Source organism: Vanellus vanellus, assembly GCF_965231255.1.
Source record: "Vanellus vanellus genome assembly, chromosome: Z".
Classification (NCBI taxonomy): Eukaryota; Metazoa; Chordata; class Aves; order Charadriiformes; family Charadriidae; genus Vanellus; species Vanellus vanellus.
The window spans coordinates 13,729,117-14,017,474 of NC_138908.1; the positions used below are offsets into that span (position 1 = coordinate 13,729,117).

General features: G+C 39.0%; 1 protein-coding gene across 1 annotated transcript; it reads right to left on the reverse strand.

Annotated features, from left to right (window-relative positions):
* Positions 1-29,242: 29,242 nt before the first annotated feature.
* LINGO2 (leucine rich repeat and Ig domain containing 2) lies at positions 29,243-192,467 on the reverse strand (the record flags this gene model as incomplete). Its single annotated transcript, XM_082497576.1, has 2 exons — positions 192,378-192,467; positions 29,243-31,099 (listed from the first exon to the last, which is right to left on the reverse strand). The coding sequence occupies exons 1-2, from the start codon at positions 192,417-192,419 to the stop codon at positions 29,243-29,245; spliced, it is 1,899 nt and encodes a 632-aa protein (XP_082353702.1). The 5' UTR covers positions 192,420-192,467.
* Between the last annotated feature and the right edge of the window lie 95,891 nt (positions 192,468-288,358).

Below are 288,358 nucleotides of genomic sequence, written 5' to 3' on the forward strand. Positions count from 1 at the left end.
ATGTTCTATCAGACCTCACTGCTGCTCATAAACATGGTTATCAAGATCTCTTGTGAGACCAGGCTGAGCTTCCCCAAGACAGGTAGTCATCATTGGAATTGGTCACCCATCCTAGTGACTGCAGGTCAACACCTACTGGGATGCTCCAGCTCTTCCTCCTGCAGCCATAGCCCATTTTCAACATGACAGATGCTCTTACGTGGACCCTCCCATTTACATCCAACCCTGTCAACCCATCTGTCCTTTAATCGCAGCTGGTCAAGTCTGCTGGGACTTTTAGTCAGCTATACCTAAACTGTCTCCTGTACAGAGCAGTGCTATGGAGACCAAAAGGTTTTTAAATGAGAAGACTACTATGTGGAAGCAGTATTATTAGGATGTAAGCTAGGATTCTCAACTTGTTAAGTGTATAAAAGTCTAGTTGATGTGGTTTCACAGACTAGAACTAGCAGGGGTTCACATGCACCTCTTTTTGAACATGATGTGTCCCTTCAGAAGAAATGACTTGCTTTTAAGCTTGGTTCCAGCCAGCTCAGAGGTTTTCTGGCCTGCAGCAAACTGCCCAGCCCCTTCTGCAGCCTAGAAAGTGCCTTTTCCTTCCTCTCTGAGACCTGCTTACTTCCTCCTGCTCTCTGTGTGCACCACAACCCCTCAACAACATGCAACAGCTCTTCGCCTTGATTTATCCTGCTTCATGGCCCTTTCCCACAAGCAGGTTTTTTACCTCTCCAGGGTACTCCCACGCTGTCTGAAAGCAATGTAGGAGAAGTGACAACTTAACAAAAACATAATCAAACCCCACATTCTTCATGTTGTACTCTTATTCACTGTTGAAATGTAGATGTAACTATTTATTTAGCCATTTTCCTTTTAAAACCAGATTTTGTTCCTCTGTTTCTCCAGCACTCTCTCTTTGGATGGGAAAAAGGAAACCAACTCTTCTCATTCCATTTAATCCCTTGTCCAAGAGTGTTTCTGTAGGTGGCACATAAGTTTTAGCAATGTACTTTCCTGCTTGGCAGACGAAGAAGTATTTGATCTACCTTCATTTGCAGTGTTAGATAAATACTTTTATGCAGGCATTCAAAAACACTCTGTTCTTTTAACAGGTCCCTCTGTCAAACAGAATTCACAGGAGGTAAATAAAAGTCTCTGCATTGTCATGCAGCTGACATTTCAGCTGACTTTTACATCTGCCACATTATGTTCTCCTCTGTCTAACCATAACGTTGACATCACTGTTAAACTGAGTGATTAGCTACTGCAACGGATGCTACTTGTTTTAGAGATCCGTTATTTCTCCAGAGAAGCAGGAGGTAGTCTCAGCTCTGAGACTCTACACCACAACTACTGTGTGAGACACCCACAAAGCACCAGTTGTTTGGATCTAGAATATCTTTTCCTTGATGTAGGATTATGGTTCTTTGCTCAACTACATTACTTACAAATTTGGAATAAGTTGTTTTTACTTGCCTTTAATCAGAATTGCCTATAGACCCCACTGATGTGTTTCACACAGTACTTTTAGCCATTCAAAGAAATAAATTCAGACTGAAATTTTGGAGCCATGCATTTTGACAAGGAATGATGCCATTTATGTTTAAAACAAATGAGGATAATTGAGTTAAATTCAGTGAGAAGATTGTGAAGAGCCAGGAGTTCTCTTATCACTGAGAAATGGAGACATCTGCCAAGTGCCACCGAGCAAAGTGAGGTGACAGCAGCTTCCACTGACTATACCAGATGACTGATAAAAACTGCTTCAAGTGAGCACTGCAAGTCTTATGCTAGAAGCAATGTCTCTGCTGATAGAAAAACAAGGATATTAAAACTAGAATTAGTAGTTTATGCACAGAAGAACCCAACACTTGTAAAACAAACAAAGCCCAAGAACATCTGGCTTACCTCCTAGTGCCCGTGTTGCTGTCAGTTTCTCTGTAAACTCTCTGTATTTCTGAGCATCCTTTAAAAACAGGGAGGGAGTAGGTAAGGGCTGAGCAAAAGCACTCAGCTGACAGACTTGCATATGGAAGGCTTTCTTGATCCTGTCACAGGCAAGGAGAGCATTGATAGCTGCTGGGATTGTAGCTGCCAACAAATCCCACGTAATACGAAGTACAATCTAACACCGAGAGTGTCCAACCAGTCCAGGACTGTCATTGCTTCACTGCGTCAGTCAACAGGGTACCCAACTACCGCACCTGTGTTTCAAAGCTTGCCTTTTCCTGTAGTGCAAAAAGCAATAGAATTGTAGAGAGATTGTGTGACTACTCTTGCTCCGGGAAGGCAGCTTTGATGCATGACATCGTAGGTATGTTATTTTAAGTAACTCTATTAGGTATTGAATCCCAGCTGCTATGGGTTGCAGTTTAAAAACAAATACCTTAAAAAAGTAATTAATTTTCAGTACTAGAAGTGGGTCAGGCAAGCATCAATTAAAATTTCTGAAAAGCAGCGTTTTCCTTGCTCCTCACAGCAGGTCAATGATATTGCTGGTATCTGTGAGGAAGAGAAAGCTCAGATTACACAGCTGTCATCATCACTTCCTTTCATTTTAGTGTGTTTAAATATTACCTTGAAATGCCACCTTCTTTGCTTAATTATGAAATGAATAGTAGCACCAAACCCAACAGAACCACCAGTTGTTTTGTGTTGTTGCCCCTACACAATCTGTAAACACAGTCTTTGCATGTTATAACAAGATATCTCGTAATATCTGTTTACTTGGGCTGGATTTGTCAAGGTCCAGGGTTTATCTGCAGCAGCTGCTGCACAAACATGTAAGAAAGCACGAACTCAAAGGTAATACTCTAGCTAAATGGGAGAGAGCGCAGAAATGCCTTTTTTACCTCTCAAGGGTGAGGTGCATCCCAGCAGATACGCCCCTTTTTTTTTCTGATCGTGTTTCAAACTGAAGCCTAAGCAACACACTCTTGAAAACACTGGCGATGTAAGTATGGATTTTATTTGTGTTTCGAATAAGGCATGCTCTTAAGCACTATACTATACACTAGAACCACATACTATAGTTCCCCAACTATCTCTGTGCTACAAGTCTTTACAACTATGGTTATGCCTGCTGGTGCTGGACGTAACATGGACTTGACTGCCTGACTGCAGACTAAGCAGAGCTGCCTGCACATCTCCAACCCTATAACGGCTGTCCAGTCTATTATGGGTCATCTCAGAACCTGCTGCCTTGTGCATTAGATACTGCAGTTTCCAGGGACATGTTTGCTGCCCAGTACTGTCCTTTGAAAGTAGAGAAGTGACATTTCTGCTTGTGAAAATCTCTGAAGTTGTTTCAAGTTCTGTGGCTCCTTCATGTTCAGCAAGAGATGTTTTTCTCCCCTGGAAGGCATTCACCGCAAAGGCTTCAACTTTGCATCTCTCTTTCTTCACCTCACATTATCTTCTGCAACACCTGAGTGTTAAGGAATGCCTCTGATCAAATACTGAGAGCTTTTTCTGTTTTGCTTGGTCTCTCCCATCTGTGCTTACCTTAAACATAGTGGAATGTCAAAGCTATCTCATAACCTGATAAATTTTGAGATTTTATGCATAAAGATGATGATTTCTTCCAGTTCTCTGCAGAAAGCATGCCTTTCCCCAAATTGCATGGCATTTTAGAATTTTTAGATGTTTATTCACCAAAGTCTTATGCTTCAGCTGGGGGCCTCCAGTCTAGCAGTGTTCTCCTTTTTTTAATGAAAATTTTCCATGAAATTTCTCCCAAGAATATTTCATAAAGTCCTGTTTTCATATTCTACTCCACTTCTAGTGTGATTTTTGAACACCAGCACTTCCACTCAGATCTGTTTCTGCACAGGTAACCTTGATGTTAGCTGATATGTGCTGCAGGTAGAAAGGCGTTGGGGGAGATTTTTAAAATAAACTTTTCCGAATAAACATTTGAAAGAATTGCGTCTACTCCTCATCATCCATATTCAGTGCCCTTCTGAACTATTGGGTTGTACAGGAAAAAGTTCTAAGCAGGGCTGAAATGAGCACCCTGAAATGTTGTCTCCTGGTAGTCTTGGACATGGTGTGTTTCCACTGGCAGGCCTGTAAAGTCTGCAGAAAGGGGCTGGTGCCTGTGCTCCTCCAGGGCTGAGCTGACTTTGATCCTTGGAAAGGTGGAGCTGGGGGACTCTACAGACTGAATTAGACTCATTTGTGGACTTGGTTGTCCGCTTGGGTTTACAATCCATGTGTGAGAACATGGAATGATGAAGACCTGATAAAGCCTACTATATAGCAGGCTATGAGCCACTGCTTCATCTGACTACGCCCAACTGGCTGTTAGATGATTGTGTTTGCAACTTGCTTCTTCTAAGAGCCCAGAAGTATGGAGGTGCTATGTACATAGACAAGGGACAGGGTATAACTATGTAGGAGGATACACTCCGCAGACAAATTAATGACAGCAAATCTGCAGCACTCATTTATTTTCCCAGATTACATCTTTTTTTTTTTTTTTTCCTAGCTGATGCCATTATTCCTATCTCTAGGAAAAATCACTTTTGCTGAATTGCTGCCAATTACAGTTAACTACCAGTTAATATTTTAATCACTGCAACACTATTCATTCTAACCAGAATATCTCACTCAACATTTGCTCAGACTATTATGATGTCTTAGCACCCAGCAGACACTTTTAATTTATGGAAAGCTTTCCTCTGCCCTCAAGCAAATTGCAGTTTTTCTTTCCTCTTATCTATGTTAGTTACTATAATGCATTTTGCATTGAAAGGATTTTTTTTGGTATGTGTGTGGGTTTTTTTTTTCTTAATTCAACTGAACACATAATCATGCTATCACTTATAAGTATCTTGAATCAAAACTTTTACCAAACTGCCGTGCAGCAATTATGCAAATAAGTGGACCGAACGATTTTAGCATTACAAAATTAGCATACTGTATTTAAGAATAAATAAAAAGTTATAATGGATTTTAAATATTTATGATAAGTTGTTTATCACAGAGAATCAGCACAGCACCAATTTTGTGTATTTCCTCTACTAATTTTCTCTTGGCTTACAGCAAGCTGTTATGACTAAGAGATTTGAGACACGATCCTCAGATGGCTTAAATTAAGAAACCCTATTGATTTTGATGAAGTTCTGTGGATTTACATCAGCCACGAGTCTGAACCTCTTCTATAATATGCTGTGAGAAAGCCTGAGAGTGGTCTGGAGTAGGTTGTGCTTATTCTTTTACCGAAATGCCTTTTTTTGACTTACATTTTTTCAGACTGCATTTGGCGATAAATTAGCTTTCCGCATTTTTTTGCACTCTGGAGCCATATAGAGAAATCTCTGCTCAGAGGCTCCATTAAGTCCTAGACCTTCTCTGAGCAGGCTTGCTTTAATATGCCCCATGAACACTTTCTCAGGCCTCCTCTCTCTTACACTGGGAAAAGACCCACCAAGCAATCCTTCCTACTTGCAACCGCACCAAGGCCTTCAGTTGCTGCTTAAAGAAATCATGTCTGAGGTTTGAAAAAAAATGTTAATTTGCAATCATTAGCCTCCAACCTCTGGCTCTTGGATCGGGCCATCCGAACACCACTCAGTTACTCGGCTTCATGAGAAGCATAAATTCTGCACATCCCTGAAAGGCGTTTTCAGGTGACCTCATCCTGGAGGTGACCATATGGTCTTTGCTTGCCACCCCTGTCACTGCCTAGAAAAAAGCAGATGAGGTTATCAGGTGCTGTGAGGCACTTCTGTGATGTGAGCTAAACGGGCGAACACAATCTGCCTCATTCAGGATGAATGCAACTAATGTGCACCCGAATCAACTTTAAAAGTAAATTACTGGCTAGACGGGAATAATTGTGTCACTGTGAATACACTGCATATTCCTGGATAATTTTGAATTCTTCACTTTAAGTGAAAGGGTCAGAGGGAAAATCAGTGTTAGATTATATCAAAGCCATATTTTGCTACTCATAAGAGAGACAAGACCATTTGTTCCAGAGAGAAACAGCTATGACGTTTTCCCTCCCCACATTTGGCAATCTTTTTTGCATCTCAGCAGAAGCCCGAAGGAGCTCTTGGGGGTGTTTTCCCCTGAAGTATTGGATTGGCTATTCTGCCTCTCCATGACTGAGTTATCTGTTTTTCCCTGTACTCCATTGCTGCTTAAACAGACTATGAAATCAGAGCTCACTTGGAAAGCAACAGTTTTTAGTTAAACTTAAAAAGTAGCCTCAAGATGCAGCACAGAAAGCAACAGGCTGGGACACAGGAGCCTTGCTTGATGGGAGCATGGAGGCCCGTCTTTATGCCTTTTGCTCCCCTTATGCAGTAGGAGACACAATACTTGCGGTAGTAAGTGATGGGTCGGCCTCAGCTGAAACCATGGGAAGCTTCAAACAGGGCCTTACATCGGGCCCTGGCAGTTTTCTGGAAAACACTTGGTGATAAACACTGCCCTTCTCCCTCTTTCTGGCTCTTGCTTTGGATATTTCAGGTCCTTGGCTCTGAATCTTGTTTCTAGTCAATTAGCTGATTTTATAGTTTTCAGTTTAGGCTAATATTTATGAACAACCCTGCTCTCTTCTTCTTTAGACACCAGATAATTTAATTTTGAGCAGGAGTCGGGGGACAGCTCAGCTTGGATCCCAAGGGAGGGTGGTGCTGTTCATGATGGAGCCTCAGGAGAGGAATTGTCATAGAAGGAACCATTCAATTATACAGAGATTGGCAAGGTCATTCCCAATGTAATTCCCCACCTCTGTGTATCCTGATAATCATGGAGCTAACTAACGACAAACAGCTCAGCACTGAACACTGTTCTAACATATCCGTACCTCTGTTATAGCCAGTTTATTCGTTAAAGGCCTGTGGTCTGAACAGTAACGGAGTCTGACAACACATTGTAAAACAAGGCTTTAATGAAGCAGCAGGAAGCATGAGCAACAGCGCGTCCTCAGAGTGAGTCACCCAACCACCGTTAGCAAACACAGGATCGTGCGTGATGCCATGGCTCCGGCAGACTGGCAGCAGTAGCCAATCATGCAAATGCCCTTGGAATGCGGGTGGGAGTCGTGCCACCCCTCGGCTCCACCGATGGTAGTGTGATTTGAGAGAATTGTACCTTACACGGAAGGTGGGCAGCGTCCTGCCTACCCTGCCGATGTTGGTCGTGGGGCAGGGTTTCATTTTAAGAGAGACTCTTCAGGGTGAGGTCTTAAATAGGTAATATTTTCATTTTATTTTTTGTCTCCACAGTGCTTAAAAATTACAGATGTTAATGTTTCAGAGAGGTGCAAGGCTGTATTTAATTTTTCACTCTTTCATGATGGTATTCACTCAGGAATGGGGCAGAAGTGTTGTTCACACAGAAATCGACAGAGATGGACTTTGATCCCAGACAGAGAGATTTCTCTTTGAAATTGCTGGCTATTTGTTGAGTAAAAATGGAAGTCTCCTATTACCTCCTGGGCGCTTTACATGAGCTACTTGACCAAGAATGCCTTCTTTTTTTGTTTATATTTCTGAAAAATACAATAAAAAGAGACATAAGATATCATCAAACTGCTGGAGAGGAACAAGTGCTACATACTGTTTAAAACAAGGGAAATATCTTGGTAACGTTCAAATGATTCCGTGCATATATATATATATGGACTGTGCCTTTGTCTATATACTTAGTAGTGTGGGCTTGCAGATGCCACAATAGAGCTAAAGTTGCAGGTACAAATGCAACCATTTTTTAACGCTACTCATGATGATCTCAGACAGAAAAGTCTTTCAGCTTCATCATTCATCTCAGCTGTAAGAGATTATCTTTTCTTCTTCTTACTTTCTTTTCTTTTTTTTTTTTTTTTTAAGCTTTAGGAAAAGTGGTTCAGCCCTTTTTTGAGCTGTGGAAGTAGGAGAAAAACATGCACCTTGCCCACAGGTCACATTTAAAAACATTACTCTTGTATAACTGATAAGTGACAGACTCAAGAAACTTGGCTTATGGGAAAGTAAGTCAGAGTTGAAGTTTAAGAAGACTGATGTAATTTTCCAGAGTTGGGTTATCCAGAATGTGAGTAATCATACATGCACTCTAGGATGTGTTTTATTTCAGTGGAAAAGTTTTTGAGCATACTGCAAGCCATATTTCTGGCTGTTCAACAGCAGCTTTCGACCCTGAAATAACTGCTATGGCTTACAAACAGCTATCTTTTCATAAACACATCTGTCCTATTTTTCACTACCTGAAGGAAACATATTCTAGGAATTATACATAACACTAAGATTTCTCCTTTCATAGTTACTAAATTTAAGAAGGGCTAATAAAAATCCCAATACTTTTACTCAATGATATAAATAAGTTTTTTTTTTTCTAAGATTTTTTACCCCCCATTATAGCTGCAGCCTTCAGTATATCACTATGATGCTATTATGAATGGCTGCATTTAGAAAATTTCTGTGCAATTTTCTATCTGCACTGCTGCCTCTGAAAGTATTGAATGTTGGGTGAAGGGGGAAAATCAGTTGCTCAGCCAGTGAAGTCTTCACCCACAATATGTCCACAGCAGACTGGCAAAACCAAATCTTATGCTTTGGAAAGGACATCAGACTAAACATCATGCCAAATGATGTGATTGTGCATTAGTAAATGCTATGATAGTGATTTGGACACTATTTGGAAGAATAACAAGCCTGACAATACTGTTATACAGCCTAACCAAAACATGGAGTGAATTTCTCTGCTCATCGTGGACTAGAAAATAGGACTGAGAGTTATGAAGTACAAGGTTATTTAGTTCTGATTTATGTCACTAAAATTAAAAAAAAAATGACTGGAAATGAGGGGTATCTCTGGATCCTCTCAGATCTACAGATGGGCAATTCTTTCTAATGTGTTCTCCGATATATAGGCTATGTATTAATATAAAGTCCTGTGGGAAAGAAAAAAAAAAGCATGCATGCACCTATTAAGTGCCATACTTATTCGTTTGAGAGGACAGGAACAAGACTAAGCAGCAAAATGTTTTTTGACAGAAGCAATACTGTTTTTCAGCCTGATCACTCAGACAGGACTTGGATTTCCTGCTGCTGCTATTTCAAGGTGAAAATGGCATCGTCTGTAGAAACTATAACAAGTGGAAAGTGCTCCTTGTGGTTTACACTTTGTGTAAAATCTGTCTCAACCCTCCTAAGCCCTTCCTGCAGCCTGAGCCTGCTGAGAGCAAACTGTGGGTATCAGAGAGACTGTAGGTAGGAGATAGTATGTCACAACCTGTTTTGTAGACAGAGGCATCCTACCACTCTTCCCCTCTACCGTTGCTCTGTATTCGAATAATATCTAACATCTTCACATGATGACCTATGGCATCAATAACTTACTTCAGTGAAGTTTCTATAGCAAACCTCTGTCTTTCTCTTCTCTTGGGTCTAGGCAGCTGTGATGAGATAGAATAACAACACATAGTAAGAATTTTGATAAACTTGCTGTAATGCCCTAGTGTCAGCCCAGCACTCTGGTATCTTACTGCATGCTAGTGGGCCTTCAGCATCAACAGTAGTCACGGCAGTCACCACTGCCTCTCCTGGGTGCAGCTCTTTACCTGCCGTGCAGCTCACCTCTCCTGTGCCCTGGTGAGTGCTGATAGGTGTGCTGGGAGACCACAGGGTCATAGTTTACAGGTTCACAATATCACGTGTCAAGCAGATGGACAGATATCCAGAAACCTTGGGTCACTTCTAGCACAAGATGGATTAAGGCAAAAATAAAAATGCGAGCGTTGATTCATGACATCCAAAACAGACAGTGCAGCTGCAGATATTTGTAAAATTTACAGATTAAGAAATGAAAGTAAGATGATTCAATCTACTTACAGTAAAGTTACACCAAAGTAGCACTGCTTCGGCCCTTAGGAACGCCCTTTCACATCAGAGTACTTTAAGTCTTTTAGCAAGAGCCTTCTGAGGGCTCACATGTGATCTAGACCTACACCGCTCAGTTGGGAGTGACTCAACGCCAGCCTTGAAACTTCAGACTTGCAATAATGGGGCAAGAGCAGCCGGGCACCAGGGAACAGCAGGGCCATGGCTCATGTCTCCATCTACCACCTACCAGAGGTCAAACCTGTGAATGAACAGGATGGTCACCCTGTCAGAGGCTGAGCAGGTGCTTCCAGTGTTAACCAGTGAATTTTGAAAATGAGATGTATCACCTTAGCTGGGAAAGGACACAGTAAATTGCCAGATTGTCATAATAATGTAGCTATTATGGAAATAAACCCACCTATAATAAAATAAATTGCTTGGATACGTGTTTAGACTTTTGGGACTCTTTCCTATGGATATTGCAATTAAAAACCTGCTTGAGCAGCTGATTTTTTGTTAGGCATTGTACAGCTAAAGAGAGATAGATGATTAGATTTAAGCCTCTGAGATAATCTCAAGAGTCTTCTCAAGTCCTTTTTTGCTCTCCTGGAGCTCACTCACTTGCTCTGCTAATCTGGGTGCTGTAATAAACATAACATGCTGCCCTACAGTGTGATCTGCTAGAGGTGTGGGAGTGCAGGAGAATGTTTTGTTGCTATTGCTTTATTTCCTTTCTGCAACCCATTTTATTTCTAAGACTGCTCTGGAAAAATCTCATTGTGTATTTCATAAATTACTATGCCTATGCAGGATCTGTCTCTAATATTTTCTGCATGTCTGTCTTCTGTTTACTTGTTTATAGGAAAACAGAGGGCACAAAGGAAAGAAAAAGAGCGAGAGGTCTCAAAGTCCTTACACAGAGAAGGTAGAAACAACAGCTCATTTAATTACTTCCATACTCAAAATGTTGTGCCAAGACAGTGTGATGTAGCCTCTCAAACGTGTTAATAGAGCCCCACACTCACTACATATGACACTGAAAGAAAGAGGGGATGACAGTCGACCTGTCATTTTCTTATTTTCAGTGGTATGGCTTGATGTGTAAATTCTTTGGTGGGCTGCATTGCCCCACCTTCCTCTAACCTCCTCTACAAATTTATTCTGAAGGAGATGCTGTCAAAAGCAGCATCTTCTTAATTTCTTTTGCCATGCAGGCAACCTCCAGAAGTCAAACCAAACAAACCAAACAAACCTCCATCAACACTCTAAGAAGTCAGAGGTATATTTCCAACTGTCTGATCCATTTGACATTTAGATATATTTATGGTCTTTGTGCCTACAAGGCCATGGCAGACTTTTGGCAAAGCCGTGATGCCATGAAGTGCTTGGAAGAATGCTGTGCCTTGCCTACTTGTGCGTGCAGAGCCCTGGGGGCTGGTGGGTGGTACAGATGTGCTGTCCTTGAGGCCTGTGACCTTGCTTTGGAGGTGCTGGTTGTTTCACAGCCTGGGGAAACCAGAAGTGCCTTCCAACTTCCTCTTAAGAAGACACATTGGACAAGAAAATGGACGTGCCAACCTGCCTGCAGTGCAGTGACCATCATCTCATTGTTTTCAGGGCAAACAGTCAAACAGCAGTAAATATTTCAGTAGCTGAAGCAGTGTAAATACAATTTATTTGTTTGTTTAAAACTATCCTAATTTAAAAGCAGGTTAAACGGTATGTATCCAACCCGGCAGTGCTGGTTTTATGCCTGAGAGAAAGGTGACTGCCTGGTGGAGAAAGCTGAGCCAGTGGTGTGCTCTTCAGCCACAAAACTATAAACACTGAACCTTAAGGTATGCACATTCACAACACTAAAGCCCAAGGTACTGTCCTAAACTGATAAAGATGTGAAGTGCTGCTTGTGGCTGCAGTCCGGTGTACTGAAGTAGGATGGTGCTGGGCAATGAGAGGCGGAACCTGTAATGAGTGAATCTTGTAAGGGCTGTTCAGGTAAATAAAGGTGATCTTATACTGATTCAATCATAACACTGTGAAAAACAGTCCCTTTCTTGGATTTTTTTTTCCTTTTTTTTTTCTTCTTTTTCTTTTTTTTTCTGTTGCTACCTGGCTCAAGCATGGAAAAAATGTCAAGATGATTTGAGAGCTTTTCTCTCCATATCCAATCCTTTCTAAAATCTACCTGGAATCTACTCCATGACTACAGTGTACAGGAACCTAACCATTCTCGTACTAAGAATGGTGTCAAGATTTCTAGGTCGGGTGTTACACACAGTCAAAGCTCTAGCAAGATTTTGAGCTGAAATTTCTGTCCAGCCCTTTTTATGTGAGACGGATATATGCAAATGTTGTTCCCAGATTCAATTTATAGCACTCACAGTTTTCATATGTACTTGAATTTAATTTCAAAATTTGGTATTGTCTGTTAACATTTAAATTGCTGTGTACAAACATTAGTTCCAGGCAGCAACTAAATCTCACAGTTATAATTACACTCAAGCCTTGTACGCTGTATGTACCTACATTTGACATTCATTCAATTGAATTTCTTGCTGACTTGAGACGAGTGAACTTTTTTTTATAGTCAATAGTGTCATAAAGTCCCAAAGAGAGGCTTGTGGAGTTCTGGTCTGTGTTCCCTACGTTAATTATGCATTCATGGCACAACATGTACAGGCTTCAAAGGCATACGTGGTGAATATGAAATAACAATTTTATTAAATTTACTAATGCTTGCCACAACCAGCTCTTACTAATGCAAGAGAGCGAGTGGGAGTTCTGCATGCCATGTGCTGATTATTTAATAATCAGGTTGTACAGTACACAGTCTCTGAATATTAATGAATTTCTAAATATAAAGATCACATTCTTTTGAAATACAATGTACAGACACAATAATGCTGAGGATAAAACTGTAAAAAGTCTCAGAAAGGGATCAGCATGACAGGAAGTGAGACTGGTGTTGGTGAAGAGTGATTTAACTGGATGATGGGAGTGTCCCAAAGTACCAGCAGGAAACAGAAAGCAAGAGTTTGGCTGGGACAAACGAGTACTATAGGAAGGAGTGTTTCTGATGGAGGAAGGATAGTGGTGGGAGCCATGGCAATGACATAGGTTAACACTGTGGACACAATCTCCTAAATCATATAGAGAGAGTAAGTGAGGTAGAGTCATTGCGAATTGCCTTGCCACACGCTACAACATCCTGAGAGGGGCTAAAGTATTCTTTTCTGTATGCACCAGCTAAGATGGCACATTTAGGGTGCAATGTGATGCCCTTCTCATCAAAAGAGAGTACCTTGTCATAAAAACAAACAAACAAACAAACCCCCCAAAACCAAATCACCGAGAAAAAGACTAGTGATCTTTCAAAAGTGAGACTGACTTCCTCATTCTGAGCTGGTGAATTTCAAGCATTGCCCTGAAACCAAAGTGTAAAAAGTAAATTAGACCAAGTTAGTCCTCTATAAAAGCAATATGGATGGGCTTGGGTGGTTTTGGTAGGCTCTTTCTGGAAAAGGAGTTTCACATGGCCTGTGATGAGGAAAGCCAGCCACACATCTAGGAGAGAAGACAATTCTGTTATGAACTCAAAGGTACTGTAGAGATAAAGACTTAGTACCTTCATTTGATGCAGAGTATGTTTATACCTAAAAATGTACAAACAAGATGAGTATTGCCTCATAATTTTTCTGTAAATTTTATTCAGGGAGGACACAGCAACAATGAAACTTATCAGACACAGGAACAGATGGGAATTATAAAACAAACACCGACAAAGATGAACATCTTGCATAAACTCAGTTTCAGTTCGGGATAAGAAAGGCCTGGCTGAGTTTTGAGATGTCCCCACAAGGATGCAAGCTGCCACTAAAAGCAACAGTTAAGAAGTCCAATATACTACTTCCTTAACATAGACTTAAGCAGTAACAGAGAACTCTTGTAGTACTGCTGTAGCACACAGTATTGTTTCTGGTATTAAAAATGTATTCGTAAGCCCTTGGTCTTTTAAACAACACCTTTTCTGGCAGAAAAGTGTGCATGATCTCAAGCACAGGAGCAGGGTGAATATTTGCAGGTGATAATGGCTTTAATTTTGTTAGCTGCATGCTGGATGCAGAGGCCTTTTTTGTTTCTGTTTGTTTTCGTTGACTCAGGAGTCAAGTAATACTTTTCAGTTAGCTGGAATAAAAACCCCATCAGCTTCGAAGAGGTTTGTGATGCACGTAGACCAAAGATGTATGCAGTTACTTGGAAACCTCCAGCACGCTCACACCAGCAACAGGATATATCCCTTAAGATTCCTGAAATGTCAAGCCCTTGTTCTGGGACACAGAACACTTTGTTTTGGTTCTCACTCCAGTTGGCCTTTGTGCTCGAACCTGCACTGGGCCTCTGTGCTGTAAAATTATTTCTGTCACAGGCCTGTGTCGCCCATTTTTGAGAAGCACATCTTTGTCCTTTACCTTCATAAAAATGTAGAACCATAACTCCTTTCTCTTGGCCCAAAGGTATCAGTTCTCAGAAGTCCATCCTTACAGGGATTATTGAGCTAGTAATTCTCTCTTTAGTGTACACAGAAATTTTACAACAGCTTTTTAAAGAGTGTTAGCCTTAACTGGCTAGTGTAAGAAATACACAGATCCTGGAAACAAAAGGTGAGCTTTTATTTGGCTTCATAGACCTCCTGGAGCTCTCATTGCATCACAGGCTTGAGGATATCAGGGTGGACCTGGAAAAGGGCTGCAAAGATGATGCTCTGGAGGTCACCCACTGGAGCTCTGTGCACTGTCCCTGTAGTCCCCTGCTCCACCAGGAATGTCACATGTTGTGGAGATGATGGCGGGGATGCCATGGGGTGATGATGCTGCAGGTGTCTAGGTGTCCAGGAGCTCTTCCTGACTGAATGCCAGCAGCCGGTGGCTCTGCAGCGGGCATGTTGACATATTCTAAAGTCCTCTTCTGCTCACACTGAGAACCTGGAGGACTGGACAGGACCCATGCCCAGGGGGCAGTCTGGTTTCCTACTAGTTCACCTTATCACACTGCTGTAAGTGTGCCCCACGGTGCCCGGCTGTCTGAACCAGGTAGGGACAGGGAAACACAGGTGACAGCTCTCAGGGCGGGCACCAAAAACTGCCACCAACAGCCCCCCAAGCAGGACCCAGCCCCAGCCAAAGCTTACCTTGACTCTCCAGGCCTTATGCACATGCTTGGCAGGAATCCAGCCACAAACCAGCCTGGTGGTGCCTGAGGATGAACATCAAGTGTGGCGCAGCCATGCCAATGGTCCTCACCCTGGCAGCACTCTGGCCACACCAGATCTCGTGCCTCTGCATGCTCCTCCGGGGCTTCCCCACAATGCCCCTTTCCACTCCCTCCCTTAATTTTTTGTCTTATGTTCAGTATTGGTGTTTTACACTAGTCACCAAGGACTTAGCTGTGTTGTTCCAGAGCCCCATTAGGTCACTATGTTGTCTTCTTCCTCTTGGTAAGGGATTTTGCTGTTAGAATCACTCTGTAGCTGACAAGTATAGCTGTCCCAAGGCTTGTTTCTGCCTTTGGTGCTCCTCCCTGTTGTCCGTGCCCCCCAGCAGTCCTACTCGTAGATTTGTTGCCATGGTCAAAACCAGACATTGGAGAGAAACAAAAGCAGAGCAGAAGAGGAAAAAAATAGTGAAAAAAGGAAGATCCAGGGAACTACGGGCCAGTCAGTCTCACCTCTGTGCCTGGCAAGATCATGGAGCACATCCTCCTGGAAACTCTACTAAGGCACATGGAAAATAAGGTGACTGGTGACAGACAACATGACTTCACTAAGGGCAAATTGTGCCTGACAGATTTGGTGGCCTTCTACAGTAGGGTTACAGAGTTGGTGGATGAAGGAAAAGCAACTGACATAATTTTCCTTGACTTGCGGAAGGCATTTGACACTGTCCCGCATGACATCCTTGTCTCTAAATTGGAGAGACATGGATTTGATGGGTGGACCATTCAGTGGATAAGGAATTGGCTGGATGGCCGCACTCAAAGAGCTGTGGTCAATGGCTTGATAGCCAAGTGAAAAACAGTGATAAGTGGTGTTCCTCAGGGGTCGGTACTGAGATCAGTGCTGTTTAACATCTTTGTCAGCAACATGGACGGTAGGATTGAGTGCACCCTCAGCAAGTTTGCCGATGACACCAAGCTGTGTGGTGAGGTCAACACACTGGAGGGAAGAGATGCCATCCAGAGAGACCTAGACAGGCTTGAGACGTGAGCCCATGAATACCTCATGAAGTGCAGCAAGGCTAAGTGCAAGGTCCTGCACAGGGGTCGGGGCAATCCCAAGCACAACTGCAGGCTGGGCGGAGAATGGATTGAGAGGAGCCCTGAGGAGAAGGACTTGGGGGTGTTGGTTGATGAGAAGCTCAACATGACCCAGCAATGTGTGCTCGCAGCTCAGAAAGCCAACCATATCCTGGGCTGAATCAAAAGAACAGGGCCAGCAAGTTGAGGGAGGTGATTCCGCCCCAATACCCTGCTCTCATGAAACCCCACCTGGAGTACTGCACTCAGTTCTGTGACGCCAAACATAAGAAGGACATGGACCTGTTGGAGCAGGTCCAGGGGAGGGCCACAAAGTTGATCAGAGGACTGGAGCACCTGTGCTATGAAGACAGGCTGAGACAGTTAGGGTTGTTCAGCCTTGATAAGAGAAGGCTTTGGGGAGACCTTATAGCAGCCTTCCTGTACATAAAGGGGGCCTACAGGAAAGATGAGGAGGGACTCTTGATCAGGGATTGCAGTGATAGGATGAAGGCTAATGATATTAAAATGAAAAAGGGTAGATTTAGATTAGATATCAGGAAGAAATTATTTACTATAAAGGTGGTGAGACACTGGAACAGGTTGCCCAGGGAAGTTGTGAATGCCCCATCCCTGGAAGTGTTCAAGGCCAGGTTGGATGGGGCTTTGAGCAATCTGTTCTAGTGGGACATGTCTTTGCCTACGGCAGGGGGGTTGGAACTAAATGATCTTTAAGGTCCCTTCCAATCCAAACCATTTTATGATTCTATGATTCTAACTGTCAGTACCTAGACAGAAAGGGACTGACCCCTGCAGAGGGCATGTTTGCCCTCAAAGCAGAGAAAAGTTGCTTTCCTTTGTAGGGGTTGATGTTCCTCCTCTTTGGCAATGATGAGCAGCAAAGGAAGGGGTAGACTAGACAGTGGGGAAAGAGCTGGCAGTGTGGTGGGGACCAGTTAAAGTCCCCTGGATCAGCAGCTCCTCAGCACCCAGATCCTATCTCCCCACACTTGCTTGGGGACAAGGCACTGGGACAAATCCTTACACTTGATGGTCCTGTGACTGGATGGGGACAGTATACGTTGAACTTACCTATCAAACACTGGTTAGAAAGTGTGCGGAAACGGCAGGATGGCAGAAGACACTGTCACAGCAAGTGCTACCCTAGTTGGGGGACACTAGATTTATACATGCAGGAAATGAAACCTCACTGGAATATTAAAGAAAAAATGTATTTCTTTATAATCAATGTATTCACTGGAACGCTATGCATATTGCCAAAACTATAGCAGAAGACCAGAATTACAGCCTCAAACTTTTGCCTTAAAAAACACAAATGAAACGGTAATGGATTTTTATCTTTATTTTTTCTTTTTTTTTTTTTTTAAAGTATTTTATTTTTGTGCCTCAACAGATGAAATTCATAACCTTGTTTCTGATAAGACAATTGAAACATAGAAATCAATTACAACAATGTTCTTTTGAGCTTTTATTTTTTCATTTAAGTAACTGACAATTCGGAAAGACACAGACAATAGGGCTGTAGCAGAACAGTGTTACAATTAAAATCGATTTCTATGAAAAACAACTACAATAGCTGTTGAAAATCCAGGAAGGGTTGATCTTTTGATCAGAACAGACTGCATTTTAAGAAAGTATTAGAAACAAAATGAGGTGGTTTGTAGCTTTCCTTTTTGAACAAGGAGAAGAGAATCCTTGTGTTAAGACAGGATCTGGAGGGAGCATTTTATCACACTGAGAAAATAATTTTCCCATCAACAAGTACGCCACTTATCCATCTTTCTGACTTTTCATTCTTACTCTGTAAAGGCCACCAGAGCAAAATTCTTGTGGATTTTTAATGCATACCCTCCTCCTGTTTGCAGTGGCTTGGGTTTCTGCTTCAGCATGTTAAGCCTTAAAGGACAAATTGACCTCTCATATGCCTTTTTGCGTGCCGTTCTCTGAGATGGCATACACATTCAGCAAGTACTCCCTTCAGTTCTTATTGACTTGAACACACACCTTCCAGTGTCTTGAGCTGATGGTGGTCTTCAATGGAAAAATGGACATATGCTGGTTAATCTTGTTCCCAAGGACCAGTTGTTATTTTTAATTGTGCCAGATAGGCCTCTATCTCAGAAGTAGTTCCCAGTGACTGCTGGATGTGAGGCAGTAACTCGCCATTAACTATCAAATGTGCTTCACTGACACTCACAGCAAATTCTTCTGGCCTCGGTGCTAAAGCAAAAGCTGGGAATGGTGTGGTTCCAAGTGTTTGGCTCATGTATAAGGAAAACAATCTTGATTAAAAGATGAAGATGAGGTTGGCGACAATTCAGTGTTGTGGCAAATAGAGTAAACAGAGTGTCAGGACAAATTCCCTATGATAAACATTGGCAGCAGAAATTTGAAAAGTGGATACTTGTTACTTTATCTACTAAAGGGTTGGAGAACCTGTGGGAATGCTAGCTTTCTTTCAATAAACTTTGATTAGAGAGTAGAAAACTATGGGACTTATATTTGGTAGTCTTGTAGAAGGACCAAATAGGAATGTTTTTATAGTAACGGTAGTCTGAGTGCTTGGTGTGACACTTGACAGCCTGACAATTGATGTGTGGTTTGCATTCATTTCGGCATCTCTCATCTATAATCAAAGGCAAAGTGACAAACCTTCAGATTCCCTAGGAAATGAATCATGGTTCTCAAGCATTGCAAAACCACTAATTAAATGAGGCATTAAGAGGTCCTTTCATGCAGTATACCACTGAATTGCAAAAAAGACAGAGTCTAGTTGGTGTGCATCTTTCATGATAATTTTCTTTCATATACTGCCACTGGCTGTAAGAGCATCTGTTCTACAGCTGTTGGGAATGCTGACTACAGGGCAGACCGCTCCTGTCACCACATTGCCATCATCTTCTGGAGCACTTAGGGCAGCAGGGGTTGCATTTCTTAAAAAAAGATTTTCTTTGTCTGATAACAATGACTATTACTGCGTACCAACCTACACAGAAAATTATCATTCCTCATGCTGGGATGGCTGAACCATAACTCCTTGGCTTTATAATCCTTAGGGAAATCGTAGATTCTTTCTTTTCAAAGGAAAATATTGTTATTGTATTCTCCAGCGGGTTAGAGGCCCAGGGGTTTTGATTACAGCTCAGAAATCCTGGGTTCCAGCCTTCTGCTTGTGTTACCAGCCGACAGCTATGCCTTCCCCAAGTCAGGCAATGCTGATCTGATATCCTTTAGCAAAATGTGACAACCTGCCGACCTCACGAAAGCCAACACAAGATTCCGTAAGGCCCATTAAAATGCAAGCTTTTGTCAGAGGGCTGTATTGTCTCTAACTCCTTTGCATGGGATGCCTGTTCTTTATGTAAAACAAAGTATTATCTGTGGTGCATTAGAACCGATGCACTGCACAGATGCACCAAAGGTTGGTAGTTTTTTAAGACGAGATGTTGTTTGGTTTCAGTGATAGTAATACTTTACATAATGGATGTAATCTATTAGTCTCTGTACATACAATAAAGATCTCTCATAGCAAAAGTAATAGATTAAATTTATTATCATTGTCTTCCTATAATAAAATAAGTGTGCTCTCCATCACTTGTGCTTTTGAGTTATACAAATAGCAAAGTTACTGGAAAATAGCTCAGAAAAATATAACTTCCACTTAGGGACTGATGAGGTAAACAAGATCTTCAAGCTGGTGATTACGGTTTTAGCTAGCTGAATGCTTCCCCTAGCTATTAATTAATAAACCAGCTCCTACAAACCCAAATAATTTCAATGTTACTTAGACAAGGTGCTAAGTAGAATTGTCATATAATTTTTTATTCAAGTTTCAATTTATTTTCTTCTCTACTATCCAATCAATATTACTAACTTCTTACTGTGTTATGTTTCCCCTCAGTTACTAAGGTTGAAACACATCCTTCCAAGAACGGAGGCAAAATAAGACTTTCCATGGGGAATCCCCTATATCTAGGAAAGCAGGAATCTAGACCAAATCTCCCAGCCTGCTGCCGAGCCTATAGACAGCAAGGTCAGGTCCTTTGCAATACTCTGTGTTTCTTAATCCAGTAGTTTCAGATTTTTTCTTGCTTTCCCAGCATGAATTACCAGCCTCTCCCCCTGTCAAATAAATGAAGACAAAATTCGAAGATGAATTAAGCCCTTTTTTTATAGCATGTCATCTACAGCTGTATGTGGGGAGGTTTTATGAGGCAGAAAATTCACTGTGAGCATGCCCCCATGTGAGAATAACTCAGTCTCTGAGCATTGAGTTTATTAGTTGGTAAATAATATGATATCCCATTTCCCTCTACCTTTTTCAAATACAAAAAAGTTAAAACCAGGCATTTCTTAAAACAACCTTTGGATGCCAAGACTTTTTTATTTAAAGGTTACTGTAGTATCCAATATAGGGTTACTAACTCTGAGACAAATCTTCTGTAGTGGATCTGTAAAAGTATAAATATTCTCAAAAATTTATGAAAGTGACCATGCTCTAGAAAATTTTGGATGCTTTTTAAAAGCTGAATTTGTGTTTGTCTGTTAAGAGTTATCTATAGATATTATAATGGTTTTATGAGGAGAGTAGCTCTGGAGAACACAAATTGTTTCTGTTTAGACCCTAGCCTTAGTGTGGGTTATTTTAATGAATTTGTCAGTGATTACCTGATGTGATGGTGTTTTTCTCTATGTGGTCATCATGGACAAAACTAGTAGTTCCTTCTACTGTAAGAACTGGAGATTACACATTGGATCCTGCAATACAGGAACAAGTTCCACATCTTGAGATAGTGCTAGGTAGTTAAAAAAGGTACCTTGAATTGCATAAAAGAAATTTAAAGCTTAGGGTAGAGGAGCCTTTTGAGGAAACAAACTCCATGTTCCTTGCAAACTCAATGTTCTCAATGCAGTGGTAGGAGCAATGGCTCTTTTTTCATGTCATACTGAAGGCAGCACTGGAGTACACTGCAGACTGTCCATGAGGTTAACAAATTAAGGGAAAATAAAAGAACATGAAAATAAAGCAGAGTCTTAACATAATCTATTGTTAAGTTTAGCCCACGCATTCTTTGCATTTGACATTCTGCTGCAGAGGAGGGTACAGCGGTGCAAGTCAGCCAAGACCTTTTGGAGGTGTCAAATGCAAATACAGAAGGATAAGACAGATTTCAGGAGGCACAGGAGAGATCAGATTCAGTGCCTGTCTGTCTCTGCTCCCAACAATCCAGCAGGATTTCAACCTGCTCTTCCTTTCCTGAGGTAGCAATAGCAACTATGTTTTCCCCTTCTAGTGAATAGGGCCCTGGTTTAGAGGATAATGGGTTCATGGCTGATAAATCTTACTTCAGATGATCCCAGAAAGCATAAGTGAAATTCTTTGTTGGCAAAAGCACCTATCTGCGGGAGAATGGGCATAGCAGTAGTTTAGGTTATGGCCTGTGTCCTTCTTCAGGGCTGATGTCTGCCATAGATTTGGTGGCTCATGGCAAGCCTCAGGGCTTTGGAATATTTCTCAAGCTCAACAGAATCTACTTTCCACCACTTAATTTTTATGGTGCAGTTACAGTGGAGTTTGAATACTGGTGATTTCCTTTAGAAACCGTGTTTCAGATGCAGATTCTCAGTACTGGTTGCCTTCCAAGTGACACACAGCTGGTGAAATCTACCTTTGTGTTGTGCTCTCCATGGCGCTTGTTAAGTGGAAGGCTTTTTTCTTCCAGCATTAACCTTACTGGTATTGCCATCAATTACCTGTACACACTGTGCAACTGAAAGTGAGGAACAGGCTGACTGATACTTTGCATGGAGAATAAATCCCAAAATACACCTGAATGTGACCTAGGTTTTTCTCTGTGTCTGAGGACTCCATGCAATAAAGCAGGAGTGAAAGTGAGTAGATGAAAAATACCTGCTAGAGTCTTCTCTTTCTGATTGTAATGGTTTATATTCTCAGTCCAAGAACGGTGGGTCTGAGCATATGATCTGTTGTGAATACTTGACGCTAAGAACCTCGGGTCTGGTGCTGAGAAAACTGTATTTTTCTTGTCTTAGTTTACTCCCCTACCCCTTGAAAAAAAAGTGATCAGCTACAATAGGGAAAGCAGTGTAAATTTTCTTCACTTTTCCCAGTAAATTTTGCCACTCCATGGAATTATTTATTTGGGTTTCATTTTGGATAAGTATGATACACATCATGACATAAGCCCTAAAGTAACTTTTAAAATGACATTCAGGACAACTGTCTTGACAAACAAAGCTTTTTTTTTTTCCTTTTTTTTTTTTTTTCCATTATATTAGCATATTTTGCTCAAACATGAAGCAAACTTATGGACAAACCCGACTTGTCATGTGCTTCATGGATCATTAACAGTGAGGCCATTTCATTTCCCATCCATACTTATGATCATATATAGTAAAATAAATTACAACACATTTTTTTCTGGTTAACCTTGTCACCTTTTTAAAACAATATACATTTAATACTTGAAGTAAGAAAAGAACAAAACAAATATAACTCGTTTTTTTTTTTTGCACACACAAACATATACATATGAACTACATGTGCTTGCAAATAGATTTCAGTAAGTGTGATGATAATTTAATATATATGCACTATGGCATTCCCTTCCCAAACAATAAGAGACTTGCTATCACATGTACTTGCCCAGAAGCCAACTTCCTAATATATGGCTGTAAGCTCACCAGATCAGGGTTGTCATTTACTTCCTACTTACACAGTGCCCAGTGGGATGAAGCCAAAGTGTCCTTTTCTTTTAGATATCAAAATGGCATAAATTAATTCTTTAAGAAGCAATAATATTTTGTTTTCTGAAAGATTAAAATTAGTAACATGTACAAATTGACAACCACCTTCACAGCTGCCTTGAAATTTCAAGCCATTGTTCTTGGCTTATGTGTGAGGAGATAATGCTGTTGACTTGCAAATACCACACATAGAAACAGGCAGACTTCTTTAAGGTTACAGATTTTCTTTTTTTTGCCTTTTGTTCTTTTCTTCCCAGAATCTACATTTTCATATTCTCTGGCTCAGTTAGCAGTGGTAAATATTAAAGCAATCCCGAATAGAAGGTATGCCACAAAGTGAGAATTGATTAAAACGTAAGTTCTGCTTATTTTCCACTATAGCCCATTTAGTAGAAAACAAAAAACCTAGATTCCTTTATCAAATTTCTAGTGTAACCAAGTAATAACAGAATAGTGTCAAGAGGGTTTCTCCTGATTTATATTGCCTGATTCGAGTAGAAAATCTGTTTTCATTCTCTTGCTTCAACACTTCTGCTTCATGACAATTTTGGTACCAGTTTGAATAAATACAAATAATCAAATTATGAGGTCAAAGTCTGTTCTTTTGTACTCTTCTGTAAGCTATTTGAGCATGAAGAATAAAGGATCCTTAAATTTAAGTTGAAATAACATGAAACATTCTCTTGACTATGCCAGCTTTTTCCTTATTCTGCTGAGGCTATAAAGACAGATTTTTATTTCCAGCTGGCCTTATATTCAACCACCTGCTTCTAGTAAAAAAAAAAATGTAAAAAAAAGACTCAGACTCATTCAACCTGCATATTGCTTTTGGCATGTAGCTATCTCAGTAGCAAGAACCTCACAGAAGCTGGTTTATTTCATTTTCAGGAGGAGGTTTACTCAAGCTTCTTATTCCTTTTTATTTTTCTTTTTGGCTTGAAGAGGATTTAAGATCCTGCTTTGAGATCTAGATTCCAAAAGCCATGTGAACATGCAGTGAAACTGAAACAAATCCAGAGATCTTCATTTGGCATCACAGTCATTTGAAACTTAGAAGGGAAGAGGGCAGAGCTAGGAGACAGACAAAGGGAGCATGTGTCACTGAACCAACTGGCTGTGATTCCTCTAAGCTGCCAAGGGACACTGAGTTTGTAATTCTTATTACAGGTGATAGGAACAGGGCTTCCAAATTGCCTAGCTAACCTGAAAAATCTCATTCATCGTTTCAGTGATTCTCCAGCAATCAGGCCCTTTGCCTTTTCCAAAGACAGTCTTTTAACTCCTGAAGCCATAATTAACTTATAAATTACTGGATGAAACTTTTTTTTTTTTTTTTAGTTTTTCTTTCCTAGTTCTTTTTAGCACAAAGACCAATCACCTAGGATACTGAAACAAGGTCAGAAAGCCTGTATCTAGTGTTTTCCCACATGTTGTCTTATGACAAAACTACAGATCAGCTGCAGCAGACTGCAGTTTCTAAGACACTGATGCTGCGCTTTATTTGAAAAGACCAGAGTTACAGCTCAGGGAGGAGGGACAGCTTGACCACGTGCTCCTTTCCCTGCTACTCCACGTCAAGCCACATTGTGAGCTGGGAGGATGGGAATGGACAGAGCAGTCCTCATATTAGCCCCAGGTAGAGTAGGATCATTCAGGGGGAAAAGATAATTAGAAAGATGTACAGAATAAGCCTCCCCTTCTTCACTTCTTTCTGGATGTTTCACTGCTGGGCGTGGAGGTGGAACAGACTGTAGCTCATTTACACAAATGTTGCCCTCTCTGAAGAAAAATGAGTAAGGATTGTCTGTTTTAGTACTGGCTAATGGACCCTTTTTCACAGGAAGCAGTAGCGGATGAGGCAAAATAACTATATGACTGCAGTTTCTTGGCTGCCTTTGCTAGAAGCTGCTGTTGCCCTTGCACAGCCAGAAGCTGCTTGCTCTATTGGATTTTCAGCCAATGCTTTGTCTTTTTATGGGTTAAATGTGGAATTCTGACATTCACACATCCTGGAAGTTTTTAACGAAAAGTCCAATATCTAAACCAGGTATCTAGGCATGGTGTAGGAAAAGTTTATTTCTATGTATCTTTGATGTGATTCAGTTACATTCCAAAGTTCCTCCACACCAGTTTTTTATTCTAACACAAGGTTTAATTAAGACTTTCCATTAAATATTAATGCTGACTTCTTACTGTGTCTCATGCCTCAACTAGAATTTGTGGTGTTGAAGGTGTAAGGTAGCTTTCTTTCTTGACTTTCTTTATGGTGGGGTAATTGTTACTGTCACAGGTGATGCAATACCATGATGCAAGAAATAAGGAAAAAAAAGATAGCTACCATTCATGTAAATAAAGGAAACCTTGAATGGCAGTGTGACAATGATGTCAACTTAATTAAAAAAAAAAGAGTTTAGTTAAAAAAGGTACCTGGTGACATCAGCTTGTATCAACAGCTCTCTAGGAGCTCAGTCTCCTGGACAATTTCAATTATATCTGGAGCTGTTGACTGTGTTGGCACTGGGAGAATGTGTAAATGGTGAGGCAGGGGGGAACAGAGGGTAGAAGCAGTCTCCCAGTCTGAATTTAACTGAGCTGATGTTGCGGACGAAGCCTTTCTGAAAAGAGTGTTGCCAAGTTAGTAAGAAAGGAAGGGGTGGGTGAGGGTTGCAGGGAAAGAGAACCGGCTCAAAACCTAAAAATAAGGCTGAGATGGGGCACTGCTTAGTTTTAAACTGTCCTTACATCATTGCAAATGCTTTCCTTATACATTGCTGCAGTGCCCTCTATAACTCACTAGTGGGAAGTCTCAGCACTTGTACATCCATCCTTATGAAAGAGGAGTACCGGTCTGTGGAAGTGCACTTCAAAACGCCCTTGTGGGAGGCTCAGCACTGCTTTTAAGGGAATTATTGACAAAGTTACAGTGGTACCTGCTTTCTCAAGTCACTCTGCTGTTTTTGACATTTTCAGTTTTCTACTTTTCTGCAGAACTATTGCTGCTCCTCAGAGTTTTGTTGCACTAACTGCCCAGTAAGTTCAGGCTAGCCTTGTGCCAGCATGGGTGACAGGCAGTATACAAGTCAGAGGTAGGGAAAAAACCTTCATTCCCTCTTTTAGTGGCAGGTATGCACTGTGCACCTGTTTCTGAATATATGATAGGGGAGCCATGTGGATCAGATGCCTCCTCACAGCCCAGTCCGTTTCCTCCCCCCGCAGGGAGATAAACTGCGGTGTCTCCTTGATCTCTAGCAGAGAAGTGATCCTTCAAGAGGCAGGGTAGGTATTCAGCCACTCTGTTCTTAAAAGAATTGCCAAAAAGGTGCTTATCTAGGTCTGACCTTGACACCGTATTCCTTATTTGCCCAAAACGGCCACAGTGAGCGTGTGTCCCACAAATACATATAAAGAAGACTATGTGGAGCAAGATAAAAGCTTGTCTCTGAGTCTTGCTGTCCTCACTTCTGTTAAGAGACGCCATATGCCTTGCCAAGTCTACGGTGAAATAAGTAGGCTGCAGAAAATAGAACAGTGCTAGAAGCAGGGAGCGAACACTGATTCTCAAAAACTGAATACTGACTGAACTCAAGGCCATACACACAACGCTGACAGCTCTGCAAGGTGGTGCTCAGCAAGAGCAAGCGGTGATTTTCATCACCAGCACACATTTCACATAGGTAACTAAGCAAATTACTGCTCAGAAATCCTTGCAGTGCACTAACAACGCAATCACTTTTTAGACTCATTCTAAGGGAATAGGGGAATTCAGCAATTCATAATTAATCCTAAAAGCACATTTTTCCTAGGTTTTTTTTTTTATTTATTTATTTTTTGTATTGTGTCATTTAATATGAAGCAATCAGCTGCAACTGTCTAGAATTTAGGGGAGTTTTTGCTTCTAACATTGATTTTAACATTTAACATGAAATGACTGCAGGGGCAATAGATTACTAGTTGAAAAAATGACAATTACAAGGGAAAGGCACATGCAAATGTCTTCAATGGGCAGTTCAGAAACACTTCGTTTTATCCCCATTTGTTTCTTTAACTGCCCACATTAAGGTACAGTAGAGTTTTGGACTTCAGTGCGGTGGTTATTTTATCAGCAAAAATAACTTCCCTGGTGATAGAATTTAGTCAGGGGTTATTCCATTTCATTAATGTTTTACAAACTGTCAGAGAACAAAGAGGATTAGTCTCAAGCATCTTCATAAATCTCCAACTATCTAGTTCAGAGCATAAAAAAAAGGCAGCAAGAAAACCCAACTCTAAACTTAAAACCACTAAAGTAAAAAAAAAATTCTAACAACCCTTGCATCCTCCTCAGTTTGGTGACCTAAAATGGAGTAACGATGCAACCAAAGAATAACCACTAAGAAAAGAGATTTTCAAAACTGCCTAGCCTTGGGTCCTATAGCTATGTTAGGGGTACATCTGGGGAGCACAGCTGGATTTTACAACTTTTTGGCACATTTCCCTTGATAGGAGTGGGAGATTTTTATCCTGCTTAGAAAATCTCTGCCAAAGAACGTGGATACTAATTTTAGAAGCACCTGCATCCCATTATAGGTCAGCCTGACTTTGGTTTCAAAGTGCTGAAATCTAATTTTAAGATTGGACACAGAATTTTCTGTCTTATAATATTTTCATACTCATTTTTGTTAAGCATATACATAGTCATTATTATCCTTACTTCAGATTATGCCAATCATTTATAAATTGTATTTGTTATCAAAAATTTAGCAACAAACCTATGGCTCATAATTGCTGGAAAATTGAGAGGTGCCTGAACAACTCTGTATCTTCCCATTGCTGAGAATTTCAAAACAAGAAAAGTGGTATCATCAATAAAGAGTAAAGAATAAAGTTTCAGTTCTGAGCCTTTTGAGGATTTGTTTAGAGATATAAACCAAAAAAAAGTTATTTTTACTGAACTAACATTCCACTTCTGTCTTCACTCCATTAAAAAAGCTTCCTAAAACCTGGAAAACTTGCCCCTCTTGCTCTAAGATACTGCCCCTGAAAGAAACATAACCACATAGTTATTAAAATGGCATCAAGAATAGCTAAGTAATCTGTTCTTGGAAATTAGCTTCGCGTTTATGTGTTATCTACAAATATACAAGATGAGAATGACAGTGGCTAGAGGTTCATTATATCTGGCAGTATGTTAGCCTTTTTGAGGCTATCATGTTTTAAACGTTATTTTAGTACTATAATCCCCATACTATGCATGGGCAACCATAGTTTACTTGGCATTGGAGAAGAGTTCGTTCCTAGTAGCAGAGTTTTGTATGTTTTAATTCACTGATATAGATAGTAAGATGACCATATTTCCCAAGGAGTATGCAGAATGTACTACGTTCTTTCTTTTTGCCCAGCACACGTTAACATTTTAACAGCAGATTTGAAATTAAAATCAGGGCTAACAAAAACAGCTCGCTCTCTTCAAGGTAGAACTCAACTCCTCTATGCCAGCAATGTCTAGTGGGTTGCCTTCCCTGGGTGAGATCCAGGGCTGTGTTACAGTAAACTGGTCCAGTGTGATATCACAGATATAAAAAATATTCCATTCTGTATCAAAACTAGGCACATGCCTTATATTTATATGAAGAGAAGATCAACAGAGCTGAGCACTTTTGCTCTCAACTATTCATCTCTGGCCTTCTACATGAGGAGAAAAATATCTGATGTAATCTCTAATTGGTAACTACAAGAGTCTAATTTGGGTTAGATGGTGGTTAAAAGGAGGGTGACATCACACTTGGGTCAGTATTGGTGGATATCTGAAAGCACAACCTCTCATTTGTATTGCTTTAAAATGTACACAGTATAGATGTAGATTAAAAAAAAATAAACTACCAATTTTTTGTGGTGTTGAACCAACTAGAAGGGATGATGCAAGGTTTTACCAAATGAGATCTATAGATACAAATTTCACTGTAGAGTATGTTTTAGACAAATGTGTCTTTTTCTTTAAGTATGTAAATCCTACACTGTAGGCTTTTTTTTTCTTTTTCTTTTTGAAGTGGTAGAAAATGTTGAACAATTGTCCATGAGCATGAGCCAGCGGTTCATTGCTGATATCCCCAGAATGCCAATATTTGCAATGCAAACAGTTAGTACAATTTACCAGTTCTATGAAAGGCCCTGACATATCTGCCTCAAGTTCTGGAGGCTCTGCTGTATAACCACAAATAGTTTTTCCATTTTCATGTAACCTTTTGATACAGTGACAGCTGTATTAAGCTGCTTCTGCCTAGCAATTCCACATGCCAGGCTGGTTTAATTGGTTTTAATGCCACAGAAAAAGCACTGCTAGCAGAATACCATCAAATCATTTTCATATTGAACCTTCGTGGTCCAGCAACCTCCCCTTCAACCACAGCACCATTGTTTTTGCGAGGGACATACTCAAGGTCAATGCTGGTTTTGTGTTTGCCTTTCCCTCGGCTCCACACAAAAAGAAGGAGGAAACAAAATAAAACCACTCCAAGGAATGTGAAGCAGCCCATAGCTGTGGACACCAATATTGTCTTAAGGTCCAGAGAGAAGGTGTTCGCATTAGTTCCATTGGAACTTGTGTCGTTGGAGTCTGTCATATACATAGGGGTCCTGTTGGCGTAAAGGAAACGGTCTGAAGTAAACCCCTTTACCGTAAGGGAGGCCGAATAAGTATCGTTCCCAGCTGCGTTACTTGCAATACAAACATAGATCCCAGTGTCCTGGTCTTGAGCAAATCGGATCTCTAGGGTGCCATCTCCCAGCACCGTGGCTCTTCCATTCGATTTAGTGGTGATCAGCCTCCGACGTGGGGTGACCCAGGATATGGTAGGCTGCGGATCCCCGTCCGCGTTGCACATCAACTGCACTGTCTGCCCTTCCTCCACTACCAGGTATTGCAACTTCTTGTCTTGTATCTTGGGCTTCTTACAGGTGAAGTAAAAGGAAAGAGCTGTGCTGTGAAAGTCTTTGAATGACCTCTCTTTGACACTGTCTGGGCCAGCACACATGGGTGGCTGGCCTCCAAACTGCAAAGTGGGTTGCCTCTGTAAAATCCAAAGGAGACGGCAGTCACAGGCCAGAGGATTGTTGTTAATGCAGAGGACCTCGAGGCTTTTGGGGGAATGGAATACATTCTCTTCTAGGGTTTCTAGCAGGTTTTGGGACACATTAAGCACACGTAAGAATCGGAGCCCTTGGAAAGCGTGTGGTTCAATGGTACGTAGCTGGGCCCCCACCATGTGGAGTTCCTGCAGGCGCACTAAATCTGAAAGCATGCCTGCTTCAATGGTGCTGATAGGGTTGTAAGAGAGGTTTAGATGTGTCAGGTAAACCAGATGTTTAAAAGCAGAGTAAGGTACTGCAGACAGGTTGGTGTTGGTGATGGAGAGAGAAGTAAGGTTGAGACCATACAGACTGTTGGCAGGCAGCATGTCCAGGAGGGGCCAAGCATCTATTTCTAGGTCTTTCAGGCGAAACAGTCTTTTAAAGGCGTACGCAGGCAAAGCGTTAATGTTGAGCTGTTTCAGATGGAGACTGATGAGGTTGTGGAGGTGAGAAAGAGCTTCTGTTGGTACAGCTGTGAGGTTGCATCTCTCCAGGGTAAGCTGCTCCAGGCTAAGCAGTCCGCTGAAGGCCCTGTGTGATATATAAACCAAATCATTGTCCCCAACCTCCAGGGACTTTAGGTTATGCAGATCTTGGAACATGTAGTCCAGCAAAATGACAATCTTGTTTTCACTTATATCAAGCTTTGTTAAGTTTGACAACCCAGTGAACACCCCAAGGGGGACCAGCTTCAGACGGTTTCCTTTCAGCCTCAGGGAGCGCAAGTTGAAGAGATTGTTAAAGGCTCCAGGCTCCACATTGGCGACTATATTGTCACTGAGATCGATCTCCTCCAGCAAAGGGTATGACGTGAATTCCTCAGGGTTGACGCTCTTCAGTCGGTTCTTGCTCAGGTCCAAGATTTTGGTCTCAATGGGGATGCCCTCTGGGATAGACATCAGACGCCTTCGGTGACAGCTAACAGACTTGTTCTGTGCCGAGCATTCACAGCGGGCCGGGCAGCCTATGGTGGGGCCCATGAAGACCAGCAGCACAGCCAGACCCAGGAATGGCTGCCAGCATGATACAGCTGTGTGACGCATGACTCCACTGGTCTGGTCTAACCCTCCGTCACGGGCCTGTGGGGATGAGGATAGGAAAGGGAGAAGTTAAGTCTGCAGCAAAAGGAGATCTCTGCCAATTTTACAGTACCATTTCAAAGCAGGCACATGTGTTTTCATTTGAAACAAAACAATAAAACCTATTGTGAATGGCAAGAGCAACAAAAAACCAGATTTTCCTTCATTATCATTGGGCTTGTCAAAGGATTTGTTTATCCAGCATTTCCCCCCAGACTTCAGAGGAGACAAACCAACTTTTCCTCCTGCAAAGAGTAAAGGAGGTTAGGTTTTATTCTTTTCTCAATCTCAGCGGGTCTCCTCAAGACAGTGCTATAACTAACGCAGAAATAAACACCATACACCCTCCAAATAGGGCTAATCATGTTTGTGACAAATTTACAACATTGGGCCTCTGTGAGGTAACATCAAAATAGGCTTTTGCCTTTCCTAGTCACGTCAGTGTTTTAAGGCAAACCTTAATGATGTATTATCCTCAAGAAAAAGAGCTCCTTGACATTGAAAAGATTCCTTTTAACATTTATTACATACATTACAGCTATAAATAGACGCAGCTTGTTCGCCCATACACATACATAATGGCTCAGATGAGGAAGGAAGAACTGGTGTATCTACGATTAGAATTTGTATTAAGGACAAATTCATTCTTTGCTTTTATTGCACAGAGAGATTCTATGTGATTTTTAGAACCAAAGACCTGAGAAGGGTTTACAGAACACATCTTTGTACTTCCAAGACATGTAAACTAGCTCTGAGGGAGACAAAAACAAGATAAGATGAGCTGGCTGTGCTTAAGAAGCACAATATCCAAAGAAGCACAACAGATTCCGTGGAAATCACAGTTAGTAAGAGATTTATTCATTCCTGCCTTCAGGTTAAAACTGGGGATACTAGAAGACAAGATAACCTCCATTAAATTAACTACCCTTCTCCAAAGGCTGTACTTCACAGGTTTAGTCACCAAAGGCAAGAGACTTTTTCAAAGGTAGCTACTAAATGAAGACACTCAATAACCCATTTCAAAAGAAGAAAAAAGAAAAAGAATAATGTAGGTGCTCATCAAAGGAAGGTGTGTATGAGACACTTGCAGAGTAAGGCACACTGCAAACAAGGACTATGTAAGTACCCTTAACCCTTGTGGTACAGCCAACTTCATGACACCAAGTGGTAGTACTGGGGGTCGGGCTTCATAACATTAATAAACCTGGCAAGGTGCCTCAAGCCTTCTGATCCCTTTTCTGGTTTGGTTAATTTGGGCTTCAGTTTAGTTGTACTTGTAAAATTATTTACATAACTCCTGCCTGTAACTTCCTCTCAGGTCTGGATAGATGACTATTGCCCAGCTGGTCCTACCCTTAATGGCAAAATTACCCAATGGGTAGGCATTCAGTGCATGACCTGCATCTTTGGGCTTTGAGAATCATCTGTCTAGTGCTTAAGAAGTTTTCAACTTAAATTTGAGTTGTTTTGTTCGTCTGTGTGCAGTCATGTATATTTTATCATAAAAGCAATCCTCCCATACACAGAAAGGATCCATAGATTTAAAAAAATATGGTATAACTAAATTTAAGATCCCATCAGACAATTATTTTAGCAAAAAAAAGCTGTTTGAAGCACATAAAAATGTTGTTGAGTAACCCCCAGACTGATGAAGAAGAAACTCCCACGAGTAACTCTGCTGCAACAACACTGTACTCCCCTGGCAAGCAACTTGGAATGTGATAACTCACCAAAACATCCTGCCTGAGAGAGGAGGGTTGCCCTCTCAGACTGTGGATGATCAGAAGAGTGGAGATTCAACACGCAAGAAAAAGACCAGATACTGGGATCCGCTGATCTTATTCTATCATTAACAATCTTCAACAGCAACTGGGTGGTTTGGATTGTAAGCATTAGCATTATTGTAACTGGACTAAGTAATAAACAGCCATTATGCTTTGACCGTTTAAAACTTAATTGGGTGAACAATAGGTGCGTCTAAACTGTGTTCTTTGACCATAAATGAATGGTCTACATATTACTCCTGTCATAAGTCTGTGGAAGAATCTCACTCTTGACTGATGTGGTTTCTTCTTTCCACTCTGACACTTCTACACAGAGACTAATAATATGAGGCAAATTACATGCTGGTTTTGCAATGTAGTCTGGGGACCTGGATGAAGACTATCCTTTATTATGCTACCTATAAAAGCACATTTCAACTTTGTCCTATAAGGACAACCTGCTAAGATTCATTTAGTTTCCCTCTTAAGTTGTAGTCTTGCAAGTAAGTATTGCTAGTTATGTCCAGCTGTGACAAAGGTTTTCAGAGATAAACTTCACTTCATTAGGCACTAAGTTAAAACTGGAAATGTATAGAGGTCTGTGAGTTAGGTTTTTGCAATGAATTCAGATCAAAGGGGCTTTTGGGTGCTCTGATCGTTACTTTCAGAGCTCAGTCTGTGAGGCTAGCGCTTTCATACTGATCCTTCTAGCACACAGGGAATTAATTTCCTACCGTATTCACCTAATGTATGAAGCACAAAGTAAACAGGTTCAGTGGAAGAGAAGCACCCCTGGAGTGTTCATTTTAGATAGCAAAAATATGAAATGCTTTTTGCAGCTATCCCAGCCACCTGGTAACTAAAACTTCTGAGGAGTATAAAGTAGAAGATGGACAGTATAAAAGATGATAAAAGGATTTTTTGACTGTGCCCGGAATAAAGAAAAGTAGTGTTAATAAAGCACTTCAAACAGTAACAGTTGCCTTCTGCAAGAGCATGTTCACACAGATGAAGGTGGATATACATTTATCTGTAAAAGTGCGTGCATGTGTGTGTTTCCGGTTATGGGCAAGCAAGATTCAGAACTGAGATTTAAGCTGGAGTAAATTACACATCAATAAAGAAAAATAATAAATTATGTTAAATCACAAGTCAGAAAAACAAAGATTACTTGTGTCAATAAGTATAGGTTAGAAAAAATAAATTAAATTAATTATTTCAATTTACATTGACCCAGATGATACTACCATGGTTCCTGCTAATCACATCAGTGACTACTCCCTCAGCTTTGAACTGCTCTGTGCAAAATACTTTATCTTCATTATGCAAAAAATGTAACCTTACCTCATTGTACAATTAATGATCAAAAGGTAAAAACGTCTAACAAAGGAAATATGGGAAATTTAAAGATTTCTGACTCTTTTCAGGACAAGGTGAATGTTGGGAGAAACCTACAGTGAACTTTGAGCAGCTATTGTTTATGGTCCAGTTTGAATTTAATGCATGTGAAGCATTATTTTCGGGACATGTCTGGTAACATCACTATCGGGACCTCCCTTTGGCCTTTAGTGTGAGAACATTTTGAAAAGATACATTTTCATCCCTAATGCATGTTTTCTGTTAGGTTAATCACTATTGCTTATTATTATATAATGTTATTGTTTAAAAATCTGACTGAAATTATACTGCTAAAAGATAACTTCCTGCAGTGAAAAATGATTTCCCACATTTCTTTATACTTGTGGGATGTTAATTAATTGGCAACCTTACTGGCACTGTGCTGAACTGTCAGTGTCACTCTCAACATGACATCTTTCATTCCTGCTTACACAACAAGCACATACATATTTTATACTTTGCCAGTATAGGAATTGCCACTAAACATCTGCAGGATGTCCTCATTATCATTCTTTGCATCCCTCTGTACAACTTTTTGTCATTGTGATACACAGAGGAAAGTAAAGTGCATGTATACAAGTATATATATATACATACATGTAAACTAAAGGTATCATCTTTTTGCTCTGTGATTGTACTATGGCTTGCACTGCAGAGTACTTCTCTAAAATTATAGTTTGTTAGCACAAAAATTCTAATAAAATAAATAATTAAGAACCAGCAGTTTTTATAAGCTTGAATGTGAATGAGAACATGTAAAATTGTTTTCCCAACATTTCTGGGGTATTTATCACAGTTTGATACACTCTGGGAAATGAAATGTATCAAGAAATTCCTTCTTCAAAAATAAAAATTAACAGACTACCTCCTTTTTGTCTTTCTCTGACTCTGTTTCTTAAGTCCAAAATCAAGAGTCAAGTTATTGTTGGCTGATACTCTTTTTCAACACAGGACCTCCATCAAAGTTCAGCTTTGCAATTAAGGAAGCTCATTAAAGTTATTAGTTAATAGTTCTGTGTGATCTCGCCCCAAACAGCTATCTCTACTGCTTTGAAATGCAAATCATTTTGCACAAAGTTGTGCAGCTTTGAATCTACCCATAAATGCTTTAGAAGAATGTGCATGTATCTGTACCCCATAGCCTTTAAATTGAAGGAATATAATGAAAAATAAATAAAAAGCAACCAGATGTTCCCTCAGAATGCTCTGCAATTCTGAATATCGTAGATAGAACTGAAAAGGAGGAAAAGAAGAAGAAGAAGGTTATTGGGAGTGGTCAACATGGATTCACCAGGGGGAAATCATGCTTGACCAATCTGATAGCCTTCTGTGACAGCATGACTGGCTGGGAGGATGAGGGGAGGGCAGTGGATATTGTCTACCTTGATTTCAGCAAGGATTTTGACACTGTCTCCCATAACATCCTCATAGGTAAGCTTAGGAAGTGTGGGTTAAATGAGTGGACAGTGAAGTGGATTAAGAACTGGCTGAATGGCAGAGCTCAGAGGGTTGTGACTGGGGGATTGGACTAGATGATCTTTTGAGGTCCCTTCCAATCCCTAGCATACTGTGATACTGTGATCAGTGGTGCAGAGTTCAGTTGGCAGTCTGTAACAAGTGGTGTTCCCCAGGGGTCAGTATTGGGTCCAGTCTTGTTCAACATATTCATCAACAACCTGGATGAGGGGATACAGTGTACCCTCAGCAAGTTTGCTGATGATACAAAACTGGGAGGAGTGGCTCACATGCTGGAAGGCTGTGCTGCCATTCAGAGAGACCTGAACAGGCTGGAATGTTGGGTGGAGAGGAACCTAATGAAGTTCAACAAGGGCAAGTGTAGCGTCCTGCACCTGGGGAGGAATAAGCCCATGCATCAGTACAGGTTAGTGGTTGACCTGCTGGAAAGGAGTTCTACAGAGAGGGACCTGGGAGTCCTGGTGGACAACAAGTTGACCATGAGCCAGCAATGTGTCTTGTGGCCAAGAAAGCCAATGGTGTCCTGGGGTGCATTAAAAAGAGTGTGGCCAGCAGATCACCTCTACTCTGTCCTGGTGAAGCCGCATCTGGAGTACTGTGTCCAGTTCTGGACTCCCCAGCTCAAGAAAGACAAAGTGCTGTCCAGTGGAGAGCTACAAAGATGATCAAGGGAATGGAGCACTGCTGTTTGAGGAAAGGCTGAGAAACCTGGGTCTGTTTAGCCTGGAGAAGACTGAGAGGGAATCTTATAAATGCTTATAAATATCTGAAAGGCTGGTGGCAAGAGGATGGGGCAAACTCGTTTCAGTGGTGCCCAACGACAGGACAAGGGGCAATGGGCACAAGGAAATTCCATCTCAACATGAGGAATTACTTTGAGGGTGACAGAGCACTCAACAGGCTGCACAAAGTCTCCTTCTCCAGAGATGTTCAAAACCCACCTGGGTGTGTTCCTGTCCAACCTGTTCTAGGTGAACCTGCTTTGGCAGGGGATTGGACTAGATGATCTCCAGAGGTCCCTTCCCACCCCTACTATTTTGTGATTCTGTGATTGTAGCAAGCCATGCAAATGTGCTATATATTGTATCACTTCTCTTTGTCCCTCTAATTTTGAAGCCTTTAGAACTAAAAGCTACAGTGCATTTGACCAAGCTCCTTTCCTTGTCCAATCTGACGCTCCAGTACTGGGTGGAAGCAGGCTTTAGCCAGAAAAGTTGAGAGTCAAAAGATTTGTTTCTCTCATGAGCTGCATGTTTGATGCTCAGACTCGGCAGACTCAATCTCACCTTTCCCTCCCTTCTCTCAACCTTTCAAACAATTAAAAAAATCCTGTGGATCATATCAGAGATTATAATTTTGCATGATGTTGAGGTCACTTAATACTTTCTCTTCTAAGATTCCCCTTACAAAGCCATAACTGTATTAAATAAACATTCTAGGATGAACTGTGGTATGAAAGGTACCTGACTAGTACTGCTTATTCACCTAACCATTACCAACTAATCTTCAGAATCAGGTGAAGTCCCTGTTTTAAAGGGGTTTTAAACTGTATCTGTCCTTCATGTTGTTCAAGGCATAAGGCAGCAAGAGATTTTCTTTAGGAGCCTGTGCTCATGGAAAGTAATTTTTCTTCCCGTGTAAGATTTTTTCTTTCTCCTCTTACTTGCTGTATTTTAGCATTCCTATATTTTGGAGCAGGGAACAGATACTGAGGAGTATGAAGGGTCCTGTCTGCCATTCCTGTCAGGATCTGTCACAGTTCAGCAAGCAATAAGCCATAATAATAATAATAAAGCCATAATAATAAACCTTTGCTCAAACTTTTGCAACAAAACACCTTTACTCATGTGCTCAGTAGACAGTTACTGAATATAAGCAGCTAAAGCTACTGCAGATTTTACCTGTGTGGTGAAAACTTTTGCCCAGTTCAGTGAGTTTTGTGAAGGTTTTTACTTGTAGCCTTATCTCTCAACCATCTATTGCGATTATTTTGGAAGACCATCTGATCTGGCTTTCCTACACTCTCCTGTGATGCTGTACCAAACCAGGTAAGGGCGGGGGGGTGGCAAGCCCTTGCTGCTGGACTGCACCAAGTTGAAAATGATGGGAAGTTTTGCCCAGGGGATGAGTGGGAACAGGCTGGGAAGACGAGAGGGACAAACTGAGATGGTTTTAGGGACAGCCAAAAAGAGACATGAAAATATTAGACATTTGGGAATTTTCCTACAGTGAGATGCAATGCCACAAGGAGGATGAATGAAATCCTGACTGTGGCATTTTCTAACTAGATTGTGCGATCTTGACATTCCTGCCATATGATCTTTTGATGTAGCAAAAGCTTTGCCTCACCAGGTCTTGTGCCAGCAAATTATCTAAGCTTAGTGTATTGATCCCAAGCTCTATCACAGGCCAAGTTAACCCTGCCTATACACTCTCCAAAGGAGGATTTTTCTTTAAATCAGGGCATCTCAGAAATGATTCAAGTGAACTATGGTGTACTAACTTCCCTGTCTCTTTAATCAAGCCTTTTTTGCTTATGCTGAGATTTTTTTTTCCCCTCCCTTCACTGATCTTGTAAACATCTCAGTTTTTAAATAAACTTCAAAACATTAAGTAACTTTCTATCTGCATTCCAACAATTAATAGATTGGAAGAAACCTCAACAGCAGCAGCAACCCCAACCACAACCAGTCTGCCAATTCATTGAATCAGAAACAAAGTTCTGATTCAACTATTCTGCAGTCCTGGAATCATTCTCTATTACTAAGCCATCAGGAAAAGCTTCATGGGCTAACACCAACTCAGAAAACACAGTCAAGTTGTATTTGTTTTCAGAAGAAACAGTACTTGTTTTCAACAGTACCCTGGTTATACCTCTAGGACTGAGACCCCGACCGGCATCCCATTATAACAGACATGATACAGAAATGGAAAAGAAGCAAAAATAGCAACCAGAGGAAATTTTGAATGGCTTATCAACTAGTATCATTGTAAGACTGGTTAAAATCTTTGTACTAGGTGCTATAAAGCTAGACAATAGTATAGTTTTTACTACTCATGTTTAAATTACTGTTTGAATCAAAGTCAAAGAAGCAAGTGTGCAAAACAACAGAAGGTAAGAAAATCACAATGATAAATTCACATGATTATACAAAATACCTGTACAAGGCTTAGAAATCAAGATTGCCTGAAATTAAGCAAAGAAGTGAAGCCACCAGTACACTTTCTGTTTCTAACCCAGCATTTTTAAGATTGATTTACCAATTTCTTGCAGTTGTCACAGAGAAAACAAATCTCAGGAAGAAATTTAAAGGAAAAAATAATAAACCGTAAGGATTATCTCTCAGGAGACATTTCATGCATAATTAACAGGAAAGAAAGTGGAGATATTTGCAAGAATAGTAGACAAAATGACATTCCCACTGACATTGTTGGCAAGTGGAAGGGGAAGAGGTTTACGAAAAGCTTATATGAACAATTATGTGAAGGGCTGTAAAAGAGGCTTGGAGGTAAAGTAAAATTCAGAATTTTTTGCATGGGCTAATGATATAAGCCAACCATTCAGGGAAGGCAACATTACCACCGTACCCACATAATTCACTACCTCATAAAAATTGCAAATATTTGCACAGAAACACTTCTTGATGAAGAATTCTTACTTGAATAAATTAGTGAACTACTGTGAATAAAACATCTTTTCTGCTTTTTCTTCTGAATGCAGTAGCAAATTTTTGAAAGGTGAAATTCTTCAAAATATTTTCTGCCAAGTTGTTCAAACATCTCTAGTAACATCTCTTTTGCTTGCCAAACCGCTTTCCATCATTTACAGGAAATCATGGCTAACTGGGGAGGTCCCAATGGACTGGAGGGTGGCAAATGTAACACGCATCTATAAGAAAGGCAAAAAGGAGGATCCAGGTAGCTACAGACCTGTCAGTCAAACCTCAATACCAGGGAAGGTCTTGGAGCAGGTCATCTTGAGTGCCATCAAAACCCACATAATAGACAACCAGGGGATCAGGCCTAGTCAGCATGGGTTTATGGAAGGCAGGTCCTGCCAGACGAACCTGATCTCCTTCTATGACAAGATAACCAGAATATTGGACGAGGGAAAGGCTGTTGATATTGTATACCTGGACTTTCAAAAAGCATTCGATACTGTCCCCCATACAATTCTCATGGAAAAACTGGCTTTCCATGGCCTGGATGAGCATACGATCCGCTGGATCAAGCACTGGCTGACTGGAAAGTCCCAAAGAGTGGTGCTCAATGGATTTAAATCCAGCTGGCGGCCGGTCACAAGTGGTGTGCCTCAGGGCTCAGTGTTGGGACCATTTCTGTTTAACGTCTTTATTGATGATCTCGATAAGGACATAGGGTGTATCATCAGCAAGTTCGCAGATGACACCAAGTTAAGCAGGAGTGTTGATTCCCAGGAGGATAGGGAAGCTCTACAGAGAGACTTAGATTGGATCATTGGGCCAACATCAATGGTATGAGTTTCAACAAGGGCAAGTGCCAGGTCCTGCACTTGGGCCACAATAACCCCATGCAGCACTACAGGCTTGGGGAAGCGTGGCTGGAAAGCTGCCTGGCAGAAAGAGACCTGTGGGTTCTAATTGACAAGCGGCTGAATATGAGCCGGCAGTGTGCCCAGGTGGCCAAAAAAGCCAACGGCATCCTGGCTTGTATTAGAAATAGCGTGGCCAGCAGAAGTAGGGAGGTGATTGTGGCCCTGCACTCAGCACTGGTGAGGCCGCACCTCGAGTATTGTGTCCAGTTTTGGGCACCTCAATACAAGAGAGATATCGAAGTGCTGGAGCGAGTGCAGAGGAGGGCAACGAAGCTGGTGAAACAAATCATATGAAGAGCGGTTGAAGGAGCTGGGACTGTTTAGTTTGAGGAGGAGGAGGAGGCTGAGAGGAGACCTCATCACTCTCTACAACTATTTGTAAGGACACTGTAGAGAGGTTGGTGCTGGTCTCTTCTCACAGGTAATTAATGACAGAACAAGAGGGAACGGCTTCAAGCTCCAACAGGGTAGATTTAGACTGACCATTAGGAAAGAATTTTTCACAGAAAGAGTGGTCGGGCATTGGAATATACTGCCCAGGGAGGTGGTTGAGTCACTATCCCTCGATGCGTTTAAGAGACGTTTAGATGTGGTGTTGGGGGATATGGTGTAGGGGAGAACTTTGTAGAGTAGGGTAGATGGTTGGACTCGATGATCCCAAGGGTCTCTTCCAACCTAGACAATTCTATGATTCTAAATATTATCCCTATTTTACTGGTGAAAAGTGATGTCACTAAGAGGTAAATATTCAGTGGCAAAGACAAGAATAGCATAATTACCATGACTATAGATGGGTTGATACATCTAAATGGGATAGAGTGATAGTGAAGAAAGATACAGACCAATGTCTCTGAAAACAGTACAGCTTCTTGGAAGTTTGTTCTACATTTTGTTGAGGCTGCTTATTATTGGGAGAGGACCCAACCGTTGTAGGTAAACTCCCTACCTGGACATGGTGATAAGGATCTCTGCATGGTAGTCTGCTGAGTGATGTGTAACTTCAAAAATGATGCATATTATATTAGAAGAGTTCACATTTTCATTAACTCACTTTAACCCCAACTGATACTAAGCAAAAATCCATCAAGCTCTGTTTCACTGATGATTCTTGCGAGATTTTAATGTTCCAGATACTGAGAATGACTTATCACAGGGGAATAAAGGCAAAGTTGTTGTAGTACACAAAAGTAAACCATATGACAACAAGAAAAGACCTGAAGTTGTTGCTTTTGGGGAATGCAGCAATTGTAAGAGTAAAAATTTCTTGCTAGTTAGGATTCATTATTTCAAAGAGGACCTTGTTGTGTTTCACAGTGTTTCTGTGATTCTGTGTTTCACAGTGTACCTAGGCAGGTGAATCTTAGAAAGCTCTGCTGCCATGCACAGGACACTGAACAAGAGTATGTGAAAGTGCTAAATACTATACTTCCTTTTCATATCTGCACTAATTAATGCAGTGTGAATAAATTAACTCAAAACTAAACCAGTAGGAAGGCTAACTGCATTGATTGCAAAAGGGAAGCTTTTGTCAACAGCAGTTCTACATTAAAGGATTATCTTTCTTCATCTTGAAAGAAACAGTCTTCTAAAACTGCCTGGGCACGGCAGTGAAGATGACACCTGTGTTGCCTGAACAGTATCTCCTGTATTATGAAACAGTGATGGAATTCCCTTTGAAGTTTTAATTCTTACATCCAACTGCTGCTCAGCTTCAGTGAGTGAAAATCTCGGTGACAGAATGTTACTGGAAAAAAGAAGAGAAAACTGCTTTAAATGTGGGCCAGTAGCAGACTTTTGAGGGCTGGTACATTCAAGCATAACTGAATTGCACTTCAATAATCCATTTAGAAAGCCACAAGCAATCTACATTGGATATAGGACATCATAAGAAAGGTTCTTGATATAACCTGTTGTAAAGTGATGTTTCCTTCGAATACCTGCGTGTTATAGAGATCTCCATGGCTGTCAGAAAAGTCAACTGTTCTGGTAATGTGCTGAGTTCGTACTTTTGTTAACAGAGACGCTCAATGGTAACTTTAACAATATATTTTGCAAGCTTCTGTCCCTTAACATAATTTCATTTTTGTTCAGTTTAACACCAAAACATCTTCCGTTTAGTCTTATCCACACACACAATAGGAAAGCTAGGATGCAGTGACCTTGTCGGCTGTTAGGAGAGACAGACAGATTAATGTGCCATCTGTATAATGAAGGCAGGTGAGAACTTTTTCCCTAGCAGCTCTATGTAAATACTAAACAGGACAAAAGGGAGACCAAAACTGCGTGGTACTCCACAGGATATGGGTCTGGTAGAGTTAATTTTTAATGTCGACCACAATCCTGTGATTTCAGTCCCCAAGGAGGGTTTCAAACAATTTCAGTCTACTGACTTTGGCCTTTGTAATTTTTTTATGTTTCAGCACAGACCCTGGTGACAAATCATGGTATTTAGAGGTTAAAGCTTGTGCATACAGAATATGCACAGGAAAGATAAGAGATCGATCAATTAGTACTACAAATGCTGTCATTGCTTCATAACATAATTCAAAGCCTGTTTAGCCAAACAGCCCTGAATACTTAAGACCCTGTATTTTTAAGAAACTTTTTCAGCTAAGTATGTCTGAAAAATCAAATGCATTGTACAAGGATAATGTTAATCCATGATTGCTGGAGGTAGATACAGGTTAAAGTTTATAGCTCCAACTATTTGAAAATAGCTAAAAAGTGAATTAAATGGGAAATCTAAAGAAAATGAAACCAACATATTTTCTTTTGTGCTAAGACAAGAATCTCAAAAGTATCTGGGTACAGCACATGCGGTGGTGGGGAGACAAGATACCCCTAGTGAAGCTGTAACACATGCCTCGTTACAGTAGAATTTATTTGGCTAATAGAAAGGAAAAATGAAACCCAACAACTGGGTGTTTTTTTCCACCTCGATAAGCATGTTTACAGCTGTTCTACTTGTATCTTGCACTGAAACCCTACCAGTCAAAACAAGGAGCATATTCGCTGTGGACTGTCTTCATACCATCATATGCAAGGCCTTCAGAGCATGACATGGAAGCAAGCTGCTGAGCTATCTGATGCTGCTCTTTGTAGACTGCAGGAGTAGTCAGAGTCTGGAGACACAGTACAGGAGCTACAGCATTAAATTCAGTACATTAAAAATAAGGACAAGAGAATGAACACATTTCTTAGTCCTTGTCAGAAGGTCCTCTGTTGATACAACACTGTCAAATTCAGAGTGGCTATCCTAGCAGAAAATTGTGGCCAGCACTTGGGGGTGGCACAAAGGAAAGAATGGATATATTCCAGCTCATTGGTCAACACTAATAGGTTATGTAGGAAGAAACTGCGTGATAGACCCAACTGTAGCCACTTAATGGCTCAGAAAAGGAAGATGCCCTAGGGACAGCTGTACAAAGCTATTGCACTTTGAGCTGAGTTGATCATAATGTATACACTTGAGAGAAAAAGAAAATAGTCAACTGCCTTGGGGATTTCCTGTTTGCTAAAGGCATTCGTAAAATATATTTAGATTCGAAATTAGCCTGCAGAAGGGTCAAGGTAGGACATTCAGAAATAAGACCTGACTTGTTGGCAGGTGATCAAGACACAACCATTAATCTCTGCTTTACTCATACCCATGCTTCGTGAATGTTACTCCAGACGTCTACTGGTGTCAGCATGAGCTGAACTAAGACACCATACTGAGGGAAAGAGACAGAATGTGGAAGACACAAAATAGTTGAAATTTTGTAGTCAGACGTTTTCAGCTGGGTCAGAGTCATAATCAAACCTTTGATTTGAGCCTAGCTCATAGCAGAGCTCCTGGTGTCTAAGCAGTGCTATAGGTACATCCCAGGTGAAGCAATCAGAAAGATGGTAACTCTTGTATGTTTTGCAGCTAAATATTCTTTCTAAACTTGAAACCCATTCTTCTGAGCCTTTAGTGTTACCCATTTGCTTGAAATCTGTACCCACATTTGCTAGGGTATCATTAGCAACTTTCCAAGAGCTTTCCAAACCCTGACATTGGAGACTGTTACCTCGTAAGTTTTGCGACTTGGTATAAATACATTTCTTTGGAAGTAAGAGCAATTTCCTGAAAATCTTCACTTTATTTTATTAATGCCAGACCTAATGAAGGCACTTTTTGTGCAAGGTAGAGCCTCTGCTGCTTGAATTAGTATATATTTGGTAACTATTTCCTTTAATTATTAGCAAAACCCAAATAATACTTTCACAATATCCCAAGCACACTTATTTTCCTGGTTAACCACAAAAAAAGGGCATTAGAAAGCATAGCATTCCATATTGGGTTTACTCATCTGCCCTACCATGTTAGCTGTAGTTACAAGGGTAGTTGTGTATAGTTTTAAAGGTAGGCCAGAAACACTTTTCTTTTCTTTCTTTCTTTTCCATGGGAAGACTGAGTCCATGTACTCCTGCTGCTTCCTAGAGAAATTGACGTATCACACTTGCAGTGGGTGGTGCTCTGTCCTGGAGTTGTTCCTGATCTACATGTGATTTCCAGAGACTGGTGCCTGGCAGGAGACACTTGGGTGCTGACAGCAATGAGCTGGTGCAAAGCTACAAGCACTGTAAGTGCTGCATTGCCCAATCTCTTTTGCACCCATTACGAGCTGATTGTTGTGGTTTGACCCCAGCCAGCAGCTAGAACCACGCAGCCACTCTCTCACCCATTCTACCTCTTCTCCCATCTGTAGAAGAGAGGGGAGAAGAGGGAAAAAAAAAGAAGGAAAAGAGAGAAAAAACCCCTCGTGGGTGGTGATAAAGACAGTTTAATAGAAACAATAACAGAAAAGGAAAAATAACAATAATAATAACAATAATAATAATGACACAGGTCACTCTCACTGCCCAGTGAATGGGCACCATCTGGAGCAGTGATCATGGATTCCTGTGCCCCCCTTTTCTCCCCCTGGCTAACCCCCATTTATATACTGAACATGATGCCTACAGTACGGACTATTTCATTGGCCATTTCATCATTGTGTCTATGTTTCTATGGGAAGCTGAAAAAAGTCCTTGAACAGGTAAACATCACTTAACAACAACTAAAACCAATAGGTATTACTGACATTCCTTTCACAGCAATCAACTGAAAGAAAATTAACTCTTTCCCAGCTGACACCAGGGCACTCATCCACTGACTTACTGCCTCCCAGGATACCCACAATAATTCTTCATAGCACTACTAGACTGTCCCTCTACAAATTCAGTAGTAAACCTAGGCTGCACTCACATCACATTTGCAGTAGGTTTCTTCCTGATTTAGATCTACAGACTTCAGCTCAGAGATGGACATTTAGATTACAGTGTAGTTTCTGTTTCACTCTATAGTTGTACAGTACAACTCTACAAAAATCAGAAGTGTTTTTCTCTGGAAAAATATTTTAACTTTTGTTGAAAAAACCCTTTTTCCAATTAATGATTTTTTTTCCCAATTAATGATTTTTTTTCCCCTAAAGACATTTTCTACAACAGTTGTGTTTCATCAAAACATAATATTCTATCAAGAAACAGTTTCAATGGCTAATTTTCAACGCATACTAGCATGCACAAAAATGCACATACACTTAGAAGTCTTTAAAGGAGAGCACTGTTTATACTATTTGTAATAATACTCTCCGAGAATAATGTACTTGTCCTTGTCCTTAATAAAATCAACGCTAAAATATCTTTCTGTTGCCAGAGTACTTTCAGATGTCCTAATTAAAAAAATAAAATAAAAAATGAATGCTTGAGTCTGCATGGATACATCTATCCATAATGATGTCTCAGTTTTATTCCTAATTAAAAGCTCATTAATATCAAAGACAATTGTAAGAAACCCAGATGAGACCATATCATTTGGGATCTTAAGACCGAAGGCACCCATGCTATCAACTGAAATTCACTTATTCAAAAGCTATTGCAAGCGCTGTTTGAAAGAACAGTTGTTTTATCCTACAGCAAGTATTAATCACACCTCTTGATGAAGGCTTTATGTAAAACCTCAGTCTTTCAGTTAGTTTCTAGTTCTGAAATGTCACTTAGGCCAAACAGGACCTGGAAAAATTGTACAAAAGAGGAGAACTGAAGGAGGGTAATTAGTTCACTCTCAAAAGCATTACATATTTTTATTGCTGGACATGGTAGCAGGGAGGGGGATGCAAACAAGGAAGATGCATGAACAGGAAGGATACCATTGGATCTGTGTACAGGAAATCTTCCTGCATCTCTGCCAGAGGAAGATATCTTGCACATCTTTGTCATTTCTGAGCATATACTACAGTAAATGCAAAATCTCTGTAATGAGTGTGGAAAAATAAAAGAAGCATTCATTTTACTTGTATCCTGAGGGGAAGATTATGCCCTCCGAATCTGGAGGTGAAAGGATATCCTCAAAGCAAAGGATGCCGGCAGTTTCCCTCTGTTCTGAAATATGTGACCTGACTTTCTACAAATTCCTTGCCAGTAAGTTATAATTCATTTGATTTGGAAAATTCACAGCAGTCTTAAGCTTTATTACTCTTCCCAATGACAAGCATTGCTAGAATGATCTAGAATTCAAGAATGATCATAAGAACAGTGTTTATTTGTATGTGTATTTATAAGTATGACATCAGTTATTTGGCAATTGAAATTTTCTTTTCAGGCAGTTACCCAACTAGGGCTAATTACTATGATCATGCTTTCAGTCACAGAATCATAGAATATCTCAAGTTGGAAGGGACTAGTAAGGATCATTGAGTCCAAATCCCTGGTCCTCACAGGGCTACCTAAAACTAAACCATACGACTAAGAGCATTATCCAGATGGTCCTTGAACTGTGACAGGCTTGGTGCCATGACCCCTTCGCAGGGGAGCTTGTTCCAGTGACCGACCACCCTCCCAGTGAAGTACTTTATCCTAATGTCCAATCTGACCTTCCCCTGATGCAGCTTCATTACATTGCCTCATGTCCTATAACTGGCCAACAGAGAGAGGAGATCAGCACCTCCCCATCCACTGCTCTCTGAGAGGAAGTTGTAGACTGTGATGGGGTCATCCCTCAGCCTTCTCTTCTTCAAGCTGAACAAACCGAGTGATCTCAGCCTCTCCTCCTAAGTCTTGCCCTTGAGGCCTTTCGCCATCTTTCGCCATCTCCTCTGGACACACTGCAATAGTTTATGTCCTTCTTATACTGAGGGGCCCAAAACTGCACACAGGACTCGAGCTGAGGCCTCATCAGTGCAGTGCTGAGTGGGACAATCACCTCCATCGCCCAGCTAGCTCTGCTGTGCCTGGCGCTCCCCGGAACACAGTTGGCCCTTTTGGCTGCTGGGGAACGCTGCTGACTCATATTAAACTTGTCATCAACCCAGCCTCCCAGATCTCTTTCCACAGGGCTGCTCTCCAGCCTCTTATTCCCCAGTTTGTATGTATAACCAGGACTACCCATCCCATGTGGAGAATCCAACACTTGCTTTTGTTAAATTTCATACAGTTGGTACGAGTTGCCCACCTCTCTAGTCTATCCAGATCTCTCCATAAGGCCTCCTTACCCTCGAGGGAGTCCACAGCTCCTCCTAGTTTAGTATCATCAGCAAACTTAACGTACATTCGATTCCTTCATCCAGATCATTTATAAAGCATTAAAGAGCACTAGCCGTAAAATTAAGCCCTGTGGACACCCACTGGTTACTGGCCACCAGACTGATGTAACCCCATTGACCCCATTTACTATAACCCTTTGAGCCCAACCCATCAGCCAATTGCTCACCCAGGGTATAATGGACTTGTCTAGCTGCGTGCTGGACATTTTCTCCAGAAGGACACCGTGTGAGTCAGTGTCAAAAGCTTTGCTAAAATCCAAACCTCCCACATCTACTGGCTTCTTTATTAAAGCACGCTAAGACCTAGCTCAGTAAATATAACAGGGAGACTAAAAATAAAAATAAAAAAACTTCTTTTTCCCCCTAGAATTCTATTTAATTTTGTTCATTCTGAGAAATAATTAACTGGGAAATGAGCTACAGGCCAGAGTCGCCCATGTAGTAAACAACTGTCTGTTTCAACTGGGAGGTCTAGATAGCAAAAATACATTTAGGTATCTAAAGGTGTCATCAGGTAGCTTTAGATATTTTGAGAGCCTCGTCTTAGCTGATCAAAATTAATCTCAATAAGGTTGCAAAAGGTAGTCAAATAAGATTTTATCCTCAAAACATACACACTACTCAGACAGACTGAATTCCATTGATCGGTAGCGTAGAGAAACTTTGCTGCACATTGCCATAAATCTCACTGGAATTACCACTAGTTAACTTTCCATATGGCATGAAATTGCCAGATGTGCAATGGCTCAGGAGCTGGTAAGTGGTATGACTAACAGAGAAAGACAATAAAGCCTCTAAAAACAACAGTTTCACTCATAGAGATCTACTGAAAAATGGTTATGTGTGCCAGTATATTTTTGCATATGCCATATTAGTATTCATGACCTCTAACTGTTCACACGTACAATGTAAGGAAAAGCCATAAGCCCCAGAAGAATATTTTGACTGTGCCCAGACTGAGAGTCCTCAAAAAATTCTCTAGGTCCATGACTTGTTATTGGTGTTCAGAGCCCCACACAACAAGATCGTTCAAGATAATGTACTCAGTCTGTTTCTCACAGTTTCATCACAGCAAAATTCAGCTTTCATGTTTAAGAATGCAGAAGAATGACACTCAGAAAGGAACGACTGGTTGGTGCACGTTCCTCCAGTACATCCATTTTTTTTTTGTTGGGAGGCCAGATTTTAATTCAACATCTTTTACACAACTCACAGACCAACAAATCCTCTGTAAAGCAATAATCCTTGTTCTTGTATATGACAGAAATACAAAACTAGCTCCCTTTCTTCCACATGATAATTTTTTCAAAGCTTTCTATGCTTTTCCTTTTGACTTTCCGATTCCGCATCCAACTGTATCAAAAACATTGCAATAATGTGGCTCGTCATTTTCACTTCCTTCTTAAATTAAAGCAGGGGAGGAAAAAAAATTAGCAATGACCAGTCCTCTGCTTGTTACTGAAGAAGTTGGTGTGGGAATAAGGAGAGTTGGAAATAAACACCTGTTGGACTCTCAAGACAGGGTCTCACTCTCTCTCTGACTACTCTGCTTTTGGAAAGGAAAAGACCAAATGCTATGCAAAATTCAGATGATTTACACATTTTCAGTTTTGGGTTTTTTTTTCGGAAAGGGGAAGGAGCAATGTCTATTTGTTGCCTTACTGCGTATAATTATAGATGCACAGAACTGAGTTATAAATTTCAAGGAAATCAATACCACGCCCCAGCAGATGGTATGAAACTGTGAAAGGGGTTCAGTGTTTCCACAATATTGTCTTTGCTGGCTAAGTAAAAATAAAAATGATTTGATGTTTTTCTCCTTTCCTAAGGTTGTCATAACCTCTTGCTTATAAGCAGTTATATACCATAGTTGAATGAGTACAAGAATAATATAACAATCACCCAAAACTCCATTTTCAGTCTCTTTGAAAACAGCACACAAACTGTCACGTGGCTGCAGTTAGCAAAGTAACACTTCATCGGTGAGTATTATAAGGATAAGCAATTCAGACTCATCACAATAAGGTCTAGGTATTCTTCCTGTGAACAACTGCCTGAGCTCAGCTCAACAGTTTTCAGAATGCAGCTGATGTAAAAAATACAGGAATGCTTGTAGATTATTCTTTTTCCTGTATATTTAATCTACCTGGGATATAAATAAGCACTGTATCAACCTATCCAGGTCTCTCACCAAGCAGTGACATTAAACTTTACATTCAGACCATTATTTTTTGTGACTTTATGCGTTACATCCCATGACAGAAGAACTGGATACTTCACATTAAGACTGGAGACAGGGAGGATTTGCTGAAAGGACATCCCCCGCCTCTTATGCACAGCCGTGATCAGACCTATATTTTATGGACAGGACCTCTTTTTCCTCTTAGGATTTTAGTATCTGACCCAACATTATGGTTTTACTATGATTGATTTGAATGCTGAACTGAGATTTACAGCACTGTCAAACCAAGCTTCTGTGGGTAACATCAGTAGATGCCTACTTACTAAACCACCCTCTCTCAGGATGTGAGGACATATCTCTGGTACCGTGTGTTACTTGAAAAAGTGCCTGCCCAAAGAGCTGGTGAAAGCCAGATGCCTCAAAAGATGTTTCAACAGAGCGGTGGGAACCATCCTTTTCCCTCGTGCAAACATGCACTCTTCTGCACCTCCTCTTTCTTGGAGAGGGCTCGGAGTGCAGGAGTTTGGGCTGAAACGCATGAAGGTGTGGAAGGGAACTTGTGGATTGCACTGACAACCCTTGAGACCCCTATGCCTCTTGGCAGGCAGGCAGACACTCGAAACCTCGGTGTGGTTCTCATGCAATCATGGATGTAAGACCCCCTTCTGGCACTCTCAAGTCTGTGTGGGCATGTTGTGGGATGGCAACCCTCCTGCTGTACACAGACACAGCTTGCTAAAATGATGTCACAGTTTTTGAAGGCAGTTGAGTGTTTGATCTCACAGGCCAGCTTCACTTCCAGCTAAATCTTCTACTAGTTGAGAGGATGAAAAGGATCTTGTTCCCACTGCAGTCAAAGCAGCTTGCCAGTGGTACCACTGGAAGCAGAAATGCTGTGAAACAAATTCCAATTAAGTTCCTCAAGCAAGTAATTTTGCCAATGGCTGTGCACTTGTGTACAGAATGTGCACTCAGACACGTGCTAAATAATAGTAAGATTTTACTCACTGTCAGGCTTTCCCTAAGCTTGTAAGCTTTTTTTTTTTTTTTTTTTTTTTTTTTGTAGCTTTGATGCGTCCGGTACAGTCTTCTGCAGCTGGATGGGACTTCCTCAGGTAATTAAGGAAGATAAAGAAATACTCTTTTTAATATTACCAGCAGTGGGTATCTCAGATCAGAACACTGGATTTTCCTTCCTTCTTTATTATATAAACTGATTTCAAATAAAAAGCCCTTTCACTTCCACACAGGTTCCTGTACCCTCAAAGGCAGTAATATCACATAATACTTAAAAGCAGATGAACTACTGAATCTGACAGGATGACTCATATTCATGAAGTCAGTCAGGTTAAGGATAACTGTTTGCTCAATAGATGATGTTTCTTTTTCAATTTCTGTCTCTCTAACCTTCCCATAACTGTCTGGGGTTTTTATTTTTCCCTCTATGATAGGAAATCTTTATTTTTTAATAGGGTCACTTAAACCTAATCCTTTTAAAAATCAGAAAATATTGTGCCATCCCATCTTCAATCAGTCAGTATAATGCAAAGGATACACTTCGGAGGTAGAAACCGAAAAAACCAGTCCACTTCTCAAAGGGCACAGATGCACTTAGTAAAGTGATAATGCCAGTCCTGATAAACCTTGGCCCCCTGGGTTTTAAGCTAAGCTTCTGGATCCCAGTTACAGAAACCAAGCCCATTTCTTACAGATACGAATTCAAAATGTTGAGTTTGAGGAACTGTGAGCTCTAAAATATAGAAGCAAAGGCACCCCAAAAAGTTTAAAAAAGATAAAAAAGAAAAAAGGGAAAAAATACAATATTATTTTTTTAAAATGTTTGGATTAGTTCATGCTAAATTTGTGATTTGCCCGAAGGGTCTGATTACTGAGGTCTGAATGTCTGCCATTGCTTACAAAGTGGCAGTGTGGGACAGACTGGTAACCCAGAAATGGTGTATGTAGTGGAGAGTAAACAGCAGAGAATTACTGTGCTATCTGTCCTTGTATAAAATAAAAGCTTCTTCTGTAGAAAAACTAATAGCAGAGAATGGTGCAGGCTAAATTTCAGTGCTGTGGTTCAGAACTCTCCTGCCAAAGCTTCATTTTCAGTGTTTGGGAGCTCTGACAATCACTTGGGTAAGGAAAATTTCACACTTCAATTATTTTCCAATGTCTGACAGAGAACACAGAGTTAATAATGCACATTATATCTATTTTTTGAATCAGTGATTCAGAATGCCTTATTCTGCATTCTGCTTGCACGTCTTGATGAACTGAGTGTTCCCAAAAAGTCTTAAGAAAACTTTTTTTGTATTGTATAAAACTAAGAATTGGTAGGCAGTTAGCCACTCTGTGGAATGTTTAATTAAAAACAAAATGAAATAAAAATAAAGGTAATGCTCTTAGTGGGAGAAGGTAAATTAACTCCAAAGTTCAGTTTACACAGACTATATAGCATTAAAAATTACCAAAAAATCTGTATGTCAGCTATGAAGCCTTTGGCTAATGCAGCCGAGCAATTAGCTGGCTGTTGTGCTCCAGCCACGCTTGCTTCTGGATTTCTGGGAAATTCCTATGTGAATTAGGACATGTTCTGTAATAACTTCTGGATCAAAGCCATGAACTGGGATTTTGTCCAGTGGTACCGAAGACCTTTTTTCAGTTTTTCCGTTGCTTGAATTTGGGGAGCTAAAGCTCCACATTTGTTTCATTAATGACAGCTGCATATTTAAGGAAAAAGGGTTCTCAGCTACTACTGTGGGAACAGATTTTTCAGCCAGTATTTTTCAGCGGGGTCCCAGGCTAAGATCCTTCACCGTGAAGATAAGTGTCCAGTTTTAGGCACAGCTTAGCTGCTAGAAGTGAGAGAAAATTCGTAAGAGCTAGGTATTTATTTTGGCATTTGAAAGGACCACAACCTTCTTGACAATTCCTTGCCATATGAGGGTGTTCAGTGTGGCAGCTGCTCTATCCGTGTTTCTAGTTCCTAGATTTAGATCCCTAACATCCCATTGATATTATCCAGGCAGATCCCTGCATAGTCACATGGAACTTGCAATAGGATAAACCACAGGACCATGTCACTGGTCTCTAAGCTGTCCCTTAATTTTGGCCTGCTCTATGAGGAAGGGAAAGGAGCATGATGTTAAATAGCTGATAGCACTAAATACCAGCTGCCAAGGCATTTCTTGCCTTTTGGGGTCCGTCAGGTGAATAGTTCTTACTGAGCTTTAATTAAAGCCCACGCCATCTGAAAGGAAGGTGACTCATTTTCATATGGATTATTTTAATGCATGTATGTTTGTAACTTTTAAGTAACCGACAAATTATTTGGAAACTAAAATATATCATTTCTTAAAGGAAGGGCAGATGGGCAGATCAAGTATTTACAGTTAGAGACTATCATGCTTAAGTGACTTTGAAGTCTAGTCTTCCACCCAAAAGCAACACAGACATGCAAGAATCTACACATATAGGTGCATTATCAAATGAAGCTGAGTTTTGTAGAGGAAGAGCTGATGGGTTGACAGCTGAGCCTTTGCAACCGACCACTTGTAGGCTTTCACTATGCAGCACTTCTGAAATGCAACACATCATAAACTTAAGAAGCCTATGGGATGCTGGGACCCTTTTTGTTTCAAAGATCTCCTATGTAAAATTAGACGGAATGGGAAGGTCACTTTTATCCTTAATGAAATGAAGATTTTTAGATGACTACTGTGCTATCTGAGAATCATGAGAACACCATGTACAAATGAGTACTGGCAACAGTATGGCTGTTTCTTTTGTGAAGTTTTGACTCACTTTCTTGTGGATTAAAATTTGTTGTTGATGAAGAAAATGCATTATATTTATCTACAAAGCTGTGAGCATATTTTGTTCTTCTATATTAGTATCTCCATTTTCTTTTTAACACAAACACACTTTAAGCAAGAGTCACTTGGCTGCCAGTTCTGTTCACAGTTAGGAAATTTAATGCCTGAAAAGCTGAACTGCAAGTCAATTAAGACAGTTGGTCAATATCTGCCTTGCTGTTTTAGTGAAAGGAAATTATGCTGGTAAATTTTGATTGGTTCTGTTGATTGGTATGTATTTACTGTCAATGAAGAGGGTGGTTCTTTCTTTTTAAACTGCTCCGTCTAACCTGGCTTAAGCTGATTTTTATTGATACTTGACACACATTGATACGTTTTGCTTTAAGAAATGCTCAGTCTAGCTAATTTATCTTATTTTCTGCATGGGAACTACATCCAAATACCGATGTGTAACCACTGACTGTAAAGATCTTACGAGCAAGAATTTGTAAGATGAAGTTAGTATCAGGCAGATGTTTAGAGAGTGCAACTTGGAGTTTGATCAACATTTTACGGAATTCTGCACTACCAGCTGCACAGAAGAGGATTTTTGGTAGTTGCAAAGAGTGCTGTTACCTGCTTATCACTCAAATAAGTGTACCATCGGGATGCAGTGACCAGACCTTGTCACTGGAAGGGAAAAGAAACAGCCCAAACCTTCTGGCTTATGCACAAATATAAAGAGGAGAAAATAAGCTGCAAATGCTGTTTATTCCCCTCTGCCTCCTCTGGGAGTGAAAGAATATGTTCTGGTTGAGCATTTCTCCCTCTTTTCTAATACATCCTGCCATATGGAGGAAAGAAAAGAGAATGAATCACTGACTTCACATGGGGTAGGATGAAGGGGAAAAAGGCACAGAGGAGATAGGAATGGCAATCTGAATGCAGACCTGAAATCCTCCCAAACAGTTCCAAACAGCAATTTGGCTAATGGCTGTAATTTGGAATGGCTGCGCATCCTTAAAAAAGCACAGGGGAGGTGGGTGGAGAGTAGATTAAATGTATCAGTCTCTGATCCACTTCCCACTGCCTGGCTAGCACGCATGTCCTCTGCATCCCTTCGCACAATCTGGCGGTGCTGGTGGGAGGACCTTCTGGTCGAGAGCTTCTGCCTTATGGAGCAGCTTTCCCAAATCTGTCTGCTTCACTGAGTCACCATTTTAAGCAAGAGCTCAGTGCTCTTCCTCCCTTTTAATGACTCTCCCTGCATTACTAACTTTTTAACAATGCAAATGTTTTATTTAGCTATGGAAAGCAACCACAACGCCAACTGAACAAATGAGCCTAGACAGTAAAGTTGTGCTCAGTTACATTCCAGGCAAGCTCAAACTCTAATTAAGTGAGTGGCTTTTAGCACTCAGAACTCCATAAAAAGGCCTGACAATGACATTTAAGGAACAAGCCCAGCATGCCATGACAGCGTGTACACAATGGCATCAGGTTGGTAAACATTGCCTCTATCATCTCTCAAAAGGATCACCGAAAAGGAGCCTTGAAACTTTCCTAAGGTCTCGAGAAAGAAAAGTTATCTTTATTCTTGCCTTTCTTTCCTAGAAAAGCCCTCTAGAAATTAAATATATCAGGACTAATATAAACATGAAGCACGTCGTTTCTGAATAAATAACAAGCCTTATACAAATAAGGCTTGTTATAATTGTATAACACGGATAACTGAAGCTTATATAATTGCTCTAGAAATTGAAAAAAAATACTCCTCCTCTTGTCACATTTACATTTCAAATTCACAGATTCTCAAAACTAGGTAAGTGGGTTAAGGCCAGGGTTGTTATTTCAACAATGCAGAGGGCTAAGCAGCAAGGGGAAAAGAATAAGCAAGCTATAGTTCAAACAAGACTTCTGTTGCTAGGGAGCACCTTTTAAATTAGGTGTTTATCTGAATTTACTTGAGTAGTTTTAGGTATGTCCTCCTTTGCAGAAAAGCAAATCTTTGCAGTTTTACCTCATAAAAGTTTTAGACAGTGCCCTGCCATGCCATCTGGTGCTGGCTGGTTGTTCAGGCAGAGCGGTTGCCATGTTTTAAGGAACTGTTTTTAGAGGGGTATAAGTATGTACTGCACTGGCTAGTCTGAGGTATGATCAATAAAATTGACTAAGCACCTGTAACAGAGACGCAAAAAGGCAATCTCGCATGCTACCACCTTAATTTGCCAAGGTGATATAACGCTTTTTGTACTCCTGTGTGTTCATAGCTTTTCCAGTGGAAGTGATAACTTTGCTCCCTTCCCTCCAATTTTAAATTCACTAGCGCAATATGAAGTGTGAAGTCTCTATGACAGTCAGCTCCTGGAAGTACAAGGACTTCAACAGAGAAAATTTTAATTAAGATAGCATTAGAGGTCAGCACTTCACACTTCCATTTCATTGGCCTTTTCAGCACTCCACTCCCCTGCTGGGTAATATTGGTATATAATTTATAAACTTTTCCTTCTATCATATTCTGCTTGAAACGTACCATTAATATACCAACAGGAAGACCTGTTCCCTGCTATAAATTCCATAAGTGATGCAAAAAAATCTCAAATATATTTGGGTAACTCTGTTACATGTCAATTTATCTGGAAATATACACCTATAGCTGCAAGAAATTATATGTGCCATTTGTGGAAATGCTGAATACATCATTCACAGCTCTGATTTAGACCCTATTTCTCAAACCAGCTGCTACTTGAAATATCTTTATCATTAACTTAGCAAGACACTGATGAATAAGTATTTCCATACATATATTCAGCATGGTTCTCATGTGACTTCAAAGTCTCTTTATACCACTGGTGAGACTGAAAAGTTTTAAGGCAAATGGAAAAAAAGGAGTGTAAAGCAAGCAAGTAAATGAGTTCTTCAGGCAGAAGAGAATAAACAAATCTCAAAAGAACTATGATATTGGACTTTGTTTTTTCCAGTTCAAGTCTAGCAAAATTAATTTTTAATGCAACAAAGCCATTCATTATTTGGCAATGATATCTAGAACAACTTTTGATTCTCATACAACACAGTAAAACTAGGATCAAGCAACATTAGCAGTGACAACTCCAGCAAAGGGTAGGTAATGCTTGCATAAGAACTAGGAATACTGCCAAGAAGTATTGAATATATTCCTTTTTCTGAAACTTTTTATTATCTTAATAAATATATAAAGCCCCCCCAAAAAATTCAGACATGAAAATCCAGAATTTTATAGACTATGTATTACTGTATAGTAGTGGTGCAGTAGCATACTGAACCTTTTTCCTATTTAAAATAAAAATTAAGATAGGAGCAAAATGCTGCTAATGGAATATGTAATGGAAGAAGCATATTCATTGCAATTTGAAAAATGCAGAATTTTAAACTGGCTCTGGATGTAGGCTGAGCAAGAAACAGTACAAAAGTTTTAACAATCTCTTTCCCAAGTGCTTAATCTCAGGCCTTCTTTCAGACCATCTTGTGTGAGAGACAAGAAACAAAGAGCCATCATTCAGGAAACAAGACAGTGTTTTTGTACAATATTACAATACTAGCCCTTTGGTGTAGTGTTTCTTAAACTCTAGACACTGGGTAACTGATGGTCTGTGGAGCCCTTCATTGAGTTGAGAATACAACCATGAAAGGTAGCAAAGGCTGAGGTTTAGTCAGAAGATCATTAATGTCAATGGCAAATTTCCATCTGGCTTGGGGAAGTTTTGGACCAAAGCTGGGAGAAAAAACTCTCTCCCTCACATAGAACAGTACACAGTTCTTTAAGAAGCCATATAAAAGATAGTGTGACACTGAAAAAATGTAAAAGGAAATAAAGAGCTTATGAGGACCAGCAAAAGTCAGCAATCTTGGAACCTCTCCAGGGCAGGTCTGTTCAGTGTTCAGCTGTTTGAAAGCAGAGGATGCTTATAATTCATTCAATCTAGCATTAGTATATGTATGCTGAAAGAAGAAGATTCAGACGGTCTGTATTATGTCATCTGATGAAACCATAGGAAGGAAAATCACAGATAATCAGTTTGTTGTCCTCTGTGGAAACAGATTTTGTAATAAGCCTTGCCATCAACTATGGTTTATGCCATCTCTAGCTTTTATAATCAGTGAAATCATGGGAGGATAACTTCTGTAGACTATTTCTCTTTCAAGAAAGGTAATTTGTGTGTGAGGGATGGCCTCAGACTTCTCTAATAACATGTGAATGACTGTGTATCATAGAATCATAGAATCATAGAATCAGTGAGGTTGGAAGGGACCTTTAAGATCATCAAGTCCAACCATTAACCTACCCTGATAAAAACACCACCACTCCTAAACCATGTCCCTAAGCACCTCATCTACCCTTTTCTTAAACACCTCCAGGGATGGTGAATCCACCACCTCTCTGGACAGCTTATTCCAATGTTTAATAACACTTTCAGTGAAGAAATGCTTCCTAATATCCAATCTAAACCTGCCCTGACTTAACTTGAACCCGTTTCCTCTTGTCCTATCACTTGTCACCAGGGAGAAGAGGTCAGCTCCCATCTCTCTAAAACCTCCTTTCAGGTAGTTGTAGAGGGTGATAAGGTCTCCCCTCAGCCTCCTCTTCTCCAGGCTAAACAACCCCAGATCCCTCAGTCGTATCATTAATGACTGTGACACAGCAGCAAACCCCTAAAACATCAGTACAGAGAATGCTATCTGCTGAGAAAGATTATTTAAAATTCATCTACATAGGATCTCAACAGGTCTTAACTAAGTCCAGTTCCAACCGTATGGGACCAGTCCCTGTTTCTGTGTTTTGATTTAAAAGCCTATGAGCTGCTTTTTTCTCTACTATGTAATGCCATTCACTTTAAAACGCTTGACTGAAGGGACCAGCTCCCCTGCAACTGGATCCTAAGCTCTCCACCACCAGGTTTGGGCCACCTGTCCTGTTTTTTCTTTACTGTCTTGACGCCCTCCTAGTAGTTCTTGAGGGGCATTTGCCAAAATGGCTGTGTAACGCTGCTCTGTGCTGGTGGCTGCAGTGTCTGCAAAGGCAGTAAGAGCAGGGTGCAGCTCCAGCGCAGATCAGCACCTTGACACAGCGAGCCATGTTTTGTGCTTGGTGAACTGTGCTAACCTTCTGACACCTTTGTTTTTCCCCAGTTCCTTCAGGAGGCAGTCAGGACCCTGGCAAACTCCAGCTTGCTCACATCTGTCACTGGGACTCTTCTGGTGTTGCTGCCACCAACAGATGAGACATAATATTGAGCTAGATGAATCGCTGCCTAACCTGGTATGGCTGCTTTTATCTGCCGCAGTACAAGGTGACCTTGTACTCTGGATATATACCGGTTTAAATTTCGCCTAGAAGTTGACCTGTGGCTTTACAGGAAAAGCATTTTACTTGTAAAGATTCCTCAAGTGTCATTTAAGTGTCTGACTTTCATAACCATTATTGATTTAGTGGGAGTTATTTAGTCCCAGAAGACAGAGAAATGTGGTCATGCATAATACTTAGATGACAAAAGAAAAAAAACTATTTACATTACCTTTAAAACGGTTTACTTTAAACAGCCAGAACCATAGGCAAAAACAGCATTTCCCTGCTCTAATACTGATAAAATAATAAAGCTGATATAGGGAATTCATGATTTTAAGTGACCTTCTGCGTGTTTGTTTCTGCAAACCCTGATTATAGCAGTCATGCAACAATCAGCAACCCTCTTTCTCCTTCTGAAAGCCTGTGAAATACTTAAAGCACACATGCATTTCCCCCGCCCCCCGCTTTATAGACTCGGAAAAAAGAGTACAGAGGAGGGTTGTGGTGCGAAATGCTTTGAGGCACAACACTGAAGCAGAGAGGCACTGAGGGCCTTTCCGCAAAACCCTTGCGAGTTTATCAGCAAGTGGCAGCCGCAACCCCAGTTTATTTCGCCGAAACCGCTAGGTGTCCCTGCTAACCTACGGCAGCAGCAGCGCTCCCACGTCGTGCTGGAAGATACAAACGCACTTCATAAACCTGTCCAAAGAAAATACAGCACCACCAAATCAGGCAACTGTTCTTTGCGGCATCATCTGCCCAGCTGTGCATCACTTCATCGTACTGTCCATTGCATTTCCCTCCCAGTCTTTCAGGAATGCGGTACCTGCAGGCAAGGTCAGTACTAGTCAAATGCACTGTTCATTAAATAAACCAGGCATGTCCTTGGCAAATTTTTTTTTTTTTTTTTTTTTTTTTGAGACCGCAGGCGTTCTGAGACCACACAGTTCTCAATCAAAAGCCAGGAAGTTTTCTGTGGTGTTCATTGCACCGGGTGCATCAAACTGAATAATGCAGCAATTATTGAAAAGGGCACAGATGCTATTCTTTTAGTACTGGCTGAGTAAGACAAATATATTAAGGGACCATTTTTTTGCTTCTCCATTTCTTTCTATTCTCTTCCTTTAAAACAATGGAGTCAAATATGATTTGATTTGAAAGCTTATTTTTGGGAAGGGACAGAATTTGCAGTATTTCAGACACAGATTTAGGGACCCTTTAAGCAGCTGTAAAAGATTGTAGCATGTTACTTTTAAAGCGCTTATTTCCACATTCAAATAAATAAGATTTTTATTATTTGCATTACTGGGACCAGTGCTCACATGACGTTGCACTTTTTCCCCATTCCAGGGGTATCTCTATGCAACCACAGCCATTGAGAGGTCTATCTTTCTTCTTGTTTACTTTTTGAACATAGTGTTGCCAGTTTCACACAATAGCAGATACCTCCCTCTAACTTGCTTTTCATAAACTAGAGCTTCACAAATACAAATATTTTATTCACAGGTCATATTTGGTCTTTTTTTGCCCCAGGAAAGAACTATTGTTTTCTCTAGTGAAAAAGAAAAAAGGCACCAAAAGCCAAATAAACACCCCAAACAGCAAAAAGCAGCCCCCTCCTCCCACTAAACCTATGGCATTTTGACTGATGCCCAAAATGCCTAGGCACGATGTTGCCTCACTGGAATTACAATTGGCTATATCCTACTTCTGTGAGCTGGGATTTCTACAAGCTGGAGTGCTTCCCTCTGTAATGCATTGCTATCCTTTCCTGAAAAGAGAGGTTTTATTTTATAAGAATAATAAATTATGTTACACTGTGATAGAAATAGTTCTGCCAGAAAGATAAAGCATCGCAATATAACACAACAGAACTGTAGATCCCACAAAAAAAAAAAAAAAAAAAAAAAAAAAAGAAGAAGATAGAAACATTTGGAAGTTTTGCTGAAAGTTTTCTTCTTACAGGGCATTTGAAAATATATGTATGTTATTTACAAAGCAAATAAAAATAATTCAATGGAAGGGGTTTTGTCCCATCCCGTCTCTCCCCCGCCTTTTATGTGGTCATTTGGTTTTAGAGTTTTGGGTCTTTGATACAAGTCCTGAGAAGATATTCAGATATTCTGTTCATTCTTCTTCATGAGTGATGATTGTTACTTATATATGGCACTTCATCCACTGGAGAAATCTCCCCATTTTCACTAGCAAAGTCCCATTTTTCACACTTAGTTTGCTGTGGAAGTTCTGAAGAAATGCAGCATGAATTTTTCAAGATTCAACTACTGAGTCCTTCTGAAACATTAGAGTCCTTTAAATATGCAAAGCAGTACAGTTTAATGCCATGGCTATAAAAGCAAAAAACACAATAGGTTTTTACTCACTACTCTTGGTTGCCCTCTAGGTGCTCTTTAATGCATGCATAATAGTGAAATGCAATGGAGATAAGTGCTTAATGAATACTGTCAGGATTTCAATACTAACTTTACACAACAGGTGGTTCTCAGGCAAAATAGGAACCCTGAAATATTTAAGAAATCACTATGTTTTAAGAAATTTTTCAGCCATTGTCAGAGAAAAGAAAGGAACAATGGAGAACATATCCTTTCAGGCTCATCTTGACTTTGATTTAAGTTGCCAGAGCAAGTAAGTAGAGAGGATCCATACCCATGCAAAGTTATTACCTTCTTTTTACAATGTAGTGAGATGCTACTGATCAACCCTGACCAAAGCAAACTTATGGTTGTCACCACAACTTAAAAAATCTTAACAGCTACTCAAAGACTACTTCCATTCCTCCATCAATAGACTTAAAAAGCCCACATGCTACAAATCTCCCTTCATTCTTGCAAAGATTTTCTTGCTATTAATTCCTTTTTCTCTTTGGGATGCACCAGAAATGAACATTATGCAAAACTCTATTACCTACTTTGGCTGATGGTGGTTAACTTAGAGCCACAGCCAGTTGGATTGTTCTACTCCTGATGTGACACCATCTTTTGTTTTAATCACTGCTTCCAGTGTATCATGATACAAACAAACAACCTGGCACAACCTCCCCTACGCTGGCTGAAGTTGTCTTGTCAGTTCATTATCGACATTCACGCATCAGGAATCCTGAGACACTTAGGAAGAGTTTAAATAAATAAGAGTTTAAATAATGTTTAAAAAGAGCAATATAAGACATTAAAGAATGGGATGAAATCTCAGCAGCTGGGTGAGCGCAAGGGTTAGCACAAGGCCTCGCATGCTGTCAGTGTGCTATGCAGCCTGAAATAAACACACTAAAGAGGAGTCTCTTAGGGAATCAGCTTTAACCCTGCAAAGAAAACTGTTAGCCTCAATGCAGAGGAATTGGTTTACAAAAGTCAGGCTCAGAAGCACAGTTCCTAGAGCCTTTTTTTTTTTTTTTTCCTTTCCTTTTCCTTTCCATTGCTTTGCTGCTCCAGTCAACATGCACACAGTAAGACACGATTCACAACCTCTCAGTGGTGCTGTGTTTCAAAGATCAGGCAGATTTCCGTGGTTTTCACTGGAGCAGAGCTGCGGGGAGGGACCATGCTACAGGGAAGGACAGGTCAGTGCCTGCAAGAGACAATCCTCCTGCGAGAATGAATCTGTCTGCTAAGAAGCAACAGGATGCAACAGGAGAATAAAATAGCAAAGGGAAGAAAATAAAGAGCGGGGGGAGGGGGGGGGAGGATAAAATAAAAGAAAAACCATAGTAACACCGGAGAGGCTATGACCAAAAAATAGAGGAGCTGGGGGAAAAGAAAGCTAAAGAAAAAAGAACGTCTGTTATTTAAAATCTAAAAAGGTCAGAATAGAAGGAAAGAAATGAAAGATGAAAGATACAGCATTTTTCTGGGTTCAACACTTAATTTATTACTCTGTTGGACAAACTATTCCTATTCTGTAGCACTCAATCCATGAATAAAATAGGACTTGCCACCTTAGCTAAATTTAAAAAAAAAAAAGAAGAAAACTGAAAACTATCGCTTACCATCAGACTGTTTATAGCAAAATCTATAATTCAAACATAAGGAAAAATATGTTAATCCTTTTAATTAAACAGCAAACCTTTGCAGGCCAGGGGAAAAAAACGGTGTCTCACAGCAAGGCCACTGGCATGTGCAGAAAGGTTTTAAGGCTGAGACTGGGATTCAGGAAATACAGGCACGTACCTGGCCTCTGCACTAACGCTCCACTTGGGCCAGAGTCATTCTCAGTTCTTGGTCTTGGGTCATTCTCAGTTCTTCAACACTGTCTTCCCCTCACCGCTTTCCTCATTTGTGTAATTGATCTGTAAGCCCTTTGGGGGCTGACAGCCTCTTGCCACGAGAGCATGAACTGCTGAGAGCCTTTTAGCTCTCAGCTAAGTGTTAGCTGCTGCCTCTTCACAATCCCATAACTCACATGGAAATTACTCTTGATTTTCTCTCGGCGCAGCACGTTGTGCCGTGCACCTGGCGATGGCCTGTAGGCTGGTTCCGCAGTTCGGTGTGTGTGCAGTACCATCTGCACTGGTATCACCAACCGCACATACGCGAATGGTACGGTGTTGCCAGCCTATGCCCTGTGTGCTGACCACCTCCATCCAGGGTCTTCTCCTCAAATGGTGCTGGAGGTCCTGGCTGTCCCCCTCCCTCACGTGGTGGGGGCAGACCAGAGCTGCTGCAGCCAGCTGAGACTTAGGGAAGGAATGGCCAACTGCAGAGGGGAGCGGGACAAGGAGGAGACGCAGTTCCCTCTTGCGCTGCAAGCTTCCCCATGGCTGAGCTGCCGTGCGAGGTGCTGTGGCTACTGGTTAGGGCTGGGACTTTAGGTAGGGGTTAACTAAGGAATGGGAAAAGAATTATCCCCTTCCCATCCGCAGCCACTTTAATTTCTAAGACACCTTCCCTGTCGTATACTTGCACAACAACAATTTCTGTGGTATTATTATGGTGAAATGCAAGTGCTGTTGCTATGTGCAAAACACAAGCTAAATCTCATGATTATGTCTGAACTGGAAGCTTGTTGTTTTGTTCCACCAAAGCTGGTGCTGCTCTTGCTTTTGCTGCACACAATGCTATAAGGGCATTTTTATTAACATGAACCACATGTACTCAGACGTTTCTTATCTTTGTGCCTTTGATCCTGTGAGGAGGTGAAAGCCGCACTGCAGTTAGAAGCACTCTTACAGGAAAAATGAAGGATGCCATATTTATTTTTTGTTTCCATTGAAAATATTTGTTTCTCTCCATGTTGTCATCAGGATACCAGAGTCAAAGTGGGAAGGGGTTCAAAGGAGTGAGAAACAAGCCCATGCAAGGGGCTTATCAACCTCAGACACCAGTCAACCATATGCAATATTTCCTCGTTGCCCACTTTGTATTAAAATCATTATGATTGATACACTGGACCCAGCTCCTAATATGTCTTTGCTGGGGACTGCAAACTTCATCGCTTCAGTCACACCAAGAAGCCTGCTTCTATTGATAAGCAATTATCACTGGGATGAAAGGAGAGAAGATAAAGTCTTGGTCTATAAGACAGAGAGACAGCACCATTTACCTCCGGTATTATCAGTATTTCAGGGTAGTTACTTCTGAGGAGCAAACACACGGGAAGTTGCTTGAACATATTTATCTAACATAATAAGGAGTGTGAATGCAAATTAAATATGTCTACAAAGAAATGAACCCATTATCACATTTTCATGAGCTTTAATAACAAAATTCCACTGGACTTTTTGAAAACAGTGAAGCTCCAGATTTTAAAATGGAGCTGAAGCAGCAACGCTCTGAGCAGAAGGCTAATAAAAAGGATGGATAGAGAAAAAATGGTATGAAAAATAATCCATGTGCATGAAGTAAAGTACTCACACAGAATGAAATATTTTATACAGCTAATATTTAGAAAAGAACAGCAAGCTAGAATGTTTATAGAACTGCATTCAGAGATTTGTATTATATTGAAGCCATGTCAAAGAGTACAAATCCTCAACTTGGAAAACTCAGCAAGATTTTCAAAATGAAATTTAAATGTATAGTTAATGTAGGAGAAGTTGTTGTACAGATGGTGACGCATATTCACTTTCCTCCTGTTTAAAATACTTCATTTTCCTGTGTGTATCTCAGCAATTCCTCCACTGAGAAGTCACAGCAGCTCTGCCTATGATATATGACCACATTGTATCTCAAATCTCTGGTCTCTTCAGAATGAAAATACCTAAACCTAATTATAAACACCAGTCTCTACCACCAAATAAATGGGACAAAACGCCAACTGAAACAAAACCCCAAACAGAAACTGTTTTCCTATAGGTAATTTCAGAGATGTGGAAGTACAAGAAAGCTGTTCTGCTGTAATATCATACGTCTTCTCCTGAGTGAAAACGTTAAATATAATCACAGTTTAGGTACCAACAGCACCTCTAGCTATCCGGTGTGATAGGTGGGTCCAATGCCCTGCTAAAATGAGTGGTCAAGACATGCAAAATCCACATCTGCCAGTCTGCATTTACAGCTGTGGTACAGATGTGCAGTTCTTTGCTCTAGCCATCTTCCTTGAGAGAGCCCTTTCAGTAAGAATATTACACTTAGTTCAGAAAACTGATTATACCTTTGATTGCAGTTAATGATTTGGTATAATCTAGCTAAACACTTCTCTCGAGATGTACTGCCAGAAAATCTGTAGCTCGGGCAGCAGTTTCTTATAAGCAAGGTCAGCAGAACTGAACAACCACAGGCATGTGTAAGGCCCTATGAGCAAAGTAAGCCGTTATCCTGGCATCCAATCTCACCGTGGCTGTCACATATCACAGAATCACAGAATTTTCAGAGTTGGAAGGGACGTCTAGAGATCATCTAGTCCAACTCCCCTGCCAAAGCAGGATTGCCCAGAGCACATTACTCAGGACTGCATCCAGGCGGGTCTTGAAAATCTCCAGAGAAGGGGACTCCACAACCTCCCTGGGCAGCCTGTGCCGGTGCTCTGTCACCCTCACCGTAAAGAACTGTTTCCGTGTATTTGAACGGAACTTCCTGTGTTCTAACTTGTGCCCATTGCCCCTCGTCCTGTCACTGGGAACCATTGAAAAGAGCCTGGCTCCATCCTCCTTCAGCCCACCCTTTAGATACTTGTACGCCATAATAAGGTCTCCCTTCAGCCTTCTCTTCTCCAGGCTGAAGAGTCCCAGCTCTCTCAGCCTTTCCTCATAAGGGAGATGCTCCAAGCCCTTAATCATCTTAGTTGCCCATATGATAGGCTTAGCTTTACTAGTGTGCCATTTAATACAGATCTGTTTTCTGTGTCACTTTCATTATTTCAGTTTATTTAGTTCTGAACTGTGAAGAGTCACAGAAAAAAGTCCAGAGAAGGTGTTATATGCAATATAAAGGAACACCCTATTTATCAGAGGAGGCTCTCATCTGTTTAATAATTCTCCAAATCTTTGACTTGAGCTTCTCAAAATTCAGCATTTTCAGTTTGGTTAAGTGTCTTGAGTCTAATTTTAGATGACTGCAAGACCAATCTTTTGTGCTGGCAGAATCTTTCCCACGCCATCTTTAGATTAGAAATTAATGCATCTGTAATTACCTAGCAGGTAACTGAGATACTATGAAGACATCTTTTTCTGAGCATCTCTACTTCTGCAATGGACTCAAGCCCCACAAATGAAAAACGAGGAATGTGCTTTGCTCCAATGTTTGAAATCCCAGATGTAGAGACCCAGTCACTCTGGGAACCAAGGTCACCTTGCTAGCCCTGCTAGCATCAACACACAGGGCTGAGACAAGAGTGACAAAGCCAAACAGAAGATCTTCCCAAAACATGGGAGAAGGAGGTATCAGCCATGGTTCCCTGCTATGCAGATGTCTCTTAGCAGATTCAATGCACAGTGTTTCTTACTCAAACTTTCTGTTATAATCTCACTTACCCTCTATCAATTTTTACTAGGTCTGACAAGAGCTTACTGTATTAATACTTTAATGCTTTCTTCCCACCCCTTCTTTTACACTCTCAAATGCCCTTTGTACTACTCTGAAAATAAGAGATGCTTCTGGTGTTCTGCTCAGAGCCCAGGCTGCAGATGCCAGGCTGCAAATATATGCTTACACTGATTTATGGATACAAAGGAATGTATGCCCAGCTCATGTAAAACGATGGAAACACATTGCACTCTACAGATCTGTGATATTTAAGCTAGCTGGGAAATCTGGTCCTCTCTCATTTACTATCACAACAAAACACATTAAACCGGTATGTTCTATTTTCTAAAAGAAATAATTCTACCTTGCAGGGGTTCAAAAGTCCAAAGAAAACACCATCCTATTACCATGTTTTAACTTCACATGATAAAGTCTTGTTCAATTTACAGCTGGTATCTTGGTGTCTTTGTAACCAATATATTCATGTCAGCAATCAGATCCATGAATATTTTTGTGTTTAATAGGTATAATTTCCATGAATCACTAATGGAATCAGTAGGAGGACATAATATGTATGCAAAAAAAATGAGGTGGTGCCCTTCAGAATCCTGGAGGGATTTCATCAGCACAAAACAGTCTGTTTCTTTACTCTACAAAGCCAGGGGTTTTCTCCCAATTAGGAATTTCACAGCAATCTGTAATGTAGCTCTGGGAGGCTGCACTGTATTTTTGTTTCATGTTTTGTGAGCACTATTAAAAAAAAAAATTAAATCAACTGTTTTAGCTAAACTGTAACTTAGATGTCTGGAAATAAAGCTGTTTCTTACCCTGAGAAACATTAAGCAGTTTGGCTAATAGAGCCATTTTTCCCAATTTGATGCAAGGTGTTTGGGTGAAAATGCTTAGGTCCTACATTGGCTCTAGAGAACTGAATAATTTGGAACAGAAATAGTTCATTAATGCTTTCAGAGCTACCAGTACTTCATCACAATGAGAAAGGGGTAGGAACAATTCAGTCATTGTAGAGCTTCGATTCAGACATGAACTGTAAGTAAGATTCAGTACAAGGTCCACATGGCTTTGGCTTTGGATCATGGACTACACTAAGCCTCTTCATGTCCAGGTTTGTAGACCGCATTCTGTCTTTGAGTCATAATCATATACACTCCAAAGGGGAGTGACTTGTTGTGGCTGAACACCATATCTAGCGATAACTGCAGGTAATGGGCAATGTTTTCTCTTCCCCTAATACTCACAAGGCAAGAACCAGCAGTAAACTCTTGCCTTTAATTATCCATGCATTTCTATTCTGTTTCCTGCCACCCATAAAAACTCCTCCCTAATATCTGGCACTTTCAAAGAACTGCTATGTTATTTGCAAATCTTCATCAATCCTTTTGAGGAAGAATAGTCTCTATGGATACTTATTTTTCCTGGCTGGCAGCACCTCTGTTATGGGAAGGACATTTATTAGTCTGTAGGAGTTTCCTGTGATGCTTGGCACATACAGAAAAAGACAAGATTTTACTATTGTCATTCTTATTAAAAGGGCAACACTGCAAATTCATTGACCATCTGCAATGTGGTGCATACAGTGGATCAGCACATCCAACACAAACAGCTTTCATGTCAGCTGTGGCTATATCTTGCTGGCTTGTATCCAGCAAGTGTCTGGCCTAGACTAGAGCTGGCTTGCAAGAAAATCTCAATGCTGGTTTCTCAGACTGCATATTTTGCAGCAACTTCAAGAAAACAATATGTGGAAGCAAGCAAGAAAGTGTTTTTCCCATAATATTGACTCAAGCTTTGTATGTTGTTTTGAGGCATCTTTCTTGCCACATTACAAAATGCTCCACATGATGTCCATCTCTACTATGGCACAGGCAATGGTTGGCTTTCCTTCCCTGGTGCTTGATACAATGACTACGCTCACATGCCAGCTGGGAGACATACACGCTCTTTGCAAAAGCCATTCCTTTCATTTTGAGTTTCCTTTTGCTAAGCATACAGCTGTTAGTCAAAATGCTTTTCAATTTCACTCCCTTTTGAGTGCAGCAGTGTTACTATTTTTCAGTTAAAGACAGCTTCTGGGACTCCGTCCAGTCTGTTTGCTAGAGTATACCAAGTGCCAGTGAACCATTGGCATTTTCTTTATGACGCAGTAAGTAAGGCAAATCTGAAACCATCTTTTGGTGCAACAGGAAAGAAAAGACACTACCTATGTGAAACACGGCATAGACTGGTGAGCATCCACCGACTTCACTGCCCACACAAAGAATAAGAGGTCAACTGGAGGAAAGGAGAAACTGAAAAATGGGATTAACTGAGGGAATTAATTTATTTAAAAAAAAAAAAAAAAGAGTGCTCAGCACTGGTAAAATAAGTGCTCAGAATGCCCCTAATGTGTTCTTGGAAAAGAAAGAAGCCCTTTGCCTCCAACATATATACTTCAAATTATATCATAACCTCCTCAAACATAGGTATTGCACTTTGAATAAGGCCAACACAAAGCATGCTAGTTGTCATATCTCAGGCAGCTGTGCTGTGTAAGCAGAAATCTGGCGTATCCCATAATTGATTTAGAAGGCAGAAGATCAGATAAATTAGCAGGTGGAATACCACAGCAGGATCAACTCAGGAGCCATTTACAGGCATGTCTGCACTGCAGCAAAGCAACACTGATTAGAAGGACCTTTTCCACTGATATCCCTGTTACTCTTGCATAGTTGTTCTTTTTGTGATAGCAACACAGAAGACTAGATGTCTGAACTAATTGCAATTACACTATCATGTTAAAGCTTATTTCATAAAATGATAGAATTGTTTAGGTTGGAAAAGACCTTTAAGATCATCACGTCCAACCATTAACCCAGCACTGCCAAGTCCACTGCTAAACCATGTCCCTAAGCACCACATCTAAGCATCTTTTAAATACCTCCAGGGAAGATAACTCATCCACTTCCCTAGGCAGCCTGTTTTGCTGCCCTTCTCTGGACATGCTTCAGAATCATAGAATCATAGAATCATAGAATCAGTGAGGTTGGAAGGGACCTTTAAGATCATCAAGTCCAACCATTAACCTACCCTGATAAAAACACCACCACTCCTAAACCATGTCCCTAAGCACCTCATCTACCCTTTTCTTAAACACCTCCAGGGATGGTGAATCCACCACCTCTCTGGGCAGCTTATTCCAATGTTTAATAACCCTTTCAGTGAAAAAATGCTTCCTAACATCTAATCTAAACCTGCCCTGACATAACTTGAACCCATTTCCTCTTGTCCTATCACTTGTCGCCAGGGAGAAGAGGTCAGCTCCCATCTCTCTAAAACCTCCTTTCAGGTAGTTGTAGAGGGTGATAAGGTCTCCCCTCAGCCTCCTCTTCTCCAGGCTAAACAACCCCAGATCCCTCAGTCGTTCCTCATAAGGTTTGTCCTCCAGACCCTTCACCAGCTTTGTAGCCCTTCTCTGGACACGCTCCAACACCTCAATGTCCTTCTTGTAGTGAGGGGCCCAAAACTGAACACAGTACTCGAGGTGAGGCCTCACCAGTGCCGAGTACAGGGGGATGATTACTTCCCTAGAATCTCAATGTCTTTCTTGTAGTGAGGGCCCCTCACCAGTGCCCACCCAGTACAGGGGGACAATCTCTTCTCTAGTCCTGCTGGCCACACTATTCCTGATACAAGCCAGGATGCTGTTGCCCTTCTTGACCACCTGGGCACACTTCTGGCTCATAGTCAGCTGGCAGTAGACCAACACTCCCAAGTCCTTTTCCACTGTGCAGCTTTTCAGCCACTCTTTGCCAAGCCTGTTGTGTCGCATGGGATTGTTGTGACCCAAGTGTAGGACCCAGTACTTGGCCTTGTTGAAGCTTATACCGTTGGCCTTGGCCCATTGATCCAGCCTGTCCACTCCCACCTAACTTGGTGTTATCTGTGATCAGGGTGCACCTGATCCCCTTGTTTGGATCATTGATAGAGATATTTCACCACAGCTTTCTGAACGTGATCTATTTTCTAAGACATACTAAAGCAATAAAGCTGAACAGGATTCTTCCAAGCTCTCTAGGAGAATCCATCACTAAAACCTGTGGAGATAGGCCAACAAATCTGGTGCCTGAATTTAGTCATAAATGAAAGATTTATTCAAGTTATTAAATAATCTATTGTAAACACACCACTTTCAAAAGCAAATCACTGACAAGAAATCTGCTATTAAGAGATTCACATTGCAAGGTTACCTGACAACTTCATACAAATATGTGTTCCTGATTTGCCAGAATTTTAAAGAAGACTCATTAAATTAGGAATTCAGTTCAAGCACAAGTCTCAGACTGCATTTAATGAATGAGATGGGAATAAAAGAGGAGAAATTGGGGCACCCATAAGACAGCAATTCTGCAGAAAAATAATTTTAAGCATGAGTGCATAGAGGAGGAGGAGACAGGACACACACTATGCAATTCACATTAGAGGACTTGTTTGTCCTTGTTATAAAGAAAATAAATCTACATTACATGAATGCAAATTATTATTTTATGGAAACAACAAAGAAGAACAAGTATGAACTTATCTAAACTGCTGTACACATCTAAAAAGCTTATGAGGGTCTGGGCCCAGTGCCTGGAAAGCCATTGTGGTGGGTTGACCCTGGCTGGATGCCACGTGCCCACCAAGCTGCTCTATCACTCCCCTCCTCAACTGAACAGGGGGAGAGAAATAAGACAAAAGGCTTATTGGAGGAGATAAGGACACTCAGCAATTGCAGTCATGGGCAAAACAGACTTGACTTCCAATCAAATCAGAGTAGGATAATGAGAAATAAAACCAAATCTTGGAACACCTTCCCCTCCTCCCCCTTCTCTTATTCCCAGGCTCTGTTTCACTCCAAATTTCTCTACCTCCTGCCCCTGAGTGAAACAGGGGGACAGGGAATGGGGGTTGAGGTCAGTTCATCACACATTGTCTCTGCCGTTCTTTGCTCCTCAGCGGGAGGACTCCTCACATTCTTCCCCTGCTCCAGCGTGGGTCCCTCTCATGGGAGACAGTTCTGCATGAACTTCTCCAATGTGGGTCCTTCCCATGGTCTGCAGTCCTTCATGAACTGCTCCAGTGTAGGTCCTTCTATGGGGTGCAGTCCTTCAGGAACAGACTGCTCCAGCATGAGCCCCCCACAGGGCCAAAAGTTCTGACAGGTCCTGAAACACCGTATGAAGTATGTGTGAAAAGGAATAAGGCTAAAAGTGCTTTCTTCCCTTCTAACAAGTAGATCTTGACACTTAAGTCAGGAAACGCTTGCGAAAGCTTACGGAAGAAAGGAGAAAATACTAGTAGGTAAAGCTGAAACTACCCTTGTGAAGGCCTTGTAATATTTTTTTTCCTGTTTCCTATTCTTAGCCTTTGGATAACTGCTTTATTAAACGAGGTGCCAGTGGGTGCATACGCATTTGGAAGAAGAACTTAATTACGAGGAATGCAAAGCATAAAATCTACTCTTTTTTTTTTTTTTCTTCCCTGAATGTATCCAGCAAAATGTGGCTTTTCATATAGCTTTTCTGGAGAGGACATGTTGTTAGAGGAGTATGTGGATGATCATCCTGACTTAAATTCTTTAATCTTTCCTTTTTCTTTCTCCTATTGTGACCTTTTGTGATACTTGCAGCAGGAGGAGGTGAGAAGTAATAAAAATCAAGTGAGGGGATGATTTTTTGAATCCTCAGTGCTCCTTTTAAGGTACTGTTCCATCAAGACTTATTGTCCCAGCTGTAGTTAAAATAATTACAGAGCAATTACAGTCTAATGAGGAAGAATGGTGTGATCTACTCAAAATGAGTAAGAGAGAGAAAGTAGTATTCCTTGGGACTGATAAAGCAACCTTATATGCATGTTACCGTCCCACAAAGTGAACAAGAAATCTAATATGTTTGGCAGCTAAAAGCACCGACCAGAGCTAAACATTTTCCACACCTAGGGAAACAGAGAGTTCCTACCTCAAAGGTCTGTCCTTAAAAACTGAAAGGCTGGTGCAGAGAATCTGTGATACAGCTAAGAAATGTAATTTTATTTTCCATCTTCCCATTTTATACAATTTAAATACGCAAAGTAGGCAGAGTAATAAGATTTTTCAAAGATATTTAAAAAACCTTGTGATTTCAGGACTCACATTTCCAAGGATGGGTTCAGCACTTAGGAGGTGATGTAACATTAACCAGAAGGGAAAAAGTGGAACAAGGAGGGTTGTCTGACTTTCAGGAAGTCTTCAGTTCCAAAGTGCTTATTGTCCTTTTGAAAACAGGATTATGGTTCATAAGATATTTGGTAAATGTGCACACTGCCAGCTACAATGCAGTACTGAGATACTTGATCTGGCTCTTGTACAGGAGAAGCACAGTTAAAACTAAGGGCAAACGTCTTAATGATGTGTTACAGCTCCTAGTGCAAATTTACCTTAGTCAGGTAATGATTTTCATTGATTTTCAGCTCTCATTTTTCAATGGAGCTGATGATCTGGATGATCACAGATGCAAACTGTTGTCTTGTTATTCAACTTGCAAATCATGGTTGCCCACCCACTTTGCATCACGGAAAATTTTCATGGAATATATGGGAAATCTCATTTCTGCATGGACTCAATGACATCTTACAGCAGTTTTGCTCTCTGATTAGCATTTAGTTGAATTTCTAAATACAGAAATCACACCACTGAACCTATGAATTTCTGAATGGAGCCCAGTCTGTAGGAATGGTAAAGAAATAAACCTTGTGAAATCAAGGTGATGCTACTATTGCGCATTGTACGCATAAAACGTAGCCTTTCCTCCTATCTCCTCCCCCCTGCTCTCCTGAAGGTTTTTTAATCAGTTGTGCTTTCGATCGTGATTTCTAACCTCTTGAATATAAGTTGGCATTGCGTTCTTTGTGGTTGTATTTTAACAGACCTGGATGTGTTGCAAAACACAAGGAGAAACAGCTAGGGCTGTAGATGTCTAAGTCACTTGGTGTCAAAGGCAACTGTGGTGCATTCTTAGCATTCTTTGTTCTTTTTAGAAATAGGTTATGCAGACACCCCAATAATTAAATCATTTACTTACTGGGGGTTACAGCAATTGGTAATGATCAAGACATTGCACAATCAGCAGGCTGCATTCATTTGTTCTGCTGCTTAACATCACCACTGTGAGAACATCATTGTTTATTATGGCTCACAGGCAGTAATCATTTTACATAACATGAGGATTTTTTTCACTCAATTGCTTTCATGCTTTAGGCTGATGAGAATAATCATCATGCAAGAATTACTTGCACCTCTACAGATGATGCTCAAAAATTCAGGTCACTGAATATACTGTATATACATTTTTGTGCGGGTACATGTTTTCCTTTTTCACCTTTTAAGGGATAAGAATGAAAGTCTGGATCATTGCCTTCTTTTCTCCTGTGCTGAGAACCCCTATTAAAATCAAAAGCCTAACAGTGCCCAGGAGCAGGACACTTTTCAGTTATCATCTGAAAGAATTCAGAAAGTAAAGATGCAAATGAAGGATTAGGTAAACAACTAAAAAATAAAATAAAAAAAAAATAAGAGGGATGGTACACCTCTGCTACGAAGACAGGCTGAGAGAGCTGGGGCTGTTCAGCCTGGAGAAGAGAAGGCTCCGGGGAGACCTTACAGCAGCCTTCCAGTACCTAAAGGGGGCCTACAGGAGAGCTGGGGAGGGACTCTTGATCAGGGAATGCAGCGATAGGACGAGGGGTAACGGTTTTAAACATGGACACAGATGAAAAATCTAAATCCAGTGGGCTTTGACTTGGTTTGAGGATTTACTAATGAATAATTCAAATGGTACCCATTTGAACTATTGGCAGCTGGAAATACTTTAATAATCTTTTCAGCAAATAGTTATAATAATAACTATATTCTTCAGTGCACTCACCTTTTTATTTGCTAGTAGTAGCTGACCATAAATACAGATCTTATCCCCAAAGGTTTGCACCTGATGTCCAATTCAGCATTAAAAATAACGCTAGATGAACTTGTAATTCATACTGCGAGCAATTTTTTAGTTAACCAAAGGAGGCATGCATGCATGAGTTTGAAAAGTATTTAACTAAAACAAAGATGATTTGAGACTAAGATGATCAAATGCAGAACTTCGGTGTAAATTATCTTCATAAAGAGGCACTTTTACACCGAAAGATTTCCGTCACAGAGAACAGGATTTTGGGCTGGGTTCTCTGCAAAAGTCCATTGAGTTAATTCACTCCAAGAATTCACGATTATAAGATAGGTGAGAAACATGAAGGTACATGTCTTGCAGAAGTCAGCAAAGGATTTCATGGAGTACTCAAAATTATTCATTGCTTTAAGCATGTTTTATTTATTTTGCTTATTTCTCAGTGCAAAGAAAGAAGAGGGGTTATCATCTGCATAAATTTTAGCAAAGCACATATGGTTGCAAAGCAAAGAGATTCAGGAATCAAGATTTCTAGGCAATGGGACATCATGGAAGGAGATACAGAAATGACATTAAAAATTATTAAGTTAAAACTGACATTCTTGCTAAGCAGGAGCAGATGAAAGAATGTGAAATCTGTAAGCCTAGGTGCAAATTAGACAATACATGGACTTGAAAGTATGATCAAGAGCTTTGCAAAATGAAAAAGTGTTTGAGTCTAATGTGGGAATATTTTGGACATACTGGAAAATAATATCTGAGAAACTCAGCAGAATTGTGTGCTAGTCACTTTGTGGTGAGAGAAAATCCTTTTAGACAGGGGTGAAGAATAAGGAAATGATGGTATTTAAGGGGGAGAAAAGGAAGCAGGGCCCGGACCATCTTCAATGTACAGGAGGAGCCGAGAACAGAAATGACAGAGACACAGGTATGACACCAGATCTTTTCTGTAGTGATGGTATTAAGACATTGATGACCAAGACAACTTGCTTATCACAAAGGAATACATGGTGACAGGAAATTACAACACAGTGGAAACAGTGCAATATAAATTATGTGCTTAAACAGTGGCAAGGCACCGGTGTATTGAAAACTTGTTTTTGTAAGGCTGGGTATATGTGTGATCTCTTTGTGCAACTGTGAACAAATGAGTATTTTGTATATAAAATCCTTTTGCATACACGTAGATAGTTACCTGCTAGCCCATTCCTGTTCAAGCTTATCTCCAATTCTGATACTCCCTGGCTTTCTGCTGCTACAGTTATCATGGCTAGGGCCTGTGCCAGTTTCTGTGCCAGCTAATTATAAATCAAAGATACTATGAAAGGTTGAAAACCTGTTTTTTGGAACTCCTGTTTTGTGTCCGGGTCCACTTTTTCCAAAGTCTCAAAGCTGAATAGGTCAAGTCAAATCTTTCTAGTTTTATTACCCGTTCAGAGAAGAGAAATTCTGTATTGCTCAGAGAACAACATTTTGAACTTCAAACACTGTGCTGAGTAGACAGTATTTGTTAGGGGCAAGGCATGATTGAGGGAAAGAGAGAGAAATCTGTAACCACAGGAAAGGTACAAAGAGGAAATCCAGCAATCCTATTCAGACTGAAGAGCAGTGGACTTATGATCTACACAAGCATGAAATTACACTTGTCTCAGTGAGTCTGACCCTAAGATTGACTGCATTAATCACACCTGTTGACTGATGACATCATATTTATTCATATTTCAGGTAGCTTAGTCATTCTGTAGAGCCAGTCAGTTTTTTTATCCCCTTTTCTGCCACACTTGATTAGGCTTGTTGAGTGAAAGAAATAAATCTAAGTCTTCTGCAATGCTAGGCTATTACCCTTGCATAGGAAAGATAATCATCCATCACAGAAAATCCATAAAAAGATGATATTAGATGTTCTATTCTTAAACCATTTGGCAAAGCCATATCATATTGTAATCCACCTGCCTCCAGCAGCCTCCTGTTCCTACAAAGGCAGTCAATAACAGAGAGGGAAGAGAGAAACTACTAAAGCTCTGCTGGTGGCCAAGGGCCAGAGAGCAGCAGGATACTGATTCTGGGAAGAGCAAATGCTGAATCTAACAAGTAACTTTAGAAAGAAGAAAGCACAGAGGTGTTACAAAGATGGAAGAATATTTAAACTGGGCTTTCACTAAACGACATAAGTGGCATAAGTGTCCAGTTATTCAACATCTTACTCAGATGTGGTGAAAAATCCCTAAAGCAAACCCGTCTGAAAACACTACACTGTGGGGTGAGTCTGGGAGAAGGTTTCTTCAGCAGTACAGTGATCCCAACCTGTGCTCCATTAATTGAGGCACAGTGGTTTCTCCCTCTTCTCTACAGCTTCTCAGCTGAGGATAGTGAAAACTCAAGTGCCTGAACTGAAGTAATGCTGAGAAGTAATGAAATACTATAACAACACTGGACTATACTCATCATTTAATTAGTAATGATGGATAGTGATATGTATGACCAGATGATGTCCGAAGGTCCCTTCGAACCCCTGCCATTCTGTGTGATTCTGTGATATAGCTCAGAGCTGGGCAGGGAATTAGCAGCAGAGCATTTACTGAATTAGCTGAACCTCTTCTCAGGTTCACTTTCTCTCAGACAACTGTCAAATCTCAGTTATCCTCAAACTTTAGTACAGGTAATTTTAAAATTCTGTCAAGTTTTAGTTTCATTACCTATTCCAGTAATTAAGTAGTTTTACTTACAGTTTGATAATGAGCAGGTAATGTATAGATATTGGGAGATTGTGCCCAATGTTTTGAGCATGGACCGTTCCATTAAAATTCTTGCTGCTCTGTCATTATTTATGTTTTATACTCCTTGGCCTACACACTCTCCTTTCCAAAACCTAAAACAAATGGTGGACAAAACATATTTTTTTAATCTTCAATTTATGAGTGTGAGAACTGACACCAAGGTAAGATAAATGCTTCTTTCAAGGTCCTGAAAGAAACTTGCCTTCGAGCCAAGAAATCCATGTTTTTGAAGTTTCAGCACAGTGTGTTAATCACCAAGAACTCTCTTTTATCATTAGTCAAGTGCAGTTCTGCTCTTATGACTATTTCTTCTTTGGTTTTCTAGCGAAAATGCACATGAAATAGCCCAAGTCTTCAAAAAATGTTGGCATCTATAAGCCTAGAACTCTACTTTCTTTACCCCAATTAAAGGAAAACCAAAGCATGTGTTCAGTGAACTGTGACCAGCGAATTTGTCCTGAGTGACTTTGTATTTCTCTTCTTATTTGCTCTTTAGATTTGTGTAGCTGGACTGAAGGAGCCTTATGTGAGCTGACAGGACTTCTTTATAACATGGGCTTTGAACTGGTGAATTTTACTGGAAAAAAATCAAAGAGTTCCTTAAAATTTGATCCAAGAAATACTCTAAAAGGATATAGAGTCAATTAGTTGTAAGGCAAGTGTTTTCTTAGCTTATAGCTGAGCCAGCTGGGAAAATACATAGTGCTTTTTCATTTATTTATTTATTTATTTATTTATTTATTTATTTATCTGGTCAGTGCTTGCAAAACTTTTAAGCCACTTCAGACTCAGTTTACTGACATACAACATTCATTCCTGAAAAGACTGCAATGCAGATGGAAATGGGACTTCTGACCACTGTCTGCCAGAAACTATGTATAGTTTTTCATTGATTGTAGAATATAGTTGTTTCCTGTTGGTCAATGTAGACTATAGCAATGTTTTATAGTCAGTTTTTCAAAGCATACGCAATAGTGTGCTTATAGATTACAACAACATATAGCTCAAAAAATCTCAACACTTTTTACAGACTATTGGTTAAATCTATTCACCAACGCTTTTTATAATTATGGAGAACTTTTCACATTGTCAACGTGTTGAAAACATATTCATATTTCGACTTTAACAGACTTTTGTACGTTCTGAACTTGAAAACTGTTATTTGGTTCAAACACCTTAGAATTATATATCTGTGAACTGCAATTGCAAAAGACATGGCTATTTTAAACATACAATAACTTTTGCTGTTTGTGATATTTCCTGAAAATTCTCTTCAGTCCCTCAGCAGACAATCACGCAGCACCAAATACGTATCTTAGGCAGAGCAAGGGAGTCTACATTATGTTTCCATCAAACAGTGCAGCAGGACTGTGGACAGAGTAGATTCAGATTTGATCAGATTTTGAGCTTTATTTGGCTGGTTAAAATAATTCACTCACCTTTTTCTAAGTGTGGCTGAGCCACCCAAAAAAGCACCTAGCAGTAAACAAGGGCAAACTACCCACAGGGGAACTGAGAACTGATCTGACATCTGCTACTCTGCTACAGTTTATCAGGTCAAGTTTTTGCAGGGCTTCATCAGCTACCTCCTGTCAAATGTCAGAAACAAACCATTAATTCTAGCAACAATTTCATACTGTATTGATACTTTAAATACCTCCCGAACCTGCTGCTTTTCCCTCTGAAACCTTGATATGTTAAATATAACAATCTAATGTTGAAAAAAAACCCACCACATTACCATGTGACAGACATTTTTAATTTTTATAGCATGGTTTTAGGCAACTGCTTCAGTAAGATTCACATCCTACTCAGAGCAAAATTATTTGAGAAAAGTGAGTGTCTTACAGTCCTGTGGAAAAGTGCTTCATTATGTTCTCCTTTTCCCATCAATTCCTGAGAACAATAAAGCCCAACATTCTTCTATAGCAAAATAAGGATCTACATATATATCCAAATTATGCTTATTTTCAGAGGATAGTGCTTCATTAGGTTGTAGACCTTCATTTTCACAGAGGCCAATACCAAAAAAAACCCCTAACCTATTTAGGGGTTATTTTTCCACTTTTACAAATTCCTTCTTTTTGTGTTAGTCGGAAAAGTACCAGAAAACTTCAAATGCACTCTGACATCTGGCCTGATTTATATATTTGGAAAAACCACTTTCCTTCTGAAGTTTGAAAGCAAGGATACATCCAATAATATATATGCATACGTACACATATATGTACCACCTGCAGAGCCTAAGGAGAGTCATAACCGCCGTTATCTGCAGCAACCTAAGCATGCCACTACCATTCCATGCACCTCTGCTAAAAGCTAGCTGCTTCCAGGTTTTGGGCTGGAGCCAGAGGTCCCACAAGCAAGCTGCTAAAGTGCTCAAAAAGGCAGAAGGTAGAAAAAGCTAGCAGATAACTACTGATAGTTTAAAAAAAAATTCTCAAGAAATTTCCAAGTAATTGCCCAATTTTTGCTTTTTGATACTATCTGAAAGATTGAAGTGGTTATCTGGAAATTGCCTAGCAGCTACGAAAAGGCAAAGGACACATCCAGGGAAGACATGCGTGTGCTTTTATGAAAGGGCACAGGCAAGATTTTATAATGTCATACGGGATAATAACTGGCTGTAATTTTTTAATCATATAAAGATTTTTAAAGTATCTTTCTGCATAGTACATGCACTTCTTTCCCTTTCTATTACAGTGTGTTCCAACTAACCTCCTGCTTTAACAAACACTAGTTTCATTGGGTTTTTACACATGTTGAACTTGCACGTGTATGTTAGCTGTTTCCTATTCACTCTTACCCTAAAAGAAAAGCATGGTGTATGTGACAGCTTGCTATGAGGGGAAAGTTCAGCATTTTCTTAAAATCTGCAAACATCATACTTGAGGTATTAAAATTGTCAGCTCTATATTCTTTATTTTTTGCAGTTATATGTTTTAAAATTCAACCATAAATTTCATATATAACAAAAAAGTTTCTACTTGATAACTGCGGAACCAAGAAGAAAAAAGTTAGTGAGAGTGTGTGAGGATATATTTCACAATAAAGATGAATGGATAACGGATAAGATGCACAATGGCAGATTAGATGTGGAAAAACTGCTGGGTGTTCCAATTTCTGTGAATCTTTTTCCTTCAGTTCTCAATTTCACTGGCCATTTTACAGCACTTCACTGAATTGTATAATGAAAAGTATTTCTTGTTAGAAAGAATTGTTGAAAGTCAGAGTCTAAGGCTGTACATATGTCTTCTCTGACCAAGCAGAGCTATGACTTCTTATTGCTGTGAAATGCATCAAAGTTTGGATAATGTCTGATATGAGTGTTTGACATTTCCATAAAAATACTGGTTTGCATACGTGTGCTCAGAAGGTACGAGACTGAACAAAATATCAGCATTTACTTGCAGATAGTTAAATAAGATTTACCAGAAAGCTACATTTTATGTTCTTTTACTGTGCCTCCTTCTCTCGCATGACATGCACACTCTGCATTTTCATCTCCAGGAAAAAACAGTGAGTTACACCCACAGGGTTTGGCAAACTGAAACAATGAACTACTCATACTATACAAAGGTTCACTCTCAGACGTACACCCATACGGTTGCTCGGGAATGAATGGATGGCTCTGTCTATTGACCTGCCTCTCTGCTAAGACAGGCACACACGAAAGTTGAGGCCTGGAGAAGAAATGCATGTGTTGCTGCTTTCTACCGTCTTGGTCTTGCTTCTACTATCGCACTTACTAGAATGCAGTATAATAACTATTATTGTATTTGTTCTATTCTCCTCCTGTGCTCTACCTACAGTTCCTCTCATAGTCTCCACTGCCACAGTGATGGTGGCCTGTGACACCACAACATACTCTCTGCGTTTGCCACATCTGTAGGAAAGAACATCTCTTGTGCTTTCCCTCTCTCCTAACAAGCATCGATAATTACATGGTGAACTATGAATAAAATTGTGAAGATGGCTGTAATTAAAGAAATAGCATTGCCCATCATTCCAGTAAGTACAGGTTAGCTAATTACATGGCTCAGTAGCACAGAGATAAAAAGAAAAAAAAAAAAAAAGTGCATTTGTGTGTGTCTTCAGGAGCATGTGTGGTTTTGGCCAGAAAAATGCTACAAAAACATGTACTTTTTGTCTCTCCCTGATGAGGTTTCAGAGGTTGCATGGGCAGCTCTGAGACTACCACCCAACTATGTAAGCTGCTTATTCACAGACCCCCATGTCATTCGTAGAGTGTGCAGGTTGTCCCATGCTGTTCTGTCTTCTCCACTGAACAAATATTTGATGTGTAGGACATACGCAGGCCATGGAAAACTTTTTGGATTTGAGTTTTGGCATATGGAGAATGAATTGCTGACTTCCAGCCATAGCTAGTAATGCCCATGACTGAAATCAGTTACCAACTGGTAAAGATATATACTGTGGTAGTATGCACATGCGTAAAGACTTTATGTTTAATAGAAATATTTAGTGAACTCAACAGAATAACACTATAGGAAAAGTAAGGGCTTTCCGATGCCTAGTAAGAATCAGTATTAAAAGTATACTCTAAGGGGAGCTTGCGAAACATACCAGAGAACATAAAAGGAAGGGGGATATAAGCTTAGCTTTTTACTCAATAGTGTTGGCTGGAAAACAAAAGATGTGCTAGAAAAAATGCACTGGGGAATCAGTGCTGGTTGTTATGTCATTTCCTTTTGAAGTCATCTTATTCTGCTGAGCTTCAGAGACCTGCATGACTGGTAATAAATGCCTTCAAAAATCTCATTTTTGTATAAGAATAGAGACAAGTTTTAATTTCTAATGACACACAAGTTTGGGGGTTGCAGTTTTGCAGTTGTTAGAACTAATTTTTCATGGACCTTTCTGATAAGAATCTCATCAAAAAAACAATCCACCCTCCCACTTTGCAGTCTGCAAAATCCCTTTGAGGAGCCATATGCTGCTGCTGCACTTTCAGGAGGTTGTTTCCAGTGGCTGAAAGCAGCTCTGGGTCAGAGGCTTAACCTCTGTGTACCAGGCTCCATCCACATCGCTGCTCCTGCTACAGAATGGAGTTCATAACCTGGCCTCTCTTTATGACTAGGTAACTATTACTCCACCCTCTGTTAAAGGCAAAATTGCATGCCAACCAGGATGATGACGATGATGATGATGATTATTATTACTGTATGTTTATTGACCCTCTTAGGCCACTTCCTTTATTATTCACCATCAAAGTTTTCTTATTCTGCGAATCAGTGCCCAGACAAGATTACTGCAACAACTGAGTGAAATTCAGTACAAATCAACTATGACGGATAACTGTGGCCCGGTATGTCTGGAGTGACTACAAGCAGCACTCAGTTTTGACTAATGCAACTCTAGAATGAAGTGAAATGTGAAGAAATATTCCCACCGATGAGGCTGGTGGTGCAAAGCCTAGCAATACGAACAGATGCTACTGGTTATGTAGTAACCTGAGGACAATTCAGATCATATCCACCTCTTCTCAGCCATGCTCTGCAGCTGTTCACAAAACACCCTTACAGATCATATGCATGGAAACTAGTAAGTGCTGGCAACCAAATAAAAGGTGACTTCACTCTCAGCTCCTTACCACACCAGGACTAAATTCTGCGTGATTGAACTGAATATGGTTGAAAGGAGCAGAGGCCACTGAGAGTAACACTTGGAGGAGAGCCCTGGGGAAGGGGCCACATATTGCCATAATTATACCACAGCTGCAGCTCTACTTACTGGATGCAGATGGTTAACAAATAGCCAAAACTTCTTTCCTGCTTCATGCTTGTATCTGTCTCTGTCTTTCAATGTTTTCCTTCCTTTTTAGTCCTTACATAGGTAATCTGTAAGGCTCCCCCAGGGGAGACTTTATCACAGCTGCCATGGAAGTCTATATTAATATATTTTCATATAGGCCCCTTCTGAGTCATAGGATGAGGTGGGCACTGCTGTTTTGCTTTAAGAAGTTTAAAATTTTTAAGTCTTTAAAAGCAGACAGAAGCTCAAAACATCTCAGCTGCAGCCCTAATCTGATCTTTGAATGTTTGTCCTGGGCAGCCTTATGTCTTTTGTAAGAAGGGAACAATAGCAACATTATCAATTCTCTGATGTTGGGATATCTCAATATTGGATACACAGACATCCTTTTGTCTCAAGCAAAAAGTCTTCCACTTATATCAATATCAAATACAGGAAACTGTTGTTCTGAATTCAGATGACACAGACTTTTCAGGATAACATAGAATACAGCCAGCAACAAAGCTTCACATACAGTTTTCAATAGTTCTTCATATCTGGACACAAATAGACTAAGCCAACACCTAAACTCTTCAAACCCACTCTGACTGAGCTGAGATTGTAGGAGGTCATCTCCAACTTAATACTGAAAGTATTCTTCTGAATAACAGAAGAATCAAACTGTCACCAGAAACCCGTGTAGCTGTTCAAACTTGTAGGTAATTTAGACTCACTGCTGTTCCCCTATGTCTCTCATGAAAGATCAACCGTGTTTTTAAGCTGCAATTCCTCATCTGATCTTTCTCTCCAAGGCATTGTGGTTTACACACTAGAAATAGTAAAATGTATTTTACCCCCTTTAAAATTTCAATAATATGTTCATTAAAATCAAGCATCTCTGAGTACTAATGTTTTAGTTAATTGAAACTCTCTGACATGTACTCCCTTAGGTTTCATGTGCTAAAAGTTCAGAAAAATTCACCATGCCATGAATACATTATTCCTTAAAAACACTGGGACAAAACCAGAAGCTCCTGTTCTAAGCTTGCTTATTATGTTTCACCTAATAATACTTTTCCCATTCATGCTTTTGTGATGCCAGGTTGCTTCAGAAATAATTTGCTTCAAACTTTAAGATGCTGTTACTATATGTAAGGGACATTTGTTGGTAGGGCAAGTGATTTACTCTATAATTCTTTAAAGTTCATTTGATTCCTAAGCTACTATGTAACACTCCCAACACACATATAGAAAGTCTACTTCACATTCAATTTTGCATAAAAATCAAACCCAATGCAGAACATTTTGAAGGAGAAATAGTTAAACTTACTTTAACACCCATACCCTCATTTCATTTAAAGAAGAAATCAAAATTGCAAAGAAAAACACTAAAAAGTTGGGAAATACCAGATTTAAGGTTGCCAGAGTACCTCCTCCTTTATAGGAGCCTACAACAGCCTTTAAATACGTCATACTTTTTTCCCTACAAGGAGCATTGACCATTCAGTAAACAAGCAGAAAACGCTTTCTTTAAGAGCATCCAGCCTATATGTTGTCTTGACTTTAACTCTTTAGAGAATGTGAATCTTTATAGACCTCAGTTTACCGACATATCTGAGGTTTGCTCACAGCACAAGCATTTATTTCCACTAAATCTTTTTAATGGGTCTCATTAACACAGGGCCAATATTTTTAATGAATATTTAATTTATGAAGTGTTGTTCCTGTTCAGACAGTCTGTGTCCATCTATCACAAATCCCTGACTTAGGACTTGGCTGCACTTCTGCGTCAGTTTTTGTTCCTGGTTTTTACTCCTTCCTTTGTGCTGGTGCACAGCCACCGCCAGACTCTGACTAAGGATCATGCTGCCTATATCATCTTGTCAAATCTTGATTCAGCAGTCCTTTTCCTTGTCTCAAAGGGGTCTTCTCAAGGAAAGAGAGCAACTGCTGAAGTGGAGGGAGAGAACTGGGATGGTGATGGGAGGCACTGTATGACAGATGGAGCTGAACTTGGCAAAGATTTGTCCATAGAGTTGTTGCCTGATGAGAATGGTCCCTGGCACAAGCACATGTCAAAGCACAGCTGGGTGTTTTCTCAGTGTTAGCTGACGTAGGGTGAAAGCAATAATTAACAGTATTGGTGATCCAGTGCTCCATTTTGCTGGCTGAGTCTATTTTATTTAACAATATAGACAGAGTATGCCACACAAGCTTAAAACTATGTAGTGTTATTGGCTCTGCCCGTAACAGAGCATTAGTTCCGTTATAATCACTGCAAAAGTTGGAACTTAATTCTGATATGAATTTTGCCTTGTATTTTTTTCACAATTCCCTCACAGCTTGTCTAAAAACACAAGACATTTTTATTTTGCCTTTAGCATACTCTTGTAGGCTTTTTTATGCTACAGAGAAGCTATGGGAGGACATAGCATAAATAATTAGAAGTCACTTGCTCTGGTCTGGTGCATAAATTAACTCAAAATTTTTGTTTTAAAACCATATCAGATGTTACAAATGACTATTTCTAACAGACCTGAGAGGGGGGGGAAGATGTGGAAGAAATGAGAGGCTTCAACCTAGAGTAAATGCAAAAATATTTGTTACCAACCTTTAAAATTTAAAGAAGATGTTCTGCTTCCCAATTCTGTGCCATGCATGAGATTGAATCTTGGAGCTCTGAATGCCAAATCAGTGCTAAAGCATCCTTACAAAACTTATCTGAGTTTCTTAATTCATATTTCTCAAGATGAATTACCATTACCAAATCCAACCACTTAACATGATTAATTTATCATCTTCAAGAATTTTAAGATGCCAGATCTTTTCATCATGATAATTTATTTAAACCAGCAAACAACTGCTGAGAAGTTCAGCCTCTGCACCTTCTTACATCAGGACCGTACCATTAATTTTTTCTGGCCATTTCAGTGACTAATTTGAAGTGACCTGCTGCTAGGTCTTCTCTGAGGGAGCTCAGAAAGAAAGAAGAAGTGTGTGCTTCCTTTTCTTAGGGAAACCTTGTTACTGGATTCTGGCTCTGGATTGTAATCTTTCTACAGTGCTTTGTTTTCTTGAATTGCAGTAATTGATTCTGAAGAGACTAAATAGTCATTCACGTTGCAGTTGTGTTTTTTTTTTAATCTCCAAACCTGCTATAACAGTAAGCTCTAACATAAAGGTTTGGAATTAAAATGTCATTTACACTTTGGCAATCATTCAAGAGAGAAAGGGGGTTCCATCAGCACAACCAGGGACAGTACTTGGTCCAGACTCCCTGTTCTCAAAACCCAGCCTTTTTGCAGTTATGTTTTTTGAGAAACATGGACACCTGCCATGGCTTTCAATGGGATGCATATTTCCCAAGAATAGAAACTCATATCTTTTCAGAGAATCATGGCTGATATCTTTATTGACGTAGGGAGGTACCAAAGAGAGTAAATGGTGGAAGACTTCGTAGCGAGGCAGGTGGGCCTGACTAGATGACTGAGCAACAATAGTACAAAATAGGAGGATTATGACTAGTTCTTCCACCGTATTACAATCTTCCCAGAGGAGGTTAACTAAAATCAGAAGAGGAGATCAAAAGACAAAAGTGGTCATGAAAATGGAGAAATGGGAGAGTCCCGTGTCTCCGAGCCTGCTTCTCCATCTACCTGGCAGGTGGGTGAGGAGTGCCGTGACACCAACGGTGGGACCCCACCAACATACTTCAGACTTCTCAAGCTCAGCTGGCGGACTGCTCCTCCAGTTTTCTACAGCAAGGACAAGGTATTTCCTAAACTGCAGGAAAATCCCAATAACTGAAGAGAGACTCTGGGACATACTCTGAAATTTTTGCAGGTCCATGCATATTTTAGTTGTGTCCATGGATATTTCAATGGTAACAGGCAAATAAACTGGGGTATGGGGGAAGAGAATGAATTTAATCATTCATTTTTCAAAGCTGAAAAAGAACAGAACATTTTGAATGACAACAATTGCACTTTGCAAGTGCAGGGAAGAATTACATGAGCAGAATTTTGCCTTTTGAGACTATGAGCAGGGCTAATAAAGGGCAGGCTCATTTGTCAGGAAACAGCAGCAAATCGATTGTATGAGATCACTCAAACCGCTGCTCCCCTGCTCTGTGTAGGACCAGGCAGCTGGCAGTTCACGAGCTAAGCCCTGCCTGCTGGCATGATTTGTAGGGCTCATTTCCCCAAGCGTGGGATACCCCTTCCCCAAATGCACACCCAGGACGCAGCTTCGGCTTTCCTCCTCATGACAGTCCTCTCACACAACAAACACAATTTGTATCATCCTGTGGGAGAGAGGACACAGTTCATGCAAACATTCGTTTTTCATAAAATGGCTTCAGGGGCGACCTTGGCTGTCATTCCTCCCATTCCCTCTCTCCAAGGGTGTAAATTATCATTGCCATGCAGATGAAACTCTTGCAAGAAGGAAGCCAGTTCAGCCTGGCTATGAAATGGCAGGGCTACATCAAGGTGACTGTAAATGTGAGCACTCAGATGAATCTGCATCTTGAACTAGCAAATTGGGGCATTGCTGACGATGAGAAATGGCACTAATGTAGCCTTGAAATAAGACAAGTGCGTACTGGCAGGTCTAGGTCTGTCCTACTGAGCCTGACAATACTGCCTAGACAATAATGCCATGTTTGACTCGAGGACAAAAGTTGCATGCATTCACAAACTTGAAAAAAAGACTACAAAACCGCACCAAAAAACTGCAGCACTCAAGCTATTCACGTAGGAGGACAGTTTCAAACAAAATCGCTGGTGCACTTGCCTGCCTCCACCTCCCCTTCCCATTCCCACTGATATAGCTGGCCAGCTTTGCGATCAGCAACTGAGCAAAGCAAAATCTGCTGGTTCTGCCGTACAGAAATGGTATAACTGGAAATGGCTTTTATGGTATTGCAAACATTGAGGTCAGACAGGCTTGTGGTTCAAGATATGGACAGAGATTAAAGTAAGGGTACATGTTTTCATCCAGCACTTTCTGCTAGACTAGAAGGACATCACTGTCGTATCTGTATTGTTCAACACTCCAACAGTTTTTGCTTTAACACTCTATGTGTACGCTACATGTTTCATCTGCAAGTTCTTTGAAGGGGTTGCCTGTTATTATGTGTATGGCACTGTGCGGTACTGGAGACAATTAATTTGGATTGGGAACTATACCTGGCGACAGATTGCAAATACTAATATATTAATGAATAAGTTATTTTCAGTCATTGAAAGATTAACATTGTATCCCATGTGCTGAAATATACTGTGGAATATCCAGTCTTTCTCACTGAATAGCTTGTTATTGTAGAAGGAAAAGTTTCATGTTTTTTGAGGTTTCACAAATATTAGTGGTTTCCGAGCACATGTTTTTTCCCGTAATTCATCTGTGGGGCACTATTCAAAAAGTATGGTCTTTTTTGAATTTGCTATTTTTTTTTTCCATATAAAAGAGAACAACTCATTAGACACAAAATCAATGACTGAAAAAGTCAGCCTGACACAAGGTAATTGTGCTGTTTATAAAATATTCATAAAATATTTTGTCTTTGTTTATTTAAATGTTTTCCTTATCTTTCTTCTTCTTACTGCATTTAACATTTTCAAGAATAACCAGGCTTTCATACCTATTTCTCAGTCTTCTCTAGGCAGAAAGAAAGAATATCTACACTAATTTTAATTTCAGAAGTTGAAAAGCTTGAATAAACCAAATCAAACTGCAGATTCTGCATTCAGATTACACTTTTTTGTTTTCTTGCTCTAACTCTTTGCTGCAGATCATTACAACTATGTTAGGGAGAGTATCACTGAAATTGCAAGCTTCTTTAGCTTCCTAAGGAAATTTAGGTTGTAACAGAAGACTCATCCTCCAAAAATTTAACATTGTAAAGGAGACTTAATCCATGCATATTACTCCTAAGCATTCTGTTACAAATAATTATTTGTATGAGTGCTATAATTAAATGTGAACAAAAACAGTGTTTTGGAAGAATAAAACAAGAGGTTGTAAAATATATTGTTTTGTGTATCATCACTGGCAGCTTTCCCCTATGGCCTCTTTTTTAAACTTTCCTCCATGGGCTGTTCTTCATCTAGATGTATTGTACAACATGGAGCATTTTCAGATAGGCTCTTCAGATACACCATTGAAATTCTCTGCAAATTTTACCTCTGGTATCAGAGTTCTGTACAAAAGGTAGCCACTTCTGTGAAAACCTTTTTCAATAAAAAAACCTTCTGGTAAAGTTTTCAGAGCAATTTAAAGTACTTCCACCATTGTTTGGATGATAGAAAAAGCCCTAATCATTCATAGGGCTTTTTCCGACCTATAGTTTCTGTGACTGCATTGTGCAATGCAAACAAGATAGCAAACATTTCCCACGGTGTTGTTTTTGATCTTTTTTAGTTTCACAGGTGCCCCCTGAAACATTAGTAGATCAACACCATGATATCCTATATCAGAGTGAAGCTGGGTGGTAATGTGCCTGGAAGTAATTTCAGTGCTGTAAGCAGTGCAGTCACATAAGCACAGACTTCTGTATGGACTAATTAAGTTTGGGTTTGCCTATAATGCACTGCAGGACACAGTGTGTGTGTAAACTTGTATTCTACATAGCGTTTTGGCATTTGGTACAAAAACCACACAGAAAGACAAAATGGGGTGGGGGCAAGAGCAGCAGTTCCAGAAGAATTTCACACCACATGCATTGACTCAGCAAATCGAGCTGCACTTAACATGCATCAGTTGTCAAAACAGACCTTTTGTCGTCATCAACTTCATTGTGAGTGAAGACCTTATTTAATGCTTTCCTGATCAGAGGTGGCTGTTTTTACAAACAGTAAGGTGCTCAAGTACATCGAACCTCACATAAAGTTCTTAATGCATCTACAATGAAAATAGAACCAACACCCCTCAAAAGTAGATACATTTGTAGCTCAGGCTACTTCAAGGACGGACAGAGGTCTCTTAGAAAGACAGTTCTATACACACTAAAGATGGAAATGCATCAGTTCAGCTCAAACATTGTAAGAATTTCAATTAAAGACTTGCAGGTACACGAGTGTCTCACTCAGAACCCACATAGTGCAAATATTCCCCCTCTCTTCTCAAAAATGTATTAAAAGCCACAGAGCAGCCTATAAATTGTTACTTTTTTTTTTTTTTTCTCCTTTATTTTCCTGAGCCATCTGTGAGCCTCCATGCAAAGTTTCGAGGAGCTCTCTTTCCCCATCCCTCCCTCCTTCCCTTACATTTGCTGCACTTACACAACCAAATTTGCTGGGCTGATCTTGTTGCAGAAACACTCAGCATTAAAAGAAGGGAAAAAAAGATCAAATAATAAAGGGTCAGATCACTGAGAGGGCAGCAGCAGTAGCAGCAATGAAAAGAAATTGTAAAAGATGCAATCACCTTACCATTCATTTTGGCTTCCTGCTGCCCTTCGTGCTTTCTGAAGTGGACAGCAGTTAAGTGACAGCTTTCCCGTCTTTTAAGTGCCTTTGGCTGCAGGCACAGGCATTTTCACAAGTGCTGCACATTTAACCTTGTTCAGAAAGCTACCTTTGTAGGAAATAAGCCTAACTGAAAAGCAGTTGAGGTTTCCAGAGCCTTATGAGATCCCCTGTGGGCAACTGCAGGGCCGAGTCCTGATGGGGAACGAAGACGCACACCAGTCTGGATTGTCTTGGTATTGTAAACCCAGCAAGTGAAGGGTAGAAGACCCCACTGATTTTGAACAGTATACATGCAGCACTCCTGACAGAGATGGTGAAAATTCAAGTGGTCTTGCTTGCTAGCAAGATTTGGGCACTATCTCATCACTTTAATTAGTCATGGGGGAAAACTGTACAACGCTGCTCTGATTATAAAGTAACGGGTCCATCAGGCACAATTAGAGCCCAGTTGAAACACTGTAGTTTGCTTGAAAACTATTCAAGTAAACAATTGTGAGTCCTGGATGGGGCCCCTTTTCTAATTAATCCATAGAGAACTAAGTATTAGCTTTTCCTCAACAAGGCATTTCCCTAATATGCAGTCGTGTTTTGCTCATGCTTCAAGTCTTACTGGTAATTAAAGGCAGATTTTCAAATAGGTATCCATTCCATCACCACTCTTAGACATGCTTCTCTCTGTGGCATGCCGAACCGCTGTGCTATTACATCATTCCCAGAGGTACCACATATGACATGATGTAATAGCATCAGGGAGAAAGAAGTGCTCACAGTGACATAATGTTCCAGAAAGCACGTCTTTGGTGACAACAGAATTTACAGGAAAGGTTACCCAGCTACTCCATTGAAGAGGGGACGCTTGGTGACAGCAAATTTTGTTCAACTTCTGTAAATTTTAGGTACTAGCAAGTATCTAAGAAGAGAAGGATGTCTGTCTGTTTGGAAATTCAGCATTGCTTTTAATCTAGTATCAATATTTAGATGTCTGATCTCAAATTTTGAATGTAAAAGGGGGCTAATTAGTTCCGTTAATAGTGTTTAACTCAGTGGCGGGGTGAAAATCGCGCTTGAATATTAGCCCTATAGACTATGCGGTGGAACAACCATACATAACACATGACCAGATCTGCCTCACTGGAAGGAGAAGGTTTTGGTGCTTTTACTAGAGTACAAAAATGGTACACTTTCTTCTCATTATCTCTCTTCAGTTTTCACACGTCACTCTGAACATTTACCCAGGGCCGTGAAAATTTTTAACTCCCATTTTCCACGTGCGCAAGCTGATGAACCAGAGGCATGTCAGTTCAAACTGCCAGAGCAGGTCCGTTCTGGAAAATGCAAAATAACTCATCTTAAGCAAGTCATGACTCCTTTCAGGAAGAACTAGATATAAATGGTGCTGCTGTCCTCATTCACAAATCAACAATAATTCATGTTTCTCTAATTGTGCGTTAGTGTACTGAATTTAAAATTCTGGCGTAATTCAGAAGAGCTTGAGATGCACCACCAGCTGTTGGGGAGAAGTTCATCCATGTCACATTACTTAACTTCTTCTTGTCCAGCTAGCATTAAATCTGCTCACCGTATAGATGTATTGCCTTCTAAAAGCACCATTATACATCTGAGTATACTGAGTCTACCACTGAGTTACTGAGAGTTACAAGGAATATGCATAGGTTGACACTGTGGGGGAAAAGTAAGGGAAGGTTTTACCTCAGGTCAAAGTCCATTTCAAATAATTACTCTCTCTATGTGAAAAGCCACTTGACTCAGCTGTCATAGCTAAGAGAATACCTCAAAAACTTATTGAGCTCTCCATTCAAATAATGCACTGTATGTAGGAAGCATCTCATCTGAGACCCAGACCATAGCTATACTAGCTGTGTGACTTATCCTTGTTGTTATCCCGACTTCATAGTCTGCTAGGTGAGTATGACAAGGGAGCGTGTTATTGCACATTCAAGACAGCATTTGTTAAAGCAGAAAAAAACCCCAAACCCTCACCCTAATGTATTAAGATCCTGACATGCAGTAATGCTCGCATGGAAATATAATCTGCTGAGCAAGATGACCATTTTCTGGCTGGTGGCAATGGAAGTCTCCATGGCAAGTATCCTCACAGGGCTGTCTTCAGCTGGACGAGGAGGTGAACCTCAAAATTCTGTTCTGCACAGCTCTTACAACCCAGCTGTCTGTGGTCCTACAAAAGCACCCCAGCAGAAGCATTTTCCATTTCTAATGATCTCTACTGTCATAGATTATCTCAGCTACATGTGAAAGGCTATTCTACATGACCGCTTCTGAAGGAAGAGCTTCCATTGACTGTTTACAAATGTATGATTTGACCATTTCTGCAGCAGAAAAGGCCTAGGGAAGTCTCAGGTTCACTCCACCCAGGAAGTAAACCAAACAAGTTTAAGTATACAAGTAAGAGCAAACACAGCAGCAGCTTCCTTGGGGAAAATGTTGAGACCTGCCTGAAATTCCCCCTCAAGCCACTGCAGAGCCCTCTTTCATACTTAAGAAAGCATTATTTTGGGTTGGTAAAGGTGAAAATACTGAGACACATCTCTCTCTCCTTTGGCCATCACAATCTTTGCCAAAAGCATCCAAACACTGAAATGAGGTCATTAAACTTATGTAGCACTTACTAATTGTTACCTCAATGGCAAAACCAATAAAACCTACACTTCTGGCTTGTCAAGGCTGGACTGTATTCACAGGATGTCCCAACATCTCACATACTCCTGCTTACATAGACAGAGTGCTTCTAGTTTCTGAAGCTACAAAAGTACTGTTCCTCTTTATGCCTCAGAAATAATAATTTAGGATATAGAAGCAATTATTTTCTAACTAAATAGAGATGCAAATTGTAGCAGCACTTTTTTTCCCTATGATAGTGCACTAACATTCAGTTGAATAGGCTTTTTATAATCCCGGAAATTCTCAGACTGCATCCAAGTTAATAGCAGCATCAGAGCTATGAATTTATTGACTGGATTCCTTAAATCATTTGGCTGTGTCAGTGAAGTACAGTATAATTTCCTGCTGCTCTCCTTCAGTAGCACCTTAGATTGCTGTGTACAGTGTAGCTTTCAACAGTGATCAAGTGTGAAAACTGATTTTTTTCTGATTGATTATAATCAATGGCAAATTATAGTATACAGCATCTTAAATTCTCATTGACATACATATTCAGTTCTTCGATTTTGCAAGTTCCTCCTTAATCAGAGAGAGCAATGGATGTTGGGCCGAAAGTGACAAAACTGGCATTACTGTAGTTATTTTGTAAGCTACATCCTTTAAGCTGGTGTGCTCACTCCAGCTACTGCTGAATCCTGCTGGGCAATTTCAGAAGAAAGGACTGTAACTTGACAGATAGAGCTAAGCTCTGATGGCTCAAGGGCCTATCACTCAAGAAAAAGGAGCAGGCTGCTTGTTCTCTGGTAAGAGGACTTTTGGTGTAAGGGCTGTTAATCCAGCAGACTGCACCAAATGCAGAAAAAAGGAATCTCTTGAAAGGAGAAAAATCCTCTTCGCGCAGTCTTACATTTCTCAATAAAGAATGCATTTATTCTTTTTTTTGTGCCTGGAATTCCATGCAGCAGCATTGGCTATATTGTGCTGTGATATCTTGTAATAAGGCCAACTGGGGAATGTTTTTCAACAGCATTTCGCCCTCCCTCCCCTGAAGCTCTCTCATGCATCATACTCTCCTGAGTTTTAAGCCGGAAATTAGGTTGGAAGAGCAGTAAGCCTGAGATATAATCATCTGAGTATCATAAACATCCCCATACTGTGTTCTCTGTGTGCAAAAATAAAAATCACTTCTCCTGCTTAGCCACCCCCCAGTTTTTACGTAGAGCCTAATGATATCTGAGACACAACACCCCTTCATTTTTTAGTGGCAAGATTTCTTACCCCCTGCAGCTGAATTTGTCTTCCCTAGAGCCATCAGAAGTGGTCTTGAAAATCTCCCGTCTCCAGACCTGCTTTTGGCGACCCATCCTTGCAATCCCTCGCATCCTGAAGATGCTTGTCCCCAATGTCAGGCAGCGTGCTATTGATACATCCTGGGTGTTAATGTGTTATTCATATTTCTCTGAGTTCATCAGTGTCTCAGCTTGTTATTCTCGCTATTCCCTAGAATAATAGAGCTTAGTGAGGCAATTTGTGCTCAGCTTCTGCAGCGTGTGCAAGTAACATATTCTATTCAAAAATATTACAGAAAAAATAGCAACTATGTCTAATCACCTTCCCTCCAGAGATTTAAAGCACAATAACATTCTCTCTAACTGTACTCCCTTAACTGTTTCTTAAATAATACCTCTACTGTAGAATTGCTCAGAAACTCCCTTCAAAGGAACACTTTTCCCTCCTCACTTTGGCTTTCGCTCCTGATGGAGACTCACTTGTGATTGTGTCTCACCAGTGTAAATAAGGAATAATACCTCTAATGTCAGCACAGCCGCAGTGGAGTCAGAAAGGAGAGTCAAGCCCTTAGCACCGCGTAATACGCAAAGTTGCTTTTATCTACACCTTGCTGATATCACAGTGATGCCTGCTCATGCACTGATACAGCTTTGCACTAGATTGACTTTTCACAGGCAAGAGGGGAAATTTCTGTGCCAATATAATCCACACTATAAATTTAACCTTATGTTGATGGTTGATTTAAAGTATTACAGGATTGTAACGAAGTATTTTCTAGGGCAGGCTGCCCCAGCACAATCCAAATCAAACGCTCCGATTTTGTCAGATTTCAGTGCACAGGAGGAATGGAATTTTCTCCTGCTATATTGTCTGTTCAGCGCAGTGTGCAGACCTGCATTCATCCTCTCATGTATGCATGAGATCAAGTATCATGAGACATGAACAGAATAACAAATTAGGTATTGTAAGTTCTTCAGCCTCCATCTTTTGCTACGTAGCATCTCAGGTACCAAAAAATGTGCAGCAAAATATATTATTTAGAGATATTTTCATCTTAGACTTTATGTAACAGGGAAAGTGCACATATTTAAAACAATATAATTGACAGACATCTGCCTGCATTATCCATGATACAGAGTTCTTCCAGATTCTGAAGAAAATATAATATAATATAAATTATTCTTATTTTAATTTGAGAACTTAGAGAGCAAAATGCATTGAATTCAGGGAAAAAAATCTGTTTAAATTACCATTTTTGTTCAAAAACTTTAAGAACGTATGCGGTTAACTAAATGACTAAAACCACACTATTCTTGTTTTATCTCATAGTTAACACAATCTATTCTGTGTTTGTACTGCTTTAGTGTACATGAGTTTGCTTGATCAAAATTTTCATAAAATAAGCCTGACTTAAATGCCATACTCAGGATCCCTCATGCTCTTATGGCACTTCATGAGGCCAGACAAGATTTTCCAGGTTTGCACGTGCAAGCCAGCAGCACTATGTCAAAAGCAATAGTGCATGTGTTAACCCTAACCTGCATTTAAAATATGTACATGAGAAATGGATTTTATGTTACAGAAGTGAAGTGTTAACATTTGAAAGTAAACCAGAGGAGTAAAATCAGGATTGAGTTCTTCTAGTCTAGCCATCAGAAATGATTACCTTGGGATTTTTGAGGACATGATAATCCTTGCCCTGCTGGCTAGTTTCACACTGGTGTGGCAGAAAGAATATGCTCAGGGTGAACACTGTGCAAGTCATCTCTAACCTCGTATTTGAGGACAAAATCCTACAGAAAAGAGCAATACACAGCCAAGACATGTTACATTTAAAGCTGCTTCTCTGTTCCCACTGTTCCCTCTTGTTTTCAGGGGCTGAAAACCCTCCATGTGTAATTCCATTATGAACCTCTGTACACCAGAAGTAACACCAGGATTACACCAAAAGCAGCAGGGAAATTCTGAAGGACATTCTCCAGATCCATCAGAATATTTCTAGAGCATGAGCTTAGTATTGTTTTTCATTCTGAAATCTGTCGTCTAGAAAGTTGTCTATGATTCTTCATGGGATGATAATATAAATAACATAGTGCAGTTGTTGTTGTGGTGGCCCTATGGACTATACCTCCAAAAGTTACTTTGAGAAAGAAAAACCACAATATTTCAATACCAAACACAAAAAGAAGGCAAACTTGTAGGATTTATTAAATAGGCAGTGATGTAAATATAAATTTTCACAAAAAACATAGTCTGTGGATGTAAAAAAGCACCCACATATAAAATGCAGCAGTTCACTGCTTCTATAGTTTACTCAACATTTTGAAGAATTTGGATCACGACCCACCACAGGATACATTTTCCTATCTCCTTGTACTGTTTATTGTGTCAACAGATGTAGGATTTCAAAACGATGAAACAAATTTGCTCCTGTGGACAGAGTAAAGTCCAGCAGCGATACCTTCTTGCAGAAGGATATCTCTAGATTTTGAAAAGAAGAGGTCCCTGAGGACTGGAGGAAAGCTGACATCACTCTGATCTTCCCAAAAGGCAAGAAGGAGGACCCAGGGAACTACAGACCAGTTAGTCTCACCTCTGTCCCTGGGAAGGTAATGGAGCAACTCATTCTGGATGTCATCTCCAAACACTTTGAGGAACAGGAAGTTATTGGAAGCGGTCAACATGGATTTACCAAGGGTAAATCGTGCTTGACCAATCTGATAGCTTTCTATGATGTTATAACTGGTTGGCTGGATGAGGGGAGAGTCGTAGATGTCATCTACCTTGACTTTAGCAAGGCTTTTGACACTGTCTCCCATAACATCCTCATTAGGAAGCTGAGGAAGTATGGGCTAGATGAGGTGACAGCGAGGTGGATTGAGAGTTGGCTGTGTGACAGAACTCAGAGGGTTGTGATGAGCGTCACAGAGTCTCGTTGGAGGCCTGTAACCAGTGGTGTCCCCCAGGGGTCAATACTCGGTCCAATTTTGTTTAATATATTCATTAATGACCTGGATGAGGGGACAGAGTGTATCCTCAGCAAGTTTGCTGATGATACCAAACTGGGTGGGGTGGCTGACACCCCAGAGGGCCGTGCTGCCATCCAGCGTGACCTGGACAGGCTGGAGAGCTGGGCAGAGAAGAACCTAATGAGGTTCAACAAAAGCAAGTGCAAGGTCCTGCACCTGGGGAGGAAGAATGCTAGGCACCAGTACAGGTTAGGGGCGGACCTGCTGGGAAGTAGCTCTGAGGAGAAGGATCTGGGGGTCCTAGTAGACAGTAAATTATCCATGACCCAGCAATGTGCCCTTGTTGCCAAAAAGGCCAATGGAATCCTGGGCTGCACAGGGAAGAGTGTGGCCAGAAGGTCGAGGGAGGTCATTCTCCCCCTCTGACTCTGCACTGGTGAGGCCACAACTGAAATACTGTGTCCAATTTGGGGCTCCCCAGTTCAAGAGGGACAGGGAACTGCTGGAGCGAGTCCAGCGAAGGGCAACTAAGATGATTAAGGGCTTGGAGCGTCTGCCTTATGAGGAAAGGCTGAGAGAGCTGGGACTCTTTAGCCTGGAGAAGAGAAGGCTGAGGGGAGACCTTATTATGGCATACAAGTATCTAAAGGGTGGGTTGAAGGAAGATGGAGCCAGGCTCTTTTCAATGGTTCCCAGTGACAGGACGAGGGGCAATGGGCACAAGTTGGAACACAGGAAGTTCCGTTCAAATACACGGAAACAGTTCTTTACGGTGAGGGTGACAGAGCACTGGCACAGGCTGCCCAGGGAGGTTGTGGAGTCCCCTTCTCTGGAGATTTTCAAGACCCGCCTGGATGCAGTCCTGAGTAATGTGCTCTGGGCACTCCTGCTTTAGCAGGGGAGTTGGACTAGATGATCTCTAGAGGTCCCTTCTAACTCTGAAAACTCCGTGATTCTGTGATTAAAAAAGAGAAAGTAAAATTTCTTCCTGAAATGATTTTCCCCTTTTGTGATGAAGGGCAGACAGAACCACATGGTGAGGAAAGAAAGAAATATGAGTTTCCATTAGGAGGGCAACAAAGCTGGTGAAAGTGCTGCAAAGCATGTCACCTGAGGAGTGGCTAAAGGCTCTGGGTTTGTCTGGTTTGGAGAGAAGGAGGCTGAGGGACAACCTGAGGAGGGGAAGTGGAGAGGGAGGTGCTGAGCTCTTCTCCCTGGGATCCTGTGGCAGGACGCGTGGGAATGGCTCAAAGCTGCATCAGGGGAGGTTCCGACTTGACATTTGGAAACATTATTTTGCAGAGAGCATGGTCAAACACTGGAACAGGCTTCCTAGAGAGGTGGTTGATGCCCCACACCTGTCCGTGTTTAAGAGGCATTTAGGCAATGCCTTTAATAACAAGTTTTAACTTTTGACCAGCCCTGAAGTGGTCAGGCAGTTGGACTAGATGTTTGTTGTAGGTGCTTTCCAACTGAACTGTTCTTTTCTGTTCTATTCTATTCTATTCTATTCTATTCTATTCTATTCTATTCTATTCTATTCTATTCTATTCTATTCTATCTAAACTAGTCTAGTCCAGTGTAGTCTAGTCTTGTCTATGTATACTTTTTATTGCCCTCAGTTTTATATTATAATTTCTCCTTTTACATATTTTTACTTCAATTAATTTCTACTCTCATTTTTAATCCTTGCAATGATAAAGTCACAAATATGAGCTGTCATGCTAACTGGTCACTGCAAAAGGAAACAGAGATTTAAAAACAAAGCCAAAGATAAACAGTGATGGGTAGTATCGTGTTTCACTTATAATATGCACTGAAATAAAACTGGATGTTCCAGACGGTGTAGAATTAAGCGCAGCTCCTGTACTGAGACTGGCAGCGTGGCTTTGTTAGAGTTGGAGTTTCTAGGTAGCTTGAACTCTTTTGTTGTGGACAACCTGGTCAACCAGGTGACCATGAAATGCAGGTGTGTGAGATGAGGATGCAGCAGGTTGTATTCTGCCCCTAAGTGTTGCAACTGCCTCGGGGTCACTGTCGTCTCTTCCCTTGCAGGCACTGCCAGAGACCCCACTGCTTGCCTCTCTGCTGCATGAGTGCAATGAGTTTCCATCTCAAAGATTTTGGTAACTTGCTCTGCCGGGAAGAAGAGTTACCCAAAACTAAATCACAGTGATTTTTTATCTGGAAAGGGACACCATTAACTAGTTATACTGCAAAACATGAAACGTGACCTATAAGACTTTTGACACTGGCATGGAAGAGAGGGAAAAAAAAAAATACAAGGTACAGAGATATTTACATTATGAAATCAGTTTTCCCAAATGGGCTGCAGTTTTCAAAGCACAATGCTGGATTTCAAGATTATGTAGTATACTTTGCTGTTTTCTGATTAACAAAAATATTTTCTCTTTGTTTTTATTCTGGCAAGAATCCTGCATTTTTTGTTTATTGTTGTTTTATGCCAGCCATTGTGTTTGTCTTTACGAAATTTATGATTTAAAAGAAAATAAAAGCTGCATTGCTATAATCATAGACGTCTAAAAAATTCAATCAGAAGATAATTATAATAATAAAAGCTCTTTCAGATTCAGTGAGTTACAACTGGTAGGGTAATCATTGTTTCTGGAAAAAATAAGGGTGTTCTTTCTCCCTTTCAGATGAGTAATATGGTTTGGAAAGGTTGTACTATCTATCTTTATTCAAGTCACACAATAAGAATGAATTCAGTTTAATATAATTGACAGGCTTCCTAAGGAAAGAAAGAAGAGAAATGACATTTGTTCTTGGTCAGCCTGAATTGCTTAGGTTTAATGGGATTGTGAACACATTTGAACTGTGCTCTTTTTCTGGTAGACTTACCCTAACCTACAGCTTATTCCTGTGGTGGTAAAGAACAGAATTTTATTTTGACTGAAGTGTGATGAACAATTAGAATTTTCATTTTGGCAAAATATGAGTGAAACCAGGGTACCATGAAATTTTGACAATATCCAGACTTGGTGGGGATACTCCACAAGGTCTTTCAACGGGATGGATTCCTGTGCCTAAGGGGCTCATAGGTGCTAAAGATGTGAAAGCGAACACATCTGGCACAGATGCTTATAGGACAGGGCCATAAATAAGCACAGCTGTTCCACAGCGTAATGATCTTAGAAGTTTCCATACTAACATATAAAGAAAATGTCCTCTGTTATTTGACTCAATTTTGTCTGCTGCAGGATATTAGATTGGATCAATGTGCCTCTCTACGCTTTGGCATGCTATTGTGGTTTACCTGTATATTGTGTTGGGAAATGTTCATAAAATCAAAAGAGTTTTTCTCATGCTATCTTCATCTTCACCTCATGCTATCTTCATCTTCAGTGAGTTATACTTTCCTTAAATGTCTTATACCAGATATTGAAATATTATCCTACATATATTTTGGTAGCATAATACTACTTACATATTACAGAGATAAACCAGGACCATAGTGTGTCATGAACTACTGAAACACAGACAAGCAATTCCTTGACCTTCAGAATTAATGAAGTCTTGTGTCTAGCAAAGCGTTTTCTTTCATGTTTGAGTTCCCATGTGCATTCTTTGATGACTAGAAAAAAATTGTACTTAGTCTGCAGACTCTATTTTACTGGAGGTTTTATTAGGAACCTTCTTGTAGGCTTGTTTGTACAAAATTAGAAGGAAATTACTTTTGAGAGACAACCCTCTGTTAAATTTGGCTGAAACTGAGGGGCTTGTTCTAACTTCATCGGTAGGAGATCAATCCATAGCCAGAGAACATAGCCACTGTAGCCTCTTTCATTTAGGAAACGAGGCTATCATATCTACCTTTTCCAAGGGGAGTACAACTTGAAAACCTGACAGAAGACAGCAAATGTCTTTGGCAGGTGAGGCTGCTCAAAAAGACAACCCTGAAAAGCTGGTCAGAGAATAAGAAGACTGTTACGATCATGCAAGCATTGCCTCCTCTAGAAAGCTGTCATGAGAATTGTGGAGGAATTCGAAGAAGGATAATGAGGTTCTGCAGGTATTCTGGTTTGAATAGAGGGGCAAACAAAATCAAGCCTATAATGGTGATGACTTAAAATGACTTCTTGTAAAAAATAAGCCAGCTTTAGATATCAGCAGGTAGACCCTAAATTTGGGCTATTTTTGGTGAGTTTTTTGATTCACATTGCACATAATCTGAGAAACAAGTACTGCTACTACAAATTTATTTGCTGCTGTCTTTAAGTTAGTGATGGCTACTGTTCTTGGGTGAATCAATTAATCTTTCAAAAACCCTAATTGAAAAGGAAACATTTGGATGGTTCTAATTTGAAATATAAAAATGCATAATTTTTTCTGAACAAATCCTTTGCTTTCAGCCATCACGTACTTGCAGCAGATACTTGCAGCTCTTTTTACATGTTATTTTGCAAAATACTGCAAAACAAGCACACGTAACTTAAAGCACTGACAGAATTTTCTGCATTGTTCAACCTCTAACCTTAATATACAAGATGCCGTCATGACATGATTCTGAAAAAGACTTCAGCCTTTACGGCTTCTAGCAGTCCCCAAATACTGCAGTGGATGTCCAAAGCCTTAGAGACAGGGGGAAACAGAACTCAGTAAGAATAAGTATAAGAGTAAGAATAAGAATGAGAAAAAATATTAAGAATAAGCATAAGAAAAATTAAGAGTAAGAATAAGCATATGAACAAGAAAGGAGGTAACATTTTTTTCACCATTTTTCACCTTTTGTAGCTGAGAACTAATCAGAAGACAGTATTTCTGTTTGAGGTACTGGAAAGTCTTTGATCAGTGCAATGAAATTAAGGGACTGAAGAACTGCTGATAAATTATAAGCATTATTTTATCTACCTACTATGTAAGTAGTAGAAGACTGTTTCCAGGGAAAGGCTAAACTGGGCTCTTTTATGTAATGGGCGTCTAAATATTTTTCTCTGTAGGGAAGGCATATGGCAATAGAGGATTTTGTTCTAATCACAATACTTTCTCTTCATTCCTGCTTACAATTTTTCCTTGCTGCTTTAATGTTTTCAAATCTTCCAGTTCCCAGTAGTAGAATGGATGGATTCCAGTCACGTTACACAGCTGAAGATAAAGACTGCTATGCTGCCCTTTTATAGTCCACAGTAGTTTTATCATTCACTGTACTAGGAAAAGGATCTCTACCTGAGCACCACTTTATTTTAAAGTAGAGCCTTAAAAAATAAATTAAGCAAAAACTTCAGAACCTCAAAACACATGAATCCTTACTGCTAGCTGGAGGGAGGAGGGAGAACTCATTTCAGAAGTTGTTTGCTAAAAGGCATGAACTCAGAAACAGTCAGCCCTGATAACTCACTTATGTTTTCCACGGAATAAAATATTTTGACATTTTTGTGGTTTAAATGAGAGCTGCCGAGAGCTGTTCACAGGCAATTCAAACTCTAGTGAGCAAGTCACTGTAGGCTGGCATGAATTCATACCAGCATTTTCCCCTGTCAATTACCCTGTCAGACCATCCTCCAGTTCGTTCTGTGGGTGAGGAGATAGAAAGAGCAGCAGAGCCAGAAAGCATGTGCATCTTTCCACCCCCAAAGGGCTCTCCAGAGGGTCCTGATCCTGGTAAACAGTGGCTAGGATCAATCACACCCTGTCTTCCTTCCCTCCCGCTCCTCACAGCCAGTGAGCGACGCTGGAGTCCTGAGTTGGGACACAGCCATGCCTTCAACTCACCATCTCGTGCTGAATTATAATTATCTGGCCATCTCTGTCTGTTGGAGAGGGTTGCATACAAAAGTGCAAGGGAAAATTGCAACTTGGGTTGGTGCAAGGCAGCAAAATCCCTACCAAGATCTGCCAAGGTGCCCACATTCCTCCTCTTGTTTTGGGAACCCCATCAATAATCTTTTCCCCTGCTCTCATATTTATGGTATGCAGGAATAGAAGAGCTGGGGAAAACAGGTGGGACAAAGCACAGAGATAATATATAAGTAAGAAAGATCTGGAGGGGTTTTGCAAGAAGTAGGAGGGAAGAGACATGGGGTAGCTTGTAGAAAAGGGGAAATAAAGGTAAAAATACTGAGAAGGAAGACTGTAATCAGAAAAGCAGAAAGGAAAAGAGACATACTATAGGTTTTTAAACCTATAGGCGGGGTGGAAGAGAAGTTCTAAGAGAGCAAAAGGAAAATCGGCTGATGCTGAGATATGAGAGATTGGAAAGAAAAGGGAATTATGTAGGAAAGAATATGGGGATGAGACACGAGAAGAGAAGAGAAGAGAAGAGAAGAGAAGAGAAGAGAAGAGAAGAGAAGAGAAGAGAAGAGAAGAGAAGAGAAGAGAAGAGAAGAGAAGAGAAGAGAAGAGAAGAGAAGAGAAGAGAAGAGAAGAGAAATAGGCAAATGAAAAAATGCGGCACATAGATGTGGCAGAATAAGAAATGATGAAACTGAACTAAAGGAAAATGCCAGAGAACCAGAAAAGGAGAAAAGGAATAGAATGAAGCAGAGTGGGGCAAAAATATCAAGATGGAAAGAAGAGAATGAAATGGGACATAGGTAAGGGGTGAAAGGAAATGGGGCAGCTAAAGCAAATAACCTAAACTAAATTTAATTTCTTTTACTTGAACTCCAGATTTTTATTATTCTTTGGTACTCTTTATAAACATTTACTGGGTAAGTGGCACCTTACAGGTTACATCTGTCTTGTTAAGGGACAGAAGATACATAGCAAAGGAACATGGTTGTTGAAGGAAACAAAATCAATTTTGAGACATCAGAGATGTTTCCAAGATGATAAAATATTATTATTACCTAGTGGGAAGTAGATTAAAGGATTGCAGTGTAAATTAACAGACACAGTAGGTAGTTGCTGTTAAAAAAAGACTTTTCAGAAGGATTTTAGAGAGTAGAAACAGAATGGCTTTTCAACAGAATGGCTAAGGAGGCTGTGGTAGATGAAGAAAAGTATTTGCTTCCTCCACGTGAAGATGAAGGAGTACAGTACACCAGAGCTGTGGATGCATGCTTTGTAGCAAAATAAAATAAAAAAAAAAAAGAGAGAGAGAGAATTTGTGCAGTAGCTTGAAAGGTGAGGCAACCACATTGAAGTGTGGAATGGGTAATTTGCTGAATGGACTGGAATGAGGGGAGGTGGGATGGCTAATGCGCAAGTGCTTCTGGACACAAGTATAAATTGGCAGAGGAGCGTCTGGAGATCATCCCTGCAGACAGGGACCTGGGGGTGCTGGTCGACAGCAGGCTCAGCATGGGTCAGCAGTGTGCCCCAGCAGCCAAGAGGGCAAACCGCATCCTGGGGTGCAGCAAACGCAGTATAACCAGACCGTCAAAAGAGGGGATCACCTCTTTGTGCAGCCTCACCTTGAGTGTTGTGTGCAGTTCTGGGCCACACAATTTAAGGACATAAAGGTGCTTGAATGAGTTCAAAGGAGGGCAACACAGCTGGTGAAAGGGCTGGAAGGCACATCCTGTGAGGAGCAGCTGAGGACTCTGGGTTTGTCTAGTTTGGAGAGAAGGAGGCTGAGGGGCCACCTCATTGCTCTCTACAGCTCCCTGAGGAGGGTAAGGGGAGAGGGAGGTGCTGAGCTCTTCTCCCTGGGATCCTGTGGCAGGACGCGTGGGAATGGCTCAAAGCTGCATCAGATCAGGGGAGGTTCCGACTTGACATTTGGAAATATTATTTTGCAGAGAGCATGGTCAAACACTGGAACAGGCTTCCTAGAGAGGTGGTTGATGCCCCACACCTGTCCGTGTTTAAGAGGCATTTAGGCAATGCCTTTAATAACAAGTTTTAACTTTTGACCAGCCCTGAAGTGGTCAGGCAGTTGGACTAGATGTTTGTTGTAGGTGCTTTCCAACTGAACTGTTCTATTCTATTCTATTCTATTCTATTCTATTCTATTCTATTCTATTCTATTCTATTCTATTCTATTCTATTCTATTCTATTCTATTCTGTTCCAATCTAATCTAGTCTATTCTCTTTCCCATGGGAGGTCATCTGGCATCTCCTCCTTCCTCCCACACATTCACCTTATTTGTTAATAAGTATCTTATCCTTAAAATGAACTCGAGCTCATTCATTCCCGTTGAAACTACACCTGAATTTGGAAAAAAACTCTTTTATCCAGTGCAGGCAAAATAAGTCCCTAGGAGGACTCTGCACTAACCAGTATTCAAATTATATAAAAAAATGTATTTGTGTTCCTAAGTATTGCTTCCATTATTTCTGGAAAAATTGTTGACTAGGACTCTACAGTCAGAAAGAAGGTAGAAATTAGGATATATATATGTATTTTGCCATCAAAACAGGATAAGAGACAATAAAATCATTCTTAGCTAGGAAGAAGACAAAAAATAGGCCATGTTAAGAAAAGAGCACTTCTCTTGCTTTAAAACAGAGAACGACAGGTAAGATAAAAGAAAAAGCCGTATTATTTTAATTAAAATATATGAATGTATTTGAGTGCAAATAGAAAGCTGAAATTAAATACTGTGGCTTAAAAGTCAAATATATAGGAGTATTTCTTTTGATTGTGCTTTTTGAAAACAAGCTATCTTCGATCCAGTGTCAGAGTAGAAATCTCTCAAAAGAACATCAAAGGAGATACAAATATTTCTTAAAACAACTAGAGACTTCATCCTGAAAAAGCTAATGAGGTCTAACACACACATAAAGTTAACAAAAAACTGTGACTTCTTAATAACTATGGTGTGCTTAAGAGACAAAAGGAAGCATTTTTAGTGCTCCTACCATTCCTGAGGACATAGCTGAGTAAAGATTTTTACAGACATTAAAGAACAAAGGAAAAACTTTCTATTGCCCACTTTCTTGGTATTGTTGAAAAAATGAAGGGACAACAAAACAGTTTCAAGAGAGGTAACTTAAACCTTCACAGGTGTTGCAGAAGTGAACATAAGTGTCCCCTAAGGCTAATCTGGTTTAGGAACTGAAGTCTCAATGTCCAGTATGATAAAGATGTACCTACCTCAGACCACTAGATTTTCTACCAGATTTCTTGGATGCTTGTTGGAAAGCCTATGTTGCAGACTGCAATGCGCAAGAGAAATACTAGCCCTGCATAAGAAGCAGGGTAAATTGTTAATGGCAGTAAGATTCTTTGACTTTCGCAGCCATCCTTACTGTAGCTACATTAGCCTGCTGTGTAGGCAAGTGAACTTCTTGAAAGAGGTCATTTCAGTGCTTTTGAAAAAAATCTGTTCTCTATTGCCAGTGATGTACTTTAAAAAGTCAAAGAAGAGAAAGGAAGAATAAAAGTGAAAAACTCGAGTTAAAACTCTCTTGCCACCATGTTGATACATGCTGAAGATGGATTGGTCATGATTAAAGGTGAAACAGTCCTTATCCATACCAATTAATTATGTATTTAATATAAATTAATCCTTATTTAATGAGGTCTGAGTCATTAGAATCAAGTTTGCATAGATACAGATAGATAGACAGATAGGTGTAATTGGTGCTACAAAAGTGTGACTTTTATGTATGAAATGAAGGTCAGAGCTAGAGACAGACACAGTTTTATTATTAAAGAGATGCCAGACTCATTATTGATATACTGCCCAGGGTATTGCTGTGATAATTCCATAGTTAAGGCTCCTGGGGGGTTTGATTAAAAATGTAAATGATTGCTTTTCTTGCTTAGAGAGAACGACACACTGTACTCACTGTAAAGATAATCTTTAAGCAGAACAGAAAGTATTGCCTACTGAGTCACTCGGTACTCTGCCTCCCGGAGACAGTGACTCCTCCTTGGCACAGGCACAGCAGTCTGTCCCATGGTCAAACACAGTCAAAAGGAAAAAGTAAATAAATAAAAAGGTAGAGAGGAAGAGATCTCTTCCTTTTAGTCTTCAGAATAGTTTCATTACAAAAAACAATTTACCTGCAGTGAGAGAGAGGAACACGTATACCCCAGATTCAGAAAACTACTCAAGTCTTTGTGTAATTTTGTGTATGCAACCCCAATGAATTTAGTTAAAACTAAACATTTGTTTTCAGGTACTGCCAAGAGCAGGAGTTTTAGTATAAACTGCCATGAGCAAAGGAGGTAGTTAGTCATACACTGCTGTGGCTAATTTACTGAGCTTAGCCATGAAGGTCCTTTGGTTGTGTTCACCTAGTGGTGTTTCAAGAACTCGGCATTTCTGCTGATGTGATGGAGAGGAAGCTAACAATGCTTCCTTCTCATGTTTCCCCTAAAACAGATGACTAGGACCTTGTTTTTGTGCCACAAGCTGCACAAGCATTTTAAGAAGACCAGGGATTGTGGGAAGGTCTAGTCTTGGTTTGACTGTTCACTAAATGCCAAAGAAAAAGAGAAAGAGAGATGACTAGCTCCTACCTTCAGAAAGAAACTACTCCGTAGATGAGGTTCCTTGTCTCTACAGACAGGGCATTTGAAGGAGCTAGGAAAGAACATTTGTTTTGAGAGGTCAGCAGAAATAAGACTGAGGTCTTTCAGAGAAGACCTGACCATTTTTTTTTTTTCCAGGGAAAATACACATCTCATGACTTATGGAAATCAGCCAGAAAAAGTTTCAAAACTATGTTCCAGACTTTAACTGTTTATGGATCTTGAAAAAATGTGTTTTTTTCTTCATGTAAAGCCCTTTCTGAATCTTCCTGCGATAACCAAAAATAAAGCTGAAAAGCTGAAGCAACCTACTTAGTCACAGGTGGAAACCTGAACCAGTGGAAATGCTCATGGATGTATTTCCTTTGTTACTTTTATGGCTAGGAAAAAAGCCCTTCCTGCTATCATTCTTACACTTCCAAAAGCAGTTAGGAAAAAAAAAAAAAACCAAAAACAAAACAAAACCAAAAAGACAACAACACAACACCAAATTAGCTTTAACTCAGCTCCAGAAAAATAATTAGTTTCCTTCAGCTAGTCTGCTTTTGAGGCAGGCGTAATTGGTGACTTAGAGAAACCAGAACAGTAGATACACGTTTGATCAACCTGTCCATGGCTAACTGAGCAACCAAGTAAATACCATGAGAAAGGAGTGGCGTGAGGAATTTCCAAGTGAGAGTTTGACATTATTTTTTTTTGTCCTAATTGCTTTTTTTTTGGTACTTGGACCTCCAAGCGCACAACTCAAAACAGAAAGGATCAGGAATGTACCATTTCACTAAAAGCTATTTGCGCAGCACTTCAGTTGTTAGATTGGTTTGAGACCAAGAAAATGTGTGAACTAGTGAGGAAAAAGGCACTAATTAATTTCCTTCAATCATAATAAATAGAGTTAAAAGTAGAAGGTGTTGTTTTTTTTTTTTTAATTTCTTTTTTTTTATTCCTTCCATTGTGGTAGAGTGGGAAGGAAAACAAGGGAGCACATAATTGCATATACATTCTGCATCTCATTTAAATTCAACTGTCAAAATATCACACAGGTTTAAAAAGATAAGTTGAAACTTTCATTCAAATGTCTTGCAATTCCCACATAGACCCCACCATTCTAAATGATGCTTAGAGACCAAAAGGCATTTTTATGAACAGCACTTCCATTTCAGCTGTTATCACTTTTAAAGAAAGAGGAAATAATCTTGACTGAAGAAAGCAAAATGTTATAAAGACCCAAAAAGCAGTTTGTTGACAGTAATGGCAAAAATTCATCAGAGACTGGTACTGAAATCACCCACCCTCCAGTATAATTAGCAAAAATTTAACTTTTCAATGAAAAAATGATCTATTTTTTGTTTGTTTGAAATATATGCTTGCAAAAACCTTGGTGTAACCACGTACAACATTTATAATCTACATTAGGCATTAAAAATACCTTTATCATCTAGCTAAAGCTCAATATTTTTACATTTTATTTTTCTGAAAAAAATTAATCCATAAACAACAACAGTCTCTGCCTTGGCTTTCTTCTGTCTGGTAGAGCTTCACGAGTTGCTAAAGCATGTCATGGCCACCCTGCAAATCCTCAGGCCTAAACAGAGCTGAAAGTATTCAATATGCTGCAGAAGACTTTCTGCACTTGCAGAGTGGAGTGGTGTGTCACTGCTGAAACAATCTGTGAGAGCTTGTCTGTACTGCCTACTCAGGCACGGCATCAAGAACAGAAAAAGCAGTATAATCCTTCCAAAACAAAGGAGTACAACATGATTACTTTGTAGCAGAATAAATCAACTCTCCACTCATCTGTCTTGTTAAATTTTTGACCTCATCTCATCTCATCTCGTCTCATCTCCCCGCTTCAATTTCCTTCATGACATTTTAGCCTTTTGTTCCTCTGGCTTTCCCCTTTGTTCATGTGTTTCATTTTGAGACAGAGCGTATCTTATTGACCCCTTTACAAAAAACTAAGCCAAAGGTACTCCAGACAATACATTTGATGAGAAGGGTGCCAGAATTAAAATGTTTGCCATCACTGAAATTGAGGGTGATTTACAAATTCAACTTGGCAACTCAGAGGAATTATGCATTTCTGGAATAGCGTTAATCAGTTTTCATAACAGATTCCTTTCCCAAGGAAGCATAATGATGAAAGGCCAAAGTAATTTCAACATATATTTCTATGGTAAACATATATGGGATGCATATACTTGTATATACGTATGTGTTATAGATCCCACTCATACCTTCAGGATACAAATATAAATTGTTTTATAGGAACAATTACTTTTTTTTCCGGTCCCCATATCTTTACAATTTTCCTCAGCAAATGACGTTTGTTTTGCATTCTTCTTATGTAAGAGGAAACAAACAATTATGGATACCCAATTACTATTTCAAGCACCAAAGCCTTAACTAGGAATCGGGTCCTGACGGACTCTCCCTTAAGACTAACTGCAGGGCATGCTGATATGAGATTAATGGAGACAGGATTTCACTGTCATTGGTAACAGAGAGACAACAGAAGAGCCAGGGGCACATTCAGAGTTTATTTGAGATGGACCTAGATAATTCAGATCTGAGTCTTGTTGTAATTTGCTCTATATGCAGTGAATCATAAGAACGATGCGACTACTTACATAATACAGACAAACACAAACCTGTCCAAGAGGGCAAAACCAACTTCAGTAACGTTACAAGAATGAGAGTTAGGTAATGATCTGGTAGGTTCGGAGGCAGAAAATGTAAGGTAGTCAAAACGAGCCTCAGGTTAGTTAAGGACATCTAGTAACTTGGAGAGAGCTTAGAAAGCTTGCAAAATACATTTGCGGTAGCAGTGTGTAGTTCACACAGTGGACCAAGCTGATCTTCCAGTACAGTATTCCCCTTTAAGGAAGGACAGTGGAAAAAAGTTTGTTTTCAAAGCAACAGCTGATTTGGCAGGTTTGGTTCCAATGCTCCCCTCTCTCCAGAAGAAAGGAGTACATCCGGTGTGGGGTTGGGAGTGCCTGACAGAGCATCTCTAGCCCTGCTGTCGTGCCGCCTTGTTCGAAATCATTGTCAGTACTGCCTTTTGATAACCCGCACCTTTCCATGCTGTGAAAAATGTAAAGAACTTTCTGCACTCCTGATTCAGTCTTCCCAAAGCTTTACTTTAATGAGTGCAAAACCAGAACGATCCTTACTGTGCTATAGACTCTTTTTACTGTCCTTGAGGTAATGAAATATAATACAATTCCTTGGCTGCAGATTGCTTGCAGAGCCCCCCACAAAGCCTCTGAATGTTTGATTACCAGGGGAGTCGAGTCCTCTCCCTCCCTCATTTATTTTTGGTATTACAGGAACTATCCAACTGCATGAAATAGATTCTTATAATACTGCATTCAGGAAAATATTGACTTATTTTATTTGCTTAGGAGATTCCTTATGGTAATAGTGCAGAAACAGTTGATTTCTAAGAGGTATGAAGAGAAGGAAGGAACAAACAAGCATCCAAAACCGAACAAAGAATGGACATTCTCCCACAGCTGTAGGGAGAAACCCTGATGTTTGCAGTTCATCCCTCCCTGTTTTTATCTTTCCATTTTTAGCTAGAAATAGAGTAGGTTTATCAGAGAGAGGCATATTTCAAGAGAGTGTTGGAGGCAACACAACACACTGTAAAGCAATAGAATTGAAGGGAGGGGATAACTAGTCTCTACCTATGCTGATTTCCTTCTTCACTCTATGAGACATGACATAAATAAATTTATCAATAACCAGTTAATTTATCACTAGCCAAGCAGCAGCTCTATTAACTCTTCCAGCCAAGGAATTCCTGACACTCAGAAATGCTCTTATCAGCTAAAATTGGAGAACATTGCCAAAAGTCATCTGTCTTGATCCAAGGGAGATGAAATTCTACTTATAAAAGTGGTATTTGACTTTAGCATTGATCATGTTTTCTCTTGGTGCCAAGACAGCCTTCAGGTATCAGTGCTCAGACTACCATGACTTCTTTCCTGAGCTTGCTAGTTTCATCTCAGTATTTTTTTGCCTCCGTACTAAGCACAAAAGTCTGACAAATCTTGAGATGCTGTCTGTAGACAAATAACACTATCTGGCAATTGGTTAAAGGCACACACCTCCACCTACCTTTTTTTAAAAATTTCTTTACAGATTTGGAAGCAGAAAATCTGAAGCACTGAGGACATTTACAGAAAAACAAGCAAACCCGTGTGGAGCTAAATATCCCACAGCTTCTTGGAGCTCAGGCAGGGTGCATTTTAGTCTCAGTTAAAATTTGTTGAATTCGTTTAAAAATATTTATGTCTGGAAACCTAAATGCCACCTGGTCTCTCCTGAGAATTTCCTAAGTTTGCAAAGGCTGTAAGCACGCTTGGACTTCTCTCTCGAACGGGTATATTGTAGGCTGCTGAGCCATTTGTATTAGGAGGGAATGGCTGGCATTACAGCGATAGCAACGGGAGCTGAAATACTGGCTGTCAGGGGCCCTTAAAGTCTATGGACACTTCATTCCTTCAGAAAAGTTCCGCAGAATATAAGAGTGGTGTAACATTTAGTCCTTTAGAATTGACTCTCAAATGCAAAATCACAGCTTTTGATCGCCTCTAAAATGTATTACAATGATAATGACTATACAGCAATGATAAAACTGCTGAATTACGAAGTACAGTAGCCAAAGCATATAGGATAAGGGGGGAGCTATTACCAGAACTATTATAATTAAGTATAATTATAATTGTATAATATACATTATATATGATAGATACCTACCATACATAATATTTTGTGTTATGTAATTATACAGTACACAATTAATTATGCATCATATAATTAGTTTTAAATATTTATTACTTATTATTAATTATTATAGCCACTTATCCATCCTCTTCAACTTGCAGCGCTAATTACTCCTCTGCAAGAATTCAAAAAAGTAGGCAGTTTCTACCCAAGTGTAAACAACTACCTTGTCCCTCGTTTTGCACATCCACCAGCGTACAGGTGGTGCTGTTCAAATGTATGCTGTCCAACTGTAAACAAATGTACACTTAGGATGCTAGACCTTTCATCAACATTGTTGGAGAGGTTTAGCCAATGTGCAGAAAGGCAGCATGGCCAAGCCTGACGATCACGCACACTGCCTTTCATTATCAGCTCTCCTGATTAATCATGCCCAAGTCACTACTCTTGGCCTCTGTCTCTTCTCCGGATGACAAGAATAATGACACTGAACACTCTCAAAAAGCAATTCTAGGTCTGTGGTAAAAGAAATCCCAATTGTTGTTTTCCTTTTAAACAGCGAGGTTGGAAACACGGGCTGAAAAGGAAGAGCCCCGCACAAGCTAAACGAGCCCGTGCTTTGAGACAAGAGTGTCTTGGCTGAAGCAGTAACCACACAGACGTTTCTGGCATTTTCTCTTCCTCTGCATTCTGCATAATAAGCACTAACGGTTCCCAGGTTTCACGGTTTAAAAACAGCTCAGCACACCTTGTGGAAACAATACTTCTGTTTTATATGTGTGGTATATTTTTAAATGCAGAATGTGTTAATTATCTCTGACAGAATTATAAATCACTTCTCAAAAGACTTATAGAGACATGTCACTGCTCTGTTGAGATGAAAAACAAATTACTTTGGAGAAATTGGGCACACACTCTTTTTCAGAACAGACTTTTTCAACAGATTTCACATGATCAGTTCTGAAAGTTGGTATCGGGTACTGAAAATACAGACATGGATGTCTGATGTGACATATTCCATGCCACTCCAATTTGCACAACCGTTGATGCCCTGCAGCATTTGACAAAAGATTTCATGTACAATTAAGTAGTTTCATTTGCTCTGGGTGTTGTTAGGCACTAATCCCTCTGTCCTAAATTCCTTTGCATTCACAATAGCTAAAATTCATTCTATGTAAGTGAATTATTTTATACAGTAACCTCAACTTTGTGGCCATTTTATCTTGGTTAGATAGCACTTGTCACCTTTGACAGTGCCATGATTTACTTATAAAAGGCGGAAGCCACATATCTTTGAATCATTTCCTTTTCATTTCTAACTTTTTTAATCCACAAAAATGGCAGATTAAATGCATATTCTGAAATTGTTTTCTTCCTCAATACTTATTACTTGAATGGAGCATCCCGCAATACTTTGGTTATGAATCAGATTTCATAGAATGTAATTTGTGCTAGATTGCAACTAATCTTTAGACAGCCACCTGGGGCAGAAGTGAAAACAAAAACAATCCTCTCCTTCCACCTCCTGATGACCTTAATACAGGGTTTTTATACAAAACCTTGGACAAAAGATGGCAGGGGAACGGCTCTCGTTAACGCAATATTTAAAGCCATGCATATAAATACTCATTCCCTAAACACATTTATGTATATATACACACATACATTCATGCCCATAGCTACTAATATATCTTTTTTAATGGAAGAAAGTGACACACCTAGAATAATCGTTCATTGCTCTCAACCCTACCTATGACTTTTCATATACATCCAACTTGCATTTCCTCTGAACTGAGAAAGGCCGGAGAGATGGTGATTTTAAGAAATCGAGCAGAAATCTGATGTACCACCTTCCTTGGGTTGTATGGATGTATCTAGCATAACTAAAATATCTCTAGCACTGGAAATGGTGTTGCATGGCAGAGCAGAGCAATACACTGGAAATGCACCTAGCTGGGAATGAATGAATCTGTGCTGAGCATCATTCCTGTATTGTTAGAATGCATTTAGACTCTGATTACCATAGTTTTTGAGCCAACTCAGTAGCCTGGCACTCTTTAGACTATTTAGAACCCCTGATACTACACTGATAGGCAGCAATGACACATCCTTACACGGAGAAAACATTTCTCTTCTTTTTCATTAAAAAAAATAAGTCTGAAACGACCACAGTGAAACTAATGTGAGTTAGGATAATGGTATAATGTGTAGTATGGGAAACCCAATTTCCAGTTTAATTTTTTCTGAGACAAACTCCATATGACTAAATAAATAATGCAAATCCTGACTGGAGAACAATATGAAAGTTCCACTCTGCAAAATATATTATGTTTCTGAACATTTCTTTATTTGATCATAAGCTATTCTCAATTCATTTTTACAGGAAAAAAAAAGTATTTCGTTCTGCATTTTTCCCAACAAATTGAGGAAGACATTGTTTTGTTTCAGTAGTTTTGCCTCTTCACTCTCTAGAAAGAAGGTAAATTATGCCATATCCAAACTGAGATGTTAAGTAATTTTCAATATCTGAAAAAAGAGGCAAACACTGAAGTCCAAAAAAAAAAAAAAAAAAGAAAAAGAAAAAGTAGCAGAAGCAACTGCAGCAGCAGTGGGTGTGATATATTCTACTGATCAACAAAAGGAAAGAACAGGTAAAACTCCTTGGGGATTTAAAGCACTGTAACAAAATGGGCTAATGGTATGAACAAAAGCTAATCATATTTCCTCTGTTTGCATTTTTGTAGGCAACATGCACTGCTAAAAAAGAAGGAAATGAACTGCTTATTGCTTTATTGCTGAAAATACAGTTAATTTCTCTTTTGGCATAGCATAACATCACTACGTGGTGCAACTTGCAGCACTGGCATGCATACAGGCACTGTGCATCGTGATGACCCAAGGAGTGCTTTTTTACCTGCACTGCTCTGCCGGTGGCTGCCTGACGGACTCCTGCTGGCAGGAGGCTCTTCCCAACTGCTCCGCACTGACCCTCATGGTTCAGTGGAAGTCAAGCCTTGGATGCTATATCCCTTAAATTAACACTGGGTTGTAGATCCCTTCGGGGAGAGCACTCAGCTTTCATCATCTGAAGGGATGCTGTTTCTGCCTTTGGTCCTTGAAGGTGAATCATCTGAGCTACTGTCCTTTACTGCTGAACTCAGAATAGCCAACTCATTCTCCATTTCTCATCTTCTGTCATTTTTAATTTATCAGTTATATAGCAGATATTGTGAGTGCTCAAGTGAAAGTTTGTGAGTTAAGCCTGAGGATTTCCGAGGCCAAGAGAAAATATGATGCTGTTCTGCCAAATCACCCAGGGAAGCCAACTGCAACTGTAGACCTCATTACATGACCTAGGTTAAAGTTTTATGTTGCTTCCTTGAGCTAATTCACTAAGGTTCTTCAGAGATCATCTAACTAAGATGTCAACCACAGAAGTAAGAGCAAAAAGAAACTACTTCATGCACAGGCAGTTGTGGGTGTTCTCCCTTTTAATACATGTTTAACACATCCTTCTACAAATTACAACTTTTATACAAGTACATACTGAATCATCTGCTCATTTATTATACTAAGGAGCAAAAAAAAAAAGGTTTGTCAAGCTTGTGTGCCTGTGTGTGTATGTGTATAAATAAAGTAAACCATTCAGCTGGTAATCTGAATTGGGGATTGATTTTTCAAAATTTTTGGTGGGCAGAGCCCAAGCACCCCATGAAGGTGAAAATGTATGCCTCTGTGTTCACATCTGCTGCTTCCATCGGCGGTGTCCAACCAGCTAACCAAAGAATAAGGCGGCTAGCAGGACAGCTGCCAGCTTTCATTAGCAGCCAGAGAAATAGCACAAAGCAAGAGGCAGCTGCTGGAGATAGGTGGTCCAGGGAAAAACAGGAGAAAGAATAAGTAGATGTATCACTTCTTTACCTGCCCTTTCTGGCTCTCATACCATGCCATTTCCTTTTGTTCAGTTTCACCCAACCAAGCATCATGTGGTGCCTAAATAAGCTCTACTTTTCTTAACAGCAATACTGTAAGAAAAAAATCCTTAGAAGATGATTTCATGTTGTGTCAGAAAAAATAGCGGTGTATTATTTACACATCCACAGGTAAGATAAGTACTTGCCTATGTATACCCATACTAATAGTAAGCAAAAAAAGCATGGGGTAGTTTAAAAGAAAAAGCCTTTTTTTTTTTTTTCAGTTCCATTTTCCTCCAGTTTTAGCCAGCTGACTCCCTGAAACTTTATGAAGAAAATAAGCCAAGTGCTGCTTTTCCGTTGATGTTTTTGTCACTGTTCTTTTTTTGTTTGTTTGTTTTCTTTTCTTTTTAAGATACTGTCATGATTAAAGTTTTCATAAGACCCAAGGGAAACTCTGGCAATAAATTCTGAAAGGCCTTCAATGGTCCAGTAAGCATGATAATCCTTCAGCTTATGAGGAAATAAATGACTCATAGTACTTTCCATAACCGAAGATCACCCTTGACCTAAGATAGCTCTTTCAGTCTATGTAAAGAGCATTTATATGTATTTGAAAGAGACACGTACCAAGGAAATCATGAAGAGATATAGGATAAACATATGATAGGGATGCACAGGCATGAGAAATAGTATCTTACAGGATGTCAGGACTAATGTGAGTGATGGATTTTTCTTCTTTTTTAAGACAAATAACAATGGCAAATAGCAATACAAATGACCCGTATAAGCAGGGCTTCTTCAGAGTCCACTCATTGACGCAGAAAAAGTTTCAGTTCCAGCTGGCTGATGTGCACTTTGATTGCTGAGCCTTGAACTCCAGGGAAATAAGGAAAGGAGAATGGAAGAAGAATTTGAGTGGCCTTCCCTCTGCTGAAGTAGCAGAGCCCATGAATCTAGCCAGTGACATTAATGAAAAGCCGAGCCATTGCACAAACCTGATCAATCACAGAAAATAGAACAGTCACATCTAAATCCAATTCCAGGGGCTGAGCTTTTACATTCCCCCAAAGTCTCTAATTGCCAACACACTTATTCCTTCATTTGCAGTAAATGCTCCCTTGTGAAAATCCCTCTACCCATCAGCTGGATCCTGGATGTGATATCTCAGTGCTGAATTGAGGTCTTCATACATCTTAGCTGCTCAGGCTAACATCACAGCTTTTGCTTAAAACGTTTTGCCCACCCAATCTTAAAATCTTATTTAACTTTGTTTGCAAACGTTATTTAAGTTTTGGATGCGACAGAGAACAGAAGGAATGTCTGCATAATGTCCTTTGGCGGATGAAGATGGCTTGAGACAGCACAAACTGGGAAGTGGGAAAAGGTGGAGCCTCTTTTCTTATGAGTAGCTGCCTTTGAGCACAAGAAGGAAATAAGCTATGCCATAGTAAGTTAAAGGAGGACAAGGGAGATAACCTACTCCATCGCCTTTGACACCAGACTAAACTGGAGGTGAAGGGCAGGAAAAAAATTGTCACCATTCCACACTGTGCCTTTATCTGATCCTGGGCCAGAATAACTATTTGCTGTCGAAGAAGTTACTGTATTCACATCAATACAAAGGAGATTCTTAAGAAACCTTGACAGTGGCAGAACTTCAGGTAGAGATGTGAGAGTTACAACTGGCAGGACATCCGCAAGCTCTGAATTGAGATGCCCATCAGGAAAGTTGGGTTGACTCCGCTGGAATGTGAAGTCCAGATTTGGCATTGCAGAAGAATGTGGTATAACTGCCATAGGATGCAGAGCAAAGTGAATGGTAGTGAAACACTTTTCATTAATACTTGTTCAAATGCAAAACTAATTTTCACTTTGGCATGTTTATAGTGGCTTGTGTTTGCTTTCTGCAGACCTCTGAGCTCTCAAACCATTTTAGCATGAACAAACACAAGTGAACTGTAAGCTTCACTGCTCACATATTTGAAATATGGTTTTGATTTTAAGACTTACCGCTCATTCCTTGTTGGGGGTTGCTAAAATAATCTAATCAGAGGAAAAAAAAAATCAGTGACATTTGACTTTGGTAGCTAAAAACTAACTATGCCAAAATAACACTAAAACTGTCTACATAAAGAAGAACATGCACTGGAAATATATATAAAGATTTGAAGGCTAGGTATGAGAATACTGTAACTTTTTTGTGGGCAATTAAGAAAGAAATTGAAAGAAAAACAGTTAAATAAGTAACTCATTTCATTGCTTTCATGTTATATGGGAAAATGAGTGCTATTTCAATTCAGTAAAGGAGAAGGGAGATAATATATTAGTAAGCTCTACGTTTTCTGACACGTCACTTTGTTGACTCTTCTGAGATTGTTAGCAGCAATACTTAGATTTTAAAGATACACAGGGACATAATTTCACATACTGACTTCTCAGCTGTTGTTGCATCATTTTTTCTTATTGACCTGCTTCGTCTGCCTTCAAAGACACCCTTCTCTACAAGTAAAATGGCCAGGTGTAAGCAACCCCAAAATACTGGAGTTGGAAATAAGTAAACCCAAACTGTTTCTGGGCTGTAAAAAAAACATTACAAATCTTGGACCTCATTTGACAAACTTGTTTATTCGCTCAAATACAGAAGAGTCTGCAATGCTGCTCTGGAGCTTGTACACACTGAGATATAAACAGAGCTTGCAGTAAAGCATTTCGTTCTCAAAGTTTAGAAGCATGAGAAAAATAAGAAATAGTTTTACCATCCTGAACTATGCATTCTGCGTGCATTTGCAGTTTCACTGGGAGCTCTGCTCAACCCTTTAGATAAATGCTGTTGGAAGTGTATAAACCAGCTCAGCTTTATTATCAGGAGCATATATGTGCTCAGAAGAAGATTAGCTGTTGCTGCTGTTATGTAAAAAAATCCTGGCCCCCTCCCCTCTGCAAACCCAAAACACACACACACACACACACAGAAGCATATCAGAGCCTATGAGAAGAATATTTCTGAGAAGAATGAGGATATAATACATGAAAACTGAAAGAACCATTACAAACTGAGATTTCTGGAATCAGAAGCCACTAACAGGAGAAATATTAGAAAGAGACAACCCCCAAAAATGGTGCTTTTCAGGGCTAAAACAGTCCCAGGGCTCTATATCATGTTATCACAACTGTGCAAAGCGTACAGTGCAATTTTTGTATAATTTTTTATAACCATAAAGCAATTGTTCTTAGCTTTTACCTCTGTCATGCCACGGGATGATGAATGTGTAACAGGAAAATGTTATGTAAGGAGATCTGATCACTAAGACCCTTTTTACACTGTCGAATGATAGATGGAAGATCTACAGTAGCACGCACCTCTGCTTCGCTGTGGCTTTGAGAAAGAAACAGAAACAGAAACCTTTCCTGCCCTCCCTAGTCTTTGTCAAAGAGCCAAACCAAGTGACAACCCCAGAAAGCCTATCTAATTCGAAAAGGCTAGACTTTGACATCCCTGATTAACAATGCATCCATTTGGAGGAGACTTGACAGCTAGACGACTGCAGCGATCTGTTCAGAGAAACAAACAGTTCATTTATAAATTACTCTTCATTAGTTTGGAGAAGATTAATCCAATTGAAGATGGCAAAATGTACCTAAAGCTGCATAATTTTGGTGGACGTACCAGTAAAAATTTTCCCTAAAATTACAAGTTTAGAGATGAATGCCTCCCTTCACCCCTCAAACTGCAAGAAAGCAGCACATCATTATAGTCTAGAGTCTGAAGGCAAGTTTAACGGGACTGGGAGGCAAAGCAAAGAACTTCCAGTAACATACGTGTTTAGCTGTATTATTCATATTTTTAAATGCACTCATCATGTTCCTAGGCCTATGTATGTGAGTGAATATTACTCCTAATGTTGATAACCCCTGACACCAGAGTAAATCTACCAAGGTTCATCACAGAGAACTTAGGGATGCAGAGATTCTGCTGCAGAGAGATGACCAGTCTTTTTTTTAACCCAACAGTTTCTGGTCAAAATCACATGCACTCCTGAAATAAGAAACCATTGAATGGAATGTGGAATTTCAAATAAAAGGTTTTTAGAAATGATTTATCAAGCACAGGACTCATTTAGCAGGCAAGAAGTCCAACACATATGGAGAAAGTTATTAATATGTTTCGGGAGCCCTACATTATAAATTCCTGTCTAGTAGTTGTTTAATTATTAATACAAAGGTGGACGGTTTCAACAGGGGATGAAAGACCTTCCTACAAAACCATGATACTTACTTGGTTTGTGAAAGTATCACAAGGAGGGCCTTGAAATGGGGCCTTCCCATAAAAGAATAATTCATAAAGATGGGCTATTCTAGATTAGTTCCTTTACATTTTTTATGAGAAGCTTGAAAGACTAATTTTACCCCAATTTCAAGAAGGATTTTTTTCCTCCTGCAGCTTGCTCTGCTGTTCTCCCAAATGGAAAGGAAACCCTCACCAAAAATTTTCTCTGTATCTGTGTAACTCTTTTAGATTCAGAACTACAAATGCTTAATCTTCTCTTAAAGATTTCCAGTATATAAAAAATCATTCTGTATTTCCTGCACAAGAAAATTGACATCTAAGTCTTCATATTGACCCTGCTGAGTTAGTTCACTTTAGGATAAGCAAAAGCATGCAGAAACTGGGGTCTGAGAACACTGATGACATGATACCCTAATAACTGATGGCATGATAAATTATTAATAATTCTTTTCCATCTCTGAAGACATAATAATGTAAGGTAGTAGAGACATATCAACAACATAAGAATTATTTTCTTCTCTTTTTCTATCTTCTCTGGCCAAATCTTTTGTCCATTTTTGGATAGATTTTTTAAATCAAATTATTTGAAACTTCTCTTCTGATGAGTTCTTACAAATCTTGCACGTCAAGCAGGCAAAAACCAAAGCAATAGGCAATGAGCAGAAAGTGCAGAGCAGCTAACTGTAATCACTGCGTGACATTATGTTGATTCATGCTGACATTTCCGTTGGTCAAGTGGTAGCTTCAGAGTTCCTGAAGTGAATGAACAGTGCCATGCATGCTTGATGCACATATCCCACTCGTTTTTAACAACATTGCCACAGAAAAAGAGGAAATCAGAAGAGCGGACAGATACTTAGCATTTAGAAAAAAAAAAAAAAACAAACCGCCCAAAAAACCTCAACAAAACAAACCACCCCAAAACACAGCAAAGCTCACCAGGGAGGGATGATTCATTATGTCAGCTCCTCAGAGGTTTCTACAACAGATTTGGCAGGGCAGTGACTTTCTGACATGGCTCAGGTTGTTGAGTCAGTAAGCAGAATTGCATTGTGTCAGTTTTCTACAGGTCAGTTCTAGGAAACTAAATTATTTCTGTTCAGCAAGAAAAGACAAGACAATGGCAGGGTCAGAGAACGGAGCAGACATGAAGACCATAAGGGGAACCAGTGATCTAGCAACAGCTTTTGTAACCATGTTTCCAACCAGACAGTTCTAATTTATGGTCCAAATATGCTTCCCTTACATAGGTTGTACAACGCCTTTTCAAGGAGAAGCCTTAAGCTACTCTTACTCTTAGTTACTACTCACACTGAAAAAATGTGGCGGAATTTGTTTCTCAGTGAAGAATAAATAAGATTTTGATCTGATGTCTTTGATTTGCCTAGATACCAGCACGGTGGTTTTTAGGAGCCCAAAGTACATTTTTCAATTGGAATTAGCCTGGCTACCAACAAACTGAAAAAACCCAGATACACTGAAAATTAATGTATTGAAATACTTTTAGACAAGGAAAAATCCCACCTATATGAAGTAACTGAGAGCAATGTGATTCAGAGGGCAGTCTTTAGTGCACGTACAGTCTACTCAGCACCTATAAAACTATATGCACAAAAGTCATTAACAATATAAAGAGTGATAGTTAAGTTCTAAGTCAGCTGTACAAATTCTTTGCTAGACAGAAATTATTTCTTACTGCATACACTCACCAGAGTGTGCTAAAGGTGGGAATGAATATGCAACTCTCATTATGAGCTCTTATGAATTAAATGGCCTAAAGATTATTCTAAACAGGCACGAAGGGCTGGGCCAGTGAATAATAATAAAAAAAAAAAAACAAAACAAAACCAAAATCAAACCAAAATCAAAACCAGAAAAACAACAACAAGAAGAAAAATTAAAAAAAAAAAAAAACCAAACCAGCAACCAACCTGGGATAGCAGAATCTGGACTGGTCTGTGTATCTTGCTCAAAATCTGAACGGAAGCATGTGAAAAAATGAAACACAACCTCCTCAGCTATCTGGTGTGTGAAAAATGAGAACAATTTGTATGCCAAGAGAAGGAAGGAAAGACAGGAGCTTCAGCAGGAAAGTTACATGTGGAAACTAATGGGATGATGTAAACAAAGTAACAGGTCTCATATACCTATAGCTATTCAGACTGTTATAATCTCTTTCTGTTCCTTCCCCAAAATCATCTTAGTGCTTTTCTCAAATCTTCCTGTTGCATCCTACGTTCTGAGTAATTTGCACTCCTCATAAAAAACATTCAGCTATTTATGCTATTATTAAATTTCTCTCATAGCAAGAAAACTATTATCCAAAGCTCATTTAAGCATCACAAAGTATTTGGGTTCAAATATCTGCAGTTTGGATTCATTTGCTCTTGGCAGCTGAGAAATGAAGAGATATTTGGATTCAAGAATGAGAGAATTTTAAGGAGATAAATGTTAATGAAATCCTTAGGCATTTTCGGTATGTGCTACTGAGATTACAGATATAGTTAAAAACTGAACCAAAACTAAATTTAAAACAAAAGAAAATTCTGCAAAATTCTCATGACAGGTAAAGAAAATATCAGTGCAGATGTAGTGTGACCTACAATAATGGTAACAGACAGAAAGTTTAGTTTGGAGTTCCCAATGCTTTCCACTTAAGGGCTTTTAGTACCATAGCCTAAATGCACAACATACCATGCAAAGATTTTACTCATTCCAGGTCAACTAGAAGAGCATAGCTCGACTGGCTTGTCCAAAACTGCATCATACAGCCAAAGAAGAACCTCTGCATGAAATTCTGGAAACACTGAAGAAAAACAGCCTCAAGAGGGCTCAACTTTATATACCTACTGACTCAGGTCAGGATCTTCAGTACAACATCTACAGCACTGTTCTGCTACTTAAATGGTTATTGAATATTACAGATAATATATCAAATTCCATATTCCTCCTCTCTCTCACACACACTACCTTGTATAATAACTGTGTGTTAAGCCTGTGAACTTGACTGGGAATAGCATACCTGCAATGTGGCATATTTCTACACTGTATATTTCACATTTGATTTACTTACTCAAACAATATTTCTATTCTTTTCAAATGTGCATGACTAGATGGTGCAAATCTTAAAAACAGAGTCACTACTAAGGTTACAACCCTTGGAAAATTCTGCTTACCCGTGCAGAAGTCTACCCATGCAGAACCATTAAAACTGGCAAAACATCAAAGTGATGGACGCATTAGCTCTGGTTCACCCACTTAATCTATTGTGGCAAAAGATTATCTGTCAGTAGCGGATGTGGACACATATCCTTCACTCAGGAAGGTAACCTTTTTCTACTCTATGTGGGAGGGAATGTTCATTTCCTAATAGCAGTAAGTGATCACCGTCATTTTATTCCAAGAACTATTGCCATGCCCAAGGTGATAAATCACTCAGATTCTTATATTACTATAGATTCAAGGATTGCATTTGCTTGCAAGTATCATATTTCATAGTTGAAATACACTAGAACTGATGTTTTCCCTGCAGAGTAGTCCTTAATACTTTGTAAAGAGCTTGACTTTCAGAGTTTTTGTTGATGTTACTGAAAATACTGTGATGAAAGAGGCATCCCATGGTACTGGAAGAATAGTTCACAAAAGCTGAAAAATCAAGCTGAATGGAGGTTAAAGAGTGTAAGGCACAAAGCTTGCATCCCTTGTACTTACTGAGTTTTGTTTTGCTCTCTTACTCCATTCCGTAGCTGTGTAATACACCAGTGGCAGTGGACTGGAGTTAGCTAAGAAAGAGACGGGCTGCAGCAATAAAATCTGCTTCACATTCATGTCTGATCTTGCCATCCCTAGCTCTGGTCCCACAAGGTGACCCGAGTTCAGCAGCACTTTTCTGTGCACATTTGACATAGGATAAAGTGCAACGGTTCTTAGTATTTTGCAGTCAAAAACAGACAATACATTATCTATAACAAAGAATTAGACAATCCTCCAGTTTAATTCAGCTGGAAAAGGCTGTCGTTTTCTTTTTCTGTTGTTTTCTTTTTTTTTTTTTCCTCCTTTTTTTCTCTTTTTACCACCATAGCATGAAAATTACTGACCTACAGGAAATGGTATAAAGGATGGGTGGCTGTTTTCTACTCCTGCTAAAAGTCGCTGGCAATAGAAAGTAAAGGACTCTCATTTCAGCACTCCAAAGTTTTTACTCGTTATATACTCCGTGGCTAACAACTGAAGAAAAATGGTCCCATGTCCAGGTCATAAGATCAGGAGCAAATAGAAATGGATCCATTTCCTAGCTATGATACAGATTGTATGATCTTGGATAAATTTTTTGAGCTATTTGTGCTTCCATTTTTCCTCTTGTGTTGAATGTTCATGTATGTCATGTGAACCGCAGGTAGGTTTTTTTCTTCGCAATTGACAAGTCTAGAGAAGGTTCTTAAACTGAAAGTGTAACAAAGTGCATCATTATGAATTTGTTCTCAACAGTGCAGTATAACCCCAGCAGAAAATACACTGGCTACAATACAGAGCAATATTTTGGTGGCACAGCTCACTGTCCTACATGGAAAATGGATTAATTAAAGGAATTTATGCTACTTCTCCACAGGAAAAAACCACAGTCAACATATGGTCTTCTCTGGAACGGCAATCTACCCACACAGGGGCTTTCAGAGCACTGGCAGCAGCTAACGTGTATTTCTCCACACCCCAAGCTAGCAGAGCAATGTTGGCTCAATTTTGCCATGTAGGCACCCTCCACTTCTACCCGGAGCGATGAAATGTCATGGAGTGGAAAAAAGCACTACACAATGCCTCAGCCCAGCAGGGACGTCGGGAGGTCCCTAGTCCAAACGCCTGTCCAGAGCAGGCTCAGACCCAGTTGGTCAGGGATTTATCCCATGGGGTCCAGAAATCCTACAAGGAAGGAGACCGCACCATCTCTCTGTGCCCCAGCCCTGCTCCCTGGTTGTCCTTGTGGGGAAAATACTTTTTCTGAAACCCAGCCTGACCCTCTTCTGTTTTGGCCAGCATCTTTCGCTCTCCCACCAGGAACCACTGCGAAGAACCCATCCTTGTCCCTGTGATCTACTTCTGTATGTACCAGGCTGCAGTTAGCTGCTGTGAAAACATCTCTGCTTGCACTGGACCTGTCCTGGCCCTGCAGTCTATCCTTGCAGGGCAAGTGCTCCAGCCCTGCTGTCCCAGTGGCCTCCTCTGAGCCCCTCCAGTTTGTTGAAGTTTCTCCTGCCCTCTGGCCCAAGCAGGATGGTTCACCCTTGGCCAAGCCACGCTGACAGTTGCCTATCACATCCTTCTCCCTCACGTGCCTAGAGGTGTACTCAAAGAGGACTTGCTCTATTATTTTTCTAGGGACCGCAGTGAAGTTGTGTTGTTCCCTTATTCTTTGGCACCCCTGCCAGCTCTCAGGAGGCTAAAATGTTTAAATGACACAACTAATATATTTGGAAAAAATAGGTAAGTCTCTTCATTAGAATTGACAAAGCAGCAGCAAGCTTCAAGCTAAGAACAGGTGAAAAACAATGGGCCCAAGTTGAACCTAATTAAGTTCATTAGTTGAACAAATAGAGAAAAAAGGCAATTAGCACCACTCCACTAGTAACGTGCTTGACACAGGATAATTAGCCTTTTTGAGAAGTAGCATGGAGCACTGCAGTGTTACAACTATGTAGGTTTTCAGACTAACTTGAAAAGCTCTGCAGAGTGGAGTCGGCAGTGCAGACGTGTAATGATTTCCCCGAGAACACAAGAAGAATGAGGTGAGTGACTTTATTGCAAGTGGAAAGATGCATTTGTTCCTAAAAGATGCTTCTAACACATATACAGTACAACAGGAACAAAGGTCACAAAGGTCCAAAACACTGCTTTGATATGTATTTGTAATCTGACTGTATAATCTGTTTTATAACAGTGCAGAAGGACCTCCCCCCCGTCTTTATTTTTTTTAACAGAACAGTGCTTTGATCACATTATTAATGCCTCACTATAAAATTGGTATAGCAGTAATACTGTCAAATCCTTCTCAGACAAACTTTCAGTAGAAAAACAGCCTTAAATAAAAATTTAAGTACAGGCCAGGCAACAGAGAGGAGAAATGCCAGTCTGTAAATACTGTGTTTCTATTTCTCAGTTGTTTGGAGCGTTGTCTGGCATGGGGGGCTATTTATTAGAGTAAAGCTTGAAACAGAATATATATTAGTTCACTGTTGTGAAGGAATGATGCATTTCTTACAGTTTATTATGCCCTTGAGTGTCATAATGACTTTTTACCTGTATTAAATCCTTGTGTTTTTGTAATGAAATGCATGCTCTTGTGCCTTAATGAGCACTCAAACATAATTTATAATCAAACATTATGAATCTGCAATTGCTACATTCCCTATTCACACATAACAGCTTTCAGTATATAACCCAACTTTATTTCTGGTGGATCGCTCACTCTGGCCTATTGGGTAAATCTTCCTCTAAAAAGGTTTAGTAGAGCCCTTTTCACTTGGAAGCAAAAGCAGGTCACAATCATGTCTCTTAGCTGTGGAAGCCCTAGGGACTCGCTCTTGTTCTGATCTTCCCTTACAAAGCTGTTACAAATCGTGGATACTTATTGCATTTGAATGGTAACAGGGCATGTGTTTTGCCACCTTTTTTGGGTGACGTGCCATCACTAACGCACAAATTACTGTGGTTACTCTTTGAGCAATCCCACAGAAATAAGTGTTTCTGCTAGGTCAGGGTAAAGACATCAGAAGTTAAGTCTTTATTGGAGTCTAATATAGCCTTGATATTATGAAAAAAAAAAAAATCAGATGAGATTTTCTAGGGCTGAAGTACATGTAGTTGGCTGTCCCATCTTCCCTAGAGCCCAACTTAAGTGCGGATGTTTGTTTCTAAACAAGATTCTTATATCAGGATGAAGAGGACCAAAATCCAGCTAACCAAATAAGGTTGCATGTTGCCATCACATTAAAGGAGAAAAGGAAAGAAATAGTGATTGCACAATGATTCCAAATGTCCTCTGCAATAATTACCAGCACTAATACATTTTGTTTATGAAATAAGCCATGTAGGTTTCCATTGCTTGGCACTGACATCAAGGGAAAGCTTCTCACTGATTTCAACAGTACCATGATTCCTATTAGGGGTGTAACTACCGTTTCCTCTTCTGTAACAGTGTAAATTAGTACACTGCAAAAACCAGTGTAAAAAGTGGAACTAAAAATGGCATAGCTGATTAAATAGACAGACTCGTGTCATGAAGCTTGGATAGCTGAGGGTAACCAAATAACTCTTTACTAAAGATCACTGTATCTAGTGATTCGAACTCACACTACATATTTTACCTATTTTACACAAAACTTAGTTTAAGATCTCTAAGTTTATTTCTTTTTTTAATATAAAAGCTTTAAACACTTTAAAGCTTTTCTGGTGTTGGTGGATGTTACTATATGCTTTCTGAATATCAGACATTCCCTTGAACATGTTTTATCCCAAGCTATGCTACTTTATGCCATGTATTAAAAATATCCTCTACCCACACTGACAGAAATCAAAATCTCCTATAACTTACAATATACATATTTGTGAATTACTATATCTAGAAATATTTCCTGTCACTTTGTTATAAATAAGGAAAATCCAGTTACCTAAGTTATACCACAGTGAATAAATCAGGACTATTAGAGACAATTGATCAACTTCTCATCTTACTATTTTATGTATGCGAAAAGGATACAGGGCTGTAGAATATAAGAGGATTTATTTTATACCTTTGTGAATAACTATCTTCTTGATTCTTTTTCTTCCTGTGTACATAGCAATATATAGTTAATATATATCAAATGGGTATTTTCAAATAGAATCAGTGAATCTAAATGCTTCAAACAGCCACAGGGACATATTTATTCCGAAGAGTGAATCCAAAATGACACAGCTAATGAGTATGTCCTTGAAGGACTTAGACTGCATTTATGCATATGTAATTTGGTTATGACAGATTCATTAAAGAAAGGCTGAAATGTCCATATTACCTGAAGCCTATTTAAAGAGAACATCTGTTTTGCTAAATGGAGAGCATATCTGAACTGAGAATGAGCAAGAGAGCTTATCTTTGTACACGGAAAGAATAGGAGGAGGAAGAACTTAAAACAAAATGGTTAAGTACCAACATCTGCTAACATGATCTCATGCAAGAAAACAACCTTATAGAAAACTGCATGTTTTCTGAGTTGCCGAGACCAACCCATATATTCATAAATACCTATATTCACTAGGCCATTAAAATCTACAGAAATAAAAAATAATAGATTTTTCCTTGTGCTGAGTTCACCTCTAATACCTTCTAATATCTCTCAGATAATACATGCCTGCTGATTTGTTAAATTGTACAATTATTTTAGCATTCTTTCAGTGTGTAGTATACACCAGAGAGAGGCAAAAGAAAAGACAGAGCTTTCAGCCAGACATTCTGCATCTTTATATAGTGTGGCTGTGACGGATACCCCAAAGATTCAATCTGGCACTTAATTTGGAGTGAGAAGCATTTGCATACAATATAGCTGCAACAACTTCACCTCTACTTAATTCTTCTTCTACGGCCAATAGCTCAAGTCCATATAGTTACAGCAAAACCATGCAAATCAAGAAAATCCCCCCATATCTAGTGGCTTGATATTAACCACTAACTACTAACAATATATATTGTAAAAACACATTCAACAGAAAGAATGGATAAAAAGAAGGCATAAATAAAGGAATATAAATAAATAAATACCGGTATAAATCAAGGAAGAATGCCCAACAAACTTGTGTCTCAACTGACACAAAATCACACTTACCTAATGGTTGGTGGCGTGTCAAGACTGCGCTAAGATTTTTTTTTTTTTTTTTACCATCTGGCTTAGGAAGATCTGCAGATACCAGATTGTGGGTGCAGTGAGATCTGATCATCAGAAAAGTCCAAGCTGTGGAGACCTTCTTGATTCTTCAGATAAAGTTCATTACGCTTGCACTCTTACTATGCTTGTTATTCTTATATTAATCCTGCTTACAACAGAATGTAAAAAAGTCCAGTAACTTCTTAACTACTCTCCACCACTGTAATGAGATTCCAGTATTAAGTAGAGCATAATTTATGGAGGAATTCATTATACTCTTATTTTGCCTTTTCTGTTATTTTACCACTTTTTCAAAAAGTAAACAATTCTGTATTTTTTAGTTCTGAATGGTTCTCAAATGAAAAGCCGTGTCTGAATTAAGTTATCCACTGGTAAAGTTCACCACTTCTGTCTTATCATCTCCTCCATGTACAACCAGCAAATTAGTAAGGAAGGGCTAACCTTGTGAGTAGCTCATGTTATACTGTATCCATTACAAGTCATTCATGAAGTTAAGGAAGGTGTAAGATATCCCACTGCTTTTCCCTTCTGCTCTGCTGAGACTGTTGATGAGTCTTTCATGTTTTCATGGCTATTACTGTTGACATAATGATATTTGCATATGTACCGGAGTTCAGGTTTTTAATTAAAAATAGGCCCTGAGCAGCAGGACAAGCACTTTCTGAATGTGACAAATTATTTCTTGATCGTAAGGTTTTAATCATGTGTCTACCTGAAACATGACAGGAAATGCATAAATACTTTGTATCTCTTCCTCATTAAAATTAGAAACACTACACAAATTAAGTATGTGCACTATGTATAAGAACGCAAGGCATAAAAATACTTCCAGACTCACTGCAGGCTGGCCACGAGCAGCTGAGTACCGGCTGTGCCAGCCTCCAGCTTTCCCACAACAGTAGCTCCCATTCATTTAGGCATTTGGATCAACAGGTCTAAGTAGAAAGTAGACAGAGGGCCAAAGGCAGAGCTGCTCATTTTACAGGTAGAATAAAATAAATAAATGAACTGTTTAGTCAGTATACTTGAAATAAAGAAAAACAAACAAACAAACAAACAAACAAACCAACCAATAACTTGAGGAACTTTAATTTAGTTTATAAATTCCACACAAAATGAAGGCCATTCAATATCATGATTTGCCTGTTCTTTTTAATGGTTTATCATTCCCTTAACATAAGTATATATATATAAAAAAAATAAATTATATGCAGGTAAGATGAAGTGAAAAAGTGTTTCTGGCAAATAAGATGAAACAGTAAGTAAAGAACCCAAGTAAACATGGACTTCCTCTTATCAGATTAACTTATCCCTTTCCAACAACCCTGAATGTATATCGCGAACATGCAACTGTATTTTGATGATGGCAAGTCCACCTCATTACTCACTGCTAAGCTCAACTAGAGAACACAAACTTAATTCAGCCTGAACATGACCTAGCAATGAATTTAAAATGCAAAACACATTATGTACAGAAATGCAATGCTAGTGAATGGAAGCGGTAGCTATGATTTAACCCAGTATCTTAAATGTTTTGCTTCCTGTCTTTGCTCCAACCCCCATATCTTTAATTCTTAAAATTTTGCTATGGAAAACAATAATGTTTAGTTTGTCCTCCTCTTAACTGTAGGTTGGGAACAAAATTGAGATTTTTAATTTCAGCTTTCAGCAATCATACTGTTTTTCACTTTTCTAGAGGCTGTCTTCCTAATTGAAAATATTTAATCCTTCTTTTTTTTCCTCTGAAGAACTGAGAGACAACTTCCGCATTTTGTTACAGTAGAGCAAAAGCCCCTTTCAACTATCTGACTGTATTCACTGAAATGAGTTTCCTTCTATAACTTGCTACTTCTTTAACAGTGCAGCTTCCTATTATATGACGAGAACACTGATCAGTGAATTGATCAGTGATTGACTGAATAGTGAATTTCAGACAAACTTTTTTTTTTTTTTTGTTACAGTCAAGATATATACGTCCTCCTGTTACATAAACTACTGCCAGGATAAAAAGCAAAGGAAAATCATCCATAAATGAAAAACTTTTGTTTCATAGATTGAAAAGCACAGCAGACTTCTGTTAAAGACACTGTGAAACACGTAAATGTACATAGAGAAAATGTTTCCATTAGGCACCTGGGGTTGGCTGCCTCAGGCCTCTTGCTAAGCAGTCGAAAAAGCTTCCCTCATTCGGCAAACTCTCCTTGTATTCTCAGCTGAGATTCTGATCATTCTGCAGCCGCCCTCTTGAAAGGCCATTTTTGCCTGTTATCTGTTTCATATTCTTCTGAAGTTCACTCACTTTGTGATTGGCATCTCACGCCTCCAACATCACTCCTACATCAAAAGGCTCTTAGCGCTAGCCTAGCCAATTGCCATGGTCTCACCCTTCTGCAAAAAGCAAAGTCTTTTCCCCCCTACTCAGTAATTCCTTTTCTCTCTTTAGCCTGCACTACTGATTCTCAAAGGAGTTTTAAATCTAACGACTTCAAAATGCCAGGAGAGGAGAAAGGAAAACCTCTATAGAAGCAAAGTCTTCTGAAGTACTGGTGGATAAAGTACTTGATCTTTGTTTCAAACCAAGCGTTTATAACCATACAGAAGTTGTTTTTCTAACGCTGCAATACTATAAAAAAATTGCAGAAAATGAAACCCCAGCACTGGTTAATGTTATGTTAGCAGCATTACTGAAAATGAGTGAACCCACAGGAAGCCTAACAAACAAGCTGAAGGGCAAAGCAAACTAGCAGGCATTTACCTATGAGTTAAAAAACCCCAGACTCTTACTTAGAATCACAGGAAAATTACAAGAGCTTTTTAGAAGCACTCTAATAGCACTATGCATTTAAGGATCCCCAGGACCAGATTTTTACTTTTTTTTGAATTCTAAATGATACATGAATTGTTGGTTTACCAAACTGATTTCAGTGAAGATGCTCCAAAACGAACAATGGCAAATTGACACCCAGGGTTAGAAAGAGAGCTGATAAATACTCAGCTGGACAAGTATTTCGGGGGCGAAGAAGACTGAAAATGCAGGATTGGTGGAAAGCAGAACGCAAGTTTCTGACAATCCAGCAAATAATTTTGTTTAGGAATAGTGATTTGGGTAAAAATGCTTGCTAAATGGATTTAATTCTTAATGTCAGGAGTGGTGAAGTCTCAGCTCTGCCCCTTTATCATGCAAAAGACAACACAGAAGCGGCACTTGAGGGGAAGTTAGGCTACACAGTCTCACAATCAGAGGTTAAGGCGACAATACTTGCCTTCTCAAGCCTGCTGTGCCTGTGCGATATGTTCCTCGGCCGTCAGAGACAGCAATGTAGATGACAGACCATGCATCACAGCTGTGCCCTTTAGCTTTGGAGGATTCAGCCTTACTCAGACCTATTTAAGCATGGATTCTAGTGTGCTTGACTATGTTTTTGGCATTAATTGTAATCTTTGTCTACGGTATTTTGTTAGAAAAGATAAAGGCAGTCAAGATGCCTTTATGTCAAACCTCTTATTTTTTTTGGCTAAGGGTGAATGTAAGAAAGATGTAAGTGGACCAAAAGAATTGCACATACATATCTGGCAAGAGAGGAAAAGACCTAAATCCTTTTTTTTTTCAGTGGACACTAGGACAAACATTAAAATATTAATTCTGCAATGTCTAAAGTGTTTTCCATTTTCAGAAACAGAAGTGTGGAAGAAGGTGAAACATGAATTATGTGGGATAGAGTTTTTCCTTTAGAGGCTTTACTACTATATGAGAATAGCAGAAGAGCAAACGTGGCTGCAAAGAGAAGAGTCATTTTGCCATTTTGGAAAACTGCTGCAAAATCTCAATTTTGTAAGAAAATCCACTCTGAATTTGTAAAATAAAGCAGAGAAAGGGAAGGTTTGTCTCCAGATCTTTTATAAATCAACAGGCAGAATGTAAGTCTTTATTACACATTATTTGGTGATTGAGAAAGCTGCAAGAATGACTTTTTTTTTGTAAAAATTCATACAATATTTCTAAAATGACAGGAAGTCTTCCAAAAGTCTTCATGATGTGAACCATATATTCATATCTTCAGTATGTGAACCAAAATTTATTTGCTTTGGAAAGTTAAAAGGAGTTTTAGATATGTGTGCATGCATTTTGCCCCATCTATTTTTGCAGCTAAACTATTTTTAGCATCATTTCTATTACATACATTTCTCACAAACACTGTCAGCACTGGTTAAGCTTTTCATTGTAGACAAAGCTCAGCAGTGCTAACTAAACTAAGACTTTTCTTCTCTGATAAACGAGCTCACTGCTGGCTATCCTATATATAGCCCATTATTCTCTGCCAGGAACCAGTAAATCAACAAAAGTAGTTATTTTCTCTGGGAGCTTGCTTACAGTGGTGAAAAAGAAATCTTCGGTAAATCTTAATTACTTTTGGATTTTTATTTTTTATACTGATACAATAAGAGAAATTAATTCTGACATTTGGAGAACTTCACAGGAAGTTATCATTAAAAGCACTATACTGAATAGCCCTTACTTAGCAGAAAATGATACAGACTTGTGAGACTGGAATTTTGACAAGCAAGCAAAAGCAGTTCACTGAAAAATAGCTGTAGACAGTGCATTTCATGAGGAGCTTTTAATTAACTGTAAGGTTTATAGAACAAGGATTATATTGCTGAAGTTCATTTTGATTCAGTGGAGACTTGAATATATTTCCAAGCAAATCTTATCATGGCATTTCATATACTCATGATTTCAACATAGATTTCATCTCTTTTTTTTTTTTTCTTTGAATGACCACTCAAAGGCCAAAGAACCCAGGTTGTTCCTGGAACGAATTGGCATTTTGTCAGTGGCTCTTTCTACAATAAGGTGTCTGACTGAGTCTCTACTGTATATTAAAAAAATCTGAACATGATTGTATTTTTGACTTTGACATACAACCGTGTGGTATGTCCCAACAGATTTTAAATATTTTCTTACTTTCTAATGACCTCGTGCTAGAACATGTAAATCACTTTATTATTTATTACCACATGTATATTTTCTATTAACATACTAGATCTGCTAAATAAATAATTTGATTCATCTTGCCGCTTACTCAGCTTGGGAAATTTTTTTAACTTTTCTGAATGATCAGTTAGGAAATAGCTTGGCCATACCCCTTTTGCAGCCAGAGTTCATCCACAGAAGATGCAGGATTAAGCGAAAGCTGAGGCAAGCAAGTGAAGAGGATAAATCAACAAGAATCATCAACAAGTCTAGAAAACATGATCTATCAAGAAGGACTGGAAGAACAGTAAAAAGAAGAATAGCAATTAAAGTTTCTTGCTGGACAATGGCAACACGTTGCTTCTTACCAATAGTTTAGCTCTACATATATTTCATCTCTCTACAACTATCCTATATGGCTTTACAGGAAGATAACACGTCTCATTTAAGGGTTGCATGTTCTGGAACAATGTCTTAGGATTTAAAGTATCTTTTTAATCTGCAGTAGTTAACAAATAAACCAATTAAATTGAATTAATTTAGTGTCAAAAATAACTGTCAGGGTATGTAGTTGTTTGGGATGGGAATTATTTGGATCATGAGGACTTTTCAATATGCCCTGGTAGTATTTGTAAGTATTCAGTAGAGAAAAAGAGAATTATGTCTCTTCCAAGTACTGACCTAAGCTTTTGTCTACAGTAACATGATGCAAACAAACAAGTTTGCCTCAAGTCCTTCACTTGACTTCTTAAGGAAAGAAAGTAAGAAAGAGAAAGAAAGAAAGGATGGAAAGTATGGGATAAGAGGGATTTAGAAGGCAGTATTGATACTGGCAAAGATTTCCACATTGTACATTATATTCAATATCTGAATTGTTTTAATGCATAACATAAGGTAATCATAAAAATGGCTAATTTTCTGAAAGCTCTGTATATTTATGTAGCAAAAATGCTGGTGTAACTTCATAATTAGAAGGCAACATACAAAGCTGGTATTTAACAGATACAGAACAAACAAAGGAAGTGTTCAGAATATGTCATTAAGCTACGAAAGCCTTCCCACCAGGTGTTATGGGTGATAATAGGTTTCCGCTGTTTTAAACCAAGATTGAAGAAAAGTATTGAAAATAAATTCACCAAGGGTTGCTAAACACATAAGAAATATCTCCAACTCATGATATGCCTGAATTGCAGCTGGTTGGAGGCTGGGCAAATACTCAGGGGAATTATTGTGTATACTTGCTCTGGGTCTATATTGAGAAATTATTTTTTGGCCACCACTAGGGATGGGATACTTGGATAAGGGGCTCTTCAATCTGACCTTGTTCATCTGTTCTTGTGTCCTCATGTCTGTTTCTTTTTTTCTTACTTTTTTTCTACGTTGCAATTCTGTCCTTCCTTTATTCGATTCTTCACGAGATTAACTTGGTGATCAGAGTCTCATCATATGTCTCTGTCATCGTCCTTTATCCAATATGAAATCTGCAACCCTCATAAAAGTTTATTCACATGATTTAGAGACATTTCTTGTGCTGGGTGACATGCTGTGCTGAAGAATCTGACTCTTACCGTATTACAAGTAAGTGAACTCATTGTTGTCATAAAGTTGACAGGATATTCATACCTTGACGCTAGAATACAATAGCTGCTATTACAACGCATGTGCTTCATGAGAAATTAGGCTCATCTCAGGCAATTTTTTTGTAAATTGTACAAATGTATTGTGCACACCGTTTTCTTTCTTGAGATATCAGATTATACAGAGTGAATTTTCTTTCTATCCAATAGCTTATTAAAAATCCTTCCACAAGTTTGAAATAATGCAGTCAGTCTGCACATGCAGGTCCATAAGCAGAATTCTCTGCTCTCATCGGGTATATACGTTTAAATTAGCAATTTTATCTGCCAGTCCAAATATCTACAGGTACAATGGTCTATATATGCATTTTAATTTGCAGAATAATTCTTCATATCTAGATATGTTCTGTTGAATTATAAGTAATAATAACTTCAGTTGCATTATGAAGTAAGCATAAAACTAGAAAATGACAGGACACTTTCTCATTACAGTCAAAAATAGTAGCCTACAGGAGAAGGAATAGGATGCTTCACTTGCTGCACACTGCATTTTCAAAATATATGGCCACAGACAGGACAAGTAAATACTGTATTTATACATCATAATTGCAGTTACAAACATTTTAGAGATTTTTTTCTTCTCTTTCCCTCTGCTAAACAGATAGAGTCTAAATTTTAGGTCAAAGTGTGGTTTTGTTCTGGTGTTATTTTTTTTCCCTCCATGTTTATTACAAGAAAACAAATTCAAACTCATCTTGACTAGACAGGGAAATCAGAAGTTGCCCTGCATGCAAGCTAGTCATAAGAGAGACAATAAGAAATAACTGTCCACTGCAATTTTTCAAATGGTGAAACTGTACATGGAGAAATAAAAGAAATAAATACTTGAAGAACAGCTACTCGGAAAGCATCTTTAATGATGTATGGATGTGTCATTAATCCTAGCTGCTGTCAAAATAAATGTTCTCTTGGAAAATAGCTATATTTAAAGGGAATTAATGTTTTTTAGTTTTTCCTGCAGTAAGCATCAAATGAGAGGAAAACGAAGGGCAGAAATTGAAGATTGAGGAGCTTGAGAGAAAGACAAAAAATTATTTCAAGTTCTAGGTGGCTTAATTGTAACCTTATTGTAGGTTTCACGAAGACAAATCATTGACTAATATGCCATTCCTCGTCTACCCTGCAGTCAAGAAAGGCATTTCTCAGTATTGACCTCATTTGCTGCACAGTGGAAAGCGGCACAAAGATTCCCCTTCTGTAAGGATTTTCCATATGGAATTCTTCATACCTGCCTATGTGTAAGTAGAAGATTACAGTACACTGAACCTATATTGTTTTGGTTCTGCTCAAATGTACTTTGCACAGAACATTTAGCCATCTCAGAAAGAGGCAACTCTGGTTTGATTTTTATTAATTATGCAAATGAGGCACAGCTATGAATAGCACAACTGAAAGCAGACGGGTGATCAGCAGAGATATTTCAGCAGTGAAGGATCTGCCCCGGCTTAGGAGAAGTCTGTGGATCCTATTGTTGGCACAGGGTTCACCATGATGGCATGCTACTGTTCTCAGAGACAGGGAAAATGTGCAGGTAGCCTAAGAGATAAGGTATTTTTAGGTTGTTTTTTTTATGCCAGGGGAACCAAACACTAAGAGTTACTTTACAGAGGAGAGGACCTTACTCACTAATGTATGGAGCAAACCTGTGCCTGTCAATTTATGCAGCAAGAGGCACAAATCCTCCATTATTAGCCTACAAAATCATTAAAGTCCTATCTGAGAAAATGCCACCTGCACAATTGTGTAAAATGCACAAGACTGCATGCTTTTAGGAGCTTGTGGGAGAGTATTTCTGGGTGTGCAAGTCAAACTCAAACGATGAGCAATTTCAGAAGAACAGCTGATGTAAATCTGTCTTATATTTCTGAGAATGTTCAAAGCCATGGGGTAAACATACAGGTTATAAAAAATATCTACATGAAAGATTGCTTCTGCTTCCCCTACAGTGCATTCTGTGTAGGTCCAGAGATAGCCTGCAATCGTGTGGGTTTTTCTCATGAGGTAATTCAAAAAACAGTTAGCGCTGTCTTGCCATCAGTGAGGTCTGGCTGTGGCAGAAAGGAAACGAAATGGTTTTCTCTTCCCATAAGAGCCAGAATTTCCCCCCCAATAGAAGCAATATGCTCAGCATGATACCATGCCAATCCCAGAAGCGAACTATTTATTTGCTACACTATATCTTCTAACTGGTTCCAGATTTTCAGATAAAATGTTGTTTTTCAAGAGCCTGGCAATCATTTTAAAGCTATCCAGTTAGTAGTCACAAGACAGACTGGAAGTGAAGATGCAGGGCTAAAGCCAAAATATCAAAAAGTATTTTCTGCACTTTGAGGGTTGGATGAATGAAGGGAAACTTGAATACATACAAGTGAAACTAAACCATTATAAAGCAGCTAAAGCAATTCTTCTGTCTTCTGTGCAAATAATTTTTCCAAATCCTTTTAAAAAACTTCAGGGTTGTCAATTTTTATTTTTACTGCTTTCTCACACTTAAAAATTTAAAGTACACAATAAAAGAAAAAAATCATGGGACAGAGATAAAACAGAGGAAAAGCTATTTAGCTAGTGAAACATGGTTTCCAGTTGGTGCCTTATGCCCTTACCTTACTGCAGAGACCCCATCTCTCACCTGCAACCTGCTGCCACTACATTCCAATATCTGTCCTCCTTTTCCTGTCCCTTCCCTGCCCCATGTGTCCAGTATTTCCTTCCATAGGTCTGAAGATTACAACTGAAAAAGGCTCACGCCGTGTAGCTCACGATACCTGCATGTGCACTCTAACAAGCAAAGCAGATGTCCACTAGGCTCACACTTCAGCCTTTTTCTCCATGGGACATCGATCTGGAACTCTTCCCTCTGCCCACCATTGACTTCAACAAAACCTGTAGAAATTTGAATCTTCGAGGTATCTATCCTATTGCATTTGATTCAGGCTGATCAGCTGCAGGTTACTGGAAGAATAAGGGGGAGGAAAAGCAACAAATTCTGTAAAATTGCTTTCCTTAGACATGTACAACATTAGGGATGCTGATGCACTGCACATACAGGACAGTGGGTCCCTAAGCAGCACCTCATGAACAACCCCTATGTGTTCAGACACTTCTTAAATTTTTTTATTGTATAATACAGAGACCCAGCAATGTAGAGACTGAACATGCTGACTTTATTTTTCTTTAAAAATCCCTATAAAGTGATATTATGTGACATTTTTATGACAAACAGTAGATCATTGTATAAAAAACTCTGCACACCTGCTGCTCTATTCCTCCAATGCTGGTCATCAGAACCAGCTCCTGTTTCTTCTTTTGGGGAACCCATATATTTAAGAATGCATTAAAATTTGACTTTTCAATTCCACGGACGGAGTTTTATATCCATACGTGTTGATTTGAGGTTAAATGTAAGCATAGGAAGGTCCTTTTTTTGTAGATCCAGCATGGACCTGTTCTCTTCTGACAACAGCAGATTTTGTGATATACGATGATTCAAGTCATCTATTACACATATTCCAGGGAGACAGTTACTGCTGATGCAGTGCCTATTTGGCAAGAGGTTCCTCAATAATGGGAATAGATTGGTCTATTACAATCAAACCTCATTTCCCCTCTCTCGTATCAGCATAGGACAAGAATAATCGTGACAAATGCTATTTTTTTTCTTCTAAATTTGGTGGTGGGGTACACTGCCATGTTTAGTTTTGATGCCACATCTTATAAAATTTTGTTGTTTTGGGGGCTATGCATAGGCTATGTGCTTTAGTAAGTATAAAAATGAATATTTTCACCTTGTAAGGTCAGTAAAATATTGTAATTAAAAACCTGTGAAGATCACAGAAGACAGCATTACATAAAAACTACTTAAAGAGTGGTAGAAAAACTACTTTGTATTCCTTTGCAGTAGAATCAGTGCCTATTTGCCCCTTTTCTAACAATACCAGAACCTACCAAAAGGTTAGGATATCTGTGCTTGTGCTGTGACTGTTTCATAAGTATCTGTCTTCGACATATTTTGATGAAATATTTTTTATGTATGATATTCATCCGCTTGGCTATATGCCAAACTTCCCGATACCTAAAATATCTACAACATCTATCTACATCTACATAACATGTTCAGTCTCCCTTGGGGGCAGTAAACCCCTAAATTGGACCAATGTTTTACTTTTAAGATAGCTATCAACCCAGCATGACACTAGGAGTTTTCTAGAGCTTAAACAAAGAACCCAGATTTCCCTGGTAAATTGTGTCAGAGATGCGCAATGGTTCCTGGTGCTCAGAGTGCACAGCACTCTCCTCTCGACTCAGCAGTGAGGAGTTTCAGCAGTGCTGGGAGGACAACAGTGACCTTCTAAGAGCAGCTAAGCCAGCTCCATTTGACTGCAAGCAGACGTTTTCATGAAGACCAATAACTTACACTGGTATGAGATGGACCTGGAAAATTTCAGCCCCACTAAACAAAATCCAGAACCTGGCCCAGTTTGTTGTCAGAGTGCCACAACACAGAGGCAACTATGTAATAGCAAGGCAACTTGAGATTTATGCACTTTTTAAAGCATCTTGTTGCTTTACAATATCATGCTTACAATATCAGCACGCTGCTGTCATGCTCACAGTTCATCCCAATCTAATCATACTCAGACAATCTGCTACATAATACTCCTGGGGCTACCTCTGTTTCAGTCTTCCTCATTGTTTAAAATACCCTGTAGAGTTGATTCCTCCAGGGAAAGTACAATGTGGGCAAGAGAAAGGAGAAAATAATTTAGAACCTATACATATTGTTCTAGCTGAAATTAATAAGATGTGAGACATAATGTTCAGCTGCATATCCACAGGAGCTGTTTCTACTATGAAATGTAATTGAATTGACAAACCATAACAGTCAAACAATTGCTAGGAAATGAACAGACATGTTAATAATTGACCTAAGCATCTTTCAGATTTCCTGATTTCTTAAATATACCTTAAGGTACCAAACAAGATTTGTTCTTCACTTGAGAGCTGAAAAACCCTTACAAGGACATAAATTTCTCTCCTCATTTTTCAAGTTTCCTTTTGAAGGAATTGTGGTTTTCTTTTTGTCTCCTAAACTAGAACTCAGTGAATTCAAATTATTTTCCAAATAGTGCAAAAAAGAAGTGCCTACTCCAAAAGATTTCATATTATCTTCGGCATTACTTACACAGCTTCTCAAGCTTTCAAGATAAAGGAGATATTATCTACTTCATTTCAAATATTAGTTTGATTGTCTACTTTTAAATGACAGATGTACCATTGCACATTACAGTGTGTTTTATTTGTGTGCTCTCTGTTATGTTCCTTTAAGAAGAGTAATACAAACTAAACCTTTGGAAGGAGGGGATATTTGCTGAAACTAATTTGAGGGAAAGTTATTGAAACTTCAGAGTGCAGCAACCAGAAAAAACCCAGCCCAAAACTGGGAAATTGCAACTTGTTGAAAGAAAGAAAAAATGAGGATGAAGAGTAAAAAAATAAGTCTCCAACAGATTGGAAATAATTGTTTCTAGGGACAAAATACACAGCTATTTGGAAAGCTGTGAGTTAACTAAAAGCAAAAATCAACCTTTGCAAATACCCAGAGGGTGGGGGAAGCACTAATGTATGAGTTTCTTATATCTAGTCTGGCTGACCTAGAACTTTAAAGCTTTCTACATATCAAAACTTATCTAATGCTTACCTTGTTGATATAGTAATGAAAGACAGTTTTCTTTAACTTAAAGCCCTTTCCTTCTCTAGGGAGTTTGGCATCAGGAAGTTTCAGCACATCCTCCTCAAGTTACATTGCCCGTCACAATAATTTTCTTTATTTTTCTGATTAAATTAATTTCATAGAATCATAGAATGGTTAGAGTTGGAAGAGACCTTGAAGATCATCTAGTTCCGACCCCTCTGCCATGGGCAGGGACACCTCCCACTAGACCAGGTTGCCCAAAGCCCCATCCAGCCGGACCTTGAACAGCTCCAGGGATGGGGCATCCACAACTTCTCTGAGCAGCCCATTCCAGTGTCTCGCCACAGAATGGTCAGGGTTAGAAAGGACCTCTGGAGATCATCTATTCCAACACCCCTGCCAGGGCAGGGTCACCTACTGCAAGTTGCACATTCTCCAGAGTGGGAGACTCCACAACCTCTCTGTTCCAGTGATCTGACACCCTCGAAGTAAAGAAGTCCCTCCTCATGTTTAGATGGAACTTCCTATGTTCAAGTTTGTGGCCATTACCTCTTGTCCTAACACTGGGCATCACTGAAAAAAGACTATTCCCATCCCCCTGGCACCCTCCCTTTAAGTATTTATAAGCATCAATAAGATCCCCCCTCAGTCTTCTTTTCTCTAGACTAAAAAGATTCAAGTGCCTCAGCCTTTCATCATAAGAGAGATGTTCCAATCCCCTAATCATCTTCGTAGCCCTTTGCTGGACCCTCTCCAGCAGTTCCCTGTCCTTCTTGAACTGGGGAACCCAGAACTGGGCACAGTACTCCAGATGCGGCCTCACCAGGGTAGAGTAGAGAGGAAGGATAACATAACCTTCCTTGACCTGCTGGCCACACTCTTATTGATGCACCCCAGGATGCCATTGGCCTTCTTGGCTGCCAGGGCACATTGCTGGCTCATGGTCATCCTGTTGTCCACCAGGACTTCCAGGTCCCTTTGCACAGAGCTGCTCTCCAGGAGGTCAGCCCCCAACCTGTAAAGGTGCATGGGGTTATTCTTCCCCAGGTGCAGTACCCTACACTTGCCCTTGTTGAATTTCATAAGGTTTCTCTCTGCCCAACTCTCCAGCCTGTCCAGGTCACGCTGTATGGCGGCACAGCCTTCCGGCATGTCAGCCACTCCTCCCAGTTTTGTGTCATCAGCAAACTTGCTGATGGTACACTCTATCCCTTCATCCAGATCATTGATGAATATATTGAACAGGACTGGACACAGTACTGACCTCTGGGGAACACCACTTGTTACAGACCTGCAACTAGACTCTGTGCCACTAATCACAACTCTCTGATAATACAACTGTCACAACTCTCTGCCAGCCACTGTTCAATCAACCCCACTGCCCATTCATCTAACCCACACTTCCTAAGCTTGCCTGTGAGGATGATGTGGGAGACAGTGTTGAAAGCCTTGCTGAAGTCAAGGTAGACAACATCCACTGCCCTCTCCTCATCCACCCCTCCAGTCATGCCATTGTAGAAGGCTACCAGATTAGTCAGACATGACTTCCTCTTGGTAAATCCATTTTGACTACTTCTGATAGCCTTCTTTTCCTCCATATGCTTGGAGATGACACCCAGAACAAGCTGTTCCATCATCTTTCCAGGGATGGAGGTGAGGCTGACTGGCCTGTGGTTTTCCGGGTCATCCTTCTTGCCCTTTTTGAAGACTGGAGTGACATTAGCTATCCTCCAGTCCTCAGGCACCTCACCTGTCCTCCAGGATCTTTCAAAGATGATGGAGAGTGGCCCAGCAATTATTTCCCCCAGCTCCCTCAGCATTCGTGGGTGCATCCCATCAGGCCCCATGGACTTGTGAGTATCCAGTTCACTTAGTTGTTCTCTAAGTTGTTCCTCCTCAACCAAGGGAAAGTCTTCCTTCCTCCAGACTTTCTCTGTTACCTGCAAAGTCTGGGACTCCCAAGGGCTGTCCTGAGCAGTGAGGACAGAAGCAAAGAACGCATTCAGCAACTCCGCCTTCCCTGCATCATCTGTCACCACAGCACCTGTCCCATACAACACCCTCACAGTAAAGAATTTCTTCCTGATATCTTATGTAAATCTACCCTCTTTCAGTTTAAAACCGTCACCTCTCATCCTATCACTACACTTCCTGGCAAAGAGTCCCTCCTCAGCTCTCCTGTAGGCACCCATTAAAAACTGAAAGGCTGCTGTAAGGTGTCCCCAGAGCCTTCTCTCCTCCAGGCTGTACAACCCCAACTCTCTCAGCCTGTCCTCATAGGAGAGGTGCTCCAGCCCTCCCATCATCTTCAGGGCCCTCCTCTGGACTCGCTCCAACAGGTCCATGTCCTTCTTTTGTTGGGGGACCCAGAGCTGGGTCCAGTACTCCAGGTGGGGTCTCACAAGAATGCAGTAGAGGGGCAGAATCATTTCCCTTGACCTGCTGGCCACACTTCTTTTCATGCAGTCCAGGATGCAGTTGGCTTTCTGGGCTGCGAGCATATACTGCTGGGTCATGTTGAGCTTCTCATCAACCAGTACCATAAGTCCTTCTCTCAATCCATTCTCCGCCCAGCCTGTATTTGTGCTTGGGATTGCCCTGACCTACGTGCAGGACCTTGCACTTGCCCTCTTGAACTTCATGAGGTTTGCACAGGCCCACCTCTCAAGCTTGTCCAGGTCCCTCTAGACGGCATCCCTCCCCTCCAGTGTGTTGACTGCACCACACAGCTTGGTGTTGTCAGCAGACTTGTTGAGGGTGCACTCAATCCCACTGTCCATGTCACGAACAAAGATGTTAAACAGCACTAGTCTGACTACTGACCCCTGAGGACACTGCTGGTCACTGGTGGCCACTTGCACATCAGACTCTAGACAGCAACTCTTTGAGTACAGCCATCCAGCCAATTCCTTATCCACAAAGTATTCCATCCATCAAATCCACGTCTCTCCAATTTAGAGGATGTTGCACAGGATAGTGTCAAATGCTTTGCACAAGTACAGGCAGATGACATCAGTTGCTCTTCCTTTATCCACCAATGCTGTCACCACTTCATAGAAGGTCACCAAATTTGTCAGGCACAATTTGTCCTTAGTGAAGCCACGTTGGCTGTCACCAATCACATCCTCATTTTCCCTGTGCCTTAGCAGAGTTCCCAGGGGGATCTACTCCACGATCTTGCCAGGCACAGAGGTGAGACTGAATGGCCTGTAGTCTTCCTTTCCTTCCTTCTTAAAAATGGGGATTATGTTTCCCCTTCTCCAGTCAGTGGGAACTTCACTGGACTGCCATGACTTCTGAAATATGATGGCTAGTGGCTTGGCAACTCCATGTGCCAACTCCCTTTCCAATTCCAGGACCTACGAATGAATCTCATCAGGACCCATGGACTTGTTCACCTTCATGTTCCTTAGATGCCCTTGAACCTTATCTTCTACAGTGGGTGGTTTCACATTCTCCCAGTCCCTGACTTTGCTTTATGCGACTTGGGCAGTGCGGCTAGATCACTTGCCAGTGAAGACTGCGGTAAAAAAGTTGGTAAGTACCTCAGCCTTCTCCATATCCCGGGTGATCAGGTCTCCTGTATCCAAACTACATGGATTTTTGTATAGAAAAATATTCTCAGCAAACCTGAACCCCAGCTCTCCCCCTCCTTAAGGGGGTCAGTTGCGTGGTTAGATAAAAATAGGGGGGCTTAAAGAAGTGTAAATATGCAGATATATGCCACTTTTATTTCATAAAAAAATTTGAAATTGTCTTAACTCTGAAAAAGATTGGCATAACATTGCTGTATTTCATACTCCAAACTTGAGTTTTTATATAATATGTCATCTTGTCTTACGTTTCTTCAATTTCTTATAGCTGGATTCAAATAATTGAAAAATATCCCTTCTTTTTTCCCACTTCCTCTTGCCCCAAAGGTAAGACTATTCAAATTGATGAGATATTCTTGCACAGTTTTAAGACATTTCCATTATACCTCACAATTTCTGATCTATGAACGGAGCAAGAAAATTAAAATGTGATTATCTTAGACTCCAAGAATTAATCCTTTGAGTTATGAGAGAAACTGTCTTCTCTCTTGGCTAGACCGGGCTATTACATACTATTTGCAGAAATACAGAATATGAAGCACACACGGCCTTGCAGTAGGGATTGTATGAAAAATATTTGCTGCTTACTTTTAGGTTTTCCTGCAAATCTGAAGCACCATAAGACCTTGGCACATTTTAAAAAGAAGCAGTATTATATCTCTATTAGGGGGGAACCTGTCGTCGCTTATTTTTAAGGGACATTATCCTCTACTATGTCCCTAAGAAGCTAGCTCCCTCACAATTTATATATATTCAATATATATATTCTATACATATGAAGGAAAGAAATATGGCCTCACTGTCTCTACTAGACTGTAAGAAGTTGGAATTGAAATAAATGGGATTTCCAGGAGTCTAAAAAGCTAAGCCAGGAGTTCAGACTTTGCTGGAATTGCAGTAGGAGACTATCAGTATCTTTTGCAGAAGAGCTGATATACTATTCTATTCCTTTTGATGGAAATTAGCACTAAACATGCAGTAGAAACATGTAGTATCGTTTTATCTTCAGAAAACATGGGATTAATTCTTTTCTCCCCCCCAGCACAGATCCTTCGGGAAAGCATACTATTGATTGCTTGTCAAAGGGTGGAGTAAAACATTCAATGAAACCATATCAGAATATTGTAGCAGAAGGCTGAATACCCCAAAATGGACATTCTCAGTTTACTTATTGACCAGAATAATGCAGTTGTATTTCTGTTGCCTTATTTGTTTTTTTTTTGGTTGAACTCTGATCTTGACAAATATCCTTCACTCAACCTCTCTAATAATTCTCCTATGCTAAAAGTACAATTCTGCAGTCCTTGCTTTTGTAGGAAACAAATGAGTAGATCGTCCCTGTGAATCTAGACTGGGTATGGCTTCTGTTTCTGGTGCGACTTACTTTTCTCTTTTCTCAGATGTTTGAATTGCAAGTGTGTCTCTGATCTGTCTCTAGTTTTACACAGTTAATATGTCACTAGAAATAGTGTTTTCTGTTCATGAAATTGGTGAAGAAGGGTAGTCAAGCCCCCAGCATTACTTTCAGGTACCAAATTGAGTTTACCCACACAACAGCTAGAAAGCTTTTGGTTTTGGTTGTGCGCTGAGCAGATTCAGTATAGAAATCATTGAAGGAAAATAAATATGGAATACCAAGTAATAGTTTCTTTTTTACCATAATCATACCTCAAGGACAGATTATTCTTAAGTTTTAAAGTGCAAATCCAATCCGAATGCTAGGACAGAGCTGTGCAGACAGGAAAGGTGCAAAGCAGATGTACCAACATTTTTCTACAGCAGATAAAGTGCACAACTGATGCAGAGTCTTTATATACATCTAGGTGACTAAGCAATGGAATGTGAATTGGAGAAGTAAGGAAAAGCTGATGGACTGCGACATTTCTTCTGTTTATGTGTCTACTTCACTGACACTTGACAGTTATTAAAGTTGTCCTTGTGTTTGAGGCAGTCTTTTCCAATTGCCTGTACATGTAAAAGCTTTCAAGAGAAATAGAGTGTATCACTCCAAGAGTTCCACAATTTAAAGTTTTTCCTATTTAAACCTCTACTTTATACAAATTTGCCAGACAGAGTGAAAGAACAAGCATTGAGTTGTTCTGACACTTTCTATTACAGCATCTCTCCTGACTTTTTCTTATGGCCCAGATGTTACATCTTTACATAATGACAGTGAAAAACAGGCATAACATGGCTTTCACATTTCAAATTAGGTGATGTAGTTACTTTCCCTTTGAAAGCACGTGCCTCATTTCAGGACATTTGCTGTCAATGCAAAGACAAAGATGCCCGTTCCAAAGTCAGTTGGGAAACACAATAGAAATAAAGGATGAGGACTGACCTAAATGAGCAAATTGTAGACATAATTCTGGAAAATCTGGAAAAGCAACACACACAAAGTAGGTGACACTTCATGAAATTGCCTCACATTGAAGAAAACTCATTCAAGAAAGATGCCTGTCTTCTTCCCACCAATCTGTCTTCTCACAAGTAAATAAGGTGTTAAGGTTTGTCTCCAAGTGAAAGTGATGACATTTAGATGCCATAATGTTCTTTCTGGAATAGGGGCAAAATTCAGCTGGTCCTTCTCCCAGGCTGGTTTTGTCCCACAGGTTCCCAGATAGATCCTGTTGGCTTAGAAGATTTAAGAAATGCAGCTGTAGTTTCCATAATTCAGAATTGCATCAACTTAGTCTAAAAACTAAAGTGGTTGTGGCTGCTTGTGCCTCCTGCTAGCCTGGAAAATGAATGTCACAGGATTCCCCCCCCCCATTTTGTTTTCTGTCAAATAATGAAACAGTGTGACTTTGGCAACAAGAACAACAAATAGAAATGAAATGTCCTGAAAACCAAAATCCTCTAACATCTCTCTTCTCTGGCAGCAGCGAGTTGGCCTTCTCCCTTTCGGGAACCATGCTGTACTCATCAATTTTGAAACAACCCTATCTGAGAGTCAAGAATCAAGTAATCTTCTGGGCTGCTAGACTGTTAAAATCTGCTGCCTCGTCTTCACTCCTGTCAGTACGATCAAGTGTTCTTGTGGGTCTGTTAATTTGTTTGCCATCTTTAAATTCTGCAAGCTCTCGGTGTAGGAACAGAATGTAGAAATGTACTTTGAAGCCCATATCGACAGATCTGTTAATTAAATGTCAATCATATGAGCTGTTCAGCTAGACTTTACCACCAAGCCTAGCAGAGATTCCATAGCTGGAAACTGGAATAAAAGCACATCAAGAAACAATAAAAAACCCAGACAATATCACTTTCATAATGTTTTTCATGAAGAATATAATTTTCATAAGAAATTTAACTTTCCTCCTTCCAGGAACTGAAATCAGTGGGAGATTTGCTTGAACAAGCCTGAGGAAGAACAGCACTATTCTTGGTGAACTCATTCATCTTCCCCTCTATCAGTATTTAGGTAAGCAATACCTGGCAGCAAAAAGTCAAGAAGTCCATGTCCAAGATAAAGGATTTCATATGAACCAGGGAGAGGTAGTTCGGGATGATTAACTGACAAAATACAAGGACAATAAGTGGCAGAGTTGCCCATGTTGCATATCTGTGGGACAGATACCTATCACAGTGCATTTTTAAAGGTTACCAAGAGCTGTAGGACAACAAAACTACAATGTAATGCTTTCAACTGCATTTGGACTGCTAAGGAGGTGGGATTAGGAAATACATCAGAAGAACGACCTCTTACTCTGATGATGTCAACCTATGAGATATCTTGGAGTCTTAGAAGAAAGGAAATAGATTAAATCTAAACTAAGTTTTCAGGCCATGGAACTGAAGTTCACACAAGAAAATTTGTGAGTAAGCTTAGCAGTAAGAAGAAAAAGACAAAGTAGGTGCTTGTACGTAAAGGCAAAGTACCAGAGAAAAAACCCCACATATCAGTGTAAGTAAGAGCTCTTTTTATTCCAAAGATAATTGGTTTGAGACATAAACTTCAGAATTAATATCATATGGGAATTTGAAAGACATTCACATCTCCAAATTTTAACCTGAATGTAAATTTTGTCTCAGGCTTACCCAACACCTTGAGAGTAACAAAGGTCCCCTTTCTTTTCACAATCAGCACCAATACACAGGCTGTTAAACCAGTCATGGAAGGAACAAGTCCCAGGGGAACGCATTAGTTTATCAGTGGATTCAATTTCATATATGGCAAATGTGAGATGGCATTGGGTCACAGCTCACTGTGAAGAGCAGCAGAGTGTTTTCCAGGGAGTTGAAAAGGAAGAGATATGTACATTTTTTTGAAAATAATATTCTAACTTTGCATACCTCTGTCATGTATGATCGTCTTGCTTAGCATATTTCTACTTTGATGGCAAACGCTGTACTTACAGGGAAGCATTAGGAAAAAGGTAAAATGTAGTTTAGACAGGCATAGAACAAGTACAGATAAGGTACGTTGTAATTAAGGATTAACATCTAGCTTTAAAACAAAGGCACTACAAGACATTACAAATCATCCAGTCAAGCTTGCTTCATGATAAATCACAAGCTTTCATTGTAACTATTTACATTGGAGTATAATGTACAATAGCGCTATTAGGTATTCAGGGAATCCAGTTACTTAAAGGAAGCTATCCTTAAATATAAACAATTCAAGTGAAAGAGTGAAAAAATGGCCTAAATTCTGCATGGATCTCCACAACTATGTCCACGCAAATAGTTTGTTTCCAGGAAAATGTAACTACCAAAAGTTTCATACCACCTTTTAGTTCTTGTCACAACCACTACTTTTAAAAACTATGCTTTATAACTTAATATCCTGTATACCTCTGCAGTGTAGATCCAAAAAGAGCTCAAACAAAACTAGGGTGAGATGCATGTACACCAACACATCTGCAAATTTAGCAAAGGGGAAGGAAAATCTGGATTTCATATTGTGATTATCACCATGAGGTCTATACCTGACAGCAGATACCAGGAATTCATGCTTCTGCTTGGAAAGTAGACACAGACTGTACCCATTTGACTTGAATCTGTTCACTTCTGGAATAGAAAGTTGAACCAATCTTGAGTCACTTTTTAAATGGCAAAAGCTTCTGGGTACCTCTCCACTGACCAAACTTCACTTTGCTAGACTTTCCACCCAAATGCTGCAACTTTCTGACAAACTTCCACCTAAAAGTTATACAGTTTTGCGTAGTGATCTATATTTCTCACTGAGGAATGTGGCGAAGCTTATCCTGTGGCTTTCTGAAAGAGAAAAATCTCGTAGGTACATGGACTTCCTTTCAAGTTTTAGGAGAGAAATATACATGCAACTGCTATCCTATATATCTGTATGATCTCACTTTGACCCTAGCTGAAAGTAGCCGTACCTACCGTATTATGACATATTTGCACGCAACAAAACTTTAATCAAGGACATCGCTTTCTGAATACAGAGGCAGTTGCTTGTGTGTTAAATTACTCTCTGATAGAGTGTTTTATAAGATGCCTCACTTACTCTGGTTCCCTTGTGCTGCGTTTTCTAAATGCCAGCTAAAATATCATTTCGGAAGAATGTAATTCTTTTCCTTGTGGACAAATAAGCGCAATAAATGACCAATGTTACACCATAACTCATATCTTAATGACGCTTGCAAGTTTTGTAAACTTAAAATAATCAAATTCAAGCATATACAACTATTACATGGTAATAATTGTGGTAATAAGTACTTAGAAGGACAGCGAGTGCAGAGGTGTAAGTGTATGTTTTTCACTTTTGCTATGTAGTTAGGATTTTCAAAGACACTGAAAAATCTAGGAATTATGAAGTATGTCTGACAAGAACTATATTAAACCACACTGGGAAAAACTTATTAAGATGCTGTCCATGTCTTAAAAGAATGTTCATCTGCATCTGAGGACAATGGATTTATATTATACTAACAAACAAATACACCTGAATGACATTAGTTATCTTGACAGGTGAACCATGGATAAATCATAGAATGACAGAATCCTAGAATCGCTGAGGTTGGAAGGGACCTTTAAGATCATCAAGTCCAACCTTTAACCTACCCTGACAAAACCACTTCTAAACCACGTCCCCAAGTACCACATCTACCCTTTTTTTAAACACCTCCACGGATGGCGAATCCACCACCTCCCTGGGCAGCCTATTCCAATGTTTAATAACATTTTCCGTGAAAAAATTTTTCCTAATATCCAATCTAAACCTCATCTGACCTAACTTGATGGTAAAGAACAGAGAAAATTAGTGGGAAAACTAATGATTATGCTAATAGGTTGGCATTTTCTCCAGATGGTGTATGTAAGTCAATAGCAAAAACTGAGCTCTGATATTATACACTCCACTGCCACAAATGCTATTTTATATCATAAAAGGGAATTTTTTTTCTTTTATTTGGTTTAACATTTCACTTTTTGTGTTTGGTTGGTCTGGTTACCCACCCTTCAGAAATCCTTGTAATGCCTGAGTGGAAGAGAAAGGCAAGAAATACTGCATAGCAAAGTTTCTGGCTTTCCCCCTGTACAAACTACCATAGGAAGTTCTGTACATAAAACAACAAATCCCCAGTTCAGAAGACATTGTATACAGCAGGATGTTAAGTTGCTATATAGATTGAATACATAAATGTCCACATTATTTCAGAATTATTTATTATCTTCCTGGTAGTTAAAATGACTAACAATTTATGGGTTACATTTTTAATTCATAGCCTTTGTTTATGAGCAGATTTTAATCCTGAACCCTGCTATACATTTTTATGTTTTTTAGTCCAGGCATTTCAAAAGTGATTAAGGAGCGTAGAAATAAAGTCATATTCTTCAATTTAAGTAAGTCTACATTTGAAAGGGAAAAAGCACACTATTCCTTGCTAAATATCTTAGGCTAAATAACAAATATTTATCGGTTCACATAAGCCAACCCCAGAATTAAGTGAATATTTTTCTTTTTTTTTTTGTAGTTTGTGCATTGATTTAGAACTAGGCAAGTTGCCATTGTCTAAGAGGGCAGCAGAAGTGGACACTGGAAAAGTAAGTCCAGTGTCCTTATGAAAAGACACATTTTGTAATTTACATTTCCAAGGTTAGATGTTTTCTTGTGTGCAGGTATTGGGTCTGGCTGAGATGGAGTTAATTTCCCCTTAGCAGCCCTGATAGTGCTGTGATTATTGGTAGCTAGAAAGGTGTCGATAACACACTGGTGCTTTGGCTACTGCTGAGCAGTGCTGGCACAGCATCAAGGCTGTCTCTCCAACACCCCCCCACTAGGCTGGGGGTGGACACAGCCAGGACAGCTGACCCAAACTGACCAAAGGAATATTCCATACCATATGACATCTGCTCAGCAATAAAAGCTAAGAGAAAGGAGGAGGAAAGGGGAGCATTCGCTATTATGACTTTTGTCTTCCGGAGCAACCACTACATATACTGAAGCCCTGTGTCCCAAGAAGTGGCTGGACATCGCCTGCTGGTGGGAAGTAGAGAATAAATCTTTTGTTTTCTATTGCTTCTGTGTGTGGGCTTTGCTTTTGCATTATTAAACTGCCTTTATCTTGACACATGAAGTTTTTTTCAATCTTATTTTCTCCCCCCCATATCCTGCTGAGGAGGGGAGTGATGGAGCGGCTTGGCGGGCACCTGGTGTTCAGCCAAGGTCAATCCACCAGAGTGTTGTTTATACTTCCTTCTCTATGTATCAGCTTGGTATTATTCACTGTCTAAGGTCAAAACCTAGATTGTACAGCTCACATCTTAGAATGGCCAAAAAACAGGACTAAGCAAAAGAAGCTGCTCCCTGGAGGGATTGGAAGGTATGTATTCAATTATAGTATACACTTTGCTACAGGAACACAGGTTTCCTATAGCAGCAAAGTGAAAGTTAGAATAGAGTGCCATTGACTTGCAATTCACTTACTAGGACAGATCCTTATCTCTCTCAAATAAGTGCAAAGCCAGAGTTACGCTACACACTTCAATGGATGCAGTGAAATCAATATAAATCACTTTTGAAACAATTGGGGAATGATGTGAATGAAATCTAAATCAAACTCAGGAATTTGCCTTAGATATTTCTTTTCTCCAGCTGTGTGGAAAATTTTTCAAAAATTTAGTTTAAAAGTACCATTTGAAATTTGCTGAAAACACTTTCAAAATCATTTAAAAACACCTAACTGAATATAGCTAACATCTCAAATTAGTTTAGAAATTATTTAGGAGGTCAGATAACATAACAGTTGCACAGGTTCAGAACTCATCATATCAATTGTTCCTATAATTGTAAAAATTAATTTTAAATTATAAGTGCAGTCCTAAGCATATGAAACATTAGCCGTTATTAACTTTAAAGTCCTACTCAGTCAGCTCCTATCAACTGTTATCTTATTTAAAAATAATTGACTCAGCCTTTTCACAGATTCTTTTTTTATTCCAGGATTTTCATATACACAAACTTACAAGCATAAACTCTTAACTCTGTTTTTCTTACCCATTTTTCAAGTTACCTAATGCACTCAAAATTCTTCTACTTTTCCTTCTCCTTTTAGAGTTACCTCATTGCTTGTAAAAAAATGCTGGTTCAGTCACCCTGGAGACTGAATGCTGCTAACCCCTTTTTCTTATGAGTGATAACAGAGGGAGGCATCAGTATGCCTCAGCTTTGATTAGAATTTAAAAGAATTCCTGTTTTGATGGAGACTGTTATAAGGTCTCTGATCCTCTGAAGAGTCTTGGGTTGAGTGTCAAGTGAGGTGGATCAAGTGATTATAAAACCAGATCAGTAGAAGAACTATAGAAACCAAGTGAGCTTTTGTGGAAGGTTGAGGGAAGATGCAAAGGCAAATGTCTGTGGACTCTCATCTCTTCTGTCAATCAGCTGTGCATTATCCAGAGAAACCAGGGAAGAAAAGTGGGTATTCTACACACTCTTAAGTGCTTAAGATATGTGAGAGTCAAGACTTCATCACCCCGAGTCAAGCTGACAACCCGCAGGACTTCCCACTCTGTAAAGCCTAGCCATCCAGAAAGGTCTCATGCACGAAGGACCAAACAGGCGTTCCCAGATTGATGGGACATTCACGCATTGCTCAGCTGAGGTGCAAACTCATCCTTCCCCTTCCTAACTCCCTCACCCAGTAAAGCAGTGCCATGTTGCAGGGATCCTTCTCCAGCCCCATGGTGAAGAAACACTGTCAGAAGACTGGCACAGATCCTATGCTTGATACAAAGAGGTCATCTTCCTGTGCTCTGCACAAATCCTCTCTGGCTTTTACCTTCTCTCAGTCTCTAGGCTTTCTGCAACAAATTCAGGTTCCTATTATTACCTACCACAAAAGCTCAGGTCAGCTGGTAGCCCAGCTGCCTGCCTGGTAACAACAGTCACTGGCTACAAGAGCCCCTCATCTCTGTGCATGAAGAAACCAGGCTCAGCCTGCCACAGTGGCAAGGTGTTATCTGCTCCAAAGACCTGGTCAACCACATCTGGGGGCATCTGTAACATCACCTCAATGTGCTCTGACCCAACAGCTCCCAGCACTGTCTCCCTTGGCTCATTGGCTAAGAAGCCAGCTCAGCCCACGTCAGTCCCAGCTCTGACACTGTCTTCTACATTTGCCACCTGAACTGTCGAGTTGCTGTCAATAGAATACTCATTGTTAATCAATATATTTCCCTCAGACCTGTCCTTCTTTCCCTGTGCGACAGGGAAATTTCTCAGAGTGCTGCATGCTGTGCAGTCCTGTCCAACAATTATGAGTGCCAAAATTGCCTGAATTTACTTATGGGCCAACCCACTAGGTATCCTTGGATTAAATTTATACTTGTGTAGAAAACTCAGCATATGCAGATGGGGATTAGCACCAGTGCAGTCAAACAATCTACAGATCTCTCTTGGAATTTTAAATTCCATGTCTTACAACCAGAATTTTCATTAATTTGAGCCCAGTCAGAGCCACTTTAGTAGAGGTATTATGTCTGAAAAAGGATACTTTGCTTCTGAACTAGCTGCAGTTCTCCTAGTAGAGTACATAGATGGATGTTGAAAGGGACACAATTATGCTTCAGGGAGAAATCAGCAAAATCAATTCTTCTTTCAATGTTAGTTAAATTGAGAAGATTGATTTCAGATACAAAGCTTGGTAAGATTCTGTTTGTTTATTTTTCCTTTGTAAAAAAATGCTACATATGGCTACCTAATTTGAGCTGCAGTTATTTGAATTACATCATAGAGACAAAAGCGCACTTGCTATCCAGCACAAAAAAAATCAAGATAATTTGAAGGAAAGCACTTCAGTCGGAATGTTAAATTCTGCAGCAACTTTCTGATTTCAGTTTGCCTTCTATTAAAATACAGATGCAGAACTCTTAGAAATGCTTCCTACTAACATTTACTTACTGAACTGTTTTAAAATTTTTATATCTCTAATTTAAAAAAAAAATTTACTTACCATAATTATGAAGCATTCCATATGTAGATATTTCTTATTTAGAAATAGTTTCAAGCTAGAAATCTTCCTAGAAAAGTTTCTTGTTTGGTTTTCAGTTTTAGATTATTCATAGAATCATAGAATGGTTTGATTTGGAAGGACCTTGAAGATCATGTAGCTTCAAACACTTGGCCATGGGCAGGGACACCTCCCACTAGACCAGGTTGCTCAAAGCCCCATCCAACCTGGCCTTGAACACTCCCAGGGATGGGGCATCCACAGCTTCTCTGGGCAACATGTTCCAATGTCTCACCAGCCTCATAGTAAAGAATTTCTTCCTGATATCTAACATAAACCTACCCTGTTCCATTTTAAAACCATTACCCATCATCCTATCACTACACTCCCTGACAAAGAGTCCCTCCTCAGCTCTCCTGTAGGCACCCTTCAGATACTGGAAGGCCACTATAAGGTGTCCCCAGAGCCTTCTCTTCTCCAGGCTGTACAACCCCGACTCTCAGCCTGTCCTCATAGGAGAGGTGCTCCAGCCCTCCCATCATCTTCAGGGCCCTCCTCTGGACTCGCTCCAACAGGTCCATGTCCTTCTTTTGTTGGGGGACCCAGAGCTGGGTCCAGTACTCCAGGTGGGGTCTCACAAGAATGCAGTAGAGGGGCAGAATCATTTCCCTTGACCTGCTGGCCACACTTCTTTTCATGCAGTCCAGGATGCAGTTGGCTTTCTGGGCTGCGAGCATATACTGCTGGGTCATGTTGAGCTTCTCATCAACCAGTACCATAAATCCTTCTCTCAATCCATTCTCCGCCCAGCCTGTATTTGTGCTTGGGATTGCCCTGACCTACGTGCAGGACCTTGCACTTGCCCTCTTGAACTTCATGAGGTTTGCACAGGCCCACCTCTCAAGTTTGTCCAGGTCTCTCTAGGTGGCATCCCTCCCCTCCAGTGTGTTGACTGCACCACACAGCTTGGTGTTGTCAGCAGACTTGTTGAGGGTGCTCTCAATCCCACTGTCCATGTCACGAACAAAGATGTTAAACAGCACTAGTCTGAGTACCGACCTCTGAGGAACGCCGCTGGTCATTGGTGGCCAAATCATTCTTTACATTCAGTACAGCAATAATGAAAAAACAGTTGGCTTACTTTCAGAAGATAATTATGTCCTATTTGTTAAGTGGGTAGGCTAAGACACGAGAGCCAGGATTCAGTTGCTTGCTCTTCTACAGGTATTTTGGTTTTCCCTGGTAAATCACATCCACTGGATTACCAAAGACTAAGTTTTTTTTTTTTTTTTAATTTACAATAAAATCATTGGAAGTTTTTACACCTTATGTAGCATTCTGGTTCCGGGCTTCTATCTCTCTTTTTTTCAGCCTCCTGTGTATGAAATGAGGATAACAGAACTCAATCTCGTAAAAGTATTGTGACTGGGTTGAAAATATGAAGCACTCAGGTACAGATGGCACTTTCATACCTTCATTTGTTTTCTCCCTCATTTCACCATATCACCATAACAATTCTTTTAATTCAAGCCATACAGAACATGAGGAAGTAAAGAAAACTAGGAAGCACTAGAAAGTTAGATGGACAGAAATAAAAAGGAAACATTTACCTGTCCCAGCCACTGAGTATTTTATGCCATTCTATGTTTTCATGTGATAAACTCCTGAGTGTTTTCAGCTGGAATTTTGTTAAACTAATGGATATATTATTATATGGTATGTAGCGTCTTTTCTAATTAATATACAGAAGATTCATCATAGTCACAATAGGGATTCATGGCGGACCTCAGGTTTGTTTAAATGTTCTTCATTTAGAACAATGATTCAGATTTGTTTCTCCCTTGCTTCTTATAAATTTCACCCCCATTTTCCCCCTTTCACCTTAAAATCACGCATTCCAACCTCAAGATACTTGTCTGGTCATGAAAAGTGGAGAGAAGCTTTAAGCATGGAGCGGTCAGATCTAAATATAATAAGCATAAAAAAGCTTTTGTATGTCAAACAGTAGCTGTGTTGGGCACAAAGAACAGAAGTATATGCAAAGCACATTGAGGACAACTATTCCACCTATTTGAAAAATCAAGGTGAACAGAGAAAAGAGGATAAATTGGTGAAAACGTAGACAATTGAAGGCATAAATAGTCTGAGACTGAATGTATGAAGCTAACCTTAATGATTTTTATTATATGCCAGGTGAATGTGGTGCATCAGAAGCCAAGATGTTTGGTGAAACATAGAAATAAGCTTAGAGGCTATTTAAATAACTGGCCCTTTTCTTTCTTATTTCAGTTGTGCGTGACAGAGCACATCAAAGTTTTTGCAAGCATGTGGCATTCAACACCACAGTGAGCTTTACTGCAGCTAATCCTTTACGTTTAATGTTCATGCAACATTCATGTCCTATGTGATGCTGAGCGAAAAGCACTCTATGGCTACAAAATACTCATCTAGTGTTACTTCACCCTGTATGGGTGGGATGCTGCATGACAGCAGAAATGCTCAGTGAACACCCCACAGCAACTATGAAGGTTCATTTTGGGAAATTAGAGGTGAGTTGCCTAATTGAATAACTTCTGAAAATGGAGAAGATAGTAAAAGGAAGTTTTATTCTTCAGTTTCTGCTTACGACCTATTTCAGATTTTTGAATCCTATTTTAGATGTTTGAAAGATAATGGTTCAGTTTACATTTGAGGTACTGGATCATTACCTTATGTGGGTGGTAATGTTACAGGCCTCTCAACAGAAAAAGCAAACTACATTATCAGTGGCAACAGAGCACTTAATTTCTTTCTAGTGGATATCTAACAACTATTTGCATAGGCTTCATACCATTACCAGAGAGCAGGAAGAAAAGTTTTTACAATTACAGCAGCAAACAGGTGGAACTGATAGAGAACTACTAAATATGAAGACTTTCTTGCATTATAAGCTTCAGTTCAGACTTTTACAGCAATTCTCTGTGTAGCACTTAATGTTTTAGTCACTTAGGTGAGTAAGATATTTGAGTATCTGATATTTTTCAAAATGTTTATGCTAAAACATACATCTGCAATAGAAGCCACTATAATTTCGATTTGCAGAAGAGGAATATACTACGTGACCTGCTTCGAATAAGAAATCTACAGAATTTGGATACCAGAAGCCCCTATACAATCACTATATAGGCATTTCCTATTCAGATAAACATTGGGATTTTTTTTTAAATTGCTGACATGTCATCATATCTTTTAAGTAAAAGAATCCATTTCCAATCTATTTGTATGTTTTTACACGATCAACTTAAACGTTTCAACTTATATAGAGGAATTTACCCTGCAATAATTCCAGTTGGTAAGCTTTTAATGTTTTCAGATTTTTCAGTCCTGGATATCAGAAAAAATATCTTGAGAAAATGAAACTTTTGTGCTATCTGGTATTGTTTATGCACCTGATGTTATTTTTTTCTCCCACACTTTAAGACAGAAAAGAGAATCAGAGAGGCTGGTCTACTACTGGTGGGTTTTTTGCGTGTTGCTCTAAGAATAAGTTGAAACAAAATATGAAGTCCAATTTTGGAGATGTTGGATCCTCATTTTCATGACATTTAACGTGTGCATTAATGTGTATTTTCTTCTCAGGGTCTGCTGATGCAAGTGAAAAAAAGATGTTATATAAATTACAGCAATAATGAAGTAAATTTTGTATAAGTATATTTATAAGTAATGAGTTATGTAGACTGTAGGCTGAAAGGAATAGAAAATTGTGGAAATATTTTATATAGTTATTGTCAAGTATTGCTAGTTATTAATATGTGTGTACCTCTGAAAATGCAAATAGAAAAAAACAATATTAACTTATTGCATTGTAACGACTTATTTCAGTGATCTCACTGTGTGAAATATCTGCCTCACAGGGACTGGAAAATCATGGCATATTCAAAACATATTCTACATGGCTATGATGGAAATAGAAGACTGAAGGTCTATGTTGTATTTCAAAAATTCATCAAATCAAGCATCTAAGTCAATTGATGATTTTTTAATGAATATGTTGATTTTTTATGCACAAGGAATATTGGACATACTTATGCATGATTTTTTTTTTCTTTTAGCCTATTGCTAATTCCAATGTGAAGGCTAGAAAACAGCGCATGTTTTTATTCCGAGTCAAGAGTTACCCTTCCGCTTTTACCTGTCAAAACACTGGTAATTTGTTTAATCTATCTACTCAGAAATACAAAACTACAGAAAAAAGACAGAAATTTCATACAGACTTACTTTTAAAAGGTGTGGTTTTTTATTTGTTCCCATAACCTCCATAAGATTTAATTTAAAAGGTTTTCAGAAAAAAAAAAAAAAAAGAGCCAGTTTAATTTGGCTAAAAGAATTCCTCACAAGGATATTACTGTAAGGAACAAGATTGTTTTTCCCATGAATGATCACAGCTCAGCCAAACCTGAAAAGCACTGAGTGAGCAAGTATTTTCACTCTAAGTGGGAGGTAATGTCCATAGTCAACGTAATTGTCATTTGGAATTATATAATACATTTGTAAAAGTGAAGTCTCCAAAGCAGATTGAAAAGCTTTTAGTCTGAAGGAAGGAGACAGGCAGCTTTCACCAGAGAATAAAATGGGAAAATTAACTTTTTAGGAGAAGAAACACAAAGTCACTTAGGTGGAAGAGAAGACAAACAAAATAAATGAATAAATTTGTAAATAAATAAAGCCACCGTTGGACAAAGCAGAGCTGAATCAGGCTGTGGTTGTTTTCAGAAATTCTTGGTGACATCAACATGGCTTTTGTCCTCTCACTTTTCTTTGAGGGGGACTACACATAAATGCACACTAGAGGCTGTGCCGACATGAGAAGCAATTCAGTGTGGGGAGTCCTCCTCCAGAAGGAGCTATGTCAATACCCTGTATGGGGTCCCACAGGCACACGAGGCATTGCTTTTTCCCCGTGTATGCACGAATTTCACACAGAAGGCTCTGCATATATAATGAAGAAAAATATGCTTTTAAAATTTTCTTACTACCTAGACTGGTCTTCAAAAAAAACTCAAGCAATATATAAATAAATAAATAAATAAGATCATGGTAGATTTTATGTAGACTGCTTTGTTTGAATGCGAATCCAACAAATAACATTTCACATTTAATAAGAATAGGCTAATACAAGGCTTGCATGATTCTGCTGAGCTCTGCAGACTATTCGAAATAATGTTTCAGTGAGCATCAAATTTATCTAGTTCATGTGCCCTCTTATTGATTACTTTTTCTTTTCCTCTTGCATCAGATGTTCTTTCCACTGATGTTGTAAGTTGCCTTGTAAATACAAATGCATGAAGAAATATCTTGCTCCTGGGGAAAAAAAAAAGAGATTTGGCTTCCCCTGAGGAGGTTAAACACTTACATGTTACTTTTTCAGGCTGTAAAATTTTCAAGAAATTTTAAAGGCAGTTTTATCAGTCCTGTAAAAACATAGAGGATATTATTACACTAGCTAATAACCAGTGATAGGCCTATTAGAAAGTCAGGGGTCTTTTCCAAGCTCATTGGGGAAGGTTGTACAAGAGAAGAGATCTCTTTAAGAGAAAGGCATATAATCCCGTTAGACAAACAGACTTATTACTCATTTTCCTGGGATTTCTTACATGAATATCATGTAGTCCAGAGAATTTACCGCTCTTATCTGCACTGCTTTATTAGATAACCCACTCTTTTGCCATGACTAATGTTACCATAGCCAAGGTATTCAGTTTCTCTGCTACGCCTTACGCCTTCTTTAGCTGTTGCACCCCAGAGGCTTCGCAGAACTTACTGATATCCTACATGCAATACGACACAATAATTTCTTGTTATTTTTTTGTCTTCAATGCTCAGTGATCCAAAACACCGACAGTGCAAATAAAGTGTAGGAAATGTTGGACTTTTCAATCTCTTTATTTTCATTTACTTTTGGTTATATTTCAATATGTTTATATGCAGAAATGAATACATAATACCACTTTTGTATCTTATAGATATCCTTGAAAGTAATTCCACCAAAGGATTACAATATTTTAATACACATAGCTACAACCATAATAATACCATATAAATATAGTCCAACAATGTACCAAACACAACTATTCTAAAATAGCAGGCATTCTCGATAATTTTATGGTCTCTTCTTTTCTTATGATCTAGGCTGCTATTATCTTTTCTTATTTTCATAGAAGGAAAGGTACTATACTTATTTCTAAAAGATTTTTTAAAATCTATGCTCACACGACATTTAGATAGAATCTGTGTTATCTGAAGCTGTGACATGGCTATTAACATTTATTTTTGATGTGTAAAACTCCAGAAAAATATATATAAATAACTTCAACAATAACTGATAAACAATAGATGCCATTCTAATGTTAAGTCTGAATTTGATTTCTGGATATTTTTGTTTGGTTGGGTTTTTTTTGTTTGTTTGTTTGGGGTTTTGGGTTTTTTTTTGTGTTTTTTTTTTTTTTTTTTCTGAAAGTAGGATGTGTTAAGTTTCCATATGTTAAAAACAGTCAACGTTCTTTCTCTCTGTCAAACAAAATGTCCGACCATCAACCTACCCTGACAAAGCCACTTCTAAACCATGTCCCCAACTACCATGTGTACCCTTTTTTTAAACACCTCCAGGGATGGTGAATCCACCACCCCCTTGGGCAGCCTATTCCAATGTTTAATAACCCTTCCAGTGAAAATTTTTTTCCTAATATCCAATCTAAACCTCGCCTGACATAACTTGAACCCATTTCCTCTCGTCCTATCACTTGTCACCAGGGAGAAGAGGTCAGCCCCCACCTCTCTACAACCTCCTGTCAGGTACTTGTAGAGGGTGATAAGGCCCCCCCTCAGCCTCGTCTTCTCCAGGCTAAACCACCCCAGTTCCCTCAGTCGTTCCTCATAAGACTTGTCTCCAGACCCCTCACCAGCTTTGTAGCCCTTCTCTGGACACACTCCAACACTTCAGTGTCCTTGTAGTGAGGGACCCAAAACTGAGCACAGTACTCAAGGTGGGGTCTCACCAGCTCCAGGTACAAGGGGGATGATCACTTCCCTACTCCTGCTCACCACTCTACTTCTGATACAGGCCAGGACACTGTTGGCCTTCTTGGCCACGTGGGCACACTGCCTGCTCATATTCAGCCGGCTGTCCACCAACACCCCCAGGTCCTTTTCTGCCAGGCAGCTTTCCAGCCACTCTGCCCCAATCCTGTAGCGCTGCATGGGGTTGTTGTGACCAAGTGCAGGACCTGGCACTTGGACTTGTTGAACCTCATGCCCTTCGTCTCGGCTCGTTGGTTCAGCCTGTCCAGATCCCTCTGTAGAGCCATCCTACCCTCCAGCAGATCAACACGCCCCCCTAGCTTAGTGTTTTCTGTGAGCTTACTGAGGGTGCATTCAATCCCCTTGTCCAGGTCATTGATAAAGATATTAAAGAGAACTGGCCCCAGCAACGAGGTGCAGGTGAAAAAAAGGGTAAGCTCTTAACGCTGTCACTTGTTCCTGTAGCCTTTCTCTGAATCTTTTCCATTGTTATTAGCAAATATTTTGAACCATGAGCATCAATTACAGCTTCATTTATGCTGTGTGCACAGACAATAATACTTCCTGCCCATATTTGATGTTTTTTTGGATTACACATTTGACTTATCAATGTCATGCTTCACTGTAATTTCGGCAACATTATCACTTTGATCACATGCATTTCTGTTAGGTAGACTAACATTTTTACTGTATTTATGGTGAAAATCCCGGCCCTGTTTTCACTTTCCTTATACATACTGGGCTGTATGCATCCTAGCAAAAGTTAAAGTGAAATCTCACTAATCAGATTTGACAGTTGTGTTTTTTTGATAAAGCCAGTTGACACACTTCCTCACTGAAGCCAGTGGCAAAATTACAGTGGAATTCAGTGAAGAGAGGATTCCCCATTGACTTCTAAACTGCACCTGAGAGCACACTGGGGGGTCGTGCAACAAAAAAACAATAGTTAACCACATGCACAATCACAAATGAGAGTCTTTTCTTCTCCAAGGCATGCAATTGAGCAAGCAGCTTCAGCCTCTTGTTAAGATTCTTGCTGAGTTATGAGAGTTGCCAGTGAGACCAAAACACAACAGATAGATATCTTTTTTTTTGTTGTTGTTTATTGAAGTTTTGGTTTAGAATAACAGTTCCTTTGTTGTTTTGCCCAGTGTGTCCCTCACTGCAATTAAAAACTGCTAGTTCATTTCATACAAAAAATGATTACAACACTGTATAATACCCCAAATATATAGCACAGAATGGGTTCTGCCATTGTATCATATAATAATTGCCTGTCTTTTATATGAAGTAACCCTATCAAAAGCATGTTAATGAGTCTTATAATAGGATAGAGAATATAAGATATTGATATAAGAGATTTTTTTGAAAATTGTCTATTGATTATGCTGCACAAGATATTACAAAGGCAATTGTAAGAAATACTCTACACCAGCATAACACTTGAGTTCTGATTCTCTCTTACAGTACTGCTTTTGTAGAACAAAATTTTCCAAAATACTAAACATTTAGCAGCTCAAAATGAAAACAGTAATCCCAAAGAAATTTTTTAAAAATCAAAATCCCACATAAAGAAACAAAAATACCAGAAGCAGGTCAATTTATGGTACCAAGCCACAAATGGATGCTTCCCTGGAATGATGTGCTATTAGATGTGCTATTAGAAAGGTCAGTTTTCCAAGTATAGAGATGTGCTACCAATTTATTTTCATGCATCCTTAATAGGTTCTATTTTGTCTCTCATCTGAGAAAAGTATTGATTGCTGAAAGGTGTTCTAGCTGTTTACTTGTAACAAAGAAGCAATTTGGGACAACTTTTTTAGCTTATCAGACATAAATGAGCTACATGAAGTCTAGAGCATTGACACTGCAGGTGGGAATTGTTATATAAAGCATCATTATTTCGCAAGTATGTCTACCCTAGTTGCTGCCCACTGACACCAGTAACGAATAAAGACAGCTACCAACTTCTCCTGTGATTCTCTCAATGCAAAGTCAATTCTCTGACTTTCCCCAACAGTGGGCATCAAAAGGTTGTTAGTTTTTCAAGTTACTCATATTTATTGATATTCTGTCTAAAAAGCAACAACAGGTACAACATTGCTAGCCTGTAGATGAATTACTCACGCTGTTCTGGGGAGTGAGTGGTTTTTAAATAAGCACTGTTCCCCTGAAGCGTGGACTACATATGGTTTAATTTTAAAAGCTTCAAGAGATTTACACTGTCCTCATGCACTGCTTCACAGACAAATCTGTCTACAATCATTGCTGTTATGGCAGTATGTCATCAGTCATCCTCCTCAGCAGTAGCTATGTGCTCATACGTACGAGGTCGTGTAGAAGCAAGAAAAACCTTATTGTCCAGCCATTTAAGACAACCAACAAACTGGTTCATGCAAGAGAAATATAATTACCGCACAGCAGACAAGCTGCTGACCTGCATTTTAAAATCCTCAGAGCATTAGCTAAGTAGAACATCTAACCAGAGAATTAAAATAAAAACCACTTCTTTTTTCCCTCCTAACATAGCTGATCAAAGCAGGAATGACCACTTGCAGTCCTATCACATCGTTTTGTTAAACTCCCACCTCTGAGTACTACAATCATCTTCCCCACAGCACCTTTGAAATGATGCCTGCAGCCACTCACCTCTGTAGTTTCACAAATTCTGCTCTGTTTTGTGGAGAGTTTTGCAAAGAAGCTGAAATGAAAGCAGTTTTAATCTAGTTCCACTCTCTGATAACCTATTAACAGCTCCAAACTGTGCTTGGAGGAGTAACTTTAAACATCAGCTTCCTTGTTTGGCCAAGCAGGATACTGATAAAGTAACAGGCAGCACTGTAACATCAAGACAGTGGCAAAATGTGGAGTGGGTGAGGTACTGTATTTTTCTAATAAAAAAGATGATGGCTAGAAGAACAAGTGAATGCTGGATTATGCCTATCAGACAGAAAATTTAATAGCATGTCCTGTAAGAATCAGTACACTTGGGTTTGCTCTGATACGAAGCCCAAACATTGCATAAAACCTGCACACATAAGCACAGCAAGAAGCCACCTACAGCCGCCTCCTTAAAAGGGACAGAGGAGACAAGGCGTCCAGGAGCTTGGTAAAGTCTGCAAAATACACTTTAGTGGGATCTGGACAGGACCCTACCACTTACGTAGCTCCGGCAAGAATTTTTCCATTGTTTGCCCATGCTAGGCCAGGTTATGAGCTACCCAACTGCCTGTGCACTGGTCATAAGTCAAATGCATGAAGAATGACTAAGGCTGGCATAAGTGTTGATGAACTACAACACTTTTTATAATATATACTAGACATTAAGGAAGTTTGCTTTCCTACACCAACATTATTCCTCAATACAGAGGATGAAGACAAACTCCCAGCTGGTCCTCTAGATTCAATCAGGAGAAACCCTGTCATTCCTAACAGTGGTTTGTTAAGACTGTGGCTGAGACACATTCAATAAGCAAAATGAAGACTGTTGCGGTCTTGCTGCTTATGTCAATTTTGATTCATTGACACAGAATACACCTCAGCCGTAACCGCAAGAAGACACCAAAATTAAGCAAGCATATGCATTATTTTTTTTTTATTTATTTTAAGCCCATTAACTCTCAACAAAATGCAGGCTTCATTGTCAACAACAATGAAATCAAAATGCCTTGTTCATAGCAAGTCTGTGACATGCTTCATTATATTCATACAGTTTTCCAAGGTTGATGATAACTAAAATTTTGGCATATATATTCACATGCATGGATTGGGACGTATTTGCTAAAGAATCAATATTTCACTTAATCATGGCTAAAATGTATACACTACAGTTTATTTCTTTAATTTAGTTGTATATGGATAAAAAAAAGGAAGAGAGGTAGGATTAAAACTCCTAGAAATCAAAGTAACTTTTCTTTCTTCAATCAAGATCAATCTTAACTGTTCATCAATACAGCATGACATTTCTTTACAGAGTTCCAGGAAGGTTTTGAGATCCATAGGATCAGATCCAAAGGCTAGTGATGAAATCTGATAACCTTTCAATGATATGGGAGAAGTAGAAATTTGATTTAGATCAATGTTGTTTGAAATCTCTATCCCTCGAACATCAAGGCTTGGACTAAAAATGATGACAGTTTCTGTTTTAGCTGCAATGCTGCCATCAAACCAGCAGGTGCTCTAGAAGGACGTGGGATTAATTAGATCAGGAAAGCAAACTGATTCAGAATATAGAAAGATCAACTGACAAAGATTTTCTAAAAAGGAGGGAGCAGCAGTCCTGATCTGTGAAGACATTGAATCAAATCCCAATTTTCAAAACAACAGGTTTCCTCTCATGTTTAAACATATCTCCCCAAATAGTCAAAATGAACTGAGGTTGTAGCAGGGACAAGACTAGTGAAATACATTAAAAATGTCCAAGCCACACCCTACAAGAAACTTGGAAAACTTGTTCTCCTCAACCTCTTAAAAGGAAGAAAATTCATTTAACCCCTTTCTAAAATTATCACCTTATATTCCAGTTTGGTTCCCGTTCATCATAAGGTTGTAAATGATCAAAAAGGTGAAGAAAACAAACATCACACTGATCTTCAGGAAGAGTGAAAGAGGATGTGGGGAACTACAGCCGAGTAGCTCAGCCTCATCTCAATTTGTGGAAAGGGGATGGAGTGAACACTTGCAGCTACAGAGGAGAAGGTGATTGGGAGCAGCTGGGATGGATTTACCAAGGACAAATCCTGCCTCACGAACTTGACTGCCTTCTGCAGTGAGCAGAGTGGTTCTTTGGGTGAAGGGGATGCCACTCGGTGCTGTACACTCTGACTTCAGTAAGGTTATATACCAAACAAAACAACAGAGTGCCTTTGGTGGTTGATTTATCTTTTTATCACTTTTTTGATGAGTTTTTATTAATATAAAGTAAAATAATAATAGTATAACACATGTATATTGGTTCTGTCTACTCTTTCAGAAATGTTATTAGATTATTATGTATATGATATGACATGTGTCTTTGTATTAATCATGTGAACTATTGTTTTCTGGACTAACCCAGCTCTCAGTCTCTCCTCATTTGCCCTGTGCTCCAGCTGTGACAATTGTGGGGACCCTCTACTAGATGGACAGACATCGGGGTCTGTCTTGCACTAGGAGACCAAACCTAGACCTGGTGTGGTCTCACTGTTGTGGAGCAGCGGCGCAGGATCTGTGCCTGGCCCCACTGGCTGCATCCTTGCTGGTGCATTCCATGGTGCAGAGGCTGATTTGCTGCCTGGGTGCACTGCTTCCCCCTGGCAGCTTGCTGCCTCCCAAGGCTCCTAGGGCCTTTTCTGCAAAACTTCCTGGCTGGTTGGTCCCAGCGTGTCCTGCTGCAGAGAGGCTCCAGCCTGTTTTCCACCCCTGAGGCCAGATTTTGCCTTGGCCTTAGGGGAATGCCATAGGAGCCTGTTTTCCAGGTCACTCTCAACAACAGCCCTGCCCTCCAGCTCACTGACTGCTCTCCCCAGTCTGGTGTCATCAACAAACCGCCTGTGAGTGCCTTCTGTCCCATCATCTACGCTGTAAATGAAGGCAGTAAAATGCATGGACACAGCATTAATTCAACCACTAGACACCGCTAGTTAGTCTGTAAGCTGGACTTTGCACTACCAATCACAGCCCTTTGGGCCTGTGCAGCCAGCCAACTTCTCACCCACCTCCTCATTCAGCTATCCAAATGAGACTTCACTGATTTAGTGATAAGGAAATTCTGGGATACTGTGGCAAAGGCGTTGCTAAAGTCAGGGTACATCCAGACCCTTCCCAGGGACTAAGGGGAGGCTGACCTGCCTGTATAATATGGATTCTCCTTCTTACTCTTTTTGAAGATGGGTGCAATGTTTGCATTTTTTCAGGCATCAGAAATGGAGCCATAATCTTCTGAAGATGACAGGTAGCAGCCCTGCAAGGACACCAGCCAGCTCCTGTCAGTGTGTTCTGTCTGGTCCCAAGGAGTAGGAGGCTCAGGGACTTCAGTGGCTCGAGCGCAGATCTTACCAGTGAAAACTGAGGCAAAAAAAGTACCTCTGCCATCTCCATCTCTTTGGTCACCAGTTCCTTTGCCCCATGTAGCAACAAGCCCCCATTTACATTAGCCTGCATTTCACAGACAAGTCCACGTCCACCTACTGTCTGTCTTTTATGTGTTTGAGCTCAGACGTTCCGTGTCCATCCATGCTAGCTTTTTCTGCCAAGCTTGCTCAACTTTTCATGCATTGAGATGAACCACTCTTGTACTCTGAAGAGGCTATCCTTGAAGATCAACCAGGTTTGTGCTCCAGGACCAAACATATGCCTGAATAAGCCAAAATCCGTAAGCCTAAATTTGAACACGTTCATAATCACAGAATTAGGAACAAAACACTAATTTGGCTAAAGCTATTTGCTTTAAAGTGTCAATTATTAACACTCAGGCTTTGTCCAGCTAGTTAGTTTACTTAGCAATCTAGCATGGCAAAATACTGTACCTGAACTCTTTCCAAACTCAGCATCTTTTATGGTGCTTATGATTCACATGAGAGCTTACTTACTCTTCAGCACTTTGATTTTAGAACATAGCATTTATTCAGCTCTTTCAGTGCAAGCAGAATTAAACCGTATTGAAGGGTCCCCAAAGGTGTACAATGGGCAAGTGGAGAGTCACCACAAGAGTTCATTTAACCCACTTCATCCTGTCCCCATCCCAGACTTTAGAGAATCAACAAAAGCTACTGGCAGCTTCAGCGCATTTAGTTCCCATGCTAGTAAGGCTCAGCTGTATCCCAAGACACAAAAGCAGGTTAGGGTTCCCTCTCAGATCTCCTGTTGTAACCATAGGGGGGACTCCCATAATTTCTGTTGCTCTCAGTACAGTGCTGTCAATTTCCCTTGGAATAAGTCTACAGTAAGTAACCATAAATGCTACCTATAAATGGATATTTCAAGTGTTGCTATTAATAAACAACAACAGCCTACTGAGGTCAGGCTATATAATCCATGATTTTGCATTTCATAGCCTCATCGGAACAATTCTACAAGATTATTTAGGCACTGAACTTTATGGGGTTTAGGAAGAATTAGCCACTTCAAGGACCTTTGAAAACACAGGACAAGCATGCAGGGCAGTGGCTGAACCCTGTATCTCAGCTATGTAAGGTAAACCTTATATGTGTTGCCTTATAAAGATTTTAGGTCCATATTAATTAATGACAAAGAGTTTGAGAATTGCTAGGTAAAGAACTGTCCTAATATTCCTACAGAACCATTGTAAGGTCTTCTTTAGAAAAGGTGCAGAGAAATAAGTCTGTTTCCAGAATAACTCTTCAAGATTGCAGAAATTATTAAAAAGGTGCTTTTAAGTGTAAAGAAAAAAATTACCAGTTTACCCTTGACCAGATTGATATTTCCTCAAGGAAAACTACCAGTATGCCCTGGCTCTTCTGTCTTGCTTATGTTCTTTAGGATTCTCTACCTCCTCTGCATAGGAGGTTTGCTGCAAGAGTGATACAAGCCAGAGAAGAAAGTGAAGATGGAAGGGACTAACGATCTTTTTTTTTTCTTTTTTTAATTAGACCATTTTTTTTTCTTTAAACAATCATGGCACAAACCAAGGAACATCACTAAATTAATGGACCATAAGTGACTTCCTGGATTAAAGTAGGTTGATTGAATAATCAAATTCTAAGGCTTAATGGAAATAATAAACCTTATTCAGTCTAACCTTGCAAAAAGAAAAAAAAAAACAAACTACTTAGAGTTTTTATTGGAGAGTTTTTACATCAAATGCCTAATGAGATGGCAAGCATGCATGAATAATTATTTTTACTTACTGTTCCTATTAAAGAAAAGATGAACTATAATTCTTTCAGTCAGAAATAAAAATTCTTCCCTGATCATTAACATTAAATTGGCTTTTTATTTTTTATTCAAAGAAAGCAGCACATTTAAATTGAGCTTCAAATAGGAAGAATAAATATCTGTCTATATTAAAATGAATTTTTTTTCCTCTCTTCTCTTTATAACATTTTTAGTTATTTTTAAAGTGTTTAATGGGTATGGTAGAAAAATTTTCACCCCAGTGCCCAGCAAAAAAAAAAAAAACCAAAAAAAAACACCACAAAAACCCCACCACTCTTGGAAGTGTAGCTGAATTGTTTTCAAGTATCAGCTGGAAAATAGTTTCAATTTTTCTGTGATCACAGTAGTACTGCCAGCAACTCCTAAATTTAGTGTTGAAGTTTAGAAGTTTCAGTACACTTTTTAATACTTTTCCAGGTGAAAATGTTGCACTGGTAGTGAATAAGCTGGTTACTAAATCTCAGTGTGGAGTAAATATTAGTGGAGAAGTATATGAGTTTTGATATTAAGTGACAAAGGTGTCTTATTTTATTAAGCTTGATTCCTTTAGAGTTGCACTTCAACCTCTTTTTTCTACTCTACCTATCCTATAACTTGTATACCAACACTTCAAGAAATCTCACCACGTGTAATGATTTTTTTTTCTCTAAGAAATAAAGCTTTCCAAAGGCTGTCACTCAGTCATAGCTGTAAAACAGAAGAAAAGAAAAATTTAGCATGCACATTTTCCGTAAAATTGTAGTATGTAGTGTTTTGCTGTGAAAAAAGGGACATACTCTTGCAGCATTTCAATATTTAAAGGGGGCTTATAAGAAAGATGGAGACTTTTTTACCAAGGCCTGTAGTGACAAGACAATGGGAAATGGTTTTAAATTGTAAAAGGGTAGATTTAGATTAGATATAGGGCAGACATTTTTTATGATGAGGGTGGTGAGACTGGAACAGGTTGCCCAGAGAATAGTGGATGCCCTGTCCATGGAAGTGTTTGAGATCAAGTTAGATGGGGCTTTGAGCAACCTGGGCTAGTGAAAGATGTCCCTGCCCATGGCAGGGGGTTGGGCTAGATGATCTTTGAAGGTCTCTTCCAACCCAAAGCATTCCATGATTCTATGATATATTTTTTTCATCTGCATAAAATTAACATATGATTCTCGACTTCTTCTTGATTCTTCTTTAAGGATGAAAATAGAGTCATGGCAGTATTTTCAGCTACTTTGACCTGGGAAGATTTTTCTTTCTTTCTTACCCTGAATGAAAAGCACACCAAGTTCTTTCTGCTGAATATTTCTTTTATATAAAAGTTTGAGGATTTATTTTTTTTAATCAGTTGCTGTCACTAAAACCATTATTCTGAAACTAGAGATCTGTCCCTTTGGCTGAAAATAGAACCACATTTCTCCCATTTTGTGGTTACACATAAGAAACTTGACTCATGGGCATACCATTTCAGTGAAATTCTAGAATAAAGAGCATAATGTCAGCCTGTCTTCAGGTAGAAGAACCTTTCAGGTATTCTGCAGCTGATAAAGGCTTTCTACAGAAAGGGCCAGCTGATATTAACCTGCTCTGTAACCTTTGATGTCCCATAAAACTTTGAAAGCTTAAAAAATCATTATGCCAAGGCCTTCTACAGTTAGTGCTACCCAAGGAATGGTTCAGTTCAGTTGCCTGTTGCAGTGCCCTAGCACTACAGAAAATTTCTTTAATGCACATAATTATCACCTTCCCAATTATGGATTCAGCCCTATATAATAGATGTACATCTGTTTCTGTGCTTTCTCTCACAACTTTAGAACGGCCTATAAACACTTTCAAAGCCTTCTTAAAAATCCCTTTTGTTGTTCTGCTTGCACAAAACACTAGCGTCAATTAGGTACTGCTGCGATCACTGCCTAGTGTATCGATCAGTACTGCCTCAGTGTCTTGTATTCCCCCAGCATGTCTGTTTCCAACTGTTGTCTCATCTTAAACATACATTGTAAACACCATGGGGAAGAGACTTCTTATTCTTTTCTTATATACTACCTAGTATAAGAGAGTTCTGGACCACGGCCAAGGTATGATGATAGTACAAATGCCAGTATATTACATGAAAAAGTTATAAAAAGTAACACAAAGCAGAAACATTTCTGAAGCAGGCAATTATTTTTGTCTTATTTTTAAAGCTCCCAAACTGTATAAGCTCTGATGCTTTCATATCATGCAACCAATATGTCTTCTCCCTTCTCCCCAGCACCACATTTTTTAGTTAGTTATTATCTCCTAACTGAGTATTTACACCTGCACAGAATTAGTTTTCCCAAAGCAAGCTTCTCTGTAATTCCAATTACAGTGGAAGAATAAAACCAGAATTGCAGCTGTCTGACAGTGAAAATGATCACAGAAGAATTTTATTCTTCCTCTGTTCCAGGATGACCTTGGGACCATCTCACCACCCCAAAAATCTCCCTGAAAGGTACTGAGGTAGGGATGGAGACCATGAGGAACTGCTAGACAAAACAGACACCACCAGAAATCACATTCCCAAGCTGTGTCACTGATAGTAACCGTGCCACAGGTCAACTTACGTCATGTGTCATTACAGTGAGTGATACTGACACAAGAACCATGTGATTTTATGTCACCAAATATACAGCTGTGATGCAATGGTGATATTTAGGAGACCCACAGCATCTTTGTCATTTGAAAATACTTTTTAACCAGGAAAGAAGACCTAGGTTTAACTTCAAAAAAAGGATTAGCCTCCAGAATAAAACAGACTGGGGGGGCGGGGGGGGAGAAGTTTGAAGGATGGCAGAGGCTGAATGATGCAAAAAAAAAGTTAAGTTAATTATCCAGGGATCAGGTACAGCGTGAGGCACTGCTTGGAAGAGGAGATTAAGGGCATGATCAAAAGTATGGTGTCACCTGGATTTTTTTCACTAACTTGAATAAGCTTTTACTAAAGCAAGATGACCAAGCATAGTATAGCAGATGATCAACAAAGGCAATTTTACAGAATATCGCACCTTATCTGTAAAAGTGACTGGTTTTAAAAATTCAAGAGTGTCTTTATTTTCACATGAAGGAAATTTGACTGGTAAGCATAGTAAAACAAACAAACGAGGCTACGTTACTGAAGAAATTATGAAAGATCTGGAGCTGCTGCAAGACTAGAGCTCAGTTTGTATGCAAGTGTGTGATGAGGACTGAGCAACAGGCAAGGAAGCTGTGGGAAGGTGCCACTGCTTCAGTCACCACTACTGCTGAGACCTTCTTGTTATTCCTCCTCCTCCTAGCAGGAGGGAGCAGAAGGGGAGCCAGGAGCAAAATTTTGGAATTAAAAGGTAGTAACCTATAAGAATATTTCCACAAGCTTTCCTCATTTTTAGTGCTTATTTCTCTTTAATGTGTGCAGTAAAATAGTCTTTACGAAGTTGGCTGCATTCATTTTAATATGAGGCATAGATAAGGATATGCTGCTCCTATAACTCATTAAAAAATATCTTCTAAGAATATTTTTTTTTTCCAGGGGAAGAGCAGTCTGTGGAGATTAACATCCATCTCACCAGAGAATCTTGTTAGTGAAGTATGAAAATAAATCAGATTTCTGCAGCACTATGAGAGCTGTGAGCTACAACACAGAACATCTTTTTCAAACCATTTTTCCACCCCATCTTTATTCTCACTGACTTACCAATCACACGAAAGCCTACCCAGTGAATATAGATCATATCCAGGAGGAATTTCTCTCTTTCCTAAAGGCTGGGAGCAGACACATATGTGTTGTTTTATTCTTCAAACAATGTGATGAATATTTTATGAGCTATGAAGCTCAGCAACTTCCATGAAAGAGAGACCAAAGGAAGGCTGAGACTGCCCTCCCCTTTCCTCTCTCCTGGTTCACCACCCACTCTGTTTTTTAATTAACTTTTGTACATGTGAGAAGTAGAACAGACTGTGGTCATACATATCCCCAGGAAACTGGTGACTTGTATAGCAATAATTCGTACTCTGTCACTTACATTTTTCTTGTGCTACTTGAAAGAGTGGAGGGAAAATCTTTTCAGCAGCACATTCTCGTGCTCCTAATCTGTTTTGTCCATGGGGAGGCCAGGGAAGGTGGTGGCTAATGTTGTCTCAGGACAGAGAGGATTGATGCCAGAGGACTGAGCACTTGGGCAGGTGATGTTTCAGTTCATTGTTGACAAAGGTCATGAGATACATTACACACCAGATTGCAACAATTACCTGCCCGGAGTTCCTTCAAGTACTGGTTTTCCCCAGTGTTTGGACTAATAGTTTTTTTTTTCTCCCAGCCTAGTTTTGACTCACAGGAAACTACCAAAGTTCATAAAACATAGATATTTCAGACCTGATTCTTCACTACTAAGCAACTCATGCATGATTTATGCCTGTACAAAGCAGATGTAAGAGAACAAGACTGATCTGATTGCATTTTATACCTGCTTTTATCTGGGTATAAAGGACTGCATAAATAGCAAAATGTGAAGCATCAGGCCCATTTTCTTAAATGAGTAGCAGAACGATCCCTTCTTCTGAAGCTCAGTCTGGGCTGTCAGAGTGGAAGTCTAATCATCACCGCAATGTGAGGTGAAGAGCCACTTTTTCATCCTTGGCTGGTGGAATTTTTATGTTTGTAGAAGGTAAAATAAAGATAAAAGAAGCAACAAATACACTTCCTTTCAGTACTGACAAGGAAACTGGTGACCTTCCTAGTGTAAAACATGGTTCCTGGTTCAGACATCTTTTTGTGTACAGATACCACATTGCTACTGAGCTCAGCTAAGTTAATGCTGAAGTCATGGAAGGAGTCTTTCAGTGTGGGAGTGACAAGTCTTGGCTATACAGGTGGAAATCAGGGATGATAATTAAGATTCTCAGGCTTGACGTCTTAGGCACTTGCAGCCCCAGAGCAACTTTAATAATAAATGATGCAACAGTCAAGCTAACAGGCCAGAAAAGAGATGGGATGGAAAGCTTAAGTGAGCATGACTTAGGCCAGCATTACAAAGCATACTGCCAATTTTGCTCAGGTCACTGGCAAGCATACACATACATTCCTGAGATGCAAGTGACATAGTAAAGATAGTCCTTTTAGCTGTCCTCCTAGTCTTTCTCATGTTATGGTTATTAATAAAAGACATTCTTTAGCAGACCCTTAATCTAAACCAGTATGAGTTTCCTGAACTAGAGTTCAGTTCCATTCCAGAGATTTGTTCTCAAAAGTACTGTTCAAGTTGCAAGCAAGAAGAACTTTCAAAAGATAAGGCTTGAGGGAGGAAAATGAGCATTTCTTGTTCCCATCTGTGGTTGTATTGTGCTACTGTATCAGAGACTTCTGAACATCTTGCTGATGAAATCAATAGGAATCCTTTTTGTTCTCTTAAAAAGGATGGAAAACCTGAATTCACACTCTTTCCTTTTCTCACTGTTCAGCTGCTCAAAATACAGTGACACTTAAAGCTCCTTATACTTCTTAAAAGTTTTGGTTCAAGAAAAGCTGTCCAGCCTCCAATTTCCATACATCTGACAGAGAACAAAGTAGAGAGAAAGAAAGAGAAAGGACTAGACAAAGAGTGATTTGAGACAGTAAAAATATGGTTTAATCTGATTTCTGGCTCCTTATCCATCCCTGTCAACCAGAAAACATGCAGCACTTTACAAGATTAAGAAGAAATTAGTTGGAGTTTCTATTTTTCCATCAAAAGATATCAAAAATCCATTCTGGGATAAGGCAGTAAATATTTTTAAAATAGCTATATAACTTAGTTTTCCAATCATTAGTGCTTTTAATATTCTAAATGCTGTGTTGTGGCATACCATCTTGGCTGAGATACTTCAGTTGCAGTGGGTATAGCTATTAGACAAGAAGCTTATGCTTATTTATATTCTAATAAGGTCTAAGGTCAGTTTCTTGTTTTCATCCTGCTGCCTTTTTTTTTTAAACAGTAACTCACGCCTAAAGGCAAAGAAAATCTGAAATTCAAGACTATAAATAACAAGAGATGGCATCTCTGTGGAGAGGAGAAAAGGCGAAGTGATATGTAGAAGTAGAATATCTTGACATAATAAAATGCATTAAAATAAATCAAGTGAACATGTACTTTAATTTTAGAAGCTAGTGGTGAGACGTCTTCAAAAGATTCTGTTTCCTGTACCCTGAAAGCATCCTACTAGGTCAGCCAATGGTACATCCAAGTCCACTATTGTCTCTCTGCAAGTGGTTGTAGGAAGAACAAACAAGGAAGGATACTATCCACAGTTATATTCTCCCAGCATCCATAACCAGAGGACTAGTATATCCCCGCCTTTTCCCTTCCAGCTACTTAAACATTTGATGAGAAAAATTGTTGTGGTTTAACCCCAGCCAGCAACAGGGATCATGCAGCCTCTCAATCACCTACCTCCCTTCCCTCACGTGAAGGGTAGGGAGAAGAGGGAGAAAAGGAGGGGAAAGAGGAAAAAAGTCACTTGTGCGTGTGTTGAGATGAAGACAGTTTAACACCACAGTGACGGAAAAGGAAAAATAAAACAATAATAAGGATAATAATGGTAAAAGAATATACAAGACACAAGTCACTCTCACCACCTTGTGAACTGGTTGCCAAGCCCGACCCAAGCAGTGATCACAGATTCATCCTCCCTGGCCAACCCCCATTTATATACTGAGCATGACATCTATGGTACAGAATATTCCATTGGCCATTCTATTGTTCTTGTTATGGTCTTTCTCAGCTTTAATAGGAAGCTGAAAAAGTCCTTGACTAGTATAAACATCACCTGGCAACAGCTAAAACAATATGCATTATCGACATTCCTTTTGTACCAAATCTGAAAACACAGCAACTGCTAGAAAGAAAATTAACTTTATCCACCAGGACACAAATGTAGCTTAATTCTTTCAAAGAATATTTCAGTAAGTTTCGGTGTTGCAAACCAGAGACAGACTCAAAACTGTTTTCTTGGGATGATTGTTTTGTTCTTACTTAATTACTTTTATATTTATATTTATATATTTCTTGTTAATTATTTTTACTGTCATCTGTTTGGTACACTATGTAAAACAAACAAACAAAAAGTAGCTAGAAGAACAACATGGTATTATGGCTGATATTAAGTTTATGTTAATTTAAAAAACTAGTGAAAATTATTATGATATTCTAGTTTCTCACAAGAGTTCCCACATGCTATTCTACTCTTACAATATATCAACTTAAAATAACGATAGACCAGAATACATATACACATTTAAAATCACCCTCAGATATTCTGAGGCTTTATTAAGTTGGATATCTTTTTCTCTGTTACACAAAATAAAATGAAAATATATTGCTGACTGTAGTCTGTCTTTTTATCCAAAATAATTTGAAGTTCAAATCCTGCTATGTTTACTTTCACAGAAAAGTATATCCCTTCTCAGGCCATTCTTTTTCATTTTATTGTATCTCTTTGTGCAATAATATACTAGAAAATATAACCAGAGATACCAGTATCTCTGCCTTTGAAAACAATGAAATTATGTTTAGGAAATCTTGATAGCTGCATTATATAAATGCAATAGAGGAACTGGAAAGAAGAAGACATTATCATGGGTTATATTCAAGAGTGTCTCTCAGAGTGAAATTTTCTATGAGCTTTTCAAACACCTTGCTAAGTAAAACAGAAAACTAAATGCAAAAGCAACCATTCAATAAATATTCCACTATGAATAAAAAAAAAACCATATAAACCCAATGGCCTTCCCCTCATTTCCAAGAGAGTAAACGTTCCCAAATATCATATCAAACCAATATCGAGTTACTATCAAGCTAATATCGAGTTAAGGGAAAGAGGTCTGCTAATGCTCTCTATGCTTCTGGAATTACCAGTCCCCAAACCAGCTATAAAAAATCTGCAGTTCCTTGTTGAAACGTTTTCATAAATATCAACTCCCTCTTTGGGTGAGAGTCAGATGGCTTAAAGCCACTATGGTTTCTCAGGCCACACAGCAGAAAAGCCGTGCAAAGGGGCAGGTGGCAGCTGGACCGACTAAACCTGGGCTTCACTGATCACACTTTTGGTTGTTGTATTAAACAGCTGCTGTAAGCACGTGAGAAGGCATAGGCAGGCCAAAGATCTTTTCAAAAGTGAGAATTCAAAGGCGTAGATGGCTTTATTGCCAGGTAATGACATATGGAGCTTTTTACCTCTAGAAACGGCCATGAAATTGCCTGAGGTCAGCAATGACTGAAAATTGTGACAATTAGATAGCTGCTTTGAGGCCTATAGGAAATGAATTGGTGGCCTCATTCCAGTTCTCTATCATAAAACAATTACAGCTAATGCTGATTGACATCTTTGATTGCAACCATGGCTGAGAGGCCAAGGCTGAATGAGCCTTGAAAATGAACTGCCCTTCAACCCAGAAAAGTCAATCCTCCAAGCCAGAGGTGAGGCGCATGTTAGACTGAGAAAAATGCACCTCTTTTCCCTCGCTCTGCAGACAGAAAGTGTCTCTCTGACTAAACGCCAGTGCCTTCACTGCCTCCGCTTAAAACGAAATAGAAAATGCAAGTCCGCTGGGAGGGTTTAGGCAAGATTTATTACATATCACTCTTCACTGATTGCATTCCAGAAGCACGCAAGGTTTCAGACAGTGAGGTCCTGTGGTGCTAAGTGCTGTGCAGATGCTGTGCCCGACAGTCCCCTCTCCGAATCACTCGCCATCAAAACGAACGGGACAGATGTGGGAGGCAAGAGGCACCGTTACCAGCGTTTGACAGACAAGGCGTGAGGCTCAGTGAGACAATGTAATAAATCTAAAATCACACAGGTAACCTGTGGCAGAGAAAGGAGACAAAACGGACGATTGGGTCACGGCTGTAAAACTGAGTTAAAGCCAGATAATTCTGCGTCACGCAGATATTTCTTTAAACATTTTGTTTGTGGCACCACAGAAACGAACCTGTGCATGAGTGTCTATGTGTTTGATGCTGTCCTGGCATTAGTGATGCACAACGGAAATGGGGAAGGTTTTGAGACTAAATTTGGATGTAAGTAAAAATTAAATTTCTGCCCATCACTTGGGCTACATCCTATCCCAGACACATCCAGATCAGAAGAGTTTCGCTTAAGCAGCTGTTCTTGAATCGGATAAAAGGTTTCACATGCAGGAAGAAACCCTCAAACTCCCTTTCCCCACTGTTTATTTCACAGCAGAAAGATCAGTTTGCTCTGGCTATGTGAAATATGAGTAGCGGTAAACACATACATTGATTAGCATTTGAAAATGTCATGCTATTAAAACAATAAGAAAAAAAAAGGAGTTAGGAGTTAGAGTGATCCTACACACTCCATGGTTAAAAAATGCTTCTTCTGAAGTAGTGAGTATTGAGAAAGAACAGAGTTGATGTTTGTAGAGGTTCGTTACTCCATGTTGGCAGCTGGCCTTGATTGAAAATCCAAGTATTCAGCATTCTCACCACCTGATGCCAGTTATAGTACACGGACTGTGGTACTGCTGTGGTACAGCTTCAACTCCTAAGAAAAGGTATGCAACCACAAAAATTCACAATACTGTTTTTTCCGGGGGACTATACTGAAACATTTCAAGCATAAGTCTTGAAATAACCGAGGTAAACAAAGAAAGATCAAAGAAACCTTGAGGTAAGCATGCTAATGCTCTGATGAAGCATAAGCAACATCAAGCTGGAACTTACTTAATCCATCTGCCTTTTTCTCGTAAGTCAACAAGTGTCTTTCACTCCTTACATTTTGGGAGGTTAAAAACAATGCATTCCTACATCAGTTGATAAAGATGTGACCATTTATCAGCTGAGATGTAAAAACTGGGCACATGGATATTCTTAGCCCATTTCAGTTGCAAAGTAAAATAGGATAGTTTAAATCACCTTCATAATTTATATAATATGTGATCTCAGAAAAGGTATTACTATATAGTTAAGACCAAAATGAATGCAGAGTGCCCTAGAAATATTGCCAGGCTAACAAAATTACATGTAACCAGTGATATCTCTTTTTGGTATTGTTACAATGAAAGACTTAAAATATTCCTACCCCTTACTGTGATTCCTGCTGCCACTCCCCGTACTATTTTGACAGAGGATCAAGTCTGGGATCCCTTTTCTGTGATTCTTCCTACCTTTTATGTGCTAGCTGGAGGGACCTTCAGTAGCTTTTATTACTGATGATAAAATAGAGAAATAGGAAATCCAGCTGGTTATTACACAAATCCAAATAGATTAATAGTATTAGTGCATCATATGAACACCAAGATGCAGAGACCAAACATTTCAGTTGCCATTTTAAAGTGTAGTTCTAATAAAATCACAAGGCAAAACCTCTAGACATAGACATAATGGTATCTGAGAGTCTGGTGAAAAGATGGCATAGAAGCAGGAACATCTCAGGCTTGACATGAAAAAATATGACTACTTTCAGATGATAATGCATATATCTCAATATGCAAAAAATATATTCTTATAGAGAAATACTTAACCAGTAAAAAAATCTATGTGAATCCAATGGACTTTGAACCCAGGGTGTTCCTCATTCTTTTGAAAACTTATAACTAAGGAATCCTAACTCCAGCATTTCTCTTTTATCTAAGCGGATCTTCTTAGAGTGAATATTTCTTCAATTTATTTTCATTTAAGGAATTAGTGGCTTCATTACACTGTATTACTAAGATACCTGAAAGTTTCTAAATATATTATCTACAGTTTGAAACAAGTTATCTTACTCTTTCAAAATGTAGGTCAACTGGCATTCTGCATAAAATTATATGAATTGCAAGGAACAAAGATCCTTTAATTTTCCTGTTAAGATCTCATTTACTCTTAGATTATGTGGATCTTTTAAACTGGCAGACTCTAAGGATTACTAAAAAACAAGAGAGCTGTACAAAAAATCCACATGTAAAACAAATCTTGGAAATCTGTTTTTTTTTCCTGCTATATATAGAAAATGGAAGGAAGTAATGTGACATTTTGCAGATGAAAAATGTATTATAACACAGAGAAATCCTCTACTTCAGTCAAATCTCCATTAAAGAAGGGCACAAAAAGAAATGTTTCTGTTACAATTGTACCTTATGTAGGTTAAAAGGAAAAAAAAGTATCAGTGCAGGACTCACTGTATAATATATTCACTGACTATTAAGATACACCATGTTATAGACTAGAAACATCATTTTCCTTTTCCTTTAAGAACTTAGTGGGGAATCATTCCAATGCTAACATTATGGAATTTTATACCTTTGTGTGAGTTAAGTGCAAATGTTGTGTATCAATTAATATCAAATTAAATCAAATCAAAACAGTGCTGAAAGAATTACTATGGCTATTTCCCACACGGTTTGAAGATGCTGAACAATTGATGAAGCTTAATATAAATAAGTACTGTGATCGGTTTCTTACACGTCAGAGTAATGTGTGTACCTGGTTGCTAATTAATTATGAAATGGCTCAAAATAACAAATGTAGGTTTGAGATATAAATCTATCAAAGAATGCATCCCATTGATTAGAACAAGTTATGAATTTATCTTATAAATTTTAAAAGTTCATAATTCATAAGACTGCATCAGTAGGCCATCTGGAGTTCACAGGACAAGCTGTAATTCATTCCTAGCCTTGGCATCTTTTTTTGTGAGCTTATGAAAAAGCTTTTTATTTGATTAAATAGTCCTTATAAATGAAAGAAATTACTACATACAATCTGTCTTTGTGTTCCATACGCTCCTGGTAAGCTGCAAAAATAAAATATCATTCTGATAAGATTTCAGAAGTCATGATAGACTAGACTTCCTCTCCTTATACTTTGTCATGCAAGTTTGAAAATCCTGACTGAGCCTCACACAGAATGTATCACGAGATAATATTTCCTGGGTGAGGCACGCCTAACAAACGAAGCACAGGTATACACAGTACATTTGTTATTGCGACAAAAATGACACGGACAACAGCAACAGATCATATGTTTTGGCTCAGCTTACTGATTTAGGTGAATATTGGTCATAAATTTCACTGAATCTCTCTAGTTCTGACATCAAAAAAATTTCTTCCCGGTACTTGCTTTGGGATCTCACAGAAGGCTATTTCCAGAGATTGGGCTACAGAAAATGTTCTTTACCTGCAAATGTTTGAATGGTTCTTTTAGTAATATGCCACATTCTAAGAGCTATTTAGACAAAAGAAGGTTTGCATATGATCTTCTATTTTGTATGAACAACATATAAACTTGAAAGTTCAACCTAAACTAAACTTAACAGATGAGAACTCTCATGAAATATTGTAAGTTAATTTTCAGGAAAATTCTTATAAAACATATCACTGATGTTCACACATTCTAATTTGAGGCACTGTGGGGAAAAGATCTCTTCTGATTTTTCAGAGTCATAAGCTTAGTTAGGTGTATACAATTAGCTTAAACAGTAACACATGGCCATTTTTTGTGCAAATTCCCAGTTGAGGGATGCATAAACAACATATTTGCATAAGCAAATAGCCAGCTAGTTTTCTACTAGGTCACATGCATGAATAAATACCTGATTTGTATATGCACAATGACTGTTTGTAGGCATATTAAATACATGTTAACGTATGAGTGCAATTGTTCACCTCCAACTTTGAAAATATTGTTAAATAGGCAACAATTTAATCATGATTTTTACCCAAACTTTAACAGTTTTTGCAGTGTGATCTGCATGTGAATCCAGCTCTTTGTAGCCTACCTACACTCCAGAAATGGAATTTCTTACTCTGCAGTGTTCATAATTAATTAAAAAGTTGCCACCTGTACTATTTTCTTCTTTCCTTTTAAAGTTTTCAATATTGAAAGACAATTAGTGTCTGTCTTATACTACAACTCAGCAAAATCTGGATTCTGTTTCAGTGGTAAGATTTTGGTAGCAGGGGGCTGCAGGGGCAGCCTCTGTGAGGAGGGTCCAGGCCTGCCCATGCGAGACAGTGCCAGCTCCAGCAGACTTCAAAGCAGACCCACCCTTGGTCAAAGGTGAGCCCATCAGCCACACTGATGGTGGTGACTCTATGATAACATTTTTAAGAAAGGGTAAAAATTACTTCACAAGGGCGGTGAGAGAGAGGAGTGAGAAAATGTGAGAGAAACAGACCTGCAGACACCAAGTTCAGTGAAGAAGGAGTGGGAGGAGATGCTCCAAGTGCCAGAGAAGAGATTCCCCTGCAGCCCCTGGAGAAGATCATGGTGAGGCAGGATGTACCCCTGCAGGCCCATAGAGGACCGCGGTGGAGCAGATATCCACCTGCAGCCTGGGGAGGACCCCAGGTGAATGTGATCAAAGGAGGCTGTGACTCCACGGGAATCCAGCACTGGAGCAGGCTCCTGGCAGGAGCTGCAGCCTGTGGAGAGGAGCCCACATGGGACCAGGTTTTCTGGCAGAAGCTGCAGCCTGTGGGACACCCTTGCTGGAGCGGTCCATTCCTGAAGGAGTGTATCCTGTGGAGAGGATCCACACTGGAGCAGTTCATAAAGGACCGTATACTGTGGCAGGGAATCCACGCCGGAGCAGCGGAGCGGTGTGAAGAGGAAGGAGAAGCAGATATAAAGTGTTATGGACTGACCACAACCCCCATTCCCCTCTGGCTGCGCTGCTTAGAGAGGGAGGAGTTAGAAGAGTTGAGAATGAAGGAGTGAAGTTGATCCTGTGGAGACGGGAGGTGAGGGGATGGTGTTTTCGGCTTTATCTGTTTCTCAGTATTCTACTCTATTTTTAACTGACAGTAAATTAAATCAATCTTTCCCTGTGGCTGTAATTGGTAAGTGATCTACCTGTTTTTATCTCAATTTATGAGTCTTTTCATATTATTTTCTCCCCCTGTCATGTTGATTTCCACTCCCTCCCCCCTCCCCCTGGCCCTGTTGAGGAGGGGGAGTGAGAGAGTGCCTGGGTGGGCATCTGGTATCCAGCCAAGATCGACCCATGGAATCACTGGAAGTTAGCTTTGGAGCAACTACCACCTCTGGAGAAAGTCGAGAGGTGTTTCTCTGCACCGTATGAAGCAGCAGTGGAACTAACAGAGTCAGAGAGCAGAAAAATTTCCAAAGTACAAAGAGAAATCCAACATGCTCATCTGATTTGCTAGAGAAAAACTACAACAGGAAAATAATAGTAGGATTAATCTTCTAATTTCACAGAATCAGTTACAATGAATTATTACTTTGTCTTCCAACTGCAAACGTGGTTATTACTGTGATAGAGACTGGCAACACAAAAAAGATGACACAGAAAGTCCAAAGTTCATGTCATAGCCTAACTGAACGCATCTTCATAAAGCCTGGAGCCAGAATTTCTAGCACTGTCATGCATGCATTTGAATATGCTTTTGTGCATACTGGAATAATGTATGAAGATGCCCATATGAATATATAAACTATATGTTTACCATATAAAACATATATCTAGTTCTAGTTAAGCCTTAATGTAAAGTCAATGCCACAGCAATAGAGTAGATCATTCTCAAAATACTTCTTTGATCTTTCATTCCTTGAAAATACCTCATTAAAGAGAGGAACCTAAATTACTTTACTCTGTTAGTACTAACAATGTGTTAGTGTTCATGATGAATGGCTATTTGATATGAGGACTAGCATTATCTTATTGTAGCCTGCTGCTAATCAGCCCTTGCAATTTAATTGCAGCTGCCCGTGAAGTAAAGTAGTTGTCGAGGTCACCAATAGCGTCATATCCTAGCCTGAAGTTTCTGAAAACATCACTGGAATCTTATTTGAATGACTGAAATATAAATAGTTGAATAAAATATTGTTGTTCAATGTACATCACACACAATGTCTTACGTATTAATGTCTTACAATGTCTTATAAGCTTGATCTCAACATTCACAATTAAGCGTGCTTAATAATGTTCATAACTTATATATTTCCCTGCATTCATAGGTTTCAACCAACCAATTTGCATTGCAATATTAATATTGCATTATTAGTAATTTTTCTACTTTTTGCAGAAAGTTATTTTCACTTACAAAACTTCCTGAATACAGAATCTGCTACAAGACGTAAAATTTCACTTGTCAAACTATAGAGCTTGCAAAGGACATTTTAAAGGATATTTTATTGTATGACCATATATTAGAATTTTTACCCTCTACCTCTTGCCTTTTTTGGGGGAAGAAAGGATGGATATTATTTGACTGGCTTTGACAGCTCATCTGAAGCTGTTAAAATGTGTCATTTCCAATATTTATTTAGAGACTTCTTATAATACACGCTATTTATCTGACAAGCCATGAGATATTGTGCAGATCTAGTTTAGGGGCTTTATATGTCAGTGTACACTGACTGTTTTCCTTTCCAATCTGTAAAGAACTGTCCCTAAATAGAATAGCACCATCAAGCTGCATCATACTAAGATAGTCTCTTGTTCATTCCCGTCTCTTCACAGGATGAAGCTTTTGCAATCTCAGATGTGTGCAAGTACATGTTTCTTTACAGTGTCGCGACAGATCAGCCAATAAGAGGAAAAAAGCACTCTCACAACCCCCAAACTGTAAAACCATGGAACTGTAAAGACAAAAAGTTCAAAGTGCCATTTGATTTTGACAAAGTCCCCAGAGAATCAGATTACAACCTGAACCTTTGTTATGTACAGGAATGTCCTTGAAAAAGAGTGGGCTTTTTTTAAAGGTGACTATGGTAAGGTAGAAATCTAACCCAAGCACGATACTCTGAGGAAAAGAAGAAATAAGAAGAGACTTTTATATAAATCTATATGTATCTACACACATTGCATAGCAAATGGTTGGGAAATAGAAGCGATTACTCAAATAGATTGGCACTTCTCTTGACACAGGGATCTGCTTGGGTGTTTGTTTTTTTTTTTTCTTTTTTCTTTTCCATTTATCTATTTTTGTGAAATAATGAACATTCAGAAGAGTTTACAGATTTCAAGAAAAATATTAAAAGAAGGTTTAGATTCAAGGCATTGATTGTTAACCTGATCAAGATTGGATATTTTCTTTTTCAGTGGCACCTTGTTTTGTGACAGGGAAGACTTTACTACAGAAGTCACAGTGTTATGGGACTTCAGCTCCTCTTATCAGCAACAGGATACTTTTGTTGACATGCTCAGGTTCTCCCTAAGCCTTTCTCCATGTCTTGTCATGGCTTTGTCTCATCTTTTTGTAAGATCCTCTGTAATGAAACAATTTTGATAACTTTCCCTAGGAGCTCATTTATTTTTATTAGTGAGCATGTTGGTGTTAGGTACGTTCAGCCTCCTTTGTTGGCCTGCTGAACTTGCTAGAGAATTGAAATGTAATGATTGATAAGGTGATAAAATGACAAATAGAAGGATAAAACCTGAGAGATAAAAGCTGAGTAAGAGAAATAAAGTTCGGAAGAAGTGACTTTGTTTTTAATTGAAACATAAATTTGAGGAACAGGATTATGAGATTTCATTTCAACAAATGTGTACGGGGGTGAGTTTTAAGAGGCACAAGTGCTGGATATTGACCCATTCTGGGCTGCTATGGCCCATTGTGCAAAGCTGTATTTAAGTAATCTAAGGGCAGTAAAGGCCCAATGGGACTGACAGACTATAGTGCAAAGCCAAGCAATGGAAAGTTCCATTATGCATCATTCTGGTTTAAGCAAGCCCCACCTTACCCATTCCTCTTCATACTAACAGATAATGCTTATCAAGCTGTTTAAAATTTATGTTTGTCTGCCCATCAGTTGTGTGGGTTCCCCAGAAGAGCACATAAAAGCAGGTCTGAGCCGTCTTTCTAGCTCTTAGGAAGGCTGGGCTAGAGCAGCACCCCCTAACCTGCCTGCTTTACACCCTCGGTGCCCACACTGCATAACAGTCAGGGGCAACTGGTGTGAGAAGACAATTTCCATCTGCCCTGTTCAGAGATAACTCCTGACTTTCTTGTGCACATTCATCAGTGTGGAGGTGGGGACAGTCTTCCCGCTTCATCAACAATCTCTTTCCTCAGATTGTGGAGTCCTTCCTTACCCTTCCACTTTTCCATTTTCGTGTAATGACTTAATGGAATTTATTGAGGTAGCTTTCTCGTTCTGTTACTCCTCCACTACCCGACCTCAAATAGAAAGGGAAAAAGATTTCTAGAAATATGTTTTCTTTCAGAAAGCATTCAGCATTATATGACTAAGGACTCAAAAATCTAAAGATGTGTCTTACTGTTTTTAGTTCATGAGACTAACTATATAATGAGATATATAAATAAAAATTGCAATGGATTTTAGGTTCATTTTATTTGCCTTCTGATTCTTAATGCTCAATCATTTAAGTACCTTTTTCTACCACTACAGATCACAGAATGCCTTGAACAAAAAGGAACCCTATATTTTCAAGTATTTCCCTGGTTTAGGAACCTTGTATTCCAAGACTCTAGTCTCTAAATGAAATTAAGAAATTGCAAGTTACTTAATAAAATCATTCAAAATACTTTAATTTGAAAAGAAGGAAGAAGTGGGGAGAGGAATAAATCAAAGAGAATCAAAGGTATAGTAACTGCACTGAGTCTGTTGTCTAAGTTCAAAATACGCTCAGAAAATCACATGAGCAGCGAAAAACTTGATCAACTCATCCCTGAACTCCCAGACATGCTCACTTCTAACTTCATATTGTAAGTATACTACTATAAACAGCATCAGATTGACTTGGAGTTATCAGTCTATTGCAGATCCATAACATCCCTGAAGGAAGGACATGGTATTATTATCAGTCACTTAAAAGCCTCCAGATGAAAATGTATATTTGTCTTCGGGCCTTTCCAGAAAGCATAGTGTAGTTAGCTAATTTACATATCACATTTAGCTTTGTTGTGAATGGTAAATGCAAAGCTTTCATGATATGAACATGGATGTTTTTGGAATGTTTTTCATTTTTCTTTAATACTGACAAAATATTCTGAATTTTCCATGCATATTAGTATTATATTTAAATTTCTGTTATGCAGAAACTTTAAAAGGTATACAATATTTGTTGAAAACAAAATAAGATATTCTGGGCTAGGCTTAGTGGAATAATTTTATAACTGTATCATAAGAGCCTAGAAACAACATTGAAACTTCCTGACAAAGACTTTACCTCTCCCACAGTAGAAATTAGCGCTATTAGACCAAAGTAAAAATACAGAAAACTACATTTCCCTGCAAAAACTCACCACAAAACAGTAAACCTGCAAAATGTAGTGCCTTATGTTTACTATTTGAAAACTTAATCTAAGCTTCCATGCACTGAAAACAGTATTTGAGTTGTGCACTAGGTGGCTAGGGTTGCCCTGTTCTCCCTCTAGCCCCTAAAACGGCACCAGGCCTTCAGAGGATACCAAGTGCATAGTGAGACTATGCAAATGTTGAGAGCGAAATAGGAAGATCTCGGTTTAGCAAGTAACATTTTCCCACTGTTTCTTGAAGTTTCTTCCAAGTTCATAGCAAAAAAAAAAAAAAATCATCTAAGGATGAATCTTGGAGGGCAAGGTTCTGTAGATCATGGAAAAAAGTTTTTTGGAAGTCACGACTGCCCTTCAATTAGCAACCATTTTCCATTGGCTAGTAATTCAAATTAAGACTTTCAAGAAAGGATTCCTCCCACAAGCTCTTTGTAAAGCTCCCCATTGTCTGCCCATTTATTCAGCCAAAAGAGTGGCATGGAAAGCTACGCAGCTGGAAACATGGTTTATCCTTTGATGAAAAATTTGAACCCTTACTGAGATGACAAATGTAATGAAGTTTTAAATATATGTAGTTTTTACAGTACACACTCCAAAAGACTTCTACAAATGTGGGACAGCAGAAAGAAAAAGCAATACTTTCTGAAAGGCAAAATAAGAACTTTATGTTTCTTTTAACTCGTATTCCACATGCTACACACTCCTGAAGTTTAGAACTATAATTGACAGTGTTATCACCGTTGAATTCTTTTTAATAGCTGATGCTTCAATTAAATACTACAATTTCTTTTTAAAATGGATAAAAATTGGGTCTTAAGAAGATAAAGATTAGTGAAGCATAAATAAACAAGTGACTGACTCTACATGAGTATCATCAGAATAAAGATACCATGGGATGTATAGGCCTATGAGAAGAATATGTTATCAGGCTGTAAGTTTCTACAGGAAAGTAACATGAAGCTAGAAACACAATCCAGTATAGGATGCCATTTTAAACACCTTTTTTTTTGTAATCACTATACATCAGCATTAAAATTCCCCAATTCTTTATCCCAAAGTTGAGCTGCAACATTGTGTTTTTGAAGCTGTGATTATTTTGGTCATTGGTCAACTCTTCCTTTCTTTTCTGAGTTTTTCAAGGCTAAAATGCAGAGTCTTTTATGCTAGCAAAATATTTAAAACAAACCTATTCCTTAGATAACTAGTTTTGAATTCATAGGACAAATCAGTTGCAGCACTAAATATCAAAGTTAATGTACTTTTGCCACCTGTTACAAAAATAATTCTGTTGCAAATATCTTTTGGAAACAGGCAGAGCACAACAGTAGTGCAGCTACGGTATAGACACAGATACACTTGACCTGCATCTATCTGAGTGTACTCCAAAACCAGAAGTCTGGGAAAATGAATGTAATGATAGCTTTTCTACACTTGTGCCTAAGGTGGCTTTTACCAAAAAGATCATATCTGGAAGTTGCACAGTCAAGATCGCAAGGTACAGTGCCACCTGAACATTCCACTACTATTTCCTGACCCAAACTGTACATTTACGTGGCTCAACTCACATTGATATAAGCTTGGAATTTGTGTACCAGCATCTACTGCTAGACATAGTCCAAGAGAGTTTTGAATAAGGTCTTGGTAATAAAATATCACTCCTTGTTCCTTACCAAGCCAGAAAGGAAAACATGAATACTATCACCCTTAGTCAACCATAAGCATGAGGCTTACAGACCAGAAAATTGCCTCAATTTGGCAGTTATTTGCCAGAATGCCATATTGCTGCATCATTTCTAAGATTTTCGTTTGAAAAGAGAAAAGCTACAGCAACATACAGAAAAAAGAAACAAACCAAAACTGTGCATCCTCGCCGTCCTCTCTGGTGAAACATCCATCAAAATCAGACAAGATAGATCAATTTTTGTTAATGTTTGAAGAGGTCCGTACCACATTGCTTTATGTTAGACTGATTGTGTGCTACAGATTGCCCTAAGGAATGAGGTTGGTTAGACACAAACACAGGAGTGTCCATTGAAGATGAAAGGGAATTCTCAGGATCTAGTAAGAAAAAAAAATATTATGCTAAAGTAGCCACGAAATAAACATGCACTGAGGCCCAAACTTCACAAGGGTAACAGTCTATCAATACAATAACTTACATAGTGGCAACCAAATTTCTCTGCTAGCCTAATTGTTTGCATTTTTTTCACTGCTTCATATCAGTGCAATGCTACTGGGTGTAGCAGAGATTCTTATTAACACAATGTGAGGGAAATAAGTCAGTCTCATTTTGCCAAAAACTTATTTTCTGTGAAGAAAACAACTTACTGCACAAAATAAGGAGCTGCTTAGAACTGAAATTGCAACGGTCATTTGCATTGGTGCTGAATACAGATTTTTTTTTCCAGTTAGGGCTGTGCGACTGCTCTGGATTATTAAGCTGAAACAATCATCTGCTTTAACACAATTCAGTGCAATGTTCTTTGTGTTTCTATTCTGTTTCGAGGTGCATGACTAAAACTTTATTTTACCTAATCTTTGTCATATTTCACTTATACAGTAGCAAATTTTTGTTTCAAGCCACAGCTACTACTCTGAGACAAAAATTAAGATAAAACCCTGTTAGAAAGAATCTGTGATATATGATTCTATGAACACCTGCAATTGAAAGAAGCCTGGAACTGTCAATAAACTGATTTCAAAAGACTTACCTGTTTAATGCTTTTAAAAGTCCAATATTTCCTCTTTACCATACAAATCTTTTAGCCACTCAGTGAAGTCAAAATAGAGCACTTGATCATGATAATCCCAACCTGTCATGGACAACAGCATCTCTCATGGCACCACACTCAAAATGCTTGAAACAAACCTGGAAGACAAAGATATTCTTACATTTTTATTGAAATATACTCAACTGTGTCCCAGGATGAGGAAACATGAGCACTTAATTGATGAATACATTATAAAGGAGTGAGTACAAAGCCATAAATATCACCTGGTAAATTTCAATACTAGAGACTGTGAAGCTCACATTCCAGGGAAACCGTTTTTGCTGAGTGTATGCAGCTCTGTTGTACCTATTGACCAATTAAAACTGCCAGGATTAAAAACCAGTAGTTATCTTTTTTTAAAATTGCAGTTTTTCATACATAGACCTGTAAGTCCTTTTCCATATGAATTTCGAAAGGAAGATCACATTCTGAATGGAAAAGAATCTTATCTGAGAAAGGTTTCAGTAAAATTATAGTTAGTTGTTCCATGAGAGCTTCTCTGAGTACCATTCTTACAGTATCTTTAATAGAAAATGTTACCTGTAAATGGATATGATGCAAACCCACACCAATCGCATGCTCTTCCTTTCACTAAGAAAAGGCATGCAGACAAGTAAAGTATTCTTGAGGGAACTGGAAGATGGAGTTGCCAAGCCACCAGCCATCATATTTCAGAAGTCATGGCAGTCCAGTGAAGTTCCCACTAACTGGAAAAGGGGAAACATAATCCCTATTTTTAAGAAGTGAGAAAAGGAAGATCCAGGGAACTACAGGCCATTCAGTCTCACCTGTGTCTGGCAAGATCATGGAGCAGATCCTCCTGGAAACTCTGCTAAGGCACAGGGAATATAAGGAGGTGATTGGTGACAGCCAACGTGGCTTCACTAAGGGCAAATAGTGCCTGAAAAATTTGGTGACCTTCTATGAAGTGGTGACAGCATTGGTGGATAAAGGAAGAGCAACTGATGTCATCTACCTGTACTTGTGCAAAGCATGTGACACTATCCCATGCGACATCCTTGTCTCTAAATTGAAGAGATGTGGATTTGATGGATGGACTACTTGGTGGATAAGGAATTGGCTGCATAGCCATACTCAAAGAGTCGTGGTCAACAGTTCGATGTACAAGCAGAGACCAGTGACAAGTGGTGTTCCTCAGTGGTCAGTACTGGGACCTGTGCTGTTTGACATCTTTGCCAGTGACATGGACAGTGGGATTGAGTGCACTCAATCAAGTTTGCCAGCAATACCAAGTGGTGTGGTCGACACTCTGGAGGGAAGGGATGCCACCCAGAGGGACCTGGACTGGTTTGAGAGGTGGGCTCATGCAAACCTCATAAAGTTCAACAGGGCCAAGTGCAAGGTCCTGCACATGGGTCAGGGCATTCCCAAGCACAAATACAGGCTGGGTGGAGAATGGATTGAGAGAAGCCCTGAGGAGAAGGACTTGGGGGTATTGGTTGATGAGAAGATCAACATGACCCAGCAATGTGCGCTTGCAGCCCAGAGAGCCAACTGTCTCCTGGGATGCATCAAAAGAAGTGTGGCCAGCAGGGCGAGGGGGGTGATTCTGTCCCCCTACTCTGCTCTGGTGAGACCCTACCTGGGGTACTGCGTCCAGCTTTGGAATCCTCAGCACAAGAAGGACATGGACCTGTTGGAGAGAGTCCAGAGGAGGGCCACAAACATGATCAGAGGGCTGGAGCACCTCTCCTATGAAAAAAAATGCACAGATATCGTGGGGAATACCAGATTGTGGCCATCTCATCCAGAAGATACACTGATCTTGGCCCTTAGGAGGCTGAACATGTCATTTCCGTCCCTGATTATGTTAAAAAAGTGACTGAGCACTGCTCCTAAATGTCTCCAAATTTCTGGATGTTTCCTACCTTTCCCACTGATAGGAATGGCTCCTTCTCAAGTGTTGCATATATTTGGGTTTTTTAGTAGGCAGAAGAAAAATGTGTGCACAGATGTATTTATAAAAATAAAATATTCTAACCAAATTCAGAAATACCTTAAGTATAATGCCAGTACTTTTCTTGTCTAACTTTGCAAAGTATTTCACTGCTGGGTTAACAAAAGTATGACTTCTCAACAAATCAAATTTATTGGACTGCACCAACTGAGCTAAAACCAGTGGGTCAAAAGAGAAACTGCTATTCAACCTCCACCAGTCATTAGCAGTTTTTCTAAAAGTTACACAAACAGAAGGTATTTCTAAAAAAGGGACGAGATTGCACTTAGTCCAGTTTTAATGTGGGAGTTCAGTGCATCTGAGGCACATTGCATCACCATGAAAAACAAAGTTTCCAAGTGCACAAAATATATCATACCTTCCATGACTTCAAATGTGAGAGCAACCATGTCCAGAATTTTAGGAATGTACCTGTCTAAATGATCAGGAATCACAGTTCTGATCTCATCACACACCAGGTCAGATGAAGTCAGGAAATGTGAAAGGTTAGCGGAATATGCTTTGAAAATCCACTGAATACCTTGCATTGAGATATTAATGGATCCTTTTCATCCAATCCAGTGCATGCGAATAAGTCACTGACTGATGTCTGTTTCTCCATGATCAGATGTAGAACAGAATTTTAGAGAGACAGAGGAAGGAACACACTAATATGTTTCAGAATAAATCTACTAGTAAACTCAAAATACACAAGAAGGGTGTTTTTTCTTTGGTTGTGATTTCCATAGCAACATCTCTGATGGGGCAGCAAGAAAGTTTTCCCCAGAAAAGTAATATCATAGACACATGAAGAAGTCTAAAGAAAAAGGAAAGCTTTTATGAATATCTTCCAGAAAGACAATGGAAAAGTTTTATCTAATTGTAAATTTCTCAGAGTATGTCATAGTGTATGGCCAAAATTAAATACTCCAGATATTCCTCTAAATTTGCATGATATTTTTGCGTTTTACAGTATAAAGAGAGCAATCAGCTAAAATTCCAGATTTAGATGCACCAGGATTTGTATGAACAAACTAAACAACTTTGATCTTTAATGCAACTGAGAAAGAGAGAAGGTAATATGATCAAGGGATAAATCAGCTGGATAAAGGTCAAGATCTCCAGAAACTAGAATTTGCTAATAACATAGGCAGGGGGCATTCCCGAGTCAGAATAAGGGAAACTGGGCTGAAAGGAAGGCAGAATATATGGATTTAGTTATTAAGATGAGAATTTATGCCTGATCTCGGCTAATCACTTCTGTGAAGAAAGGGAAATCTCCTTAAAACTGGGACAACTTGGAGTAGAAAAAAAAGCAAGGAACAGTACCTAAGCCAATGAGGTCTACTTGTCTTTAAATACCAGTGATGGAAGAACAGGCAAAAGTACTGCAAATATGCTAACCCAAATCCACACATCTGTGCTGACAAAGGGAGATCACCTGTTAGTTCACAGCACCACAGAACAAGATTCTTCCTTCAGAATGCTCCAAAGCCTCCGTTCACCCTACCTGAGTGTGAAAGCTGGAGTGGAGGATGAAACATGGGTCAGTGCTTTAAAGAGTGTATGCTCACCTACAGAAAGAGACAAAGAATATGGAGAAGACTATGTACAAGGCAATCACTGGGTGAAAGACGTCAACAGAATTTAAGAATGAAAAGTCAAACATGTGGCAAGTAGTGGCTTTGCATGTTCTCCTATAAATAACTTAGCTTTGGAGACAGAGTAGAAAAAAAATAATGTGAGAGAAAAGCTGTGTTTGATAAGCTCTCCTGTTGTGCTAGTTTTGGCTGGAATAGAGTTAATTTTCTTCATAGTAACTAGTAAGGGGCTATGTTTTGGATTTGTGCTGACAAAAGTGTTGATAATACAGGGCTGTATTAGCTACTGCTGAGCAGTGCTTAAACAGAGGCACGGCCTTCCTGCTCCTCACACCGCCCCGCCAGTGAGTAGGCTGGGGGTGCACAAGAAGCTGGGAGGGGACACAGCCAGGACAGCTGACCCCAACTGAGCAAAGGTATATTCCATGCCATAAAACATCATACTCAGAAATATAAAGCCGGCAGAAGAAGAAGGAAGGGGGAACCTTTTGTCTTCCCAGGTAACTGTTATGCGTGATGGAGCCCTGCTTTCCTGGAGATGGCTGAACACCTGCCTGCCCATGAGAAGCAGTGAATGAATTCCTTCTTTTGCTTTGCTTCCTGCGTGGCTTTTGCTTTACCTGTTAAACTGTCTTTATCTCAACCCACAAGTTTTCTCACTTTTACCCTTCCAATTCTCCCCCCATCGCACCAGAGGGGAGTGAGTGAGCGACTGTGTGGTGCTTAGTTGCCAGCCAGGGTTAAACCACGACACCTGTCAATCCCGTTTCATAGGCCAGATCCACCATGAAAATCATCAGGCAGCAAGAAGGTAGTAACACAAAATTCAGTAGGAATAAAGGAGAAGGTGAGATCTGTGGAGAAAACTCAAGTGTTGGGGAAGGAAGACTGAGCAACAAAGACCAACAATTTGAGAAGAATTCAATACGACTTACACAAAATAAATTTAATTAAGATTCAATACAGAGTGGAGGAGTGAGTAGAAAAATTGAGCAAACTATCTATGATGTCATTTGTGTGTATAGTGCCTGGGATTTATTTATAAGAAAACCACTGGCCAATCATGGGACACAAATTTTGTGCTGATATCCCAGATGCTGAAAATAAGTTGATAGACTCCTCAACAACGTATAACTTTCCAGAAAAGGAAAAGCTCAACACTGATAATAGCCACTGCTTGCCAGTAATTTTTATCTCAGTATCCATGCCAGAGCTTTGGATCAGGAAAGTTCATAAATAAAATTAGATTACTGTGAACAGTAAAATCAAAACAGTTAGTTGATTATTTAGAAATTATTTTGCTTGTCATCTTCTGAAGAGTTCTTGCAGCAGACACATTTGTGTCCACTCTCTGTTTTTTTCCGAACTTTTTTGGGAAAAAGCTGATTTACTTTCATTGACCATCTCCTCTAAGCTCATTGCCACATGCAGAAATCAAATAAAGGTGGTAGGAGGCCTTGATAGATGAACTCCTGACTAAAAGCAAACATAAAAAAGAAGAATGCAGGAGGTGGAAGAAGAGACACTATCAGAGGGTGCAGGAATATGATTAGGACAGCCAAAGCCCATCTGGAGTTGAATCTGTCAGGGAATGTAAAGGGCAACAAGAAAGGCTTCTACAAGTAGATCAGCAATAAATGGAAGAGACTAGGGAATGTGTAGGCATACCTCCAAATAGGGAAGGGGCTATCATGACAATGGACACAGAAAAGCCTGACTTGGTGCCTTCTTTGTCTCATTCTCTATTGGCAAGAGGAGCCTTCAGGAATTCCAGGCTCCTGAGACCAGAGGGAATGCCTGGAGCAATGACGACTTGCCCTTGGTGGAGGACCATCATGTTTGGGAACATCCAAAAAGCCTAGCCATATACAAGTCTAAGGGGCATGACAGGATGCTTCCAGGAGAGGTTCCTGAGGAGCATAAGAATGTAAATATCACCCTTAGTTTCAAGATGGGTAAGAAGAAGTATCTAGGGAACTACAGGCAGAAGAAGCAAATAATCCTGGAAATCTTTTCCAAACACATAAAGGATAAGAAGTTGATGGGGAGTAGTTGCCATAGATTTAGAATCATAAAATCATAGAATGGATTAGGTTGGAAGGGACCTTAAGGATCATCTAGTTCCAAACCCCCTGCCATGGGCAGGGACACTTCCCACTAGACCAGGTTACTCAAAGCCCCATCAATCCTGGCCATCCATCCAGCTGGGGCATCCACAGCTTCTCTGGGAAACCTCTTCCAGTGTCTCACCACCCTCACAGTAAAAAATTTCTTCCTAATCTAAATCTACTCTCTTTCAGTTTAAAACCATTACACCTCGTCCTATCGCTGCATTCCCTGATCAAGAGTCCCTCCCCATCTTTCCTGTAGGCTCCCTTTAGGTACTGAAAGGCTGCTGTAAGGTGTCCCCAGAGCCTTCTTTTCTCCAGGCTGAACAACCCCATCTTTCTCAGCTTGTCTTCATAGGAGAGGTGCTCCAGCCCTCGGATCATCCTGGTGGTCCTCCTCTGGACCTGCCCAACAGGTCCATGTCCTTCTTATGCTGGGGCCCCTAGCGATGAACACAGTACTCCAGGTGGGGTCTCACCAAAGCAGAGTAGAGGGGCAGAATCACCTCCCTCGACCTGCTGGCCACGCTTCTTTTGATGCAGCCCAGGATGCAGCTGGTTTTCTGGGCTGCAAGCGCACGTTGCTGGGTCATGTTGATCTTCTCATCAACCAACACCCCCAAGTTCTTCTCCTCAGAGCTGCTCTCAATCCGTCCTCTGCTCAGCCTGTATTTGTGCTTGGGATTGCCCTGACCCATGCGCAGGACTTGGCCTTGTTGAACTTCATGAGGACTCACACCATGCAAGTGTACCACTTTCATGGAGTAGACGCTAGCAAAAAGCACTTTATTTTTTATTAACACTTCTTTTGTTCACTTCAGTAACTCAACCACATCACAGTCAGTGACCCACTGCAGTACTGTGCAAAAAATACACAGTCAAACTGAGATGTTTCTGACTTAGTAAGACATTTACTGTACCGAGAAATTTGAATGTAGCAGCTGGAGTTACAGAGGTGGCAGCCAGGTATGATCAGCACAGAACCACATCCTGCCCCTGCTGCAAAACCCATGATAGCGCCACGGGTTCATCTTCTGCTGCCAGCAACCAACTTTCAAAGCCACCTTCAGATTTTTATGGCACTTCAAAGAAAACTTCAAGTTTTATACCACTTTTAATTAGAGCACATAGAGTGCACCAGGTTCTCAAGTTTTTAATCATATAAGCTTTGTGAATTTATTAGCAAGACAGCAGAGATCACGAGAAAAGGAATTAGGGTATTTGCAATCCTTTTGCTACTTCTGTCCAAATGATGATTGTTACATGCCAAGACACTCCAAGGGTTCAGCATTACCATGTTACAGTAGCTCCTGTACTCTTAAATCAAAGGTTAAAGGCTTAAATCAAAATCAGAGTGCAGGCGCTGTAAAAAGGTTGGGGAAAAATATTTACGAAGGCAAAACTGTGCTTAACAACCTGATCATATTCTGTGATGAGATGATGATCCTGGTGGATGAAGCAAAGCAGTGGATGCTGATTACCTCAAGTTTGTTAAGGTTTTAATCACTATGTTCCATAATATCCTCATGTGCAAACGGACAAAGAATGAGTTAGATAAGTCCGTATCAAGACAGACTGAAAATTGTCTAAACTACTGGTCTCAGAGGATTGTGATCAGTGGCCCAAAGTCCAGGAGGCCATTGACTAGTGGTTCACCTCAGGGGTGGATACTCCTGCCAACACTGTTTAAATCATTTGTGAAAACCTGGACAATGGGAAGAGTGCACCCTCAGTAATCTGAAGATGATACAAAAGAGGAAGGAGTGGTTAATACATCAGATGGATGTGCTGTCATTTTGATGGCCCTTAACAGGCTGGAGTAACAGGTCAACAGGAACCTCACGAAGTTCAACAAAGGGAAATGCAAAACCCTGCACCTGGAGAGGAACGACACACCCAGCACCAGGATATGGTAGGGGTTGACTGGCTAGAAAGCAGCTCTGCAGAGAAGAACTTGGAGTTCTGGTGAGACAAGCTGACCATAAGCCAGGTGCCCTTGCAGCAAAGAATGGGGGCTGCATCAGGAGGGGTGTTGCCTGCAGGCTGAGGAAGCTGGTCCTTCCCCTCTGCTCAGACCTATTGAGAAATACCTGGAGTCCTGGGCCCAGCTATGCCCTCTCCAGTACAGGAGAGACATGGACATACCAGAGCAACTCCAGCACAGGGCCACAAAGGTGATGGACCGGAGCATCTCTCAGTGGCTGACAGAGCTGGGACTCTTCAGCTTGGAGAAAAAAATGCTCAGGGGGATCTTATCAATTTGTATGAAGAAGGTGGAGTTAAACTCTTTTCAGTGGTGCCCTGTGGCAAGGCAAGAGGCAACAACCACAGGCTGAAATACATGAAATTCTGTTTGAACATAAGAAAACAATTTTTACTGTGAGGTTGTTTGAACACTGGAGTAAGTTGCTCAGGAGCCTGTGGAGTCTCCATCCTTGGAGATATTAAAAACCTGACTCTACATGGTCCTAAGCAACCTACATTAGCTGATCCTGCTTTGAGCAGGGGCATTGAACTACACTACCTCCAGAGATGCCTACCATCCTCAAACATTCTGTGATTCTGTGAAATCTTATAAAATGTTGAAAGAATTAAAAAAAAATCATCAACAGCTTTTTGCTTACTTCACAGTACCTTGAGACATATCAGTGTAATCTGTTTTATAATAGCATATAGTTTTATAGCAGTAGAAGAAAGCATATTTTGTCTCTACTGTGCTAAGACTGTTTTTAGTGCAATAATATTAGCTGTGACTCTTGAAGTCACAGACATTCAGCAAAACTGGCATTTAAATAAAGAATCTTCACAAGAAGAACATGCCACTGTATCTAACCCCCCAGAACCCTATTTAAGTAGACAGGTTTAATATTTAACATCAATTTAATTCTCTACTTGTTCATTTTTACCATTACTGCAGTCCAATTTTTGAAAGTGAACTGAGGTAATAACACTGGAGAGACAGTAAAGCTAAAGTCTGGAGAATACTTTTAAAAGCACAGTCCCACAGAAAAAATACCTAACAGTGTGCTACTTAACAGAAGCTAGTTGAGTCAAACAAGCAAAGCACTCACAACAAGCCTACACCTTCTGTTGCATTTCCACCATTGCAAAAACAGAATTCATAAATGAAGGGGTTACGTTTTTCCCTCTCTTTGTTCAGTTATGTGTGACTGAAGCAGAACCCAATTTCCCCACATTGAGAGACTTTATGATATTACTGGTGACAGTAGTCTGCCTTGTCTCTGCTCCTCCAGAGCTTAGACTCTGCAATGGCCTGAAATCCTGCTCAGGTCTGAGAATTACACTGCTAATTGCAGTATTAGCATTTTGCCAGTCTCGTTTTGCAATGTCATGACAATACCTACATCTCAAACAAGAAAGAAATAAGGAATGTGGGAAACTGCTCTTTGGCTGGTTCTGTATAATCTGTGGGGAGATACCCATCGCTCCCTCTGTTATTTATCATAATTTTTTCAAGAGTGTTAATGGAAAAAGAGGACAGCAGAAGAGGAGCTTCTTGCTGTACCACACCACATAAATGCACGAGACACTAACTAACCCAAGGGTTTACCATTTAAATCAAGAGCACAGGAAAAGGATGGGGAAAGAGCCGGTGGGGAGAAAAGAACACATGCAATGAATGTAATATCATTCTGATGACTTTTCTTAAATGCTGGTACTGGATTTTCAGTCCTTTCAGTGAGATTTTGATGGAGGTGATTCCAGAGGTAGCAAAAAAACAAAGCATGTGAAAAGATGATGGAACAGAGAGTGGGAACTTTCAGAAAAGAAATTCAAGTTATGGTGCCATCCGAATCTCTCCTTATAGGTTTAGGGGACTTCTGAAGCTATGGTTTAGGGTGAAACAAAATTCAGGGTTGAACTGATATATATTTACTGGTGGTTATAGTATATGTGTGCTCACAGATCAGTTTCTAACATCAGCTGTAAATGTTTTGCTTCATGTAACGGCTGTGACACATCCCAGTTCCACTGGAGCTACTGCATAAACAGAAGTTCTGAACATGGACATTTATTATTTCTGATGATGATGATAGGCCTACCAGAAGACACCTGGAAACGTACATATTAAGAACAGGAGAGACCTTTGTCAGTAAACCTAGCATGGGCTGGGGAGGGCAGGGACACCTCAAAAGCCTTTTCAGGCCTTGAAGAGTGGAAGCATGTGAGCAAGTGTACCTGCAGGATAACAGGGCAATATAAGAAACACCAAATAATTCACTGGTTAGTTCTCCAACTGCATGCATGTGTGCTTTCTAATCTCTGTAGCTTCTCAATTACAGTGCACAAGAAACCACAAACAAGAATGAGGACCACCAGCAGCCATAAAATCAAGCACTAAAAAAAGAGAGGATATTTTTGATTTCAAAATTCCTGCATTCTTATTTGCTATCTAATTTCTTAGTTTCTAAAATTCTATTTCTTCTTTTTCTATTTTTTTTTCTCTCAATAGTCTTGGATCTAGAGCCTTATTTCGTATAAAATGGAAAGCTGAAGTTCTAAAATAATGAGTTGCAGGAACTCAAGCTTTGATACACATTCTGCCAAAACTGGGTTCAATAAAGAAAGGCTTAATAAAATAATGCAGAGATTGTGCTATGTTTTTCTTTCTTTTTCAGATTTCGTGATTTAAGTGTAGAAGTCACTAAAGAGCACAAAACTTGTGAATCCATGAATCAGTTAAACCTGTTCCATCCATGTAAGAATGGTGAGATATATGACCGGTGATCAACTTGCCATGGTCAACCAAAAGAACAATATATACATCCCAGATCTTCCATGTAGAAAAAAAAGTCCTACAATTTGCAAACATAAGAATAAAACCATTTCATTTTTAACTCCCTTGCAACATAACTGCAAACAGTAACACAAGACATATTCAGATCAAGTTGTTTTACTAAGGAAAGTATAAATAATGTACCTTAAGACTTAGTGGGTCCAAGTCCTGGAGACGATCACTGCACCTTTGGAAATAAAATTCACCTGTTAAAACATTGTAACTAACTTAATTTAGGATAAAAATTCCTGTTATCTGATTTTTTTTACTTAGCACAGTTTGCAATGTTCTTTAGTACCAAGCAGCATACTCCTTTCTGACTTAAAACTAGCTTCAAGAGATGAGTGTAATTTGTTCAGTCCCTCAGTTCCTCTTTTGAGGATTCCGAGGAGAAGGTCCACTGTAATATACACTCCCACCCACTCCAGCCTGCCAGGCTGGATTTCAGCTCATTTTGTATTACAAAGCCTAGCAAGAAATCTTTCTAAAGCAACTATATTATGAAGCAGGAATCAACAATATTTTGTACTCCCTCTGCAGCACTGGTTACTGCAGCAGCAGTTAGCCAAGAAACAGTTCAAAAATAAATACCAATCTTACAGATGACAGAAAATAACACACTAGCACCAACCTCTTACTCAGCTTTTTTGGAATGAAGGGGAATATAATGACCGGACTTCTCCTTGTTTACCAATACTGGTGTCAGCACATTGGAAAAAGCATTATAGACAGAGCACTGGGAACAGTTTATTTTCCTCAGGAACACATTGATAAGTCTTTTCTCATTCTACCTTCTTTTATTTGCACATATTATGTGAAAGACATCATACTTTTTCATACTCTATTGTGGAAGAATCTCTGGAGCAGATCCTTTGCTCCTCTACATCTAGAATGATTTGAGAAAAGTGATAGCAATTTATAGTGTTTGAGGATCTCGCCCTTTGAGTTCAAGACATCAAAGCCCTCTTGACAAATAGACAATTCTAGCATATTTTTCTGAGAGATTAGGAAGAAGCTTACTCCTTTGGTAGCCTGTCCTTGACATCCCTCGTTCACCTCTACATATATATTTATAAATATATACCTATATTTATGTATACATACAAACCTATATATATATATACAGACCCATATATATATGTCTATAGCATTGACCTACATTTTTTTAAATACTGCCTGAAAATATTTGTTTATTCTGCACCCCTTTGAAAATGTCCTAATTCATAAAACTTTGGAATTGTTACATCTAATTTTCTGGAAGTGTCAAATTACCTGTCACCCTTGAAATATGAGAGAGTACTGTACTGTTATTATAGAATCATAGAATGGTTTAGGTTGGAAAGGACCTTGAAGATCATCGAGTTCCAACCTCCCTGCCATAGGCAGGAACACCTCTCACTAAACCCAGTTGCCCAAGACCATGTCCAGCCTGGCCTTGAACACCTCCAGGGATGGGGCCTCAACAACCTCTCTGGGCAACCTCTTCCAGTGCCTTACCACCCTCAAAGTGAAAAACTTCTTCCTAATGTTAAATGTGAACCTGCCCTCTTGCAGTTTAAAGCCATTCCCCCTCGTCCTATCACTACATGCCCTAGTAAAAAGTCCTTCCCCAGCTCTCCTGTAGGTCCCCTTTAGGTACTGGAAGACCGCAATAAGATCTCCCCGGAGCCTTCTCTTCTCCAGGCTGAACAGCCCCAACTCTTTCAGCCTCTCCTCATAGGAGAGGTGCTCCAGCCCTTGGATCATCCTCGTGGCTCTCCTCTGGACACGCTCCAGCAGGTCCATGTCCTTCTTCTGTTGGGGACTCCAGAGCTGGATGCAGTACTCCAGGTGGGGTCTCACGAGAGTGCAGTAGAGGGGCAGAATCACCTCCCTTGACCTGCTGGTCACACTTCTGCTGATGCAGCCCAGGATACAGTTGGCATTCTGGGCTGTGATTGCACATTGCTGGCTCGTGTTGAGCTTCTCATCAATCAGCACACCCAGGTCCTTCTCCTCAGGGCTGCTCTCCAGCCATTCCCCGCCGAGCCTCTATTTGTGCTTGGGATTGCCCCGAGCCAGATGTAGGACCTTGCACTTGGCCTTGCTGAACTGCATGCGGTTGGCTTGGGCCCACCTCTCCAGCCTGTCCAGGTCCCTCTGGATGGCATCCCTCACCTCCAGTGTGTTATTCTAATACACAGCTTACCTTATTAAAATATAAATGGTACAACTACCTTATTCATCTTCATTTCACAGGTTTAACTGCTTTATAGCAAAATACACAGCTCACAGGGATCATCCAAGATATGTCCTTTAGGTTCATGTCATTAAATGATCTCTGTAGGAACCATCACAGTGGTGTAAGAATCAAAGTAACTTTGTCTCAACAGCTGTTGCTTTATTGGCTAGCACAAAGACAAGCGTATTTCTCCACCTTCAACAACCAGACTTGCAAGTCCCTTGTGAGGGCTCAAAAGGCAATCTGAAAAGCTTGCATACTGAATCTGGCCAGATATAGGAGGTTTGCAGATTTGCACTATACGTGATTCAAGATTAATCTTCCATAAAATTCCAGATCCTACCTTATGTCATTCCCAAATCTGAAGTCTTCAGTTTATTAGATAACCCCTGAAACTCACAAAGCTGATCTCGAAAAGAATATGTTTCTTAGGTAGCTAACTCAGAAATAAATTATATATTTGTGTCTCAATAAAATGCTTATTAGCGGCAAGTTCTGATTTTTTTGGTGTAGTGAAATTAAATTTTTCTTTTTAAGTATATACTTGTGTGTACAGATCAACACACCAACATTTATTTCATTTTAAAGACACTGCAACTTCTGAGAAACATTTTCAACAACAGTATCCTGCAGATAAGACAGTAAATTTAGACAAATATTTTTACAGGAAAAAAACTTATGAAATTTTAGAAAAGTGATATTTAGCAAAAAAACAAACAAACAAACAAACTTGGCTGATTTGCATTCATGAACTTGAAAGTATATCTGAAACAAATTCATTAATGTCAGGGAAGTATATCTTCCTTCTAAGTGGAATGATTTGAGAAAACATACTGAGAGTTGTGACAACAGTAAGAAAAATGCCCTCCTTAAAGTAAGGACAGCTATAAAAATTAGAAAGCATTTATAGAATATAACTTTTTAGCTGTAATTCATACTTAATAGTGTATGTCTTTAACTACTACCTCATAAACAGAGAATTTAGTATGTCATCAAACTTCTTCCCACTACTGCTGTACGTTACAGACTTCTTATTTTAAGTCCATATTCCCAAAGAGATCTTTATCAATTCTTTTGCTGCTGTTTTTTTTTCAAAAAAAATCCACAACTCCTACTTCATGATATTATCTACAAAATGCTTTCCAAGCTTTCAGAACTAACACTGCAATGGTGGTTTAGACTTCAGCTGATGTAGCACCTAATGCTAAAAAAATGCTAGTTTTGTTTGTATCCAGCTGAAGTCAATGGAGATGAAGATTACCAGGGACCTCACAACTCTTGCTTCTTAAACTCCCATTACCTCATTTTTGACAAGAATGGATTTCTGTTTGACACGACCACATTGAACTCAGGGCTATCAGCTCTAATAATCACTGATGTGAAAGTAGCTTACATCCTTCAGTGATGACTACATTACATTTCTCTAAGGCACATCACTTGTTAAAATTTGCATATATTCTGAAATATTTATTTGATTAAAAAAACCCAAACCTTCATACACTTAAAACAGAACAATCTCACAATAGCCCAACATATTTCATGCACCTAGTCAATTTATTTTGTCTCAAGAATTAATCAATTCACTCTTTGGCACAGTTTAGTCAAAGGCAAAAATAAAAATCCTGATTTCTAGAACCAGTAGAAAAACACATGTATCAACAAATAAGGAGGTGGGATTAATTTACCCTGAGGAGTTCTGTTCATAGTCTGTCACTGGATTTTCCTCTGTCTGCTAATAATGACCAAATACCTCCTTGGAACAAAATTATGCCAATGACGGCATAATGAGAGCGCTTATTGTCATTGGCAGAACAAAGGGCAAAAAATCAGCTTTGCTGAATCATAAAGCACCCAAAGTATGACTGTTCACTTGGTTAAAGGTTTTCCAGATCTCATCTGTCTGAAAGGAAGACCGTAGAAGAAAGCCCAGCTCAAAGTCATGTTTTTTTGAAAGTGTCTACCTAAATCATTAAATGGCTTCAAATAACTGAGATACAGGGGGGGGTGGGGGAGTGGGGGTGCACGGCAGAAATAAATCCTATATTATTTGGCCCTCGGTAGAAAGTTTTGTCAAGTACTGTCAGGTTAAAGTTCTAGTGTCCTCATACTTTGAAGAAGACTTCATATCTGCTGAAAGAGAAGCCTTTTTGCCACAAAAATGCCATTTTGCGGAGCCTCTGAAAATCCAGCAAATGTGGTCAAGTTACAAGAACTGTGTTTACACCCAGAGCGTATAGAGTGAAGGGAACATTCAAACTGTAGCTGCTCAGCATTGGTAATTTGTGGCCAAGGAATGACGGGGCACGGAAGGCAAGAAGGCTCAACTGCAGAAGGGGTTGAACCAGCTGGACGCAAGAACGACAGCGACAGAAGGAGTGTCCATAAGGGAGTGGCGTTCCCCTCAGTGATGAGACAAGACATGCAGCAGTGTTGTCTTGTAGCAATCAACCAGTTGTGGTAGGCGAGTGCTTCGGGGCCACCTTTGGGTGGCAGAGCCAGGCTGGGGGATGGAGCCCAGGCTGGGCTAAGGCTCATGGGATCGGCGCTCGTGCAAGTGCACATAAGGAATTTGTTCGTGTCGCACCTTTGCAGACTCCCCGTAGAACTGCTTATGGTGCAAGGACTCTGTCCAATGCATTGTGCATTAAAGCTTTTATATTTAAGTGCAAGCATGTGTTTAATTCACTTCAAGGGATGCAATAAAACTTCCCCTACAAGAGACTTGGAAGTTAGTGGTTAAAAACATCCAGATTCTTTCTGCAGAATTGCCTGGATGATAAACATGAGATTTCCACACAGAAGATGGGTTTGTCTCAACCACAGTTACAACATAAAAGTTTTTTTTTCTTTGATGATGCAGCTCTTGGCAGTTTCAGACAAACTACACGTCTCTGCTGGGATGTTCTGTGAATATTTATAAAACATTTTGGACTGAAATGCCTCATAGAAGAACAAAATACAATGTGTACTGAGGTATGTAGGTAGTATGTATCCTATTATATGAAACAGCAGAATAACATGAATTTCTTTTAGCATAACCTATAGGCCCTGCTTTCTACACTGAAAACAATGGAGAATCACCCAGTCCAAAAGAGTCAGCTGAGTGATCCATAAAAATAAATTTCCTTAACTGAAAACAATTAGGAATGTAATAACGAAGGCACAGTTCTCACAATAACTAAGGGATAATTACTGAGCTTGTTTTGTGACTGATGAACAAAGACTTTGAAAGGAAATTTAATCTCTGATTTCTTATCATATAGTTAGATGCCAAATGAGATCACATAATTACAGATGAATTAATTTCTATCCTCATTTTATACATAATCATGTTTTGCATGCTGATTACAAAAGCAAGAAAAAACAGAATCTTGGGTGTTTTTTTCATGGAATGGCAGTGGGGATTCACTTTTAGCACACAAAGGCAGATACGCTTGTGCAGCTATAGGAAAATGAACATTAATCAGCCCCAATCAACCCATCTACATCCATGGGAAAAATCTGCAGGAAGTTAAAGCACGCATTGCCAGGGCCTTTTATCAGGAATCAACCTCATCACAGCCACAGAAGGAATGCAGTGCTGGCAGGATGTGCTACAGGAAGGTGTGTAACCAACAGATCCCCATCCTGGCCACATCACATACCTTTTCATACTGCCCCGCTTTACATAGCATTAGTTCTTTTTTTTGTCTACCCATACAACAGCCTCCATCACTTCTTTGTTCTTAGTGGCTTAGTCTCATTCTTCAGTGACAGCTGTTTCTCATATTTTAAAGAGCTTTGAAGTGATACTGTCGTTCTTTATCTGCACAGTTCCAGACATGAGGTTAAGAACAATGCCACTAACATACCACTATACAGGGAACAAGAAAAATGCTATGTTCATCTACCTTCACGCCAACTAAAAATTCGATCTTTCGCCAAGAAAAAAAGACTATGCTTAGTCCATGGTATGCTGGAGATGGATTTCTTCTGAGTTAATTATAGCACTAATACAGAAAAGCCAAGACTCACCTTAATGCTGGCAACTTTGTATTTATATCAAGGTAATGGAAAATGAAAGCAGTGAACCTTATGTAACATTGAAAACAGATCAATAATATTAGCAGACAACGAAGGTAAAGTAGAGCCCGTGAGAATGACAGTACACATTTTGAAATTCACTCCTTTATCAACACGTGGTATGCCATTGCGAACAATTATGGGATGGGAATTTTTTGAGAAAGACTGAAATTTTACTTAATTTTACTGAATTTCTCTGCAAGTGAAAAGTTGTCCCAGTCAGAGCCACAGAAGAATAGAGTACCAAAAAGGGAAGCAGGCTGATTTTAATTTCGTTGCCCAGATTCTGCACAGTGCTAGTGTGACTGCTCACCAGCACACACGCAGCATCACATTTCAGCAACTTCAGAGCAATGCATTTAGGGAGGATAAAGGCCGTGAAGGTGCCCCTTATAGACTACAAGCTTCTCCCTTTAGCTCTTCATAAAAAGTCCCCAGGAGCTTGCAGCAAAGTGTAAGAAGGAAGGGCTGTGCATGTGTGTGAAGGAGCTGCCCTAGGTAGAAAATGCTTTTCTGCCATTCTGCTCTCAGTGTCAGAGCCAAGATCTCATTGCTAGAATCAGATTTGCATGATGCTCTGTAGTAGAAACTGTTTCTGACGGTGCCTGTTTTCTCCTTATATTTTGGCTTTTAAATAAAATGAAATAAACCCAAGCCAATTTCTAGAACCTTCTCCTCATGCAGTATTGCGGACAACACAATACCATCATGAATAACATCTACTATAAAGACTTTTTCATACTAGCCCTCAGCTAACCTAATTTTGAGAATGTTTTTATTGGAGTAATTTAACTGTAACTGAAATCACCTAATTGAACCAAGAATTTTGAGCAGGGGTACAAATATATTTCTGAAAGCTACAGCTTCCTACATATCCTAAGTTGTGGCAAATAAAGATGAGGAACCACAAAATAAGTGTGCGGCCAAAAATGCAATTAACAAAAGGTTATTTGAAGTGGCAAGTTATAACAATTCCCCACTGACCTTTAATTTACACCTTCTTCTAACACCTTACAGTAGGCCAGTTTAAACTGTTCAAAAGGAACCCACTGTACCTTTCTCTCCTCCTTTAATATCACCGCAGAATTCACTTCATTTGGATTACTTGCTGGCGGGTGTGACTGGCAGAAGAAGTAAAATCTGCTATTTATGTTGCAAGCAAAAATACTGCCATAGTCATCCCAATACTCTCAAATGGAGATATTCCTGTTGCTTACTGATTTACATCATTCAAGAGCTATTTTTTTTATCAGTAAAGCTCCCAAGAGCCATAGATAGGATATCTTTGCAATTCTGTCTCTACAAGTGCTGTCAGAAACACATCCTGCTCAGTTACACCTGAGCTTGACAGGCACCAACACATATTTTGAGGTTGTAACATTTACTAAATCTACCTGTGATAAGATTTTACAGTAAGCACGTATCTCCTCATGATACGCAAAAAACCCACAACAAATGACTTGATGGATTAAGGTGCATCCAGTTTGAGAGTTATTAAAGCAGGATGAAGACAATGCCCTCCAGGACTTGGTTATGAGAACAACTGTTTCAGCACTGTGTATCAGCGTGCAGTGGGGCTAATGTTCCAATCCTCCCTCCCAAAGAACACACGCAGCAATTACATCAACAATAACTCTGCCATTCTCAGGTTTTCTGAAAACCTTATTCACTAAAAACTTAGTGAAAACTCACTTAGAGAGAGCTAAGTTTCAAATTCTTTTCACAGCAAAGAGCTCAAATAATGCCTGAAAGGATTATCGGCATCCTACCTGTGCTCCTTCAGGCTGGGTTCAAGTGGGTATTATTAGCAAAGTCATTAGTAAAGACTACCAGGGAATAATGATCCTATTGAACAATAATTTTTGAGGCTCCATAGTTTGTTTTTCATTCTACTTTAGAATGAAAAGCAACGCTGTCTGAATATTCTTTTTCAAAGCAGAGCTGAAGTCTATATTGAGTACGAGTGGGAATTTTGCCTAGCTGGAATTGCGTATGTGTGTCAATCAACAGACTGACAGCTGGATGACAGCCTCAGTGTAAGTTGTTTAATGCAGTCTGACTCTAAATAGTTTTGCTGACTCATCTAGATCAGCCTGTCCACTTCTTATCTCTCCAAATCAACAGAAGAGGGATATGAATATGGGTTACTCAAATCTCAGCAATTTTACTTTTGCTCCTTTTTGGACCCGCTCAATACAGTTGGATTCATCCTAATATAGCTTACGAAGAAACAGGAATAACAGTTCTAATAGTGTTGTACCTCAGAGGATATAAATAAGAGTACCTGTACTGAAGGCAGTTTAGACTAGCTGAAAATGTAGCTAAAATTTTTAACATGGACTATACTGAGAGCATCAAAGAAAAAAGAATAAGTACTTCCTGTCCTGATACCTTCCATTTTCACACACAATTATGAATAAATATCTATTCTCTGCTTTTTTTAAATCTTTCTTATATCTGCAAATACTCCGTTAATTCATGAGAAATACACACATAAGATTTTTCTTGGGAGAAGAAAGATAATATGAAGCTATATGTTAGGAAAGACTGCAGCAGGCAAACTGAGCTAAAATCAGGCACCAAGTGATAAAATAGAGTTACCTTTATTTTTACTTACTGTCCTCATTCAGTGCTTAATGTAACAGTATCTTTGCAGGAAACAAGCTATTTTACAATCAGTATGTTTTATTGAGCACAGAACAAAGAACTGAGAATTGCTGAATATGAATCTCAGCTTTGTTTCTTCTCACATAACTTTGACCAAAACACACTTTTCTTTCCTTCAATATCATATTAAAAACACATGTTGCCTTACCGAGAGCCTCTTCTGTGGCAGAGCATTAGATGCCGGTGCCAATGGGGAGATGAAATCCAACCTATTTCCCAGCTGTTCTCATAATGAGGAAGACTTGGGGCAGGGGCATATGAAATGCATGAGGTAGGTATAGGAGAGGTCTTTGTAAATAGACATGTTTAGTCTGGTTTAGAAAAAGGAGCTTGTCAGATAATCCCCTTACTTGCGATTCTTAGAACAGATCATATGAGGCTCTTAAGATGCAGCCATACCATTAATTTGAACCCCAGGAAATTTAAATCTAGGTTGACATACCTTCCCCACCCAACTCCAAACCAAGTAAAGCACGTGCAGATATCACAATCACACTTTTTATTTTCATAGTGCTTCAAATTCATACAATGTTATCTAAGTGAAAAGAGATATTTGAAAGCAAATTTGATAATTCTGAATAATTGTGGTGGTGCAGTCTTTCTCCTCCCCCCCCCCCGCCAATCTTAGGTCTCTATGGTACTTGGCGTAATGTCCTCCCTGCCTGGGCCACATAAGAATACACTGGACCAGAATGTAATATGATGGTCTAACATGAAAGAAAGAAAAGGTGGAGAGCAATGGACCAAGAACACAATAGTGTGCCTGGTCCCCATGGCTCCTACCACTTAAAGATAATAACTGTAATCGATCACTCCTGACAGCACACAGATCGTGGCCACAGAGAGGGGGGTATCACGACCACAAGTTCTAGCAAGTCCTGGGTGCACGTAAGCATGGAAAGTACCGAAATACTCCATGGTCCAAGCTGGGCTGGAATGGAAAAGTACCTGATGAAAGTCAGTTATCTTGGATCCTACAAGTAGTGATTCCAGTAAAGACCCTTTGAGTAATTCTGGATCACAGATAACTGTGGCCAGTATCTCCCCTGCTGTGACACCGCTCAGGCAAAACACCTTGAGGACTAGAAGGCCAGGGCAAGATAATCCTTCTTGAGCGTCAATCATCGCCTGTTGAGGAATGCCGATATATCGTGAGTATTTACTCTAATTCGAGAAAGGCTAACCTTTCTTCTATCCACCTCTCCACTTATATGTTTATGATAAATATACAGTAGCTTTAAGGATCTTCTTCCATTTGTCCGTGCACACGTGGGAGTGGAAAAGGGTACCCGCCAGCTCACTAGAGTCGTGCGACATTAAGACATCTTTGATCTCAGCGGTTATAGACTGGGGTATATGTATGCGTGCATGTGTGCATATATTCTTTTCTTACATGCATATGCATTAATTTAAGATCGGTGCTTTTGTTCATGTGTACATGTATTGATTTGGGATACTTTATAGTAAGTTAGTGTGAATCCTGTCATCTTCTAATTCATAATTAAGTAGCTATTTAGTTATTTTGTTAAGTTACTCTGTAAACCTTTAAACCAGTTATTGATTAAGTGCTGCTAAGATTCAACATCTTGACTTATCTGAAATTATTAAAAAATTTTGTATCACTGCTTAATCATGACTGTGTCAAATACTTCCATCTGCGACAATAATAAACAACATTTCACCCCCAGATTCCCAGAAGATCAATGACTGGCTCTGAGCCTGGTGCTACTGGCAGGGCTTTGGGTTCTTTGACCATGGCTTGATTTACAGAACACCAGATCTGCTGGTAACAGGTGGGAAAATCCGATCTCACAGGGGGAAAAAGGTTCTAGGACTAGAGTTAGAAGGGCTCATTGAGAGAGCTTTAAACTAGATTGAAAGGGGGATGAGGATGTAACTGGGCTCGATAGAGAGGTGCATGGCTGTAGTAGCCCAGCATTTGTGGGGCAGAATGCTAGTATTTCTGAGAATCAGAAGTCCTACCACCCCTCAAGGCAAAATCTACACACTGAAATGTCTCTCTGAAACACTTATGCACCAATGCACGCAGCATGGTGAACAAACAAGAATTAGAGGTCTGTGTGCGGTCACGGGGCCACCATCTCATTGCAATTATTGAGGCATGGTGGGATAGCTCACGTGACTGGAACACCATCATGGACAGCTATGTTCTCTTTAGGAAAGATAGGCCAGTAAGGTGACTTGGCAGAGTTGCTCTTTCTGTGAGAGAGCAACTGGAATCTATTGAGCTCTCCCTGCGGGTGGATGAAGAGCAAGTTGAGAGCTTGTGGGTAAGGATCAAGAGTTAGGGTAGCATGACAGACACTGGTGTGGGTGTTTATTACAGGCCACCTGATCAGGATGGGGAAGTTGATAAGGACTTCTACAGACAGGTGAGAATCACCTCACAATCACAGGCCTTGGTTCTCATGGGGGACTTCAGTCACCCTGATATCTGCTGGGAAGGCCACATAGCGTGTACAGCTCAAGACGTTGGTTGATGATAACTTTTAGACTCAGGTGGTAGAGGACCCCACAAGGAGAGGTGTACTACTGGACCTAGTACTGACAAAGAGGGACTGGTGGAGGACATTAAAGTTGGGGGCAGCCTTAGCTGTAGTGATCATGAGAAGACAGAGTTCAAGATTAAGCGCAGTATGCACAAAACAACAAGTAGGATTGCAGCCTTGGACTTCAGGAGGGATAACTTTGATCTCTTCAAGAAACTACTCAGAGAAACCCCATGGGTTAGGGCTCTAGAGGGTATGATTGATACCTAAGTATCACTTCCCCCAAGCTCAGGATCAGTGCATCCCCAAAAGCAAGGAATCAGGCAAGGGAAGCAGACGGCCTGCATGGTTGAACAGGGAGCTTCTGAAAAAGCTCAAGTGGAAGAAGGAAGTTGACAGTATATGGAAGAAGGGACTGACCACTTCCGAAGAGTACAGGAATGCTGTCAGAGTATGCAGGGATGAAACAAGGAAAGCCAAGGCCACCTTAGAATTAAATCTGGCAAGGGATGTCAAGGTCAACAGGAAGAGATTCCTCAAGTGCATCTGAGGCAAAAGGAAAAATGGGGAAAATGTGGACCCACTGTTGAATGAGACAGGTGTCATGGTGACAGATGATGCAGAGAAGGCGGAATGCTAGATGATTTTGTTGCTTCAGTCTTTACTGCTTGGGCCAGCCCTTGGGAATCCCAGATTTTGCAAGTGACAGAAAGTCTGGAGAAGGAAGGAAGAATTTCCCTTGGTTGAAGAAGAACAAGTTAGAGATCAATTCAGTAAACTGGATACTCACAAGTCCATAGGGCCTGATAAGATTCACCTGCGAGTGCTGAGGGAGCTGGTGGAAGTCATTGCTGGGCCGCTCTCGATCATATTTGATAGGTCCTGGAGAACAGGTGATGTGCCTGAGGACTGGAGGAAAGCCAATGTCACTCCAGTCTACAAAAAGGGCAAGAAGGATGACCCGGGAAACTACAGACCGGTCAGCCTCACCTCCATCCCCGGAAAGATGATGGAACAGCTTATTCTGGGTGTCATCTCCAAGCATATGGAGGAAAAGAAGGTTATCAGAAGTAGTCAACATGGATTCACCAAGGGGAAGTCATGTCTGACTAATCTGGTAGCCTTCTACGATGGCGTCACTGAAGGGGTGGATGAGGAGAGGGCAGTGGATGTTGTCTACCTTGACTTCAGCAAGGCTTTCAACACTGTCTCCCACATCATCCTCACAGGCAAGCTTAGGAAGTGTGGGTTAGATGAATGGGCAGTGGGGTTGATTGAACAGTGGCTGGCAGAGAGTTGTGACAGTTGTATTATCAGAGAGTTGTGATTAGCGGCACAGAGTCTAGTTGCAGGTCTGTAACAAGTGGTGTTCCCCAGGGGTCAGTACTGGGTCCAGTCCTGTTCAATATATTCATCAATGATCTGGATGAAGGGATAGAGTGTGCCATCAGCAAGTTTGCTGATGACACTAAACTGAGTGGAGTGGCTGACAGGCCGGAAGGCTGTGCCGCCATACAGCGTGACCTGGACAGGCTGGAGAGTTGGGCAGAGAGAAACCTTATGAAATTCAACAAGGGCAAGTGTAGGGTCCTGCACCTGGGGAGGAATAACCCCATGCACCATTACAGGTTGGGGGCTGACCTCCTGGAGAGCAGCTCTGTGGAAAGGGACCTGGAAGTCCTGGTGGACAACAGGATGACCATGAGCCAGCAATGTGCCCTGGTGGCCAAGAAGGCCAATGGCATCCTGGGGTGCATCAAGAAGAGTGTGGCCAGCAGGTCAAGGGAGGTCATCCTCCCCCTCTACTCTGCCCTGATGAGGCCGCATCTGGAGTACCATGTCCAGTTCTAGGCTCCCCAGTTCAAGAAGGACAGGGAACTGCTGGAGAGGGCTCAGCAAAGGGCTACAAAGATGATTAGGGGACTGGAGCAGCTTTCTTATGAGGAAAGTATGAGGGACTTGGGTCTTTTTAGTCTAAAGACTGAGGGGGAATCTTATTAATGCTTATACTTAAAGGGAGGGTGCCAGGGGGATGGGAATAGTCTTTTTTCGGTGGTGCCCAGTGATAGGACAAGAGGTAATGGGCACAAACTTGAACATAGGAAGTTCCATCTAAACATGAGGAGGGACTTCTTTATTTTGAGGGTGGCAGAGAACTGGAACAGGCTGCCCAGAGAGATTGTGGAGTCTCCCACTCTGGAGACATTCCAAACTGGCCTGGATGCCATACTGTGCAACTTGCTGTAGGTGACCTTGCCCTGGCAGGGTGTTGGACTAGATGGTCTCCAGAGGTCCCTTCCAACCCTGACAGTTCTGTGATTCTGTGAAATAACGGCTACCATAAATAAACATGTATAATAAAATAAAAAAACTATGTCTGTAGTAGCAACATATTGATAATAAGCCTAACTAATCAGATCGAAGTTGTCTGGCTTCTGTCAGTGTATAGCTTGAGATGAGTAACAGTTTAGCATGAACAGTTCATTTAGGACAACTACAAACCACAAAATATTCATGTTCAAACTTGCCAACACAGATACATACCGACTTTATAAGATTTGAAATGAAAAGCTGAACATGCAAAAGCATTCAATCCTCCCCAATGTACTTTTATTTGGACCTGCAAAATGAACTGCTTGCTTATTAGAAATGAGTTCAACACAAATCAACACAAGAGTGAGATTGACTGGAAGTGGCATGAAAACTACAGCTATATCTGGAAGCAGCCCAGCTAAGTATCTTTTGCTTTAATGAAGAGAGCAAATAATGGAAAAAAATGTAAAACATAAAGAAGGAAGGCAGCCAAAAAAGGTGAATAAAATAAAATCAGTCTCAAAATAGAAACAACATTGTAAACAACTCAAGATTTCAATTTTAAACAAATGACCTGTCAGAGAACAATGTGGATGGAAATGCACCAAAAGCAATAATCAATCAAAGCTCATTGCTATCTGCACCTAAAAAAAGCAGTGTGAATAACTTCTCAAGCATTTACAAGAGGTGCTGAGGAATACCCTATCACTGAATGATAGTTTTTATTATTAACTGGCATTGTTAGAAAACAATAATAATCAATTAAAAGATATATTCCTAATTAAAATTGCTAAACAAGGTTACACTTGCTGTTGTTGAGCATTGTCTTCCTGAAATGCTCATCTCCCTTTTTATGGGTCATAGTCCTGTGTACATAATTAGATTATTTAGAAAGAAACTGTATATAATGGAGTTTCCAGGGAAGGCATATATATTTTTCAGGAGGCAAAGATCAGAAGTATACAAGTAAAATTAAGTTTCATTGCATTTTTAGAGGAAGATAAATGCATTCTCCCACCACAATACATTGTTCCCCCTTACATGTGCTATCCTTCCTACTCTAAAGCCAAACAAAGGAATGTTAATAAATCAGTATTTATGACCCAAACTCAGCATCACATAGATGTCAAAATATTGGTATTGTATAACACAATCTCTTATGTATATATTGATTTTTAGCAGAAATTGTATAAGCTTCTAACATCATTACAATTTTGTCGGAATGTTCTGAAAAAAGAAAGTCGGATGCATTCTTATTGCACATTCTTATTCCCATTGTGTGCAGCCATTATTGCTCTAAACCTACCTTAAAAATATCTCAGACAAATTAAATACAATTATTATTTTCAAATCTGGAAGGACCCCATTCCCTTTTTTGTGAGGTCTGTGGTTGCTGCAGGCCCCTCGTTAAATTAAAGACCAACACAGAAACGCTCTGTGAAGAAGACTAACCTAGGCACTGCTGGGATGGACAGAGCAGCCTTGTTGCGAGGCACCGCTGGACACCTGCACCCCACTGTGTGCCATCATGGTGGAGGACACCAAGGTGGGACCCCATGTCAAGGTGTACCTGTGGGACCTTGCAGGGGCCTTCTTCACCGGCGTGTGGGTCAGGGGGGTGCAGGGCCAGCAGAGGTGCAGGTACAGCTGCAGCACCCTTTCTGTCACAGCATGGCTGAGCATGTGGTGGGGACCAGGAAGGAGGTCTGCAACACCCAGAGCCTGTAAGGGGAGGCAGTGTGCATGCAGAGGTATGCGTGTCCAACCCTACACGCTTGCACATGTGTTTGTGTAGGGGGGAATTGTACCGCCTCAGGATTTTCTACAGAGAGATGCCTGGAAATTTGTAGGTGTTTACTAATGTTTTGTAAGTATTTAGTATTGTTAGGTATATGTTTTTGTTGTTGTTATTGGTCCCAAATGTATAATTCACTGATTGTCACTTAATTAAGGGCTGTTAACAATAAACAGCTTTGATACTGATTTGAATTGAACTACTTCAGCAAACCATTTCTTTTTCTCTCAGATGCTGTAATGCGGGGTTTTATTAGAATGACTCAAATTGAAACAAGAGGTCCACAGTATGAGTATACATACTATCTTGACACGGCATCTTCATCATAAGAAGTGAGCGCATAGTTTGCTCCCCAGCCGGGCACACTTGCTGTGTGATTTTTCAGAGAGAACCACTTTGCCCTTTGGAAGCTGAGTGTAATGGTACCTCCCTGTTTTACATGGTTGAAGGTCAGGTATGCAATCTGTCAGGGACTAAATGCTGCTCAGATGTTACACTGATAAAAGCCCTTGAAAGATTAAGACAGCTAAACAGGCTTTTCTCCATTCTTTTTAGATCCTGTATACCACTATTGTAGGTGGTGTCTGCACATACCCACTAAAATACAGACTTTCACATACTAAAAGACAAAATGAAGTACGCCTGTAGATGAAAAATTATAATTATTAATGGAACAATAATTCATTTCATCACCTTAAAACATTCTGTTTTATTACAGAGAGAAGGTTCTGTCTCTTTTCCATTCTTTAAAAAAAAATAAATATATATGTCATTTATTTAAAAGACTACTCTTTGAAACCAACAGCTTAAACCAGCATTTCTGCTTAGCGAGAACCTTAGAGCTGTTATATGCTGTGTCTATTATGCTTTTTAAAGGGTTGATACTGATTACCATTTGCCTGTGTTATTACTAACTACCTAGAAGCACTAAAGTAAAAAAAAAAAAAAAGAGATGACTGCAATCTGATAACCAACAGCAACAACAGGAATCTGAAAGAAAATTGTTTGGGAGCCCACTCTAAGGGAAAAGACAGTAACATGAAGGTGGCATCAGCAAAAGTGGAAGCAATCCAGTTACAAGTCAGTCTTTTCAAGGTAGCACGGGAGAAGGGTTGATATCATTTATACAACAGAACACAGTGCTCTGGAAACTTCATGAAAGCAAGGGGATTTGAGAAACTTATTTAAGTAGAAAACAGAAAAGAAAAATAAATGTTGGAGAATAATGCTAAGTAGAATAATGCTGCATACAAATGAACATAAAATGGAAAAATAAAAGTGCACAACATGTCAATTTCCTTTCCTCAGGTGTTACAAAAGAGGTTAACATGGCTTAATAAAGCAAAGAGACTACTCTTTGAGAGCTTTTTTTTTAAATGTATAAAAATTTTGTTCTATATTGGAGTTGAACCTCACAGAGGTTTTTTTTTTTAGGCAAACCAGCTGTAGTTCTTTGTGAAGAGAAAATTTGTTTCTTAAAACCAAAATAAGCTTATGAAATACTTTTCTAAAAGATAAAGGGGGGAAATGGCAATGAATTATTTTATTTCTTATTCACTCATATTGCTTAACTTTTATTTTTAAGGCAAATGCAAGGAGTTGTTACTCTGAAGTCTACAAGAATTCATAGTCCTTTGTTAGAGACATTGCAAAGCCACTTATAGTTTGTAAGATATTGTGTTTACATAGGATTTCTTAATATAGACGTATTATATTAAAAACCAAAACACAGTTAAATCAGTGCCATCTGTGGTACAGAATGCTTATCAGATTTGTAATTAGTTTATTTCAATAGAATTAGCCCATATAAACTATAGCAGCATCAGGACTAGTGTAGACTAGCCTACACTAGACTAGTAAATGAGTCTACACGAGGTGGGTTCACTAAGTTGATGTGTCCTACAGTGCTGAAGGCACAATTTACTATACAGGAAGCAGACTGTGTGATTATATTACAAAATGACATTTGGTTTATTGGCCATCATGGATCATGCTGAAGAAAATGAAATTAAAGTTACAGTAATTAATTCCTATTTAAAGGAAAAATGAAATTCATAATTGGGGGATACTGTTTCATCTGAATATCTGCTTCAAATGTTCAACACCAAAATCATGTAATGAGATTACTTTACAGGTCATCCTTATTTCTGTTAGTAATAACTTATCCAGCACAGGAAAAGAATTCAAGGTTGTGTATTCTAAGGTGACTCCTGTAGACTGGGAATATGTCAAGGACAATAATTCTGGATGAGTTAAGAAGTAGAGTGCTACCAACAGCTACTCTTCTAAAAGACAGGTATTATATCCAGATACTTGTATATGATCTCTACAGAAACTGAGAAAAATGTTTATCAATTTAATAGAGAAAACAGAGAGGGAAGGAAACAGAACTTCATTTTTTCCTTTTTCACCCTACTGAAACTAACTCCTCTGGTAATCACTGCTGCTCTTTTTAACTCCTACAGTCCTTAGCTTCCTCAGCAGGAGTCCTTCAACTCCTGCGATTTGTCACCCTTCTATCTCTTTCTTACATCATGTTGTTTTTTTAGAAATTGTTCAATGCTGGCTTCTGTCTAACCCATGGCAGGCTTAGATATACCACAAGGTGAAATGAAACAGAATGAACATTGCATGTTAATAATGCTCCTAAGACACTAGGTGAAGACAAAAGTATCTTTAAAATGAACAGTGGCGGTACAAAGAGAACATTTTCTTTCGCTTAGAATATTGTATTTTAATTTTGCTCTGGAACTAGCCACCAAATGCTATCTTTGAAATACCTTGGCTATTGAATCTTCTCAAAGCTGAGCACTTACACTGGACCTGGAGACACTGATAATCACAGAGGTGGAAACTGAGCCACTGTAATCCTTTTCTTCAACTCCCAGGGAAGAGGACATCAATTGTAAGGATAATTGAAAGTCTTATTTTTGAATAAGCAGCTAAGTACTTGCATGGTTTTGATTGACTTTGATTGCTATTAAGTACATTCATAAATGTCCTTAAACAGGAGTGATTCACTGAACTGAAGCCCAGAAGAAACACAGTGTTGACATTGTTAGTGAATGCAAAAGCAAAAAAATGTTGGTTTCTAACTTACGACAAACTATTTGTAGGTCACCAAAGATGGCAAACCAAAGCCAAACTTTCTTGGATATCCATTTCATATTTCAGACACAATCTTTTTTCACTCTGCCAGATTATTAGGGATAATTTTTATGCTACTGAAAAACTAAACCGCACATTTTCTTTACACTGTCTATCTTTTATAGGAAGCATGTTATGAAATACCAACATATTCAACTCCTCAAGGAGAGTCCAGGGGTGAAGAAGAAACATCTCTTATTCAGCCTGAATAGTTAACAGAAGTTTCTTCCCTAAGAAGAGACAGGCCAGTAACTTCCCCTGATGCCCCCAAAGTGTGACAGTTAAGCAGTGGTCAAGTAGCTAATAATGCATAGCAAAGAATGTGGGAGCAGAAGCTTCAGTCCCTGTTCCAACATAAACTTTATTTGCAACTGTACAGAGGTAAGTTAGTGTCTTATTTTCTCTTGGTTAAAATAGTACAGGTAATAGCACAACATGACTTCAGTTAGGAGGACATATACATTAAAGATGAGGAGGAACTCATACTATAGTAACAGAGGTCTCACAGCTCTCAAAGATAAGAAAACAATATAGAAATATTGGCTGAAGGAAATAAAAACAGCAATAAGATACAATCTAGTATGATTAAAAAAAAATAAAAGCCCAAGATGGTCTAGTGCCAAACACACTTCAAGGTACTCACCTCAGTATTACCCTTTGCACCTACATACATTTCCAAAACTTGCTCTTGCCTACTATTCTTACTCACTATTTGTGCTAGAGGGACACAAGACAATATTGTGGCACGCACTGACAAACAAAAGCATGACAGCTGGAATAGACACAGATGACTGCGAAGGAATGAAGGAAAAGGAGACCAAGGGCATTCCGCCTGTGGCCAGCAGCACACCTGGGGAACATGTGCCAGGTCTGTGGTCTCTCCCTTACAAACACTACAGCCTCGTTTTGCCTGTTTTATTTGCTCATGAAGCAATTATAAGCTCTTTAGGGAAATTGTTATTTGATGCAGATTTGCAACCAATAGTCTCATTGTGGAAGTGCCACACTCATGTTTCCTTAAAAAGTAAAAATGTTGCCCCACTCTCCAGGTGGAAGAATAGTATTCAGTACTATTCACTGCTTTACCCCACCTTGTTTTTCCAATGTACTTCCATTCAAAATACAGTATCTCTGTTTTCCTCCACTAAAAAAGAAATCTCCATGGACTGATAGAAATACAGAAGTCCCACAGAAATTACGCAGATCAATACAGACTAAGAAACTTGTTGAATATTAGCATGGCAGACACCTGACAACGAAGTCATATTTGACATAAAAAAACCCTCTTATAGAATTCTTCTTTAAAAAAAAAAAAAAGAAAGAAGAAAAGGAAATATCCAAGAAGTTCCTTGGATCCTGAATCCCTTCTTGGACAACGTTGTTCATATTTATTTTTGAAGTCGTATTAAACTGTAAAGTGATATTTACATTTAAATGCAAGTTTTGAGAAGAATGTCAAAACACCTCAGGTAAGTGGATTCTGGTGGTTTAAAGTGCCAGGAGGATTCAGTAGTGTGTATTTTCCCATTTGATTTAAATCCTCTAATATTATGGGAAAACAGCCTACTAGCCTCATTACTACAAATGAGAAGTTTTATTAGCTTGGATTAAAGTTGTTAAGATGTCTGAACATGGGGAATGGAGTGGTGACTGCATTAGCTATTCTCAGTTGGTTAGAAATGGTGGATTATGGTGATAAATCTTGGCTTTGATTATATCTGCATGATAAAGTGCAAAGGAGCCTCTAGCATTCTGAACATATGAAGTGGGGATACTTTCACAAGGAAAGAAAAAGTCATAAAAAGTCGTAGCTCATAAACTAGTGGCATTTAGAAGCCAATGGCATTTACATGCCAGTGGCACATATAAGCCAGATATATTGAAGCCTTTAGAAACCTAGAGGTTCAGAGAGACACTTACACAGATGCCAAAAAACCCCCACCCTTATGAATCTGCTTTTATTTCAATGGAGGGTAGGTGTCTATTTGGTTTTGAAAACAAATATGCTCTTTCTCCTCCCTGTCTCCTTCTGAGACTTTCTTCTCTCTCTCACAAAGACAGCCTTTAAAATGTGGTCTCTAGAGTTTCCATTACCAGTGGAGGAAGAGGCTGGCAGAAGACTTGCAGATCAGTTTACCTTTGCTCTTTGTTCAAGGGAAGCTGCGCTTTGACTCTGTAGATAAATTCTCATTTCCCTCATTTAATAAGCTTGCTCATGTGGAGTTAATTGTTAACATTTGTAGTAAGAGCAAAAGGGGAATGGTGATAAATATATCTATTTTTAGAAGTTAATCTTAGTACATAAGACCAATAAATCTAGTTGCTTCTGCATATAACAAGGAACTGGCTTCATGTACTGCAAGCATGGATGCCGTGTACTGAGCACTAAACTTGGCTTAGAGGACTGTGTTGTGCCTTGTGATCAGTACAGTAAATAAGATAAATCAGTGCATTTCCTGTACCTCCCATCCCACACAGAAGAGGATTTAAGTTGCTGTGCTCCTTGAAAGGGAATGTAACACTTCTCATCAAGTCTGGCTGGTGAGGAAGAAGGATCTTTGCCTACATTTTGATCTAGCCAGGAAACTGTGTCCCCTACATAGAAAGAAGGCAAGAAGAATCATGCCTAAGACTATTTTGAGGCAGGGACTCTAATCCTGCTTGCCAAGCATTAAGGTAGATGGCTATTTTCCAATCTGCTTTGCGTAGCTGCATGAGGAAGGTAGACAGAGAGAGAACCAGCTAATACTGCTGCAACTATGGATGATTCCTCTGTCTTCATGCTCCGCCATAAGGCCTGAAGCTGGAGGGAAAACCTTAAGCATCTTCCCAGCACTGCAGACATGGATTACAAAATGCCAAGGATTTTAAGGACAAGGAAGCTAACAGCGCTCAATGATATAAAGGCAGACTGTTATTGCAGTTCATGGAAAGCCAGCTCTATTGCCATTAACATTAACACAGTTGAGAGATGCTTCACTGGAAGATAAAAGGAATTGACAACTATTCACTAGAAGCAAGTACACAAAAGAGATGCACTGAAGCCTAAATTAGTCTAAGTGTCTCTTCATTTTGGTGATTTTCAGTTCAAAACTAAAGGAGGCATTTCCTGAATTAATGTCTTAATTAAGGAGCTCTCTAGCAATTGGGTTTTGGTTTGGTTTGTGTGTGTGTGTGTGTACTTTTGTTTGTTTGTTTGTTTTGTTTTGGAGAGAATATTGTTTTAAAAATATAGCTGAATTGATGAGCCATTTGGTTATTTTTCAGAACCTGCCAGGTGAGCTAACTACAGACAGATATTTCAGTCTACAATATAAAAAGTGCTTTCTTGGTAAGCATTCTTTTTATAGAATCATAGAATGCTTTGGGTTGGAAGAGACCTTCAAAGATCATCTAGTCCAACCCTCCTACCATGAGCAGAAATATCTTTCACTAAACTAGATTGCTCAGTGCTCCATCCAACCTGACCTTGGACATTTCCAAAGATGGGGCATCCACAGATTCCCTGGTAAGAAAATTCTTCTTTATGTCCAATATGAATCTACACTCTTTCAGTTTAAAACTATTGCCCCTTGTCCTGTCACTCCATGCCTTGGTAAAAAGTCTCTCTCTGTCTTTTTTATAAGCCCCCTTTATATCCCAAAAGGCTGCAATAAGGTCTCCCTTGAGCCTTCTCTTCTCCAGGCTGAACAAACCCAACTTTCTCAGCCTTTCTTCATAGGAAAGGTGTTACAGCCCTCTGACCATTGTTGTGGCCCTCCTCTGTATCCACTCTAACAGGTCCATGTCTTTCTTCCACTGAGGACCCAGAACTGGATGCAAGTGGGGTCTCATGAGACTGGGGTAGAGGGGCAGAATCAACTCCCTTGACTTTCTGGCCACACTTCTTTTTGTGCAGCCAGCTCATGTGATTGGGTTTCTGTGCTGAAAACACATATTGCTGGCTATCTAGTAGCTTCAGGAGGGCTAAATAATTTCATTATGTCAATAAAACATTTTAAAAACCTGGATTTTCTCATATAAGTTTTCTCACTGGCACTCTAACAGTAACTGATGTCAACAGTAACTGATACGTCCCAGCCTGAGTTAGACATATATCTGGAGCTGCTGACAAAGATATAGAAAAAAAGACATTTTACACTTATTTTCATAGAACTAATGAAGAAAAGAGTAGTGGAATGTTAAACAGAATTGTGGGAAGATGTTACTAAGCATGGTTTAATGCCAATGCATAAAAGAAGGTTGAAGCTCTTTGCCAATTGTCATCCAAAGAGAGAAAGGGGACTGGCAAAACTGTGAGGAAAGCTGCATGATTTGCTAATTTGTTTTAAAGTAGGAAGTTAGTCATAACTGGACACACGTCTTCTCCACTACATCAAATATTTTCTGATTACTTATTCTGATTAATGACTGTCCATGACTCATTACTGTATTTTGTTAACAAAGTAGTAGTCAGCAATCTCCTTCATACTTGGCTCAGAGGTTGTAAGATACGTAAAAACAGAGTGGTAGAGAAATTTACTTCCCATTAGTTACACTTTCAAAACAAAATAGGGAATGTTTTAAAATATTGATGAAAGAAAGACTATAAAATATTGAAACTATCAGCAGTTAAACTATTAAAGGATGAAATACTTAATTTGAACCAGTGTCAAAGGCTTGGATGCTTATCTTAAGTTTACTTACCCTCATCTAAACTCTCTGCATCCACAAAAAGGAAATAGGAGGTAACAGTGTACATTTTACAAGAATGAACCTAAACCAGGGAACAGAACGAACATAAACGGAATTTGTACTATTTTTTCCTCCAGAAAATCATCAGTTTCCAACTGGCCAGTTCAGTTTGAATATACTTACGTCCTTGAAAAGTCCTTTTGGATATAAATCTCATCCAAAACACTTTGAACTATGTATGCTAATTCATATGCTTCTCTCCAGCTGGGCTGTAAAGAGGATGCAGGACTTTACCTGTAGGCAAAGTACTGAAGACTTTTCAATTTCTTGACAAGAAGACTAGAAATCAAGTAAGCGGCTTGCTAGGGCAGACTGAGACGACTCCAGTGCTCTAGATGATTTTGCTTGAGTTAGTTCATCAGTCCTGCAGTCACCCTGCTGAACAGCTAATCACAGACACATACTGATTCCAACTGCAAACTACCATGATTAACTTCTCAATGATCTGAGAAAGTCTTTTGCAGATCAATTCTTGAAACAAGCTGCTTAACCACAGATTCCATTACTTGCTCCAAGTTCTGTAACAGCAAAGTCCCAAAGAATACTATCAAAAAGTTACAGTTTATGCTGGAGAAGCAGAAAACAGAATGTGTGCCCTGTTTCACTGCACATAGCTACAGACCGAAGAATGGCAGAAACATCAGTTTGGAAAGAGGCTACTTGAAGATGGTATTATGCAAAGGGTATGTGCACTCATAGAGATTTTGTTCACATTAACTGAGCATGGTATTGAGTGAGAAAATCCATCATTCGCTTTTTCATTAAAATGCATATAAGGACCTGTATGTAGTATGTACCAGTAACAATGAATCTACACATCCCTGGAAATTAGGGTTGGCAGGAAGTGCTAAAAAGGAACATGGTGATTACTATGTGAATTGTGAACAAGGTCCAAAGACATTACAATGCAATTTACAGCCTTTAGTTAGGCACTCAGTCACTTTCAGTACTTAGGAAAAGATATTGATTCCTCAATAAACTAAGGAATTACTGATAACAGTAGCAGGATCTAACAGGCCAACCGCTCTAAAATTATCAGCAAAAGTCCTCCTTTCTAAATCCACTCAGGACTCATGATCTACTAGACAATTTGACTCATGGTGGGATGTTTTATACTTGGAAGCAGAACAGACTGTGAGATTTGAGAAATGATCTCAGCAAAGTGACACTGTGAGAGCTACAGGTCCACATTTCCAAACACACCTGCTTTTAAGCCATCTTGTAGGGGCCAGAATACTGCCTAGTCTAGATCAGTATTAATCCATTAATTTATAGTTGCTAAACATTTCAGTGTACTGGAACCGCATTTATTTACAGTTAAAGCTATGGAGCACTCTGTCTCTCCTGTTTAAAACTGAATTCAAGTCTCCGGGTAGACAGTGATAACAAAATGTTGCGGGAACTTAGAATCAGTTCTTAAATAGTGAGCAGTGCACAGAAAGATGGTGACTTTCTCCGTAGCAAAAAGGTTTTACAAATGTCTAGGAAAAGTTGAGCACGTATGAACACAGTGAAGGGGGCCATCTGAGCTACCTTCTCCAGGACAGCTAATTAGTAATGAATGAAATAGGGAGGTAGAAACAAGTGACTGCAGAAAGCAAAGCATAATCATTGCTGTCAGTCAACCACATGCAGCACGAGATAGCAGCTTGTCACGAACTACCATGAATAAACAGGAACGGAGATTAGGAAGAAGAGAGATACAAGTGAAGGAGAAACACTCACACATGAACTGAAGAAATCAGTGAGAGATGATGGATAAGCAGTCTTTGGAGAAAAGCAGCAAGCAAGGCTAACGTGAGTGGAAGATACAAGCATCTGGGGCTGGTGAAGGCAGAGATTACAGAGGACACTGATAACAGACAAACAGAACAAACGGGAGCAAAAAAAAATTAAAGAAGGAGCATCCTGATTATTATTTTCTTCCCTAGAAAGTGGAAGCCAATTTTAGAAGCTTAACTCAAAGTATATAACATGCTAATATCTAACATAACATTTCTTTTCCCATGCCAAGCTATGATTATTCCAACCAGGAGATGAATGGGGTCATAATTAGGAAGCTTGCAGTGTGGGTAATCTCTTTTAAGGTACACCCTGCAGAGGAGCGAGACAAGCACTGCTGAAGAGGTCTTTAAAATCTGCAAAATGACTCAAGATAATTGTCCAGCTAGCAACACAGACTACACAAAAGCAGGAATGCAGGTATTAAATAGCAGTTTGTGAACCCTTTGCAAAACATGGTAACAAGAAGTATATTAGCCCACAAAGATTCACTCTACAACATTCTCTCTTAAAATGGACTCAGGCAATCACCAAACTGCTATTGTTCTGAAAATTGGGGGAAAAAAAAAAAAAAAAAGGTAACATACATCACCTTTGTGGGCTTTTTAATCTGTGGGGAGAATTTATAGTGTATTACTTTCTAGAACTATATTAAAATAAGTACCAATAAACTACAAGGACAGACTGAAAAATGAGTAACCTCACCTACCTGCTTCAAGCACCTGAAACAGATTAAATAAAATAGAGCACTGCATCCATATATATCAGTATCTTCGAGTGTGGGCAGAAAATCTATTACCAGGCAAACCCCTCCCATAACTCTCTTGAGGCCACTGTCCCGGCCACTAGTTTCACATCTTATAATGCTATGAGTGCAAAAAAAAAATATTAACATTACCTGTACCATTTCTGTTCTGTTCTTTCATGACCTTCTGTATCAAGACTGAATACTTGTATAATTCTTTCTATTTGTGCTAAACTTTCTTCAGAAAAACAGTGCCATTCAGGTACAGCAAATATCATGCCTCCCCCACTTTAAATGCTAATGAAGCAAAGTATTCAGAGAAAAAGCACAAATTAAATAAATTTTAAAACACAGTAAACAAGCAAACAAAAAAGAATGAAGCCAGTAAGAGAAGATTACCATGCAGCAAATGTCTCTGCTCACAAGTGAAATCAAGTCACAAACTCTGTATATATTGGAAGTCCTTAAAGACAGAAGATGTTAAAACCAGAGGATGTGCAGAAGGAATGTGATCCAATGTACATAAAGACCTTTCAGGGGTTCTTGAAAAGCAATAAGGTTTCCATGGGAAATAAAGAATCCCAGGATTATCATCTGTCTCTTTCAGCACAATGAACACACAACAAATGGATCAAAAAGGGGAAAACTGAAAAAGTGACAAGAATTGAACTTAAGAAAGACAGTAGTTCCAAGATGCACTAATGCATTCACAGACTATTTTTATTTCCAGTTCTCAGTGAAATTTTTAATTACCAGCAAATGGATATTTTACTCAGTTCTAGCAATTTTAACTGCAATTCTTACACCACAAAATGAAACAATAAATACTGAATTAATGCAAATTGACAGTTGCCTCTGATTATCATGAGAATGCAGCATCTTGGAGAATAACCACTTTTCTGTGGGCTAATTATGATACAGCAGTCACCCCTCAGTTCTAGTCTTACTCGTTTCCACATCATATATCCATGATAAACCTAAATGTAATAAACACAGTAGTCCCATGAAGGAAATATGCATACAAACACACACACACACTCTACATATGGGATATATGTTAGATTCATATATGTACACATATATGTATGTAACTGTATGCCACATGGTAGAACTGAAGTACAAATCATTTGAGTCAACCAAGCATCTTTTCTACTTTTTTCATAAATACCACATAAGTTCATTACACCCTTCTCTGCCGGAAAGAGCTTTCTCAAAGTAACTTATTTTTTAGCAGTGGAAACTGGAATTTTGTTTTCAGTTCTGCCACTGCCACGCACACATGACCTTTAGCACATTATGTCACTTTTTTGTGTCTCAGTTCATTGATCTACGAAATGGTATAACAATACCTGTGTTGCAGCTTATTGATACTCTCACATGGCAAGACAGCCTTAGATGGAAAGCACTGTCTAGGAACGTCCTAGGTAGCCAGTTGCAAGAGAAGGTGCAATGACAGCCCTAAGGCTGGTTAGTCTGATGAGTATTAACTCTGTTTATACGATGATAGATTACAGGAATGCACTTTTGAAAGAACGTGCCTCATATACCACATGCTTATCTTCTGCTGAAAGATGATCGGGAAACAAAGTAGATTTTACAGCAATTGTGTTGCACCTAATGTACAATATAAAGGATAATACCACACCAGAGTGGCAGATAAGAATGGTGTTATTTTTGAACCTTTTTAACTAACTCCTATTCACTTTGAAGTAACCTTTTCCCCCAGCCTAGCAGTATCACAGGTACTTAAGTGAGCAGAGATGTAGTTCATGTCCTTAGGTCCTTCCTACATTGCACAAATGGCATGAAGAGTTTTAAAGAATATAATACAGTCTATATGGTTTTTAAGTTCGTTTCACCAGATAAAATACAAAGAGCAGATACTTATACATATCCACCTAAGAATCACACATTACTGCCATGTTTATATAAAACACTTGAAAGGAAAAGTAATTTCAGAATGAAAACCTTTCTTTGATATTTCAATACTTCTGGTATTTTTCCTTTAACATGTTTCTGAGAGACTTTACAAAATGCTTTTATCTCAAGATAATACCTTGTAATGGAAAAAAAAAGTTCCACATTTTATCCAAAAAATTCTATTCAAAAGCTCTTAAGTGCTAGAAGTTAATTTTTAATTTTTAGAAGTCCATTTAGCATAAATATTTAATGTATCTCAAATATGTATGTATTAATAAAATTTAATATAGAGAATTTATCAAGTTATATTACACTCAGGATTCATAATTCAAAAAGTTGGTATAATTTGCTACTTAAGACTCTGTTGCTAGACAGATGCAGTTCTAAATAAACAGTTCCTAAATCAGAAGAGGGTAGATTCATCACTTTGTGATTTAGTTTTAAACATTTTCATTTTCATTTTCATTTTCATTTTCATTTTCATTTTCATTTTCGTTTCTGTTTTCATTTTCATTTCTCTTTAAATAACTATCACACTGGAGCTATTCAAATGAGCTACATCATTTTAACTCCACAGCAACACTCACAATAAGAATTCCTTTCAATGCCTTGAAATAATCAGATGCACCACTACTTTGTGATTCTTTAGTGCTGTGTTTTCCAATGAAATTTTGTTTTTACTGCTTTCATGATCTGATATGCATTCTATGAACTTTTATTTCTCTTTCCACTAAACTTGATACTTCCACTTTTTAGAATTAGTCCCAAGAGCAATGATTGCTCAAGCAACTAAAATTGACCTTTATTTTTGTAATTGATATGATTTTTAGATTAACTAACTTGATTTTAGCTACTCGGACAGTTAGTGCCCAGTTAGTTTTTCACTGGACAGGAAAACTATGTCTCTTTAGGTCTGTCATTGTAAACGTATTTTTATTCACAAGGATTAGACAATAGTAGTGGAATGTCCATTACCCTCTACCTCCACCAACTTTCTTTGAACTACTCATCTCAGACATTAACTCTCCCTCCTATGAGCTCTCCCTTGAAACGAGCCTGAACAGAACACAGCAGTATATCCATGGCCATGTACTCTTACCGTGTGCTGTTGCTCCCATCTGTAATCTCTTCAGACTTTGTAGTTTTGGATGTGGCTGACCAATGTGTAATTCTCAAGTCACCTTCACTATTGACTGAGTTTGTGAGTTTACGTAGATACAGTGCTCCTTCTGTACATTTTTTGGAAGCACAATTTCCTACGATTTTTTTTCTACAACAAAAGGAAATAAAGTGATACAGTACCCTTTCCTATGAGACGTATATAGTCAGTACATGAAATACCATCACTACAAAGTCTGGTGGGTTCAGGACTCTGGTTTCTCTGTAGAAACACTTCTAGTTCCAGGAGGAGAGCATGTTTACTCAAATTCCATATTTCCAATCTGTTTCAGAAGCCAGTATCCCTTTGGAAGCAAATTTGTTTAGGAGCTACGTGAAAATTGCACTGGAAAAATCACATTTATTGCAAGGCTTTTATACTCAATTCTAATTTACTTTGCCAAATGCATGCAGAAGTTCAAAAAGTATGTGGTTACCCTTCATTATCAGCAAAAGGAAACTACTGATACTGACCAAGCGTACTCTTTGCATGCTCTGATACTGAACTAGCGTACTCTTTTCTCAGGTAAGCTTCGTAAGGGTGGTTCCCCAGGTTTCCCGATTATCAGGCTATATTTACTTGCATTCCAAGTAATGTATTTCTTTGATATTGCTTATCTCTTTATCCTTCCTTCCTTCCTGTGATTTTGAACAGTTTCTCACCTCAATGGCAACAACCAGTATTATCCAGCACAAATCCAAAGAGAAGGTCAGACTACTTTAACCATCAGGCATGGCTTCACACTACAAACAGTGCTGAAGACACCAGGGTCTTAACTCAGAGTCCCCTGAATCTCTTTGATAAAAAGAAGTAGGATGAATTTGTGATTAAAGAACTAGCAATGTAAACAGAATAAAATAATCTGTTTCCTAGGTGACACATTGTAGGGGGCTTTGTCTTTTTTAATAACAATGGATTTACAATCAGTGTGGCATCTAAGTCTCAACAATATACCGCAGATAGGTCCAGGTCCTCAAGGGCAAACTATATAACTGACCGTAAAATCAACACTTTGTTACCAAGGTTGTAATTATGATGATGGGGAGTGTAATAGAAACTAATTTTTCTAGTGGAAAGCCTCATTATTATAGTGTTTACCTGGACAGTGCTAGGTAGATTCTGTAAAAAAATTATGGAGCCATGGTTGAGCCAAATTCATCCCAGGAATAATTCAACATGACAAGCTACAGATTACAACTGACAAGGATAAATTTATCACATGATGTTCTATATATCATGTTACTGACATGTGATGACATCCTACCTTCTTCCAATTTTTAAAGAAAAAGGGAAAGGTTTAAAGAAAATTGATGCAATTATAACAGTTGATAGAAAAATAGTACAGTTTCCGAGTAATGCAGGAGATACAGTTCCAGATCATATGGTGAGCCGTTCTGATCATACCAGCTCTCAATTTCTATAACTCTACTCTCATATCACTCTCATATTACACTTATTTGTAGTTTCATAAATAAGCAGAATAAATTTTTATACCTATTATTTAGTTGCACATATCATGGAAGTTATAATTTAGCATGTTTATGAAAGAAAAAGAAAGAAAGAAAGAAAGAAAGAAAGAAAGAAAGAAAGAAAGAAAGAAAGAAAGAAAGAAAGAAAGAAAGAAAGAAAGAAAGAAAGGAAGGAAGGAAGAAAGAAAGAAAGCCTGCCCCCTAAAAAATACAAGCAGGAAAGATTCAAGCTGAAATTTGTAGATGACCTAACCTGTCCTCAGCGACTTTTCCTTCTCTGATTGTATGGCTGATGTAATATCCCCGCTGTAAAGAGAACTTGCTGAGCATGCAGTTAGCATTGCAACATGTTCAATTTGATAAGTAGATTGTTCCCAGATGTGCTGGCATCCTCAGTGCATTTCTCATATTGTTCTTGGTTTTGCCTCCTGGAGTCTTTAATACAGTCCATCCCACTAGCCCTCTGCACTAAGGTCCCTTTTAACCCTCACTGTAATATCTGTTCTTTCTAAGAAATTCAGAAGATTGTCTGCTTATTGTCAAACACAAACAGATATTCAGCCTTTGGTCATAATTAATAATGAAGAAAAAAAAGAAGACTGAGGTTTTGAAGATTTCAGCAACATTTATCATTTACACTAATTCTGCTGGATTCACAGGACAATATTTGAAACTGTTCCAACAGAAAACATTAGTGAAAGAAGTTTTAAAACACAGTTATAAAACTACAGCTGCAGTCTATGCTTTATCATACACAACTATTCCCATTTGGCACTGACATATTGATTGAAAATAACTAAAAATACTTGAACACTTGTAATAAAGTTTGGAACCACCTGTATAACACTACTGCTGCTTACATGGTTTTGAAAGGGTGTGGCATGCATGTTCATGGGCTGCCGACTGCACCCAGTATTTGCTGCAGAAGACTTTCTGTGCATAGTTTGTTTCTGGAAGCTGTGTATCAAAAATGACAGGCCTAATCCTACAAAATGTTAAAACTTTCTCATTCTGATCCAACAAGGCTGGTAGGTGCACAAAAATGTTTGTAAATTCAGTGGGACAACTTAATTACTTTCTTGGAAGAAAACGCAATAAAAAAAAAAAAAGTAGTTTCTTCTCTTCATTGCCGAAAAAAAATACATCATCACTAAAAGCAGTTTAAATCATAGGTGTATTATTATCATCTCTCGACTTTATATATACAGCATGAATGTGTTGACCTCTCTCCAGCTCTCAAGGGAAAAATCATTAGGAGCCACAACTGTCCATAAAAGAGGCAAAATACTAAATTTTATGACAACGTACTCTTTTACATTGCTAAACCAGAATTTACACACTATAAGCTGATGGTCTTACTGTGGTACTCCAACGTGATTTTTCAGAGTAGTCTGTAAGAAGCACACACTGGACTTCATCATAATTCACCTACTGAGTTGAACCGACTTTTTGGGTGAACCTGAGGTTGTCTGCATCTTCCTGTGTAGTTACTCTTCCACGTGTTTCTCAAATGCCTGACTCACTCTTGCTTCCTCCTACTCCAATCCACACACTCAGCACATGGAGGCATGTCATAGACTCACAGAGTCATAGACCATCCCAGGTCGGAAGGGATGTCTAAATGTTATTTGGCCCACCCTTTCATGGGAAAGGGAGCCTGGATGAGATTATTTAGCAACCTTTCCAACTGCATCTTGGAAAAGTCACATGCAACTGGGCAGTTTGGTGTGCTCAGAGATTTAAACCTCACTGTTTTCCCAAATGTCTTCTCCAGCGCTGAGCAGTGGCACTTCAACAGTGTCACAGCACCTGGACTCACTCCATGGAGGGCACAGGAATTTATTGTTCAGTGTCTACATCATATAAAGCTTTCTAATCCAGAAACACATATTGTCATAATCCAACAAGGTATAGGTATCGTGCCCAGTGTTTGTCCCAAATTTACAGGGTAATTCCTTGGTGCTTTTGGTGTATTTAAACCTAATTTCCGAATAAATATTACCTGGTACTGAAACGGAAAGGACCAACTTGGTTGGTAGCCTTAGCTTTCAGAATTCTTCTCAGTAGAGTGTGAACCACTCTTTCTTGTTCATTTGATAGTTTCTACTGGATCCAAGCAATGGAGAGAAGTAAAAGCTACTACTTGTTTCTAGAATACTCATGTCTGCATAGGAATGGCCTGGTATGGTCTGGTTTGGTGTAGTAAGGAAGATGAAAGGAGTCCAGGAACCTGAATTTCCTTTGGTGGGGAAACATTAAACAATGGGGAAAAGGGCCAACTTAATATAAAAATGCTGAATACACATACATTTACACAAAGTTCAGTGCTGGACATGTCCTGATTATGCCGTATGTAAGATGAATGACCAAATTTGTTTTTACTAGCCCAACTTTTACAAGGTTTTGAAAAATGTTAGGTAGGTATATTTGTAAATACATATTTATATATATTCACATTCATATTTATATATATTCACATCTCTTACACAAAAATTGAAGGGATGTTCAGTGAAGTAGTTACCCTCAGTACCAGCTTACTAAAGAAATATATGCCCTTAGCAACCACGAAGATTTTGTTTTTAATGAAACAGCACAATTTGTTACAGATTTTACTGCAGAGCATCATTAATAAAATACCACTGCACAAGCTCTTCTGGGAACTCAAGTCTGACAGCAGTAGTTAATTGCCTTCAAGAGGAACACAAGCAGCCTTGGAGAGGCTGCAGTATCTTTTCCTCCAACCAAATCCATTAGGCTGTAACAAAGCAAGGACTGAACAAAACACAGGCATCATCTCCCTATATTTCACTGACCACCTTACCAGTCACTCTTCACTAAAGATATTATCATATATATAGTCTGCCTTTCTTATCCTTCTGTTGTCTATCCACTTATGCCAGAAACAGAATTCAGAGATAAAGATCATGGCAACCAAAACTTTTCCTGCTGAACCTCTATGCATTGATATGTTTATGGACAGGGAAGTATGAAATCCTAATAATCAAATCCAAAGTGAGGGGAAGCTTATTGCCCTTTAATGGATAAACAAAGTAATAAAAAAGAAAGATGTACTTTAATAGCAAACACAATACACAATGAACACGTTTATTTCACAGCATATATACTCCATTTACAGAAAGCAAAGAAAATCCCACATTCAGGCTGACTTAAAATTGACATTATTTCTAAAACCAGCACAAGCAGGAGACAATTTAATAGGCTTTGGGACAAAGCAATTGAGACCAGTCAGTCTCAACTGACCTAACAGCACCTCATGAGGCATATGAACCTTTCTAGTCCAGACTCTTATTTCCAGAAACTTAAGTTGAGAGGGCAGAATTTGTTACAGTTTAACTCGTTTAATAATGCTGTTCCTAAGAAATGGATTTGTGGTTGTGTAAAAATAAATTTTCACTTACACAAAGCAAAGCAAACCATAGAATAGGTGCCCCATTTAAGCACAGAACTGGTCAACAGGTGAATTCCTGCTGATTGCTACCATGTGCTACAGCCCATGAAATAGCTGCTTACCTTTTTTATCAAGATTAACCTGGCATTGCTCACTCATGGTGCAATCAGACCTTCATTCTGGAAGACAGACATATTAGCCACAATGCCCCTGTGCTCGTGGAAATCTACCAAGTGCAACCCTGACCAGCTTCTTTGATGAGGTGACTGGCAGAACATGTAGGGGACAACAGTGCATGTTGCAGGCCTTGACTTTAGGAAGACCGTTGACATGATCACCCATAGGTTCATTGTAGCCATGGGGAGGTCTAGCCTGGGTATGGGTATGGGAAGGTGAAAAGAAAAGTCTCTGGAAAGATGGGTTCAAAGGGCTGAGGGCATTGTTGCAAAATCCATATAGTGGCTGGTTAATAGTGGCATCCCTCAGGAACTGATACTGGGTCCAAAGCAGTTTAGCTCCCTCATCACCTGCATGATAGGACAGAAGGCACTGCCAGCAAGTAACTGGGGGGCACCAGATTGAGGGGAGTGGACAGTGGGTTGGAGGGCAGTGCTGTTATCTAGAGGAATCTGGAGAGGCTGGAGCAGTGGGCTGAAGGGAACCTCATGGTGTTCTCCAAAGCCCTGGAAAGAAGTCACCCGTGCAGCAGGACAGGCTGGGTCTGACTGAGTAGAAGCAGCTCTCCAGAAAAAGCCCTGCAGGGCAGCAAGTTCCCAGGAGGCAGCAGTGCACCTGGGCAGGAAGGCATCCCTTGCACTTCGGGCTGCGACTGTGCAGGCACAGCAGCAGGGCCAGGCATTGATCCTGCCCCACTGCTCAGCACTGGTGAGACCACACAAGGAGTGCAGGGTCCAGGTCTGGGCTCCGGGCACAGGACAGGCTCTCATCTACAGGAGTAAGTTCACTGGAGGGTCACCATGATGGCCAGGGCTGGAGCACGTGGATATGGGTTACTTCAGCCTTAAGAAAGGATTTAAGGTGAGATTCTGCTGTTGGCTACATCCACCTGATGAGAAATGGGGACGTATAGGGAAGACGATGACAGTCTCTTCTCAGAGTGCACGGCAAAAGGATGAGAGGCAACAAGAACAGGTTGGAACATGGGAAATTCAGATTCAATAGAACAGAAATTTTTTTTGTCCACTATGAGGGTTGTCAAACACTGGAACAGGATGTCTGTGGAAGCTGTGGCATCTCTATCCTTGGAGACGCTCAAAATCTGGCAGAACAAGGGCCTGAGCAGCACAGTCTAACTGAACCTGCTTTGAATAGGAGGCTGGACTAGATGAACTCCAGCAGTCCTGTCCAACCTACCTTATTCTGCAATTATATGAAACCAGTAATTAGCTGGTAGGTCCTTCTGACCGGCTCAGACCTGGGAATGTGTAAAAACCACAGGAGGTTTTTTTGCTGCTTTTCACGTGAATAGCACAAACCATCTAAATATTTTTATATTCATCAAGTATCCTCCTTCTACATAGGAAAGGACAAAATATAAAATACTCTTGCAATCCTACTCACCTCTTACTTGGTTTTGTAGTTTTGTCTGATGTTCTTTAGTACATTTGATGGCTGTTGTAATTGCCCTCTGCATGATTCCTTGCCAGTAAATGTGTTTGTTGTCCTTGTCAGAGTATTATGGATTTGAACTATGGTGCATCAAGGGCAGGACAGGCATTAAAAAACAAGATGAAAATGATCAGCTACTTTTCTCTTTACATGATACTTTCTTTTCTGAAAGAATGAATGGCTTGGATATTGCATGCTCGTATGATAGGCACAGTACGCTTCACAAAAACCAATCTGTAGAATCACTGTATTCTATTGTCTTCTCAAAGTTAAAAAAAAACCTGAAGACCCAAGCTGTTACAAGGTGCTTGCAAAGATGACTCTGACTTATTTCAGTAGTACATACCTTCGTTTCTACTTCAGCAGACATTATTGGAAGATACCATTACCAGATATCCTTCACCAACGTCACTCTAGATATGACAGGGAGAAGAAAAGCAGTTGTATCTCCTATCAAGTCACAGCTAACAGTTCACAGCACTGCAGAAATTCTCCTTTGTGCTTCAGTAGAAAGTGTCACTAAATATGGATGGAGGAAGGAAAGGAAGCAGCTGTGAGAAAGCTTCTGGGTAACAAACGTGACTTGCATATGACTGGCACTTCTTATTCTAGTAGTTCCAAAGTATCCAACCGCTTGATGTTAGTAGAATGGAAAGTCAAAGAATGTAAATTGACATAATCACCAGTAGGGCCAGCCCTCTACTAAATCCTTGGTTTCGTCAGTTTTATTATAAGACTATATAGTATTTGTAATGGGTTTATATTTTCTGACAACCTTTACCTGAAGGTTCAGCTAAGATAGGTTATACTATCATTAAAGAACCAGACTGTTGCATTACTCAAATACGTATTTCTAAAAGAAAGGCATGGGGCAATGAGCAACAGAACACATAAGGAACAGAAATTCCGCAGTTTACTTAATCATGTTACATTTGTTGCCTTGAAGACTCTGTGTAGAGCAAGAAAGGATAGTCTTTTACTGATTAGCACAAATATATACCCAAAGCCCTTTGTTCCTCTATTCTGTATTCCACCCAAGCCAAATGCCAGATTGTTCATTATATTTCTTGAGCAAAAGCATACAACGTGGCATTTCACAAATAAGCATAACCTTTCCCTCCCCTCCCTCCTGCACTGTGTCACCCTCCTACTTTTCCTGACTTAGTCTCTTCGACTTCTGAAAAGGTTTACATTAACATTTTTAATGGTCTCGTGAGAAAGAATGAAACTGAACCATCCATCAACATTTTTCTTGCAGTCTTCCTGAGAAAAGAGGGCAGCGACACACAAAGACATCTTTGTGAGTTAACGTCTATTTTCCAGACTAACACACTAAGATCCAAGAGAAAGTCCTGTTAATATAATTACTTCTCTGCAGCAAAGAAATTATAGGGAATAAGAAACAATGCACTCTCACAGAAGTGAACCAAGCTGGCCTGTTCTCTGCTAATAGGATAACCATTGCTATGCAGAGTTCAGCACTGGCCATCCATTTTTTTTTGTAAGGGTTTTGCAACTTGCTCTCTTATCTGTGTCACTACATATACACCTCAGCTGGTTTTAAGTCTTTACGAATTCATAATTACTGTGTGTCCACATCACAAGATTAGACTTAACATGCTAGGCATTGCCAACTTTATCTCACATAAAACACCTAACTAATGGAACTTCAGCCTGCTCCTCCTGGGAAAAATTCAAATATAGAAAATATTACTTTGTTTCTTAAAATTATTTGAGGAAGCCACCAACAAAGCTCTCATTCTTTTTTCCTTTTCTTTCCTTTGAAAGCCAAGTCCCTTTATGCTTCTTGTGGTCTGGTAATGCAATAAAGTCTAAAAAAAATTGTCTCTGGACTGGATTTAAAAAAGAGGACTGTATGATAAAAACTTCATTATAAAATCAAAATAAGAGAAAAATACCCAGAAGTCACAAAGCTTATTCTGGAAAGTCTTAAAAGCCAAACTTTCTCCTCTAAACCTTAAAATATTATTTTAGAAAATCCTGTAAATGTAACCTACAGGGTGTTCTCTTTTTGTTCATCTTAACTGGGAGTAAAAGAAAAAAAAACAAACAACAAAGACCAAAACCATCAGCCAGAGCATCTTTGGGTTCAAGGATTGTGTTTCATTGACTTTAATACCAATTTATAACACCTACACATTGAAGTTTCTACCATTTCATTAACTTTGGTGCTATTCCCAAGCACTCACTCACTTCTAAGCACTGCTCAGAGAATAAACAACCCTGTTATTAAGCACTGAAATTATGACGTGAAGAACTCAGGCTGAATGATAGATTCAAAATTACAGGGTTTACACTTTATAAATTCTCACTATTTTGTATATGCCTGATTTCCCACACCTAAAAGATGGTTCTAAAAGTCTTTACAGAAGAGTATACCCAACCACTACATTTTTAGAAGTCAGGCATTCACAAAATCAAATAACTTCATTCTTCAAATGAAGAAGATGACACTACATATTGATACAAAGAAAGAAGAAATTACTTAGTAAGATCAAATTGTAAGTTCTGACAAAGGGAACAAGTTGAATAAAAGGAAATGCAAAGCCTTTGCCTGGGGAGGAATAATGCCATGTACCAGTACAGGTGGGGTCCTGCTGGACAAGTTGCCCATGAGCCATGCTTGCAGCAAAGAAGGCTAAAGAAGCTACCTGGACTGCATTAGGAAAACTGTTGCCAGCAGGTTGAGGGAGGTGATTCTTCCTCTCTGATAAGCCCTGAGTCCAGCTCTAGGCTCCCCAGTACAAGAAAAACATGGATTTACTGGAGTGAGTCCAGCAGAAGGACAGAAAGAGGATGAAAGGGCTGGAGCAGCTGTCATATGAGAAGAGGCTGAGAGACCTGGGGCTGTTTGGCATGGAGAAGAGAAGGCTCAGAGGGATCTTATCTGTGTATAAATACCTGATGGGAGGGATTGAAGAGGGAACCAGACTCCCACAGTGGTGCCCACTGATGGGACAAGAGGTAACAAGAACAAGTTAAAACACATGAAGTTTAGTCTGTACACAAGAAAATTGTTTTCTACTGTAAAGGTGTTTGAACACAGAACCTGTTGCCCAGGAAGGTTGTGGAGGCTCCATCTCTGGAGATATGCAAGACCTGACAGGACACGCTACTGAGCAGCATGCTCTAACTGGTCTTGCTTTGAGCAGGGGGGTTGGACCAGATAATGTCAAGAGGTGTCACCATACTGTCTTTCTGTGATTTTGTGAAGACATACTCACCATCCTGTGTGGAATATATCAACAGGGTAGGTAACAGTCTTTTTCTTCCATTGTGTTTTTGAAGGTGATGTTAGCAAAGCTAGACACCTAAAATATCTTTTTCCTTTTTCACTTTCTAAATCTGGCCAAAATCTTAGATCAACATGGTTTCAATATTTCAGTTCAAAGAGACTGTTTTATACCAATCTGGAATTCCAATAATCTGTAAATTCTGCTGTTCATGTAAATCTGGAGACTGTTTCTGGATTACTTTTTTATCTTCTTCTAGCTACACTCCATTATCTTCAGAATCACACTATTTGGTATTCAGTCCATAACATATTCTACACATCATTACAAGAAAAAAAAAAAATAATTTACTGGTTTAAGTGTAGCAGAAGTTACCAGTGCTGTCTAGATATCTGGCACACAGGGGCAAGGGAATAGGAGAAAAGGTAATGATATTTTCACAGATAAATTTATGTTGAGGGGACATCTGGATGTAATTAGTTCAATCTCCTGCTTAAAAATTTCAAATTAGATCATGTTGCTCAAAAGCCTTGTCCAGACAGGTTTTGAAGACCTCCAGGTGTACAGGTTTCACAATCTTTCCAGGGAAGGAAGGAAGAGGCATCAAATTTATCTCTATCACTAAATTCTAAATTTAATACTAAATTTTATTTGTACATAAGGGTTGGCAATAATTTTAGCCACAGCGTTTATAATTTTCTCTTACAGCTTCTGCAAATTAGTCTTTCGTTGAATTGAGGAAACACTGAACTCTCACAAATATATTAATGTGGGCAAGTTTATCTTCATTAAACACATAAATGCCATACAGGAAAGAAATGCAAAATATTTAATCAGATCATTTCACAGCATAGAGAAATTTTATTGTATAGCTTTCTACCTCATCACTTGATTAAAATGACATATACATACATTATTCATGATATACCCATACTCTACGGTGTATATCATAAAAGCACTTTAGAAGTTTGTTGATTTAATGTATACAGAAAGATAACAATACTGATTTGAAAATGAACTTGAGATATCATGTATTTTCTATTTAGCTAATTCAGAATTTTAGATCTGTGGCTGTAGTACAACTAAAAGACCAAAGCTGAAAACTTTACAACTACCTCAAATTTTCTAGACAGTCAGAAATATAGATGCAAGCTCTTCACTAGTTAAAGGTATTTGATTTCTACTATTTATAGAAAAATGCATTTCATATATTTTACGAACGAGTTATATTCTTGACCAAACCTGAAATCAGGTCATGTTTTTTAACCTGGCAGTCAAAAGTCACCTTGAAAAGCTATACCATACATTTCTGTTTTCTCAAATTGATAAAAAAGTCAGAACTTGTTATCAGAATGTGATAAATAATATTTATACACTGTGTTTGACAGAAAACTTTAAATACAGATTGTCTCTTGAACAGTGTAAGAATTCAGTTTAAGATGTTTAGCTTGATTGGAAAGGGCTCAGAAATGATGCAACTAAACCTTCTCATCTCCAGGAATTACAACCATTGAGGCACCTATATATTACATGAAAAATAAAACCCCTTGTTTTCCTTTTGATGCTGTTTTGCTTTGCTAGAGGTCTTTCTCCTTTCTTCTTTCCTTTTTGTTTTCACTTTCCTGTTTCATCTTCCCTATCTTTATCCAAAAGAAGATGCTTCTTTTGAATATTACATATAGTTGCACAAGTACCTATAGTTGCACAAGTCCCAAAACATATTTTTCATTTCTCCATTAGCAATTTCTTTTTATGTCTCAAAACAAAAAAAAATTTCTAAACAAAACCATAAACCACACAAATTTATGTTGAATATTATGCAGGAGAGGGCAAAAATGGAAGAATTTACACTGGATTGCTTTTATACTGAGATATTCTACAGCACTAAAATGCAATTCATTGTATTTATAGTCAAGAAATGGGTGCCTTCATTTTTGGTGAGCCTGATGTGACATGAGATTGAAAAGGTCATACACAGAATAAGAGTTCTGAAAACACCTGAGATATATCATTTAGGAAACTAAATATGACAGATCACACCAGAAAACTTTGCTATAATTTTAATTAAGACTCATAAGTTTACAGTTACAAACGCATTTTGTTACATCATCAGCCTTTACTATCACTATAAACTGGTGTTGGGAAGATAACAGTTCCAGATTGTAACATATGGTAATCATAAGATTAGAACTAAGGGACTTTCAGAAAATCCAAAGACATAGCAAATTTGAAACAAATAAAAGTGTGTTTTTTCCAACATGCAGTAAAACCCCAATAATTTATTGACATAAGACTGAAACTAAATAAAATTAAGTAAAAATTAATTAAGTAAAAATTAAGTAAAAAATAAGTAAATTAAGTAAACCTGCAAAAGCATGGACAGTTTGCAGCTAACACTATGATGAATTGAGACTGTATGTGCTAAAGTAGAATTTAATTTAGACATAACACCAAATTACAGGTAACTTTTAACAACCAAAAGATTATATAGATATGTAGTGTGTAGTGGGGTGCTATAGGAAAAAGCCAGATAATGTCATACCAGTTGAATGTGAGCTGTCTTGCATCTTTTCTTGACACAGTCCATGCCAACCACAGGCCTTACAAATGAAGACACAGGTCTGACACAATACTGCAATCCAGGTGGTCTCAGTTATCTTAAAACTGGTGTGAAATGCTGCTGGTGACATTGTTCTGAGAACAAATGCAATCACCCGTATTTATCACGGAATCACAGAATTTTCAGAGTTGGAAGGGACCTCCAGAGATCATCTAGCCCAACTCCCCTGCTAAAGCAGGATCGCCCAGAGCACATTACTCAGGACTGCATCCAGGCGGGTCTTGCAAATCTCCAGAGAAGGGGACTCCACAACCTCCCTGGGCAGCCTGTGCCAGTGCTCTGTCACCCTCACCGTAAAGAAGTTTTTCCGTGTATTTGAATGGAACTTCCTGTGTTCTAACTTGTGCCCATTGCCCCTCGTCCTGTCACTGGGAACCATTGAAAAGAGCCTGGCTCCATCCTCCTTCAGCCCACCCTTTATATACTTGTACGCCATAATAAGGTCTCCCCTCAGCCTTCTCTTCTCCAGGCTAAAGAGTCCCAGCTCTCGCAGCCTTTCCTCATAAGGGAGATGCTCCAAGCCCTTAATCATCTTAGTTGCCCTTCGCTGGACTCGCTCCAGCAGTTCCCTGTCCCTCTTGAACTGGGGAGCCCAAAACTGGACACAATATTCCAGTTGTGGCCTCACCAGTGCCGAGTAGAGGCGGAGAATGACCTCCCTCGACCTACTGGCCACACTCTTCCCTATGCAGCCCAGGATTCCATTGGCCTTTTTGGCAACAAGGGCACATTGCTGGGCCATGGATAATTTACTGTCTACCACAACCCCCAGATCCTTCTCCTCTGAGCTACTTCCCAGCAGGTCCGCCCCTAACCTGTACTGGTGCCTAGCATTCTTCCTCCCCAGGTGCAGGACCTTGCACTTGCTCTTGTTGAACCTCATTAGATTCTTCTCTGCCCAGCTCTCCAGCCTGTCCAGGTCACACTGGATGGCATTATCTTTTTTTTTTTTTTTTTTTTTGGTAAAGTACTTTCTTTTTTAAAAAAAAAAGAAATATCATCAACTTCATAGTGAGACAAGCATGAATATACAAGCCAGTTCTTCATAAAAAATCTGGATCTCTTCCCCGGCTGAGTCTAGAAAATTCTTATTAGCTCCTAGCACTGGGAAATCATTAGAAGACAATTTGATCTATGCAGAAAAGCTAAAAGCAAAGGGATTTGACTTTCACTTTACTCCACAGATATTTTAAGTTGTATCCTTCGCTAATGCATCTTTCACATACTAACTTAAAAAAAAAAACACATTCAATTATGTTTGTATATTGTATCCCACTGTGTATTCCCAGGAGCAACACTTCCTACTGCAGATGGAGCAAAGTAAACATTACAGAATCAGGTTCAGGAGAACAGATTTGAGGAGCAAATGCTGCACTTTTACTAGCTCAGTAAAGGAATGATTCTATTTAAAGAACAAGAGACCCCTTCCTGCAGGAGCTCAGGCTTTTTACCTTTTTTTTTTTTTTTTAAATTAAATATCACAATTAGGCATAAGCATAACATTCCATTATGTAATCTGTTTTCAGAAATGTGGCAAACTGCCTACTGTCTGTACTTAGACGTGCACTCTGGCTGGAAATCCATTAAAGTCCCTAGCAGCGCTGCCAGGTAAGAGCGGAAAATGGGGTTGGTAACAAGGGTACTGTTGGTATCAATAGCAACTGTTTTCCATATTATAACTTTACTATCTTAATCAAATAAAATAATATCGGCTTCAATAGAGATAGAAGGTCAATATAGCTGCACCAGTTTGATATGGGAGCCCCGCTACAACGTATTTTTGACACAATCTAGATTCATACATGTTTTTAATAAAACATATTAAAAAAAAGATAATATTTAAGATTTCCTTTTCTCCACTTACAATGGTTTAGCGGATCTGCAAACACACCCGGTGCTCAGTTAACACTGTCCAAGATCCATGTAATTCTGTCTAGTTAAAAGAACTTGCTCCCACCTGACTTCCACAAATACACCACCTTTGCAAGACTCATGCAAGACCTCAGGGCTGGTGCACAGTTAATGTCTTCTGAGTCACCCCAGAGCACTGGGAATGTTTGAACACAAGTTTTGTGTATCATCTCAAGAGTATCTAATAGAAAATTCACTATGTAAAATTATGTTAAACAATCTTTTCTGATTCTAGATTTTACATCAATCTTTCTGTTGTCAGATATTACCTTTTTAAGTAACCATCGATTCTGGCTCATCTGAACTTTATAAGGATCAGAAAACTGTCAGTAACAGCTGAACAGTGTAATTTTTATTTATTTATTTTTTTTAAGACAGGAAGCATATCTTAACCAATATTTTATCCTATCACAGAATATGAGTGTATGAAGCATGTGTTTTATGAAGTTCAGGGGAAAAGGCGAACCCAGAATGCTGTGATTAACACATAGTTTATGTATAATTCTCCATGTTGTGCTAAAGACAAACACAGCTTCTAGATTCTTAGGGGTAAAGGATGCTGAATAAACTGACCAAAAAGGGTAGACTGCAGAAGGCTGCTGGATCACATGAAATCAGCTCCCCTTTTTTTACTGCTGATTAAGTCCTCCTCTAGTCAGGATTACCAATTAGAGATTTCCTAAGCATATTACAAAACGAACAGCGAACAATGGAAGAAGGGAAAAGTCAGCAGTGATATACCCAAGCAGCAGAAAAGATATGCGGAAAAGAAGAAAATGACAAAATAAAAAAAAGAAAATATGGGCTTTTCATCTGTTATTGTTACTTGTGAGGCAGATATGGACAAAACTAAAACATCATGGATTTTGCATAATTTTTACTGGTATGAAAACACTGAAATATGAAAAGTTGATCCTGAATTGGCAAAAGACACTTAAAAAATTGGAAATTCAGGAGACACAATATATTTTTTTAAAAGTTTTTCTTACCATCATCCCTGCTTCTATACGTGATTTAGAAGTGTAATTCTACATATTCTAGATGTAAATTATGGTAAAGAAGTCTGAGTCCAGGCTGTACTTCAAATACGGTTTGCATGATTCAAAGGATGCCAATGCTTACTGTAGGCAGAAACTGGATGTAACTGGTATGCAAAAGACATTCAATAATCAAGATATTTCAGTTCATTAAAACACTATATACACATTTTCAGTACTAGCACAGCAGCAGAGTCTGACTTCCAACTTTGTTTACCAATCCCAGATTTCTTAGTTCTGTTTCAGAGCTGGCTAAAGGGAACCTAGGGTAAAGGAAACATGTTTGTCTGCCCACAGATCCTACATACCTAGAGGCTGTATTCAAAGAAGTACATGCCATTACTGTCTTATTTCGGTAAAGATGATAAACAGAAAATTTGGCATTTCAATTATTATCATGACTCATTCTTTCCCCCTCTCTTTGTCTTGCTTTGAAAAGCTAGAATATCGGTGAGCATCACAATTCAATCACTTTTTTTGTTGCACTTCAACACAAGTAGGCTGTCAAATTCAGTGTACAAAGAGGAGGATAGTGTGTCATAACCTCGTTTTTTATGGAATATTTTAGCAAATTATCCACTTTCAAATAACTTGGAAGGATTTCATAGGCTATACCTGTGGGGCAACAACTATATACTGGAATAAAGATGACAACTAATTGAGAAGTTTCAGACATAAATAACATCTATTGGTCTCTGATGCATAAAAATGCTCACTCTTTGTTTAAATGTAAACCTGCAATAAAGCCTGAACGTGTCAATGGGAGCATTTCCATGCATAAAGCTAATCTGTGCTAAATTAACTAGTTGAATCAGCATTTAGTCCTGAAATTCCACTAGGATTCACAGGCTGAAAACGATGCTTATTGCATATATTCAGGATAAATAAAGTATGGGTTTTTTCATGCAGTTCTTTCAGAAAGTGATCAGAAATACTCCCGTATCAGGCATCTACTGGTGGGTATAGTCACTGACATATAAAGAAACACTAGCATTCAAGGTGACTGAAAGACGTCAACACAGCTGGTGTGTGGAGAAACTACTGTTCTCTGAGCATCTATCAGCCTCTTGGAATGATGTACCTACCCCACTCCTGCAAGAAAACCTGCATAATCAATAAATTATAATCCAGTTGCAGAATATACCATGTGTGCTCTGGAAAGAATACAGAAAGTTCCATAAGACAGTGAAAACACCACACTTAAAATTTGTTTTCTTCTGTTATTTAGACAAAGGAAATTCAGAAAGGTCTCTGTCTGTCCCAAGCATCATCCTTCAGTGTTTAAAACAGCAAAAGAGTTTACACTGGCTGCTGCGAGCTTTCTTTATGGAATCAGGCTGGCTTTACTGTTTTCATGCCTCAACCTGATTGACTGATAAAGTTATTAAGACAGGGAATGTCTCAGCAGAGAATTCTCTGAAACTGTGTTTTCTTCCAATTTACATGCAGGTGACAATTTAGAAATGAATGTTAAAAAGGTCAAATCACTGATTTTAAGCGGTGGATTAGGAAAAAGTATAGGCATTCTGCACATACAATTTTTAATTTGCTTAGCTGTTTTGCAATGATTCATGCTACACTGAACATAGAAACATTTTTTTCCAGCAATTCTTTTTTTCTGCAGTTCACCATTTAAGCTTGCGTGAGATCTCATTCCTATTACTGACCCTTTCCTCAAGCCTTCTCATTTTCTTTCACCATGACAACTTTCCTGTGATAATGCTTTCTCATTCTTTCTTCTACTATTTGGGCTGTCCTCTTTTTCTGCAATGTTGAGCTCCCTCTGAATCCAAACCAAGAGGCATAACTCTTCTGTCTTTTCTTCAAAACCCCAAATCTATTGGAGAGTGGGAAGTTAAATGTCCCCAGAGAAGTTGTCATAAGACATTTTTCTTCCAGAATGTTAGAAGTCCTTTTATCATCAGGCTTATTTCATGTGGTGTAATAATTTCTGGGTATTGCATAGCCAGGGAGCTTGCCGGATTTCCAGTTTTGGTCCACCATGGCTTTCTACCATAACTAGGAGATATCCAACATACTCACAACTTCCCAGCTCTTCTGCCATGAGGGGGGGCAGGAAATACAGGAAGCGATGCTGACTACTGTTATGACAGTTTTCTTTAGTTTGCAGACTTTATGGATGGGATACCAAATGTCCTGTCAGTGTTGGTGACGTTCATTTAAAATATCTCATTGTTTTTCTCTCTAAGTGATTTGGTTGTCCTCTTAGTAACATGCACTGCCAAGCAAATCTGCCATACAAAAAGCCAAAGAGAAGTCAGGCTTCTTTCTACCAACCAGAGACAAAGAAAACCAAAATTAGCAGCATTAATTTTAAAGGCATTTTAAAGTTCAAAGAAAGGGATCGTTTTTGCTTGGAACAATAAAAGTGCTTTCTTTCTCTTGCTCTGCCAGGAATGAATAGTACATGGGAGGTAAGCTTTACTGTTGCTTTATGAAAAGACACATATTGTATTAGGAATCTTTTCTTCGTCTATTGCATGTGATCACAACATTGTGTGTTGAAACAGGCAGAAATTATTTCTGCAGACTTTTAATGGGAATTTTCCTTCTGCTAATATGAGTTGGGGATAGGTAATCTGTTGCCAGCACCTACCAATTTACTGACAAGTGCCTACTAATTTGCATCCCATAGCATCAAGTGTGAAATCACAGAATGAAGTTGTTACTAGTGTAGGATGGAAATAAGGGGTATGAAAACATTTCTATTTTAAGAAGAAGTAATTTCAAGGTTAAAAAATATAATTGATTTTGATTTTCATTAATCACCATGTTTACCAAAAGTCTAGGGTTTTTTGTTAGCCTGCAGTTGCTCTTCTACGTATGCAAAATTTTAATTTTAAATAGGGTGGGTTTTCTCAATGTTTTCTTAAATACACTCTCTGCAGCATTCAGAGGTACAGAAAAAGAAAATAACAGCTTTCTCAGCATTTTACAAAGTTCACCCTTCTGTATCTTATTCATGAATGTGTCAGACCTTTAGTCCAATAAGCAACTGAACCCAGTATAAAAATTTTGCTTAATCTTAACATGCAACAGATTTTCAGATAAACAATTAATTTTTTTTCTGATGGACTAAACAAATAAATTTATGAAAGATGCATCTATATTTCACAGTGGTTTAAAAATGAACCATTTTCACAGATGGAAACATTGATTCAATGATGAAAACAACATATGAGTCAAGTATAAACACAAAAATAATGTCTAACATTTGTATGGTAGGACTACATTATCCTACATTAGGCTAAATCTGAGCACTGGTGCAGTTAGTTAGAAGTTCTTAGAAATTGTAAATGGCTTATCAAAAAAACTTGCCACTTGTGTTCAGCCCAAATATATCAATGTACTTTTTAAAAATGCAATTCAATTTTTGCAAATGAAGGAAAGTACCACTAAAGTTAAAACCCGAAATTTTAGTTGTATTTTATTAAAGTTAAGATTTTATAAACTTGTCAAAAGCATGCCTAATCTTATCTCAGTCTTCATAATATTTTATAGATGGATACAGTCCATCTACAGTAGTATATGGAATGTGAGGAGATTAATAAAAACAACAACAACAATAATAATAAATAATAATGATGATGATGAAAACTTCAAGATATGGACAAGGATTGTGGTTAAAATCCTGGTCTCACTTCAGTTAATGAGAGTTTAGCCTTTGGCTTCCAATGGGGAAACTGATGCTCACACTTGTGGCTGATACTCAAAATAAAACAGGGCATTGCAAGCTGTGGGGAGAAGGACTATCTTAAAAGTTTGGAGGAATAGTCTCTGTAATAAAATGAGATTGCTTTCATTTTTATGTCAGTTAAAGCTTTGAAGTGTCTTTCATGCTAATGCCTTCCCGTGTTATTCCCCCCCCCCCCCCCCCCCCCCTTCAATTTTCACATGACATTTCTGGAACTTTCTAAGCTAATTGTAATTTTTTCTCAGTTCAGTTTCAGAAGTGTATAACCTTCTTCTGATCAAATGACCTTTACTTTCCCAAGGAATACTTTCACAGACTGTTCTGAACTTGTGAAATTAGTCTTGTCTATACAAAAAACTGGGAGGCAACAAGCGCTTTGAGAAGAAGTAAAACAAGAGAAATGTCAAGTACTAAAATCCAGAGATTTTTTTCTATAGGCAGACTTTTCAAGATGGTATTTTCAGTGCCCACTGTTGTTATTTGTTCACTGTGTGAAATAGCAAAGGATATAAAGTAGAAAAGAAAACAAAAGAAATAAAAACACTAGTCAAGTTTTCAGTTATTTTCCATCTGTTTGCAAAAACATTCTTCTACCTACCAAAGTGTTCACCAGTTCTGAGGACACTTAAAAAATCAATGCCACATGTATAAGTTTCCAAGTAACTATTAAATTCAAAGCTTCTAATTAATAGCATATTAAAAAACAAAACAAAACAAAACAAAACACTTCAGAAATAAAATAACTCAAATAACTCAAACTATATATAACATAACCTTGCCCTAAAAAAATGCTATTACTTTTATTCCTCTTTAAAAAGTGCATCAGTCTATTATATCACCATTTTAACCAAAGTAGCTCAAGTTTTCATTATATTTTTTACTATTTTGTTTTGTTTGTTTGCTTGTGTTTTTTTGTAGCCACCATCAAGATTATATCCATACTGAGAGGAATACTGCATAAATGTACAGGGAAATATGATCCTACCTTTGAATCATACCACAGCTAAATTTTTGTTACTTGTTTGAAACTGTGATCAATCTGTAATGCTTGAAAGATTTTAGCGCTCAATAGCTGTGAATGGATTATCTGATATAGTCAATATGCCATGGAATCTAGGTCATTTGTACTACAGACATTATAATATATAATACAGATATTATATTATATACCTTGGGAAGACATTATTATTCAAGGTCATAACAGATAGATAAAAGGAATATTTCTTCATTATAATTATATGTGGAAAAAATTATTACATTAATATATTCTTAAGATATATATCTTGTTTCAGATCTTCAAGGTCTATTCTTCCCCCCCCCCCAAAAAAAAAAATACGAACAGAAGACTTGAATTTTTAGGGCTGATATTTTTCACAGATGTTAAACAGAACACAAAACTGAGCTGTCACAACCCACAATTTCCATAAGCTGTTACATATCAATTACAAGTAAAGACCAGTGCTGATAGCACGTTTCAACTTCTCATTGTTTTCAGATTAACCAGACATCTTCTTAATGTAATGATTCCTAAGTGATGAGCAAAACTGCACATTTATGTCACATGTTCTTTTTGTTCAAGATATTCCATGATTCAAGTGAGAGAAACAGAGTTGTTGAACACACGATACAGGCAGTTTTGAATCTATAATTCTGATGCAACAGGAAAGCTCAGGAGAGCCAGAACTTTATATTGAAAACCAAAAAAAACTCTATAGAAGTACCAGACAACCAGTGCGCAATTCACAGATTTAGAGGAAAAAAAAAAAAAAAATCAGACAACTTGTACAATTTCTTTCTTGTGCAAGAATGCCATAAAGATTCCTCCTGTGGTTTAGCATGTATTTTACTCAATTTTCCAAGATCCTGAAATAATTTACTTTCAAAATTCTGGCCTGCTCCCAAGGACTACAAATTCCCAGATCAGGCTGATGCTTGAACACCTACGAACATTATACTATTTGAAAGAAGAGCCAAAGATTAATACAAAGGTCAGCAGAATAAAAAAATAAAAAAGGTTTTATGTAGACAAACCAGTCAATGTTCTGTAATTCCAAAAAAACTTGACAATAAACCTTTTGATCACAGGTTTTGTTCGATTTATAGAAATTAAAGAAAAAAAAAATGTCCTCACTTATATATTGCCATTGTTTGTTTTGGTCTTATTTTCTGTAGTTCTTGGATGCTTCAGGAATTATCATCAAAATGAAGACCCTGTGCAGGCATTCATGTTGAGAATGTTTTAGTTAAATGTAGGAAACAAGCTTTACTATAGCAGTGTACTAGAAATGAAAATTAAAAGAACTATGTCCTATAATAACCCTGCTTGCTGCATGTATAAGCTCACACAAAGAAAAACTATAAATATGAGAAAAATCAAACAGTTCCATTAGGCTGCAGTGCAGAGTAAGTTATATGCAAAAATTAAACCTAGGCTGCATAAAAGAATGGAACAAAGAGTGACAAGAGAGATTTCAAATCTTCCTAGTTTCAACATCAGGAGTTTGCTGACATGAAACAAAGAATTCTTAAATATTTATATGTTGAATGGCAGACATTTCATTGTCGTAATATTTCTTATTACATGTTTTATATGAAATATTTTTATAAATATTATATTTCATAGAAATGTTAAGTTTTACTAAGGTCAGTAAATCTCAGAACATCCTTCTGTCATGCAGTTGCATCAAAACAGGTACAACCAGTTGTGCAGCAGAAACAAGACTTATGAGCAAAATAACAACCAGGTCAAATCTGGAGCCATAGTGTCCTCAGACCACCTGAAGAAGGCAGAGTAGAACCGTGCAATAAATATGGTAATGGATTTTTTTTTTTCATAAACTGTCTAACATCTTATACATTTTATGTGTTGTACTATTTATGAAGGAGCTACATATCAAAATTTAAATTATACATTAAAGATGCAAAGAGATGACAAACAGAAAATAAAGATGTGCATACATGTTTGAATCTCATCTGGTGCATATTACTATGGCTTTATTCACCTCCTTGAAGCAATGCTCATGTAATTAAAACAGCTGATGACAGTGAAGAGCACTGCTAAACTATTCTATAAGCTTTTGATGCAAGATGCTACAGTTTTTCATTTTCCACATGAAAACACATGTATAATCAGTATACTAACTGAATGCTAACTGTTTCACAGTTACAATTCAGAGAGAAGCCCACATGAAAATAAGACACCTGAACTGAACCTTCCAGTTAAAGCTGCCTTTTGTAAATGACTCATCTAACAAATTCGTACTGTTAAAACAACAACAACAACAACAGGAACAACAACAAAACAGAGAAAAAAAGGCCCTCATTTCAACATGGCAATCTTAAAGCTCATAGTAATTAACACATTACAATGGAAAAGTCTGCTGACTTCCCTCTACGTGTCTGTCATTGTATTTTGTATTAGAAGACAAAGAAGTGGACTGTCTCCACTAGATAGGTTTAAGCTGTCCATCACTTAAATTACCAGCAAAAGAAATTAATGTTACCATTAAGGCCCATTAAGAAGAGATAAAGAGTGAGACCAATTATTTTATTCTTTTAGTCTACCTCATCTACTCTCACTTCACTGGGAATTTATCCTCTGAGCCTTGTTGAAATGATGCAATTATAACTAACTATTTTTTAAATGCATTTTTGAATCATTGAAAGGTGAGGTTCCCTAACCAGTTTATGCTTCTACTGTGAGTCTGATGAGACTCAGCCATCTACACTTTTCATGGTTAAAAACCAATCCACCTTCATTGTCATGTTTTATCTTAACTCCCACAATTCAGTGGCCAGGTTGGACATACTTACTTGATTTTATCGTCTTCTAAAGGTCTAAAACCTTTTTGGTCCCTGGATATTTTAGAAGGTTGTGTACTATTACCAAGAACTGGGGTTGTCTGAAACACCAGAAATAGAAGCAGACATTCAGGACGCAGTTATAACTTTTTCAGACAGACTGATAATAGTCAGAAGGCAATGAGCAAAGGAAGATGGGGTGAAAGCGACTTAATAGAAGCACAGTCACAACAGAGTCAGACAGACAATTACCATCTGCCTGTTTCATAACAAGATCTTTTTGCATTGTCCTCTTTGATACCATTTCAGCCAACACTTCTTGTCTTCTTTGGTGTTTGCTCCCCGTCATAGATTTGTGACAGCCTTAACATTTCATCCCAATCCAGCCATCTGCATGTGTGAAAACACTGGTCTCTTCAGTTATTTTCCCTCTAGATTAATTAGAATACACTTTTGCATCTGGATTTCATTTTTGCTCTTTTTGCTCACTTTGCAAGTGCCTTTTGTACCATTGTCTCATTTCTTTGTTCTCAATGGTATTTGAAATACCATCTCAGACAGGTAAGATTATATAAATGCAATTTAACTAAATTAAACTTTTGCTTGATGGTTCCGAAGGCCATTCATCCATTTCCAATGATAATTAAATTGAAACACTTATACAAAAATTATGCATGAAAGAGAAAAGCTGAAATGGAAAGCAGTACACCAGAATAAATAATCTACTTAGTATATTTGCACATAATCCAAACCCACCGACTCCAATATAAATGTGCAACTTCAGCAAGCCCAAACCTCGACAAAACCAACTTCTGTAACAGGCAAGCCCTTCTTCATGCAGTGCATGCAGAATTGCCTGGCACGGAATAATGGTGCAAACTCAAAGTCTTTGTTCATGTATCTTTGGAATGAAAAATTAAAATGTTTGCACTACTACTGCAAGAAGAAAAGCTGCCCAGTTATGCAAAACACTGGATTTACACTTTTCAGAAAGACTTGAATCCCTTCTGTCCATAAAATTATACAGATCGCATATCATCTTTAGGCCCAACACTCAAGAATCAACAACAAAGCTCATCAAGTTTAAAGGTACTAATACCAGCTAACCCACATGCCAGCCCCAAAGGGAAACATTGTGTTTTATTATGCAGGCTTTCACAGAGTAGAAGGGCAGAGTGTATATTGAAATATATTCTTTCAGAAATTCATTTGACTGCTAGAATCTGACTACGGCCTAATTTGCATGTCATTCATTTATATTTGACTCTGAAAACAAAATAATTATACTGCATTATAAATCTATTTGGTGGCCCACTGACACATTCAAGAGGACTTGCAAATTCCAAGCATGCTGTTGTAGCAGAAACAGCTGAAGAGTTCTATATATTCACCATTAATTCCATCTTTTATGAGCCAATACAGGAATATGCCAATGCTCAGACTAAAGCATGCTTCAAAATACCAAACGTCATGGCAGTTTGGAAAGGGGTAAATCACAGATGTGCTACTACATAGTTAGTGCTAGAAATAACTCATCTTAAATTTATGAAATACCCATGAAAGGCTTTTTTTATGAATCATAACTGGAAATTTTATTCGTATTCAAGAACATTCAGCAACAAAAGAAAAAAAAAAAGCAAAGAATTCATCCCAAGATTTAAAACCACATTTTCATGGTAATGTTTTCTTCGATAAGAATGTACATTATTATATGCAGTATTATAAATAACGTCAAAATCACTATGTTCCCATTTGTTATGAAAACTGAAACTTTCACCACTATACATGTTTTAATGAAACCTTTGAAAACGAGTTCCTGTAACAAAATAATAATGAAATGACTAGATGTAAAAGGCTGAATCCCGTATAAATGTTCATGGACAAAAACGATACCTCAAGGTGTTCATATCTAGAGACAAATACAACGTGTCCTTAAAAAATACTCAGGTTCAGAAATATGGATGATCCCCCTGGCTTCAGCGATTACCTGGGTAAGTGGACTGTAATGGTTCGTGATTAGGATGTTTGATATCAATCAGAATTTAATACTATATAAACATTGATTTCAAACTTTTGTGGGAGATGCACAAGCAAAAGCCTTTCTACTTTCTTAAGGACAGAACATAATCCAAGCAAGGTAAGTCTCAAGGGTCAATATTTTTTTTTTTTTTTTTCTGAGGAGAACTTGTGCCACCTTAGAGGCAGAAAAAAATGACTATGAGGTAAAACTGTGGGGTACTACATGCAGAGCCAACTGAAAGAGGAGCTGTGGAGCAGTGTGTGACCAGACTGTGAGGGGCTGCCTTGCAATGCACTTTACCTTTGCACTGGCACAGGTAAACACACCTGGAAACAAAGAAAAGAGCGCTCCAAAGTTTTCAATGAGATTATGCGGTTAAAAAACCCTTAGCACTAATTCTCTTTGAAATAAAGCCTGTTCACCTATGTTCTCAATACTGGTGTTGTCTAAACATTGAAGAATCAAGTTAAAGAACTCTTCCCAGGTGAAGAGCATGTAGTGCCAAAATATTCTCTGAAAATTAAGAAAAAATATATTTACAACTAATTCAAACTAATTGGGTGCAAATTCTGATGACTGTCCTGGTTTCTTCTGTTAAATTATGTCAACGAAAAAGGTAAGAAAATAATTTTTATTCTTAGTAAAATATTCTGAATTTTTTGATGCATCCCATACTTGCCATATGCCATTATTGTACCTTAATCCCCTGTTTTATTTTTCATTTAGAACAGGGAACTTATCAATTTAGAAACCTTACGTATTGCAAGTTATGCTGTTATTGGTCAACAGTGGCACCTATAATCTTCTCCAGCTCAGGTTAACCGTGATTGATTTCATGACAGCTCAAATCCATACACAATAAATGAACTCACATACACTAATGTGATTACAGCTTTAGAACTAATGAAGAAGAGTTTAAGTGCTTTCAGAACTTTAGTCTATCCTTATTTTTACTACATTTATAGTCACATAAATCACAGGTATATAATAGAAAAATGCTGTTATGAGATACATTTTAAGCATATTAATTGCACTTTTAAGATATGGGGATTCTGGTGTTTGAATTTAATACAGATTATTTAAATTTCTGCAACTGAATACCGCAGATAACCGAAGCTAACTTTAGCGTGACTATGTCTACCGTTTAGAAGGTTAATGCCTTTCAGATCAATCACACTTTCATAGATGAAAGCACCTGCAGTTCTAAGCTGTATTTTCTTCTCTGTTTAAAATAAAGAAAGTATTAGTGCAGAGAAAAACACCATTTGAACTTGAAAGGACTAATTAGTTCAGGAGCAGAAAGGCTGCTCATAGGATCACAGCTTAACTACACATCCTCCACATTTAACATGATGAGGTTTTTTTTAGATTAAAAATGATACCCCTAAAGAATGAAAGACGTCTCAGACTAAGAGCTGATGGACAAGCTGAGATAGGCATACAGAAAAGACTCCTAATCAGAAAAAACAAACAAACAAACAAATCAAAAAACTCCCAAACTTGCAAAGAGACTTTTTGCTTCTGACCTAACTCAAATACTCACTTCCTACAGAAATGTCATTAGGGCAGCATACAGCTACAGTATTAATCAGTTACCAAAACAATAGTACAAGAAAAAATAAAAGAAACTTTAGGAAACAACTTCACCAGCAAACCTGGCCCTGATTCTAAAAGTACAGCAGCCATGAAACTGTAACAAGAGAATAGGTAGGACATTGTCAGAAGGCTTTGCTTCCACACACATAATTTTAAGCCCTGCTGCCTAGCTGTCGCTAGCAATGACTGAAGTTGCACTGCAGCCTGTTACAATAAAGAAGGAATGCAGTGGGTATAGCCTTGACAAGGCAAAAGGATTCACCTGGAACGTACTTTTCACAGGGGAGAAGAAGAGGAAGTATAAATGAGAAGAGAGCTTAAGGCCTTGAGGTTTATCAATAACATAAGCAGCAGCAAGGGAAAGCCAAGCATTTATGTTTTGAGGCAAGAATTTTTAACTTAGAGGTCTAATTTTAGATATTGGGATCCTCCTAAGTGGCCCTCCTTAAATACTTAATTGCTATTTGTTGACCCTTAATAAACCTGAAAAAGAACCTCGACAGAATGACAAAGGAGAACTATACTTGTGATTAATAACAAACATCTTACTCTGTAGTCTATCACTTCAAATAACACACAGAGGTGACAAAATGTTTCTGTATTTTATTATGAGAATTTGAGAAAATTCTGCGAAGCACTCTGAGAATGTGAAACCAGCACTTACAGTCAGCAAAAGGTTTTGTCAAGATATTTTTGCCAAATTTTGTAACAAGTTGCCACAGATGCAGGAGACGTTCTGCCTGGGCTTCACTATCGGTTTTGTGTCATTTGGGATGTGAGACTTAAAGGTCACAATACTTCATGCAGTTTCAGAAGAAGACATAGACTCGATACTTTATAGATATTACCCATATAGAAAGAAAAGACAAGAGTGTGTAACTACTGTCTTCTCATCTAAGGTGATGTTATAAATAATGGTAATCAGAAAGTGGCTGCTGAAATGGTTTTCTGATAAAAAAAGAAAAAAATTAAAAAGTATTTTTGTAAAAAATACCCTGTTTTTCATGGGTATGGGGAATACAAAATTGTCATCTTTTCTACATGACGTAAACTTTCCTTTGTCAGTCTGCTATCTTCTGCCAATCTCTAATGATAACAATTTTTAATTAGTGCTAGAACACTGATTAAACCAAACATCATAATATTTCCTCCAAGATGATCAACAGAGCCTCTATATTTCCTGAAGGAACAACAAAGTCATGTTGTTTCTAAATATATGTTTCTTAAACATTCACAGTGCTGAAAAGGTGGTTTGGTTCTTTTTTTTTTTAATTTCTTTTTTTCTGGTGTACTCTTATTAGTGATAAGACAATTTTCTTCTCCAGCTTATACCAAAAAACATACTAAGCATGGGAACTCCAATATTTGCGGCATGATAAAATGAAATTTCTATCTGTCCCCAAGCTGTCCCATCACATGAATTTGCACAATTTCATTGGTTGACTTAGCAAATGGAGCAACCCTCTCTGGAGCTCTTATGCTCTACAATAAAAAAAACTGACTTCAATTTGAGGAAGTAGCATGCTGAGGTGTGTAAGAGCTGAGCTTAATATTTGCTAAGCTTAAATGCCTTCCTAAAACAAAGAAACAAAAAAGCAGAAAAACCTGTTTTTCCTTGGTCAGCCTTTTAAACCTGTCAGGCAACTTGCTATGTTTTCTTAAGAAATTCATGGAAGCTAAACAGAAATAAAGAGGGGTTAACATAACGTCAGTCTTGTGAAACTCAAGCCCCTTGCCCCTTAACTTCCTGATTATCAGTAAATAGATCATTCCAAAGTTGTAAGCCACTTTTTCTCCACTGTAGCAAACGAAAAACTTCCTTAAATCTGCAGCCAAAGAGGCCTTTGTCAAAAGACCCACTGACTACTTATTTCCAAACTTTTCTCTTTCTAGAAGATGCAATATTACAGAAGGGGTGAGTTACCTCCACATCACACAGTCCAAGTGTTAATCACTATTAATGTCATGACTCAGGCAGTAGTCTTAGTCTCCAGGGAAATTATAATTCGGTAGAAAAGCAAAAAATAAGATGCAGAAAATAACAATAGTGAGATTATACAGAATTTCTTCAAATTTCAGTGTTCTCTGAACATGCTAGAAGTGTAATAATAATAATAATGAAAAAAAAACAAAACCCAACAAAAAACTCTGAAGCACCTGAACTTTTGCAGTTAAATATTAATGTTTTGGCATACCAAGATCCAGAGGATTTAATTTTGATAGTGCAGCAAATATTTAATATGTGCCAATCCTTCAGTATTTTACAGCCATACAAATTCATTATTTTAAACAAAACTAAACCACATTCAGTAGAGTCCAGACATAAGATACAAAGCTATGTTTGTATCTCTTCAGAGCTTGGGAATATTTCAACTGAAATTTTAAATCCAATCATATTGCCTTACTATGAAATGGCAATACAAACCATCATGAAAGACAAGACAGAAAAACTTTAAAAAATATTTGAGGAGGAAAAGAAGTGCTAAAAGGAACAACCCTCCCTGGGGTTGCTCTTTTTTTTTTTTTCTTTTTTTTGCTACTTTGATTTAATGAATTCTAATGCAGTTACATGCTGGTGAAAAACTCTCAAAGGAATTCACCCATTTATTTCAGATACAATTCTAGCTTTGCATTTGAAATTCATAATAATGCATAATTAGAAGCAAACCTCCTTTGTTTTGCTTGATACTTTTCCCACAATAAATAGGCAGAGAAGAAATGGACTCTGATCAGCTTCCTAAAGACACATCATCACCCTGGAGAGCAGCTGGTCCTTCACAAAAGCAAATATGCATGCATCCATGAATGTAGGTATGTTTGTATATGCTTTAGACATCTGTAGATTCATATGGAGTGGTGTATTATTTCCAATGAATATTCTGATTTTATTAATTCTATTTGTTTCCTCTCTGTGAAGTTTACTGCTAGAAAATTCTGCTGTATCTTGGTAGGCTGCAGATAAATTTTTTATCTGACAACAGCTGCATAGCCTTAAAAGGAGAAATTTACATACTGAAACAAACTAGAAGAGATAGAAGGAATATATTCAGTGGCTTTCACATTACTGGAAATGTCTGTTGTATGTCTTAGTATCCATATTTATTGCCTCTTGTGACACATTAGCCATAATTATTACACATTATCTGCCTAGACCTGCATTAACTAAATGAATTCGTTTGCTTTTAGGTGTAGCAGATTTGTAATTTTGATTATGATATGGTCCATTAGAAAAGAAAGAGTGGCTGGCAAGAGACTGTACTAAATTAAAAAAAAAAAAAAAAAGTTACATTCATAGAAGAAAAATGCAAGTTTACTTGGAACATCCTTAAAAGAAGCAGCAAGAATAAGGCTCAATGTCTTGAGCCGAGACCGACAGAAGTAGAGAAGGAAGATTAGGTGATCAGAAAAAGTGAAAGCAGAGGAAAGAGAAGAGCTCACAATTTGCAGTTTTAATACCGTTAATTTGGAATGCTTGAAAATGGCCCAGGTAACCTGATGAATGCTTCTCTGCTACATGACAGAAGCACAGAGATGGGCAGCAGCATACGGGACTTCAGGAACCTGACACTTGCTGAAAACTGTCCTCACATCTACCTGCATCTTCTCAGACTGCCCCTGTAGTAGAAAGTGCTTAATTAATTAAGCACAAGTATCCTGTGGCCCTTTAAGTCCAATGCTCAAACAGGTGAGGGGGGACCTGAGAGTTTATTCTCTTTTCCTTCTTGCAGGATTGCCCTGGGCACACAGATATATGGGTTCTCACCCCTCATGAGATGGTTCTCTCTGCTCTTTCTTCACTTTTGTTTCCATTTATGCAGTAGCCCTGTAGCTTCAATGATTTTCATGCTGGTTATTCATATGGATTGCCAACAAATGTTTCTTGCTCTTTCTCTGAGGTTAGTTTTCCCTTAGTCCTTGCAGTAGTATGCCATGGGGCCAATTCAATGTAAACAAAGCACTCTAGGGTTTTTTTTAGAAGGAAGGGTCAAGGATCAGGACAAAAACATTTTTGCTATTAAAAGCATTTCCAGGGTTGTTAGAATATTTTTTATTCTAAGAGAAGAAATACCTGCTACTCCTTGCCGATTATAAAATAAACTCACAGAAATTCCTCATTAGACCAATACTGAAGTTCACACTTAGAGTGCTTCATCCAAGCCACCTCTCTTATCTGTCCTGGAGCAGATATTGCCAAATTTCTCCATGTTCTTTTTTGATTACATTTAGATTAGACAAACAACATCTTATGTGCCAGTAATGCTGCTTTTTCATACAGTATCATTGGAAAACACTGACTTGCGAAGGTAATACTTTGGGCAGTAATGGTGAGATGAATTGTTTATCATCAAGATGGGAAAATATTCCTTTTCTCTATGCAAATACATTACAAGGTGAGAAGTGCTTAATGCCTTTTCCACAGAGAATAAATCAGCTCTAGCATCTGGTCATGAGGTAGCAAACTAAAAAGTTATTTTAATTAAAATGTTTTAATATATAGGACTATTGAAGAATAATCTCAACCTACTGATAAATTAAGCACATTAAATTATGAAATGGAAACTTAAATCTTCACTGTTGTCAGCAATTGCCTTCAATACTGCCATGTTGCCATCCAGAGAAATAATTTATGCATTAGTGCTGAGAAGAAAACCTTTTTCTGTAAGGTAGAATCATAAGGATCAGCATTGTGTACAGTTTTGGTATTACAGCTTCATTTCCCTTTGTACAATTTTTACATTTTATTTTATTTTATTGTAGGAATGGTTGCTGGAGGCATAGATTTTGATTAATAACATAACTCAGTTAGGCATTCTCTTTGAAAAGAACTAACTATCTAGGCAGGGTACAACAAAGCATATTTCAACAAGAATATTTTACAAGGCAAATTACAGAGAGAACCATAATTACCAATTTTGAGCAATGTTTTTCAGGATTTCCTCTAGGTAGGGAGAAATCTGTTGGGAAAGTTGTTGTGGCATATATTTATGAACTGGTAAGTCTACTCCTCTAAAAGAACAGTACATCACCCTTCAACTCAGTTTCTAGACCATGCAGCATATATCTGGGGCCTCAAATGTAAAAATACTTTGCCATGTAAAGGTCTCTCAGGACTTTGTTTTTCTTTCTAGATACATATGATTTCTACTAGCACAAGTGAGGCACCATCACAGAATTACAGAAAATCTATATGGGCTGGTCTTTTTTTTTAAATTTTTATTGGGTATTAGTATTTAAAGTCATTGAAGCATAAAGCAAGTATGGCTGTGTGTTCAGTCCCAGTAACTGTAAAAATAAAATGAATCGATAATAAACGAGAAGTTACAGAAGAGGCACATTTATGCAATCGTTAAGTCCAGATGTGATCGTGGACCCTAACTTACCGCTGAATAGCTCAAAACATGCTTCCTTTCCTGGTATTGAATATCTAGTTTGTGAGGTTCTGCGGTTCTTATTTTATTATAATGCATGGTAATAAAGATATCAGAATAGATAGCAAAAAGGTTTTGTGATTTCATACAATAGAAAATTTTCTACTTAGAAAATCTGCTTTATAAAAGTTAAACAGCATAGTTAAACCTGGGACACTGTTGCTTTAATGGGGCATTCTTGTCTTCAAGCGTTACATGGAAATGCTCATCAGAATTTAAGCAAAGGGTTATAACTTCTTCTCCAAACCAGCTGAAGACTGGGTGAAGCCTATGAATAATGTAAGAAGGTTTAAACCCAACATTGTAAAATATGCAGACATTCTTAAAAGTAAAACAAGAGTTTCCCCGAATCAGACCTGTTTTCACAGAGCTTTAATTAAGCCTTTATTTGGAGGAAGAGATCAACAAGAAGGGCTTAGAGAATTTACTGACTTCTTTTCCCGACAGACAGAACTGAAAGAATAGTAAAACTGACTAAGAGCAGTGTATGAACTGAAAATCTCAGTGGGGTTTTAACATAAAGATTGTGACCGCTATATTTCTGAACTGTTAATGCTTGAGGTTACCTCCTTCATTGTTCTGTGGTCCAATGAAAGTCCCAGGAGATCTAGCTCATTGTCCTTTCACATGAACATCACAAAATCTTCCTCCAAAAAAGGGCACCAGTTGAACAAAAAGGCCAAGAATTGTCATGAGTACTACTTAATAACAAAACATCTGCATGATGTCCCAAAACTAAAAATCATAACAGATTTTTGGGAAAAGAATCATATGGTTCTTGTGAAAACCGCGAAGAGAATGCTGATATGTCCTTTTTAGTAAGCTACAGCTTCAGCAGGAGTTGGACAGTTGTCATTGTGGTTCTGGATGTGTTTTTTAAGCAGAGGAGAATGGATAAATGCTGTTAAATAACTTAAGCATAATTTGTCATTTGCTTGCTTCTAAGATCTTCAGATTTAAGGTGTTTATGATAGGACTAATACACAGCTAAATGCCTGTGAATATGCAGGAGTAACCACAGCCTGAAGGTACGCTACGTGCTGTTTAACTTCAGACTTTTCTCTCTCCCTTTCTCACCACCTTTGTAACATTTTTACCAGTCTACTCTTCATTCTCTTTCCAGCTGTATTCTGGTTTACTTCCTCTTGCTACAACCCTTGCCCTACTTTCTGAGCTCCTGTGCTCTCCCTGTCTTTCACGAGTCCTCCACCCACCCACACCTACTGTTTGCAAAGCATCTCAAAAACACCTTTCCATCCCTCTACTAAATTAGCAGATCAGATAGCAACCTCTCCCCCACTGATTTTATAACACTTTCTCTGCCAAAAAGATGACTCAAAGACAGCTAGAGAAAACGAATATGAAGAAACAAACCTGAAAAAAATGAAGAATCTGAGAAATCAGGGGATTCCTCAGCTGTACTTTTAAAGCATCTGAAAATCCAAAAAAAAAAAAAGCCCTAGAAATGTTCATCAAAACAAAGGATCAGAGAACAGCTAACCTAAATTGGCTTAGCTTCTCTGATCTCATTGTAACTGATAATCTATACTAGCTGAGAAACCGAACACTCCTAGATATATCTTCTGCAAGTTAATATGCAGAATTATAATATCCTAACAGAAGTGTCTTGTATCTGCTATATTGAAATAACACACCGCCATGGACAGGACATGCATCTTTACTCCAGAGTTAGATCAAACACCACTCAGTTTACCAATCTGGGAATAAAAGATCTTGAACATAAGGGGAGGTATCTGATTTTAGCCCTGCAAAACTGTCCTCTGTGAAAATGATTTTGAAGATATACATTCATATAGTTAGTACAGTAATAGCCAAGTAGACTTAGCTGCTCCTTTCAGCTGAGGAAAGGAGACACAATAGCTCTGGTAACCTTTAGTCTTGTTGAGTCATATTTACACTTCATCACAACGGATGCCAGAGTAAAGTTCTAGATTACTCAAAAGAATCACATTAACATTTGGTTCTGGGAAAACCTTTTACACTAAACAGAACATTTTCCCAGCCAGGACAACACAGAAGATCCAAGGTAGAAATAAAAACGTGTCTCAGCGCAGCAGTTTCTAAGACAGGTTCCTTCTCTGTGCAAAAGCTATTTATGAAACTGTGCCTGTGCCTGTGGGAAGACAGCTAACTTCACTACTTCTAGATTCTCAGCGTAGACGTGTGGAATACACAGACAAGCATTCATCTTGATGATACTGCTTGCTGGCGTAAGGTCACATAACTTTTTTGTATGTCAAAAGACCATAGTTATATTTTAAGATGAAACCTTCTAGTTTTTCCTAGGAATGTTTAATATTAGAATACATTTGAAATGTTGGTAATGAAACTGATAGTAATTTTTACAGCACAAGAATAAATAATATGCTATGCTTAATTATAGTGTTTACTGATACAGTTTCCTCAGATCACCTTTTCTTTTTCATTCCAATTAGCATGCTTAAAAACACATTGACAGCAAAGAAGCTAATGACTATAAATCACTGTTACAACTGCAAATGAATTCCTTATTACATGACAGGTGTTTTAGAAATGCCAAAAGAAGATCAAGGTCAGGAAAAAAGTTAACACTTATTCATACAGGCAGGAACTGAAAAGATGTGACAGAAATTAGATGGTATTTTGAAGCAGCTAAAAATAAGGGCTTAAATGGTCGTTAGTAATACTTCTACATGTTCTGTGACTTATTGGCAGCAGTACTTTTAAGGTTAGTACTTTTCAGTGATTAATCACTTTTAGGGTGTGGGATAGCTCCTTAATCAAATTACTCTGTGTTTCCTTTAAACAGTAATTGGTCAGATTTGTCTCTGATGCAATTCCTTTGACTTCTGGCAAAATATACAACAGATGAATTATTGCATTGATCATTGTACCTATTATATTAAGACAGTACTCTACTATTATGCTCTTTGAACTGAAGAAGTTACATCCATAAAGTCTTTCCAGGTTTCCTTTAGGTAAAAAACCAAACAAGCATGGGTGTAAACTAGAATAACCATACTGGTATCTTTTAAAGTTACACATCAGTTACTATAAGCTGTCTTTGGAAAAGATGACAGTAAGAATCAGACTAAAACAGAAATAAGAGGGAGTCTTAGTTTTCAGCTCAGCTTCAGGCTCCCCAAAGGATTATAGCCAGTGCGCAAACAGATTTTCAAATGTCTATGTTGTGGTGCTCAATGGATTTAAATCCAGCTGGCGGCCGGTCACAAGTTGTGTGCCTCAGGGCTCAGTGTTGGGACCATTTCTGTTCAACGCCTTTATTGATGATCTTGATAAGGACATAGGGTGTATCATCAGCAAGTTCGCAGATGACACCAAGTTAAGCAGGAGTGTTAATTCCCAGGAGGATAGGGAAGCTCTACAGAGAGATAGATTGGATCATTGGGCCAACATCAATGGTATGGGTTTCAACAAGGGCAAGTGCCAGGTCCTGCACTTGGGCCACAATAACCCCATGCAGCGCTACAGGCTTGGGGAAGCGTGGCTGGAAAGCTGCCTGGCAGAAAGAGACCTGGGGGTTCTAATTGACAAGCGGCTGAATATGAGCCGGCAGTGTGCCCACGTGGCCAAGAAAGCCAACGGCATCCTGGCTTGTATTAGAAATAGCGTGGCCAGCAGAGTAGGGAGGTGATTGTGCCCCCATACTCAGCACTGGTGAGGCCGCACCTCAAGTATTGTGTCCAGTTTTGGGCACCTCAATACAAGAGAGATATCGAGGTGCTGGAGCGAGTGCAGAGGAGGGCAACGAAGCTGGTGAAGGGCCTAGAAGACAAATCATATGAAGAGGGGTTGAAGGAGCTGGGACTGTTTAGTTGGAGGAGGAGGAGGCTGAGGGGAGACCTCATCACTCTCTACAACTATTTGAAAGGACACTGTAGAGAGGTTGGTGCTGGTCTCTTCTCACAGGCAATTAATGACAGAACAAGAGGGAACGGCTTCAAGCTCCAACAGGGTAGATTTAGACTGAACATTAGGAAAGAATTTTTCACAGAAAGAGTGGTCGGGCATTGGAATAGACTGCCCAGGGAGGTGGTTGAGTCACCATCCCTGGATGTGTTTAAGGGACATTTAGATGTGGTGTTGGGGGATCTGGTGTAGGGGAGATCTTTGTGGAGTAGGGTAGATGGTTGGACTCGATGATCCCAAGGGTCTCTTCCAACCTAGACAATTCTATGATTCTATATCCAAAATTTGTTTAAGATTTTCACTAGCTGATCAACCACTCCCATTTTAACAGGTACATTGTAAAAAAACTTACTACTGAAGAGCATGTAGTGTTCTCAAAGGTGAACTGCTTTTCCTCATAGATTAAGTCCCTTGATAATCTCCCAAGACTGAATCTCTTAGTTGCTTCTTTGTCCTTTACCAAAACTAAGTCAAGTCTTTAATTTTGTTAATTTCTTCTACCTAGTCCTGTCTCTTAACCATTCTTATCTTTTTTTACTATTATTTCAGTTTTAAATCAGAAGTTTTTATAGCACAACTGTTCATCCTATGAACTGAATATTTAATTTTGTAGGTTTTTTGTTTTTGTCTGGTTGGGAGTGTTGCATGCTCAGGAAATTAACTGCAACAATCTTCTCTTCTAAAAGACACTTAAAAAACATACAGGGTATCTTCATACCCTGTAGAGGAAATATATGCTATCAGGGTTCCCGATTTGGTGAAATACAAATTTTACAGAAAAGTTTATTGACCTTCAAATCCTTGTCATAACCTTTTCACCAACATTTTTTTTCCATGTTCACATGGTCAGATGTATCTGGATGTGAATCCTTCAAATCTTTCCCCTTAAGGGTAGAAACCTAGCTTCTAGATAATTTAGCAGCCTGTCCTGTATTCCTCTCAAAAAGTTGCTTAAGCTTTGTAAAACGCTTTCCTCACCATAAATATCAGTAATGAACACGAACTATTGTTGATTTAAAGTGAAAAGCTCTTAGGTGCACGTGGCCAATAATCTATCACCCTGCGCTATCAATGCTTTGAGTCTTACTATTAACAGTGCTGCAGTTAAATTGTATTTGCTGAGAACCAGATAAAGAACATTTCACATTACACGCAATTTGTTGTGTTTAGTACAGTGTGTGTGCTTTGGGCGAAATTCTGCATCAGTGAACAGAATAAAAGCAACAGAGCTATGGAAATTGTGACACAATTCAAACACCCATCTGTGTCCCATTATTACTCCTGCTGCATTCCTGCAGCAAGGTACAAAAACATCTATACAGGCTCTATTCCACCACCACAGGCAACAGGAATTAGAAATATTAATAGCACATTCCAAAAGAAAAAAAAAAGGTGTCTACCTTTACCTAAACCTGTCTCAGCTTCTATTCACAACATGCTGAAGACCACCAGTGTCTCCAGCAGAGCTTCAAGAGGAGACTTATCTGCCTGCTCTTCACCTTTTTTTTCCTTTTCATTCTTTTGAAAATACACATATTAGCTGTGAAAATGTATAACATCATGGACTGCTTCTTTATTGCATGCTCTTCTCAAAGTGGCACTGAACAAAAACCAACCCGGGAACCTTCTCCTCTTATTCTAGTGTTTGAAAGAAACAGTACTGTAAAGCATTTTTGCAGATTGGTTGGGATCACACACCAATTCCTGATATTTCCCTACTTGTTCACGAATTCCTTAGTTAATACTGATTTGTCACAATCACGTCAACAAACTTGAAACACTAGCCTGTCTTAAGTATAACATAAGGTTCAATCTCATGAAGTAAAGGATTCCTTTCTTAAGTACAAATTTGGAAAGAGTTTTGAAAAAAATGAGAAACAATCAGAACAGTTATGTTTTAGAAAGTGGTTTTTTTTTCTTAGCTGATCCATGATTTCAGACCATTTGTATGCTGATAGCTGATATCTCCATTTCAGTGTTACATAGCCTCGGGAGCTTCCTGAGTCTGTTTCTCATACTCAGGATGAAACCTCTTCCCTCCATTTCATGTTTCTTTTTTTTCCCCACAGTTTTCTTCCTTGCTCCTTGTTCCAAAGGGAAGACAAAGAGCTCTTAATCAAATACAGCTATTACAACTTCTGTTTCCTTCCCCTCGGCAGTTTTTGCAGTTCAGCCTCTCCCATTCACCTTTTAATAAAATGAAACCTACTAAGCGCCTGCGTTTGCCACTCCTAAGAGTCAATGAAGCATTTATTGCTTACTTGGTGGAATGACATCACTTCACATGTATTTTAAGAAAATCCACAATAGCTAGCTCACCAGAAAGAGACCATACACAACATTAATATATAGAGATGACAGACTTAGCATTGCAATGCTCCGCCCTCTAGTTCTAGATACTCCTGCCACCAGAAGCTACTCCAATTTGGAAACTTACAAAAAGCTGATTACTCTTGAAACCTTTACTCCTCAATTACATACAGTTGGCACCTGTTGGTAACCAGGAATTTGTAATTTATTCTCATTAATAAGTGTATGTAATTGTTTAAAGAAATTGATTGTCTTTACAAATTTCTAAAACATCTACTGGAAGCACATTTATCTATCCAATATCTGCACCTTCTTCAGAATCACCAAGATTTTAATATTCTAATGTGCATAACAAGAAATAGGAAAAGAATGCACATTTCAGGCCATTTTAGTCAAAATTTCATAACTAATTGCTTGAAGTGATTAGTGAAATCAAGCAAAATAGTTGATAAGACTTTGTCCCTACTTCTTGGGAATAATCCTAACCATAGCATCAAAATCCACAGAATAATTTTGAAAGCAAGGAGCCTTTGGAGGTCATCTAGTCCAACCTTTCTCTCAAAACAGACCAAATCAGATCAAGCTGCTCAGGACCATGCCAAATTTATTCAAGAACACCTCCAAGGACAGAGATCTCATAGTGTCTCTGGGCAATCTGCTTCAGGATCTGATCACCCTCATGGATAAAAACCAACCAACCAACCAACCAAAAATCTTCTTATAGCTAATGAGAATCAAAGCAGAAAGCCAACTACGTCAAGATTGAGATACTATTATTGTTGTTCACCAATGCACTCATTTCATCTAAGTGCAGAAGACACAAAGTTTTCAGAAGACAAAACCAATTCAAGATTAAAATAGTTCAAACTTTATTTGATATAAATAATTCTGAAAGGTACATTCTAGGGGTAGCCTAAAGTGAGGAGGGCAGGTAAGTATATGCAAAATTATCTCTTCTGCCTACCAGAATTACTAGTGTTTCCTCCTTCTCCAAAGAGATCATCTAGATGTACTTGCACTTTCTGGAAAGCAAGAAGCTTCAAGGAGGACTGAGTAGTTGGCAATTCAAACACATAGAAAGGAAAACACCCTATTTTTGTGCTACCTGAAACATGACTAAGAAGTGGTGATGTTAAGGCAAGAAAGTCCCAAGTCCCAGGGCAAGTCTAAACTCTGGATGAAAAAGCAGAAACAGACCAAGACAAATGTATCCAAGCAAAAAATAGCTTTGGCAGGAGCCCGTAGTAGACCATCCTCCATTATGAGCAAGAACTAAAGACCTGCTCATTCCCACAATTAGCATTTTCCTCCTGAATTTATAAGAAAGAGACAAATTATAAATATCTTTATGTAGCGCAAGTGGGATTTTGAGGACCCAACTACAAAAGATTCAGGGTGCTCCTAAAATGAAAGTGACAATGACTGGGTTTATAGGGACAGAAGGTGGGTTTGAGTAAGCATAGGTATTACAATATTACAGTATTACAATACTTACCATTCAGCTTGGAGAGCTCAACAGTCCAAGTAAGTTCATATTATAGGAAAAGAAATATCCTTCCTGAGGGATAAAGACATATTCCTCGTGTTTCTCTATTAACATTTTTTGATATCTCTGCCACCTACCAGAGATCACAAGACGGAGTCGATGAACTTTTTTTGAAGGGGGTTTCTCACTTCTTCATTATTATCTAATGCACTGTCAAAGTAAGTGCAATCGTGAAGCACTACTGATGAACTGTCAGTACTGACAGAACAGTCAAACTAAGAAAACTATTATGTTTCCTTTAAATAAAGGATATAGATCATCCATTTACCAACAGAAGCTATATATATACAGATACATAAGTGAGTATACTTACACATATACATGAAAATGAAGATCAGATAAGATCAGTCTTGACAGAAGTCTACAACTACTCATTACATATTTCTTTGCTGTTAAATTTGATATATTTATAAATTCATTCTTAGGCCATAAGGTCTTATGCTGTGCCAGGTTTCCAGTAACAGGTTTTTAAAATATTTTCAGATTATAAATTCGAACATTTCAGTCTATTAAAAGCTGTAGCTCATCTGAATTCTTTTTGAATTTCTAAAACTATCTTACCACTTCACAGCACTTCATTAGCCAAAGATTGTGTGTGTTGCTGATATGCTAATGTATAAACAACAGCAGGGCTAGTTCCACTCCCTTTGGGGGCTTGGAGACTGTTGTCCCTAACTGTTTCGAAGTACTTTTCCTCCCAAAAGAGACAGCAGTGCTAAAATTGCACTGACTTGCTTCGAGGGAGGAAAAAAAGTTCAGATAACCGTTTCATAAAAGGTCAACTCACTTGAAGCAAACATTTCTCAGAATAAGGCTGGAGTAAGTAAATCCTTTAAAAACACGATCTGAACCTCTAGAATAGCATTTCTAAAACCCATGAGTGTGTTTTTCTAGATTTTAAAAAATAAAATAAGGCAGAAAATAACATTTTAAAAGCACAGCCTTCAGCTTGTAAAATTCTTGACATTGCAACATTTAGTCCTGACAAGAGTGGGCAAAATTTAGGAGTATTCTGTACATACTTAAAGGATTAGAAAATAGTTTTCTGTGTTAACTGTATTGGCTGGCAACTGAAAATACTTGGATCCGTGACAAAACTACATCTCAATGAAATAATGAGATATTGAGTATTCGTGTTTTGTTAACACAGAAGGCAAAGTTTATGACATTTAACACAGAAGTATCACATCAAGAATAAAAAACAACAGCAGCTGAGATGTTACTGCAAACATAAACGAGACCATTGATAGGAAAATCAGTCACCATTGAAAACAGAAGTGAAACTTACCAGGTTGAAACCGCTCATTGCCCACACTTGTGGTAATAGTCTTCCTCTATCTCCCTCCTCCAGACAGCTTATCTTCATATCAACCTGATTAAAAAATATAAATAAAAATAATAAAAAAAAACAAAACCAACAAAACAAAATAAAATACAGCAATGATATTCAAATCTTTAGATAGAATAACATGAGCAACTGGGTGAGAAATCCTTCAGTACATCAGTGTTATAGATCATGTTCCCCTTTAATGATTTTCACATTTTGAGACTGGGTACATAGCACATCTTAGACTGACCTTAAGCACTCATAAAAAAGAAAAAAGATCTTGGTGTAAACTGTTAAAGTTACATAATATGCCTCCTCAATTTCCCTCTATTTATGAATTTTACTAAATAATATGGAAGCTTTAGAAGTCTTGTAGTCATAGATGGCAGGAGGCAAACCCTGTCATCCATTTACATGGATTGTAAGTATGGATCATAAGTATGGATCATAGAATCACAGAATGGTTTGGGTTGGAAGGGACCTTTAAAGGTCATGTATTCCAGCCACCCTGTGATAAGCAGGGACATCTTCAATTAGATCAGGTTGCTCAGAGCCCCATCCAACCTGGCCTTGAATGTTTCCAGGGGTGGCAAATCTACCACCTCTCTGGGCAGCCTGTTCCAGTATTTCATCATGCTCATTGTAAAAAATGTCTTCCTTATATCTATTCTAAATCTACCTCTTTTAGTTTTAAACCCTTACACCTCATCCTATAGCAACAGGGCCTGCTAAAAGGTTTGTTCCCATCTTTTCTATAGGCCCCCTTTAAGTATTGAAAGGCGGCAACAAGGTGTCCCCAGAGCCTTCTCTTCTCCAGGCTGAACAATCCCAACTCTTTCAGCCTGTCTTCATCGGAGAGGTGCTCCAGCCCTCTCATCTTTGTGGCCTTCCTCTGGACCTGCTCCAACAGGTCCATGTCCTTCTTATGTTGGGGGCCCAACAACTGGATGTAGGTCAGGTCTCACCAGGGCAGAGTAGAGGGGCAGAATCACCTCCCTCGACTTGCTAGCCACACTTCTTTTGATGCACCCCAGGATACAGTTGCTTTCTGGGCTGTGAGTACATATTGCTGTCTCATGTCCAGCTTTTCATCCACCAGTACCCCCAAGTCCTTCTCCTCAGGGCTGCTCTCAATCCCTTCATCCTCCAGCCTGCATTGGTACTGGGGGTTGCCCCAATCCAGGCACAAGGCCCTGCACTTGGCCTTCTTGAACGTCAAGAGGTTCACATGGGCCCACTTCTAGACCTTGTCTGGGTCCCTCTGGGATGCCACCCATCAGGCGGGTGAACCACACCACTTAGATGGAGTCTTTTATGTCTCAGTTATTTTCCAAAGTCTACTTGCTGTTATTGAAGGCTTGTATTACCTGGGGAAGAGCTTAAAAAGCATTATAACACTCATGTATTGATCAAAAAAAAATTTAAAACATGGCTTTTGTTTTTTTTTAATTAAAAGGAAAGACAACACTGGAGATCTGAAGTCCACCACATAATAGCTCTTCACTAAAATCCTCTTCCTTCTCATTACATAACCAGTTGTAATATCATTCTTAAAGTTAAAAGCAAGAAGAGAGAAACTGCTGCTCCAATTATTTAGTTCAGGAAATTAAAATAAACTTTCATAGTTTCTACCTAGGTCAGGTTTGGCCTAAAAATAATTACTTATTTTCAATATTTTTTTAAATAAATTTAATGTTTTATATTCTCCACTTGAAACAATCTCTACCAGCTTGGTTTTGAGAAGCACTAGGATGAATAAAATTGGAATAGGTCACCAAAAACTATTACCAAACTGACAAGTCATTTAAGAAGATCTCAGCTAATACTTTTTTTTCCTGGAATAATCTGACATTGTCCTATCACATTAACTGGACAGGCTCAGATTAGTTAGGACTACTTTCATTGTGAGATGCTAGAAAAGTCAGGGAGAAAGGTTTCTTTGGTTTGCAAAAGTCTTTTTGCATAATCCCAGGAAAATTGTACAAACTGAGATCTACACAGAGTAAAGCAAATAAACATAGGATAAGTAATGCCACATTTTTCTCCCGGTGCACTCTTACCTGTGCACTTCTAAATTGCAGACCGGCTGAAAAAAGAGAAATGCTTGACTTAGGTATCACAAAACTCTCCTATATCTTTCTGAAGTTTCTTCCTACAATTAATACTAAATCTAGGTCTCAACTTTCTGTCCTTAAGCTCTCCGTCAAGACAACTGCTTATATGAGAGGACTCTACTTCTTACACTGAGTTGCCTTGTAGCTTTTTAAAGTCATAGGATTGTGATTGACATTGAGAACCGAACCAATGGCATCAGGCTTTTTGAATTTTTCTGTGAAGAATCATAGAATTACAGAATAACTGGTTGCACAGGACCTAAGGGGTTCTCTTGACCAACATCCCACTTCATGTGCAGGGGAATTCAGATCAAGGACTGTTTCCATGATACATTTAATTCAAAAAGTAAATTGAGAGGTATAATTTTAGTAATTCCACTTAGTTTGTACAAATTTCTAAGGGCAACTTAACCCCAATTTATTTGGTTTGTATTACTCCTCAGGAACTAATTGTCTTACATGCTTGTCTCTTACCTTGATGCTATCTCTAATTTAATGCAATTTCAAAGCCAAAGGAGAAAAGAGGCAACAGTCATAATCTTGCAGTTCAGCACATGAAATGTTTTGGATATCCATCCATCCACCCATCCATCCATTTTTAGACATTACTGCTTCTATATCTTGACACAATGACACAGTTAAAATTTGCCCCAGTCCAAGTTTATGTGACAGAAAAGCTTTTCCTGCAAACTATTTTTAAAGCCAACAAAATAGCCACTTCATCCTTACTATAATGAATGATATTTGCAAGGTCAATGAACAATGTGATGTTTTCTAAGAGTGGCTACTTTTAGTAATATCTACTTAGAAGGTATGAAGGCTAAGAGAATGATTTCTGTGTTGTTTCGTGACTAGTTTTGGAGAATGTTCTATTATTGTTATAAATAAGGGACATTAGACAATTTCCACACTGTTCAATGAACTACTTTGTTTTCAGAATGCTCTGTTTTAAATCATGTTCCTAATAATGTATTTTGAGGAATTATGTTGTGATGTGCACTGCTAAGTGGTACTCTAATATTAACCTGCATTATATACAGACAGTATATTACTGAGGAAGGCTATAAGAATACCCACTTGACTTGTGAAATATTTTGTAGAGTTCTTGACCAAAGCAAAGGACCATAGGCTAAATTCAGCTATTAATGAAGATGAAGAGGCAGTCAAGGTGACCCCAAGAGGCATATATTGACTACCTACATACTTAAAAAAAAACAAAACACCAAGCATAGGGAAAAATGTATCCACCAGATTTTGTACACTTCACAGGAAACTCAAGAACAAGTAGAGGTCAGCATAGATACATCCTGTATTTGGTGCAGGTGACAGGGTAGCATTGCTACCTATTATTGGAGGCAATGGACATCATCTTGTATCTATTCTAGTCCTCAGCAGGGGAGTAGGACAGAGTCATATTGATTTATTCTTGAAATAAACCAGCAAACTTATTGGCAAACTTTCAACTACTAATTTAATTTTATATCACCTGAATTCTGTGCAAATTACCATAAAACCCCTTCAAAGGCTTAATTTTTAACCCAGACACATCAAAGGTGAGCGTAGCGCTTGGCCAGGAAGAAAGAGGCTCAATAAGAATGGGTAGAAGAATGCTTCCGGTCTGAATTATCACAGAGAGAGTGGTAATGGACTTCCTCTTTGAGTTTAAGGCAATACAACTGATCTATTTGAGAGAAGATGAAAGAAAAGGGTAGAGTAAGAAAGACATCAATTTATGCTATGCCACTCTTTTTTTTTTTTTTTTTTCTTTTGGTATTAATTACTGAGAACCACCCAGGACTTTGATGTTATTTAAGACATTTCAGATTTCCTTTGTAAACTCAGGATTAAGTCAAAATGTCCAAGCTCCTCAATGGAAATACCAAATATTTCAGTCCTGTCTTGTAAGATATGCAACATATTTTCTAAGCCATTCTACTTTCTCAGTATAAAACTCTGTAATGAAATCACATTTTCCAACAAGACTGAAACTGACTGTTCCTTAAACATCTGGCTACTTTCAATTTCCCGGCGTACCTAAATGATGGCCTTATGTACCAATTTACAGCTTCAACTTGTTTTAGTCCTGAAAGTCACCTGGAATCTTCAGCTAAGAAAAATATGTTTTTTTAATTATTAATTAAATAAATTCTATTTTAAAACTTTGGAGGAAGGGAAAAAATGAATTTCACAACTCCAGAGTCCAAACACAAACGAACAAAATCTGGATGCATTTAAACTCTTGTTTTTAAGGACTTGGGAGTGAGGCAGACAAGACCTTTGATATTCCTTCCTAAAATATTTATACACCTCAAAAGATTCAGCAACTGAACTTCTGGACTATGCATATACAGCTACTTATGATAAAAGATTTAAACTGGATCTGTTGAACATAAATGTCTACTTAGCATCCTGTATTGTTTCAGACTGAAAAAGAATTAAGCTCAGTTCTGGTTTCATTCCACATTTGTTGACATTGGAGTAGGATCAATCATAAATTATTATCTCACTGGGAAAGGGGAAGGAACAGACTCTGTATTACAGTCCTTACTGAGGACAATCCTGGTCAAGACTTAGAGAACTTGTCTTTTTGCGTTTCCTGATCTTGGGCCAGTATCTAAGCAACAAAAAGGCTATTCATAAAGTATAGTTCAAAAAAATGAGATCTATCCTGGAAACATGGTATAGCAAGGATACACAAGTAACAGTATCTGAATTAGTACAACCTGCATGCCAGTGTGTACTTGCCACTAAAAAGAAAACAGAAATTCCCCCCACCCTTCCCTCAACACACCCCATCCTGAAGCCTGCCAAATTTTTCACAAGGGTGTATTCTTACTAAAAGCAGATACTTTATACTGCTTTCTAAATGTTTTACTACTGAAAGTGGAATGTAGAGTGAAGGCCCAGATATGAGGCAGTAAAATTGTAGAAGGAACAATGGAAAAGAATGAAATGAAAGAAGCAAACCAGAAACTTTGATTGCTAATAATCAAAGTTTATGTGCGAGAGATTTTTGCTTTGAGTAATGTCTAATTAAGAAACCTTGACTTCTTTCATAGGATAGATATTTCTCTAAATACATTTTACTTCACAATTATAACACTATTTCACCTAGCTTATGCTATTTGTATAATCAAACTTAGACTATGAAAGGACATCTTCCTTTTCTGTGTAGTTTATGACTATATGAATGATAGATCATAGATGATATGATAAGTAGATGAAATTATTTATTACTGTGGTATGTAGCTCAGCAGCTTCCTATTGCAGTAACTTTGTAACTGCAAATATCACTTCTATATTATTTGTTTTAATCTATTTTTCTACAATCTCTTTCAAAAACATTGGCATTTGAGACATTTTCTCAACATCAGTTCCCTCTAAAGAGGGAATCTAAATATTCATATATATTTTTTATATACGTAACTGTTATATATTAATATCTAAATACTAAAGTAGATGTCTCCAGACAAATGGGACCAATAGAAACACTGTTCCAGATCCATACTTTTATCATATTAGATATCTAATTTCCAATTTACATGTGTCTGAGGCCAATTAATCCTCATTTGTTCCTGTATACACTTACTACAAGTCTTGCAAATAGAAAGAAATTCAAAACTTTTCCTAATATGTGAATGCAATTTAGCAGACTGAGAGAATAGCCACGGTATCATCAGAAAGTAATGAAATAAAAGCAAAAAAAGAACTTAGAGCCAAAAAACGGCAGCAGATTCAAAAGATGGTGGTAGTATTACAGACTGCAATTACTTAGAAGGACATGTAATCAATTGCTCCAGAAATATGTATAGTAGTAGAGCTCAGATTTCATTTGTGAGATAGACTAGAGTTTTTGGTATCTTAAGTGAATGAGAGCATATACTGGCATTACAAGAACTTTTTTTTTTCTCTTGTTTTTAGAGGAAAAAACGTAGCAACACAGATCCGCAATAGCAAATCATATTACAGATTTTTCCATAAAGATGTGACGACATGACTGGTTAAGAACTAAGATAACTGCTTATGAACAAGGACTGAATATAGACACCATATTCTTCTGACTATGCTTATGACTGTTAAAACCACATTTATTAAACATGCTGGCGACATTCAGCTCCAGTCTTTAAACTGTCGGTCCTGGAATCTAGAGGGGTTTACCAAGAGGTTGCTCACTTTATACGTACGTCCTCACTTCCCCTTAGTAATGGTGGAAACAGACTGCTGAGCTTAACATCTGGTCTGAGCAAACAAAGAAATTCCCATGGTGAAAATCACATTTTTGCTAAGTAATTTAGGTAATTTCCCAGCTGAGAAGTCAGAAATATCTTACCATTGACCAATACGACAAAAAGACTGAGGACATGATAAGCATTTGAATCAGAAGCCAAAATTTTGAATTTTGAGGATTTTACTTTCTATGCTGCGATACAGGTATATCCTATCACAACTAGCAATGTTGAGAGGCAGTCTGATACATTACTCCCTAAACAGCACCTATGCGTTTCAAAGGGACTATTTATAGAGAAACATACTTTCTCAGTGTAATCAAAGAACGTTGAGGCTTGATTTTAATTGTGTGCCACAGAGAAAATGAGGTGGCACCTGCAGAAACAGCAGCTATCAACAGTAGATCTACTATTAAGCTATTAAGCAGTTAACAGACACTCATGTATCTGCAGCCTGACATCCCCAGTCTTACAAACAGATGAAAATAAACACCTTAGTTAATTTGTCAAAATGTATGCATTAAATGGAACGCTTTTTCACCGAACAGAATAGATCATGTTGATTACATGAAACATAGATGGTAAGGTTTTTAAAAGGATGATGCATGCACGTATACATTCCAGCTGAAAGGACAAGATGCTGTCTCTACCTGCAACTGAAACGCAGAACAAAGTTATGACTTGAAGAAGGTGCAATAATGATCCTAAGGGCAGTGGGCTTGAAAACTGTTTTATTAGAATGATCACAGGTTGGCACCCACTGAATATTTAAATAGAAGAATCAGATGGCTTGCAGGTGCTGGGTATCATAAACCATGATTTGTTTGAGTACAAGTGAAGGATCCAACCTAATGTTTGAAAATAGTCACACAAGCAAGATTTCCTATAAACAGTAAATCGTTTTTTTACTCATGATCTGCAACTGTATTTTTATTATTTCTCAGTTGAGAAATACAGTCACATCTTACCTGTGATTTCTTATTCTAAAAAGCCAGTTACTATTTGATATGACAACAACCTTGTTAGAAACAAGAAATCTTCAAGAAAATTCTCCACAGGATTAATGCATCAGTTGTTGGGATTTTTGTTTCTGGAGAGTGGAAAACAAGAGCAGTAACGGTATCTCTGAAAAAATAGTCTTTGTTGATAGTGTTTGAAAGGGACACATGCTAGTGGATCTTTAGATAGCTGGAAACATTTAACAAAAAATGTTTTGCTTTGTATTAAGATTGTTTCTCCTTGAAACCTTTATCACTCTAATAGATTACATTCTTACACCATAAGGATGCTTCTTGAAACTCACATCTGCAAGGCAATAGACTATCTGTTGATAAAGTGCTTTTTTTGTGTACTACAGGCATTTTGAAAAGAGCTTTTGGATAAAACTATATGAGTTCCAATATAAATAAAGAAATGAAGAATCTGAAATATTGCAGCAGGCACTCAAAAATATATTGGTATGACAACCAGACAGATACAACGTGAATATGTGCAACTGAAGTCTTGTATTAAGTAAAACAAAATGTTACATTATGGAGCTTGCACAGTCAACAAAAGTGGTATTAAACCTCAACTATAACCTTTTACTGTTTCTGGTACTGGGTTGGAGAGACTAGGGAAAAAAATAAATACCTAGAATTGTTCTTAGTAATGCCAAAACTGCAAGCAACCATGTTAAATCTGCCCTTTCTAGTTTGATCAGTGTTAGATGAAAAAATGCACTTGTATTTTACATGTGTTCTGCCTTTGTAAATTATTTCACAAAATGTTAAATCGGGGCTTAACTCAGCCCTTTTAAAATTTCAGACTCTCTCCCTCCTGCTCACGATGGGTTTGCCTCCCGTCTACACTCCTGACTTACTAAACAAGCGCATTATTGTGATAGCATCTTTACTTAGGAATATGCTAAGGTAAGTTGCAAATGTTGCAAAATTCTCTTTGAGTCTCTGACATGGTGAAGTGTGGGGTGCCCACTGGAGGCAGTCATGAGTAGGTACTGATCTGTTCCTGGGGAATAGGTAGATGGGACAGATGCAGAAATTTCTACTCGTTCACAGCTCATACTGCCAAATAGTTCACTGCACAAAATAAGCTTACCTCATATTTACAGTTTGTATTTTTCATGTTTTCTTCTCTGATATTTCACACAATGACAAGTCTGAAAGGTACTAGAGCGTTTTTGCAAAAGCCTTTCCTCAGGGATGTCTTACACTTCAACCAGTTTAAGCTGCGCAACCATGATTTCCCGAGCAGACTCCTTAGTTTATATTAGTTGCTGCAGTCAGGGTAGCAGTTCTGCCTACATTTCATATACAGAGAAATACGATAAATTAATCACATTGAACTAAAAAGCTGAAGATTATTTCAGATAGAGCTGTCATCTTAGATTCTTAATTATGCTAATTATAATAATTACAGTATGGAGAATACTACATTGATCTGTCACATCAGGTACTACAGTAACTAAAAATTGCCTTTCAAGCATGGATTATTTTCACCCCCTCCACTACTACTCTGCATTGTGCTCAAGTCTATCTTAATGTTCAATGTTCAATTAATGTATTTATCGGTTCTTTTCTTGTGTTTTCCTATCTTGTACTCTCCTACCTTCTATTCTCCTATCATGTTAGTCAAGCTCAAAATCCAACCTTCATCTACTTGGAGTGTTCAGGATTATGCTTCTTTATCCTTCTGTATCATCCTTATCTTCTTACACATCGAATTTCATCTTCAGGACTCTATCAAAGACACTAGCCTGAACATAACATTTTTTTCCTCTTACCCTTCTTCCAATGTTCGCTTTCATTCATCTTATCAACTAAACAATAGCATATCTGAAAGGAAAAGCAGAATTGTATCCTGAAGGTAAATATAAGACTACCATTATATTTCAATTGTTGGTGACTAATGAGTAAGGAATGTAAAATTTTGAGATTTTTGCGTCTCCACTGTCAAAACATAAGCAGAAGTGTAATTGATTAGTAAAAAGTTATCTTAATGATTTTTGGGACTAATATTTCCTATTAACGACAAGATAACTAATGCAAGCATCAAAAGGGGGAAGTTTACCACCAAATATATGCCTTCACATACAGGTGCTTCAACTCCCTGAATTAAAAGTTGATTCTTCTGGCAATTTCAGCCCCTCATGTCTCTGCAGGGTGTGCTGTCCTTGTTTCCAGCCTATTGGCAATTTGCTGATGGTACATCAACATAGTTATTCAATAATAAATAAAACCTCCAACCAATTCTTTGCGTAAAGGAAGCAACTTATGGGACCTTCCAGGTTCACCTGGGCTGGTGTTTCTGATCATCTCAACTCTATGACTGAGGAGCACCCAGCCATCAGACCTGACTACAGTGCATCAGGTCTGTGACACTGTACATACAGCTAGTCTATGATATAAGTTTTGTATATGTAGTGACAGTGTTTAATAATGTGTAGAACAAATCATTAGTACTAAATGTATTGCTAATGAATGAATTTAGAAAAGTTTTGATTTTAAATTTAAAAACTGGTCAGATTTAACAGTATACTGATCATTACGCACTCTAGCTCACATTTTATCAGTATCAGATAGTCCCTGCGGAGCAATCTCTATTTTCCCAACCCATGCACACACATCCAGAATCATTTGCAACACAGACCCTGTTCAACACCAGATTTCAGATAACACACAGGTATTACATGTAGAAGTAAGTCCAATTTGCCTTGTCTTGTAATTATTAATATTTTTATTTGCAATATTTTTTTACCAATATTTTCACACACTGTGAGCTGATATTGATTAAGAAATGCTACACTCCCAAGAAATGCTATACTCCCAAGAAACAAGAATCATGAAAGGTTTAGAAATGTGATACGCAGATAAGGGCTGGGATAAATAAATCAGTTTGTTCAAAAAAGAGAGATGACTGAAGTAGTACATGACTTTACACTAAGAGGTTAATGATTAAGTGTTTTCAAGTTCCACTGCAAGCTGGACAAGGAATGTTGATAAAAGTTGCAGAAACAAACTATTTGGGCAGTTAAGTAAAGATTATGTTGGGGATGTAGAGGACTTCTATCTTGAATAAACTTAGCAACCTGGACACAAATCTATCAGGAATGACCTGGCGACAATGAGGTCTACGTCAGGATCTTGGACACTTGCATCTACTCATTTAACATTTCTTAGTAATAAAAATCTACCTAAGAAATTAAATATAGCTTCAGCAACAACAGAACCTGTAAGACTAAAATTTAAATTTATGATTATATTATGCCTGAACATGCATACAGCTTGCTTTTTACAAAGACAGAGTTTTGAAGCTCTGATGTGGCAACAAAACCTGAATTTATCCTCCAAAAATGTGTCTGAAACGCATATTCACATACATTGGATAGACCTAGCAAAATTCAGCAATTTGGATTGTCAAGGTTTAGGCTAGACTAGCCATTGAGGGGAACAACCTACGGTCTCCCCCACCTCTCTCTTCAAGGAGAGGAGAAAGAGAGAGAAAAAGACTTATGAGTTTAGAAAAAAATAAACTACCTTAATGAAATATAAATAAAATAATAAAAAGAAAATAATACAATATATACAATATATAGAAAACTGTAACAAGCTCCCAGAATGACAATCACGTCACCGGCTGGCACTGGGGCAGTCCCAGGCTGGACTCTGACGGACGGGAACTGGATTCCAGATCTGGATTCAGGATCAGGATCACAGGCAGACGAACAGAGTCCTCCTCAGACGTTGGCCATTGAAGGAAGAGCCCGTAACCCTTTGATCCCTCAGCTTTTATACTGAGCATGAGGCAGATGGGATGGAATACCCTGTGGGTCAGTTTTGGGTCACCTGTCCTGTCTGCTCCTCCCTGCAGGTGAGACCCCACTATGCTTTTCTGCTTCCGACCCTCCAACGGGGCAAATAACAAAGTTGGTCGGCCTTGGGGGTTATAGCAGTAAGTATAAGCAGGAGCCTCTCTGCATACCATGCCTGGGCATCAGCTGTAAACATTGGCCTTATCACTCTGAGAGAGTGAACACTGTCTGCACAACATGCAGTTAATTTCAGTAGTTAGGAGATGCTTACCTGCAAAGTAAAATTACTGGACAGAAAATTGGTTCTGTTTTACCTCAAACCATGACAAGGATCTACATTATGTACGTAACCATTACCCAAAAAGTCCATGGACTTGCAAGTAAAACATGAACTTATTAGGGAGAAAAAACAGAAAAACAAGTGTGTGCCAACCCCACATTGCTTTAACTTAGAAAGTTTACGCACAACAAAATTTTGTTGGCATTATTGAATTAGCCACTCATGCTCTCTCCTTTTTTTTTTTTTAACCTTGAAGGCACTTGAGACCTCCTCAATTCAGGGGCCTGGATAACTCACTCCCTTGAATTTCTGAGACCCTGATTTATGGTCTGAGTTCAGTAAGACTAAAATTTGCATGTTTTAAAATTAGCTTTATTTAAGTCAAATCCCACTGCTCCAGGTAAGGGTCAGAAGCATGAAAGATTTATTGCTCATCCTCTCAGGAAGGTGCACAGATGGGGATTTTATGATGCCCACAAGAGGTAAGTACTACGAAAATCTCAAGGCTCAGGTTCAGAACTCAAGCCTTGCTGAGCTGCGTAGAGATTCTCCTCTGTAACCAAAGAGTGCAGATTTTGTTTTTTTACCTTACATAGAAGACCTACTGATATATTACATGAGAACACAAAATCTGCGCTCTGAAAAAAAAAAACAAAAAAAAGGAGTAAAGTGATTTATTTTGTAATATCAGATACCTCTAAGCTCTCTTTTCTGATCAGTTTATAGAATTTTCTTCCAGGTGAAGGTCCTATGTTGCATCAAAAACTTCTTCAGAGTTCAGATTATGTTCTGCAAATTCTAGTGAAAACCTACAAATGACCAGTAACGAGCTTCAGAATTCAGCACTGAAGAGCATTTTAGATAAGTACTAGTGAGCACGATAAATTAGAGACCCTGAAGCAAGAGTTTATAGTCTGTGGACTACCTCAAAATAGGTTAAGTAAAGGTTAAGCACTATCACCTCCTACAGTCAGGATGTTACGTCATGTAAGTTTTGACCAAATAATTTAGTGCATGCACACAGTTGCTAAATACACTAAACTAATTTTCAGATTTTTTAATTAAATTCTTTTATTTTCTTTTATTTTCCTTGCCACAAGACTTTTGCCACTACATCAGTTTTCATCTACCAGAATACTTATATTTCAAGAAAGTAGCACTGAAATAAAGTATCACTAGTACAGGAGGAACATTTTCATTCGTAGTCCAGAAAGCCGTGTATTGAAACTTTAATAACACCTACAAAGGCAAACAATGTGGACTGCCCCACAGTTCTAATTTACTGATAGTCAGTCTTAAGTGTGACAAGCTGAAATTCTTGACAACCTGCTTCTTTGACATCACAATTCTAGGTTGTTTTTAAAGTGGACAAAATATAATTTAAAAGTAAAAATTAATTAAACAAGTAACTCCTGCACTACAAAGTTTTATTATTCTATATGATGCAACACAGCAATAAAAACAGCAGTAAAAAGCCCATAACGCACAACTGTAGCTTTTTAGTGCCATAAAAATGCACTTTCAAGACAGTAGCACATTATAGTTTAAGTGGAGCTCTACATTAGATAGTATGAGAAAATGAGGCATGAAAGGAAGATAGAAAAGCCTTCTTAATAGTTCCTGTGCAGATAATGTAGGCCGAAGATAATCAATAGCCATGCCTCATTTATTTTATGTTTTTGAACACTTAAAGGCAAAATGTTAGTATTTGCTGTACTGTTGGGCTTCACAGCCCTGCATCAGTAAAGACAAAACAGATTTGCATATGGTGATGTTATTTATATGAATTTATATTCAAATGACACGCGGTTATTGTCTGCTAATATGAAAGGTAGCACCTACTCCATTAGTCTGGATTCACTAAAAATCACGTTGGCCTACTAATTTGGTTAGTCATCAAAATGACCCAAACAATGAATCCAAATGTTCATAAACAGTTTATAAAATCATATAAAATGTATGTCAATAACTTAAAAATCACATTAAATACCCTAATAAATCAGACTAACCTTATACAGTCTGTGAAGCTACTCCTGACTGAAAAATGAGACTAAAAAATATACGGTTTTCACTGCATTTTTCACACATCTTAACAATTATTTTCTAAGTGTTTAAATATGATTTTGTGTGACAGTCATACCACCATGTTTCAAATCCCTATTACCTCAATCAGCTATATCTTTTAATATTAAAATCAAACCAAACTACTAAGCTGCCCTTGAAATATGAGAGCACCAATATATGAAAAAATATTAAGAAAAAGGTGTGCTGGAAAAAACACAGCACAATTCTTTTAAAAACACATAGTGGAGCAATTTTATCATATTCAAAATCTACTGCATGAGTCAAGATAGAAACTGGTTAGTCTATGTAAAAGTTCTAGCTAATGATAATAGCCTAACTGAAACAGTAAAGCTTTTTCTAAAATTCTAGAGAAATAAGATACAGTTTGGACTTCCACAGCATTCTCCCTGCACAGTTTCACTATATATTTAGAAATCTGGGTAACAGGAAACAAGTCTGATCCAATAAACCTCCACATTAATATTTTTAACTTACTGGCTTCACTCCTGTAACCTGCTTGGCAGTACCATTATTTTTATCACTCCCTAAGGAAAACAGTCACTGAATGTATACGCCCCAGTAATCAAACATAAGGATAAGGTTTGACCTCTTGTTTACAATAGGTTTCACTACTGCACAAAAGCCAGACCACACTACTAAAATATTTGCTAATATATGTAGTATTATAACCTAGTGATTTTCTAAGCTTGTGTGTAGGAAATTAGTATCGCAAATAATTAAATGAAATTGTGTTTTACTTGTGTTTAACCTTTTTTATGAGCAGTGTTAAATCAACAAAGAAAAGCTGCTACTTCACAGCAGGGCAAGTCGTACTTACAGAGTGCAGTGGTTGCACCAAGCACTCCTCACCCAGAAGTGAATAAAGAGGCCATCTGTAAGAGATAAACACCGCAGAGCATGTGCACAGGGGAACAACGAACACCGCAACCAGTGGATTATAAGAACTTTGGATGTGTACAGTTCTAGGACGTGTACAATTCTGTTGATCAAACTTTATAGCTGAAGTTTTTGTCATCTACCTCCCAGAGCAGAGATACAAACCTTGGCAAAAATATCTACTTTTCAGACTTACTTTCTCATACTACTTCCTACCCAAAGGTAAATGCATTAACTTTTAGAATCTTCCCTGATTTACAATTACATATAGGAGGGAGGTGAATTAGGCTCTTCCACTTTGGCACACCAGACACAAAAACCTGCAGTGCTTTTTGAATCTGTCCTTACTGAATCTAGTCTTGCAAAAAAAAAGACAGCAGGATGACCATGAGCCAGCACTGTGCCCTTGTGGCCAAGAAGGCCAATGGCATCCTGGGCTGTATTAGAAGGGGGGTGGTTAGCAGATCGAGAGAGGTCCTCCTTCCCCTCTACTCTGCCCTGGTGAGACCGCATCTGGAATATTGTGTCCAGTTCTGGGCCCCTCAGTTCAAGAAGGACAGAGAGCTGCTGGAGAGAGTCCAGCGTAGGGCAACTAAGATGATTAAGGGAGTGGAGCATCTCCCTTATGAGGAAAGACTGAGGGAGCTGGGTCTCTTTAGTTTGGAGAAGAGGAGACTGAGGGGTGATCTTATTAGCGTTTATAAATATATAAAGGGGGAATGTCATGAGGATGGAGCCAGGCTCTTCTCAGTAGCGACCAATGATAGGACAAGGGGTAATGGATTCAAGCTGGAACACAAGAGGTTCCACTTAAATTTGAGAAGAAACTTCTTCTCAGTGAGGGTGACAGAGCACTGGAACAGGCTGCCCAGGGAGGTTGTGGAGTCTCCTTCTCTGGAGACATTCAAAACTCGCCTGGACGCCTTCCTGTGCAACCTCATCTAGGTGTTCCTGCTCCGACAGGGGGATTGGACTAGATGATCTTTTGAGGTCCCTTCCAATCCCTAG